Genomic DNA, 288358 nt, shown 5'->3' on the forward strand with positions numbered 1-288358 from the left:
TATGTACAAAGGCGTACAAACAAGTGCGACAGTTTGTGGTTGAATTGAACATGGTGGGAGGGCTAACATTTAGACAACCCCCCACTTTGTTTTCTTTCTGGCGGCGCCCCTAATTGTGTATAAACGAAAATCTCGCCTGCACATTTCTTTATAACTATATTCAAACGATTGCGACAATTTGTGATTCAATTGCACATGGTGGGAGGGCTACCATTTAGACAGCCCCCTTCCCTTTGTTTTCGTTCTGAGGTCGCCCCTAATTGTGTACAAACGAAAATTTAGCCTGCATATTTCTGTACAAACGATTGCGACAATTTGTGATTGAATTGAACATGGTGATTGGGCTATCACTTAGAAAGCCCCGCACTTTGTTTTCGCCCTGGCGGCGCCCCTAATTATGTACAAACAAAAATTTTGCATGCACATTTCTGTACAAACGATGTACAAACGATTGCGACAATTTGTGATTGAATTGGACATGGTGGGGGGCTATCACTTAAACAGCCCCCCACTTTGTTTTCGTTCTGGCGGCGCCCTTAATTATGTACAAACAATAATTTAGCCTGCACATTTCTGTACAAACGATATAGAAACGATTGTGACAATTTGTGATTGAATTGGAAATGGGAGGCTCTACCATTGAGACAGCCCTCACATTGTTTTCGTTCTGGCGGCGCCCCTAATAGTGTACAAACGAAAATTTGGCCTGCACATTTCTGTACAAACAATGTACAAACGATTGCGATACTTTGTGATTCAATTGGACATCGTGAGGGGAGCTACCACTCAGACAGCTCCCCACTTTGTTTTCGTTCTGGCGGCGCCCCTAAGTTTGTTCAAACAAACATTTCGCCTGCACATTTCTGCACAAACGATGCACAAACGAATGCGACAACTTGTGATTGAATTGGACATGGTGGGGGGCTACCACTTAGACAGCCCCCAATTTTTTTCGTTCTGGCGGCGCCCCTAATTGCGTGCGAACATACATTTCGCCTGCACATTTCTGCACAAACGAAGTACAAACAATTGCAACAATTTGTGATTCAATTGGACATGGTGGGGTGCTACCACTTAAACAGCCCCCATTTTTTTCTGTTCTGGCGGCGCCCCTAATTGTGTACAAACGAAAATTTCGCCTGCACATTTCTGTACAAACGAAGTACACACGATTGCGACAATTTGTGATTCAACTGGACATGGTGGGAGGGGCTACCACTTAGGCATCCCCGACTTTGTTTTCGTTCTGGCGGCGCCCCTAATTGTGTAAAACAAAAATTTCGCCTGCACATTTCTGTACAAACGATGTACAAAACGATTGCGACAATTTGTGATTGAAGTGGACATGGTGGGGGGGGGGGCTACCATTTGGACAGCCCCCACTTTGGTTTCGTTCTGACGGCGCCTCTAATTGTGTACAAACGAAAATTTCGCCTTCACATTTCTGTAGAAACGATGTACAAATGATTGCGACAATTTGTACTTGAATAGGACTTGTTGGTGGGGGCTACCATTTAGACAGCCCCCACTTTGTTTTCGTTCTGACGGCGCCCCTAATTGTGTACAAACGAAAATTTCGCCTTCACATTTTTGTAGAAACTATGTACAAATGATTGCGACAATTTGTGCTTGAATAGGACATGTTGTTGGGGGGCTACCATTTAGACAGCCCCCACTTTGTTTTCGTTCTGACGGCGCCCCTAATTGTGTACAAACGAAAATTTAGCCTGCACATTTGTGTACAAACGATTGAGACCATTTCCGATTGAGTCTGATAAGGGGGGGGGCTGTCTAAATGGACGTCTCCTTTTCACCTCTACTGTAATTAAATTCTTCCTCGAGAAAATCTGTAATCAACACTGTCAGTAGCTACGTCCTCGACTAATATACCTTAACAAGTACAGCTTTATTTTCGTATATTTTTCAACAGTTAACCAATTTAAAACTATCGCAAACAAGAATATGTAGTCAACTTCTTAAATACTTCGCTCGCCGAAACACGTTCAGCGCGTGCAACAAGCAAAAACAACATGTTTGGCGTCTCACAAATGGAAAAGGGGAAAAAAAGAGAAGGAAAAGCAGCACGGCAGTGCCTTATCGCAGTCAGAGCTGACAACATAGTTTCGGTCGTCACTAACGCGAATAGACCTACTAGGGGTGTACAAGAGTTATACAGTTACAATATACGTCGTGCCACAGTAGCGCTACAGGCGGAATGTGCACGAACTACAAATGAATATGTTTCCTTACAAGCATCAGTCACTGTTGCACCCTCTTTACATTCTACACATCCTTTTTTCTCCCACTTTTTGACCTTGACAAGCAGAAGTACCAGGCTTTCCGAGTTCACAACCATAAACTGTTTGTGTACAGAGTACGTTTTCAGTTCTTCGAATGACTGTGCACGCGAAGAACAAGGGTGATGATCGGGCTACCGTATACGGAAGTCAGTAACACCCGGTTGCAATAATAAATGTAAAATACAAATATAGAGCCTTGACAATGCCGTGAGGATGAATATATATATATATATATATATATATATATATATATATATATATATATATATATATATATATATATATATATATATTGTTGCACGAGTCCTTCTGGGCCTTTCTGTTCATGTAAGAAGCAAGGAAAGGGAGAGAAGGGGATAGATCAAGCGAGAAATTAATGGTATCATCAATTAATTACCTCGTGCCTCCGAGTCACATGCATGTATTAATGCCATAGCCCTCTCTTTGATTTACCCAAATTACAGAGCTACTATCGTTTATTTAAACAAAAACTTGAAATAAAAATATATTAATCAAAAGAAAGAAAACGCATCCTTACTAGTGTGATGGGGAAATTCATAGAAAACTGGAAATTGATAATGCAATTGGGCATGCGCGTGAAAGATCTTCTAAGGGTCGTTTAAGCTCGCTGACTTCAGAACTAGAGTTGCGTCAGAAAGTAGAAGAAATGCGTGGGACGAACTCGGTAGATAAGGAACGAACCTCCCTCAGCTCCGGTCTTTCCTAGGTAATCTCTCGGAGCATCTAGTGAAACCTCTGACACCTGTGGTAATGAGCTTAAGGTATGTAATTTTAACATTTAACCTTTATTGAAGTGCATGATCTTAGCAATTAAAAGTCTTATCACATGAGGGATTCAGCCGTAACATCGACATGGAAGTAGAAAAACTAAATGGGATAGCCCACCCTTCTCCCCAATGCAAGTTATTTCCCCAATGATTCAAAGCTATTGCATGAGATAACTTCGCGTTCTTCTAGCAGCGCATAGGCTAAAAAGGGGTCATATCTAAGAAACCCAACAGCTGAGTTGTAACATCCTGAAATCCTACGATTTTGCAATTTATCAATGTATACTTCCTTTGTTAATGCTTTTTCTTTCTTCATTTTTTAAATAAAACTATAGATGAAAATGACTTCTTTAATTTATCAATGCAATCCCTCTGTATTTGATTAAGGACGAACTTTTACCAAACAAAACACGTTTACATATGTATCATATTCAATGGTGGAGGCCGACTTTCGGTAATGAAATGCATTCTTCAAACTATAAAGCAAATTTCTAGTGCTCGAACACTTCGATGGTAAAGTAAAAATCTCAATTTTGCCTTAGAGCGCGAAGTTTTCGAATAAGTGCTGAGTGTTACTGTACGAAGCTTAAGTTATTAAGACACGCGAAGTTTTTCTTTCTTATTAGTAAAGTGGTGAATGCGTACTATGTAAATTCATCTAGTTCAGTGGAGTACCTTTCTCGCGGCGGTGTTCGGCTTGCAAGACTGATATACAAGTATAACAGAGCTCCGTTGAGTAGTACGTCGCACAAGTAGTAGTGTACAGGAATATTTAATTTTCAACTTCTCTCGCTTTATTCTGTTATCTTTGAAGTGTAATTTTTTATATGCACCCGCGGAGTAAAATCTACCTCTCGAAGATTCTTTTGTGTTGTGAAATGAAATGCAAACGGTGGCCCGATTGATAAGATATAATTCAACTTTGTCTCTTTACTTGCAAAACCCTAAAACAGCTTATGCTTCGGCTAGCTTTTTGGAGGTTTACAAATATTTTAACTCTGCTGGAGCCGGGCCCTCCTATAGCTGGAGTGCAAGCTCAACGGAATGCCTGGACACAACTGCCTAAAATCCTTACCGTCTAGCCTGAAGAGGTTACAGATATCTTACCCGTAGTGCAGCAGGGCTCTCCTATATATGGAATGCAAGCCCAATGAACTGCCGGAGAATAACTGCCTAAAACACCTTCTGATGCTAATGCTATATAAAAAAACTTCCAGGCACATGACTAAATGGTTGAATCCATATAGTCCCTTGTGTGCATAACTGAATAAATAAATATTTTATTTCAGTAAATCTAAATTTAGCTACTTTCCGTTCCGTTTTAAAAAGAAAAGCAACATATAAAGAAAAAGAAGTTGAGTGTTCATGTTCAAGGAAGTTTGAAAAGAAAGACATTGAAATAATAATAATAATTCTCATAATATTTGTATTTGAGTAACACTTCCGAGGGAAGTAGCTTTCAGTGATTAAATTCTTTCTTTATCGGAGGAAGTAGGTTGATCTTACGTTGTTCTGGATTATGAGACCACTCAAGAAAAGGTGAAGTTGTAACTAAAATGAGCTTTGCACAGAAATTAAAAGAAAAACTTTTAGATTAAGACAGTCTCATTGTCCTAGTACGCCCAAGGGTAACCACCGTTATATATTGGATCAATGGAACAAAAATTATTGTATTGAATGCTATAAATGGAAAGTGCAGGGGCACGCTCCCTCTCAGTTCGTGAAAAGAATAATCTACTAAGATATCTTGACACATGGAGTCAGCCTAGACCGATCAAACCAACGACCCCTAGCCCGCAAGTTCAAGATGCTCGGACGGTGGCTGTGACTTGAAACCGCCGACTGCATCTAGTTTTATAATGACTAGAAATAACATTGACATAGCAAGTGTTGGCCCGAGTGGTAAACCAACAGCTGCACGTAGAACAACACATATTATTTCAGATGTTGGCGAAACACCACCTGGAGAGGATCCATAAATTCTTGTGTACGACCTAAACATAAAGGACGAGCTAGAAATCTCAGAATTAATAGCTGCATGTCAGGAATGCCCTCAAGCAACAATTGACATAGAATCAGCACCAGGTGTAATGCCTAGTGTCTCCCCGAACCGAGGACTCTTATATGATAATAATTTAGCCACTGGAAAAAATCGATTAAGTAATGTAGCTTTAAGTACGGAAAATATAATTTTTTATAAAAGGACCAGAAAGCCCATTAAGATTATATTTTCCTGTTAAACATGAACCATCAGAATCATAAACGAAGTCTGAAATGCGGCGACCGCCTTTCCACTCTTTTCATGCTGGCAGTAGTGCTGAAACAGATTATGTTGAGACAGGCCCCATACTTATGTATTCTAATATAGGCCACGAACCACGGACTTCAGGGAGTAAAGATCCAATTTACGCTATTATTGACCTCGACCCACAGGCCTCACTGAATAAAGAACGAATTTATCCTAATATCGTAATCCAACCAATAGTATTGGCAATTGAAAATAAGGACAATGAAAATAATTTATTCTCTTTTTTACTCAAAATAAGAATGAGGAAATAACCGAATAGGTTAGGCATTCGTTACAAACGGAATTGACACCTGCAGTAGGGAATCTACTTTGAGCTTTAACAAAACAAATGCGGCACAAGAAAGTACAGGTTACAGTTGTTCCTTACCAGGACAAAGGACAAGGAAAATTAGGTATTCTTTTTCACGCCGACCCATCAGTCTCCCTTGAGGACTTATTACCTGAGGAAAATGTTCTTTGAAAATTTGACATGAAAATACAGACTGTGGCATTGGAAAAGAAGGACGTTAGCAATTAGGCAGAGCATAGGTTCCCTAAAAAAATTAGAATTGACACAGAGAGCTTAAAGTTATTCGGAATATAGCTGCTCAAACCAACCCCGTTGTGTTTGATAATAATCTTACTCTACAAGAGAAATTGCAATATTTGGATAGTATAGATAATATACATAGTGTAGTTAGTAATACTAATTGGTCGAATGGAATCTTAGTAGTGCAGATTCAGATGATAGTGAGTCTCTGAAAATGATTGGCGGAGTAACGAACTCCAGTAGTTACAATACGAAGAAACAGCCCACTCTCAAGAAAGTAGTTCGGAAATAACTCATGCGCCACCTCCGGACGACAAATTGAAGCCTCCCAGAACTTCGAAAAACTTAGTTATGACCATTCGAACCCTCCTACTATTTCTACTCGTCCAATGACCCAGTACCCCTCCACAGATGGAACCGGTCAAAGAGATGATGATGTCGGCCTTGCTTCAGTTGACAGTCGGCCTAGCTGCCCCAGGAGCTATGGGCAGCCTGTTGACGGCAGACTACGTTCCTAAACAGTATTTAATACCTAAATGCAACAAGGGATGGATTAGAATTAAGTGTGTAAACGTCCCAACTAGTGAACTATTAAGAGTAGTGCGAGTACCATGATCTTAGGGACCATTTGGGGAATTCTACTAGACATTACTGTGCTTAACAAGCGATACTTGGTGCAGTTGTTGCGTGAGATCACATGAGGTTAGGTGACTCATAAGGAAATAATGTTCAGGATTTATATTTGGAATTACCAAATGAAAAACAGCGAAAACCAAGTCGTAAAAAGAAATAATTAAATTTTACAGTCTCGGACACATTTACAGCAAATTACGTAGAACAAGAGAGTTTGAGTGAGCTGGTTCCAAACCAGCAAAATCACTCGAAGAGCTGGAATGGACATTCCAACGCAGGGAATAATTTGGTCCCGCACTCCACTCCTCGCTCTATAGCTAATAATAAACAATATAGGAAGAAAAAGGTGGTGGCCCAAGGTGTCCCCCAAGTTCCCCAGGGTCGCAAGGTAGTGGCCCCTCTTTTCTCAGACGATCCGGGTCCAATTACGCAAATTACAATGCAACAGCAAAATGAAATTACTCATCAGGACACAAACATTTCCGATTATGGGAGGACACTGCTATGACACGACCTTTCCTGTTGACTTCTGGTGCTCTGCAGAGAAAGAAATTGCCTTGTCGGAACACCCAATGTTCAAGTGACACTTTAGGTTATTGTACTCGAACGGAAGTTGCCATGAGTCCTGAAGATGATGGTAAAATAACACTTAAATTACGGGAAACAAATCTATTGTTTCTCAACCATTTGCTCGCAATTCGACTTTTCATCAAAGTACAGATGCTCAGGAATCATTGGTTGTAGTGTGATTATCTGAGGAGTCAAATTATACAGCAAACACTTTTCATAGAGTTTCAAGATCTCGGAAGGACATAAGAAGTGCGATTTAAGTTAAGAGAAATTTGATTTTTTAAATAACATTTTATTGCTTGATAAAAAGAGAAGTAGTTTACTATTTGACACTGTAGACATCTTTGCGGAAGAAGCTTTAATCGGAACTTCCTGAAAAGTGCTTGTCCCTTACTGTCTGACATTTCTTTGATATTTTCCACCATATTTTTCGGATACCTTTCCCATCCTCGATAAAAGTATGCCTTTTAACCATTTCGCGTGAGAAACTTTTGGCGCGTTCTCGTTTTTACAGACAAACTCGATACCAGTGTCAGTAAACGCGTCACGCACTTTCTCACATATTGCGAGAATTTCACATCGGGCCAAATCACAATCTTATGTCCGGTGAATTCTTATTATATCCGTAGAATCAATTCACTCTAAATAGTGGTCAAAATGATTGTCTCACCTGTAACAACCGCAGGCGATACTTTGGAGTTTGCCGCTATCTTGCCAAACCAAAAACTTTTTCGCATACTTGCTTTTAGATTTTACGAATTCGCTAGGACTAACTTGTGATTTATCAAAGTATGTTACATACTTGGAAACAGGCGTGATGGCTGTTTTGGTAGCAGTAATTTTCATTATTCATGATCAAATTCTTACTCGCTAACTTATTTTCGTAGAGTTTGTGACAGTAGATCTTAGCGCGCTTCTTCTGTTCGTCTAGATAAAATGGTGCACTTTTACATGTTTCAACCTTGAATCCATATTCTTTCTTGATCGTCTTTACACTGAATTCAAAAATTCGATGTTTCCCTACTATAAACAATTTGACAAGTTAGGGCGCTTCAAAAGTTGTCGTCTAATCGCACTTTAGAAATTTGAGCACATTTTGAAATTGGGCGATGATATTTCTTTTTTCTTGATGCTTCACCAATTTCCACATAATCTTTCAAAAGTCTGAGTACTATACTATAAGGATTATCACACTTAAAATTGTTTAAAACATTCGTAAAGTCACACGAGCACTGGTTTGCGTAGAATTGGATGAGCCGCTTGCTGATAACCTTGGTCTGTTCGGTTGTCATTCGTTTTCTGTACATATTTACGCCATCACCCTTAGCGTACATTCGAGTGATACTATGATGAGCAAAGGGTGACACATTCATTAATATCGAACGAGTTGATTCTGATTTTTGCAAGCTTTTTGCCTGTAACCTTTACTTAAATCGCACACCTACGTGTAGATGAGGATACTAAGTTCTTAACAGCAACTATAAAACAAAATGCTGATAAGCTTCCCATATTTATTATTTCCCTACCCTCTGGTGTTCAGTTATAATTTAGACGGGAATATTTTCTAAAAATGACATGCCTCGGCAGGATATATACTCCTAGGATTTTCAACCTTCTACTGAATTAATGGCTTGGTATCATTGCAGGTTTCCCAAGCTAATTGTTAATAAATCATTTGGAAAAATCTTATCTCTCTTTTAACCTTAGGTTCACCCTGACTGGTGAATTTTTACCAGCAGGATATTTTTGGGTACTCTTGCCTCATCCCCTGGAGAGGACGTCGACACACATGAGTACAGGGAGCAACAACAGAATAAGCTTCCCTGAGCAACCACACAAGCTAACTCATCCACTATCATCCAGAATAAACCACAAAATCATCGTCATACCTTAACTTTACCAGAGGTTAATAATGTTCAAGATACAGAACAGGGAAGTACAGAACAATTATATCCAGACTTACCCACACCAGTGACTCCTCCATCCATTTCTGAGCTCCTGAACAGCTCAAATGAGTGGGACACTGAAGACAAGGAATCAACATCGGACAAAGACGGTGACAGGATGTGTAAATTAGATTCAGCTAAGCCATCTTCTGTCGCTAGTTCTTCTTCTAGCAGAATATTTTATAAGGCTTTCAATATGTTAAAGGCTCAATATTATTCTGAAAGCAATAGTCAACATTCTAGGTCAGGATCCCTTGCGTAATCCCGAATTATTCAATAGGTACATAGGAGCGTACTTCAACCGTATAAGTACTCTTGGCTCCAATTTTAGCACTGATAAGTATTTCTCTGAACTTGATATAGTTGTTGTGCTGAATTACAATTTTTTTAAATTGTTTACTAAAATTTTGGACAAAATAAAAAGGCCGTTGCACAGCTTTTAGATTCGAGAGGCTAAGTTATTATCCTTAAACAGCACTAGCTGTGAAAGTTCACGCCATTATATTGGCATTTACAACATAGATATATTAAAAGCAAACAATGTTTATTACTTAATGTGATAAATATTGGAGGAGGAAATATATGTCTGTGTGCGTTAGTATACAAATGTTCACGAAGTCAAACTTATTAATTGTATTTAGGACTATGGGGTAGTTACATAATAGTCCCCCCTGTATTAATGTATTCAGTATTTCCAGACTTTGTTATGCTAATGAGGGGTAATTACAACGAAGGGAGTTAAGCATCTTATGTTTCCATGTGACTGCGTAATAAGCTTTGAACAGGAACTACATAAAACTTGGAACTATACATTAACGAAAATTCTACCTTTATTCTAGTAGAGACGTAAACTGCTGGAATAGAGAAACCATTTATTTAGGATTCTTCTTATGAACTACCGGTAGTTTGTGGAACCACATGAAAGCTACTTGAGATATAGGGGAATCTTTTGTGTGAATGTTTGATGTGAATGAGTTTTTTCTCCAACTTTCCTCCCGCTATTTGTCAAGAAATTAACGAAAATAAGAACATCATTTTTTTGTTCTGGATCACTTTCAACAAACCTGGACCAGCTTTTTAATTATAAATTTAGTGCTAGGACTGAAATATTTCCTTTCCGTTCGTTACATCATCCTGGCAATTCACAGTGTTCCTCAGAGACGTCAGCAGTTCCAGTCGAAAGACGTACTGCACTTGACTTTACGTTATCCTCGGCAGCCATTTTTTTGAGAAGCTTAATTGCGTTTTAATTTCTCGGCACGTCTCATAAACGTTATGGTTGGGTTTTCAAATTCTTAGATATGGAGTGGTAATCGAGTAATTTATTGCGCAATACTGTCACTCAATATAGGGAAATTCAGCTCTCGATAGTATCGCGAAACAACCGCATATATTACATAATCTAGCAAATACTCTTATTCATTTTTGCTTCTACTTATTTGTCGCAATTATTCCTATTAGGGAAGGATAATTTAACCCTACGCACAACATGCGCTACACACACTGAAATTACACCAGAAACGCCAACACTAGCAAACAATTTTAATATATCGGGTTCCATCACTAACCGCGTTCTGTTACGAGAGACACTAGAAACACTCACTAGAATCCTATAAGAGTGATTACACTACACTGAACAAATAAAAACTAAACGCGATTAGTAAAAAAAACTTTCTAGAACCCATGGACTGGTGTCCTGGTTTATTTCTCTCCTTTCCTCTCTTATAAAAACTGGATTTCCTTTTGACTAGCATACAAAAATTAAATTACAAAACTCTAACTGAAAATGATGAAGCGAAGAACCAATGCTTGTTCTTACGATGAAAACATTTCAATGTATTTAGAAAAAGAGTGTGTACCGATAACCACCTCATAATTATACGTCCTTTACAGGCATATCGGGTTTCCTGTAATTGTTTAAGTACGACATTGACGAAAATGGTGTGTAGTACAGAAACACAGGAGAAACAGTGGAAACAATTGCAAGTGAGCGAAAATACCGCTATTTGTGCCGCTTACTTTGTGGCTATTAAAGACGTAATTCTAGAGCCTTATATGTATCTGCCTACGGAACACTGTTGTCTTTTCTTACGCGAAGCTCCGCTTGGACAACCTATAATGTATGATCGGAACCATCTCTTTCTTTCCCCTTCTTTCTTTCTTGAAGGGCTTTCTGATAACAACCGTTTTCGTATAGTACATTATGAAACTTGTGCTTGCATACAACATGATTCGGGCCATTATGATCTCTTTACGGCCTTACATCGTATTGTGTTCCACATTCACTTGGGTGCATCGATCTTCCGTAGAAGTGGTTTGGCCTGACCGCTTTACTATCAATTTACAAAAAATGTCTTTGTCTATTTGGCCGGATTTCATTACTCAAACAGGTTTAGATATTTCTCTTCGATATCCTATATTGGCGCATCAAGAAGTTGGTGAAGCTTCTTGTACTCACGATACTTTGCATCATATGTAGAGAGGCAAGGGCTCGAAAAAAAAAACGGCTTTTTTGAAAAAAAACTCGGTTTTTTCTGCTTCGCTTTTTTGCTTGGGAAATTTTGGGCTTTTTCAAAATTCTGCTTTAAATTGATAAAGCCGACTTTGTTTCGCTTCTCTACAACACAAAAAGTCATTTAATTAGTGGTTGATGCCAATAATAATATAAAACCTCGAAAATAAACCATGAATTTCGAAAAGATATTTCAAACAATTTTACTTCAACATTTTATATTATGAATTCCAAAGGATTAATCAATGTATATAATAAAAAAATTTTAACCTCCTATATACAAAGTTGGCAAGAACCATGTTTGTTTCTGAAAATGCCAAAACCCCATTTTTGGGGGAGAGTTTAAACCAGTTTTTGGGGGGGGGTTAAACCAGGTTTTTTGATTTAGATATTTTGCTTAATGTATTTTTATTACATATTCACAGAAATAAGATTGTTTCGCCTCGGTGTTATGATGCAACAACGGGATTATGCTGGAAGAGGTCCTATAAGCTTAAAGTAGTCCCGTCAGTAAATTTCTTAAATTGAGAAACTTCCGCCCTAGCCATCGGTAAAATCCCGTCATTATTTTAAATGTAAATCAATAACGGGAAAATTCTGTTACTGCTTTCCATGTAAAATTTAAAGGTCAACGTATGATAATCAGGACGCTAAAACTGAGGTATTAAATTACAAATTTAGTATGTAGATATCATTGAAAGTCCAATCCAAGCTAATGTTGGAAGCTACGTAGGCAATCGATAAATTTTGCCAATTTCTATTAATATATTTAAGCAACCTTGGCTTCTTTATAAAACAACAGGCATGCAGAAATATATAATTTGGTTTCGTTTCGTATGTTTAGGCTTAACATCCTTACGTGCTACCGACGTTATCAAGGAGAAGACTTTCGCTTAAAGTGACATCCGAACTGCTACTTGGTTTACACCTGAAAGAAGGGTTGTGGTTCGACCGAGGATTGAACATGGGACATCTTGATTAAAAGGTGAAAAGGAAATAAAACTAATCCAGATGGTTTGACATGTGGAAACGTCACCATGAAGTTCGCATTTTTGTTCTTTTTATTTTTTTGGTTTAAACCAGTTATTGAAAAACAGCTGGTGTAAACGAGCCAACCGCAAAAGTAAAAACTTCTTTTTAAACAATATACAAATAACTAGCAAAATTGTATGTAGTATTTTTACTTCAAAACATTCCATACCCTTTTTTTGAAACAAAATAAAATTAAAATAAAACAAGAGAAATACTTAGATTTATATGATACACTTAAAGGCTGCACATCTAGAGCTTTTGGTTCTGTATATTCTTGAAATTCTACAGTTAAGTTCTATATAACCATCATCACGGTTTACCCAATCCTCAAGTTTTCTGAATTTTTAACAAGAGGGATTCAACATATCATTACGGACCCCCCTTAGCAAAAAAAAAGAAAAAGAAAAAGGAAAGAAAATGACTTCGAAATATATTTAAACTAAGTACAACTGCACAACAAAGATGACTGAGTGGATAGCTTTTGCGCTTCTATCGGTAAGTCCGGGATTCAACCCAGCATTCGAGCATTCTGACAAAGCTTTTCTTCATTCCACCTGTGAATGTAGAAATAGTGTGTGTACTGGCCGACTAGGAGTGTAGGAGTTGGCCGATTTCCTTTATTGTTTTTAAATTGTTATTATAACTAATTACCAGCAGTGACGGTTTTGTAAAGGTTAGGGGGTCCATCTTTCGGACTGAAGCCTGTTCCCCAAAGTTGCGGAATGTCTAAAATGAACAAAATATCTATTAGTTATGCCTTTACTCATAAACTTAAAGCTCCCGTCAAATAAAAATTACGAATGTTTAGAAAAACTAAACATTAGTAGGAAAAACCCCTCCCAAAATACTTTTCTAAATTCGCCACTGATTCTCAGTATAAAGTGATCTTCAAGGTTGTATCCGGAAGATTATTGCTAAATATATAAACGAAACGAAATATTAATTATGCCTGTACTCATAAACTTCAAGCATCTCTCAAATAAAATTAGACTTTTTTAGAAAACGAAACAGAGAAACCCCTCCCAAAGTACTTATCTAAACTCCGCTACTGATTATTTGTATAAATTGGTATTCAAGGTTATATCCGGAAAATTATTGCTAAATCACTGCACAACTACAGTATAACAGAAATGTGGAAGTACGGTTTGACTGACGTATTGAAAAACGTATGGTTTGGCGGATATATAGAAAAACGTAAGTTTAACTTTTGTGCGAGAAGCTAGAGTACTAAGCTCTTAGAAATGAAACACGGATGACAAACTAAAATGATCTAGAGAAGAAAAGAAATGTCGAAAACTCAAAAGTTAAAGTTAAATAGCCTCTCAAATACTACATTCTTCATGTTGTCTTTAATTCGTAAAACATGTGCTCCATCCATCTTGATGGCGAATTTCAGAGCTAAATATGGCATTTAGGTCATTGAATTCTTATCTAACTATAGAATATACTATAAGAAAGCTATTTAGATAGAAAAATCATGAAAATGAAAAAAGCAAAAATTTCCAAAATCCTCGTCTTTTTTTCCTAAAAAAGCCGGCTTTTTATGTGAAAAAACCATTGATTCAAAAAAGCCGGCTTTTTTGCATCTCTAATCATATGTATCAATTATATATAAATCGTGCACTGCAATCGAGTACTCCTTCCTCATGGGATTCAGGTTGGACTCCTCATCGTCAAATGACGATTATTTACCTTTCCGAGAACGTTGCCCCTTGCTACTATACCGGAGGAAAATGTAGCATCTATTTCTTCCTTCCCCAAAACATCGTTGGCTCCGGCCCCTCTGGAGCCTCCCACTGAGGATAAGTTTGAGATTCCTATTGTCTCTCAACAAACAGAGAGCCCCGTTTCTGAGTTCCGAATGGAAGACCGAGAACTCATTTGTCTTATTACACTGCCCCAGCACAGGCTGGGACATGTTGTCTTGTTAGGAGCCCACGAACTTGAATTATTGTCATCTGTGGACCCGGTCCAGTGGACCCATATTGAGCCTGATGAAACTTTATTACGCTCTATCAAAGAAGTAAGTTCGCGGATGTTGTCAGAGAAACAAGAAGCTTATGAAGCTTTCTTCCTTTTAAATAGACTTAGTTTTTAAGATGGAATATATATGTCCCTCCACTGCCTGTTTTGTACGACACACGCATCAAAGGAGACATGATTATTCGTCTCAATTATCCTAAAGTTATACTATCATTGCTGCTTTATTGTATTATTACCTAATGTTCTCTAGCTATTAATATATATGTGCTTACGCTGTACGAATACGCTTCTCACTGGAGTTGAGCATGGTACTCAGTCATGATTTTATTTTTGATATGTAATTTTTTCCCGCAAATCAACCGTTGATGTAGGAGTGCACAGTCTCGAGCTGGTTCCCTGCCTGCCTTATTCACATTCATAATTTATTTTCCTATTTTGTTTTCGATCTCAGACAGTTTACTACTATATCAACTCCTAATAGGTATCACGACTTTACTATTGAATGGCTATTGGTAGACCTTATTTACTTCTTAACCGAATTACCCCCAAACTGCTGCCATATGTTTCAGGTTGTCCTACTTGGAGGTTGGTCATCTTATGATCATATTTATATTTACTGATCGTAATTTGGCCTCCAGCCGCCGGGTTCTTGTATCGCCAGTCGATCCCGTTGGTTGTGGGTGGCCGTTTTCTATAGCCAGCTTGTTGAGGGACTTGGCACTCATGTGCCCGCACTTATGTTCTTCCCTCCTTCCGCTCTACACAATAGTTTTTTTTTCTTTTTTTTTCCCAGAAGGTTGGTCAGAAAGTAGATATGTGTCGTAGCACGTTGAGTTAATAAGAATCGAATCGACACTCGAACCCTTCTCGAATGTTTTTATTCTGATTGACCATTGAAGCAACGAAGGCCTTGTACAGTAAAGGTGCATTCCAAAGAGTAATTTGCATCAAAATAATAAGGCAAGCCTTGGCTAAATATATGAAAGAGACGTACTTTATGACCCCTTGTTTCTTCCTTGATGCTTACTATCTACCCTGCACTGTATTGCAGTCACTCTTTAACGTACTTGTGTATCACATGTTAAGTGTTAGTTACACTGCATAATGCTAGTCTGACATTAATTTGCTAGTGCATTTGTCATGAAAAGCAGAGCTAAGCTGACAACTTTAACAAATTACTACTTTGTATGTGTTTACACCTAAGTTCTATTGTTTATTGCACTAGTTCATGTACCTTAATTAGTAATAAAGTTAGGTTAAGTTGAAACACTTCATTGGAATATGCTATTACTTAGCGTTAATCAGTACCTCAGGATTATATTTTAAGAGATACTTTAACAACAGATTACTCAAAATGATTAAATGTCAGCTGCAATAGTAGGATGGTTGAACTTGGAATCGTTCGAGTACTTAGTTAAACAAATTAGGAATATTATCATTTTATTTTGCTTTTCCACACACTGGTTATCTTGAAGGCATGTAAACAAATTATAGCAGATGTAGTTTGACGTGACGGTGAACTGAGAGGAAGATTTGATAAGCGGATTGTCTGTAAAATTTATAGAATAGGATAACGTGGTATAAGAGCTAGAACCCGCTTATATTTCAGCCATTACTATGGATAGTTACAAATTTAAAATAGTATTTGCTCACATCAACCACCAATATGCTATGTAAATAAACGGTTACGCCACTAAGATCATAGTGGTATGCTATTGTAACTGGGCATGTTATTTTTCCACTACACTAGTGTATGTTACTTCATCACTGTATAACGGCTTTGGCAAAAGCCAAATTAGCTAAGTTTGGTTAGTACTAACAGAAGTAGGAATTTATGGATGTAACACATTTAGTGGGACGTTAAACAGCACTCAGAACAGCATCAAATCACGCTATCACTCACGCACTAGAAATTCCTTCACTGACAGTTCATTGAAGTACAAATAAAGAGCACTGTGCTGTACGGAGCTATCAGTTAAAATAAATATACACAGAATGAGTTAAGTAAATAAATAAATTAATTAATTTAAATGCATAATAAATTAAGTGAATTGTCGTTGGAGGATAAGACAGCCCACCTGTTGCACTGCCTCATAATTCAACTTAATGACAAATAATAGAAGCTATCACCAGTGTCGTCGATAGATTACATAATTTAATCAATGAACAAATTCACGTATAAAAATTCAATAATTTGGTCAAATAATTTAGTAGTGGCATAATCACAACTTACATGATAGAAAAGCTCAGCTCCGTTAGCTGAACCCAGCCAGCTCGTTAAAAATGCTGTGCGAATGAACTCAATCAAAGAGGATTCGCTAATGAAGGGAGTCAGGATAATTCCATGTTAAAAAAAGATGTAAATTATAAGTTATTATCTTCCAAAACTGAGTGGCCCCTCAACAAGCGGCCCTGCCTGAATGAATGGGAAACATCACACCTCAGTGGTGTATAACACCGTCGGTATGCGGTAAGTCATAATCAGAAATTCGATATGGGTGTGATTCAGCCTTGTTCATTGAAACATCTGAATTTCAAAAATCTATATATATAAAAGAGAACGTACAAATCCTTTGTTAGCTCATCACGCTAATACGGCTGAACCAATTTCTTTCATTTTTGGGGGGTTATTAAGATTTGGACCCTAGATGGTTTTTATCATATCACTTTAATTTTCAATTACCAGTGTCTTGAGATAATTGACCATTCAAGTGTCCATAACGTACAAATCCTTTGTTAGCTCATCATAGCTAAATCTAACCGTATTTATATGCAACCCACATGACCGTGTCACTCGGCGGGTTAACATAAATGACAGGCGATATAATGTTAACATTTACTCCAATCTTCTATGGTTTTTATCATATCACTTGAAAGCGAAAAAGTAAAAATTATCTAAGTAACAAAGTTTATTGCGTTCCGGGGTGACCCCAGCGAAGCGGGGTGAACGCTGCTAGTAAATAATAAAAAAGGAATTAACGCACGTCAAAATTCAAAGATTTATCGCATATTACTTGTCATAATGTAACTTTGAAGAGAAAAATCTCAAATGATCGCGAATGATTCATGAAACAGGTGTCTGCTATCAGCTTTCGAAGCTTGAACACACTGCCACCTGATAGGCTTTATAAATTAAGCCAGCTTATACATAGGCCATCATGTTATATCAACTGTCATATGTGTGTAAGTTCGATACTTATGGGCATGCAATAAGGAAATTAAAAAATAATTAACTTTAAATGGGAATAATTAAAGAAAATAAGAATAATAAATGATAGGTAAAACTAATAATGCCACAGATCAATCATTACATTCAAATTACACTGTGGTCACATTAAAAGTGATTATTAATGACCTACGGTTCGATCCCCGATGATGTAGATATTCTAATCACATATAGGAATCATCGTTTCGCAAGATCTTCAGACCTACAATCGGAAGGTTAAATGAAAATACGATGGAATTAAACCAATAAAAGGGGCACTAGATTTAATCAATTCACCTCTTATGGTCCTACGTCCACTAAAGGTCCTACATTCGAGTCCCGGAATTATTCTTATTGAGACCTTTATTACACCCTTTTTGCATAGTGCACTCCTTTGTATCACAATGATCTCAGCTTTCAATAACTAGTGGCATTTATAAGAGGCGTTCAGTGACTCTGTATTGGACTAGAGATAGGGTAGGATGAGATCGAATCCCGCCGGAAGCACTTTTCTTTGTGTAATCTTGTGTAATCAGTTGTGAATCTGGATATATCCTTGCTTAATCTCTCTTTCTATTTAGAGAAGTACTTAGTAAATTCGTAATCATTGACTTATAATCAAAACTAGGCTAATACAGCGCACACTATTTGAAATCTTTGCTTCGACTACCGAAAACACTAAACACACCTTTCCTAACAAACTTTAAACTGCAACTTCGTGCGCATCTAAATGTTGTTGTTTACATTTATAACGGCGGTAGTATTGCAACTTAACAAGTGACACTCAAACGATACTTGGTCGTGGCTCCCAGGAACATTCCCGCGATACGAATCTAGCCTTGTGACTCACGAAGGTTAGGCACTGAAACACAGTACACCAACACGAATGAAATAAGTAATTTCACAGTACACCGGTAATTTGAGGTTAAACACACGCAAGGCGAATTAAATATGATTCGTCTCTTTTCGTCACTTTTTTTAAAAAAAAAATATGATAATAAAAATCATATCATCAGGCCATAGAGTATTATTAATATCACTTCTACTTACTCATACAGAAATCACAAAGGAAATTGGAAAAAGAACCGTACTTACCTTTAAGCAGAGGACACAGTTGCGATTACTGATCTTCCTGCAGCGTCCGTTACTGGGGAGAGTGTCCGTGTCTACCCTTTCTCCTCCAATCAGGGTGGTCACTTTGCCCTACAAGCTGAAAAAATAAAATACAAAGCTTAAGATTTTAACAAAAATGATGTGTGAGTATTAAACCAGTCTAGCTTAGCAAACAAATAATATAGCTACATGCTATGAATAAATTAGTTCTATATTAACAAATTTTCAAATTAAATTACGATATTAATAAAAACATAATACTAAAATTGTAGATAATAATTGGGTTACGATGTCATGACACGCAGGTTGTAGAACACCACTGACTCTAAATAAAGGAACATGAACGAATCTATGTAATTAACACGCTGAGACTAATTTACGGCTAATATTAAATAATCAAACTTAGCGAAATTCTACTTAAAATTCTTCTGAGAGAGAAAAATACGTATATAAATAAACGAAAGATTCGCGAAAAATGAACTAACGTTCTACAACAGGAAAATCACATACGAGTCAACGTAATTAATACACACAATACCTAGAACCTCGAGGAAATACAAACACATTCATGTCACCGGGTTCGATTTTTATTACTATTTTCTTGTGTGAGATTTTTTCGTTTCAGCAACCTCTTTCAGGAGCCTCCATCAGTGACCCAGGAGAGGTAAGCATCCATGAACCAAGCTCCGTGCCTCACGCGGATATAACTGATTATTACTTCTATTCTTAAAATATATTACTATAACGCTTAAGGAAGCAAAAATTATAATAATAGAAAAATCAGTCAGGGCAGAAGATAAAACTGCTTTCCCTGAGTGTTCTACATGCAAGTATTCAACTTCATGGTAATGCACAAAAATTCAAAATTTATTTAGCGGCCGCGGTGGCTCAGTGGTAGAGCGTTCACCTCCGGTGCTTGGGGTCCCTGGTTCGATCCCACCTCACGCTCTGTGGACTTCGTGGTGGACGAACACCGTGCTTGGGGGGTTTCTCGGAGTTCTCCCGTTTCCTCCCACTTTCTTCATTCCACCATTTCACTAATCTCTCATCACCATCGTCCCCTTTAGCCTAACTGGCATAAGCGTGGGACGTAAAACTTAGATTTCATTTCATTTTTCAAACTCCAAGACACAAAGTAACTCCCAGCAATTAAGGCAACATGACGTCACGAATATCATTGAAAATTGTCGAGAGCAATCTGCAAAAATCTGGCAATAGGAATTTTAACTGACATGAACAACTCTCAATACTTATTATGTCCTACTGCGGGATAGGTCTTATCTTGAACACTGCAGGTACGCTAGCTGAATACGTTTTATCTAAATAATCTTTTTAACGAAATAATGCATGCTTCAAATATTTTCATGAGAAATTTAAAGATAAAAGCGAAAGAGTAAAAATACCAAAGATACATTGGACCTATTACATCATATGCCATTTCTATTAGCAATGGACTTATAAGCGATCGTGTTGATTTCAAGAAAATGAAAGTAGGTAATTAGAAAAAGAGAAAAACGAACTTGAGAATTATTAACACATAGAAATGATCCAGGGTACCTCGATTAAGAATTCAATGTGATTTCAAAATTAAACTAAAGAAGTCACAAGAATAATTAAAAATGTTCAAGCAACTTTTTACATAAGACCAAATTTACTAAGTATTAATTTTTGGATAATATCATGCCAACAAGTAAATTACGCATATCCAGTGAAATTCAACTAAAACTAATTAAAGGAAACAAGATAGATGTAGAAACAGCAACATATGGTACAACATATATTGTAAACATAGTCAACCTAATTGTCCCACTCTCACATAGCATTACATCAAGCAGACCACACCCATTATACCGTAAATAATTCAAAAAACTTATCTAGTCTCTTTCAGGAAGTTTGAAAGCTGACGGCGATTCCCAAAATTACACAACAAATATGTATATTGCAGTATAAAGAATAATCTCGGTATCTGTGATCATTCGTGCGCCTTAACCCCCGAAATTTCATAGTAAAGCTTATATCTGAAATAACCACACTCCAGAAGTTTCATTAGCTCTGAAAATACAGACTGTACAATTGATAACTAACCCACATCTGCTAAATCGCCCCATCCGAATTTTCTAACCCATCATATGTTCTAATCCTTGTAAATGTACACTGCCGACAACAAAAGCGGGACAAATGTATCTTCCTAATGCAGCAATCACCTGGTATTTCAGTAAAGTAACATCCCTAGTAAAAGTAAGGTGATGGGAAGGGATCAGCTCAAGAAATAACGAATTCACGGCGGGAGACTACCTTCGACCTCTATCTCCCTTCCTCAACAACATACAAGACCCGGCACACGTTGAAAAACATTTCTGATTCATTCACTAGATGAACTGCCACCCACTTTACCTTATTCTAGTTCTTATATTCTTCATTACAAACACATCTCAAACAAAAGAGCCAACATATTAATGATGGGCGGTCAGCACACACATAATATTTGGTTCATGATACATATTTGGCTTAAGGCATTTTGAATGTTCACAAGATCACACACTTTATATTCAAAGTTCTCTTCTAAAGCTGATGTGTAGTGAGCATACTTGGAACATCCGACATAGATAAACCCAGCTAACATAGGCTCAATCTTCTCACATCACAATACAATCTCTATACTACAAAACTCACATGTTTCATTATTTAACATACTGCTCTTTAGGTGGATGTGTGGTTAACACCCTTGGAATACATGTTCTAGAAGAATTGAGGCTGTCTTATTCTGTTATTTACGTTTCGAACTTTTTCACAATATATATGTAATACATGTGTTATACCTTAAATACGAACAACTACACATATCCCCCGGGAAAGTAAGATTCCCTCATTCCACGTGTACATCACACTGGTCATAATAGTGGCCGAATATGTTATGGTATTTGTTGATGATAAATTTATGGTATTTGTTGATGATATAGTATTTGTTGATGATAATAGTCTTTTAATTCCACGTTTTCATTGATTGCTATCCTATTGAGATGCCTAGCTTAAGGCCCTACATCCTGATCCCAACACTCATACAGTCTTGGTATCGGGCGATACCGAAGGGTTCAGACCACAACGAGTCAGGTTGAGCCATAGGTGACCCCAGAAGATAGTACCAAAGAAAATTGCTTATTGTCCACCAACATTTGTCAAATGGACAACCGTTGCCTAACAATGGACACACAGGTGCCAGGCTTCTATGAACTATTGCGACGAATTGAAAATTGAACAATCCATAGACTTCATCATTCACCATCCGTTTCGCAAGGTGAAAACCTACATTAAACCAGAAAATTAGGACAGTGTCATTTCTCACAAGTACTTGAATGGAATTACATGAAAACGGATTTATGAATGACCTTAATGATAATAAGAAGATTGTAAAACAAAAACACTATGTAGAAAGAGCTCAGTATTTGTGTAATAAGGCATCATAATGTTGAGACACCTATTCCGGAATCAATTACAAATTGTCATTTTTTAAATGATTTTTACTCTGTTATCAATAATTGCAGTAAAAGATAATGTTAATACAACACAACTGGTAGGCTCATAGGCCAACGTATTAAAATCCTAGTAATTATTGTAATTCCATCCCCATATTCCCATTTCCCTGTTTATAACCTGTAGTTTTATAACCTCTGTACTTTTATAACTATCATCTCTCAAGCAAAAATAAAAAATGAAAGGAGGTAGTTATTGATTGGTAATATCAGTTAGTGCCTGCATTCTATCGCGAGTATAAAAATTATATATTAAAATACAATATTTAATTATATCTTTTCTCTGTATAAAACAACCTTGTTGCAATTGATACAATGTTGTGGAAATCGCTATTAAAGCTGTTTGTGCAAGCAACAGAAAACTTGCCATACAGGGAATTCATTGTTAAGTTCTCAACCAAGGTTGCTTAATTTAAAAGTAAAAAGAGGAAAAAACTTCCTGTTGTACAGAGGATATCCAAAACTTCTATCGCAAACGTAGTTCTCCTCACATATCATTACGGTTAACTTTTAAAACTCAATGTGAAATACAACAGGAAATTAAAAATGTAACTAGTCCACGAAATGATTTAACATGCACACTAGTCGTGTTAAATTAAGACTTGTTATCCTCAAAATAAATAGCACCGTAGCTCCTTTTCGGTAAGTAGAAGTCAAGCTCCCTTTTCTTTCGTTTGGCGTTTGGAAGGACTGTCAATACAAATAATAATAATAATAATAATAATAATAATAATATAATAATAATAATAAAAATAACAATATAATAACACTAATCCATAACTTCCTCCTGGAATTGGTATCTATAAAATACTAACACATAGTCTTATCAAAGCGTCACCCTTTGCCATAATGCTTTAAACATCTCCTTTATAGGACAGCCCCTTACAAAAGTGTACTCTAGCATCGCACTTTGACGGCTAAAGTCGAGACCGGTTGATCCTCAAATAAATTGAATTCCCGCCCCTTTATTATTGAGTCCCTTGACCCTTCAATTGCATGCACTATCTTGTCTTTGTAGGCCATTATGACATCGACTTACAACAGTACGTTGCATATTTGTACATTTTTCCTACTTGTAAATCCTTATTTTATTAGGGCGTAAGTTATTTTAAAATATGTACTAGGCTGATTATGTAATTCGAAGAAGAAGAAGAAAAAGAAATATGTTAATTATAATATCGATATAAAAAGATATTCATATGTTTTAAATAATAGGATTTTGGAATAACGTTGTCAGGACAACAAAAAATATAAATAAATGGATTTTTATTCAACGGAGTTTGACATTTTAATGACTCAATAATCTTAAAAGAACCGTTCTAAATTGGTGCCGAAACCTGGGAATAGGTTGTGTCGTTTAGAAGTAAAGTAAAAACGAACAACATTGAGCCTGATATTAATTGTACCATCTTAAGAAGTGGCAAGATAATATCTCGAAATATCATGAGTGTTACGGATGGCCAAAATATACATACTGATATGAATTTTCCAGAAAATATGATAGATGTTTTAAAGGGAATATCGGAAAAAATTAAGGATCAAGCTCGGGATCAAGCTCAACGAAGTGTTGAACAGTTTGAAAAATTAGACCAAAAAATGAATCAACAATTTGAAAGGTTAGACCAACAAATTAGGGAGCAAGATCAACATTTTGACGAAAAGCTAGAGCAATTGCAGCAATATAACGATGGCAAATGGGATCAAGTACAACAGCAATTGATCCAGATGAATTATCAAGTGGATGCAAAGTTTGAGCAATATCATAATATAATGGAACGAAAGGATCAGCGAATGAAACAGGTTGAAGAAATGTCATCACAAGTTAATTTGAGTGCATTAAATGAATCTGAACCTTCCATAGAAACAACGGAGAAAGCAAAGTTTTAATTTACATTAGAGAAATTTACTAAGTTTTCACAAAATTATACTGCCGTATTGGTTGGAACAGATTATCCTAACTTTTCTTTTCAGTCGAATGTTTTTGAATGTCTTATGGATGCTGCGTGTAATGTTGATTTTGGTATGCATCAAAGTGTAAAAAGTTACGATCCTTTTCGTCTAGCAAATGCTATTGACTACTTGAATTTACAGTATCATGTTGAATATGTATCATGTCATGATGTTAATCCTGAAGATGAAGTAATGATAATAGAATAATTTAATGGTATGCACACGACATTAGTAGCAAGAAGAAAGTTGATTCCACTATCTGTGAAATTCAGAAAGAAGACGTTTGCTCCCACCAATGTTTGTATTCATTGGCCGATTGAGTTAAATCTGTTGAACTGTGCATTTGATCGCAAGACTAATAAGCTAGTAATAGTGAGCAATCCGACGATGTCCTTACGGAACATGATACATTCCGTTGATTTCAATCATCTAAGCATGACATTATGAGATTTTGAAAATCCTTCAATGGTCCAATACAGTGATAACTTGAACCAAACTAACATTAATCGAAACCAACTTCGATACATTCATGTGAGATTAAAGAGTTATCCTAGTGTACAAAATAACGTAAAATACATATGTACCGGTAATGTAACCAAACCTAACAATAGAGATGGAAGTCAAAATGATTGGCGAAGAGAAGTTTGGATTGACAGAAAGTAAAGAAAGTGAACAGAAATTATCCACCTGACAACAAAGCGGCTACTTCTAAGAAGAAAAATAGAGATACATCGAATGTTTCGAGGTAGTCTTCACGGAACAGAAACCATGGCAGGTCAGACTACCGTGGATGTTATCTAAAGAACAAGTACATATCCATTAGGAGACACGACATCTCGCCACCAGTAAAACGAATAACTGAATCTAATTTTACCGGTGGTATAACTTAACCTAACCTTGGTAATAACGGTAATAGTAGTCGCGTAACAGAACCTAATCCAAGTCTAGTACGTGAACTTACACGTAAGAAGCATGCAAGTATTAGATCTAATTTCGTTCGAATTGGATTTCGTATAAATTCCATAGATTGTACAAATTCTCAAAATAAGAAACAAAGAACTGTAGAAGTAAGTAACGTGCAAGACTGTATCCCGATTTATGACTTTCAAAGCAACTTGAATGAATTGGTTGGACACGTAAGTTAAGCTAAATTTACGGCATCCGAGAAAATCGTATTCAATTGATTTTTGCTTTATTTTGCTTTAAAATATCATTATGATTTTGCTTGTTATAATAGCTTGTTTGAATTATATAAAGATGATTTAATGAATCAACAGATGGAACAATTTGTACATTTGTGACCTTGATAAGAAGTTAATTATCGTATTTTTTCTGATTATTATCGATATTTCAATTTTAATCTATATTTTGTTTAACTATATTCTACATTTAATCCTTTTCTGTTAAAAGAACAACCATATGAATATCATAAATACATCTTTGCAAAACCTTCTTCATTATGACGAAATAAATAATTATTAACGTGTAACAAGCTTTTAATGGACCCGAAAAGGACTTAAAATTAATTAACTTGTAAATCAAATTTCGAATGTGCCTTATTGTCGTTGAAATGTATAAATAAATGAAGTCAATGATAAAATTTAAAATAAATAGATAATAATTTTTATAAAATTACATGATGTATATGTATATTTACATGAATTGTAATTTTCAAGTATACGAGGTGCATTCGAAAACTCGAATGATTAACACGTAAAGCTAAACGGTCCAGAATTCTTTTTACTTTTATTGAGTAAATAAATAAAAAGGAAAAGTCAGTCGCGCGCCATAATATACAACAGTACGTTGTATATTTGTATATTCTTACTACTTGTAAATCCTTATTTATTAGGGCGTGAGATATTTTAAAATATCTACTAGGCTGATTATGTAATTCGAAGAAGAAAAAGAAAAAGAAATATGTTAATTATAATATCGGAATAAAAAGATATTCATATGTTTTATATGTTAAGTAATAGGATTTTGGAATGTCGTTGTCAAGACTACAAAATATAAATAAATGGATTTTTATTCAACGGAGTTTAACATTTTAATGACTCAATAATCTTAAAAGAACCGTTCTAGACTAACACACTAATCATAGGGGCAGCTCCCGGATACCAATACTAGTAGAATTGTAGCATCGACCAGAATTGGCAATATAATAAGTATTCATTCTCTAAGTGCTCCCAGATGCGGTAATGAATTGCTAATGATTGTTACCTTGTGTATAAGTAAAGTACGTTGTGCCTACCTTGTGCTATCTACACAGGATGAGAGAACCAAGACAAGGTTACTTCAGCATATCTGACTTGAGTGAATTATTAAAAACAACTTTTATCACTGTTATAGGTGATAGTTAGCAGTGAGATTGTAATTTACCACTCCAATTGTGTAAGACATACCAATTGTTGACGCAGATATATTTTTGCATGGCAATAGGTTTAATTTTGATTTCAGGCATTCTTATACTGGTTCTGCAGCAAACTGTAATCAATCATTTTATTAAACATTAGCTGTTCATGATACAAATTAGTCTGCTTAGCTTTCAATGTGTACAATAACATAGCCAAATATTAATAGCTAGGGCACTTTGGTAATGTTGTAATGATTGTTTTCACGTTACATAATGCTATATTCAGTTTGTATTATTTATATGTCATAGCGAATCAACAGTTTTGGGATTAGGTGTTGTATTACACAAGTTCTCTGAGTTCTAAGTGATATACTGAGTTGTATATTATAAAACGTTTGTCTAATAACTGTAAGGTATAACCCCGCAAGCTTTAGAAGATTAAAGGGGTAGAGTATAATAATCTCTGTTAATGTGTGTTTCACACTTGATTTATGCTATGCAAATTTAAATTATCACTTAAAAGAATTGTGAAATTTCGTAATAGTACATTTATAATACACTTGTCTTTGCATTTCTACTGTTTAATTACAACAAACTTTAAGGCGCTTCACGCTCTCAGAATGTTGATGAAAAATTTATCTCGAGTCATGTTGTTAACTTAGTTAAAAAATACCTGATATACGCTGTCAACTAAACAGAGAAAATTATTACACGATCCTTAAATGAAACTATGTATCACTAATGACTCCTTACTTTTATCGACTGTGGAATTTCAAACAGAATACTTAATTGTAATTAGAAACTAGGTTGATTTTAGAGAATATCACTTTATTACCAGTGTGTCATTATTTGTCTTATTCATATTTTATTCACAACAGTAGTTAATACTAAAGTATTAGACTAAACTTGGTAAAAGGATATTACTAATGAAGTAACAAGAAAGTTCTCTGCGCTGTCCTGCTAGAAGAATAAATCGATTGTAAGGTTTCATCTTCATAAAATATTTGGTAAATTACCATCGTATATACTACATGTTTAATCAAAAACATATACATGTATTTAATCGTTTACCTTACTGATGAAATCGTTATAAACTAAATGTGGTACTATAATTAAAAGGTATGATATCTTACAATCTCGTTTGTTAGTAAATGATTCTTTTCATGATCTTCAGATTCTAAGCAACCTATAGATTTTTTCTCATAAGGAAGGCTTATTCTCCATTAACCCTTGCGCTATCGGTAACTTGAAATAGGGATTAATCATATATACTTGCTAGAATGACAACATTGAGCATTTTTGCGTGTTTATTTAACGAGCTTGACAGAGAGTCTGTTACACAGATTTGGTTCGTCAAGTCCTAAGGCCGGACTCGAGACATATGATGAGTCACCCTGCGGCTTTCTGTTCATGTGAAAAAAGAAAAGGGAAAGAAGGAGCCGGATCAAGCAACACATTAATTGCATTGACAATTAATTGCCTCCTGACGCCGAGTCACACGCATATATAAATAGCATAACATGCATAAATAGCTTTAATAGCCCAAATCATAGAGCATGAGTAGTGCTTTAATACTAACTTGTGTTACTTAGGTCATATAAGCTGTTTAATTGAATAAAATCATTGTTTATTTAAACAAAAAAATATATATATATTAATCGAAAGAAAGAAAACGCATCCTTACCAGCTTGATGGGAAAGTTCATAGACAGCTGGAAATCTATAATTCTATTGGGCATGCGCGTAAAAGACCTTCTAAGGCTTTTTCAAGGTTGCTGACGTCAGCTCTAGAGCTGTGTCGGAAACTAGAAGAAATGCGTGGGATAAACGACGAATCTCCCTGAGTTCCGGTCATTTCTAGATAACCACTCGAAGCGTCTAGTGAAACCTCTGACACCTGTCGTTGTGAGCTTAATGTATTTAACTTTATCTTTTCCCCTTTTATAGATGAACATGATCGAAGCACTTAGGAGTTTGATCACACGAGAGTTCAGCCGTAACATCGACATGGAAGTGGACATACTAAGCGGGATAGCCCTTCCTTCTTCCTAAATGCAAGGTATTGCTCCAATGATTCAAAGCTATTGCATTGTCTTAAGAATGAGATAAATTCGCGTTCTTCTAGCAGCGCGTAGGCTAAAAAGGGGTTATACCTCAGAAGCCTAAAAGCTGATTTGTAACATCCTGAATTCGTACGATATGTAATCTACTAATGTATACTTCCTTTGTTATTTCCTTTTTCTTTATTTATTTTTCAATAAAACTAAAGATGAGAATCGCTTCTTTCATTTATGAAGGCCATCTTTCTGTTTTCTTTTTTTTATTAAGGGCGTACATGCACTTTCTCTTTGATACACCGTTCCCTTATTATTGAGACTATTTGTGTAATTTCTCACCTTCGAACTCGTAAAGCTAAAGACGTACTCGGTACTAAGGTTTAAATATAGTTTGGCTATTAGTACCAGCTTTGACATACTGGGTGAAGGACGTACGAAAAATTAAAAAAAAAAACACGTTTACATATGTATCAATATATACATGCAAATAAGTAAAAATGTTCCAATAAGCATGGCTAGGATGCGGCTTTATTTATGAGATACCCTGTGTTTAAATGTCGAGTGCCTCCAATGGCGTACTTTGGAAAAGTAAATTGAAATGCACAATATTACAGAAATAATACAATAAGGTGCAATTATGCCTCTATAAATACATTTACATTAACATACAGAACGAAACTAATCAACATTTGGTATTATTGGCTTGTCAGTGTTGCCAACCTCGTACAAAATATTAGTTTTCAAATAGTACCAGACGTCCACATGTTAGCGTATGAGTGCTGACATCAAAACATTCCTAAACATGAGGTAGATTCCCATTCATTTTCAAAAGACAAGGTATGCAAGTGTAATGTCAATTAACGGCTCACAATGGTTCATAGATTACAACTATTGCTTGTTTCTAAAGATAAATAATCGAGAAAGTTATTCGATGGAGGCCGCGACGTTCGTTTATACCACACATAAACATCAAAACACAGTGCTCTAAATTTAATAACATTTTGATATCAGCAGTCATATGCTAAAGTATGAATATCTTGTGCTGTTTGGAAACATATACTTTGTACCAGATTGGCAACATTGACAACCCAATACTCTCAAATGTTGATTAGCTTCATTCTCTGTTTTAGTATAAACGTGTTTGGACAGGCGTAATTCCACTTCGTTGTATTGTTGCTGAAATATTGAACATTTCCTCCCACTTTACTATTGCGAGCCATTTCAGGAACTCAACATTGGAACACCCTCTATCTGGCAATCGAAGCGGTATCGGACCCATGTTTATAACAATGTTTTCAATTATTTGGATGTCAACAATCATCTCGTAACTTTTGGACATCCATCTATGTTACATTTCTTGCCACTCCCTGTATTTCGTAAGAGAGGAGTTTGTTTGAGAAATCCGAAACAAGTCAACTCTAGTTTTGAGGGTGAAAAATAATTCTGGCAAATTCAATCGCACTGCCCAACTTCGTGCGGTCTAGTTGTGGAGCGTTCATTTTTACTAAATGGCGACATGGTCAAATAGCATTTCATTTGAAACCAAATTTGATACTAGCTATAAAAATATGATTGATATGAAAATTCTCCCAATGTGTGATGAGAAATCGCGTTCACAAATATTACCCATCACATACAGGAATTCTCAAGCAATTTTATGTTCTGCTTTAATAAACGTTATTAATACCCTCAAATACTAACAGCGCTGAGACGTCAATTTCAATGAGCTGAACTGTGAGAAACATTTTACCTGTCATCCCATATCCCGTGCTCTAATGGCGAAAACTTTCTTGTTAATTTATATCAAGTATAAAACAACATAAGGTGTTCTTTATAAAATATATAAAATTCTTCTTATAAAATATCATTATTTGGAAAGCGTTTACAACAGTATGGCAGAAATCACGTTCTAAACTATTACGAATGACGACAACATTGAATTTTAAATGGCATTTGTTTCCTATTAAGCGTTCAGTAATCTCTATTATCCACTAGAGTAGCAGAAACACCCACAATCTGTGTTGTGATTAAGATAACGAATATCACATTAATTGGTATGGTCTAGGCTCTAGAACAAAATATTCAATTGCTCTCAATTGAAACATTGAGCACGTAATGCACAATTGGAAAGATCCTTTTATTCTATTTACGAGAAAGCTATTTGTTTACATATTTAATATCTCTTTGCCGTATCCCATGTTTTGAACTGGACTGCCATTGAAGTCATAAATTGCTAGTGTTAGTTGAATGTTTCCATAAAGTTCTCGGTCAAACCAAATTTTACATTGAAGGAAGGAAAAGGAATTTTGGAGGAGGAACCAATGGTTCCGCCTTTATGTTACAAACTCGTGGGATAAATTCTTCCTTTTTCGCAAAATGTTGCACCACATAATGTATGTCTTTTGCACGACTCACCAACAAACACAGAAAACCACATTATCTGGTAAAACCACTTTTAACCCAAGCAGCAAACCTTTTTTCTTTCAAGATAACACACACTTTCCAACCATGATCCTTGTGTTTTATAACACGAAAAATGGCAGCTATATTTCCAAGGATTTCTTTTAAGCCAATAGCATGTAACAGCAGAATTGATGGCAATATTATGAAGTGATACGGCGGCTTTTAAACTAAATTTGATTAATCGATAAACAATCGCCACTGATCTGGATGGTATAAAACACCAACTGTGTTCCTCAAACCAATAAATTATATACAGAAATACATACTCTCCTCTATAACAAGATATTTTCGAAAGCGTTGTTATCTGTGTCGAAACTGAATTTTTCTACCAGGACAAAATAATTTCTATTGTTATAATCTAGAATCTAAAAGTTCCGATGTTTATTTCAACAGAATAAAATCTCGTGTTAAATAATTTAAGTCTTCCTGTTCTAACAATGTATATTACTGTCAGCATGTATTGGTATGTGATCTGGTTCTTTTGATGTACACTAAGCATAAAAAATGCGACAGCTAAGGCCGTGCAGCTAGGCCACGCAACATACACCTTCTTATCCCATAACTTGTCTGGTAAAGAGACCTTCTCTCTCTCCTCCTTTCTTCTCTCGCATACAAAAATTAGCTAACAACATAAGCGCAATTCTAATTTCAAACTACATATGTATTAGTATCAATAAAATAAAATAACAAAACCGAGACAAAACAAGATTCATAAGATGTAGGGAGAAACTTAAACACAATGAAACATTGAAACCAATGGATGTCCACTACACAGAGCTTCAGAAATGAGGCAGAGGGAGAAAAGGGGAGATAAAAAATAAAAGGGAGAAGAGATAAAAATGTGGTATTTTAACGTAGTAGGAAAAGAACCTAACATTATAAAGTTCCGTTCCAAAAATCTAACAGTAATATAGAAATAACGTTGTTTTATATATATTTTCAGGACTATTCAAATATATAGAGGATGCTTGAAACATTCATTAAGTCACTTTCAAAAAGGATGTTATACTCAATTTCCAGTAGAACAGTAGATCTCCGAGACACATCTAAGATAATGTCAAAAGTTTAACACACACGTTTTGTTTCCACGTGGTTCGTTTGTAAATTCGAGAGAGTTCATTGAACCTACTGATTCAAACTACTTTCTAATAAACCCAGTAGGTAGCGTAGGTCATCTCTTCCATTCCAGACTACTAATGCAAAGTGATCAAAAAAGAAAAAGGAAGCGAGAAAAGAAAGAAAGAAAGAAAGAAAGAAAGATATAATTCAATGAGTGCTATTTTATTGCTAAATTTTTATCAGAAATATCCTATATCAAAACTGCAAACTGTATCATTATGAAAAGTTACAAATGTTCAAATGGAAAATTGGATGTTCCTTATAAATGTAGCAGACCTTGCATGTTTCGAATTCCAACGTTATCAAAACACACTGAATTATAGGATGGAAACAAATTTTGTGTCGAAATAGTACAAATAAAATTTTGTTTTAAAATAACCAAAAGCCCTTTTCGAGTCTTTTTCGAAGATTTATCTGTTCCGAATATCCAGCATCAATTTCGTCTCTTGCGGATATAACGTTGTAATTTGAACAGATAGAATGAACACGCTATAAATCAAACGGACCATAGTGTCAGTCGGATGATGTTGGTTAGTTCATGGACCACCACTGGGTCGAGGATTCATACCCGTAGTGATCCGGTAATTTGAATGAGACTTGGTATAGATAATAAAAAATATATTTTGCTTATTTCTTTGCTTTTGAACAGTATTTCTTTCAGAGATGCAACTGCTGGAGATGTTAACCTCAGAGCACGAAAAATACGACCTTGAAGTTGCCAGTTAATTACAACTTTCAAACCAGGTCTATCGGTTTCTTTCCCCGTTTTAACTTTGGAACACGCACACGCACATGAAGTGTGTTTGTGCGTTAGAGAAAGGGGAGAAGTAAAGAATGCAAAGACAAGAAAGCGAAACGTCAAGAAAGAGAAAGACAGAGAGAGGGAGGGACGAATATAAATATGAAACATTCTTATTATTACAGTGTATGATAGATAAAAGCACACACTGTTTACCCAAATTCTCACCAGTGATGTCTTGTAAGTTCTCCAGAAGGAGACGAATCTCTGTCTACAGCTAGCTGTGGAAGTCTGGCACTTTACCACTAAACCACCGATAGCTTTACCCAAACTTTGTTGAACAAATTGTGTAGTGGTTCTTTCTGAGAACGATCACACGAAAAGTGTGTACTGCAGATCAATGAAGTGTTTCAAATGTTCTGGTAACTTCCTTGCCCTTTCTCAGCAAACATTTGTAAATCGTCTCTATAACGATACAGGTATCTGCTTTCACATCCATAAGTATTGTTCGTCTAGTATGAGATATCGATTCTTCACAATCACTTTCTAAAAATACCAACTTCGGCGTGAACAGGATTTGAACCTATGTTGGATAGCTGCGTTAATCGTAAGTTCATTACGTTACCGGTTCACTATTAGGCCACCTGAAACTACAAGCCAAACATTACTTGCTTTACCCTTGATGTTTGGAACCATCAAGCTTCTTCCTGTAAGGTCATTTGCACCTTCGTTCACAGCGAAATTTATTCATCTGACTTCCTAGAGAGAAATTACTGCTCACTAATAAAGGAAATAAAATACAATCCATTAAATATTACAGTAATAAATACATATTATGCAGTATTTCGCCGGCAAGTTCAAAAGTACGCGAATAATAATAATAATAATAATTCTCTCTCTCTCTGCCTCATTTCTGAAGCATTGTGTATTAGACATCCATTGGTTTCAATGCTTCATTGTTTTTAAAATTCTCCCTATATTTTATGAATCTTGTTTCGTCTCGGTTTTATTTCATTTTATTGATACTAATACATGTGTAGTTTGAAATTAGAATTGCGCTTATGTTGTTAGCTAATTTTAGTATCCGACAGAAGAAAGGAGTATAGAGAGGAGGTCTCTTTACCAGACACGATTATGTGATAAGAAGGTGTATATTGGGTGGCCTAGCTGCACGGCGTTAGCTGTCGCATTTTTTATGCGGAGTGTACATGCCCCTGGCTCCGGTGAAATGTTAGGTTAAGTCTAGTTAAGTTTGTCCATAATACATGTGTCAGTGAGTATAGGTATTGGTAAATAGCCAGTGTGAGGCACAGGTTGTATGGAGGAAGGAATATTAGGACGCTGGATGACGTGTTTACTTTTTCTAGACGTGGCGGAGATCTTAATCATGCAGAAGTAATAGTCATTAAGATGTTTTCTTGGTATCCTCCGCACCATCGATATAGCAAATTCCAAGGTCTTTAGTTTATTATGCAGTCAAATTCTAAGATTTGTTGTACAGCTTATGCGTCACTGATGAGGAGCTCATGGCTTGTCCTGGTCGCCAACCCAACAACCAAAATACAAAGAATAACCAAATTTTGTAATGTTATATATTTTCTTCCTTTCTGCTTTATGTGTATATCTACCTAGTTACAACACACATAAAATTTACCTGGATGATTAGTGCATGTTTGGCGTGAACAAACTCGTTTCATTATGTACCAATAATTCACTTGATACATAGCACAACACTCGATTTCTAAGACAATATGCCTTAAACACACTTAATAAATACATGTGCAAGAGCGGTACCGGGTTCGATTCTCTGCGGAAGCACTCGGTCGAAGAAGTGCGAATAGCTTTTTGGGGCCAGTCATCATGAATGAGGTCTTGCTGGGCTTACCTCATTTATACCACTCAAATGTCCGAGTGGTATCTAACTAGACAGCTTTCTCCCTTTCCCAATCCGTTCTTGCTTCCCTTTTCCAGAATAGTATGCTCTCCGAAGGACGTCATCCCTCATATGTGACGGCTAAAGGAACATAAATATATACCACCCAAAAATCTAAATCTTAAATTCCAAATACGCATGCGAAGAGATCTTGTCAACAGGTTTATATTTCTACACCTCAAGAAAGAATATACTATCTTTGCAAGGGAAGGGGGCACGATGAGACGATGGAGCATACGATTTGTCACTTTGAATCATCGATGGGCTAGAAGAACGAAAGTACATAATGATATGCGGCTCAAATGAAAAAATAAATTATTCTATTGTAACCTTATGGGCTTACAATTAGTGTTGCTAATTTATGGATTTTGTCATTAACCCAGTAATTTGACAACATATTTTAAAGAGAAGATTTGTTTGTTTACCAGTGTTAAACTAATGATTTGCCGACTATAGAAATGTCATAAAGCGAATAAATTAGCATTATTTCCGTTGTAATTAAGGTTTATAGCAAATGTTTGCAGTTTGTTTAGTGATATTATTTTTAACGTGTTGAAAACACTGCTTATAATTGTTAACTATTTGAAAAAAGTGATAAGATGGCTTTGAGAGGCAGTATGTCCTTACGGCAAAGTCTTTTAAATTTCCACTCTTCGATTCTTGACGGTTAACTGCTCTTACTTTACGCTCTTCATTTCAATACTTGAATTACGTGTATGAGCGAAATATGTATCACGCAATATCTCAAAGCTCTGATGTGATATGTAAAAATTGTTATTTTCGTTTCCTAAGGACCAAAATGATTATTATTTTCCCGGAGGTAAAAAACATGTTGGGGAGTGTAATCATTTATTTTAAAGTAACGTAAAAACATTTACGAGAACAAGCTCTTTTGTATACAATTGTTTTTTTTAAAGTTATTGTATGTAAAAATGAGTACTTGATGATGTAGAAATGTATGAAGGGACATAATGCACCAGTAAATAAGCACTGTGTCCTGTGTTTTATGTGCATGTAAAATATTTCTGTGAAACGACGAAACGTTTAAAAAATTTAAGAAGGTGTTTTAGCATCCTACAATTAGAAACATTGCACATTATATATAGTATACTATATTATATATAGTATATTTTCAATATTGCCAATAGTATATATTTTCAATCGACAAAAATACTTATATGAGTTTAAATTTATACTTCCCAAGCGAGGCAGCATGGTAAGTATACAATGTTATTTTATTGCCTATCAGTATGTAAGTAATATTTAAGTTTTAAAAATATTAAGCTCACTAATAATAAGAAACGAATTATTTATTCAGTTTACATTTCAAGTTCACTCAATGATTTCGTGCCATACACACACACATACGCATATATATATATATATATATATATATATATATATATATATATATATAGATAGATAGATAGATAGATAGATAGATAGATAGATAGATCGATAGATATAGATATGGATATATACTACTCACTGCATTACGAAGTCTCTATATTTGTAACTAACATTTACTGTGGCAACCGGGTGCTTCTGTCTAACGTATGCGGTCGTGCGATCATCACCCTGTTTTTTCTCGCTCACAGCCGTTCCAAGACCCAAAAGCGTACTATGTACACAAGCTGCGTATGGTTGTGAACTCGCGAAGCCTAATACTTCTGCTTGTCAAGGTAAAAAATTGAGAGAAGAAAGGATGATTAGAAAACAGTGCGTGCAACAATGATTGATACTGGTAAGAAACGTTCATTCGCGTGTTCGTGCACATTCCGTCTATAGCACTACTGTGAAACTACGTATATTGGAACTGTATAACTGTTTCAGGGCGAGCAGCGTAAGTGACGACCGAAATTATGTTGTTACCATTGACTGCGATAAGACAATGCTATCCTGTTACTGCGTTTGGTTTTTCTCCTCTTTGAGGTATCAAACCCATTGTTTTACTTGTTGTAAGTTCTGAAGTTGTTCCTGTTGTTTAAAGTGAGGTGTTTAAAGAGTTAGATATATATTCTTATTTACGATGGAAATACGAAAAGTACTCTTAATTATAACACAGTATTAAATTGTTTAACTGTTGAAAAAATAACAAAATAAAGTTGTACCTGTAAATGTATATTAGGCCAGGACGTAACTACTGACAGTGTTGTTTACAGATTTCCTCGTGAAGGAACTCCATTGCATTAGTAGTGAAAAGCATTACTGGTTGAATACTGGTAATTAAGATTGCGTACCATAGGAGGCATTGTTCATTTCAAATTTTACCCGAGGAAATTGAATAAACGATGGATTAATATAGTACTGCAAAAATTCTGGTAACCCACATTGACCACGCTCAGAGAAATGCCGTGAAGGGAATTTCGAAGCTGCGGGACCCAGGGCCACCTTTATAATCATCACTGACTGAAATTCCAGTGGTGAGTTTTATGGTCTTATATCCATTTCCCCATTCTCTCCGTCCTCCTCCAATTGGACACTGATACCTTTATTCTATGCCAAAGCTTTGTGCTAGTTTTCTGTAGAAACCCCTGACATTTGTGCTCAAATCTTTATCGAGTTATTTCACTATTTAAATTTAGGATTTCTTTTCAGCAGCAAGTTTATATGAGACGTGGACTCAAAGTTTTAGATGGAACCTGAACACAGTAATTGTTGAAATTATGTAGGGAACTTCCACCGGGAATCAAATCCGGGGCGCAAAATTTGAATGGGAAAGACATGTGTGCTAGATACTAGGCCAACTGGAAGGGCATCTCTATTTTCGTGTCATAACAAAATTAAGTTTTAGGGACTGGAGACTTGCGACCCCCATTTTAGAAATTGATTTTTTTGCCATAGTTCTGAGCTGCGACCCATGAGTTTTGCGTGCTTACAATTTCCAAGATATCCCTCTGACAAATAAACGAGGACCCACATCTCCAGTTCCCAACTTGTGAAATAGGAAGTTTCCATAATTTCTATCCTTAACACTTTGATGAAACTGAAAGTGATAGACGTCAAACTCAACCGTTTTTGGTTTCATTTTTGATCATTGTATAGCGAAAACGGTAATAGATAGCGAGAAGCTGTTTTTGACAATCGATCGAACATCTCAGGAAAACATTTCGTCTGTACTTTATTCTCTACTAAAATCGGAAATGACAGTAATCCATTACGACTCCCGGTTTCAATTTAATCTATATAGAGCAAAACCTATTACAGATAGCAAGAAGAATTTTTTTTTAAATGAGAGTTCTAAAAATATGTAATATATCTTCTTTTAATAATACAATCCAACGAAAGGATCAAAAATCAACTCCTTCTGCTCTTAATGTTCATCGTTGTACAGTCTTCTTGAAAAAATCTTGGGCATCCACCCTGCTATGAAAAATCATATGATTGCAACGCAATAGGAAATGATAATACTTTGGCTGTAAATAAACGTCTTAAACAACGAAAGAAAAGACATATTTGTTTGATTTAATTCCAACTGTAGGTAAGACTATTGTGCTTTTCAGAAAGAGGTTAGTAGCAAAGTTTATTTAAACAAGACATGACAAGCCGTAAGAGATACCGCGACACGTGTTTTTATTCGATTGAGCGTTTTTGTAATATATTCGACCTCCACTTTAGTCTCTCTATTAAAATCGAAAGTGGTAGGTATATACTACAACTTGTGGTTTCAATATAGATTTAGAAATATTTCGTGTCCTCTTTACTGTCTTTACGAAAGATTTGTTTTAAATAACTCCGAAAACCAATTTTCATGTTTCTAACCTTTAGAGATTCCCGTTTCCTTTCCATCTGTTTAATTCCCCTTAATACTAAAATATAAAAAGAACGTTGAAACACGTGTTAGATAAGTTCAAATGAAAAATCCAAATAAAAAAAAAGTTCAAGTCCCTCACCGTATATGTTTCGGACTGATTTGATTGATTTTCTTTTTATTTTAACACCCCTTTCAGCGACGAGGGTATATGAGATGAGACCTACTGATAAACATGAAATCCGAATCACATCAACTCCCTTCAGGAATCAAACACGGGTTTCCCACGACAAAGATTTGTACGGTAAGCGCTTAGACATGAAGGAGCTCGTAAACGTTTTGGAGATAATGCCATCTTATTAAAATTACTCCCACCCAATTTCATCCCTCGATTCGTGAATTTCCAAAAGTCTTTTCTTACTATTATCCTACGTCACAAATCATACATACGGTCTGAATTTCAAGTTTCTAGCTAGTCCCTAGAGACGTGGTTACCAACCCGAGGGCGTGAAAAACTTCTGAGGAAGGCGGGGGTTTTTAATAGAACTAAGTTATAAACTACCGGTATAAACATTTCAGACGTTGTAACAAACACTAAATTAAGTATCATTTAAACACAAAATAACTATTTGGTAAGAACTGTGGGTACACTAAGGACAAAACTGGTAAAATATATTATTGCATTATACATCAATGCAAAGCACGAGTCTTGCTGCAAATAAATGTAAATTTGTAACAATATGGCTGTTTTTATTTACTATTATTGTCTGCAAGCAAGTTCTTTTTCCAGGTAGAATATTCAATATTTGAATATTGTATTTGATCATTATTCTCCCGTTACGCTATTTATTCGAACAAACGTGAAATTAAACCGCCTAGCTCGACCAATGTTGAAAATGTATTTCTTATAATGCAGTATTTCTTCTTCGCGAGAGATGTAAATTCCCTTACGGTTTTAGGAGAGTTTTTATACTGAGTTGATAAAATAAAAATGTACAACGTGGTAATTATGTTTCAAAATTCATTTCACACGTTTAAAACATGTCACTTTGGTCATATTATGAGTACAAAATAACAAGTTAAAAATTTTAGTAAAGGCCCTGTCACTCGTTTTGCAACCAGAATATTCAAAAACGTTGAGGCTTGTATACATAGCGACTTCGTTAAGGATAAATTTTATATACCTAGATTCATCTTATAAGGTTTGTTACAAAAAACTTTGTTCTGTATGCATGTGATTTATGGGGGATTTTATTTTATACATGTGGCAACACTGAAGTGCCTTGACCAGGGTTCGTGCAAATTTTAGTTCGAGTTCGAGCAAGTTCGAGCAAGAAAGAAAAAAGACAGGTAAAGATGCTGAGAGTATCAGTGCTGCTAAACACTTCGGTGTACGTGAGTATATTTCAACTTTTACAAATTAAATTTGTTTACATAAAAATATACTTCAGTATTAGTCTTTATTTAGTTAATAAAATCAACGAATAAGATCTGCATTTAACTCGTTCTGGTGGGCTGTGTGTGTAAGAGCTGGAGGGGATGAAAGTAGTTAGACAGGTATTCGGCCTGCATGACATGTTGGTTACTCGCTCTGGCGAGGAAAACTTCCTGACACTCTTATCATTCAGCTGTTTTTTGCTTTTTCTTTTTTACAAGTAAATACCTTGCATTTGTAGGAAATAAATTTAGATACAGTAGAGCGTCGATTATCCGAACGTCGGTCAACCGAACGACCGCTTAACCGAACTGTGTACTCGCTCGCACCTGTTACTCTCCCACCCTACCGTCCATCATCCCCCTCACTCCCCAACCAAGTTTCCCACAGCAGTCGCCGCACTGAGCCACCGCTGGCGGAACATTGCTTCTAATGGGTCCTTCATAAGGCGCTGCTGACCGGCCAAGCCGCCAGTCGCTGTGTTTCAACAATCAGCACACTTCTGTCGGTTTGGCACTGGCTGTAGAAGTAGCGGCAGTATCAAAGCTGTTCACAGCAACAGCTGAGCCAGCTTAGAGTTGAGGCGTGCCGCTCCGCGCAGTTTGAACGATTGCGCGCCCCCAAGAAGAGCTTCTCACGGTGCAAACAGTAACCTTCTGTTCTCTGTTACGACCACTTGTGTGCTGCTGCGTGAAAAAGTGAACTTGACGATACAAAATACTTAAACGTAAACGTGTTGTCCTTTCTATGAAGGACAAGTACGAGATTATTAAAAGGTTAGAAGAAAGTGAATCTGCAACCACTTTATCCAATGAGTACAAGATGGGGAAGTCGACAATTACGGATATTAAAAAAAACAAAAGACGAGCATAGCAAATTTGATAGCTATGCTTGATTCTACTACAGTTCAATTATCCGAACAAACCAGTTTTCCGAACACCCATGTCCCCCAATTACTTCGGATAATCGACGCTCTACTGTATATGTAAATGTTCTATTTTATAATAGAATCGTTTGAGTAAAACTTCCTATAACTAGGCAATCATTAAATTACATTTTTGTCGTCTCTTGATATAAAAATGAAAGTGGAAGGAGAAGAGAAATAGATTTCGTATTAAGTTTTTGATATAAAATTTACCCAGAGACTTAATCAATAGTAACACTACCTATTATTGTTACATGAATTACAGAAGACGTTATCGTAGTCGCAGTTTATTTTTAATTTGTTATTTGGCGATTCCAAAAGTAGAAGAAAAAGGTAGTTATTTTCTGTTTGATTGAAAATAAATTAATTTGTTATATTTAGCGAAGTGTCTTCCATGTGTCCTCATCTAACTACCCCTTTTAATAATTACTATACCTCTGCATGCGGCAAACTTGTAACTCTATATGGTTTCGCAGGTGTGGGTTTTCTCCGGCTTTGGTAATTCGAAATGTGTAGTGGGATCGGTGCACTCGGGCACTTGTGACATCATATTAGTTATTACAATCTCCATAGCTTGGATATATTAACTCCTCCTTCCTCTTAAAATACGGAAGTTAATGAAACTGACATGATTAAAACCCAGCTTCAGCCAAGTGCCATGTTCGATAAGCCTCAGTAATTTTTCATGAGATAAGACAGAACTGGAATTTTCGAGAACGTTAGGTTGCCTGTCTGCTTGATTTTTATATCAAGTTTCGTCTTCATAACATAAGAGATTTCTTAAGATAGGGCCACTGTATTTATAGAATATATTTTGGGCCCCAAACCCCTCTTCCTTAGGATACATATTTCAGTGAAAGTGACATGACAAAATCATGCACTAAAATAGTTCTAAGTATGTTTAGTAATTCTCCTCGAGCAGTTCAGTCGCCGAACAATCCATAATCAGGGGTGCCCAGAAGGGGGGGTTATGACGCAAACTGCGTCATTGAAATATTTGGGGGGGGTTAAAAATCTATATAAATATGTTTGATGGGGGGTAAAATTAATCGAAAAGATTTTTTTCATGGAAGAACACCTACGGATAGACATTTGAGGGGGGGTGCGTCATGGACATAAGGGGGGGGGGGCACCACTGCCATAATGATGAGGCAGGTAGCGTCGATTTGAATAGTGAGAAATAAATTAATTAATTTCTCCTTTCTTCAGCTTAAAAGGATAATTTCGAAAGCTCTGAATTACGTATTCCATTCTTTTATTTCAGAGTTTATATACTGATTTTCTCATTTCATATTTAAGCGAACTTCACATTTCATGACATATTCTGAACAAATAGTGGTAAATTTTAATATTATAGAAATCATCTCTATACCCGCTCTATAAGGTGGGATGGGATTTCCGGAAAAAATACGTTCAATCACATACGTCCTAAAATTTAGCGCTTGTTTATGAGGGTTAATAGGTAGAAACTATCATTCATTTTCCTCTTAGAACAGAATTTTCGGTTGTTTTCTATTGAGTTTAATTTGGAAATTTCATGTCTCCAATATGAAAACGTCTTAGATTTGGCATTTTCTAAAAATAAATAAAATAAAATACAATTAAAAAATTAATCTTATACGAATTATTCTTTCCTTGTTTAGGTGCGAAATTTTCAGAAACGGTGAGAAACACATACAGTGATTTCTGATGATTGGTTTATATGCCCAGTTTTCCCTCCTTGCTGCAGGCTCTGGAGGGTCCGAAAGTTTGATTTAAAGAACACAGTGTCTTGTGTCATTCCCTACAATATAACAATACAACGAATAATCTATAAGAACATTGTACTTCTGCAAAGTTACCTCGCTGAACACGGTTAAATGATCACAGAAAGCTAACATAAAATGGATGCTCCAGACAACTAGACCCGCTTCACCATTAGTTAACTGAAAATCATTAAATATAATACCTAAGTATCAATATGTATAAAGTGAGACTGTAGGAAAAATGAAGCTTTCCTCTAACAGGTATAAAAGTAACAGAACCTGGACGTATTACTAATATTAATTCAATTTCTAAATTAGAAGCCTAAAAAGAAACTTCGCCCTAAATTTTATTGTGGTATTAGTGGAAACCATAAACAGTATAGCGGTATACATTTGCAACACATGGTATCAGAAATCTTTGGCATAGAACAAATTTTCAGTTTCAAAAGTATTGTTTCGAATAATGTATCTCTCTTTATATGACAGAGGGTAACCCGAAATCTGTGGAGCACAAAACATGTATTTTGAGGGACAAATTTTAACATAGAAAGATATTGTAGAGCAAGATTCTGGAGACTTGGGTGTTTCTGTATTTGACAGAGAATAACTCGAAAACGGTGAGAGTGCAGAGACAGGTTTGCGTCATGAAAGTTTGGCATAGACAATCTTTTAAATTCCTGAACTACGGGCTAGAGATATGAGACCCACTATATTTGGGAGCAGAATATCTCAGACAACAATGTACTTGATAATTTCTATATGCAACTGCAATAGTTTTGGGAGATAATTCGGTCATCTAACGTAAAACTTAGAATCGTAACAGTACACAAAAATCATCCTTAGTACTGCTCACACAGTTAGTAGAACAATGCCTGAAACGCGTCTAAAGCCATGTTGTTTGAAACGGATTTTTCAGAATGACCTTTGTCATTCCATTATTGCAACATTTAGTTTTAGTTCTTGATTTATGTAGTGTTACGTTCAAGTGAACTTCCGCAAATGCTACCCAATTATGGTAGGTTAGTCCAGTAAAACAAGTGAAAATAGGGCTTAACCAAGGATTAATTGCAAAAGAAACGAAATCAATTAAAAATTGTTTTATTTTATGTTCTTGTTGAACATCCAAAAAGTATAGAAGAATCTAAGTAGGGGAACAATCAGAAATATATATTTTTAATATGGCAGCCAGTACACCTTCAAATAAATTATATATAAATATGTCAATTTTAATGAACTAGGTATCAAAATAACAGTTAGACAAAGAGAAAGAAAAAAAACAAGAGATAACTCTCACTATAAAGTTAATGGGTTTGACGATATAAGCTGAAAAATTAATATATATTATACATATTAATTTTTCAGCTTATATCGTCAAACCCATTAACTTTATAGTGAGAGTTATCTCCTTATTTTTCTTTCTCTTTCTCTGACTGTTATTTTGATACTTAGTTTATTAAAATCGACCTAATACTTCTAAAATTACAGAAATTTATCTGTTTTTAAATGTTTATTTATATTGGCTATTACAATAACTGAAAAGCACTTGCTAAAAACAGATTGCTTATAAAATATAAAGTTACGGGTAAAAAAATATTTTTTCTTAGCTTCAAGAGACATACAATCGCATATGGTTATTATTCACAATACAGTTAACAAAATATAAAATAATGGGTAATAGCTTAATCGTTTCACATACCCACTATACAAACAAATCAAATATGATTATTATTTTCAGAACGTCTTATAAAATATAAAATAACGGGAAATAATTATTTTCACAAATCCACTATACACACAATATCACATACGATTATTATTTTGAATACAGCTTATAAAATATAAAACAACTGGGAATTTTCTTTTCATGTATCAACTATACATACACAATCACATACGATTTTTATTCTCAATTTACGGCAACTCTATGTTGTCTTCTAGAATCACCTCAGCGCGAAGAAATAAAAATTGCACATTAAAATCAAGTCTGAGTACTTGTCATCAAAACAAGATTTAGAGAAGTTCAAACTATGACATTCACTTGCGTGAATTTAGTCCCCCCTTCATGTTAATTTTAAAACTATTTTTTCTTTCGTTTGATCATCGTTTGATAAGGTATGACAGCAATTTTTAATTTTTTCATCAGCTTTGCTATTATGAATATAAGTGATATTTAGTAACGATTGACAATTTTTAACGTTTGAATAGCTTTACTTACATAAATATAAGCGATATTTAGTAGGGAGCTAACTACACACTAGCCAACTCCTTCATGGCAGATTCGAAATTGTTCGATGTGAATCGTTTGATCATCGTGGGTAACAGGCCTCTACACCTCTGATTCTACTTTCTCTTATGTCAATGGTTTGATCGAGGTATGATCAACAATTTTTGACGTTTGGTCACATTTACTAGCATAAATATAAGCGATCAGTAAAGGGGATAACTACACGACCTCCCTTTAACCCCAAAGTCGAAATTTCTCGAATCATTTGTTGTTAATTTCGTCAGGTTTTATTAATACTTTTGAACGTTTGATCGACTTTACCAGAGATATAAATAATAGAAAAGGGACCTATATCTAAATAACAAAAAAGAGCAAATTTAACGATGAATCGCTTAAAACCGTTGACTAATCTGATCGAATAAAAATCAAAGGGTTTACATGGAGAATTCACGAATTTAGCCTAGCGTGAGGAGGAAAAGCTAGCATTTACTTATCTCTTTTCTGAAGGTAGCCTACATTTATGTCGATCGAAAGCTAGAATTCATTGATTGATTCTAAATAAATAAACACGTTACATCTACTGTTTAGATGCCGATCGAATAGTTAGATCGAACTATTTAGAGAGCTAACGTATCCCACACAGCAATGAAATATTTTCAAAACGTTTCTAAAACGTGCCATCATTTTCCTTCAGAAAATGTATCCTACTTCCCTTAAGGAAATACAGTAAAACCTGCCTTCAACGGACCCTTTATTAAACGGAAAACTGTCTTAAAGGGAAATATTTCATGGTCCCATGGATTTTGGAGTAAAAGACATGTAAAAGTCCCTTCATTAAGCGGAAACTGTGTTATGCGGACAACGGAAACCAAAATAAACCTTTAACGGAAAATTCTGAATTTCAGACTACATCGTTTAGAAAAATTTTAAACATCCTGTGAGAGGGTAAACATATACTGTCTGCGATAAATATTTCGTTCTTTTGTTAAACCTTTACGGGCAGTGTTGACCTTCGTCAATCACTACTCATATTCAGCTCCCACAATTTTTCGCTAGTCCTACGTAGCATGTCAGCTGTCAGTCTTCTTTGTAGGCGTACTTCTGTTCCGCTTGTGTAGCAACTAGCGACAGCCAACAAAAATGAGAAGAAAACTGACAAAACAAAGTTCTGGAAAAAAGGAATTGAGGTAAAGCAGAAGTTATATATCTCCATCACGTGTCGTGAAAACAAGGAGGAAAGACTTCACTCAGAGGACTTTCAAAATTACAGAGAAAGCTTTTCTGTGTCCTGAAGTATACTGCAGCCAAGTAGTAGCAATGTATGCAAAAAATCCTACTTGACTATTGGGAAAAATAAAGGAAAGTGTGCACAGCATATTTTGTGTTTATTTTAAGTTTTTTGGGGTATTAATCCGTAGAAGGAAAAAGTACTATAATTGAACAAGTTGCGTACATCAATATATTTTCCCATTATGTCCGTTATAAGCATATATATTTTTTTAACGGAAAGGCCTATCTCCATTAAGCGGAAACCTGTCTTTAACGGAAATTTTTGCGAGTCCCGCTCGATTCCGCTGAAGACAGGTTTCACTGTATATTCCATATGTTGTTGAAAACATTTTCCACATAATACTGTAAACATTCTCTGAATATACTCAAAAACGTTTTAGAAATATTTTATACGCCGTTAGAGAAGTTTTCCAAAAAATATTTCCTGTACGATTTCCAAACATTACTGAAAATGTATTTGAAACGTTTTATACAATGTTAACGGAATGGTTTTTAAAATGTTTCTCATGGAATATTTTAAAATTATTTACCAGTAACACAGACAATATTTTCCTACATATGCCAAAATATATTTAGTGAATATTTTTTGTACATCTCAGAAAATATTTAGAGAATAGTTTCTGTGCATGACAAAATATTTAGGGAATATTTTCTGTACATGACAAAATATTTAGGGAATATTTTCTGTACATGATAGAACCCGAAGCCCATAGGCCAACTCGGTTACTATTGCAGATACGGAAACAAGGTAAGATATAGAAGGAAATTTTTAAAATGCAGAAAGTTTTGTATTTATATTAGTATATCGCCCAATAGTAACGAGAAGTGCAACGCTGCCACTGTTGGATAACACTGAATGAAAGAAAGTGTGGTTTCAAATTATTTGGACCAAAGGGAACGGAAAGACACAATGAAAAATATAGTGCAAGACACAATTTCGCTTCCTTTGTATCTGCTCCCCCCCCCCGAACACCGTGGTTGCTATGCCACTGGCGTAGATATTGCATTTGCATGTTTATCCTTCACTCTGTCTCCTTTCAATTCTTCTCGGTGTAGCTAATTTTAAATCACACATTATTTTATTCGTGTAGCCCAACATGATGTATGGTAACGCATTTTCTTTATTGAGCGGCACACTAGTACAAAAACAAAAGTGTTGCTGGAATTTAAAAATGTCCTTACATATCTTACCTTGTTTTCATATCTGCAATAGTAACCGAGTTGGCCTATGAGCTCCGGCCTTTTGCGTCACTCTATATATATCTAATGGCTTCTTGCTGGGAACAAATAGCGGGTTGAAAACAAGGCGGCCAAACTGTGACATAGCAGCTGGAAGAAAACATAATATTCTTCTGTCCAATTTTACCTGCTTAGACGCCTTTGCCTCACTCTCTCTTCATGCCGAGAAACCATTGTGGCCCACAGACTCAGACACAATAATAATAATAATAATAATAATAATAATCAGTGTAAATTGTAACTACATAATGTTAGCTTGTTCTCATAATTTTAAGCATTTTTTAAACTCAAAATCTTATTTACACAAATGGTTTCTGGGTGTTCCACTGGTGCTACTAGTATGTGGCCACGCCGTGCATATATGTTGGGGTGTCTTATGTGACTTACGAGATTCAAACTGTATATTAGTGTGTTCACAATCGTCGCCTGTCAGTTTTGAAAGCGGCTGTATTGGATCCATTAAAAAAAATAAGATTGAGGTTTAGACATCCAATTCAAGAAACAATTGTTGGCAATCCTTTTCCTATCTTAAAAATAATAAATCCAATATAGCCGCTTTGAAAATTGGCACGCGATGATTGTGAAGACTAATTTGCAGTCTGAACCTCGCAATATGACATAAGACACCCCAACATACATACACGGCGTGGCCACATACCAGTAGTAGCAGTGGAACACCCAGAAACATTCTGTGCATAAATAAGATTTTGAGGGAAAAAAAATAAAATTTTGAGAGCAAGCTAACATTATGTAGTTATAATTTACACTGTCTACTATAATAAATATACATATATATCGGTTAGTAGTTAAATAAAAATATAAATGTACACTATTCTGGCTTTATTTATTTAAATTGTCTTCAGCAGAATCTTCATGCTGCTCGTATTATTTGTTTCTATACATTAAGAACAATCTTCTCAAATATCAGAAATTCACATTTTAACTTGATAAACTTGTTCTAGAAAATTATGTCACTGACACGCTAATACTTATTTGCTTCTGTATAATCTCACTTTTGATTACCACAACTAACTCTAATTTCGACGCTGCGAATTGTCAGTTCAAGTTCTGTGGAACTGCAGCTGAATTCTTAACTGATTTTCTTGTTCGTCTCTGCATGGCATGTTGAAGCTAAATCCCAATAATCTACGCGATCTCATCGTTAGTTACGTTTCTCTCGTGTTGCATTTTCTGAAAATAAAAATAATTGGCAGTGTTTAATAACATAATAACAGCAGGGAATGATTAGAGATCAATTATTACATCTTAAACTTACAAAAATATTTAAAATGTTTGTGTAGGACCTACAGCAGCTTGTGAAGACAATAATGTGTTACAAAAGTAACATCCTGAAGAAAATGTAAAGGGCAAGGAAGACAACAGCTAAAGCTGAAAGTGACATACCTCAGACTGTAGCTTAATTACGGACGTTGTAGCATGTTGAAGCGGTCGCACTTTTATTTTTAAAAAGTATAGCATCTTATAAATATTAAACCTAATATTAAAAATAATAATAATTTGAAAACATGTGGCAGCATTTGAGTTGATGAAGAACTAGCGTCTCATTCCGAAGGCTCCGATCTCAAATCTGGGCCCGATCATTCTTTTTCCCTCAGTCGCACCAGATGAATGCCGAGATGGTTACTAAGGCTTTGATGACCGCTACCTTGCTCGATTTCTTTGCCACGGAGCAGGCCATGCATATTACTTTGCCTTATACAAATGAATAATTTTGATAATGTACGAATTAATCGTGAAATGCTCAAGAAAACTACCAACATGACAGAACAATTCAGTATAAGGATGAACTATATTTTATACATATTCAGCTCTCTCTTCTACGGACACTTAAATGTAACGTGTCACTTGAGGACAGGAAAATTGCACATTTTGCTAAAATAAGGATTTCCAAAGCCTTTTAAATGTTATAACAGCGGTTGCAGTATATGCTTTTGGGAAATAAAGTTTACGGGAAGATGATTCTGAGAAGTATTCATGGCACAATAGTAAGTATTTAAAGCGAAGAAAATAAAAAGGGCACCAGAATGTTTTCCTTTTTTTTTTTAAACAATATTTTAAACATAGTGTATCCCTCTTCAAATGACAACTTCTATATTCTTTTCCACTTTGAAAATGAGATTAAAGAACAGTAGGGAGAGTTTCTTACCTATTATTGCGTTGGTGATTAACGAGGAAAGCTCTTTCCTTTTGCACCATGCCAACTAAATTGCTCAGCTATTGCACTTGTCTTTTTCATGATGTTTCTTGTGATGGCTTCTAAGCTGTGACCTCCCAGTTTTTCATTTCTTAGACCTGTAATGAAATACACATTAAGCACTCAAGTAATAGTAATGGAAATTTAGAGCATACAATTGATGCCCTTAAACAAACTACATTGATTTTAGACGACAGTGTCACAGAATCAGTTGCAATTGGCGCATCCTCAAAAATTAATTTTTGCACTGACGTTTTATTTTACCAATAAAAGAAAAGTTGCATACTAATTTTCAAGCAGTTGTACAGGGTTGGCAAAAACCATGGTTTTTATTGAAAAAAAAACAGTTTTTTTGTTTAAATAATTTACTCTATGTATTTGTATTAAATATGGACAGAAATTAATTTGTTTCGTCTTGGTGTTATTATGCTGAAAGGGAATCCAAACCGCTTCTCGGCTTACATCCAAGAGAAATTGTCCATTTCGACACGAAACCGGGACTAATTGGTCAGAAGTGAGATTGTCGACTCACTCACGAAGGACTCCTGATAAAAATACGTTATACTGATCTTTACATAGGCCTAGTTGTTCATATAATTTTCAAGAGTCATTTCAGAAGGACAGAAAGATAAGTAGTTACAGAAGTAAAAACATTACAGAATTACATATAAATCGTGAAACTTCCACCTTAGCCATTAGGAAAATCCTATTATTAGTTTAAATGTATTTGTATGTAAAATTTTAAGGTCAACGTATCATATTAAATGACAAATTTGTTATGTAGATAACATTCAACAAAATTAAAACAAAGTCGAATCCAAGCTGATGTTGGAAGCTACGTAGGCAGTTGATACATTTTGCCAATTTCTATCAATATATTTAAGCAACCTTGGCTTCTTTATAAAACAACAGGCATTCAGGCAAGTAGAAATATACAATTTGGTTTCGTTTCGTATGTTTAGGCTTATCCTTATGAAATATCAAAGTTATAACGGAGAAGACTTTCGCTTAAAGGGACACCTCGAATCGCTACTTGGTTTACACTTGAAAGATGGGTTGTGGTTCGACCGAGAATTGAACACGGGACCCCTTGATTAAAAGGTGAGAAGTAGATAAACGTAATGCAGATGGTGTGATATGTGGAGACGGAAGTTCACACGATTTAAAGCATTTTTCGTTCTTTTTTGGTTTAAACCTGTTGATTTTTTTTTAAAAAAAAACAGCTTTTTAAACCAGCCAACCCTGCCGTTGTAAATTGGAAATTGATGAAAGCAATGTATCTATAAAAAATAGCAGGATGACGAGGAATAATTTAACAGTTTCAGAATATACACGGTGGTTGTAAAGTCAATACCTATTTTTAATCTAGATTATCCTAGAAACTAGCATCAGCTTAGCTGGCGTGTGATACTGTTAACATTTTAGAAGTTGTGGAAAATGCGGGTGCATAGGTTGAAATGTAACTTAATAACTAAATGGTGCACTCTAATAATGTATTCGATGAAAATAAAACTGTGATAGTTTGTTTAGTTTTAGAAATATTCATTGTTACAAATAAGAACTGACTTTACACCCACGCTGTATTCAGGGAGTAGTAATGCAGAAAATAAACTATTCGCGAACATGGATGAGAGATACTTTCCAGCATGCATTGTTTAACAAGTCACGTATTTTCAAATTACTTCCAAAGCAAAGCCTACACGAAGTTGTTCTATCAGAATTCATAAATATCAAATTCTGCGGAGAATTGTAGGCACTATAACGTCAGTAACCTATATTAATACACTAGTTTAGCATTGTTCACAGATTGAAAATATTATGTATAACTCAAGAAGCAGGTACTTGTACACGGAAATTAAGATGAAATGAAACATTTAGTTTAACGTCCCACGTTTACGCATCCAGGCTGAGAAGACGCTGATGATGAGAAATGAATGAAATAGTGGAATAAAGTAAGTGGGAGGAAACGGGACAGCCCCGAGAAAACACATGCACACGGTTTGTCTACCACAAAGCCCGCTTGGCGTTAGCTGGGATCGAACCAAGGACCCCATGCAGCAGAGATGAACTACGTACTTTCTAAACGTTTCAACTAGTTCTAAACGTACTCGCTTCACTGTCAGACCAACAATTGAGCCTCTTTGACTCTAATATACGGAATTTTCAAAAACTCTCGGACACGTGTCTACTAACTTTTACTACCAATCTCCCTTAGCCTTATAGACATAAACGTGGGACGTTAAACGGAAAGATTTCATTTTCATTTCATTTCATAATTTTCACCACCTCCATTCTCTCTCCATCGCCGTCAGCACCCTTCTTCTTCCCTTCTAGGACATATATTTAAGTAAGTAAGCTTAATTATTTATCTAATTATTTTAAATTAGAAGTTCATGTTTCTAACCTTCAAACCAAAACTTTTTTCCTTTGCCCCTCTTTTCTTCAAATTTTTACTAAAATATCAAAAATCAGTGAAACACGTGCAAATTATTTTGAATGAGGAGCCTAAATACAAAGCATCAAGTTTCTAAGCTTAAGGGATTCGGAGATGTGGCCATGTTATTAAAATGCTTTTCACCCCTTTCCGCGTATCCGCCCTATTTCCTCCATTCTAAGTTGTCAAAATAATAATAATTAAAAACTGAAATACGTGTCTAATTATGTTAAATGATGAGTCCGAATTCCAAACTCCATGTTCCTAACCTTCAAATCTTCCGGGATATCGACATTTGATTATAATCATTGCAAACCCATCCCCTGTTTTCATTTTCCCCTCTTATCTTCCCATTTTTACTAAAATATCAAAAAACCCTTAAAAACGTATCAAATTATTTTAAATCAGAAGTCCAAATAAAACTTCAAGCATCTAAGCCTAAGACATTTAGAGATATAGCCACTTTATTAAAGTACTTTCTGCCCCTTTCACGTAGAATTTCCAAAAAATCTTCCTTAGTGGTACCATACGTCACAAATCCTATGTACTGTCGAAATTTCAAGTTTTTAAATTAATCGGCTTGTCTTGTGCGAGGATCAGTCAGTCGTCACTCAGACCTTTAAATTTTAGGTGCTGGATTACTTTCGGCGCACCACATTTTGGAAGATATGCAGGTAAAATTCAAAACTATGCATGAAAAGACACATTTATAAAAAATAAATTTCTGCAGGCGATAGAATTAAATTCAAAGTAATATACATGTATTTTAGGTTTATAAGTGAAGCGTTACAAGTGTAAAATAATTATAAATGCTTTACGATGGATAAAATACGTATGTGCATATGAAAGACAACTGTATAAGATACTATTTTCCACCGGCGCCGTATTCCTACACATTGGACAGAAGCTGTATTTTATATTTACAAGTGAAGCACTACTAGTATGACTTTTGGTTGTTTTTTATTCTTGGCACTGTAGTTCTTCTCGAACTTTTTTTAAACCTCTATTTAAATTTCTTCAAATCTTATCTCTTCCATCTTTATATATATATGAACTACTAAAATTTGTAAAAAATAATATATAGATAGGTATAACAAGCAATTTCTGGTTGAACTCAGATATTTATATGCATAATACAAAACAAGCGTCGGATCTTAATGTAGTCTTCACGTTTAAAAGTGCGTAAGAATAGTACATTTCCTATGGCAGTGAATATTTATAACAAGCTTCCTTCCACTTTAAAAAACAAAACGTCCGGCTTCAATAAAGCAATCAAGTACTAACTATTCGAGCACTGCTTCTATTCTGTAGGAGAATATCTCGCAAATCTATAATCACTTATATTAAAAATGTCTGTAGTAAATAAGGATTAAAGTGTATATATATTTTTGCATATGTATAATGTAATGCTTTATTAACTGTTATATTGTTTTATATCGTTGTATGTAAATTAGAATAATGAAAAATTGTACCTCTTTTACTTAAATTGACGCTATTTTATTATTGGATGTAGATTTAAATGTATAAATATGTACACATTCAATGTTCTTGTGACGTGCCCAACTCATACGTTCACGTTGTGAAAAATTTGTATGAAAACGTGTGAAAATAAATACAATACAATCAGGGTTTGAAAAACCCTGACTTTTTTGAAAAAGCCCAACACACCTGGACCCATGTGGGGTTTTTCGGGTATTTTCGGGTTTAATTGAGGTTTTTTTAGAAATATTCCAATGTCGTTAGGGTAAAAGTGTTAGAATGTAATTTATATTTCAAGATTATGATTGTCACAACTTGCAACAATTTTCTATTCACTGCTGTTTTGAGAAATGACTGTCGTTTTGAAATTTTACGTTGGATCGCCGCCAAAATTTATACAGTTAATTTAGTGTGTCTTGTGCTTCTACTCTGAAAATTTCAACTTGAAAAACTGAAAACTGCGGCGTTGATATCCACCATTTTGAAATTTTAGGTCGGTATGCCGCCAAAATCTGAACATGAAATTTAGTTTGTCTCGTACTTGTACCCTGAAAATTTAAACTTAAAAGACGGAAAGTGGTACCCTGCTGTACGTGTGGTACAGGCAGACGAACGAACAAATATAGAACGAATCAGCCTAATACCCTCACTGACATTCGCCAAATATGAACACTAAATATATTAATTGAAAACAAATATATTAATTTAATTTAGAACAAATCAATCTATAACTCATGTTTTATAAAATAAATGTTTCAAAATGTCTTAAATAAAATTAAATATTTTCTAGCGTAAAATAAATGGTTCTATTGTTGAAGTCCACTTCCGATACTTTGTGCGTTCAATTACGGGAATTTCCCGAGCACTTGCTGCAAGACCGTTCTCCCAGAAAATTAATTTAAAACAATTAACATATATGCAGTGTGTTTCAAAACAACACCGACACCGCTTTGGGAGGTGATACCTGACACCAACGTAAGACAAAAAGTATAGAACGCTTCCTGAACAAATGCTTCCTTTCGGAGTTATAAGCTGCCGAAAACATGAACAAAAGGTAGTTGGCCAGTACTCCAAATAATGTGCCAGTAGCAAGGCTAACTCTATAAAAATTGTTGCGTGAGTACCGCAGGATTCTGAAACGTGTATTTTTGGAGAGTGCACATCTCAGTTTTTAAGTGAAGTATCGACATGACTACGGTAGGTCCCATAGTATTGGCGCTATAGACCTTTAAAATTCATCTTTTCATATTTTCGGCAGCCTACAAGTCCGAAAGGAAGCAATTGTGCACCCAGGTTGGTCTATACTTTTTGTCTTATCTTGGTGTCAGGAATCATCTCAAAAACGTTGTCTGTGTTGTTTTGAAACACCCTGTATAATTCAACTTCATAAAGTAAATGTTTCAATATGTCTTAAATGAAACTAAATATCTTACAGCGTAAAATAAACAGTTTTATTAGGGACGCGGTGGCTCAGTGATAGAGCGTTCACCTCCGGTGCTTGGGGTCCCTGGTTCGATTCCCGCTCGCGCCGTGTCGACTTCTTGGTGGATAAACACCGTGCTCGTGAGTTTTCTTGGGTTCTTCCGTTTCCTCTCACTTGGTTCATTCCACCATTTCATTCATTTCTCATAATCACGGTCTCCTTTAGCCTAACAGGCATAATTGTGGGACGTAAAACTGAAAGATTTCATTTCATTTTTTTCAAATAGTTTTATTGTTGAAGTATTCAGTTCCGATGCTTTGTGCGTTTAATTGCGGGAATTTCCCGAGCACTTCTTTCGCGACTAAGGTTTATTATTATTTTCCGAAAATGCAAGCTTTCTTTACTGTACATCGAAACTTCCACTAGTACAAAGTTTGAATGCAGCACTTGAAATAGTAAGCGTTACGCACTCTTCGAAACTCCGAGCATTAAGATTCTTAAATTTGACACGAATTTTTACGCTATTGCTGGTGTTGATTCTACAGAAAGCTTATTTGAAAAGTAGCAACAAATAACTAAACTGTTGTTGGAAAACAAACTCTACTGAAGAATACCAGAGTTACCATCAAAGATTATAAAAAATTATACTAATAGTTTTACTAATACACTACATATTTACTAGTACTACCAGCACCTATGGCCCTAAACCCATAAGATGTATGGGGGATAATGTCCTTCGGCGTCGCCGAGTAAGCGAGCACACTATCCACGGAAAGTATTTTCTAAAATATAAAATTGCATATTTTACTTCAAATAGGATATAAGCACATTCCATACATTAATTTGTTCTATAATTATCTCAATCTAAGGTACGGCTTTTTAAAATGCATTCAGTGCATTCAGAACTTTATAAAGGCCTTACTTTGAATGTTGTATACCTTAACGTGAAAGCACCTAATTTACCCAAGGAAAGTCCAAAATCTGATACGAGTCACTTCCAATGTGATCACCTTAATTGCGCCAATAATATACTAACGAAAATGTCAAAAATCCAGGTGGGTCCAACCCGAAAAAACCCGGTGGTATTTTCCGTGCTGGGCCCACTTGGGCAAACCCTGAATACAATACAATACTAGAATAATTCTAATTTTTCGGCAAATCTAGTCTGATGGCCCCCTTGAATTTTATATATGCTAGGTGAAATATTTACATTCGCCTGCCGCAAATCATTTAAGAGACAATAATAAAATTAGCGAAAGAATTATAATTTTTCAACAAATATTTCGAGTGGCACGCCAATAGTAAACCTGCACACAGAATTAGGCAATACTCGAGCAGGCTGTTCTACCAAATTTTGACACATTTCTTGCATCTTCCGGTTTCTTTTTGCAGAACATGCACTAAATGAAAAATCCTTAAGTTTAACGTCCCACGGTTATGCCGCTTACGCTAAAAGAAGACGGTGATAATGAGAAATGAGTGAAATGAAGAAAATGGGGGAAATGGGAGAACCCCGAGAAAACCCACGAGCACGATGCTTGTTCACCACAAAGTCGACACGGCGCGAGCTGGCATCGAACCAGGGACTCCAAGCACCGGAGGTGAACGCTCTACCACTAAGCAACTGCGCCCCCCTATGCACTAAATGAGGAGCTCTAAAAGAAAAAGCGAAACAACTTGTGCTAGGTGGCCAGTAAAAAACAAGAACGCTATTTCACCGAGTCAGGGCAGAAGCACAGCAAGGGGTCCGAGCGACAGCGTAGGGAGCAGGCGCGTCAGTGACAGGGGGGTAGGGGTAAGCATAAAAGAGAATGGTCATTTACAATATTTGTAATTATTCTTATCTTCAAAAACACTTAATTTCGATGCTTTAAAAAAATACCTTTCACAGCTAATACACGTGTGTTACACCCACTTTCTTTCTCACCTTTACGACTGAAAATAGTGTATGTAGGGCTATGCCTCTGTTCTGAATTTTTCCTTGTGAATACACCCTTTCCACACTTTGCGCAGTTGATTTTACGCGCTTCACCATACCATGACTCTGCAGAAACTTTATAATCCTTCTCTCTCTATTACACAATTCTTAAAAAAAAAATCACATTACGGCCATCGCAGATGTTCACAACTGACGTATGAACCGGAAATTCCCGCCGCTTACTTCTACTCTATTTGCATTCAAAATCCATTTCAATAAGCTGTGCAATGACAGAAATAACTTACATTCACACTCTTATTCCTTCACGAAAAATATTTCGCATTTTACCTATAAATCTTGTTCTCGGTGTAAACGTCTGCTCGAGTGAACCCCACAATTATTATAACCCAGTGGTGTATTTAAGGGGGGGCTTCCGGGTTTAAGCCCATTGAAATTGTACTTACGATATTAAAGTAAATAAATCATCTTGCAGAATTTTCTCATCTCCAGGAACAAAGTTACCCAAGCTCCTCTCCCCTAAAAAAAATCGTGAATACGTCATTAAAGTGGTAATATACGCGCCATTATCCCGTCATCAAAATAGAAGAGTACGGGCCTGCTCCCTTCGGAAGCACCCCCTTGGGCCCCACCTTCACCCTCCATGACTCGGTTAGATGGCATTCGTGCTTTTTAGTAGCCCCCTAACAGAGATTGATTTCTATTTTTTGTACTGTACTTCTTATCCACACATCAGGACTCAGTATAAATACGCAAATCGTAAAAGAATAGTAACTTTACGACAATTAATTCTGACGGTCCCCTTGAATTTTACTTATGCCAAGTGTAAAATTTATACTTCGCTTGGCGAAAACTATTGAATACACAAGAAAGAAAGTGGTGAAAGAATTATATCTCACTAAGTGTTTCGAGCAGTGTTTCTTCCAGACCTGTTTTTGGGAGGTCAGTGCCCCCCCCCCGGAGCATCCAAAACAATACGTTTATAATAATAACTAGAATAGTATTAGCAATGCACCCGGAACATTACTTCTTAAAGAAACACGCCAGAAGTAAAACTGTCATTAAAATGGTAATATACACCTGGTAACTCTTTACTTTGGGCAAGGCAGTAACATTATAAAGTACAAATATCCGAGCGAGCGTTAGCGAGTGAAGGCGGGTTAGAGCCCCGGCAGTGCACGTTGTTTTCTGTCTTTCCTTCTTGGGAACTGTAACTAAGTGCAGGAACAGGTTCAGATGAATTGGTTATTGCCACTGCCTTGCCTAAAGTACACATGCTCACATCTTTTCCCTTTGGAAAGCATCCACTTGCTCCTGCTGTCCTCCACCTTCGCCCTGCTCTGATTCAGATAGTATTGGTGCGGGAAGGTTCTAGAACACAGGTCCCCATATAGGTTAATAGATTTTTTTTCTGTACCAAAGTAAAATATTTAATTCACATAGTATTGCCGAGCGAGCGTTAGCAAGTGAAAGCGGGTTAGAGCGCCGCAGGGCACGTTGATTTCTGTCTACATTACAGATAAATGGGAAGAGAGACCTGTGTTCTAGAGCCCTGCCTATTGGTGCTTTTTAGTGGCCAGGTAGTACAGGCTGATTTGTATTTTTTGCACTGTAGTTTTTACGTCATACATCCGGCTCCGTATATATATACGCAAATCATAAAATATTAACTGTAATTTTTCGAAAATTACTTCTGACGCTCCCTTTGAATTTCATCTATGCCATGTGACGTATTTCAAATCGCCTATCGAAAATCACTTAGGAGACAATAAAAAGAAAATTATAAAAATAATCCATTTTTCAGCAATTATTTCGAATGGTGAGCCAAAAGAAACCTGCACGGGGTTATAGTTAAGAAGCCGTACTTCCCATTTAGGGAAGGACGAGAAACGCCATACTTTCAGGAATTATTCATTGACTATCTAGGATGTTAAAAAGTAGGTAATAGACTGAGTTCTTGCCCTTGTACTTAGGGTGTTTAGGTAGTGCAACAGTAAGATGTATCCTCGTGCACGTGAGATGAGAAGTAGCTGTTCTTAACTATTACCATTTGTCATAACTTTTACAGACAATAAAGCTAAATTATTTTATGTAGTCGTTCTACTTACCGACTTTTCTTGTAAGTTCTTGTTGTCACAACTTCACAGAGACAGCTTCTTCTTCTTCTGTGGTTGCAACTTGCCTTAGCGAAGATCGCTCTCCCGGCAATTATAGACTTTATGATCAAAAGAAAAAGATGAGGAATTGAAATGAATCTTTAGAGATGCTTATAAGATGCTAAATAACGTAGATCTTTGTAAATAAAGATAATAAGCAGTAAGAACAGGTGGAGATAAGGTGACAGAGACAGATCAACATTCAAATTCAACATATCGCGCCAGGAATGCTGGTACTTGTGATAAACAAATGACGGTTGATGTAGCGTTGCTATTTTGCAATCTCAAATAAATGGCTTGTCACACAAGATATTATAAATTTCAAATTTTTAACAAATATATTTATTTGATGCTGCTAGTGATTGGTAATAATGCTACTACAATACTCTGGTGAGAGAATTTATTCAACATTCGATAAAATATTCTGGAAATAATTCTAAAATATTGCATGAGAATATTTCATTTAAGTTACAGGATAAGGTAACAAAAACATTTCCATACAAAATTAATAGGCGTTTTAAAAATATTTCTCATATTACGAACGAATTTATTTTTAAAATATTCGAAATATTTTAAAAATTATATTTCATATGTTTTCTTGTAAGAATAGAAAAGATTGCATATGACATGTTGGAAAACATTTTATTGTGTTCACAGGCCTATTCTGTTTTCTTTATCATGTAGACCCTATGTAAAAAATTTTTAGTGTTACTTCGAAAACATTTTCTCTCTCAACTAGGGGTAAAAAGTGCGGGGGAACGCCGCCCCCACCTGGAAAAAATATGTACGGCGTCTCCCCAGTTCCTAAAAAAAATACAATGGTCAAAGATAGTCAGGGGCAACGGCGTGACGTCATCCGCTACCTACCGTCCCCCCACCTTTTCAGATCCACTTTTACCACTGCTCTCAACATTGAAAACATATTACATTACATTCAACACAATATTTCTATTACAATTTGTGAAAATTTTCCTTACGTTATTTTCCTACTAACGTTCTAAAAATGCACATCCAGTCAGTGGCGTATTTACGATTTTGTTTCGTGGAGGGAATTTTTGCTAACTTTATTCCTGGAAATATGAAAATTGTGCAGGATATTTCATTTACGTTAATATAGTAAAACAAATTTCGGTGGGGCTTAAGCCCGGAAAGCTTATTTAACGCCACTGCTTCCTGTACTTCATTAAATGTTCTCCAAACACATTTTAAAAAATATTTCCGGCAAATATTTGGGATACTTCTCAGATCTAACAAGGAATGTGTTTTCTCCAGTAACGGAAGAGTATATTCTGGAAACAATGTAAAAATGTTTCTATAATAGACCTATATCAGAAAATGTTGTTCACTAAAGACACAAAATATTTTCCAAAACAGAATGGAAAACATTTTTATATTCATTTTTAATGTTTCCTTTTATCTGTTTTAAAGTTTTATATTCAAAATTTGATAAAATATTCTGGAAATAATACTAAAATATCATACGAAAATATTTCATTTAAGTTATAGGAGAAGATTACCAAAATATTTTTGTAAAAATTAAGTAAACCTTTTTAAAACATTACTAAAAAATATTTCTTATATTATGAAATAATTTATTTTTAAAATATTCTAAATGTTTTTATAATATATATTTAATACGTTTTCTTGTAAAAATAGAAAATGTTGCAAATAACGTATTAGAAAACATTTTTTAATTATGTGGAGTATATTTCGTTTCATTGTTTTCCGTATCACATATGGAAAACATTTTTAGTATCATTTCAAAAATATTTCCCTTCTCAACAGTGAAAACATATTAAATTAGATCCAAAACAATATTTCTAAAATATTTTGTGAATATTTTCCTGGATTTACTTTCTGGCAAGCGTTCTCAAAATGTACTCCCGGTAATTTCTGAAATGTTTTACAAACATTTTTGGGAAAATATTTTCGGGAAATGTTCGGAATACATTGGGGGAACCAGGATGGAAATCTCCAGAGAAGGAAAACCTTTTGGAAACCAAGGAAAATATTTTCTTTTCATTGAGAAAATATTCCTTGCTGTGTGGGATGTTTAAGCTCTGTTACTAAAACCAGCTTATGTTTCTGTTAGGTTGGTCGATCAAACGAAGCAAATTGTTCAATAAGTCTTGCCAGACAAAAACAGACGTGTAAAGTGATAAAGGGTTGAATCTAGCGTTGCAACCAATATGGGATTTAGTGTAATCTCGCCTCGAAAATAATGTCTCGCCTAGCGGAACTTTTTTCAACTCCAAGTGAGCTTTTCCGTCTCATAATTCGGCAAGAGAATTCTGTCTCAACTCATTAAATTAGTTTATAACAAACGTCACGCCAGCTCTTCAATTTAATGTATTTCTCTTTCCCAATCGATATATAAGTGTTTACTTGGCTCCCCTACTCTCGATATGAGCTAACGAAGGTCGAAGTCAGTGCACCAGATGCAGCAGATTAAATATTTGATAACGATAATGTTTATGTCTTTCTTTAATCAGACTTGATCAGACACTTCAGGCGTTTGGTCAATGTCCCAGAAACCCAACAAAATCATTTCTTTTATTAGGAAGATGAATTCAAGGGAGCGCAATCATTTTTTCTTACCAGTCGATACATCATCGTCTGATAGTCATTTTGCCGAGATGTAAACAGATGGAGTAAGCGGGCCTAGCCACCCCACATTCATCTGCTGAATATTTGACTAGGTCTATGATCAGTTCTTTTTTATATCAGATTAGATCAGCCATTTTCGATCACTGTACCAAAACCAAAGTTGTCCGTCTTTAGATTTTAAAATTGTGCTTTGCACCATTCTCAGTCTTTTAGTACTGCTTTTTTCGTCTTTTTGTCTTTCCTTCTGTCCACTGTATCAGAGTAAAATTGGTAACATATACTGAGAGCGGTATTTTTGTAGTTGATTTATCGCCCAAGGAATAGGTTCCACCTATTCAATTAACAACCTATTAAAACCAAAGTTACATCAAATTCGACATATAAGTTTTCGTCAATTTTTCCCCGAAAACAAAAATGTTTATAGACAGACACAAGAAGTTTTCTACAATCGATTAAGGGTCTCAAAAGAACATAAAATCACAGCACCCAACAATCGACCAAAACAACGGAAATTGTTGCAATTTACTACTACTACGTCAGGTTTGAATACTGATTTCCGTGGAACAAAAGCAGGATATCGAGAAGCGATTCCTCTCTAAGAGATATCGAGAAGGGATCTTTTCCAATCGATTCAACATTACAAGAATAGCTTTCATCTCCTAACCCTCTATTCAAAACAGAAGTGATTTATGTTTAAAATTTTCGGTTTCAACATTTATCGCATTAGAACAAAAACAGTACGGGATAACAATAAGACTTAATGTTGTATTTATATCGATTCAGCGTCAGAAGAGCAGGTTCTGTCTTTGATCTTATTGCTCTATTGCAAGCAGTAGTTATATATTTACAAATTCCAGTTTCGATATTAGTCTCCATAGAAAAGAAAACCAGTAAGGGATAGCGAGTAATGGCTTTTTGAAATGGATTCTGCGTCCGAGAAAAAGGCTCTATCTTTTATCTATTACTTTATTGCAACCAATAGTTATAGATGTACTATTCAAATTGGAGTTTTGAATTCGCGTAGTTTGGAAGTCAACTGTAGTTTCACACGTAAAACGAAACTACTTGTTACTAAAAGGTAGTTAACTTCATGGCAGCTACCTCTATATTTAATATCAATCATTTTCATCCTAGCCGAAAGATCTTTCCTTCTGCAATTTCTAAGAAGCAATGATTTTGGTTTCCGGTCAAAGCAGAGCAAGGATAAAAAGAGCGCATGAAGACAAATCGCGCAAGGACAAAAACAGCGCATGCCAATACCGCGTGAGCAAAAACAGTGCATGAACAAAAGCCGTGCTAGAACAAAACAATTGCGCATGCAAATAACGCGTGGACGAAAACAGCGCATGATCGAAAACAGCGCATGATCGAAAACCGCGCAAGGACGAAAATAGCGCCTGCAAGTTCCGCGTGGACAAAAACAGCGCATAATCAAAAACTGAGCAAAGACTGCGCATGCAAATACACCGAGAAAAAAATATCGCATGGACAAAAAGCCGCGCGTAGACAAAATAGCGCGTGCAAATACAGCGTACACAGAAACAGCGCATGGACAAACACAGCGCACATGTGAAAACAGCGCATAAAGAGATCAGAGAATGAGCAAAAACATCGCATTTTTAATTAGTAACTTGACCTTAGCTAGTTCTCAGATTATTTTCAAATGAAGGTCGACACAGGTCAATACATTTGATGGTTCTGGGTCGAAGCCGCGAAACAATGACAGCGATGAGCGAAACCAGTGAATGCAGACTCAACAGTGAATGAAAACAGTGCACGGAAACGCAGACTCGTGCTCACTTCTCTGAACTGAGATCGCGTTGGCTTACTCTCACGCTAACTTACCTCAACTGGACTCACTTTGGCTCGCGATAACTTCCCGAAAAATACCCTAGCTCTTACACAAGCACACACTCAATTCTCTCGAATGAGCACGCGCTCATTCGGACTCGTGATCACTTTCCGATAAATGCCCTCGCTCTTACACAAGCACACACTCAATTCTCTCGAATGAGCTCGCGCTCATTCGGACTCGTGATCACTTTCCGAAAGTGTGCTAGCTTTCACTTAGGCTAATAATTCTCACCCCAGAACATTTCTTAAGAAAGAGACACTGGTGATGTTCCATTTCCAAAGCTACATATGTTTGATTTTAAATACTTCAGTATATTCTCGAAACTTCACATAAACATACTGCCTCGTTTCGGGACCATCTCAAAGTTGCAGTATAAATATATCTTTTTTCTCTACATATGTAATAACGAAAATATTTTGTTCCCAAAATACGAAGAGAAACTACTTTGCTAATACGAAGTAATGGTGATAAGAAAACAAACGCAAGTCAAAACAAGGTTTCCCTGGGAATCCAACCCAGACCTGCTGCTTAGAATGCAGACGTGATACTTCAGAGCCAAGTTACTACGTTGATTTATGTTTCTTCTATTACCCTTAACATAGCCTATAACAAGGCAGATCAAACCAATTGAACAACACGAAAACTTTGCATTCAAGATGGTGACTTCTTCAATGATTTGTTTCTTCGCATAAACTAAACTTCATCGTTAATAATATAGCAAAACCTGACTTACCTACCCTGAGCACTACTTATAATTTTCATGGGTACAAATTTTTAAGCTGCCATTATGAATCGAAAATGACGACTTTTCCAAATGTCCGATTTTCCCCCTTACTTACGTTGCAATCTACACATTCTAACGCACTTTCGTGTTTTCACCACATCTACAAGTTGTCCACAATTAGACGCCCCCTTAAAACATTCCTAGCACTTTCTAACCACGAAGATGATTATTTTCAAGTTTAAGCACGCGTTCGGAAACTACGCGTCAGAATAAACATCAGCTCGAAATTTCAACGTCTTAGGCAGAGCCATTACAAATTTCACATTATATCGATTTGCGTTGCGAAACCAAAACGAATTTTATATTTCTTCTAACACAAACTTTATTCCTAGCTTCACTGCCTCATAAAATATGAAGTCTCTATGATGTATGCAACTACAATAAAAGACAGCATTTCGAAACGACGAAAAATTTCGACCCTTCATTTACATGGAAAATTCTGCCTTTTTCAAGATATCAGAATTTTCCCATTATTCACATCACATGATGAACATGTATGCGAAATTTGGTGTTTGTATGTTTTGTGGAAGTATGCAAACAATTAAGTGTGATTTTCACTTTAGAATTATATAATTCCATTGATGCTGACCCCTTATGTCCCATGTGAGCACGAAGTAGAAAGTTGAATATGTAAAAATTTAAGCAGTTCAGTAGTCCAGTGAAAGTATGTCAGACTCTGCGGGCGAGACGTGGGTTTTATCCCCGTCAATTTTTTAATTTTTTTCTTCAAACTTATATTTAATTTTCATATATTGCTTGTCAATAAGGTTAAGTCTATTATACACGGCATTTCATTCGCACCCTCCCTGGCAGAGAAACTATTGAATCGAAAGGAGCACTGTCCCATGTATCTCCTATATTATAGCTCTATACGCTGTCAAGCACACGACTGCCAAAAGGCGTTTGAGTGTATGTGGTTAAAAGTTATAATATTACGCTTTTTGAACATCCATCTTGACTCTTTTTCAAACCGTTGTTCCGATACTAACGTACTTCCAATTTGGAGGCTAGATGTGTGGTATACATTCTAAACTTGTTATACGGGATCAACAACGAAAATAAACGGGGAAATTTGGTGCGATCATTTTGCCGATTTCTTGCATTGTTTCAGGGATATCAGCTATTTTCCAGTTTGAAGAACACACTTTTATTGCGATACACAATATCCTACAAGTGATGGCAGTCTTTCTTCCATACCTGTATTTCTTTAGCGGGAGACACCGCCGGAATTTTGAGAGTGCCTCTCGGAGCACATCGAAACAATAGCTCTTATAATACAAAACGTGGAACTTCTGAACAGCAGACCTGGGTTCGATCCCCATCTAATTCTTTTATGTTTTTTTTCTTTTTTCGAGAATTTATTTTATAGCATAGGTGATTACCAACAAGGTTGACTCTATTATACACGTCATTTCATTCCAACCAGTCCCGCCTCAAAAACTATTAAACCGAAAGGGGCACTTTTCCGTGTCTCTTATATATTATAATTATCTATACAGCCGACGACACAATTTTCAAGAGGTGCCCATTTGTGTGTGTGGGTGCGTATGAGTGTGTGTGTGTATTTCCTTAAAATTAATATTTTATACTTTCCAGTTGCGATATTGCCTTCAAACTTGGTGTACGCATGTATCTTAACGAGGGACATAAAAGGGGAGAGAGATAGTTTACAATCATTTCCGGTTTGAAGGAGACACCGTTGTTGCGAGACAAAATGTCTTGTTGATTTTAAATACTTCAGTTTCGTCTCGAAACTTCACACGAACATACTGCCTCGTTTCGACACCATCTCAAAAGTAGCAGTATAAATATATATGTTTCCCCAATACGTATGTAATGATGACAATATTTTGTTCCAGCAGTACGAAGACAAACTACTTTGCTAATACGAAGTAATGGTGATAAGAAAAAAAACGCAAGTCAAAACAAGGTTTCGCTGGGAATCCAACCCAGACCTGCTGCTTAGAATGCAGACGTGATACCTCAGTCAAGTTACTACGTCGATTTATGTTTGTTCCATTACCCTTAACATAGCACATAACAAGACAGATCAAGCCAATTCAACAACATTACAACTTTGCATTCAAGATGGCGACTTCGTCATTGGTTTGTTTCTTCGCTTAAACTACACTTCATCGTTAATAATATAGCAAAACCTGACTTACCTACCCTGAGCACCTCTTAAAATTTTCATGGGTACAAATTTTTAAGCCGCCATATTGAATCGAAGATGACGATTTTTCCAACCTTTCCGATTTTTCCCCCTTACTTACGCTGCAATTTACACATTCTAACGCACTTTCGTATTTTCACTACATCTACAAGTTGTCCAGAATTAGACGCCCCCTTAAAATATTCCTAGCACTTTCTAACCACGAAGATGATTATTTTTTCAAGTTTAAGCACGCGTTCGGAAACTACGCATCTGAATAAACGTCAGCTGGAAATTTCAACGTCCTAGAAACAGTCATTACAAATTTTACATTATATAGATTTGCACAGCCAAACCAAAACGAATTTTAATGCTCTTTTTTCTAACACAAACTATGTTCCTAACTTCACTGCCTGACAAAATATAATTTTTCTATGATATGTGCAACTACAATAAAAGACAGCATTTCGAAACGACGAAAAATTTCGACCCTTCATTTACATGGAAAATTCTGCCTTTTTCAAGATATCAGAATTTTCCCATTATTCACATCACATGATGAACATGTATGTGAAATTTGGTGTTTGTATGTTTTATGGAAGTATGCAAACAATTAAGTGTAATTGCGACTTTAGGGTTATATAATTCTGTAGGTATTATTATCCCACTCTCCTACAGAATGAGAGCCCTGACGAAAACGCAATATTATTGACATATAACTACAACCAGGGACGTAGCTAAGAGGGTCTGTGGGTCCCGGCTCCCCCGTTCAAGACCAGAACTGTGAAAATTTAAGGAAGGATGAAACAAAATGAAATGAGAAAAAGTAGGATCAGCGTTAAAAATAAATCACAAGAAGCTTTTGGTTACTCTTTGTTATGGGAAAATTTGTATTACTTGCAATACATGTTGACGAGGTGAGCGATATATCCTGGAAGAATCAGGGAATTTAAAATTTCTAGAAATGTTGCCGAATTCTGAGAATTTCTGCTACTAGTTAGGGAGATTTCCAGCTTCCGAAAGCATAGTGCCGCCGTGTAGCAGCGTGGACATTTTATCATAATTTTTCGTCATCGTAACCTTGAAATATCAATTATATTATTTCAAGAACAATTTTCTACTGCTCTTTTAACCTGTCATTTGAAACAGAGAGTAGTTCACAGAATAACAAAAACAAAAATATATGTGGAAAGAAAGTTCTGTTAACATTTGATTCAACAGAAAAAGGAACGCCGATATTGCAAAATATTTTACAAGACATTATTGAGTATGTACTTTTTATAACAGTGATAATGTACTTTTTATAATAGTTAAGGACATAATGAAAGGAAAATTGTTATATTTGAATAAACAGTGGAAGGATGTAAATATTGTATAATCTTTTTCAATAAGTTTTTTTTATTTTACTCGAGATTTCTTCATAGTTTTTTAAAATACTTACCAACATATCCTCACAAACCAATATATTTTGATAGTAAAGTAGTTTAGATTGATCGAGCTCCTGGGCCTTCAGAATTTCATGTTACCCCATCCCCCCGTTACGAAGTCCTGGCTACACGAACCAATATATGTTCCAGTAAAATTTTTTAGAATGATCGAGCACCTGGTGTGATGACCACAGTATTTCATGTCTCGGACACCCCCTCCCTTCACGCAACTCTCGCTACGTGCCTGCTACAACCTTATTTTGTGTAATATAACAAACAGTGGCGGATAGAATCCAGTGTTTTTTTTTCAGAGATCCTTCCGAGGGTTCGCTTCCATCTCTCCCTCCCCAAGAACTAAAATAAATAAAAGTTGCGATTACTTGTTGTTTTTGCACAAGGGCCGCAATTAAAGTCCCAGTTCAGCACCTTCACACTTAGATTTTACCCCTGGAAGAAAACCTATTAGCATTGTTTCTTGGTTTCTTATGTGATCTCACACACATAAACAAAGTATAAGAGTGTAGAACTTCATATGCCGTAGTTAATGGAAATTTTCTCCTGAAATCAGGAATTGTTATACGAATAAAATTAAAGGATTAACATGGTTAGAGGGCTTGAACGTGACATCTAACTATAGTTCTCAACAAATATGTTACAAATGAAAATGCCTGTATTGCCTCTATTTTCTGGTACTTAAGTTTTACTTATTTTATGTTACTCAAATTCATTGGGAACCAAGTAAAGACCATGCCTGTGTGCGTGAAAAAACATGAATGTACCGGATGATTATTTCTTCACTTCCTTAAAAAAAGCAATTTTAGTTCATCTCATATCTGCTAACAAAAGGAGGTAGCGGACCAAAGATAGGCGCTGTTTATTAAAGGTCGTTACCAGCATAGGTTCCATTCAGTTAGAGGAAAGAAAAAAGAACAATTGGAAGTTTCTATATTTGTTCGAACAGCAATATACTATTATTTTAAGAACCATTTCCTTGCTATTTGTCTGCATCAAGTAGGAAACGTCATAAAAATCACTAGAATGTGAGATTTGCCCGAAGTGCATACTAGATCACTAGTTCAATAGCAAATCACTAAATCTAGGACGAAATTACTAAATGTGGCATCTCTGCTTTTGACCACATGTTCATGAACTTGTTTCATGTCTCTATGAGTAGATTCACATCCCAAACGCTGTAAAGAATGCGGAAGTTTTTGTCCCAGGCCTGACCCGGAAGAAATTAATAGTGGAGCCAACTCGCCCAAGCCCGGCCCGTGCCGGTCACTAGGGTGAACAATTCTCTATATAGCAAAAGTGGAGCCGATCAGCAATGCCAACTGTAAAAGTTTCATTGTTTTTAATATCTTACACACTTCGATATTTTTATTACAATTACCATTTAACTAAAGTCAATTAAAGAACTGCAAATAATCGCCCGAGCCCGACCCTACGTGAAGCATGCGCACACACACACACACACACACACACACTATATATATATATATATATATATATATATATATATATATATATATATATATATAGATAGATAGATAGATAGATAGATAGATAGATAGATAGATAGATAATCCCCAAAATATTAAAAATCTCCAACATAATATCTAAGTATATGCAATTTAAATTAGAAAAATGTTTCAGAAACATTTCCGGCAAAATTCATTTTAGGTACAACAAGGAATATGTACTTTTATTGTAACTGAATCATATATTATGAGAATAATGTAAAAGTGTTTCTTTGATATATCAGAAAATATTATTAGCTAAAAGCACAAACTATGTTTCATAAATACGTTGGTAAATAATTTCTATTCATTTCTAATATCTGTTTTAGTTGTTTAAATTTTACATTAGGTAAAATATTCTGAAAATAATTCTAATTTGGGATACTTCTCAAATATAACAAGGAATATATTTTCTCCAGTAACGGAAGAGTATATTCTGAAATCAATGTAAAAATGTTTTTATAATATATCAGAAAATGTTGTTAACAAAAAACACAAAATATTTTCCAATACGTAACTGAAAACATTTTCTATTCATTTTTAATATGTTTGCTTTTCCCTGTTTTAAAGCTGTATACTCAAAATTCGATAAAATATTCTGGAAATAATACTAAAATATTGTACGAAAATATTTCATTTAAGTTATAAGAGAAGATTACGAAACTACTCTTGTAAAAATTAAGTGAACCTTTTTAAAACATTTCTGAAAATTATTTTTCTTATACCACGAAAGAATTTATTTTTAAAACATTCTAAACGTTTTCAAAAATATATATTCAATATGTTTTCTCGTAAAAATAGAATATACTGCAAATAACTTATTAGAGAACATTTTTTAAATATATGGAATATATTTCGTTTCATTGTTTTCCGTATCATGTATGGAAAACATTTTTAGTATCATTTCGAAATTACTTCCCTTCTCAACAGTGAAAACATTCTCAAACTGTATTCACTTTCCGGCAAGCATTCTCAAACTGTACTCTCGGTAATTTCTAAAATGTTTTACGAACATTTTTGGGAAAATATTTTCTGGAAATATTCGTGATATATTGGGGAAACTACCATGAAGATCTCCAGAGAAGGAAAACCTTTTGGAAACCAAGGAAAATATTTCTTTCTTTTGGTTGAGGAAATATTCCTTGCTGTGTGGGCTCCTCTACATTTTTATTTTTTGGAATTAATCTGTTTTTGCTCCAAAGTCTTCAATTACCCTCCTGAAAATTTGTTAAATTACTTGAAAGTTTACGCTACAATCATCGTAAATTATATATAAAAATGCATGTTATTACCTATGGTGTTTCATTTTAAAAACTGAACTTCCATATATGTTTTGTAACAGACTGCACTGCTGTAATATAAAAGGAATGTTGAAGACATTATTCAGCGTTATATATTTCAAGTGTTTTTTAAATATTTTTTCACTTTTCAACATTTTGCATAAACATTATTGTTTACGATGCCAAGCATTCGGGCCAATAAGTATGTATACACATGCATTATTATATGGTGTATAATGATATATATATATATATATATATATATATATATATATATATATATATATATATATATATATATATTCTATTATTTCTATAAATGCCGGCAATCGAGGACATCGTTGCGATTCCATTACACATTGTTGCTTCATTGTATAGAATAGAATTTAAATATATTTCATCATTATTTATTTGTAACGAGATTGCAAATCTCTTTAAAAAAGTCAATAAAACATAGAAAATCGTTGATCAAAGTTGATAAAATGAAGATCATACTATTAGCATCCAGAAATAACGAACCTGGAAAGAGGCTAGTGAAGAATATAATTATCCGCTTATATTTATGCTTTTAAAGCTGATCAAACGTCAAAAATTGTTGATCATGACTGATCAAACGATAATCAAACGATTGACGTAAGAAGAAGTAGAATCTGAGGTGAAGGGGGGTGGGCCCCCATTTTTGGAGCCATTATATCTCTGTTAGCAAAGCTGATCAAACGTTAAAAATTGTTGATCATGACTGGTCAAACGATAATCAAACGATTGACATAAGAAGAAGTAGAATCTGAGATGAAGGGGGTGGGCCCCCATTTTGGAGCCCTTATATATGTTAGTAAAGTTGATCAAATGTTTAAAAGTTGTTGATAAATCTGATCAAATGATAATCAAATGATTGGCATCGAAAAATTTCGAATCTGGGCGAAAGGATGATCTGCGTGTAGTTAGCCACTTCTACTAAATGTCGCTTATATTTATGTTAGTAAAGCTGATCAAACGTTAAACATTGTTGATCATACGTCATCAAACGATGATCAAACGATTGACATAATAAAAAGTCGAATTGGAGGTGTAGGGGGTCTGATCAACCATTTTGGAACACTTTTGGATCTCTTTGTTAGTAAAGCCGATCAAACTTTAGAAATTGTTGATGATACCTGATCAAACGCTTATCAAACGATTGACATAAGAAAAAGATTGAATCGGAGGTGTACAAGTACTCGTCTCCCATTTTGGAACACTTATATCTCTTTGTTAGTAAAGCCGATCAAACGTTAAAAATTGTTATCATACCGTATTAAACGATTATCAAACGATTGACATAAGAAAAAAAGTTGAATCGGAGGAGTAAAAGGACTCGTCCCCCATTTTGGAACCCTTATATCTCTCTGTTAGTAAACCCGATCAAATGTTAAAAATTATTGATCATACCTGATCAAACGCTTATCAAACGATTGACATAAGACAAAGATTGAATCGGAGGAGTACAAGTACTCGTCTCCCATTTTGGAACACTTATATCTCTTTGTTAATAAAGCCGATCAAACTTTAAAATTTGTTGATCATACCTGATCAAACGATGATCAAACGATTAACTTAAGAAAAAGTCGAATGGGAGGAATAGAAGGGCTGGCTTCCCATTTTGGAATCCTTATATCTCTGTTAGTAAAGTTGATTAATAGTTTAAAATTGTTGATCAAACCTGATCAAACGAATGGCATTGAAGAATTTTGAATCTGGCGGAAGGGGGCTAGCGTGTAATTAGCCCCCTACTAAATATCGCTTATATTTATGTTAGTAAAGCTGATGAAACGTAAAAAATTCTTGATCGTATCTGATCAAACGATTCAAGCGATTAACATAAAAATAATTTTAAATTTTATATAAGGGGGGCTAATTTCATCTACCATCATCCATGTTGTTGGATTATCTTTGTATGTGCATACAGATGAGTTAACTGAGTGATTTTTGGAATGAACTGCCAACACTTTTAGTTGACCATTGCAACCCGTACCTTGAGCTTTGGTGCTAAGGGAGTTTGACTCCGATACTGTACGTAGCCACCACGCACGTTGCGTTGGGAACCAAGTACGATTGTATGTTAAGGGGCACAAACTATTAGCCGGCGAAGGACGTTTTCTTACGCCTAGCCCCCAACTAGTGAAGTCCCAGGTCCGCAGACGTTGTGCGTGCATGTCAGTTATATACGCGTCCTCCAACATCAGCATTCTACTTTGGAGAATTTCTTGTTTAATTTGCTGAAGATTCATCTTTACGCTTCAGGAGTGTTTGGCGCAGCAACTGGATCCCTCGTGGAATTGTCCCAACAACTTTTCCCCAGTGCTAATCATCCAAGTGCGTTAATGGTGTGAGAGAAGCATTTATCGTGAAATCTGAATTATAATCTGATATATATAAAGTGCTATGTTGCACTAAAAAGGCAAAGTGTGATTTTAGTGATGATAATTATTATACATATTCTGTGTTCAGTGTTGTGTTCATTCCTCTTCGCTATTTTTGTATATGATAGTGTTCTAATAAATAAGTATAGTGTCATTTAATCCAGTGTGTTTTCGTTGTTTGTATGAGTGATGTTTGTGTGCGTTATGATCTGGATGACCGTCTGGATGGTGATGTTTTCGAGACGAGACACCCGAACCTCTCGGCGCCTATGCTCATCTCATCGTTGAGACCGACGAGCGATTTGGGAACAGTTTGTAACTCTTCTTGGAGAGGTCCTTCATCGTCCTGTCCAGGTAAGTTCCAGTCTCAGGAGAATACTTATTGGTAGGACCACGAACCATGAACAGCGACCAGATTACACGAAGTGGTTACAGTGGTCCTCACAGAACAACTTGTATACGTCCGGATGGTCGTCTTGTGGCCGAGTCATTTCCTGAAATAAGGAAACACTGATTTCGTTTAGAGGTTCTGGCAACATGCTGGAAAAAATGGAAGCATTTCTTTTACGTACTCACTTGCAAATTCCAATCCCCTGTCCTTTCAGCTGTGATAAAGCTGTGAAGGATATCTACAAGAGCCATGTACTGAATTCATACATTGCTCGTACGACATTGAACTGCCAAAGATATTTTTATTATTGATATGATTGTGAAATTCCTTCAGTAGTTCATGTAAAGTGAGTTTGGAGGGTTTGATTCTTTTATTCATGACCATGTGATACAGTTCTTCTACAGCAAACCACATATCTTTCGGAGCATTATATTCATTATCAAACAAGGACGTGTCACTTGTCAAGAAGCTCTAATTAAGCTTAGCTGAAGTTAAAAAAAAAGGTGAGCTCAGATAGAAGTATATTTAGAACTGCACCTATTAAGAAATGACCTCGCATTGCTATTGAAACGGCTTTACCAATTAGCTGTCAGAGTTGTGTGCACACACCAACTCTAACATCTTTATCAATCCTGTTCTACGCATGAGATGGCCAATACAACCCTGAAACTCATTAGTGAGTGAAAACTGCTTAAACACAAAACTATGGAATTCAGGGAAGTATCTACAGTATTATCATGCTTTATCAGCTGTGCTTTCCACCAATGAGACTGATGAAGAGTTAGAATAACTGTAATACTATGATGAGCTGGTTCTTGACAAAAAATGGAAGCTTTGAAAGCACACAAGATAAGTCGCAAGGGTTCATGTCAACCATCGGAATAAATATTACAAATGATCGTCTAGGAAAAGAACCTTCTTGAAGAAATTTCTTCATTCCTGATCAGAATGGACGTGGTGGATTTATGCGCCACAACATTTTCCACATGATCAAGAGGTGTAAACTGATTCAGAATGATTTTCAAAATAACGCAGCGCATATGTTTCCATGGTAGTTCTGAAAAAGCAAAGTTTCTTTTAACATACTTGCGCCGCTAATATTTTTAATTTGCGACACCAGAAGTCACAAATAATTTGCTCTGTAACTTTAGAAGCATCGGCCCAATTTTATTGCTCTGGGTATCAAAACGAAGGTTAAAGAAAGGAGAGCAAAAGTTAATCAGAGAATGTTCGCTCTAAAGTTAATAGTTTTCTCGAATTGCTATATGTATGTAATGTACTTGAAGGTGTGCTGGTCGCCATATTGAAAGTGGTCATTTTGAGGATGTTCCTATACTTAGATTCTTCTATGTTTTTTGTATGTTCAGTAACAACATAAATAAAAACTGTCTCAATATACGACAGTCACTGCTTGTACTGTAGATAATTATAAATAGTATTCAATTAAGTCATTAATACAGTTCTCGGAATGTAGGCTACAAACAATACTAGTAATATATTACTATAGCAGTTGTTAAAGGAAGCCACAGGAGGTCGTTTATTTTATTTTTATTTTATAGAGCTTGACTAGAAAAATATAATGACTCTTGAAGTTTAGTAATCCAAATGTCAGGATTCAAGAAAATAAATATCAAACGAAATGTAATAATACATCAAAAAATTCGAATTGAATTTGCTTTACATTAAGTGATATCCCGTAACGTGTTATTACATTGAAAGTGTTAGTACTTTGGGCAGAGAGATTCATAAAAATCAGTCAGTTGGGCATTCTTCTTTCTTATTTATTTATTTATGTATTTATTTGATTACCAATTTATACTTTGTCTAGCTCCACTGACTTTGACAGTAGTAAGGAAAATAATCACAAAGAATCATTTCAAAACATCCAGCAGCGGCAAGTAAAATAAAAACCTTCCGTTGTTATACTTGTATTACAGAGCACACCCAAATAGATCCAAATTTCATACAACTAATAAGTTACTAAAGGGATTCTGATTGTTGATTAATGGTTAGCATTGATCTTCGGTGCGATCCGCCGTAGGGTTGATTTCCAGTGAGGATACTTAGTAAAGGAAGTATTAAAGAATAATAGGTGGCATCAATGGAACCTGTCATGCTTCTTGAAATACTAGACTAAAAAACAATGCAACAATAACATTTTTTGGAACTAAAGCTTGGAAACACAGGAAAAATTGGTGTTGAATGTGGAGAGGGGAAGTTAATCCATACGAGTGTCCATGATGGTTTGATTGATTTTTGTAATGCTCGACGAAACAAAGAGAACCACAAAATTTTCTTTAAATACAAGCTTGCGAACATAGGAGAAATCGATGCTGAACTTGAAGGGAGGGGAGGAATTGCAAACGAGGCCCGTGATGTTTTTTTTATTTTTGTGGTTTTATCTTTTTGAGTTCTAGAATAACGCCCAATTTAAAAAAAATATTTGCTCAGAAACATTTGAAAAATCGACGTTGAATGTAGAGAGGAAATCAACAAGGTATTGTGGATTCTTTTGTTGATTATCATTTTTTTTTTTTTTTTTAGCATTTAGCCGAGCAAAGCCATTTGCGCTCCTAACGATGGGGTTGCGGTGCTGATACAAGACCATGACCTACATACACATTCATTCATTTTGATTGTATTTATTTTTTATATATTTTCTGTGTCCTCTTTATGATTAGAAATATTCATAAACACATTCATACTAATATGAAATAAATGTATTTATTTATTTATATACGTTATTCGTATTTCTGGCATTAGGGCCTTAAGGCCGTCACATTGAAAGGATGTCCCTTTCCGACCATAATATCCAGGAAGAGGAAAAATGGAAGGAATGGCGAGGGAAGGAGGCGGCGTAGGACACGCAGGATATCATCCCGGTATTTCCCTGGTGTGAATGAGGAAAAATCAGGAAATACTTTACTCAGAATGATTGGCCTGAAAAAACGCTTTCTTTACTTTTTCGACCGAGTGACCCCACAAGTAATTGGATCCGAGAAAAGTAAAATAGTATATAGCACATACGCATGGCTAATTCTGTGGTTGATTTCCGGTTTCGTTAAGTGGAGTAGATAATAAAAAAGGGTAGAGGAAGAAAAATAGTTTTTTCCTTTCTACCGAAATAAATTGGATGAGGCTTCTGTACTGATGAACTAGAGAAATGGTACTTATTATTAGGAATTGGCTTAAAATGCATTAGCCTGTCCTCAACCCAATGACGAAGAAAAAAGTCGCAAGTAAGAGTTTGAACATAAGAGAAGGAAGAAAAGAGAGGAATAATAATAAGAAGAATGCAGCTGGTCGTTGATTTCAAAAATGGAAGAAAATTTTGGGAATTAAAAGAGGAAGCTGAAGATCCAGAAAGACGACAGATGCATTTGAATCTCACACACTCATACACTTACACTCACACCTATTAGTCCCGTGATCTACCAACATGGAGAATACTTATACTACTACTACCACATAACAACAACAACTACTACTGCTACTACCACTACTACTACTACTACTACTACTACTACTACTACTAATAATAATAATAATAATAATAATAATAATAATAATAGCCTAACTGTCCGTCCGTTGCTGAGGAAAACAATTCTTGAAAGAAAGCGAATTTTTAATATCTTTCTTTTCCTTTCTTTTGTTTTCTTTTCATTTTTGCAAATTATAGATAAAGTAATTATTTCGGAAGATTGTTAATTGAGGTGATCCATAAACCGGAAGTGGTAGAAATCAACAATTTCCAAGTTCTATCGTTGACCACTGTAAAATCAAAACGGTAATAGATAATTACATGAAGTTTTCGGGAATTGAAGAAGCATTCCCAGAATACGTTTCATCTTCATCGTTAATATTGTATTAAAACTGAAAGTGGTAGAAATAAACCATTTCTAGTTTTAGGTTAATTACTACAGAGCAAAATCGGCAGTTATCTGTAACGGGTAATTACTTTGGATTAGATCTGGCAAGAAGTTGCCGTGAAATAATTTACCACACACAATTCGATACCATAATTTGGCTGAGCTCGGCCACCAAATATAACAACCTTAATTAGTAAAGGTTTTACTGCCACCACACAATTTATTTCTGATTCGGTCAGTAGTTGTAAAGAAAAATCCAAATACAAGTTGACCACAACAACCAATGATAACAATTGTTGCTCATTAAATGATGTACTGCTTGAACACCAAATTTGGTTTAGATGCAGCGGCTAGTTACCGACAAACAAAATACCGTATACAGTGCAAGCCGAGCTGAGACAAAATGAGCTGGTAACTCTCCGTTGTCGCCCACCAAGTACAGCGATCTTTTTTGTTATGCTATTGCCTAATAAATTCGTTATCGATAAATAAATTATCAAATGTAACGAGAGTCGAGACTCTTCTTGGACGTACTTGACACAGAATATACGAGCCTTTACTTCTTAGGTAATGGGCTACTTGCTTACTAAATTTTGTAAAAATCCAGCCAGGAATTGTTGAAAAGTAAACTCTGAGAAAAGTCGTAAAAATGATCACAAAATATATTCTCAATTAATGTCCAAACCAGAAGTTGACGTCCATTTCGTTCATTTCAGGTTTTAGTTGAAAGGTTAGAATCGAGATAGAACATATTCTTGGGCCACTTAATTTATTACTGAAAACCGGTTCTCACTGTCTATTCTCACTGTTTCTAATCTATAGCAATCAACACTAAAACCGGATTTGGTTTTGATGCTCCCGGTTTGAATAGTATTTTAAGAGAGATGATACCTCTTCCCACAACGCAAAAAAATGATTCCCCAAAACAGCTTTTTACTATACCTTATAATTTAAAAATCTAGTCAACTCAAAATTTGAACTTTTTTGTGATTATTGAGGCATATACAGCAGTTCTGGTCTACATCAATAGATAAATAAACGAGTTTCAGTACCAACTAAATGCACTGAAATGCACGGTACGTTATATAGTATAGTAATTAAATAATTAAAAAAAGAATACTTTAAATTCTTTCATAAACTGAAATTTGCCTACATAGCACTATTCTATCGTTAGATTAAAATTTCCAATTTTCTAACTTCGATCGACCTCAATGTTGTCGTTCTCAAAATATAATCACGTTTAGTTAAGAGCACAATCAATCATAATGAATTTTGAATACACATATAGATATGGAATCGTGAATTGCAAGTATGTTAAGATATGTATGTAGAAAGAATCGAGTGTTGGTTTATGGGGATTATCGCGTATAAATCAATGTATGATCGCCTGTTGACTTTAATATATGTACAAGGAGACTGCTTTGAACAGTCTTGGCCATAATGGTAGAATAGGGTGTCTATAAAGGAATTTATGTTTAAAAATGAGAAAATATATAAATGAATAAGGATTGCGATAACATATATTTGGTCTAGGAATTAATTCGTGCGGGTGGACAAGAGATGGCGCAACGAACGGAGCGTCCCACAGTTCCGTGTATCCACACATGTGTTGCAAACGCCTGTCATCGCGTATCGTTCGTAGTATAAAGCAGTGGATTAAAGCGTCAACAACACCAGTTTGTAGTTAAGTGAACATGGCGCAATTTGTGCCTGATAAAGTGTTTTTGCGGGGTGTCCTGCTGCATTACTTTAACATGCAGAAAAATGCGACTGAAAGTCATCGTATTTTGGTGGAAGTGTATGGTGACCATGCTCTAGCTGAGCGAACGTGTCAGAAGTGGTTTGCGCGGTTTAGAAGTGGTGATTTCGGTTTGGCAGACCAAGAGCGAGCTGGACAGCCAAAAAAATTTCAAGACGAAGAATTGACAGCATTGCTCGAGCAGGATTCGTGTCAAACGCAGGAACAACTTGCAGCAGCATTAGGCGTTGATCAAACAACAGTCTCCAAACGCTTGAAAGCCATGGGAATGATTCAAAAGATGTCACATTGGGTTCCACATGAATTGAAAGACAGAGACGTTGAAAAACGAAAAACCATTTGCGAATTGCTGCTTCAACGACAGAGCAGAAAGGGGTTTCTGCATCGAATTATTACGGGTGATGAGAAGTGGATCCATTACGAGAACCCTAAACGAAAAAAGGCCTGGGTGAAACCAGGTGAACCAGGTCCATCACAACCAAAACGAGATATTCACTGTGCAAAGGTTATGCTGTGCATATGGTGGGATATGAAAGGTGTGGTGTACTATGAGCTGCTGCAACCGGGTGAAACTATGAATGGAGAACGTTATCGACGACAATTAATGCGTTTGAAGCAAGCTCTGGCCAGAACACGACCAGAATGGGAGAATAGACATGATAAACTTATTGTTCAACATGATAACGCTCGCCCACTTGTCGCAAAACCGGTCAAAACCTATTTAGAAAATGTCGGATGGGAAGTTTTACCCCACCCGCCGTATTCACCAGACGTTGCTCCTTCGGACTACTACTTGTTCGATTGCATGAACAACGATTTGATTGGACAGCGGTTTACTTCTTCAGAAGATATCGAAACATGGGTCTCTGACTGGATCGCTTAAAAGGATGAGGACTTCTTTCGCCACGGAATCCGTACATTGCCTGACAGATGGGCGAAAGTGGTGGCTAGCGATGGACAATATTTTTCTTAAGGTATTTATGTATTTTGTGTTTGTACTACAGCTTCAATGTGTGCGTACCAACCGCACGAATTAGACCAAATACAATATAGTAAGTGTGATTAAATGAAAGGACACCTTTGATCCCCATCATAGTTTTGGCACAAGGGTGTTGATTATATATATATATATATATATATATATATATATATATATATATATGCGTGTGTGTGTGTTTCCGTGATGAATGTTTCGAGCGCTGACAATTTCATTAGGATTTCGTGTGAGGAAGTGTGTCCTTTGAAAATGGTGATTCACGTTTTCACTTCGTGCCTTGGCATTCACTATTAACCGTACATACTCACCGTTTATTTGGTCGTATGGGCCGTGTAGTGTTCATGAAGAAAGAGATTTCGAATAATTTCCTAGTATTCACGGAATAGAATAGCCGTTTCCCAATTAGTACAGTTTAAATATACGTGTTCAGTTTTACACTTGTAATAGTACTTTGTGACTTTGAAACTTCATCTTACTAAGCCGACTTCAATACTTTCACAGGTATGTCGAAATGGATAAGAGTGAATAACAAAGTAATTATATTACAGTAGAATATTTTTATACAGTATCTGAACGGTATCTGAACGGTACCATCCAAACCCCAATTCCCATGAATTTCCACTTCTCTTGTTTGTAGTATATAGTGCTTGAAATCAGTTGACGCCTCAAGGTTAGCGCCCTTGCGGACTGGTAGCGACAAGTAAGAATTTTGCTAACAAGTTACTAGTATACTTGTAATATTTCGCTAACAACTTGTAATATTTATTTTATTTATTTTTTTATTTTGGGAAATTCCTGTTAGTATTTTTGTATTTTATCGACGTTATTCTAGTTTTTCAAATCTTTACTCGAAACCCTTATTAGCTTCTGAGGTGTCGAATACATTTTTTTATTTAGAAATCCTAAATTAAGAGAACAAACTGACCTTATGGATGTTTTCCTTAGTCTTCAAGAACTCGGCCAGATATTGCGCGAAATAGGATTTCCATAAAGTCTCTGTCTTTTGTGAAAATTCTGCTCTGGACAACGACTAGCTCATGAGCTTTTCTATATTGTTATTTTGGTCCATGTATTAGTAGGCGACCTATTTCGGCATATTGAAAGGTATATCTGTCTCTGAAGTTGACGGTTGTCATATATAAAATTCGAACACTTTCTTTGTAGTTTTAGTGTCCTAGCTTACTTCCTTTGACGCAGCTGTTTCTCTTCTCTAGCTATTTTTATATCTCTCTTCTAAGTATTTTTAAAAATTTTTCAACCTCCCCCAAGTTTTAACTTGACAAATTTTACCATTTAACATATATCATTTGAACCTAAATTTCTGACTGAGATATTGCTATACAAGATTCGTGTAGGTATTCATTTATATCAAATACCAAGGAACCGTTCCCTTCATAATTTGATCCCGACAATAGCGAACGATAGTTCCGTATACAATCCAACTTTTGTTTTCGTCTCTTTTGTCATTGTCCGTTTGGAATTCTCCGTTGTACTATTCGTTATTTCCACTTTTGTTTCTATTGGTCACCTTAGATATGAATGTTCTGTACATGTTTGGGCCCATAATTATTACTAACATTTTAAAAGTTCATTATCCGGATAGTAAATTGTAATATATATATATATATATATATATATATATATATAATTTTTGTGTTTACGAACTTGTCTTGTACTGTAAATGTGCACTCTTTTGAAAATGTTTGAAAATATAATTTTTATCATTATGTTAAAATCTTTTTATCATTTTTCTTATGTGAAGCGTAGCAACCTGAAAATTTTATTAAGCGGGGTTATGGATTTGAAGGATTAAATGATAATTGATTATATGTATGATGAAATATAAATACCTGTCGAATATAAATGAGATAATGAAGGAAAATTTATAATGTTGAATTACTTAGATAAATATGTGTAAAGGGTCTCGGTACCTACCCCAACGGTTGTTGGTTGTCATAGTTTCGGAAAATTTGACAAATATAAAATGTGAAATTAAAAGTATAACGCCGTATGTTAGATATTATCTTCAATCTGTGTAATGTGGTTAACTAATATATGTAAATATTAACATCTCCTGTAGTTATACTAATTGCAAGTGGAATGAAATTAAGACAGGTCGTCGTAACCCTAATTTCTCATTCGATTTGCCCTCAAGTCCATAAACCTGACATATTCCTGTGCAATTACATTTAACTTTCATCCATCATATACGAATCCTCGATCCTGAATGGTGTTTTTCGCTTCAGTAACTCTGCTAAGCAAAATCTCTTTGAACCCAGAAAATTACCATTTTCTCCACATTGTGTTAATAAAACTATAATGTGTGAACCTAATACGATAGAAGGTGATAGTGATTTAAAAGGCTAGTAAATGGACGAGATAATAAATAGAATGACAAAATGATTGACGTAGTCACAGTGAAATTAGTGACGAAACATTGTTTCTTAACGTCAGAAATTGGCAGAAAGTATAAACCAATAACTATAGAGTATGTGTTGTTCACAATCTATAAATATTATTTCATGTGCATATATCTAAAGAAAGTGAAATTAAGTACATGAAAACCGAAAGAACGCGTAACATAAAAGGTCATGAAACTCCTTTTCGCTATCCATTCTATAACACGCAATGTATAAACTGGAAAAGATTGATTTCTGCCACTTCCGGATTTAATAGACAAATAGAGACGGGTTAGAACATATCCTTGAGACACTTAATTGATTACAGAAACCAGCTTCTAGCTATTTAGTGGGGTTCTAATAATTTGATATGAACACTGAAACTAACAGTAGTTTGTTTTTGCCACTCCCGGTTTAGTTAGGCGTTTGACAAAGAACACGATACTTATTCCCACAACGCAAAATTGATTCCCCAAAACAGCTTCTCCCTACCTCCCTATGTAGATTAATTAGAAGCCAGAAGTTATAGTTAGTTTCTACTACTTCCGGTTCTTCTACGATGTTAATGACGAAGATGAAAATTTCTCTGACACACTTCATCGATTGTTCGAAATTGCTTATTACTATCTATTACACTTTTAATTCTATAGTGATCATAGAACAATCGGAAATGACTCATATCTACCACTTCCAGTAAGCGAAACCATTTCCATTAACAAACGTCCTCGAGAAAATCACTTTATAAATCTATTGAAAAAGAGAATAAAAATCTTCACATTCGTTCAAAAGTTATCGTGTGGAATATTACGATATTATAAGTTATACTAACTAGCGATGATATCGAAACTGCACCTTGAATTGGGAGACATTCTATATATTTCCTGATAGGACTTCTCGAGCAAGTTCATAAGCAGGTATTCGTTTCGTACCCGGAAGTGACCCCGCCTTTCCAGGGGCTAAAATATATATATAACATTTTTACCTCTTTTCTATACCAAATGTACATAGACGTTGCTAAAAATAAAAGCTGGCACCTATGCTAAAGGGCAAAATAACTGTTTCATCATTGTAAAAGCATGATTTAACAAAGTGAAAATATTTGCCTCAGGATCCCAAGTGGGGTTCAACTCAAATTTTGCAATTCAAAAGAGGGGCAAGTATAATATCGTTTGAAAGCTATCGTTAAAAGAAAAACGATAACAGAAGTCTCACAGCTCTACTCAAACTCTGTATGAAATGGCGGAAGATTCAAAAGTTGAAAACAGTCTGCAGCTAACAATGAAACTAGAATTCCAAAACGGTGAAACAAGTGTCAAAATTCTAAAAGACGTATTCCATTATTTGAAAAGTGCTATTTATCGAAATGATAATATTTACCCCATGGTCTCAGGTAGGTTCCAACTCAAAATTTGCAATTGAAAAGGGGGACACGTAGCATATTGTTTGAAAGCTATCCCGCTGCACGTTACCGACAGCCTGTCTGGTAGAAGCGATCTACAAACCTATAGACCACGTGGCTCTTTTGTATCCAGAAGTGTCGTTTTGATGTGAAGAACCACATAGTTCTGCATTTGTTTCAAAGCTTTAGGTGTAAGAGGGATCGTGAACTTTAGGATTCAGCATGTAGACGTAGTGTAGACACCCCAATATTTTGCACAGGATTGGCATAGAGACGAAAGACTGGTTCCATACGCTTTCTGTTTTTAGAAACTTTGAAACAAAATACGACTTAATCCATTTGGAAATGTGTAGCTTGACCGCTGTTCTCATATAGGGACTCCAAGACATACGTTTTCATCTCTATACATTGAACATTTGCAATGGCGAATTTAGAAAACCAGCAACCCTGACTTATAGCTTATGATTAGCTTGAGTGAAAAGGTGTGTTAATCAATTTGCAATAACGTTGACTTACATCTAGAAAATTCATTCTCTCAACAAAAAGATAGAAACTGGATGGTGAAGGAGGACGTAATCACTCATGGGTCTGCCAATCAGATAGCTATATAGATTTTACTTTTATGTATGTTAGTCCTATGTACAATACCGCAACGTTCTTCCGAGAACTTGATGTATTATCTGTCAGGAAAGTAAATGTACACATATTTTTCGAGTCTGGCATTCCTGCTCTCCATCCGTGGAGAGTATGAGAATTAAATCAATCAAATGTTTACTGAGGGGCAAAAAGAAAAGCTTAATCTGAATAAGACATTGCAGAGGGACACAAGCTGTGAATACGAATAGTGCATAGTGTAAATAAAGGACGACACCGAAAGAGAAAGCCAGAAACAGCTGTTAAACTTACAAAAAAAGAGTAAAAATTGTTGAAGTGGGAACATAAAACACAAATATAACAAATACGCCGACAACTAAACGTTCACCATGCCATGGTCTTGGTGTAGTGATTAAGGTGCTGGCTTACAAATGCAAAGGTCGCCAGTTCGAATCTTCGGTTAGGATATTTTGAAAAATTTTTGTTAATAATACATGCACCTCATGAGAGATGGTAAAAGAGGTTCTATTTAGTCTTTCGTAGCAATTATTATTGGTAATGTATAGTACTGATAATACTTTTTGTCTTTGCGTATTGCTTTTATTCTTTTCTTCATTTCAAAAGAGAAGAATATCCGAACAAATGCCACCAAAATTCCTCATATTTTGAATGTAAACGCCATTTGCAATTAGTAAAGAATAAAAATTGAACGTTCCGATGTAGCTGCAAAAAGTAAAAAGAAAAACATGGAAGTAGACCATACTCATGGTTATTAAAAATACAATTTCTACATGCCTTACACCTCCCGACCACGTTTCTACGTTAGCAAGTAAGAGGTTTGTGTTTAGGTCAGGCTGGTCAATACGTTTTGCAAAGGGGCCCGGTTTAGCTCTGAAGCACCACAGGTGCGAGAAGGGAGCAAAACACTTTTTCTCTCTCCCTCTGTGTGTCTATTTATCTATCTATCTGTATATATATAACGCTATTTGTGAATGCCATAACCACCCTAATTTTCAGCGGATTGAGACGAAACTTGGCACAAACATCAATTGTTGAAATATCTTCAGTTCGTTAGCCAGAATAATCAGACAAAAATGTTCAAAATGGCGGCCCTTCAAACTCTCAAAAATTTCCAAGGGAAACAAATTTCGCCCATAAATAGGTATTTAGAAAGTTTGAATAACTTTTCCTCTTTTACTGAAATATTTGTGTGCAGAGACTTATTGAAATATTCGACCCGATTAATCGCATAAAGCATGTTCACGCCCTTTCGCTACGGTCAGGCTTTTTTTTTTTTCAGAAGAGGGTTATTTTCGTATCGGAACAAGATGATTGTTAGTGATGAAATGAAATTACACATTGAAAGCGAAGTAACTTGTGAAACGTGTTATTTGAAAGAATAATATAATAAATGTGCTTTCCCCTAACACAGAGAACTGTAAATCATGTATTTCGAGTTCGGGGGCGCGAAGGGCGAGGAGTGTTACTTGATTTGCTTTTTAGCAACACATTGCATTGCAAATAAAGGTAGGCAACATTAGTGGTAAGTAAAATAATAATAATAATAATAATAATAATAATAATAATAATAATAATAATAATAATAATAATAATAATAATAATAGGTGTTGTTTGTGGCAAGGCAATATCTTCCTCAATTCTTCTTCAAACGTAATAATTGTAACGCCATATCTCCCTTACAAACAAAATATGAGCAATTTATATCGAGAGAACGGGAAATTGTAGTGATGGGAGCAACGTTGGACAGTATGCACTCATAGTAATCAGAAAAATAAGCGATTTCAATGCAAAATGAACGAAGAGTCATTGTCATGGGTAGACATGGAGCCACGGCAGAGCCCTCTTTAGGCAAAATGTCGATAACTTATATCGAGAGAACAGGAGGTGATAGTGAGATGGGACCAACGTTGGACACCGTGGACCCATAAGGCGCATCGAAAAAATTAGGGGGGCGGGCGCCAGCCAGCCTTACTTATTTCCACATAATAATATAAAATTATATTGTCGAAATACACACACGAGTTAGCTAGTAATATTTCATATTATTATTATTATTATTATTATTATTATTATTATTATTATTATTATTATCATCGACAGCGTCTTTTCATTACGTGTGCATGTTTGACATGAAGCCAAAGAGAAGATCCATCATTCGTAGAAAGAATAAGAGTAGTCAGTTACTTTAACTGTGAACGACAGCGAAAAATACGAAAAGAGTGATTACCTGTAGGCAGGGGCGGATGCAGGGGGGGGGGAGATCAGGCCATAGCCCCCCCAGAAGAGGGAACTTTTTTCATTTTATATATATATATATATATATATATATATATATATATATATATATAACCCATCTCAAAGTTTGGAGCCCTCAAAAGTAACAGTATGACAACCCACCGCCCCCCCCCCAGAAGTCGGTCCTGGATCCGCCCCTGCCTGTAGCGAAAAGAAACAATACTTTCTCTCAAATGGATAAAAAATAAAGCCGAGATAGATTCGAACTCGCATGGACGGCGCGAACAGCCAGTTCATTGTCCACTTTTTTTTTAACTGACTCACCGAACGTGTTTTAGTAACTTACTTATTGCTAATTTTACTTGCTTCACTCGTTTAACTTGCTTTTTCTAATAACTTATAACGACAGGGACACGAACACAGAAACATCGAGAACAGTTAAAAATCTTAGATGCTCTCCCGCCGGGAATCGAACCCGGGACACCATTCACCAAAGGCGCACGTGCTAGCCACTAGACCAGCGGGGAGGTCACTGCTCACTCTCTGTGTCGTTAGGGATTACGACCACTGTATTGGCAGCTATCACTTCTGTGGGTTGTATACTATGATTACATGTTTCTTCTTTGCTGGAAGAGTTAAACCTACATTCTATGTAATACATGAGGTATTTAGACCTACATGCTCTTCATATAATGTAATAAAAGGGTCATGCTGGGAAGAAGAAAAAGAACATTCCTTGGACAAAACGGAAACTATTGGCATCAGAAATATTTATCTACGAGGCATGCGCTTCAGAATAGTTACTGTTTAGTTCAGTAAACGAAGAAAGGGGTATAAAAAAGCAAATATGTCGCGTCAACGAGATCGACCAGAGTTGACAGAGGCGGAGCGGATTGATAATTGGTTCTTTATTCTGTAGTAGATCGTATCACAACTTTACGGGAGAGCAGAGAAAGACTTACTAACGCTGTAATATAGTAAGCTTTAGTAACACGATCATACAGACACAAATGGATGTAACTGTGAGTACTACAACTTGGATTTAACGAAAACCGTTTAGATATTCAGTGGTTTGCAGGGTTGTATAAGACACGAAAAGTTAAGACACAATACAATTCTTCATACCTCAGCTTCCAGTAACTAGATACATGCAATTTCTGGATAGATACTGAAACTGCTGTCGGATTTTAATACATGACGTATTGCACGATACAAAATGCTTTGCATTACTTGTTTGTTTGTAGACAGCTACTAGCTTAGTGTTCTGAAAGGTTGTGTATAAACTAGGGATAGTCAATTCCGGAATTATTACTTTTCGGACTTCCGAAAGTAAAACCTGACAAATTCCGGAATTCGGAAATTTCGATTTTGGAATAATTCCGGAATTCGGAAAAATCCGGAATTTAGAAATTTTTGATTTCGTTTACATTCCGGAATTCGGAAAAATCCGATTTTTTTCGAAATCCGGAGTTTTTCTCGATTCCGGAATTTTCTAAATTCCGGACTGTTTCCGAGTTCCGAAATTATTCTGAATTCCGGAGTGTAACTGAATTTCATAATTATCCGAAATACGGAAAGTGAAAGTTCCGCTTCCGAAAAATGAATTTATTTTGGTTAATATGAATCGTGGCGGAAATAAGTCTTTGACCAGGTAATGGCGACTTCTTTGAAAGAAATGGGGTGTATGAGAATTCAATCTATCATATTTGTAGTTTCGTGTGGAGAAAAACAAACTTGTGAACCAACGGTTTAAGAACAACTCAAGTTATTAATGTAAACTTTTCCGACTTCATAAAAGAAATACGAAAGACATTTTGAATCGAAGAAATATAACATACAAGTTTGCAAGCGGAGACAAAGAAACCTAACGTAACCAGACTAAAAACGAATCTTTTACTAATGCACCTTGTTTTTTTTTTTAATTTTTTTTTTAACCTTTAGGATTTTTGATGGCGATTGATCAGCGATAACATATGTTTTATTATATTCAGATATTTGAATACTCGGGTGTTTCAATATTTGAACTATCAAATCTTCAGGAATAATAATAATAATAATAAACTAATAATAATTATTATTATCTCGTAGAAGATTAAAAGCTAGGAGCTAATTATCGCTCAGGTCATACCATTACAAGCAGAAACGTGACATTTGGAAAGAATATTTCGGTTTGGTTTAATGTTGCTCACGAGAAGAGGAGTTTCTCATCTCGTTTCTAAAACAAATAAAATAACACGAGAATTAACATTTTATATTCGAAACGGGTCAAGACTAACTCAAAATTTTTGTCTCTGTTTGGAGATGAGAATCGAGACGAGACGAAAAGTATCATAAACATCTTGTCTCGATTCTCGAAATAGTGTATGTCTATTCTTTAAGTAACAATTGCTCTGTAGACTGAATCTCATAGGCTATTTCGTTACATTATATTTCAGAGCTCATTGAATTATGCTCTGTGTAGGTATTTTGTATCAAAGATTTTATATTTACCTCTGCATATCCTAAAAATTAGTTTATTATATGCCTTACTGTTGCGTGATATTCAGTTATATTTATTACAGTTATTTTCCTTAAAACATACAGTAGAATACTTTCTACATGAAAGTTCAATGGAACATTGTAGTTTAAAATGTTGGTAGTTGCAGAGGTGTGTCTTGAAGCAGTAGCGTAGCCAGGATATGTGTTTGGGGGGAGGCCAAGTGCTGTTATAGGCGCATATAGAAAAATTACAAACAAAAAATATATAAACATAAAAAATATATAAAAAATTACAAACGTCAAAGTACCAAAGTACATTGTCGGACCTCTTTGGGGGGGGGCTGCCCCTCCGGGCCCCCCCTTCCTACGCCACTGTCTTGAAGGTACGGAACCCTTTCCCCAAAATCTCTACTTTTAAGTAAGTTTTGCCAAATTTCAACGGCAAGTTTTAAACTTTTATTATTATTATTATTATTATTATTATTATTATTATTATTATTATTATTATTATTATTATTATTATTATTATTATTATTATTATTATTATTATTATTATATCAACACCGTGTATAATCTTTAAAGGATATACGGTTTGTATCTGAATAGTAAAAGCTAGTTGACTGTCGATCTCGGTCGTCGAGAAGTCTTCAAGAGGGAAGGACATCGGTCACGTTCTGGGTTTGAGTTCCGAAGGGGCAAGTTTTCGGGCTCGAGCCAAAAATTGTTAAAAGTTATAGGCTTCAGCCAAACATGTTCAAAACAGCTGGGACCGGGTTTAGGCTTCTCAACGGCTCGAGCGGCTCGGCTTACAGCTCGTTCACTATCGAACCGAACCGAGAAGTGAGCCGAGCCAACAGCTCACCCAACCGAGCCGATTTGAGCCATCGGCTTAGTTGAGCTGAATCCTAACGTGCCGATGGACTAATTTCAACTTAGCTGGCTTGAACCGGTTCACATGAGCCGAGTAGGGGACCCATCCCAACCGAGAAAGCTCGAACCATCGGCTCAATTGAGCTGAGTCGATGGCTCGTTCCAACAGAGCCGGCTCGGATAATCGGCTCATCCCAACCAAGCCGACTTGAGCTGTTCGCTCAGTTGATACGAGCCGAGCCGGTTGATATCGCTACCCGAGTTGGTCTTCTGCTTGGGCTCAAAAATTCGACAGTGCAGGTCTCAGCCTTGATTTTAATAACAACAGTATATAATTATATTGGTGATTACGACATTTGAGGCTGTCTCGTAATAATAAAAAAAAACCTTGTCTTCTCGTTATCTGGACGAGACGAGATACACAAAAATTGCCCCACGAGATGCACTCAAATTACGAGACGAGACGCACCCCTGTCGTGAGCAACACTAAAAAGTATTGCACATTAGTGCTTACATTTCTCATGGCTTTCGCTTTCCAGTCTAATCAGGCCATTATTTAAAAAAGAGTTAAAACGAGCTGAACGAGCGAGCGAGACATTATCAAACTCGACTCAACTCGAAACTCGCCCTGAAAAACAGCTTCACCTTGACCGCTACGCGGTAAACGATTCGTCTTTAGTCTGGTTACGTTAGGTTTCTTTGTCTCCGCTTGCAAACTTGTATGTTATATTTCTTCGATTCAAAATGTCTTTCGTATTTCTTTTATGATGTCGGAAAAGTTTACATTAATAACTTGAGTTGTTCTTAAACCGTTGGTTCACAAGTTTGTTTTTCTCCACACGAAACTACAAATATGACAGATTGAATTCTCATACTCTCTATTTCTTTCAAAGCAGTCGCCATTACCTGGTCAAAGACTTATTTCCACCACGATTCATATTAACCAAAATAAATTCATTTTTTGGAAGCGGAATTTTCACTTTCCGGATTTCGGAAATTATGGAATTCAGTTAAACTCCATAATTCAGAAGAATTTCGGAACTCAGGAAGAATCCGGAATTTAGAAAATTCCGGAATTGAGAAAAACTCCGGATTTCAAAAATATCCGGATTGTTCCGAATTCCGGAATGTAAACGAAATCAAAAATTTCTAAATTCCGGATTTTTCCGAATTCCGGAATTATTCCAAAATCGAAATTTTCCGAATTCCGGAATTTGTCGGATTTTACTTTCGGGAGTCCGAAAAGTAATAATTCCGGAATTGACTATCCCTAGTTTATACACAACCTTTCAGAACACTAAGCTAGTAGCTGTCTACAAACAAACAAGTAATGCAAAGCATTTTGTATCGTGCAATACGTCATGTATTAAAATCCGACAGCAGTTTCAGTATCTATCCAGAAATTGCATGTATCTAGTTACTGGAAGCTGAGGTATGAAGAATTGTATTGTGTCTTAACTTTTCGTGTCTTATACAACCCTGCAAACCACTGAATATCTAAACGGTTTTCGTTAAATCCAAGTTGTAGTACTCACAGTTACATCCATTTGTGTCTGTATGATCGTGTTACTAAAGCTTACTATATTACAGCGTTAGTAAGTCTTTCTCTGCTCTCCCGTAAAGTTGTGATACGATCTACTACAGAATAAAGAACCAATTATCAATCCGCTCCGCCTCTGTCAACTCTGGTCGATCTCGTTGACGCGACATATTTGCTTTTTTATACCCCTTTCTTCGTTTACTGAACTAAACAGTAACTATTCTGAAGCGCATGCCTCGTAGATAAATATTTCTGATGCCAATAGTTTCCGTTTTGTCCAAGGAATGTTCTTTTTCTTCTTCCCAGCATGACCCTTTTATTACATTATATGAAGAGCATGTAGGTCTAAATACCTCATGTATTACATAGAATGTAGGTTTAACTCTTCCAGCAAAGAAGAAACATGTAATCATAGTATACAACCCACAGAAGTGATAGCTGCCAATACAGTGGTCGTAATCCCTAACGACACAGAGAGCGAGCATTGCCCTCCCCGCTGGTCTAGTGGCTAGCACGTGCGCCTTTGGTGTATGGTGTCCCGGGTTCGATTCCCGGCGGGAGAGCATCTATGATTTTTAACTGTTCTCGATGTTTCTGTGTTCGTGTCCCTGTCGTTATAAGTTATTAGAAAAAGCAAGTTAAACGAGTGAAGCAAGTAAAATTAGCAATAAGTAAGTTACTAAAACACGTTCGGTGAGTCAGTTAAAAAAAAAGTGGACAATGAACTGGCTGTTCGCGCCGTCCATGCGAGTTCGAATCTATCTCGGCTTTATTTTTTATCCATTTGAGAGAAAGTATTGTTTCTTTTCGCTACAGGCAGGGGCGGATCCAGGACCGACTTCTGGGGGGGGCGGTGGGTTGTCATACTGTTACTTTTGAGGGCTCCAAACTTTGAGATGGGTTTTTAATATATATATATATATATATATATTGTTATGATGATGTTTTGGTTCTGGGATTGGCGTAGCAATTGTGTACACTTTCTTTTGTGAAATCGTATTTGAGATCATTTCTTCATTCTCCACCCAGTATTACAAAGTTGGTTCGGAGTCCAACTCCCTTTTTAGCCTCGGTTTCGAAGACGTCGTCGGCTTACTGGTTCGAAGATGATGAGAAAATGCACTATTAGTGGTAGAGCTTGGTACTGGAAAAATCGAAACCCAGGTAACATATGAAGACTGTGAGTTGAATCTAATTAGGTGGGATAGCTTGACTAAATCAAAGAGACCATTTCACTTTACTTTTTATTAAAAAAAAAAATTAAAAATAAGAATACAGATGAATTTAACAAAATCGGTTACTTGGAGTTACAACTTGGAAGTTTTTCTACATTATTCAAGTGGGAGCACAACCCTATAATACTCAATGGGTGCTAGAAGGTTTTTATGCTAAACCGCGAGTTATTGAAAATAGTAAAGTGTGAACTTTGTACATCGCAACTTGCATTGGCCCGAAAGGAAGAAATGTTAAGTCTCGAAGAGGGAATGTGGTCTCAGATTGATGGGACTTGAAAATAAAACTCATATTGATCACTAAACAATCTCAAAGTGCTCTTCCCGTGTGGAGGGGGAACTTAGAAAAAATTAGCACATACCTGATTTTTCTGAAGACCGTCCCTAACCAGAGCGAAGTTCACTGTTAGCCGTCCGTCCGTAGAATCAACCGGAGTGGCGAACAAGCCTCGTTTATATAGGCGTTACGTCCCACGCATTTCTGCCAGTTTCTGACGTAGCTCGAACGCTACGTCACGAGCCTCATCGAGCATGGGAGAGACTTCTTCACGCGCATGCTCAATAGTGGTTAAGACTTCTAGGTTTTTCTATGATTTTTTCTCTATCACGCCGGGATTGAAATTACGATTTTACATTTATTTTTACCGTTTATTTTACACCTAACTCTAACTACATAATAGATTGCATGTCTTTATCACTTGCGTGGTATTTCCTAAATATTACATCTAGGACCCGGCTCTGTGACCTGAGTAAAATCAAAGCCAGGGTCATACCACTATTCCATGCGTGTGGTTTGGTGTCAATGAGGCATCAGGTTGATAATTCAATCTGGACCTCACCTGACTCCGTTCTCCCTATTTCTCTTTCCCTTACTGCACACACAATTTGAAACGCGCGGGCGTCTCGCCCTATAATTTGGAGTCCGGCCTAGGACTTCGAGGCACAACTGTGTAACAGTTATCCGCCGACCTCGGTAAAAAAAAAATAAACGAAAAAAAAATGTCGAAAGTTGTCTTTCTAGCATCTATATTCATTTACAACAACGGTTGTCCAAGGCAAGTTGCTGGGAGTTAAAGGGTTAATATAGAACTGGCCTTACACAAGGCGTTAGGAACTAACAACAAACTTTCTTGAGGGATTGGAGATTATGCACGACTAAACTGCAAGAGAGCGTGATTGTAAGATTTCATGTGTCATAACTAACTATAGTACGTTTAAATGTTACTTAACTAGTAGCTTAATTCCGTTAGCAAAATAGTAGATTAAAATATGTAAGATGAAACCTTACAATCTTGGAATCCTTCTAGCTTATAGTTATCAACTCACAATAATATATATATATTTTATTTTATAATTTTTTTTTTTTTTAAACCAATTCCTAACCATATTATTAAGCATGACTTCGAACCGATTATGAGTACAGCTTCTAATAGTATAAAGAAAAGTAAGATTTTGTGAATCCAATAATTTGCTAATTACCATTGTATTTACGGTACTGAGTACAAGTATAGTTATACGTGTTAAATGTGCTTGTCGCAGGCTATTAAGTTTATTCAACTAGAAATGAAAGAATTTTTGACATTATATACACTCAAACAAAAAAAAATAGCGTGAAGCGCTTTAAAGTTTGACTGTGATGAACGATAAAATTACAAGAGTAGTTCTCATTGTTTATAGTATAAGCCAAATGGGATAACATGTAATGACGTAGACTAGTATACTCAATTGTGTGGCCTGAATTTTCTTTTTTTTTTTTTTAATTATTGCGGGGTTGTGCTTTACAGTTTGTGAACAACATTTCTTATGTTGTTTCTATATACCAGTTATACTTTATAAATCATAGGCTAGACTCTACTTTCCAGAATCAAATGAAGATTTTATAACCTGTAATGTATTGAAAGTATTGGAGTACTCCCTTGAGTAAACCTTTGAAGATATTTGAATACTCCATTACATATCTGGTAATATATTTACTTGTAACATAGAAGCGATTGCATACTAAATGATTAAATCGCATATGTAAAATAACTTGAGTAATTAACAACTAGCGATTACAACAGTTGCTGAATGCTTAATAAATGTTAGAAATGCGTCTATACGCATTTTATATGAAACTCATCCTATTGTTATCAAAAATGCATCTCACATTATTAGTTATTGCTCTTTGTATTGATAATGCAATAAAAATGTAATATATTTCAAACTTACTGTATAGCTCTGTTCTATACCGGGTAATCATAGTATGTACATGTGTTTTTCTAAACTTCTACTCAGCTTGATTGCTATTTTGACCTCGATTTGGTTTCTCTCATCCTGTGTGGTATGCATTACGCTAGACACAATGATATTTACGTATACTGATAACGTACAGACATTACAATCGATTAGCGCATTTCAGCACACCTAAGGATTACATATAACAACTCTAGACTTCCTTTCATGAATCCATGAGAGGTTGTGTTAGCAAAGGGGGGAAACTGAATGGTTAAAATACTGACCCTATGGTTAGTGTGTTAGTTTATGCCCTAATGGCCTATGGTAGTATCAGGTACAAAATCTAATAATCAGGGATGCAGTTACATTTGCTATACCAAAAGACAGGTTTCTTGCAGGGGATTTCATATCGATTCCTTATAATTAGAGGGGAACGTCAGTGGGGGTTAGTATTGTTAGTATTCCTATTCTTATTACTTTAATAATAGTATGAACGTATGTTATGTCTTCTTTATTTAATTTATTTTTTTTTTTAAATATACACCGAAATCGAAAGGGATTTCTTTGCGGTTACAAAGGGAACTTTACGAAGTCAAGTTACATCATGTTTCATCGTGTTAGTGGATCTTGTTGATTTATAGGATAGATTTTAAACGCAAAAGTTAACCACAACATAAGCTATATTTGATATGTTTTTAAAACACACCGGAAGTATGTTCCGTTCTTTCTTTTAATTCTACTAGCCTTGACTGATAACAGGCCTCGGTTTCCGTTGTGGTGAACTTTTCTGTTTTTTCAATCTTAAATGCCTAGTGTAAGGGATTTAGTTATGCGGAGAATAATTCTATATGATGACGTCACGGTGAACTGTTGTTGAGCACAGTTAAATACAATGTGCAATGGAGGATTTAATAAATTACTCCCTTGTCTTTTAGCTTCGGTGTTGGCCAAAATATAGCTATACAGAGGGTTCCAACACTTACGGTTTTTAACATGGTGGAATGAAAATGTGTAAACTCAATTACTATACTCACTTATAGGCTTCGTTACATGTTTAAAAACAAACTTGTGCTTTTACTTGACCAAATAATAGAAATTCAATTTTTTTTTTTTTTTTTTTTTTTTTTTTTTACATTTAGACTATGACTGTCCATGGTTTTTGGTACGTTAGATCGTGGTTATTCCAATGAAATTTGGTTGTTTCATATTTTGAGGAAGGTTTAAAGTCTCTGGACATCGTTTACAATCTTCTTATGATTTTTCACAACGCTGATTTGAAAGGAGTTTTTATTCCTTTTAGTTTTGAGTCTTATCACTTGTCCAAATTTTGTGTTTGTACTGATACGAGAAGAGTTTTTCACCTGTAAGCAATGAACTGAGGTAAATCAATGGGAGTCTGTCCGGAGATAAAAGGATTTCCTTGTCACTGCAGGATTTTATAAAATTTTGTAGCACAGAGAAAGTTCTGGATCCGGATGGAAATTCAGATTTTAGATCATTGTTGTCCATTACTAACCAGTGATGGATCGATCAATAACAGTAATCGATTACCATATCATCCCTCTGGGTCAGCCCTGGATGGGGCCGACATGCGGTGATCTGGATCCTTGGATGCCTCCAGAACCAGGTCGGTGGGGGGGGGGCCTTACTCTAGACATCACACTGGGAAGGCAATGGGTATAGATCTGGAATCAGAGAGACTATTAGACTACATAATCATTAATGCGTTACATAATATCCTTGTCTTATGCGAAGTACTTGTTTACATAGGAAGTCCACCGAATTCCTCTCTTTTTTTTTTTTAATTGTTTATTATATAGATTTATTCAACGGGGCTGACCACACATCAAATCTAAGAAAGATATAGTAATCAATGGAACCTGCAGGGGTTACCCAAAAATGAGGCTATTCGAAGATGAGATTCGAATACAGAATGTTTTTCCTCCAGATGTCCTGAATGTGCTGACCACACATCGTCAGCATCTAGGTATAGAAACCTGTTTAAATATTGTATGTGATTGTAGTAATATTACAAGAATCAATTTTGTATCATTGAACAAATAAACCAGAAGTCTAGAATTGAGTGTATGTGCGCTGACCACACATTATTGTTAGGATGCCTCTTGTGTTCAAGCTGTGACTGTGGATGAAGATCGAACAATGTCACGGTAAGACAAGTTCTTCTCAAATTGATTGATGTACCTAACTCGGCTTGTTTCGTTGTGAGTGGGATGATAATGATGGAGGAAACTGCATTGTTAAATATTCTTTCCACTTACTGTTATGATTAATGGGTGATGAATCATATGGTGAATAAAACCAAGGTACTTTACAAGATGGGGCGATACCTAGTGTGTTATGACACGTCAGGACGTAATGGCCATATTGACATACATTTGCCGTATCTTTTGTTTCAGCTGTAGTCAGGTTGAGAACTAGAGTATTAAAAGGAAGTTTGAATTTAGCCAGCGTGGCGGAAGTGAACTAATTATACAGCTTGGTATACTGACAAGTGGCTTGGTAAATTATCAGCTCAGCTGACGAATGTTTGGAGGGAGAGAGGGGAAAAAGGGGGTTTTGCATCGCAACTGAGAGAATTCATCTAGTATACTGTTACAGAAGCCAGCTTCAGACCAGTGACATCTCAGCATTGTCAGATAAGTATATTTGCATTGTTTTTCTGATTTAGAAGACAAGAAGTGGTCAGTCGTTCAGATTTTCATGCATGAGTACAAGAAGTCTATTGTATACAATCTTTTATACCTTGGAATGTTAATATTATCTACCTTTTCTTTATGGTGAGATTTTATTCTAGGTTACTGCGTAAACCACAGAACTAATGTTCAGAGTTTAGATTCAACAAGATTTAACTAAATCTAATTATACCATTGCAAATATGCTAGTTAAGAAAATTAGTTCCAGAGTATCACCAAAATTTTGTTAATGAATTTAACTAAAAACAATACTTGTAACTTATCTAAAGCAGACTAATAAAAGGTTCTGGCAACTAATTGAACTAAAACACAATCAAGGAGAACTGATATAACTTTAAACATGCAAAATTTCATAATGGAACTGCATTTCTAGCTTTACACTTTATTCCACCTTAAGTACTCATAGTGTTCAAGACAAGACGTATCTCACAATGGGGCAATCCAGCACTTGAGAAATGCTCAGTTAACGTGCATATTATTTTTTCACAATTGTAGTGTCTCGCTAAATCTCTAATAATTTGTTGTCTCAATCGTTATAGGTTTCTTAAAATAATACTGTAGGGTTTTTAATTCTATAAGGTTAATTAAGATAAATGAGTCCCTCAGAGGAGGCCGTCTTATCTTGGGCACATGGTGATGTATCCATTATATTGCATCCCTTTTTTTTTTTTGTAAGTAACTTAGGAAGAATAATAAAGGAAAATGTCAAATTCCCCCCCCTTTTTTTTTTTTTTAAAGCAAATTGATACTCAAGTGATTAAAAACTTATAACTTTTAACAGAAGTATAAAAGGAAAACGAATACTCAGTTATTTCCAAGGTGTAGGTCCTTCCACTGCTTTTTTACCTGGGCCGGTTCTGCTACTTCGGCTTCTGTAAGGAAAAACCTGAAACGAAAAAAAAATTCTCCTACACACACATAGCATTATAGGCTGGACGTGGGAACCTGAAGTTGAGTGTAGTGTCCCAGCTACTTATTAGTCGAATTTGACGAACTTGGTAGTCAAGGCGTGACTGGGTTTTGAAGGAGAGCTATCTTATTTAATTTTTGAAATATTAAGTATGAGGCTAATTATTGTTTTTATTGAGTATGATAATCAACGAGTTTAAATAAGATCTTAACTTTGTGGTTCATATTTTTCAGCTTGTTGGAGTATACATACCATCTGTTGCTCGGAAAACACAAAGGAAGGAGAAGAGAAGACGTACGTCACCAAAGACACTAAGGGGAGGTTTTCTTGTTACAGGGTAAGTACTATCTCCTTGACTTGTTAGTGTGTTATTTTTGAAACATGCATTTCAAGTTCTTCACGTCAATGAAATCTCAGTTCATATCCTGGGTGTATCCCATACTGATTGTTATTATTACTGAATTAAGTGAAAAACTACAATGAAAGAGAGTGACCTAAGTTACAATGTAACAGTGATTATACAAAATGCGATTTGCATAATCTGTGATTTTAGTAAGTGGATCCCTAAGGGGGAACAAACGTGGTTACGTGGTTGTCACTCATGCAAAAAGTGCTTGAGTCGGGACTCGATCTCCGACTTATCTGTTTCCTTACAACGTGATCTACAATTTCGTAACTGCCAATCACCTCCGGTAATTGAGACCATTTTTACAACGATATTAATTTTGACTGGAATATGTCGGGGCTCGAACTCAGGACCTCTAGTGTAGGTAGTGAGGATATGTGATCCACTAAATGTCTATTGAAAGTATTTGATTCTAGCCTACTTTTACATAACCAATTCAAGTACAAACTTGCGCTCGTGAGGAGCGATAATTTAGATATAGGACAAAAGAAGGGATCCCTTAGGGGCTCGAACCAGGAATCGCTAAGAGTCAATTGTTTATCTGAGACTATGGCTTATCCCAATCGTGATGGTTTATGAGGCAACCTTATTATTGTTATTCATTTCGTCGTGACGTCATTTTCCTATTTTATTCGTTATTTATCTATTTGCTTGTTATAAATGCTGGTGTATTCTTTGCTGTTGACTTTTCGCGCAACCATCATCCTGAGTCGGATGCACTTCCGTCACCTGATAAGAGTTGATTTCCTTTTTAGTTTTTTTTTTTTTTTTTTTTTTTTTAACGCTGATTGAGAGACGGGTTTTGAGGAAGTATCCGCGAGCAATTTAAAAAAAACAATTTGTAAAGCACAATGATATTTGATTAACTTTTAAGTTTCAGAGAGTACACGTTTGTTTGTTTATTTTGACATGTTATTTCCCTTACAAGGATAATTACTGTCCCGTTTGTATATTTATGTCCTAAAGTTTGTGTATCACTCTCATGGAATGTTTGACTTGGATTTAACATGTGTCAACTGTGGTGTTTTCCATTGATCAAACAGGGCCGCTTATGGAGGGGGCCACAAATTTTGAAAGTCTAGGTGTTTATTCTGAGTAGAGTTTCGTTATGTTTTACGAAAATTCGAAAGTCCTTAATTTATATTAACACACAAATGAACTATATCTATATAACACAAATGAATTCACTAAGAACAATTAACTATAATAAAAAAAAAATAAATCCAAAGTTAAAATCCTCAGTAAGCAGAAATCCAACTAACTTACGATGTGAATAAAAAATAAAAGGATAACTAAAGTAATATCTAAAAGTTATTGTACCACTTAATTGTACCACTTAATTGGTTACTACTGGATTATATCTGATATCATTGTACAATATTTGTTTTATTTTATTTTATTTTATTTTATTTTATTTTATTTTATTTTATTTATTTTTTTTTTGTTTTATATATTTTAGTTATGCATATCTATATGTATATAATCCTTCCCGCCCAGACTCCTCAGAAAAAAAAATAAAATAAAATAAACCTAGAACTTCAGCGCAATAAACGTTAAAGGCTGAAAAGTGTAATGAATAAAAAGAAACAATACTGAATAATAAAACTAAGACTACACAATATATATGAGGAGCCTGGTAGGTGAGGTGAACAAATGTCAGGCAACATATATAAGGTAATGAAAAGGAAGCAAATTCAGGTAGCAAATATATTGACAGCACTTAATGGCTGGGAAGAGTATATACAAAAGAAATTTGAGGAAAAATAATATGTAGCAATGAAGCACAAAGCAATCACAAGCGGGTCAACTACCCGTTAGGGGATGTAAATACGAATCACTGATGTAATTGGTGCCCGACAGGCAATGCATTGTGTAACCGCCAGTCCACAAGCAACACAGGTGGCGGCATGATTGCATGGTCGGAATACCAGTTGTACTTCTTCAAGTAGACAAATTTTACACTGGGAATTTTGAGGGGAGGGGGTGTGATTGTCTGTGGGGTGGTCGGAATTTTCAACAACCTCATTAGCGGCGACCGGGATCTCAGTATCTGGCAATACTACTGGTTGTGGGGTAGGTTGGGATTGATCTTGGGATGCCGGCTGTAACACGCGAGTGACGAAATCTTGGCCCTTATGAAGTAAGAGAAAAGCGCAGCGGGGCGCATAACGCGCGTGTTCCACCCAGGGGTCATCGGTGGGTTCCCACCGATGAAGGCCCTGACCACAAAAAAAACAGATAGTTTGGTCTCCTTTTTTCGCATAAAAGAAACCAGCTCGACTTAATGCCTGTGGAGTTTGAGCTAGCGCAGGGGGCCACAAGGAAAAGGACTCCAATCGTTGTTCTTCGAGAGTGTAGTGTGGATATTTGGGTCCAGTTATTGTGATTTCTGAAGTACCTGCGATGGCAAGGGATTGCCCCTGTGAGGATGAGAGACGCTCTGGGCGGGAATTGGGCATATACGTCCAATGATAGGGGCCACATTCGTCTCTACCTGTAGGAAAATTTTGTAAAAGCGGGCAAGAAGGTGAACACTGACGATGCAATTCAGTCGGATCATCCCCTGGTTCAAAAAGACCAATCTGCAAATTACAAAATATACAAGCTACTCTATCTGGTTTGCAGAGGAAATAGAATCCAGCGCGTGCTAACGAAGCGGGCGAAATAAAAGATACCGACCAGTCAGTAAAAGTTGATAATCGAACATTTTCATCACGTAGAGCGTCCATGGATGGGCCAGGCGCAGATGGTGTGGGTGTAGGCTCCATGGTGGCTAGAGGAGGAGGAGACAATAAAAAAAAATAAGATATAATAGTGTTCCTAAAAGAAAGAGATCTGGAGAGAGAGAGTGATATGTTGAGATGGGGGGATAGGCGCCCCCCTTTTTTTTTGAACTTGTTGTAATTCTAGTCCTATCATAATATAATATGAGGTATGCCACTGTTCAGTGTTTAATTGCGTTATGTATTTTATAGGTTTGGTTTTATCCAGTAACACTTAAATATCGTGGCGGCGATTGTTGCTGATAGTAAGGTCGACGGCGAGCTCGTACTAGAGCACGTCTACGCAGTGTAATGCCAGTAAAAATAACAGACAACAGTCCGATGACCAAGGTAATTACCATAAATACTACATTAATGATAAACATTGTCGAATAATCTGTTAACCTAGGTTCTGAATATGGGAATCCTGAACGAAGGGTACATGGGTGACAAATGAAAGGTACGGTCTCACTTGGTATGTCTTGAAGCCATTGCACAGGAATTAGTTTTACAACACGTGCTTTTTCCACGTGATGAGTAATGCAAGGATAAATAGATTGTTGTACAACCCCTTGTAGTCGCACAGAGCATCTACAACCAAGATTTATCAAAAAACTGCCATAATCATCTGGGGACATCATATTGGGAATGTCCGTTTCTGGACATGAAATATGAATCGACAATCCACGTCGGGCAAGAATCGTGACAGTAGTGAAATTTAACCGATGAAATAGGTCAACCGACGGTAAATATTTGCATTTCAGAGGACAATTGTCGCGAATGGCCGAAGAGTTTGAGTGCAACAGCGATAGGAGACAGGGTATGATGGAGAATTCGTGCGGTTGAAATTCACGGGCTAAACAAATGGTCTCCTTTGAAAAATCACAATCTACGGTCATAAGTTTATTGGACGGCCATCGGGTTACTATATGTTGGATAGGTAGATCCACATGACAAACTTCCTTACTCCTTTGGAAAGGAATAATACGCAAATGTTGGAGTTGTAAGGTAGTTCCGCGTTGTCGTAAAGGAATTTTAATAGCCATGATGACTTGTGTAGGCGCAATGATACATTCACTAAGTTTATACGAGTAGAGAATCGAAATATCTGAGGGGGGTATGACTAACTCATACTCTGTTGTCTTAAGCCGGTGTTCTAATTCATAAGTCAAGTTAAGTAATAAATCAGGGGGGAGTAAGGTAGGGGTGATAGAGTTCGTTAAGCATGTTGCAACCAATTGATCCCACGTTTGAATGTTATGAACAGTTCGTAAGGTTTTCCATGGAATCATTGACGCATGTTGAGCTAACCTTAAGTTACCAAGAAAGGTTTGGAGCTGTGAAGTAGTAATCCAAGCTTGCTTAACGTGGACTTTCGTGACAAAGACAAAGGCATAGCCTTGCTGATTATGATCCTGCATGAGTACTTCTAGATTATTTGGAGGTAGTTTGTTCCAAATGTTTTGTCCATCGGGCGGTACGAACGACTCGTATAGAAATTCAAGTACTAGTGGTAACGATGAATCATAAAGGATAACATGCGGATCACTGTCTGTAATCACGCCAGAATGGGCAAGGGTCGAAAGTTCTAGAGCATGCGCCTCACCAGTAGCGAGCAATAGTAACGTGATCGTTGCTAGTCATAAATTAGTATTACGAGGAGGGGCTGGGGGACGTCGGTCTTGACTCGAGGAGGGTTCCTCTAGGGGTTGGGAGGTAGGTGGAGGGGGGTTTCGAAGAACAGAAAAAACTCGAAGACACAGTGTCTTATAACAACAAAATAGAATAATTCCCGAAATTGTTATTCCAATAACGGCATAAAGTAGTGGTTCTGTTATCTCATGAATAATGCCTTGAGCTTTCACCGGCTGGGGGTAAGTAAGCAGAAGAGGCCACAGAGTGCTCTTTAAACGAAGGGTCATATAGATCATGCATAAGGTAAGAACAGTGTTCCATACGAACAAAATCGTAAGATACGGTCTGCCACTGATATCTGATACTTTAATTGTTTGGGGAAGTGCGATGGGGGTTAGCCTATGAGATTGTAATGGCGGCTCATAGTAGGTTACCTTTACTGACCAATTTTGGTTTAATGTCGCATTAAGGTCGGTGAATTCCAATTCACCTAAGAGATTTTTAGGTAATTTAAGAGTCTCTAAGGGTAACCAAGTTAAGGGTAGTAAACGCTTGACGGCAGGATCCATGATGGAGTCCTTGGGGCATGGGAAAAGGGGGAGGAATTCGTAATTGAGAATTAATTTCCAATGCACATTTACAGTGCAGACTAACTTTGAGAGACCCAGGAGTAAAAGGATCCTGTTTAAGACTTTCACTCTTGTCTGGGCATATCATGGTCATTTGACGGGGAGGGTTAGTAATAAGATAGGTGTCTTCACTCAAGGGAGTGATAATGGGTTGTACGTGTGGATAACAAGTAAATGCACAAAATTGATTGATTTCCGCGACCGAAGATGTTTGCCACAAATGATAGATACAATTCGGAGCTTGGAAAGATGTACGTGTTATTTCCGGTATTTTACAAAGTCCATCAGGTCTGTTCAAACACGTGATAATATCGTAGTCGGTTAAAATAGTTTCATATTCAGAATTAGTAGCCAGTAGGGCCGGTTCATGTATTACCTTGCACGTTTGATTTTGGTAGTGAAATGGTAATGGAATCAAACGGAATAATTTTATGGGGTGAGCCCCACGAGTGATTGGAATTTTGGCAATCAACGTCACACTATTTCCTACAAAATGGCAGGTGGTTGTACGTAAATTATAGTAGCGAAATATTTCCGATTGTGGTATAGCCAATGAATATCCTTGTTTCTGAAGTCGAAGCGCTAAAACCTGTAAATCACGCGCTAATTGTTTGGGGTTAACTGCTGTTAACGACATACTTCCCTCAATGCAAGCAGTGTGGATGTCCTTATGTTGGCGCTCGTATTGGAGCGTAGCAAGGAGCTTGCTTAGGGTGAGAACTTGCACTGACAATGCGGTATCATGATTACGAGCTACTTGCTCGATTACCCTATTTACTGCCTTCTGAAGCGATTTCACTTTATCCTGTATTGAATGTACAGCATTGTTCACTTGGGTAGAGAAATTTCTTGTAGAGTCTCGAGTCAATAGTATGTTATGATGATCTGAATGTATTTGATCCACTATTTGATTCAACAATTCACCCATCTTTCTTTGGTTGGTAACGTAATTTTGGAAGGTACTTTTCGACACAGTGTTACAACACCAAGAGAGAAAGCTACCAATGAAATCTAAACCACGTTTTGTTTTATCTGTTCGAAATGCTGTGAGGTCAAGAAATTCTTGCTGCAATTGTAAGTCAGTGATCTTTTGGATTTCTACAATTGATTGCAACAATGTACATGAATGTTCAGACGCCTCTCTAGTCTGATCGCAATAACCGGAAGTGAACGCTTGCTGAAGAGTTTTGAATTCATCATGCAACTGAGGTAGATTGTATATGGGTATGGTATAAGCCAATATAGCTAACTTATGATAGGGTACCTGAGAAGTTAGTAGTTCCCAAAACACTCCTGCATTCGCAAGTACAGGAAGAACGCTTTCCTGGTTGGATAATGGAAGACAAGAACTTCCAATTCCCAATATAACAAAAAGATAATGACGAATTAACATTTTTCTGAAAGAAACAATAAACAGAAACAATTATATAGGATAACATATCGCCGAGAAACCCGGCTTACGACGGTATGATAATAATGCCTTATTTATTTATTTGCATTGGACCATCAACTATTGTGTCAAATCAACAGGGATATGTTTAATATTAATAAGGTAGAGTAATCACGTATAGTCTGACCGTGGGTTTTATATATTTAGGGGTTCTTTGCCTTAAGGTACCGGTTAAAAAGAAATGTATTCCTCTTCCAAAACCTCATTCCATGTGACGGGTCGGGAGGCGACTCGCAGTTGGAGGGTTGCATCACTTGTTCCCATTACCAGGAATATGCGAAATGCAAACCCGTACGTAGCGTACACACTTCTCATCCAACGCGTGGTTCTTAAACCAAAAAGTTTCAACCATCCCTTGAAAAGGATAAGGTTTCCTATCTGACAATATCGAAATGCAAGATAGCGTCGCAGATAGTATCGAAAAAAGGGTGGAAGTATCTTGGAAGCTTGTCGGGAGGGAATGAATGCAAATAGCTTATCCCAGAGTTTTCTTTCCCACAATGTTATGTACGTCCACACTCGTAGGGGAATGACACTACCTCTATTAGTGGTGATATGGCAGCGTCGATCTCCAGAATTGGAATCCGTAGGAATATCCGTTCCCGGAGAGAGACAACAAGAACAGCGTTCCTGTATCCATCGAGCGATGCTGGACATACCTAAGATAGGCTATTGTTTGATCCGTTAAATTATTCACCGTATCCGCAAGGGCTTTGGGGGACAATTGTCGGTATATTAGGCTAAGGCAGATAACTTCTAGGGCTTCCAGGAAATCTACGGATAAATGGACATATACCAAGTCCGGGGGCAGTTGTCGATTTATGCAAGATAGAATTTGAGCCACAAAGGATTTTGCAAAATATTTCCGCTGAGAGATGCGAGTGAAGAGCGGCATGGGGCGTACAGCTAAGTGATAAAAGTTTTAACTTACAACCTTGTCCGGAGACTGACCTTCTACTGTCTGACCTCTCTACGAAAGATAAAACGATAATTATATGGTCATCGTAAATGAATTGTGACTTATAGGGGATAGTTGTCTGTTTCTATTAGACTTAGCTACTAATAATCTTATTACTATTATGTCATGCCTTAATTTGTTTAGTTACTTATTTATTTAGTTATTTATTTTTTTTAAATGAGTAATCCTCTCTCCTATCTCTTTCCAGATCGGGGATCTAGGAGCCGTTATCATCCACAATTTATCGAAGAGGAAGGCGGTACATATGAAGTGTAAGGTGGGAGGATCTTATGGTTCATCACAAGTATTAATCTTTGTCATGGCTTTACCGCTCTCCTTCTCCTTCGGAAATTAGGTCCTCTAACATACAAAATGGATCCGCCCAGGAGGGTGATTCTATCTTTTTCGAGTACCAGCTGTGTAATTTTAGTACTTGTTGGATTCCACATTCAAAATGATTTTGTAAGTGCTCTGAAAGGGGCCAGGGTACTATGGGGTCAGGCAACTGGTCTAAGGAAACATTAATCAAAGGTTTAAGGTCCAGGATAAACCATTCCTGGCATGCTTCTCTTAAGGCGGCTGCCGTCGGCTCGCCATAAACGAACACCGTGGATCCCATTGGGATCTTGTTTTTAATTTCGCCTAACGCTTCATGTAAATAACATTCTCCTTGGTCATACTCTAGCGACTGGACTTGTTCATAAAGCCATGCGGTAATTTGTTGATCTGGGGTAAGTTGATCATGGGTGATATAGGGTTTTAAAATATAATTTATGGGATCCAACTCTAGTAGCTGTTGGCTAGTCCGTGGGGGCACTATCAAAACTGATAGTTCCTTGTATATTTGAAGTCCGGGCGCTAGTTGAAGGCCTTCCAGCGCGAAGAAATAAGCGGGAGCAATGTGAAAATTGTTCGTTTGGCTTACACTTTCATTTATTTCCGCGTCCTCGCTATCCAGTTGTAGGAATTCCTTTTCTTCCCAGAAATGTGCCATGTCAGAATATAAATTCTATAATTAAAGGGAAAACACAACATTGGACCTTGGTGCTGCCATGGTCGGGTTGCACTTAATCTACCTTATTCTATTTTTAACCTTAACTTATTTATTACCCAAATTTGTCCTTACCTCTATATACTAGCGATTAACTAGTATTGGTCAAACCTGACAAAATGTTCACCAGAAAAAAGAAAAATCGGTTATTATTTCTGCTTGTTTGGTGGAACCGAAGGATTATTTTCTTTAGTCTGATTCCTTGTAGTCACTGTCGATTTTTGTGGACCCTGTGAAGTCCGGCCGAAGGTGTTTGGCCTTCCTCCATTTACTTTAGGGTTCCATTTATTCTGTATATCACGGGTGTTTGTTTGCTCTTGTGGGCGGACTGCAGGGGCTTTGTCAGTAAGGGGTGTCCCTGAAATATGAGTTTTAGCCCAACATTGAGCACGCAAGTGCTTCGGTCGTCCACATCTATAGCACTTCAAGGGGCCTCGAGTTGGAGCCTTTTCGACCGACACAGATTGCAATTTTGAGAATTTGGGTTTTGGGGGTTGAATCTTCCTGGCTATCTGGGTCTTTACTTCTTTTTGTTGTGGCTTAGTGGTGGATGGCAAAGAGATTTGTTCTCGACGCAACTGCGAGCGTACTCGAGCTTTTTCATACCGTTCTAGAGCCAGTTTTACCTCTTCCGGGGTGTCACACCCTTTTTCAATGGCATAACTAAGGGCATCAGCCGGTAAACCTCGCAATAAATGCTGGAATTTATCCTCGTCACTCATATGCGGAGAAACACGTTGGCATAGCTTCATCATGGCATAGTAATATTGCGAGTATGTTTCGGTCGGTTTCTTCATTCTATTATGAAGGCTAGCATAACTGTCGGACAATTGATCAGTGTTTCCAAAAGCAGCGCGCAACTTCTGTTCTGCGTCTTCAAATTTAGTTAGGGCTTGTAGTTCATCACAATTTATTTCATAAAAATCGCGTGCAGGACCGTACAAGTAAGCAACAAGGTACTTTATGCAATCAGTATCATTCCATTTATATAACTTCGCGGCCAATTTGAAGGTTTGAAGGAAGTCCTCCAAGGACTCTCCCGGGGTTCCGCCATAGTTATCAATTTTGATGCTAGGAACCTTAGGTGATACAGCCGTAGTATTTGCCGTAGCCATCCTGAAATTATTTCCCCTATATATATATTTTTTAAAGCGTCAAGCAGATAAGCAGTATTTATGAGGGTTTCAGTATAACTTACTTGACCTTATACACTTTACCAGATCGTTTTGGTGTTCAACCAGAAGTTTTGTCTGTTGAAAGAGTAATAACATTTGTAAATTATCATCTTCCAATTACCTTGTTCTTGGGTTTATTGTTGAACCCTTTAGTACTACTGATTAGTACTATCATTACTACCAATAGTATTTATAATTTTACGAGATCCCAATACCACTAGTTAGCGAATTCTTTACACTGTGCTTAACCTATGTTTAACCACCGTACGGTTTTACTTATATGATTTAGTTCTGGGTGTAACTTCTTCATGTTTCTGAAGTAAGGAGCTCCTTTTTTATATTAACTCGGTTAAACCTAGGTTCAAGCTCCGCGAGTACTCTCTTTCTCTTTTTTTTTTTTTTTTTTTAAATATAGTGGCTTGAGCAGGTTGAAATTTGGAGAAAGGGGGGAGCAAGAGTTACAAAAGAAGGGGCGGATATTTCCTTCCTTTTCTTGTATATATTTTTACAACAAAATTTAGGGCGCAGTATTCTCCCGCCCATCGCGAAGGCTCGGACACATTCATACTGTGTAGCTGCCGAAGTTTTCCTTCCGGCCTCCAAGGATAGAAGGGAAAATATTATTTCCAACCCCAACATTATTGTTTTCTTCACAGCGTAGCGGCATTGAATATGGTGAGAATTTTGGCGCCATTTCATCACACTCAAGGCGGCTACACATTAGTGTAATGGTTCCCCCTCTGTTATAACATAATTTGTTTTTTTTTTTTTTTAACTTCAAAAAAATTTTTTTTTCTTTTTAAAACTATTTTGTTTTTAAATTCACAAGGGGGACTTCGATCATCCAACCATTGGTTCATGTACCTGCATTTTGATTTTTGATATTGCATTTGCATAAAGGTGAGTTTTAGGCAGTTATTCCCAGGCAGCCGTCGGGCTTGCACCCCTATTACAGAGGGGCCCTGCTGGACCTGGAGAATAAGATACCTGTGACCCCCAAGCTTTGCATGGGAAAGGATTTTAGACACTTATCGCCGGACAGACTAGTCGAACTTTCATCCCGTAATACGGGCGGTTCTGCTGTCTTAGAGATAAACTGCCTGTGATCCTCCCCAAATAAGTGGTAAAGGTATTAGCCACTTATCGCCGGACAAACTAGTCGAACTTTCATCCCGTAAAACGGGAGGTTCTGTTGACCAGAGATAAAACTGACTGTGACCTTACCAAAGCGAGCAGAAGCATAAGCAGACTTAAAGTTTTGCAAGTACATGAGACAAGAGCTGAATTCATATTTACACTCGCGTCCCGATTTTCCATTTCCCTTACTACACAAAAAACGTCGTGAGGTGAACTGAGTCTCGCTCTGCGGAACCTAGCAACTATTCCGCTGACTTATAACAACTTAAAGCGAGAGAAGTTGAGAATAAAAAAATTTTCGTCGCCACTTCACTACATGTGAAATGCACTATTTAGAGCGGCAAAAAAAAATTATATTTGTATATCAGAGTCAAAGGCTGAACACCGCCTAGGCTAAGTACGCCACTGAACTTTACTGACTCTACATGTTACTGATACACCACTTGACTAGTCAAAAGAAAACTTTCGCGTACACTTTTCACTTTTATCTATTGAAAGCTCTTCGGTAAAAAAAATCACTCCCGATTTGCTAAACTCGCGTTTTAAGGCAACTGAGATAGTTGGTTCCCCTATAAAGTGAATGAGCACCAGAGATTTGTTTAGCGTTTCAAGAACACACAGTTGGTTACCCGGCGAACACCGAACACCATAAAATGTTATGATGATGTTTTGGTTCTGGGATTGGCGTAGCAATTGTGTACACTTTCTTTTGTGAAATCGTATTTGAGATCATTTCTTCATTCTCCACCCAGTATTACAAAGTTGGTTCGGAGTCCAACTCCCTTTTTAGCCTCGGTTTCGAAGACGTCGTCGGCTTACTGGTTCGAAGATGATGAGAAAATGCACTATTAGTGGTAGAGCTTGGTACTGGAAAAATCGAAACCCAGGTAACATATGAAGACTGTGAGTTGAATCTAATTAGGTGGGATAGCTTGACTAAATCAAAGAGACCATTTCACTTTACTTTTTATTAAAAAAAAATTAAAAATAAGAATACAGATGAATTTAACAAAATCGGTTACTTGGAGTTACAACTTGGAAGTTTTTCTACATTATTCAAGTGGGAGCACAACCCTATAATACTCAATGGGTGCTAGAAGGTTTTTATGCTAAACCGCGAGTTATTGAAAATAGTAAAGTGTGAACTTTGTACATCGCAACTTGCATTGGCCCGAAAGGAAGAAATGTTAAGTCTCGAAGAGGGAATGTGGTCTCAGATTGATGGGACTTGAAAATAAAACTCATATTGATCACTAAACAATCTCAAAGTGCTCTTCCCGTGTGGAGGGGGAACTTAGAAAAAATTAGCACATACCTGATTTTTCTGAAGACCGTCCCTAACCAGAGCGAAGTTCACTGTTAGCCGTCCGTCCGTAGAATCAACCGGAGTGGCGAACAAGCCTCGTTTATATAGGCGTTACGTCCCACGCATTTCTGCCAGTTTCTGACGTAGCTCGAACGCTACGTCACGAGCCTCATCGAGCATGGGAGAGACTTCTTCACGCGCATGCTCAATAGTGGTTAAGACTTCTAGGTTTTTCTATGATTTTTTCTCTATCACGCCGGGATTGAAATTACGATTTTACATTTATTTTTACCGTTTATTTTACACCTAACTCTAACTACATAATAGATTGCATGTCTTTATCACTTGCGTGGTATTTCCTAAATATTACATCTAGGACCCGGCTCTGTGACCTGAGTAAAATCAAAGCCAGGGTCATACCACTATTCCATGCGTGTGGTTTGGTGTCAATGAGGCATCAGGTTGATAATTCAATCTGGACCTCACCTGACTCCGTTCTCCCTATTTCTCTTTCCCTTACTGCACACACAATTTGAAACGCGCGGGCGTCTCGCCCTATAATTTGGAGTCCGGCCTAGGACTTCGAGGCACAACTGTGTAACAATATATATATATAAAATGAAAAAGTTCCCTCTTCTGGGGGGGCTATCGCCCCGATCCCCCCCTGTATCCGCCCCTGGCTACAGGTAATCACTCTTTTCGTATTTTTCGCTGTCGTTCACAGTTAAAGTAACTGACTACTCTTATTCTTTCTACGAATGATGGATCTTCTCTTTGGCTTCATGTCAAACATGCACACGTAATGAAAAGACGCTCTCGATAATAATAATAATAATAATAATAATAATAATAATAATAATAATAATAATATGAAATATTACTAACTAACTCGTGTGTGTATTTCGACAATATAATTTTATATTATTATGTGGAAATAAGTAAGGCTGGCTGGCGCCCGCCCCCCTATTTTTTTCGATGCACCTTATGGGTCCACGGTGTCCAACGTTGGTCGCATCTCACTATCACCTCCTGTTCTCTCGATATAAGTTATCGACATTTTGTCTAAAGACGGCTCTGCCGTGGCTCCATGACTACCCATGACAATGACTCTTCGTTCATTTTGCATTGAAATCGCTTATTTTTCTGATTACTATGAGTGCATACTGTCCAACGTTGCTCCCATCACTACAATTTCCCGTTCTCTCGATACCCATTTATGGGCGAAATTTGGTTCCCTTGGAAGTTTTTAAGAGTTTAAAGGGTCGCCATTTTGAACATTTTTGTCTGATTATTCTGGCTAACGAACTGAAGATATTTCAACAATTAATGTTTGTGCCAAGTTTCGTCTCAATCCGCTGAAAATTAGGGTGGTTATGGCATTCACAAATAGCGTTATATATATACAGATAGATAGATAAATAGACACACAGAGGGAGAGAGAAAAAGTGTTTTGCTCCCTTCTCGCACCTGTGGTGCTTCAGAGCTAAACCGGGCCCCTTTGCAAAACGTATTGACCAGCCTGACCTAAACACAAACCTCTTACTTGCTAACGTAGAAACGTGGTCGGGAGGTGTAAGGCATGTAGAAATTGTAATTTTAATAACCATGAGTATGGTCTACTTCCATATTTTTCTTTTTACTTTTTGCAGCTACATCGGAACGTTCAATTTTTATTCTTTACTAATTGCAAATGGCGTTTACATTCAAAATATGAGGAATCTTGGTGGCATTTGTTCGGATATTCTTCTCTTTTGAAATGAAGAAAAGAATAAAAGCAATACGCAAAGACAAAAAGTATTATCAGTACTATACATTACCAATAATAATTGCTACGAAAAACTAAATACGACCTCTTTTACCATCTCTCATGAGGTGCATGTATTATTAACAAATTTTTTTAAAAATATCCTCACCGAAGATTCGAACTGGCGACCTCTGCATTTGTAAGCCAGCACCTTAACCACTACACCAAGATCATGGCATGGTGAACGTTTAGTTGTCGGCGTATTTGTTATATTTGTGTTTTATGTTCCCACTTCAACAATTTTTACTCTTTTTTCTAAGTTTAACAGCTGTTTCTGGCTTTCTCTTTCGGTGTCGTCCTTTATTTACACTATGCACTATTCGTATTCACAGCTTGTGTCCCTCTGCAATGTCTTATTCAGATTAAACTTTTCTTTTTGCCCCTCAGTAAACATTTGATTGATTTAATTCTCATACTCTCCACGGATGGAGAGCAGGAATGCCAGACTCGAAAAATATGTGTACATTAACTTTCCTGACAGATAATACAGAATTGTACATTCATATAGTTTTCTGTTGAAACGATTACTTGGGTACTCATCTTCTTCGTCCTTTTGTCTGTCACTCAAATAAAATAAAAATGAAATATACGAAAGCTAATAAAACGGAACGTATGTATTCTCTTAAAATGCGCGAAAGGAACGGTTCAATTCTTCTAGCTTGCATTCGCGGAGCCCTGACATATATACAAGGTGTCGTCACTAATCAAGCCTCAGCAGACGATGGATGCGCAAACACATACCGTATATTACTTGTACTACCACGGTTCCTTCCTTCTAGAAAGTCAATGCAGAAACCGCAACAGGTAGCTAATAGATTGCGGTACAAACTTAACTTTCACACGCTTGAAACGGACAACTTTGTGCGTGTTTTCCCGATTTTCGCAGAGCTCCTCCGTGGCTAAGCGGTTAGCGTACGCGCCTTTGGCGCGGGAGACCCGGGTTCGATTCCCGGCGGGAGCTCTTGTGGTTCGGATTCCACGTTAATCAGTAGGTCCACGTCTCACATAGCCTCGCTGCTGAAAGGGACGCTAAACTGAAATTCAACTCAACAGATTTTCGCAAGTGCATTTTTTTTAGCTATCGTTTCATTGAAGACCAGGGAGCTTGTAGGTTTCTTCTGATGTCTACACTTTTCTTGCACCGCTATCTACGCCAACGGAGTTAGGGGTTCTTGAGGGCGTACATTACGAACCTGGCAGTGTGCACTTTTGCCATTATCCTATTCGCGAGATATACGGGGACGTCAGTAGACATATCTGCAAAAACCCATATTTTAGGTGCATTTTCCAACTCTGTAAGACAGCAGCAGTTTTAGGGGTTATTATTATTATTATTATTATTATTATTATTATTATTATTATTATTATTATTATATTGCAAGTTTGGGGGTCGAATTCAATGGTGTTTATTTGAGTTTTCTATTCAAAGTTTATAGCAAAGGAAGCCAATTGCAGGAGAGATCGCTCACCGATGAGTGCGTGCCGAGACGAACTCATGACTTTACTTATTTATCTTCTCGTGGATGTTATAATATTTAACTTGATATCACGATGACAACTCGGCAGGGAGAGATGAAAGCTCCCTCTGTTGTCCAGAACATTACAATGACCGTAGACTTTTATGTTACGTTCGAAGACAATACTCAAATCCAGCCCTTGGACACGACATCAAGTCAACAAGGAACTGCTTCGGGTCCCGAAGGAGATCCTGATTACAACTACCTGGAACCAAATTCTTCTCAGGAAACCGCATTTTGGAGATCATAGAGTGAAACGAAATTGAGGGACATTATAGCAGATTATAACAACGCATTCAGTAGTCGCAAATTCAAGGATGCGAAATGCATAGCAAGAGTTGACATCTGCACAAGTGACATCATTCTGATGAAACTATTCCTGGAAAAGGCATCCAAGCGGACCAAGCTAGCAGAACGCCGAGAATCTGTCAAAGCATGGAGCAAAAATCAACTCGCTGCTCCGAACGTTTTCAGGATCACTAAAGAGGACATTGCAGTGAAAGCTTTGGTACAATCGCGGAATCTAGGGGTTACTGGTTTGAAGGCATTTTGATTCTGGATCTCCCGACTATTGAGAGAAATGAACTGAATTTCTAGGAAAATCACAAATGTCATGACAATGGCAGCCAGAACAAAAGCACTGAAACGTTCAAACGAATTCGACAGCTACATTCAACAAATCAGGCGGGAGATTGAAGAGGGTAACTACAATCTTGATCAAATTGTGAATCTTGATCAAAGTGGATTAAATTATGAATTACTAACACCACGAACTCTAACGTGGAGTAAAAAATGTCGAAACTCAAGTAAGACCGGAATCAAAAATGACACATTCTTACACAGTCCAGGAAGCGATTTCGGCATCAGGAAAGCTCATGGGCCCGACTGTCGTTGTGTTCCGCGAGGAATCCGGGAAATTTGGATCAAGGGTCCAATGTAAAATTCTCAGAAATAGAACACAGGCTGGATAGAAGGTCCAGTCAGCAAAGTTTGATCTTGTTTTCCTAGAAATCGATATCATTTCCTGGAATTGGGAGGCAAGTTTCGACAAGCCTTTAGTTGTTATGTTCATAGCGTTTTACGGCTACGAAAATTTTGGTGATGGGAACCCGCTGTTGCTATGCTCATAGTCTTGGACGCCTAACATAAGTGTTCTCAACTTATATTGTCTAGTTATTTGAACCCCCATCACCCCCTACTCCTCCTGGAAAGCCAAAGAGCATAAGCGATTTAGCCCCTTGGACCTATTCCCCCGAAATGTCTGTAGGTTATGAACTGAAAGCATGATATTCAAATGATCGAAGCTTCTCAGCAGATTCTATGAAATTGGTCTTAGTTGCTAAGCTAAATATTATATTTCATGATTTTTTTAAAACGTGGGATTAGACACAATATATGAGTCTCAAACGAAACACATACCGATGCAAAATCGTGTTCCTTAGCCCGTTGGTCCTATTCCCACAAAGTGTCTGTAGATTATGAACCGAAGACGTGATATTCAAATGATCAAAGCTTCTCACGAAATTAACTTAGTTGCTAAGGTAAATATTGTATTTCACGATTTTTTTAAGACGTGGGACAAGAAACAATATATGAGTCTCATAACGAAACACATACCTATACACTCCTCTCCCCAGACCTCCTGCGAATGGATTCCAATGATTGAGCATATTCTAATAGCGGAAGCTTCTCATAGCATATCATATTGTTTAAAAACGTAGGATGTGAAATGTGTTATATGGATATTCACATGATGATGTCTGTTATGACAAGTAAATCGATATCATTTCCTGGAATTGGGAGGCAAGTTTTGATAAGCCTTTAGTTGTTATGTTCGTAGCCTTTTACGGCTACCACAGAAGTTCGTGGGAAAATGTTTGTTGCTATGCTCATAGTCTTGGACGCCTATGTTCATGTAGAAACAAGATGAAACATGCCTTTTTTGGCCTTTTAGGGTTATCATCAGCTATAAGTTCATGAGAAAACATGCCTTTTCTAGTCGTCTTGTATTGGTTAGCTAATTTGGATTCCCAAGCCCTGCCCCTTCGCCCCCCGCAAAGACTCTTGGACGGCTACCGGATCTTCATCAGAGTCCTTTCAGTTATCACGATTGAAGCCTACCAATTGATTGTGTTTTCAGCCTAAAACTGTAGTGTGTGTTTTTGCTTTCAGTTATCACGATTGAAGCCGACCAATTGATTGTGTTTTCAGCCTAAAACTGTAGTGTGTGTTTTGTGATAGCGGTCGTTCTTATTAAAATGGATAAGTAAAAATATATATATATATATATGTTCTTTCTTCATTTAGTTATAAAGGCAGTTGAAAGAACAAGTGTATTTATTCATAGTTCCGTTCAGGTTCTAACATTTAAAAAAACACAGACACATACATACATATATGTGAATGTCTGTTTTGCTAGTCTCTTTCTTTCTCTGTTTGCTAGCACATTGAACTCCATCTTAAAATGGTTTAGTTTCAAGGGCAACAGATAAGATAACATTATCAAATGTTTTGATGATTCGTATTGTAAGTAGTTAACAGACTGACCTACAGTCCTGGTAAACGAATGATAAAAGCTACAGTACATTTAATTGTATGTTAAATCATATTATGTCTTAAAATGTTATATGTGTCTGTAGTATGTGCTTGGGGGAGCCCCCTGGAACATCGATTCACTTCACCTTTAAGTAATGATGATAGAATAAAAAATGTGGAACGAGAGAACAAAAGAAATGAAATCTATGAGTTTTAGTCCTATAGTTGACTACTAGACTAGTGGAGAGGGAAAGTGATGATGAGAAATGATGAAGTGAAGAAAGTGGGAGGAAACGGGAGAACTCTCAAGGAAATCCATTCATACGGTGTTTGTCCACCATAAAGTTCATTTGTCTGGAGCAGATTTTGAACACGGTGCCTCACGCATCACAGGTGAACGCTCCGGGAGAACCCAGAGGAAATCCACGTACATTGTGTTTTTCCATCATAAAGTTCAACTGGTGGGAACAGGATATTGAACAATGCATTCATTCATTTTAACTACTTAAAAGGTATGCTATTTTTTCCCTTGAAATTTCTGCTTTTTCCGTATAATGAATTGAAATTTATGTGTATATATACTGTTTATATTTATTTGGAATATGGTTATAAGTAACCAGTTTATTTCTTTTTTTATTTTAGGTTGAATACAAAAAAAGGATAAGTGTATCAGACTTTCCTTATCCTTACCGGTATTATTATTCCATTGTTAATAACTTATATATATAGCCTTTTTTATTTATTCATATATTCTTTTAAAACGATTTTATTTATATTCTATTTGAAATAATACTTATATATCCAGTATTTACATGTACATATTGGAAAATTTTTGTTTTTCATTACGTATATACATTCGGGGAGAAAAATGGAAAACACGTGTACGCAAGAGTTATTAAAAGAGATTACAGCATTTATTAACGACATAGAAGAAGAAGAAGAGGAGTTTGTAGTAAATAAAGAGACGCAAGTTCTTCTAAAAGAAATAGATACCGTAATCGGAATAGAAGAAGAAGATGATCATCATGAAAGGAAGGAAGGAGATGATGAAATGAAGAAAGGTACACAAAAGGAGGAAGAACTCGTAGAAGAAGAAGAAGAAGAAAAAGAAGAGATGATCATCAATACCGAAGAAAAAGAAGAATAAAGAGATGCAGCTAGTGAAATTCAAATTGCAGAAGAAAAAGAAGAATATGAAGAACAACTATTAGAAATATTGGAAAGTGCAGGTAATAGAATGATAACAGAAGAAGAAGAAGAAGAAGCTTCCGAACGTATTGCCCAAATTAAAAAAATGGTTACAAGAAGGAGCAAAAGAAGAAGAAAACGTGGAAGAAAGGACAAAAGAAGAAGAAGAAGAAGAAGAATTGCTAAATCTAAAGTTCTCCCAAATAATAGGAGAGACGTACAATGAGGAAGAGAAGAAGAAGACAGAAGAAGATGAGTTCTACGAAACTGAGCTAGAAAAATGGATTACCAATTTATTTCCCAATCCTGAAAAAGAAGATGATCAGCAAGAAGTAATATACCCATCAATTATGGAAATATTAGCTGAGGCTAATACAGAACATACAGAAATAGAAATCGATTTTCACGAAATAGAAAAAAGAATGGACGAGTTGCTATCCGTATTTGAAGCAGAACGAAACTCAAATGTACAAGTAGGATTTGGAAATTACAGCCGTAATGATGAAAACAATAGATTTCATATAATAGAAGAACGCAGAAGACAATACAGAAGATACAATATGGTTGGTACAATGCTAAGATTCCGTCTAGCCCACGTGCGTGCAGGTGAAAATCCTTTTACTGCAATTGAAACAAGTCTACGTGCTTTAATAGATTATATGCTACGTGATGTGGACCAGCATGATTACGTAGGAATAACAATCACAAATGAGAGAGAAGGACACCGCCCTTTTGGTTATCGTTAAGAGAAGCAAGAAATCTCTCAGCAGAAGTTCTATGGACAAGTTATGAGAAAGTACTGCAAAGTAATGCGGCTTTTCTTATAAATGAAGATTGCATCGTGAATTTTCATCATGTACGCATGCCGAGAGAACAAGGGGGATTAAAACAACATGTTACGAATACTGAAGAATATGTAAAGGCAAAACGTGGTATTGTCACAATTAAGAATAAAGACACAAGATGATTAGCACATGCAATCGTAGTTGCCATAGGGCTGAAAAATACAAGGGAAGAAATCAAACTGAATAAAATAGATATGTAAAAACTCAAAGTAAATATATCATAGAAAAAGAAGCAGAAGACCTGTGTGAAGCTGCCGGTGTAGATCTTAGTCATGGTGGTGGAATTCCTGAAATTCGTAAATTTCAGGAATATTTAAAGGATTATAAAATCACAGTATATAGGGGCTTTTCAGGAAGTGATGTTATGTTTGAAGCACCACCAAGTGATAACGAGAGAACTGCTTTATATTTACTGTTCATAATTAACCATTACAACGTCATTGAAAGCTTGACAGCATGTTTTAGGTGTAGTTATTATTGCGAAAGCTGTCATAAGAAATATGAAAACAAACATGAACATTTGAAACATTGTGCAGCTCTATGTTATCGATGTCATCAGAAGCCACCATGTGACTTTAAAGAAGCTCATATTACTTGCAATGAATGTAATCGAGAATTTTATGGCCAGTCATGCTATGATTATCACAAGTCAGCGCCGTATCAAAATGGAAAGCCTTTATGTTCCATTGTGAAATGTTGTGCCCAGTGTTTGAAAATTTATGTAGTAAAAGAGAAAGGTTCTCACGTATGTGGAGAAACTTATTGCAACATTTGCTATGCTATAGTACCACCCAATCATGAATGATACATGAAAGTGAATGAAAGAAGAAAATAAAAAAAGCCAATGAAAAAATTATCGTGGTGAAGAAAGCTATGGTTGTGTTTTATGATATTGAGTGCACACAAGATACGAAAATAGAAGAGGAGGACGCAAACATATATGAGCATATACCTAATGTCTTGGTTAGTCAGCATACATGTTACAGATGTTGTGAAGACAATGATATCAAAAATAATTGTATCGTTTGTGGAAAACGAGAAAATATATTTGACGGAGAAAATGTAATAGAAGACATTCTAAAACATCTTCAGCAACGTCGTCCAAACATTAAATCAGTAACATGTGTACCCCATAATTCTAAGGGCTATGATGCACATTTCATCATTAAGACCATGGTTGAGAAGATGAATTGAACTCCAGAAGTAATCATGAATGGGGCGAAAATTCTATCTCTTAAAATAGGGAACGTAACATTCATTGATTCACTAAGCTTTCTTCCTATGCCCTTAAGTAAATTAGGTGGTGCATTTGGTCTTCAATCGTGCAAAGGATATTTCCCACACTTTTTCAATCGACGTGAAAACCAAACATACGAAGGTACATTTCCAGACATTAAATATTATGGAGCAGATAGCATGAAAGTAGAAGAAACACGCAAGTTTCTCCAATGGTATACTGAACATCGAAACGATACCTCTAAAATGAAAGAGGAACTCATCAAATATTGTGTACAGGATGTTGAAGTATTACGCCAAGCATGTATTTCCTTTACGAATACATCTGAATCTGAAACAAATGTAAATCCTTTACTTGAATGCATTACAATCGCCAGTGCATGTAATTTGGTATATCGTAGAAATTTCTTAAAGGAAAATACGATTGGTATCATACCAAAGAACGGGTATCGATGGAGAGATGTCCAATCAGTTGAAGGAGTACAATGGGTAGCTTGGGAAGAAAATACAAGAAACATACAAATTACCAATGCTGCTCGTAGTAAGGAAAAACGAATTCCATCAATGAAAGTAGATGGTGTATGGACAGATCCCAACACAGGAAGAATACACGTGTGGGAATATGAAGGCGATTTTACACATGGCTGTATCTACTGTTACCCTAACGACAGAGATAAACCCATCTATAACAATGCTACAGATACCATGGAATTTCGATATGAAGCAACAAAGAAGACAATCCAAAAATTAAAAGATTTTGGCTGTAAAGTGCATGAAATATGGGGCTGTGAATTTAAAAAAAAACAATTGGCAGGAAATGAAGAGATTAAGAAGTATGTTATTAATCATCCGTATACATAGAAAACACCATTAAATCCTCGTGACCCTTTTTATGAAGGACGTGTGAATGCCATACGTTTGTATCATAAAGCACAAGAATCTAAAGGAGAAACCATTCAATATAAAGATGTTATTTCGTTGTACCCCCATATTTGTAAGACTAAGAAGTTTCCAATTCGTCATCCTACTATCTATCTGCCTGGAGATTCAAATATTCCCACCATTAGAGAAATTGAAGGATTAGTTAAACTAAGTATTCTACCTCCAAAAAATCTCTTACATCCAGTTCTTCCTTACAAGTCAAATGATAGATTGATGTTTCCACTTTTTCGTACATGCTGTGATGAATTAAACCAGTCATCTTGTAATCACAGCGATGCAGAGCGAGTTCTACATGGAACATGGGTAGCAGATGAAGTAAGAAAAGTATTAGAAAAAGGATACAAAATAATAGATATTCATGAAATTTGGGCATATGATGTTGTTCAATATGATGAAGAAACAAAAAGTGGCGGCTTATTTGCAGAGTACATAAACAGCTTCCTGAAAGCAAAAACGGAAGCAAGTGGATGGCCATCATGGTGTAAAACAGATCTAAAGCAGAAGTACATTCAGCAATTTTATGAAAAGGAAGGAATACGTCTCGATGAAAATAAAATTCAACATAATCCAGCACTTAGAAGTGTAGCTAAATTAATGCTAAATTCATTTTGGGGAAAATTTGGACAACGTGAGAGCATGGGTCATGTAAGCATTATTAATGATCCAAGGGAATTATATGAGAAATTAACATCTCATGATATAGACGTTCATCAAATATTTCCAGTAAATGACGATATGATATATGTATATTGGCAATACACAGATGAAGTTCCATTTTCACTACCAACAGTAAACGTCGTCATAGCCGCATACACAACAGCACAAGCAAGATTAGAATTGTACAAGTATTTAGAACAACTGCAAGAAAGAATATTGAATTTTGATACTGATTCAGTCATTTATACGCAAAAACCTGGTGAAACTACAATTCCAACTGGTTTATTTTTAGGCGACTTAACAAATGAAGTACTCGAGTATGGTAAAGAGGTCTATATTTCAGAATACGTCTCGGCTGGACCCAAGAACTACGGATTACGTATTTTTGATCCCAGTACGAAGAAGGAGTTTCAAGTATGCAAGATACGGGGCTTTTCATTAAACTATGAATCTTCAAAACACCTAAATTTTCATGTAATGAAGAAAATGATATCAGATAGTGAAGAGGATGCGGAAGAAGAAGAAGAATCTCGTCCCACGGAAGTCAAAATTACCAATGAGAAAAAAAAATTGCCGCAGGAAACACCATACTATTGTCAGCATGCCCGAAACAAAAATTTATAAGATAAATTATATTAAACGACCTAGAATACAAAATTCATATGATACTCTTCCATATGGCTACACTACTTCCAACAAAAGAAGAAGAGAAATGTAATAAGACCCTTTATAAATATACGTATGAAGAAAGAATGATCATACTCTTTAACATGGACACGACGTGGAAACATCCCTTTTCATGTATTGTTGCCGGATCAAGTGGATGTGGAAAAACTTCCTTTGTAATATGATTCCTGTCCAATTTATCACGTATGGTTAATACATCGTTTCGTCATATTTATTGGTACTATGGAGAATGGCAAAATGCATACAGAGAAATTTCGACAAAAGTACAATTTATTGAAGGATTACCTCGAACAAAAGACTTTTTACCTGAAACTGGACCACATCTTATTATTATTGATGATCAAATGTGTGAAGTGAACCGCAATATAGTTGATTTCTTTACAAAGGGTTCTCATCATAGAAATCTTAGTGTACTATTTATTACACAAAACATATTTTATCAGGGAAAAGGAAGCAGAGATATGAGCTTGAATTGTTCTTATGTCGTATTATTTAAAAATCCAAGAGATAAATCACAAATTAAACATTTGAGTTATCAACTAACTCCTGAGAATCCAAAATTTCTTCAAGAAAGTTTCAACGATACAACCAAGCTACCATATGGATATTTGTTTATTGATTTAAAACAGGATACGCCAGATGAACTTCGTTTTCAAACAAATATCTTTCCTGATGATATTTATCATTACGTTTATGTTCCAACGAAATAGAAGAAGATGTGTTTATAATGTTTGTTTTAAACTTTGTTTCTTCATTCTGACAATATGTCTCCAAGAGTAAAACACTGAGATCTTCTTCGTACGCTGAGCAAAGCAAATCCTAAATTACGTGAAGCTATACTGGCCAATGCAGACTCTTCAGTGATTCGAAGTATTTGCGAATGTTGTTATAATGTATTAAAAGGGAAGGTTCCTCTTACAAAGACACAGAAAGCAAGATTAAAGCGATACAAGAGGACGCTTCGATATCTTGTGAAGAAATGAAACTCCATCCAAAAGAAGAAGAAGCATTTATTAGTGCAACAGCAGGGTGGATTCCTACCGGCAATACTAGCTCCTATTTTAACTGGTGCATTATCAAGTTTACTATTCCGTTAGTGCAATGGAACACGCAAAGAAGATGATTTTAGTTCCACCTGAAGTTCTTAATCGTATACAAACACCAGCATCACATCATCAGCAGTGGAGAAATGTGAATCTAATCTGGATCAAGAAATGCAAGAGATTTTACAGTTATCATCGCTTGGTGATGAAGAAAAGTGGAATAAATATAATAATATTCTTCAAAAATATTTACATTTAATACGAAAACAAGAAGAACCTGTGACACTTTCAATTACGTCAACTAAATCAAAGAAGCCTGAAGTAGAAGAAGAAATATTATTATCTATACCAAAAATGTTTCGTAAAAGAGCTGAATTACTACTACATAGAATGAAACATGATGATAATATCACGTGGGATAATAAAGGAACTGTTTACATCAGAGGTGATAAACTGGAAGGATCTCACATTGTAGACTTAATTTCTGATGTGTCGCGACCCCGTAAACACACAAATCCACCGGGATGGGAGAAATTTTGTAATTATTTATCTTCTAATAACACACCTCAAGAACTTATTGGAAATGCAAAACGTTTGTCATATATTTTACGACGAACTAAAGCATCACCAACAGCATCATCGTCAAGGGAAAAAATACCTCTGAAATCGTTTCCAGAAGACGACGAAGAAGAAGCAGAAGAAGAAGAAGAAGAAAAGGAAAAAGTAGTATCTCCTATAAGGAAAAGGAAACGTGCCTGTAAACGTCCAGTATGGTCAAGGTGGAAACCGTAAACAAACAGTTAAGCAAGATTTACTACAACCCTTCACATCCTGCCTCGTTTTCAACTGTTAAAAAACTGTGGATAGCTACAAAGAAGAAAATTCCTATACATTGTATAAGAAGATGGTTACTGCAACAAACAACATATACGTTACACAAACCTGTACGTCGTAGTTTTAAAAGAGATTTCTATGTAGTGAATAACATTGATGATGAGTGGGAAAGTGATATTAATGATCTTCAATCTCTTCATAAATTTAATGATGGATATCGTTATATACTTACAGTGATAGATGTATTCAGTCGATATGCATGGGCTATGCCATTAAAATCTAAAAGTACAAATGATGTCTTAAAAGCATTGAAACTTGTGTTCAAAGACAGAAAACCAATTACATTCCGAACAGATAAATTAAGTGAGTTTACTAATAAAACAATACAGAAGTACTTAGAGGACAACAAAATAAAGCATATTACAACTAGTATTGTATCCTGATATAAAAGCTAGTATTGTACAACGTTTTAACAGAACTCTGAAAGAAAAAATGTGGAAGTATTTTACAAAGTATCAAACGTATAATTATTTAAATGTATTACCTCTTCTAGTGAAATCACACAATGAAGGTTATCATTCAAGCATAAAGATGTCACCTGCAAATGTTTCTCAAAACAACCTATTACAAGTATGGCATAATCAATATGATAATAAAATAAAGAAGAATAATAATCGAAATTTCTCAAAACATCTTAAGATTGGTGATACAGTACGAATTAGTAAAACTAAACGTACATTTGATAAAGGATATATGCAAAATTGGACTTGGGAAATATTTAAAGTGAAGAAGATAATACCAAGAGATCCACCTGTTTATGAAATTAAAGATTTAAACAAGGAAGCACTGGATGGATTATTTTGCAGAGAGGAATTACAGCCTGTGACGTTATCAAAGACATTTCATATAGATAAAATCATACGTACAAGAAGAAAAGGCAGCAGAAAAGAATATCTTGTTCATTGGAAAGGATATCCTTCTTCTTTCGATTCCTGGATACCTGCATCATCCGTAAAGAAGATCGAGAGGTACAATGGAACCTGATGGAGATTTTTACGTTACGCTTCCCAGTAATAGTTCTATGGAATATTTTCCTGACAAGACCTTAACATCATACACTACGAAACTTCATCAAAGAATGGAATTCCATGAAAAGTGGGAAGTGGCTATTGTTGAAATTCATTATCCTCATTCAATATTAAATATTAATGAAGAAAATAATAATTTTTTTTACAAACCTGCAAAAAGTGATGATTGGAAATTTATAACTATTTCTGTACGTTATTACACTGATATATCAGAATTGATAAAGATAATAAATACCTACAACAAATTCACAAATTTACATATTTCTTATACTCGTGAGAGTAATACCTGTTTTATACGACGTCTTCATAAAGACATAGATGTAGACGTTACATTATCACCAAATGTTAGTGCGATGTTGGGGTTTGATCCAAGCGTTGATTTAAAGGATATGCAACAAGGCCAAAGCATTCCAAATTTACGTTTAGGACTTCCATCTACAATGTATGTGTATTGTGATATAATTCAATCTGTATTTGTTGGAGATACAGTAGCACCATTATTACGTATCATAAATATGAATCCTGTGAATCAAACATTTGGAGGTAGTGTTATAGAAATTTTTAATCCTCCACATTATGTGCCTATAGAGAAGATGCACTTTTAACACATCAAAATAGATATAAGAGATAGTAAGGCTCTCCAATGGCATTCACTTTCGGAACTGTATGCGTTAAACTACATTTTCGACCAGTGCGTCAACATCGACAAATATGAATAATCCATATTTACAATATTATCAAAAACAAGCTCTTTCTGGAACTGGAAACGTTTATGTTGGATTCCCTTATCAAGTTGGACATGGTATTGGGAGTTTCCTTGGAGGATTATTTCGTTCTGTCATGCCACTAGTAAAACAAGGAGCTAAACCAATAGGAAAGGAATTATTAAAATCTGGAGCAAACGTTATTACTGATGTCATCATCGATAATCAACCTATTAACGAATCCTTTCATCAACGAATGGGTGAAGCGAGTTCCGTCTTGCAAGACAAAACAAAAAATGAACTGAAATCTATGCTAGGATCTGGATATCAACGAATGAAAAGAAGAATTACACATCATTCCATCTTTAACCCTTCACCATTACACATCATCAAGCGCAAGAAGAAGAAGGGCAAGAGGAAACGTACACAGAAAACAAAGAAAAATCAGTCTTATACGAAGAGGAAGTTATCACACGATATCTTTGATTAAATCATCACCATTATGGGTTTCTTACATCATCAATCCTGCGAGTGTGTAAAAAGTGAACTAGATATTTTTTCTACAAAACCAACGCAAACCAGTATATTGGATAATCATGTTGCTACATACAAACCAATCAGTTCACTAGCTGATAATGCTCCTATAGAGTTTGTCATCCCAGGAACAAGTGATGAATACATAGATCTACCACATACTCTTCTTTACATCGAAGCTCAAATCGTTAAGCTTGATGGATCAGCATTTGTTGAAAGTGATAAAGCTGTGGCTCCTATTAATGACTTTTTAAATTCTATGTTCAGTGAAGTGGAAGTGTATTTAAATAACAAACTGATTTCATTTCCATCTCATAATCATCCATATCGATCATACATTGAAAAACTGTTAAATTATGATGATTCTGCTAAAAATACTCATCTTCAATGTGCATTCTGGTTTCAAGATACTGCTGGACATATGGATGCAACATCTAGTGGTAATAGAGGATTTCAACAACGTTATGAATTAACAAAAAAAAGTGCTAAATTCGAAATGCTTGGACATCTTCATTGTGATATTTTTAATCAAGATAAATTTTTAATCCAAGGAGTAGAATTACGTCTCAAGTTAATTCCTGCAAAGCCAAACTTTTGTCTCATCGCTAGTGATGCGTCTGTTGAGGCTAAAGTGAATATTTTAGACGCTGCTTTACATATTAAAAAGATTAATGTTAGTCCTACAATAAAACTAGCACATAACGAGCTTCTACAATCAACAACAGCCAAATATCCTCACACAAGAGTACAAAAGAAGTCATTCGTAATTCGAAAGGATCTTCAATCAAAATCAATTGATAATTTATTTATGGGAGTATTACGAACTCGAGTGATTGTGGCGTTTACACAAAATGATGCCTATACAGGAACAATAACTTCAAATCCATTTCATTTCAAACATTTTGACATCAATTTCTTCTCTCTATACATTGATGGAAAACCTCTACCTTCAAAACCATTACAACCAAATTTCGAAAACAGCCTCTATGTTTCCTCATATCATACCTTATTCTGTGGATCAGGTATTCACTTTTCCAATCATGGCAACAATATTCCTCGCCTTGACTTTCCTCAAGGATACACTATCTTTGTTTTCGACATTACTCAAGATGGAGAAGCCAGCGCTGTGCAGCATTGGAACCTTATACGTCACGGCTGTGTTCGTCTGGAAGTACATTTTACGAAGCCTCTACCAGCACCTATCTCCTGCATAACGTATGGAGAATTCCAATCTCTCTTAGAAGTGGATCATCAGATGAACATCATCATGGATTTTTAAAGGTACGCTATTTAAATATCATACCATATATGTACATGTCTGCATTTTTATACATGATATCCTCTATACTAGATTTATTGAATGCTTTGCAAACAAATTCTTTATTTCACAATCATTTCGTTGGCGTATATGCAGCCAATGAATTACCAACACATGTTCCACTACCTGCAGCTATCATCGTAAATACAGATCCCTCGAACAAACTTGGCACACACTGGATTTCCGTATATATTCATACTGATGGACGTGCCCACTACTTCGATACATTTGGATTTCCTCCATATGTAATACAACATATTCAATTTCTACGTAGAAATTGCATTTCTTATACATTTGATAATAAACAAATTCAAAGTGTGAAATCGTCCCTATGTGGGCATTATTCATATCTTTTCCTATGCTTCAAAGCTAAAGGAAAGTCCTTAAATGAATTTCATTACACTTTCTCATCAACTCCAGAAAAAAAAAGATCGTCGCTTGCTGTATTTACTTTTACAGGTAATCATGTCTTCATTCTTCTTCTTCGTTTGTCTTGATTACTTTTTTCATATTATTGCAGGTAGTCATTTCTTCTTGTTCTTTATTATAATGTGTTTGTATACATTATCATTTGTTGTTTTATTTGTTCATGATTATAGATAAAATAAATTTTAAGTTATGTTTTTCAATTTTTTCATTTCAGAGAGTAAAAGATCGTCATCGTGTGTATGGACATCATCATTGTACAGTATGACTTCTATCTACGTTTCATCACCATCATCAACAGCAGTAGTATCATTAATTGAACTGTATATAGATAGCATCAGTGAACAGTATATGGCAGCTGTGAAGTTATCATCACCTGAACAATGAAAAAAATCTAACGTTTTTTTAAATGTACTATACTTACCGTCGTTTTAATTGTGTAAATAGTTTCATCATCAATAAATACTTTGTATTCTTTTTTCTCTTTGAAAACAAATGTTTTATTTCTTATTTTCTCCATTTCCTAGTAAAAAAATATGTTTTATGATGAATTATGTAATTAAATACACATATCATAAAACATATTTTTAAGTCATTGAATTAAAGAATTTCATAGTGTTTTCTAAAAAGATTCTAAAACTGATTTTTTTAATTCAATGATGTAATCACATAACTACATAATAATAATGAATTCAAATACTTAACCAGTTATTCTTTCGTAAATTAAACCAAGTATGTGAATTCAATATTATTATTATGACAGGACTTTTGTTTTTAAAAATTTAATATTAATTATTTTAGTTCCTTTTTTTTAAAAAAAAATAAAAAGTCCTATCATACTTAAGACAAAGTTGTATAATAATAATAATAATAATTTCAAATACTAATTTTTATTTTAACATTCATTTCAAGAATTTGAATTCATTATGATTATTATTATTATTATTATTATTATACGTATCACTTATAATACACGAGGAAAAAATATGTTAGGATTCTTTCTTATAAAAAAATTAAAAATCCTATCATATTGAGGTGTATGAAACGAACACAAAACACACAAATAAAACATTTCACTTACACTATATATATTTTTATTACATTTGATATTACGTTGATTAGTATACATGAAAAAACAAATCAATTTTCTTCTTCTTCTTTATGAAGAGACATTCACTTCATTGATACCCTCCGAAGGCTGAGTATCGGTTTCTCCCCACCATGGCTGTGTCGATACACTATCAAATAAATCAGCCATAATTGAATCTATGAGTTTTTGTTTGCAAAATACTTTCATTTCCAATTTTAATCGTTCACCATCAATGTTCACATCACTGTTCTTATCAAGAGAGACACTTGGAAAACTGATGTTCATACCATTAATAATACTCTGTTCATCTACACAGGTATGTATTCCGGCAAGTCCTCTGCATGTACGACACTGCGATTGTACATGATTACGAATAGTATCTGTACACAAGTCAAAATATTCACGTAGCACATCACTACAAACTTTACTGTTTTTCACAGCATGTCCAATACATGGTAATATTTCCAAGAAATAAAGCCAATCACTTGAAGTTAAGTACACAGTGTTTCGAGGAGCATGAAGTGTTCCTTTCTTCTCTAACATCACTAATTTTTCACCCATTAGTTTCCGCACCACCAGTTCGTTTTTTCGACCAAGAGATTTTATAAATGTAATTTCCACTTGAGAATTTAAATAGTCCGTAACAAATGGGGTCAAATGTACAAGTTTCTCCCACTCTGCCAAATTTAACTCCACTCCAAACACAAGTCCTTTGCCAACACGAATCACTGGCTCAAATGTATCACTATCCAGTCCAATACAAATTAATTTCGTTTTCATTGAATTAAGACCATATTCAACATTTAACAAGTACTCTTTCTTGGTATCCATAGTTGATGCACAAGCACTCAAAGACATGTTACTTCAGTCGCTGCCCAGCACAGAATAACGACACTATGCATACAGATGACTGTGTATGCATGAAGAGGAGGGGCGAAGAGGAAAATTCATGTTTCACCTTGTTTGTACATGTCACCATACACTTACGATGAGATCGTGCATGTTACGTCCAGATACATTAATCTCCATTCCTTTATATATTAAACAGACATTCCCACTTTGTAAATACGTTAATAATGCACCATTATCTGCTTCCAATTTTTCAGTACAACGTCCTGGTAAAATCACTTTTTCGCCTCCTTCAAATGTCACACATGCCTTCCTGCCATATACCGTTGTAATTATCTCACAGTTTACAATACGAAATGGTACTCCAATCTCGAATTTTTGTAAAGGGTACCATTGATGGCTTATTAAGCTTATCTAATAAACTCATTGACGATGACATCTTTAAATTTTGACGTTTCTTCCTTTGCAACAGCTGCTAACAGAATGATCTACACAAGCACATACGTTCCGCTTACGCTCTTCGCAGGAGGGGTGAGGGATTTGGGGATTCAAATTATTAGCCAATAAACGACAAGAACACGAAAAGGCATGTTTTATCTTTTTTCCACATCTGGTAGGCGTCCAAGACTATGAGCATAGCAACAGGCTGTTCTCACAAATCAACATTTTCCCACGGCTTCTGTGGTAACCGTAAAAGGCTATGAACATAACAACTAAAGGCTTGTCGAAACTTGCCTCCCAATTCCAGAAAATGATATCGATTTCTAGGAAAACAAGATCAAATTTCGCTGACTCGACCTTCTATCCAGCCTGTATTCTACTTCAGATTCCTGGAGTCATAATCAGAGCCAACAAGTCAGGAATGATGACAAAGGGAATATTCTAATAATACCTGCCACATCTTGTTGGAGATATTGAAACTCCCTGTCTTTTGTTGAACGACGACACAGTCAACATGAGAGATCCGGACTTCTATCAAGAGTGTCCTGACTTACATCCAGGAACAATCACTCCAAACTGTACTTCCTATGGACAGCCATTCGATGTGGGATATATTTTTTACAGAAAAATAATGGTGAAGCGTGCCCACAAGCATGTTCGGAATGAATGACTTGCAGACAAGCTGGACATGACAAATCGGTATTCCAGTGGTCACTTGATTGGGGTAACACGAAATCAGTTGGAATCGCCCAGATTCCAGGATATGATCAAGTACCCTTTCGGCAAATGTGGATACGTCAAACTTCCAGACGATTTTAGTTACCAGTCAGTGAGAGACTTGTCTTTCAGTTTCCACACAAGGGATCCAACTTTCTCGACATGTTCGATTCCGGACGACGAACACTGCATGGAGCAGAGTTTTATTCAGTGCAGTTGCTGCATCCAACCACTGTGCTTTTATCACTTCTTCATGAACAACAGCATGGACACACACCTCCACGAGACACTCAAGTTTCACTATCACGCCGTAGAGTGATCGCCATGCATATGGCCCTCATACCTGCATAACAAAGATAAAGTTCTGGCAGCTACCACGTTGCTACGACCGTGGCGTGTGACTTACGTTGCTCTCACACATAGACCAGAACAAAAGCCAAGCTTCAGCAAACTACATTCGACGGAGCCGTGTCTTCTACACTGATTCTACCAGACGGGCCGTCGGAAAGTTGAGGAGCGATAGCTTATAAACGATATACTTCTTGAACCCTTTCCAAATGAAAACTTTGAGATAGACTCCACGTGGGACCCTACGAGGGCCCTGGGGCAAACATTTTCATTTAGACAAATTGCACGTTCTAAGTACTGTAACACGTGTTTTAGAATTTGACACCTGTGTCACTGTTTTGAAATTCTGCTGGTGGCCATGCACTGTTTTCAAATTTTGAATCTTCCGCCAATTCGCACAGAGTTTGATTAGAGCTGCGAGACTTCTGTTATCGTTTTTCTTTTAACACTGGCTTCCAAATGATATGCTACTTGCCCCTCTTCTCAATTGCAAATTTTGAGTTGGACCCCATCTGAAACCCTGGGGTAAACATAATCATTTCGATAAATAGCACTTTTCAAATAATGTAACACGTCTTTCAGAATTTTGACACCTGTTTCACTGTTTTGGAATTCTAGTGGTGGTCATACACTGTTAGCTGCAGACTGTTTTCTAATATTTAATCTTCCGCCATTTCGCACAGAGTTTGATTAGAGCTGTGAGACTTCTGTTATCGTTTTTCTTTTAACACTAGTTTTCAAACGATATTCTACTTGCCCCTCTTTTCAATTGCAAATTTTGAGTTGGACCCAACCTGGGACCCTGGGGCAAATATTTTCACTTTGTTAAATCATGCTTTTACAATGATGAAACAGGTATTTGGCGTTTTAGCATAGGTGTCAACTTTTACATCTCGTATAGAAAATGGGTAAAAATGTTCTATATATTTTAGCCCCTGGAAAGGCGGGGTCACTTCCGGGCACGAAACGAGCACCTGCTTATGAACTTCCTTGAGAAGTTCTATCAGGAAATATATAGAATATCTCCCAATCAAGTTGCAGTTTCGATATCATCCTTGGTAAGTGATCCTAATAAATGCTTCAAACACCCTTCGCCACACACACATGCAGACACCAACATATATATACATATACACTGAAATATACCTTGTAATTTACGCATGCTTACGCCAGGAGCTAGAAACAGAAAGAGAGAAAGAGGGAGACAATCTTATTGTAACTTAATATTGGAAGCATCATTAATCAGAAGATAAATAAAAAATGTTATTAATGAAACTTTCAAAAATTGGTACAACTCCTGAAGCTTACACATGATGATTTCATATAATTCATCCATAATGATTGATTCATAAAATGATGTATTTGAATTTCTTAATGACAGTTTAATAAAATATATTCAAATTCACCACAAAATAAAATATCTCCCAAATTTTGCAAAATCAAAGTCTATGGGCATGATGCGAAAAATCTACAATGACAAAATACGCAAATAATTAATAATGTACTCCACATTTTCCGGTGGTCGCCACAAACTTTCGGATGATGTTTGGTTACGTAATCATAAACGGATATATATATATATATATATATTTGTGTGTGTGTTTGTATGTGTGGGTGTTGGTTCATTTAAAACTTGCCAGCCCCTGTATCTCGTAATATACTGGTTTGTTTAAAAAATCTCGAAACACGTCAACATTTATTTTGAGGGTGATGGATAATTGTGGCAAATTCAACCGCACTGCCAAACTCCGTCCGGTCTAGTGGTGGAGCGTTTATTTTTCATACATGGCAACATGGGTTAATAGCATTTCATTTGAAACCAAATTTGGTAATAGTTACCAAAATATGAAATATGAAATTTCACCCAATACGTTAGGAGAGATCGCGTTCACAAATGTTACCCATCTCACACAGGACTTCTGAAGCAATATTATGTTGAGCTTTAAAAGAAACGTTATGAATACCCTCAATTACTAACTGCATTGAGAAATCAATGTTAACGAGCTGCACTGTGAGCCACATTAGACCTGTTACCCCGTTTAGGTTGTCTAATGGCGAAGACTTTATTGTTCTGACTTCTACATCTGAAAAATAACATAATGTGTAATAGTCCCTTTAATTCTTCCTACAGAAAGATCATTATATGGGAAGCGTTTGCAACACTATGGGAGAAATCACTTTCTAAACGATTACAAATAAAAGTACCATTGAATTGTGAAATGACATTTGTTTCGTATTAAGCGTTTAGTAATCTCTATTAGCTACAAGAATAGCAAAAACACCCGCAAGCTATGTTGTGATGAGTTTAATGCGTGTCGCCTTAATCGGTATGGTCTAGGTTCTAGATTAAAATATTCATTTCCTCTCAATTAAAACTCGGAGAACGTAATGCACCATGAGAAAGGTCTTTTTACTCTATTTACTGCAATGCCATTTGTTTGGACATTTAATAACTATTAGCTGTATCCCATGCTTTGAACTGTACTGCCAATGAAGTCATAAATTGATAGAGTTCTCACGTTCCGAAATTAGGGTTCGAAGTTCTTTCCACCACTATCACGCAATAGAAGATAACGTGTTAAATTGCTTTGAACCGTTTGACAGGATTTCAGTATACTTTTGGAATTGGTGATAAAACTTTAATTTGTGTAAAGATCAACCTTGATCAACTGACGCAGTATTTCAAAGAGCTTTTGATTTTGCTGAGAAAATTGCAATTAATTTGGAATTATAACAATAAATACCAAAGATTGTGATGGAAATTGTTTCATACAATAAGTTTGAACTTACCTCTGCTGTTGTAAGAGCTTCTTGCAATTTTACTTTGCTAATTTGGTTTAACTTAAATCACATGCTCTTGTCTGATTGCCAGAATTACTTCTGAAGAATGTTCAATAGTACGAACCCATTTTGTAAGTGTGATAAAGAGATCGGGAAACGAAGTACCAAAGTATTCGACAATGAAGACAAAATCACCTGCTGACCTACTATGTATTACAAGTTCCGTTCGTCTCTAATAGTGTGGCAGTAAATATGTGCATTTCGAAATACTCAGTGCACTTGAAATATAAATTTTATTTTATTAAATGTTCGAAGTTCCTGCCTTGAACTTAAATACAGCAGGTCTTTAGGACCACTGGTGTTATTTTTCAATATTCTGCCACTGTTTTTTGCCAGAGCATCACATGTAACGAATGTGGCTTTGTGGCGCAGAGTTTAGAATTTAAGTGCCTTTACAGAAGACTCCAGCGACGAAAGATGAGGAAATCTTACAGGCCAATCAGTAGAACATCTGCTAAGTATCCAATGATCATGAAACATTTGATCTAAAGGCTGTCTAACCTGCACATCATAATGTGGTGGCCCATTATCGTGTTGGAAAACCAACGTGTATATATATATACAAATTCCAGAGAGATTGGAAAAGTTCCTGCAAAAATGAAACCTACTACCCTTTTTTAAACGTAGTCTCCTTTGAGGCTTATACAATTCATCTAATGCTGCTCTAGTTTGATCGTAGTTTCGAAATGATAAGATTATTCTAACTCGGGAAAATATTTATTCATTGCTGAAGTCACTTCGTTTGAAGAAAGTCTGCATCCCGCAAACGATTTCTTCAGATTGAGGAGCAAGTAGTACTTGAAGGTGGAAGAATTGTGAGAATAAGGAGGATGCGAGACGATTTGGAATTTTAATTTCACCGATTTCGCGGCTATAATGACAGATGTGTGCAGAGAGCAGTTGTCATGATGAATAATTACATTTTGTAGACTAATGGTGGGCATTTTTCTTCCAGTTATATCTCAAACGTTCCAATGACATCGCATAACATCCAGGTATAATACTTTTACAGTACATGCAATTCCCAAAAGACAGTTGCCGTTACTTTCCCTGCATAAGGAACGGTCTTGGACATCTTCGGTGTAGAGTATTCGCTGGCAAAACATTGTTTAAACTGTTCCTTGTTTCCATGTATGTGGTAGTGGCATAAATTTTTTATCCATGATGACGAAACGGCGCTGAAAATTCTGTGAAATCTTTTGAAACAGCTTCAAACCGTTCTGTGAACACGTTACACAAGTTCGGTTTTGATCCACTCTGAGCAATCGCGGCACCAATCGTACGGTTAGCTCTTTCTTATGCAAGTGTTGTTGCAAAATGTTATAAACCTGTTCACTAGAAATGGCCACAGCACTAAAAATCTCGCGTACCTTCACTTGTCTACCATCCGTTATCATGTCATGAATGTTATCCATGATTTCCTACGTAGTGACTTCGATAGAAACGTAAAGAACGTTGACCGAAAGTTTTGAAACTACTTATGCACTGTTCGCATCAAAGGTGCAGAAACCATAATATTTGTGAAGCTTCTGCTTAGCCTTCTGAGCTGAAGCAGAATTAGACCTTCGAGTAGAAGTAGAAATCGCTGTAAGGAAATTAAAGAAACACAAATGTTCGGATGTAGACGAAAGTCCGGCTGTGTTTATTTTAGCTGGAGGCGAAGCTAAAGATACACAAACTCATTTTCCTTATCTGGAAATACAAAGAACTGAAACAAGAGTGGAAAAACTGAATCATTGTTGCAATTGGCACGAAGGCCACAGAAATTACTGTAATAATTATTGAGGTATTTCTCTTCTGTCTACATGTTATAAAATCCTTTGAAATACTCTATTCGGAAGATTCACCATATACGCAGTAGAAATTGTTGGAAACTATCAGTGCGTATTTAGATGAAACCGATCGACTATCGACCAAATATACACCATTCGACAAATATTCGAAAAGTAATGGGAATACAATAATCCGGTATATTAACTATTTATTGATTTTAGAAAATCTTACGACTCGGTTAGAAGAGAGACATTGTACAACATTCTTACTGAATTTAGCATACCGTAAAAGCTAATTTGATTAATTAAGATATGTTTAAATGAATGCAAAAGTAAAGTCTCGAAACATTTCGAATATCTCGAACACTTCAAATGTGTCGAACATTTTGGTAGTCTCGTACACTTCCACCGCCAAGAGCGTTCTAAGAATCCCAAAAGTTCGATAATATGATGAAAATAAATTTCTTTATTAACAAATTTATCAACGAGTTTAGAAATTTTATCGAATTTCTATAGATTACTCCATTATCGGAACAGCCCTATTACGTATTAACATATGTCGGAGTTTATCCATTAATTTCCATTTACATTTCTCCTTACAATACTGTAATATATTGTAACTTATTTTGCCATTATCTTTCTAACACAGATATTGAAAAAACATGTGTTTTTATTTTGTTTCTTCTAATATGCAGTTTTATCAGCCTTTTCAAGAACCTTACAGAAGAAAATGTATAGAAAAAAACCGCTTGTTAACGAAAACAATAGAATGTTTTCTATATTCTCGCTTTCACCACGTAGTTACGGTGCTTTTCCATATATTGCTTACTGGTTAATCATCGCAGAAAAATAACAGCAATATTGCTCTTTCGGCGATCCTAGAAAGAGAAATGAAGTAATAAGACATATGCACTATATAATCTGTTTTTGTACTACTGTTCTCATAATGCTGTCCTCATAATGTTGTTCATACTTCAATATTTCACTTTTGGTAATTAGAAAACTTTCTTATGAATCAAATTAAGGCAAAAAGTACCATGATCACCTCTATGATAGCTATTTTGTTTCAAAGAAAACGGAAGAGAAAATATACGAATACCTATTGGAATATACAAATTGAAAAATATACGAATTGGAATATACGTATACTGATTAAATATGTTAATATTGGCTACTACATGTGACAGAAAGGAAGTTTGTGTAGATTTTTTTATGAAACGAGAACCATGTTTCTCGGTTTAATGTCTGAAATGTAGCCCAGGTTTCTTAATTTCTAATATATGCCATTTACAATATCAATATTTTCTTTTGTTGAGAATTCATAAATCATTGAATTATGTTACCAGTATTGTAATCTTTGAACCTTCATACTTCACTTCAGATGACGGTAAAATTACCTACTTAAAGGTTTATCATGCTTCCCAACTATCTATTAATATAATTACGATTTTACCGGAATTCTTTTACGATCATCGATAAATATCATTTATTCTGATATTTTAGGTACCTCACTAAGAATCTAAAATCGGATATGTTCTAAAAAGAAAATTATGTTGTATAGAAAGTAGTAATTTCTTTTCTAACAGCATAAAACCAGAAAGGATAAGCCAGCTCTCGTAATAATCTTTACCAAATTTATTTATGTGTTATAAACACGGGAAAACTATACGTCACATTAATAGGGATGGAAATATAATACCATACACGCATAAATATATCAACAGAAGAACCCTATGGAAACGTTACATTCGAATATCGATTTATATATTGCTGGCTATATGACATGGATAAATCGATTCTTATACCAAGTTAAGCCGAACAAGTATAGACAACTCTAATTACTCAAATTGTTCCTTTTGCCACTACAACTAGCGGAAACTATATAGAAAACTTCAATCAAATTCAAAATAAGAACAAAATAACAGTTCAAAATCTATAGGTTACATTCTCAATAAATATTGGTAATATTTTTTAGTGTCTCGTTTTAGGATACAATAAGGAATAACTATAAGCCCTTTAATGTGACTTTCTATTCAGCTTTGGAATTTCACGTTAGAAATTAGTATATTGAACAGTATAGCTCTTTGTGTATTTCATACGTTTATACTAGATAAATATTCTTCGCAGCTTGACTGTTTGAGAAGGATAGAAAATTCTGGTACCGTATTATACCTTGAATTTTTATATAATTTGTAATTTATGTATTTACATTTGGGTAGCTCTATTAGTAACATTTTTATTACCAAAATTAGTACGACCAAGTGATTTGTTATTGGCCTTATTCAATTAGGTGAGGCCTTATTACCTTATATGATTATAAGCATGTATATTATCTTCTACAACACATATGTATATTAACATACCTTGAAATTTTGGAGAGGTACACTCTTGTGCAAAATTATTTTCGCATATCTATAAATATGTTGTTATAGGAATATAATTTGATAACATATTCACCCGGTCATTCTTATAATGTTAATATGTGTATAATCGGCAAAGACATGTATGTGAAAAATTTCATGTAAAAAGAGCGGTAAAAACAACAATAATCAAAAATAAAACTTGTCCAATTTAAAAAATTTGGTATAGTAATATAGGAACGTAATAAATACCAATATAATTTAAGGTGTTTCACCCAGTTCCCTTTCGTAGGTAAAAAATTGGCAAAAATTAAAATTTTGGAGATTGGTGACCTCGGTTAACCCTTTTTATGATTTCCTCTACCATGTATTGTTATATGGGTGTCTACAGTGGGTCTATTCTCTTATATAACCTTAATGTATTGACGCATCTTTTTAGAAATTTGCTTAATATTTCCCATTAATTTGGGAACAATAAAAATGATAAATATTCTTTAACAACCACATATACATTTCTGTACATTTCATTTGTTTTGATATCCATGTCTATGGGTAAAAAAAAAATAAAAAAATTATAAACGTAAGCGATACGTTGTACCACGTGGAAGGTGTACAATTCATGTTATTGACCTTGATGATGTTGAACACGTTCAATGGATAAACAGTTTTGTACAGGGATCAATTTCCTTTTATCTGACATATATATTTTAATGTTCCCTTTTTAAATTTTTTTAGAGTATGTAGAACCACTCCTTAAGTTTTCGAATTACTAAATAACAAATTTCTTGTAGTTCTTATTTCCATTTTAGGTTAAAAATTACAAAAAATTGTAATTGGACGCAGACCTAATTTTAACATGTGATTATATGGTCATGTATGTGGTTAATTCAAAGAATTAACCCTTATCATTAAAAGGTAAGTTGATCAACCTTTTTAACCTTTTGTCACTCGCGCCAAATTTAGTAACATAACTACTCGCGCGTTTGCTTTTTTCCAACATTGACATTTTGAGATAAGAACAATATATTTAGTAACATTTATTTAAAATAATGCATGCAATTGTTCAGTAAATTACTTACAATATTTCGAATTGCTGTCAAAATGTCTTGATCTGTGGCAAAAATTTGAACTGAAGCTCAAACCATGGACACATTCACGCGTTGAGCCAATAAGGGTTCAGATGTTGCTAAACGAAAGAGCCTTGGCAAAACTGAGTGGACTTCTTCAGCTGATACCAGCACTTGGAACAGAAGACTAGGTGTCAAGTCAATGTGGTATATCTATAGCTTGTCAATATCTCTCCTCTGAGGTCGGGTTTCGAAATCATCGAATCTAATGCCCTGAGTAGCAGTAAAAAGCTTGTGTAACTCATTGCTGCTCTTACGATTGGAATTCCTGTTCCGTCACATGCCCACAGTGATCTTACATCATCACGTGCTCCCTTCTTTGTGGGAATCAAATAAAGAACATCATTATAAAGCCTCCGCTCTTAAAGTTGCTGTACAGATGCAGTGCGTTTTTCGTCGAAACTTGTTAGTACATTTTACAATTTCATCAATCACGGCTATATCGATAATTTAAAAAAAGCGTCAATTTGCTCAGTTATCCGTAAGTTTCGTCCTAGCATCGTTTTCACAAAGTTTTTACACTCTGTCTTTGCCGATGTTGCTAGTTACTTCTTCCATTTTGTTTTTCTGTCTTTCCCAATGAAAGAATCTTCACTATTTTCACTATAACTGTAACTCACATCCATATCGTTTGCATCTGAGTCTGCACCTACACAGTTCTTATCTGCTTCTCTATCATGATCAATATCATCTTCATTCATTTTTTTATTACTTAAATCCGCATTACTTTCAGCAGCCACTAATTTTCGATATTTAACCTCAGACTCGGAATTAATATTGTCAAGCCACTTTTGTAACTCACTTGTATTCAAGAAGCGAGACATTGCTTGGAGAAACAAAACTTTACTCATAGACAGTAATTGAGTTGAGTTGATTTTAGTTTAGCGTCCCGTTCAGCAGCGAGGCTATATGAGACGTGGACCTACTGATTAAAGTGGAATCCGAACCACATGAGCTCCCGCCGAGAATCGAACCCGGGTCTCCCACGCCAAAGGCGCGTACGCTAACCGCTTAGCCACGAAGGAGCCCTCATAGACAGTAATTATCACATTAACGAAAAATGAAATGAAATCTTTGAGTTTTACATCCCATGGTTATGCCGGTAAGGCTAAAGGAGAGGGTGATGATGAGTAATGAATGAAATGGTGGAATGAAGAGATTGGGAGGAAACGGGAGAACCCCGAGAAAACCCACGCACACGGTGTTTGTCCACCACAAAGTTCACTTGGCGGGGGCTGGGATCGAACCCGGGACCCCAAGCACCAGAGGTGAACGCTCTACCACTGAGCCACCGCAGCCCCCTATCACATTAACGATCGCGCGTTGGAAAATTTCAAACGCCATAAAGATATATGGTTGCTACTTTTATCACGGAACTACTCGCGCGTTTGAAAAAAGCAAACACAGACGAAACTATTTCCTCAACCTGTACTGGAAGCTACTACAATTCCAGAACCTCAGCGAGCTTTTAGGTGGAAGAGGGGGAGGAACCACTTGAAGAATAGCAGTAAAGGTGACTCCGTTAATGCGACCGTTCGTAAAAATCATTCGTTTTTATTAACCCGTTTGCTTTTTGCAACAGCGCGAGTGACAAGAACAGAGCAGGGTCTCTAAAGGATCCATGTAAATTGAACAACATCAGTTAATTCTTATTGATTTTGTAGTGCTGATCACGAATTTGAAAGTTATTTTCGAATATTAGCTCTACTTTTCGTTTTACAGGCATGTCTAATAATAACGCTTTAAAAATAAATATATTCGCTTCGTTTGGGGTAAAATGTTACACTGATCCGGCAACACTGGAGAAACTATATGAACGCTTGGTTTCATTGTGTTCCTTATCTCAGTAGTGTTCTGCTATTGTTAGAAAAGACAGGTTTAGTGCAGTTATCAGCGTTTTGGGTGTGACGTTTGTGTAGTGCAGGACATAAAAATACAACTACAAGTACGCAAAAATACTGGTATTTCGAATGTATAATTTTACATAGTTGTCGGAACTATTTCAAGTGACATTTTGAGGATTTCAATAAACAAAAATGCCGCGAAATTGTGTAAACAGTGCGGATAGCTTCTACTACGTGTGTGGGGAAGTGAAATTTTCCTGACAAAAGCAGACTATTATACCACTAATAAGAAAAGCCTATCAATATTTGGTTGTAAAATTGGAGACCAAGATAAATCTTGGGTACCCCACATTGTGTGTAACACTTGTGCCAGCAATCTAAGAAATAGGATTAATGGGAAGGGGCGCTCAATGCCTTTTGCAGTGCCCATGATTTGGAGGGAGCCAAGCGACCACATCAGAGACTGTTATTTTTGTATGGTTCCTTCCGTCAAGAAGGGAATTTCCACGAAGAAGAAGCGGGCCTTGATCTATCCTAACATTCCTTCTGCAATGCTCCCTGTTCCACATGGAGAATTACTACCTATTCCTGACCCACCTAAAGAATACGATCTTTTTTCTGATGATGATCAAGAAGTTGAAGCTCCTGAATCAAGTACTTCGAAGGACCCTACGTTTGTTGTAGAAGAACCTCCATGTGAACCACATAGACTTACTCAAGATGAACTAAGTGATCTAATCAGAAACTTGGACCTCTCGAAAAGCAAAGCCGAAATTTTAGCGTCACGCTTAAAGCAGTGTAATTTATTGCAGAAAAAATTAAATATTTCAGTGTATGGAAATAGGGAGAAGATGTTCACTTCATTTTTTACTATGGAAGACACACTTGTGGCATGTACAGATGTAAATGGTCTCATGAGGACACTTGAAATTAATTACGAACCTACGGAGTGGATGCTCTTTATAGATTCGTCCAAGGTGAGTTTAAAGGCAGTGCTTTCACATATTGGAAATGAACTTCCTTCAATTCCTGTAGGTTACGCATTTCATATGAAGGAATCATATGAAAACTTGAAACGTTTACTTCAAGCCATTAAATATTACGATTTTCAGTGGCTCATTTGTGGTGACCTTAAAGTAATAGCACTGTTGCTAGGTATGCAGTTAGGGTATACAAAGTATTGTTGCTTTATATGTGAATGGGACAGTAGAGATCGTGGATCTCATTACCGCAAAAGTGATTGGAGTACCAGAGAAACTCTTCAGCCGGGAGTGAAAAATGTGCAGCATGAACCACTGGTAGATCGTAACCGAATTTTGCTTCCCCTTCTACATATTAAATTAGGTCTTATGAAAAGTTTTGTTAAGAGCATGAACCAAGAGGATGAGGTAACTATTCAAAGATCACAAGTTCGACGAAATTATCCAAGGTGAGGAGAAAGCTGCATGGGAAAGCTTAAAGAGTGTTTGTTCACAGTTCTTGGGAAGACACCGAGCAACAAATTACAAACAACTGGTAGCAAAGTTGTTATTGTGCTACGAAAATCTTGGTTGCAATATGTCTCTGAAACTCCACTTTCTTCATTCACATCTAGACTTCTTTCCCGAAGATTGTGGAGCAGTAAGTGACGAACATGCTGAGCGTTTCCACCAAGATATTGCAGCCATGGAGAAGAGATATGAGGGAAAGTGGAGTTCGAACATATTGGCCGACTACTGTTGGACTATTGCAAGGGATGCTCCAGATGTAACCTACAAAAGGTAAGCCAAGCAAAGACGCTCAAAATAAAATAAACATAATCCTGTACAAGGGAACACTTGAAACTTCTGTCTACATTGCAGTGTAGTTCTTGCACAAAAAGGTATTTGTACATATTTTTCATGTTTTGATGTTAATACTGATTTTTATTACGGAATTGTTAATGTTTAACTTGACCACGGTTACTTTATTTTCTGTATCGCTGTGAAACTGGTATTTACGCAATTTTGAAAAAGGAAGTACAAAGGTATAGAAAGCTATAGGTTAGGGTACTTCTTAACTCCCCAGCTTATCACATCACAGTGAAATAGATTTAAAAAAAAGTGAAATGTAGGCTTTTACAAGGATTTTGCTTAAAAGTTCTATAAATATTAATACATTTGTATATATACAGCTACTGTTGTACAAGGGCGTTTTTTTTCACAACTTGAGCTAAGAAAATTCTCCTATTATCATTTCCTTTCATATTATGCTTAAATGAATGTAAAATCGCAATTTCAAAAATTTACATACTTTCGATCAATATTTGTTGGACAGTGTATTCTTTAAACCCACAAACGCCCCTTGTGCCACCAGTGACCCACTTTATGTTTCACTACGTTACATGTTATATATCATTCATTTAGGCAAAAAAAACCAGTTGTTCCACTTCAGGCACACTACCCGTTCTCTTGTAAGAGTTTCGTTCACTTCTCTTCTCAGGTTTTCGATGTAACACGGTATTGTTCAGGCAGTTGCTAGTGTATGCAAATTTTTGTTACCTAACTGGTCTTGGGGGGCCGCGGTGGCTCAGTGGTAGAGTGTTCACCTCTGGTGCTAGGGGTCCCGGGTTCAAACCCTGCTCCCGCCAAGTGAACTTTGTGGTGGACAAACACCGTGTGCGTGGGTTTTCTCGGGGTTCTCCCGTTTCCTCCCACTTTCTTCATTCCACCATTTCATTCATTACTCATCATCACCGTCTCCTTTAGCCTAGCCGGCATAACCGCGGGACGTAAAACTCAAAAATTTCATTTCTAACTGGTCTTGGGCGTTTGTGGGTTAACAACCACATATACATTTCTGTACATTTAATTTGTTTTGATATCCATGTCTATGGGTAAAAAACGTACAAAATTATAAACGTAAGCGATACGTTGTACCACGTGGAAGGTGTACAATTCATGTTATTGACCTTGATGATGTTGAACACGTTCAATGGATAAACAGTTTTGTACAGGGATCAATTTTCTTTTATCTGACATATATATTTTAATGTTCCCTTTTTAAATTTTGTTAGACTATTTAGAACCACTCCTTAAATTTTCGAATTACTAAATAACAAATTTCTGGTATTTCTTCTTATTTCCTTTTAAGGTTAAAAATTACAAAAAATTGAAATTGGACGGAGACCTAATTTTAACATGTGATTATATATGTCATGTATGTGGTTAATTCAAAGAATTAACCCTTATCATTAAAAGATAAGTTGATCAACCTTCTTAACCAAACAGGGTCTCTAAGGGATCTCATGAACATTTTACTGAGCATTTGTTTCTACGGTGTGATTTTTAAGCTTTGTCTCTCATTTTTCAATATTAGGCTTCGTAAGATCTTTAGTTTTATAATTCTAGAAAAATGTACATTTACATCAGTGTGTGTATCAAAAAAGTGTACCCCCAATAATTCAACATGAACATCAATACTACTGCATCAGTGTTGACCACCGTGTGGAAATAGTTTAACCTCAACACTTAGTTTACTCTGTTACTTTTCAGATACGTAAATGGTGTATAAGTACATATATAAAGGGTGAGTCAAAACGTACCTCAAGAACAAATCTGCAGCTTAATACTTACTGTATAGAAATGATCATTTTTATATCTTCTTTACTGTACAAATTAGCGTGTCTTATACAAAGAATGATAACATGTGCTAGATTCTTACATATTGTATGTTTTGTTGTTTAATTTATACAATTGATTGTCACATGGTTTGTAAATCAAATGCTATACAACAGTACATTTTACAAAGATGAGACATATTTACTAATTTCTACACTACAAGGAAAAAGAGCTGTTTAACTTGGTATACAAACATGAAATTTGTATTGTACGAATTCCAGCAACATTAACAGCAAGCACTGCAAGTTTGAACTTTCCTATGGCTTCTGGACATAAATCGATTGCAATTGTCACACTTTGTATTTACCTTCCGAACCGAATTTCGTGCTCACAGCTATCATCGTCCTCTTTTCTTCTTTTCTGTACTTTTGGGTTAGTTGCGACTCGACCTTGGGTTGCTTGTACTCCTGCTGTTTCTATGCGAGTTTGTAACCCAATCGGCTCAGCAGCTGTTTGTGCAATGTTTGGATCTATTAATTCTTTTCCCAACTACAACTAGAAGTCGTGTCTTTTGTTATGCTCTTTCTTATTGCTGTATGGTATTCTCAGGAGCCAAATGACGAATGAATTTATTGCTGTACTGTAAATTATGTTCATAAAGAGTCTAAAATGTCAACTGGAAGTGCATCTAGAACATGAATATTGTCGAATCAATTCATCAGCGCTCTTGATTCTTCTTTTAGTTTGATTGTAATGAAGAATCATCTTTGGCGTTCGATTTTCGTCATCAAAGAATAATTAATGATTTGTGTTGATAGCACACGAAGAACTTTATTTTCTTGGGGATGTAGCTGACAATGGCCGTATCATCACAGAAAAGAAATATTGATAAATTCAGAAATACTGAGAAATATTGATAACAGAAATATTGACTCCTGTCCTTTGAAGTGTCCATGATCAGTGGTGTGTCTGGCTCCTTTGCCTGAGTGTCACAGTAATAGTAATATCCTTTGTCAACAGAAACTCTGCAGTTGGTACGGAGGTAAAAAATGTATGTTTTGACATTTTTTTCTGTTCAGTACAAGGTTCCATTATGTAGCATTGAACGCGATGTGATTTTTTTCTCTGGAACATTTCGGGGAAATATCCCTGTATACACATATAAATTGTCTTTATATCAGCTGCAGCACAGAGTTTGATGGCATACATTGCTAGCTTTGACTTCATATATTGTTTGAACGGACAAGGTCCATGAAACGCCGCAAGTTGACACCTACTGTCAAAGTATCGAACGGTTCATAGAATTTCTTTTATTTTTCAAGGAAGTGATCCCAGACCTTTTTGATAGCTAAAAGCTTGATACTCGTTTTCGATGAGCACGTGTAGTTTTATCATGAAATCGTATGAATTGACTGATATGAGCAAACCTAACCCTTAACATGACTACTGTGAAAAATGCACGTTAAATGCTTTCGTCCTTGCTTCACCTTAGGCAAATATTTTCTTTTCTGAAGCGCAGAGCTCCTGCTGTCACTAAAGCACTAAAGAAAGCTCTAAGTTCAACTAGATCTACATTTCTCCAGGCTCCAGCTTTTCCTGGAGCACACTCTTTTCTTATTTCGTTGATTGTTCGGATGGCTTCCTTATTCGTGTACTTCAAACGATATTTAACATTTCATCATCAACAAAGAGATTGAACTCATCAAGAATGTTATTTGTATTCCAAGTAACTCTCGTAGGCCCTGGGGCCCCTTACATTTTATTACATCTTTGACGACGGGTCACAGGTACAGCTGAAGTTTTCCAAACTCCCAGATTTTTCTATAATTTTGTCATCATTTCCTGGAATTGTCTTGTCGTTAACAACATCACTATGTTCTTTTATATTCACTTCTAAATTGTCCTCAGATTCTGAATCATTCCATCCACGAGGTATAAACTCATCATCTCAGTCACCCACAGTATCCTCTGCACCACTAATTTCAAGGCTTTCTAACAATTCACAAATTGTCTCATTTTTGAGGAATCTTCTCTGTGCCTTACACAGCTGTCGAATGTTTATCCACAAACTATGGATAATATTGTTTACGCCCAAGGGTCACGCTCTCCATGAGGAAAGATAAGTTTGGGAATTTGAGGGAAAAGGACTGGAAAATGGTCTAGGGGATTTTTTGTTTATTATCACTTTATTTCATCATATCTTGTATATAGAAGTTGGATGTTGTTATCAATGCGATAGCAATCGTAAGATAGGGGAATGTCGGCATTACTTGCTAAATTGACTACAGTACACTGTAGGATTGGACAATATTTCTTTATGAGGGAGAAAAGAGGAGTGAGATGACTATGAGATGAGGTGCACTTGACAACACAACACGAGGGTGATTGTTAGACATATGGAAGATAATCTTCTTGCTTGGAGACTGCTCCATGAATTGATGAGAAACATGGGGAAGCCCTGTTAGTAACAGAGGGCTACTATGCGGAATATGACGGTATGAAATGAGGTTAAGGATGGTCGATGAGAAAAGTACGAGTGAGTGGAAGATCGGGTTGGTCGGGTGGTACAGAAGCAATGATACAGTATGGAAAGAAGAGAAAGAGGAGAATGTGTAATGGGATGTAAAAGATCAAAGTTGGTATGAGCGTTAATAGTGTCACGGAGGAGCGGGTGATGAAAATTGAGACGTGTCTGAAAGTATTTAATACGAAACTTTTTGAGATGGAATATGATTTGGGGAAAAGGCATTCGATCGTACTGGGTAGGCTATAGTGTGGCAGGAAGTTGTATCTTGGAAGATGGAGATGAATACGTTGTACGAATATTTTCTCCAGAATTTTAGTGAAAACCGGGGTGAGCTGAAACGGACGGTAAGAGGATACTTGGTCGGGATGTTTTTCTGGTTTAAGAAACATAAGAACTTTGAACGTTTTCCGTGTAGTGGGTATAGAGCCGGTACGAATAATAAAAGTATATATGAGGGCAAGGATATTTGTCAGAACGGGTGGGCTTTTTTTCACATGGCGATACGATATGTTATCGATGCCTGGAGCGGTGCTGGGTTTGCGAGAGACTACATTCTTGATCTCAGCAGGAGTGATGTGAGCAGTGAGTGTGTTACGATAAGAGACTATACTTAACGTCAGGTTGAAGATGTAGAAGAGAAGTTAAAGTGCTCTGTGGGATGATGACGAAAATGACGTGTAGATGATAACAGCGTAAACATATCCTGTAAGTAAGTAGAGAAGGCGTTAGCTTTATCTTGATTGGAGTGGAGTGTTTGATCATGATGAATGAGTGGATAGGCCTTTTTTGTGTTTTATTTTTCAGTGAGTGCGTTAAAACGCTTTCAATATTTTAAGCTTGGGATATGCCACTAAGAGAATTGAAAGGCTTGATTCTCTGTCTTAATGCATATGCTTTAATGTAGTTGGAGACTGTACAGTGAAGGGCTCTGTGATGTTGAAGAGCTTTGCGGTTACCAGATCGAACATATTCCTTATAAAACTGACCTAAACGCTGAATGAGAGTAAAATATTGTGTGTGTAGTTTAGATTTACGAGGTGAGTAGTTAGAATGGGCAATGAATTTCTCGGAGGCAACTTGAATAAGGTTTTGTGCTTTGGGCCAAGGTAGACTATAGCTCATCGTCCGTCCAGGAGGGGCGCATTTCTGGTAGTGTGTTAAGTAAGCGCGATAGTTCGGCCAGTATGCCTTATCATAACGGAGAACGAGTCGTTGAGGTGGCGGTGCTACGGTAGTACATGTGGTAGATACTCGGAGGCTAAATTTTATTGGGACATGATAATTTCCCAGAGAATCTAAGATATCGATGTGAATACGTTGTGATATAGATAAAGACGTTATGGCGTTGTCTGGAGCGGTATTGAATTAAGAGTGAGTAGGTTTAGGTAAAGGATGAAATATATCGGTCTTGGTTGTGGCAATAAAATTCCTGAAACTTGTATTATTTCTATCTGATCGCCTCTGAATGTTAATGTCTGCTAAAATGATGTAATTGGAGAGGGTGTTAGAGATGCAGCGAAGGAACGAAAGTGGAATTGACTGACTTGGATGGACATAAATTGTTGCTACTCTTACACATAATGATTTATAATAAAGAGCAGTAATGAGATGTTCTGGTAGATTTTGGAGCGGAGCAGAATGAGTACGGTAAATTATGTGAGATGATAAACCTATGGGAAATTCGCCGTTGGCGCGGCGCGCTTTTATTGTACTATCTTGGCGAAGGATGTGGTAGCCTGGAAGCCGACAAGTGAGTTTGGGTATAAGTTTCAGTGAGAATGAAATTATTGACTTTTTCTTCCAGTAGAAGTTGTCCAAAAAGAATTTTATGAGTGTAAAATGAGCGGATGTTGAGGAATAAAAATATGAGCACCATGATAAATCCATGTTTAAGAGGGACATATACTGCAGTTGTGAGTGGAGTTGCATGGGAGTTGACATAGGAGCCATTAAAGATTGCATGTAAGTCGAGATGGAAAAGATTTCGAGCTGCTTGTTGAACACACTGTAGCATGAGTGGTCGTGCAGAAGGATGGACATTATAAAGTGTCAAAGTGATGAATGCTAATAATCGATAAAGGGTGGCAAATTGGTAAGATTCCTGTGGTGTATCCACTGTTTTGATTCTGGGCGTCATGAGTACGTAATAGTACTACTAGTTATGATTTAGTTTCTTCTGGAGTACGCTCATTTACATTTATAACTGTAAGTGGCAATAGATCTTTGGCGGCAACTATTACAAGTAGGAACTTGCTGAAGATTGGTTCAGGTGCGCGTTGAATGAGATTCAGTGCAGTAACCACATTTGAATTGGTTTCTGCAGCGATGAGTAGAGTGCGTGCTGTATTCCTGGCAACTTTCGCAACTAAGGGGAAGTGTTGCTGATGATCCTGAAGGTTCGACACGATGTCGCTTTTTGAAGATGAAAACGCCATTATCCAGAAGATCGTGTATCTTGTCTTGCGAAGTGGTCAACTTCCGGACCATGTAAGGAGGCATCTGATTGTTCCAAATACGGGTACGTTTCTTGAAGGAGTAGGCTTCCTCTGGGAGTTCATATTCAATCTCTGCATTTGTTACCGACGGATCAACCCCATGGATTACTACCGACATAGTAGGTGGTTGACGTGTGGGTGGGCGTTGAGTATGTCTACTACTTGTCAGTGGCGAAAGTATTGCGTTTTTTCGAAGATTTTATAGCTATGCTTATCTAGGACGGTAGTAGCAAATTTCGATGATGATGAATTGATGACTAAGCCGTTCTTGGTTTCTGCTATTTCATATCTCATAGCATGGTCCGTATTACAGAACTTGTTGAAGAAGCAGTTTCGAATTCCGGTACTTATTATCGTAGTGTTGAGCATGATAGCTGTAAACTACTGGTTGTAGCTTTGGAGGAGGTAGAAGAGGAGGATCCTCATCAATGATGAGACCTGCATCGTCTCAGGTAGAGATGCTATTGGCATCTGTATGGTGTTTCTTGGATGGTGGTGATCTTGGCGACGATACTGGGCTGCTAAGAAATAAGCGAGATCGATCTGGGCTTGTTTCATCTTTAGACGTTTCCCTACGAGGCTTTCGCTTTTCTATCTTCGTAGAGATAGAAGATAGACGGAAAACTGAATGTCCTGGAACCTGCCCGGTATCCATGGCTAGATACCATAAGCGATGAGGAAGATTACACAGTTAACGGTGGAGTGTATGAAGCAAGCGTAAAGTAACGAAATAAGAAATGGCAAACAAAATCACACAATAATATTGTATTTCAGCAGGCTTCCACTTGTGTGAAAGCCCCGATCTCTCCTAACCTGTTGCCCAAAACTGAATTCCGATCGCCATGCATTCGCACGTAAGCAAAGAAGACAGTCTACACTTGTTACGAAAGCTGTGCTGTGCCAGCTGGTTAAATATGTATGGTATTTTTTATACAATTCTAACACGCTGAAGGCATGCTAGCCCCTTACAAGGGTTACGCCTTTTTCTCGGGAAGAGAACGAATAGTCATGTGGGAAGGAGTCAGCAGGGATGGTCTAAGTGATTTAATAATTTATATAAATTTTATTGATCATAATTTATATAGCATTGTACTACCATAGCAGACATTATTGCCTTTATCCATAATCACTAGGATGAGTGGTGAGATGGATATGAGGGTGAGGTGCACTGAACACAACAACACAGTAAAAGGAAGAGTTAGTTAGGCGAATGCATGTTATTTTCCGATCCTGGGGCTGCTCAGGATCATGATGAGAGATACAATGAGCCCTGTTAGAAGAGATGGATTACTGTGCGTATGATGGGAAGATGTAGTGCGAACCTGAATGAATAGCAAAGGCATATGCGATGTCTTCATCTGAATGTTTTGTTGGGAGTGAATAACGGTATAAAGTAAATAGGAGGGAGAGTGGCGGGTGGCGGACAGGATGGTGTGGAGCGTAGTCGATATCACTATGTAGAATGTCGAGGAAAAGGGGATGCTTCTGAGCAACTCCATTGATGATGAAGGAATGTGGAAGGGTTTCTCACATATGAAAAGGATGTGAGGAAAGGACACGCGATCATACAGATCTTATGTAGGGCTGGGTAGCTTGATAAGACATACAATATCTAGTGCGTGTCGTTCTAGAATTTTGAGCTTGTTGTAGAAGGTTGAATGTGCAGCGACCCAAGCAATAAACCCATAGATGAGGACGGGTCTTAGGAACACATCTGTTGTGAGAATGGTATCTGCTTGTACGCCCCAGGTAGTGCCTGTGAGTCGGCGACGAAGATTCAGTCTATTGGACGCTTTAGTGATAATTTGAGCTAATTGAGGTCGCCTTGTGAGGTGAGTATCAAATGTAACACCTGAGTACTTAACATATTTGGTTGGTTTGATGGGAGTATCAAGAACAGAAAGGTGCAGGTGTGTTGGGTTTCTATGGACGCGGGACCGTCTCTTATGATCAGGAAAAACTATTGCTTGAGTCTTCTCAGAATTTAGGCGTAATCGACACTTCGAGCAACAACAATACAAAGATATCGATGGGAGATTGGCGTCCTGTGTTCAATTGATTGATCGTTTTGCCAAGAGCATGAAAGGCTGTGTCGCCTGTAAACTGGAAAAGATGTACATTTGGAGGAAGTAGAGGAAGATCGGCAACGAAGAGCAAATAGGGAAGTGGAGATAACGCTGAGCCCTGTGGAACGCCGGAATGAATAAAGACAGGATATGATAAGGAGTTGTTTATATATATGGGGATGAAATATGTTTACAAAAATGCGTTGGAGAATTATGCAGAAAACAGTGGTTAATTGGATTGGGCGGTAAGTAGCTGGCTTGTTAGGTTTTAGAAACATTAAAGTCTTGGAGGTTTTGTAATTGGCGGGAATGATACCGGTACGTAAAATGAAAGTGAAAATATGGGCTAAAAGGGGCAGTAAACAGAAAGAACTCTCTTTAGTTTGACGGTACGTGATAAGGTCCATGACTGGAGCAGTGTTACGTTTGTGAGGTTTGACTTATCGAATTTGTGGAACTCTGATAGGTGTGGTAAGTTCATGGTGAGCTGGAAAGGTATGTTTTGTACTGAATAAACATTAAACGAATATGCACGATGGCGTCATTCTGATCTTTCAGGAGAAAATGTCGTGAAGGTGGTTTGCAAATTATTCGCAAAAGCATGAGCTTTGACACTATCTGAGGTGAGTGGTTGATCACCGTCAGTGAGAAGATAAGGTGTTCGAGTGAGTTTTCTAGTCAATGCATTAAATCTGTTCCAGTATTATTAGGGTGTGAAGTTGCGTACAGCATATTGAACGCTTTTACCCAGTTTCGAAGTTTATAGGCTACAACGCACGTACGTTGGACTTGTCGGTGATGGCGTAAGGCCTCTTCGTTCTTTGTACGTACGTAATCTCGTTAAAATTGTCAAGAACGTCTGATCATGCGAAGGAACTCAGGCGGTAATCGAGGACGCCATGAATGTACTTGCGAGGTAGGTATATTCTCGGCAGATGCTGCATGGATAGAAGAGGCGCTAGCATTCAGCGCCGAATATAGTTCATCCTCAGTATTTGGTGGCTGGAGATGTTCAAGCTTAGAAGTGATTAAGTCTGTAATTATCCCAAGTAGCTTTGTCAAATCTTGAAACCTCCCTAGGAGGAATGTTTACAGAACACTTGAGGCGAAAAGAAAGTTTGATAGTTAACTTGACTGGAAGGTGGTCACTGCCAAGAGGGTCTAAGAGTTCGACATGACATTTGCTGCAAAGGGTAGTTGAAGTGATGACAACATCCGGTGTTCTATCTGAGAGAGGACGTGTTGATTTTGGACGTTTATGCAGAATACAATTTATGCGTGTTTTAACCAGTCCTGGAATTGAACCTTCTGGCAAACGGGTCTACTGTAATTGTTGCTATCGGCCATGATAATGAAGTGGCGAAAATTGTTTGCGATATACTGAAGAAAGGAGTATGGTATTTCATTTCCGGAGCGAAGGTAAATGGTCACCAAGGTGATGTATACAGCCTTGAAATAGACGGTTGTGATAAAATATTTTGAAAGGTTGGAAATAGGAGCTTGGTACGACATGGTAACTGAGAAGTAAATCCAGCCAGTGTTTGATTGTTGGCTCGCAAGATCTGGTATCCTGAGAACTTGCAAGACATGCGATGTGTGAGTTGCGCTTCGTTTAGTAGAAACGCTGATACATGTTCTTCCAGAAGTTGTTCGAAGAGAGGTTTATGTTGATTGAGAGAACTGATGTTGAGAAAGATAATAACGATATCTATAGAGAAAATAATAATTTTAAAGAGATGTTTCCAAACGGGTGGTGTGAAAGTTAACTCATTGGCCTGTGTAGGTGAAATTGAAGGTAACATGGAATATGCAGCGGGCAGCATACTGCACTTGTTGAGTATATGCGGCCTTAGAAGAGGATGCACGTTTTGCAGCGTTAATGTGATGACCTGAAGAAGTTGAGATATTGTAACAGGCTGAGAATCAGGTGGGACATTGCAGGAAGAAGTGGAGTCGGTCGTGTGTTCACTTTGAGTGCAAAGTGGTGCGACTAATTGAGGTTTACCCGGTGAATGTGTGGGTCGAGCTTTACATTTAAAGCTATAAGTCGGGTGTTGTTCAGGACAAGGGGAGGACTGCGGTGGACGCTGCAGGTTCGGACAGGTACGTGTGGAATGGAGTCCAGCACATTATTCACATTTCAAGTTATTTCTGCATTTGGCGGTGGTGTGCGTGTTATAATCTTGACAACGCTCCCGACGGATTGATACTGGTCGTCCATTGAGTGATGTCTCGACACGATGCCGTTTGCAATATACATAATCTCCGTTATCAAGTAGCTGATTGATGGTGTCCTGCGTTTGAGATAACACTCGGACAATGTAAGTGAGACCGCGGTCGTTTCGAATGCGGATGCACTAAGAAAGTTTGTGCCTTTCTTCTGTGAGTTCTTGTAGAATCTCATCGTTCGCAAGGCCAGGATTTACAACTCGTATGACCACAAAGAAAGCAGGCGTACGAAGTGTCGGAGGCGGCTGTTTGATTCTCTTGTCAGTCAGTTTACTGAGCTATGCATTGTTGCCAAAAATTTCATAACTGAACTTGTTACGAATAGCAGTACCCAAATGCTGATCTGGAGATTTGATGATCATCCCATTTCTGGCGGCAACAATTTGTGAGATCTGAGCTTGCCGATAATATGTGGTGAGCTGAAGATAGATGTGCTTTTCGTTCTGATATTTCGTGTCGAAATTTGTAAGTAAGAACAAATAGATTGCTTGTTTTGAACTGTCAGATAGCGATGGAAACTCTGTGTCGTCGATTCTAAGTCGCTCACTATCAGAGTCTGAGATGCTATCTCGGCAATGACCTTTCGGAAATTGTGTGCGATGGTGACCTATAACTAGAAATTGTGATCTTTCCGGGCTATTGTCGGTACAGTGTGAGTCTCGGTTCCTACGTCTGATATCCAAGTCTGCAGAAGATACTGTAGGACCAGCTATACCGTAGAAAGTCCGACACGTTGTCTCCCCAGCAGCCATGTCGGGTCAACCAGTGGTGGGCCCCAGGCTCACAGGTTGAAATGAGATGAGCAACAATGAGATGTGAAATAAAAATAATATAATGAGTGTGATGAAGTTCAAAAGACAATAAACTCTTCAAAAGTGATAACTTTCGTCAATTCTGTAAGTGTAGTATGTGTGTTAAGCTCTCAGGTACATATTGCGATACCTGGTACTCGCTGACACACTAACAAACACAAGACAGACTACTTTTCTTGATGAGGTAAGTATGTGGGGTATAAAATGATATATCAAATTTAGAACGCTTTTAGTTCCGAGTGTCTGCGAGTTTGTAAGATGGCACAGTAAAACTTATGCCATATCCAACACATTTTATGCAACTTTCGAGCCTTCTTTGTTAGTAAATCAACAGAAAAAACTTAAATATATTTAGGTGTGTATAAAAAATAAATTCAATTTTCCAAAATCACATAGGACCAACAGCGCGTGGTGGCATCTAGTGAAGACATTTTAATAACCAGCATATTGATAAAGAACATATTCATATTTTTAAAATCTATCTGTATAACATTTTTTTCTTATTGCATTTATATGTCTTGTTCTTAAAAATGAACACATAGAAAAATCACGGGAGATGTGAATGCAATAGCTTTCATTTGACACTTAGAAAAGGTAGCCTGCGGACCCTCAGAGACCCCGCCTTATTATGATAAAAGTTAAGTATATTGACGCACTTTTCTTAAAACATTTTAGGAGAGGTACATACTTTAATTCGGGAATTGTAATAAGCAGAACTATGTAAATATTCTAGTATGAGGACCGAAGTTTGAATGTTGTGCTTAAGACAATTTTTCATATAATCCAAATTTGTGTATGATGATATCTTAATACCTTCAAACTAATGAAATCTCGGACTCTAAGGTTTCAGGATTTGGAGCTTGATATATAATGATTGATATGAAACAATACTTTGAACTTTAGTATATGTGTTCTATAAAAGGAAATTGATCCCTGTACAAACTTAAATATTCATATAATGTATTGAACCTCATCAAGGTCAATAACGCAAATTGCACATCCTCCACGTGGTACAACGTATGGCTTACGTTTATAATTTGGTAAACTTTTTCCTCATAGGCGTAGATACTAAAATGTATTTGTTTGTTTTTAAGAATATATATCAAATTTCGTTTCTTTAATCATTCCCAAATTAAATGGGTGGTATTAAACAACACTCCAAAATGTCTAACTTGATGCATCAAAATACATAGATATTATAAAAGAGAATAGATCTCTCTACACACCCTTAAAACAATGTAAGGTAATAACACCTCATCAAAGAGTCATTAACACCTCACCTAGGTTATTCACCTCCGAAAGTTGAATTTTTGCATTTTTTTCCTATGAAAGAAACTTGATGGAACACTCGAAATTATAGTGGTATTTATTAGGTCCCTATACTACTATATAGAATTGTTAAATTGGACAATTTCTAAATTTAAAGTGTGGGATTATTTATCCCTCCAAAATTTTAGTTTATGCTAATACACGTGCTCCTTCTGAAAGAGAATAGCCCCTTTACACACATATATAATCATATAACGTAATGAAACCATTCAAAGGGAATAAATAAGGTGAATAACATAAGATGTGGTTGCACTAACTTTTTGCAATTTTTACCACAGAAAACGGAACGAGATGGAGCATCCAAATACATCATGGAGTTAATAAAGTCAAATACTATTTGGTCTAGGAATTAATTCGTGCGGTTTTACAAAAGATGGCGTAACTAGCTTATTGTCCCATAGTTTCGTTGATCCAAACATGCGTTGAAAACTACTGTCATTGAGCATCTTGTTTAGTATATGTCAGTTGCTTGAAGCGGAAACAACAACATTTTTTCTTCAACTGAAAATGGCGCATTTTGTGCCTGATAAAGTGTTTTTGCGGGGAGTTATTCTTCATTGCTTTAACATGAAGAAAAGTGCTACCGCAAGTCATCATATTTTAGTGGAAGTGTTTGGTGACCATGCTCTAGCTGAGCGAACGTGTCAGAAGTGGTTTGCACGGTTTAAAGGTGGTGATTTCAGCTGGGAAGACCAAAAGCAATTTGGACAGCCAAAAGAATTTGAAGATGAAGAATTGAGAGCATTGCTTGATCAGGATTCGTGTCAAACGCAGGACGAACTTGCAGAAGCATTTGGAGTTGAGCAAACAACAGTTTCCAAACGTCTCAAAGCCATAGGAATGATTCAAAAGATGTCTTATTGGGTTTCACATGAATTGAAAAGAAAGACGTTGAAAGAAGAAAAACCGTTTGCGAATTGCTGCTTCAAAGACAGAAAAGGAAGGGATTTTTGCATCGAATTGTAACTGGTGATGAGAAGTGGATTCATTACGAGAATCCTAAACGAAAAAAGGCCTGGGTGAAGCAAGGTGAACCAGGTCCTTCACAACCGAAACGAGATATTCATTGTGCAAAGGTTATGCTGTATATATGGTGGGATTTGAAACGTGTGGTGTACTATGAACTTCTGAAACTTGGTGAAACTATTAATGGACACCGCTATCGACTACAATTAATGCGTTTGAAGCAAGCTCTGGCCTGAAAACGACCAGAATGGAATAACATGCATAATAAACTTATTTATCAAGATGATAACGCTCGACCACATGTCGCAAAACCGGTCAAAACCTATTTGGAAAATGTCGGATGGAAAGTGTTACTCCACCCGCCATATTCACCAGACACTGCTCCGTCTGACTACTACTTGATCGATTGCATGAATAACGATTTGATTGGACAGCGGTTCACTTCTTCAGAAAATATCGAAAAATGGATCTTTGATTAGATTGCGTCAAAAGATGAGGAATTCTATCGACACGGAATCCGTAAATTGCCTGAAAGATGGGAGAAAGTAGTGGCTAGCGATGGACAATATTTTTGTTAACGTATTCATTTACTTTGTTTTTGAAATAAAGCTTCAATTTTTATTAAAAACCGCACGAATTAATTCCTAGACCAAATACTATACAAATTTTAGGATCTGGTATTTTTCAAAATGTAAGTAGTGGACAAATCTACTCTAAAATTTTCAAAGCGGAGCATTAATATATCTATATTTTAAGGAAGAGAATTGACAACTGTACACGAAGATATAACAAATATAAGGTAATAAGGCTTCATCAAAGGGAATAAATTGGATCAATAACCGAACAAGAAATCTTACTAATTTTTGACAAAGGTTTTTACCATGAAAGGAAAAGAGATGGAGCACGGAAATTTATACCTATAAACATTAGTGTTTTATTCTATTATAACATTTTTTTTCAAATTTGTCAATTTCTAAAATTTGATGGTAGTCCAGTGCAACCCTCTCAAATTTTCAAAGGGGTGAACTATATCTTAAGAAGGAATAGAAACATGTGGACGTCCATTTAACCGTATAATGTAATAAGCCCTGATCAAGGGGAATAATTAAGTCAATTGAACACATTTCGTGTGGTACAACGTATTGTATATGTTTATATTTTGACAAATTTTTACTCATGACAGGGAATGAGATGGGCTGCCTAAATGAACAGTAATAAATATTGAAATGCTATACTATTATATCGAATTTTTAAATTTGACAGTTTCTAAAGTTTTATGGGCTTGAGGACATATTCCTTCCAAATTATCAGGGATGGACTACTGTACCTATATCTTAAGAAAAAAAACCTGAAGACGTTAATATACCCTCATTATCTAATAAGGCCTGAAAAAAACGAATAAGTTAAGTCAATCGAAGACCTTTCACTTCTACAACGTATCGCTTACGTTTAAATTTAGGGATTTTCTAAGGATTAGAAGTAGGAATTAGATTTCTGGGCTTACAGTATCCAAGGCCATCTACACCGTCACGATTGAGGTATGACGTACCTCGGCGAGCACACTATCGGAGGAAAGGGAAGGGAAAAAATATTCGGTAATTATATAAGGTGCCTGTTACCTACAAGTTAGATACTACCCCGGCATTTGCCTGGTGCGAATTAGGAAAACCCAAGAAAAACTCGTTCAGAGAGACTGTCCTGATAAAGCTTTTCACACTTTTCTGACCGAGTGCCTCAACGAGAATCGAACCGGGAACCGCTCGCAACGAAGGCTAGAGTGTTAGTGAGTACGGTACATGCGGCCACTAAGCAATTTTTAACCATGAAAAAGAATGAGATGGATCACATAATTTTATAGTCGTATTTGTTAAGGTCCTATATTATTATACCATTTTTTTTTAAATTTTCTAATTTTCAAAATTTAAAAGATGGGGCCAATCTACCCCTCCCCAACTTTCTAAGGGATGCACTAATGGACCTATATCTTTATAAAGAGTATAGACATCTGTACACATCCGTATAACCATATAACGTATTAAGACCTCATAAATTTTATAAACTGAGTCCATAACAGACCTCATTTCAAACAACTGGTAGCGCTAAATTTTGCGCAATATTTTACACATGAAAGGGAACGAGATGGAATTCCGAAATTTATTGTGATACATATTGAGGTCCTTTAGACCTATACCAAATTTTTAATTTTTGTAATTTTCAAAATTTAATAGATGGGAATAGTTACACGTCTCAAACTTTCTATCGGGTGAAAACAATTTACCTATGTCTTATGAGAGGGAGTGGATGCCAGCATACGCCCTTATAACTATATAAAGTAATAAGACCTCATGAAAGACGATAAATTAGATAAAAAGCCTCTGAAATTTGAATCTTTTACAATCTTTTACCCGTGTATAGAAAGGAAACGTAATCCTAAATTTATGGAGCTACGTAGACTGGTCCTGGGCTACCAAATTTTTAGGTTGATCAATTTCCAAAATTTAACAGAAGTGGTTGCTATCGACTCTCGAAGCAAGAAAAATTAATGCGCACATTTTATTAAATTCATAATTGACTTTTGGTAATAAACTTAGCAGTTGGCAACTATGCAAGTACTCCTTCAGTGCATAACATCTCTTCGACGCCACAAACTGACTTTTCTTGTGAATGTGTGTGTACAGAGCAATAGTTCTTTGTCTCAAAGAACTTGGAATTTCCGGTTGTGTAGTCGTCTAGAACATTCGAGAAAGTGCTGGATCATTCCATGTTTCCGGTTACTTCTAAGCCCAGTTCTGGTTGGACACTTTTCCAGTTATCAACCAATCAGAAACAGCGTTATGTCCAGAGCATAGCAGATCATCACGTGCATTGTGGTGACAGGAAGTGCGCCAAGCAATCGAGCTTGGACATTCATGGAATGTGGCACGCGTCCCGGTGCGAAGACTTGTATATCTACATAAGTGGGAAATAGTAAAGAGTTTACGTTTAACAAGTAAAAATAAGTAAGTCTAATGTGCATAGTTTTATGCCCGATATCAGTTAAAGCCTTAGCCAGGAAAATTCATTAGATAAGAAGTTTTACTGCACCAGTATCCTGCGTTCCGAGGACAACACCAAAAGTAACCTCCATCTCAGAGGAAGTAAACCTGTAAGTAGCATCAATTTGTACATTTAAAGGAACCATCAGGGAATTCACTTGAAAACTATCCCGAAACCATATACTACTGGAGCTAATCGGTCGACCAATATCAAAGTAACTACTTCTTTTAGTTGCAATTAGTACGCCAGATCCACCGTCGTAAAACAGCAGTAATCATAAAAGAAAAAAAAACCAAAAGGCAAGCCACAAATAAATGAGCTCATATACGTATAACTATCTTGTATAAATAATTTCGTACTTGTATCATTGTTTTAGCTAGATAGGAAATTATCCAAAAAAGAAGTATTATATCAGTATTCAATATATAAATCTTACTTTCATTGTGTGTTTAATACAAATGGTGCAAATTTCATTATATGTTATTAACATGTAATATTTATTTTCTATTTCAGTTCGTACATACGTTAGCATTAAAGTTCAATGTAATATCCAGTTCATGTAAAACAAAACTACTTTGCTCTATAGTTAAATATGAGTATTTGACAACCAGTTCTCGGTGTTTCAATTTTCTGATTTTTTCCTTTTCACAAGTGTTAACTTTAAGTATTAACGCAAAAGTAGGTTGCGGTACGTACTCAACTTGAATAATGTGAGTAGTGAACTACCCCTCGCGGCAAACTTTAATAAGTACACAAAAAAGGTAAAATTGACATTTCTTTTCTATTTTGATCTTTACAACAGAATAGTTCATACGTGACCAACCACGTTGCAACCGATCTCTTCATTCGAGTCGTTCCCAAGCTTAAATGGAGGTCGGCAAAGCATGTTTATGCGCCCAAGTGAAGGGGATGATTGGAAGAGTTTTTAATTGGTAATTAGTCTTAATTAAGAGTGCAAGGTGAATTCGTGTAACCTCCTTCACAAAGCGATAGCATAATTTAATTGGTGCCGAAACCCGGGACGGATTTACAATAGCGTGATCAAGTTTGCTTTCATTCGTACCGGTAATAAATAAACAAGGAGCAGTTTGCGTAGTGAATTTGTGCATTACTCATAAGTGTGTCTTACCTTTAATAGTTGTATGCGTATTGGTTGTGTATTTGCTATGTTTATGTCATTTTAGAGAAATATTAGTTACGTTTAAAGTGAATTCTTAGATTGATTTAGAGAAATTATTAGCTTTTTTAATTATTGATTACTGAACTTGTACAAAATGTCGGAATCTGAGGAATTAAAGAATATGCTTACCGCTTTATTTGAGAAGCAGTCGGAACAGCTTAATGACACAATTGAAGGTTTGAAAAAAGAACAGGTAGAAAGTGTCGCTAGATTAAAGGATGATATTGTCAGTTTAAGGCAAGAACAGGTAGAAAGTGTTGCTAGTCTGAGAGAAAATTTAGAAAGTAAATTGGAACAGGTTAGTAAGGACATTCTTCAAACCAATAACGCTGTTGCTAAGATTACTACGCATATTCAGGCCATGGAAGAAAAAATCGAGGCATATAAAAATGAGTGCAGGTCGAATTATGAGTCCGTGCAGGCGCAGATTGAGAATTGTAGGGCCGAGATTGTACAAGACCGCGTAAACAATCAAGAGAAGTTTCAGGAAGTAAAAGACAGACAGGTGTTATTAGAATTTAATACCAATAGACATCATTCTCAGGCAGAAGATCAAATTTCGGAATTTCGGGCCATGATTGACATCCATAGTGCATTTATGCGGGAAGCGATGACTGGTTTACGAGAACAGCGCGGTGAGTTAAAATGAAAAGAAATTAGTTCGCGAATTTTCCTTGATTTTGAAATTCATAATCCCAACCCATTTTTGACCATTACCACCTTTCTTTACACGTGGACACCACCACAGTCATGTAATTTCAACAATTTGTTTGTGTGTTTGTGTTTATTTCAGGATAAAAGGAGCCCATTTAAATAAAGCTAAACTTACAACATTTTGTGTTGTTTTATTATTATTATAGTGTTAAGAAATGTGAATTTTGGAACCTGTTAACCCTATTTGAAGTTCTTATTAGGAATTTTAGAGATTGGTTACACATTGGAATATCAAAATTTTAAAATATCATTGGATATGATTCGGGAAGTAATTGAAAATGACGTCCAAAATAATAAATTTGGTTACTAATTTGTTCATATATAGTCTTCTCATGCAAACTTAATAAGTATTCGTTGTGATATTAAAAAAAAAGTGTGAAATTGAGTTGAATTCAAAAACAAGTACATTCTAAGTTAAGAAGAGTTAAGAGATTAAAAGCACGATTTAACCCTTAGAGGCGTCACTATTTTCTTTCTAAATTAAAGTGACGAAATCGGGATAGCGTCCGATTGAGCCTCAGCTAGTGTGTAATTTTGGTTATTGGACGCACACACTTCAATATTCTATTTTGGCTTTTGACGTATATTTATTTAAAAGAAACAAGGTATTTAATTCACGCTTAAAATTTTGTACTTTTATTAGATATTTATCTTCAATTGACTTAAAGGGTGGAGTTGAGTTGATTTTGAGTTTAACGTCCCGTTCAGCAGCGAGGCTATATGAGACGTGGACCTACTAATTAACGTGGAATCCGAACCACATGAGCTCCCGCCGGGAATTGAACCCGGGTCTCCCACGCTAAAGGCGCGTACGCTAACCGCTTAGCCACGAAGGAGCTCTTTGACTTAAAGGGATAACGAAATTTGCATTTATTTTGGACTTTAGTGAACAATCTTCTCTCTTCTTTTCCTTTGGCTGCACGGTCTGAACAAGATATAATAATAAGAGATGCATGGAATATCATTGGGGAATATGGAATATTGTTATTATCTAAATTGTAAGTTTTGTTATAGTATCTTGTAAGGACAGTGCATCCAACAATAACCGATACAATTTGGTATCGACAAATATAGATTTTTTTAGGTAGTAATTACCTATAGTAAATTTGAGTTTTAAAGTGAAAAGTATGTAAATTACAAACGAACTAAAATTACTATGGAAATTGGATAATTAAACTTGTTGTCAATTTTGGATTCATTAACATTATTGATTTAATTTTGGATAGAAGTTGATAAATATTGTTTTAAATTTTGAAATGAGCCTATCTTCGGAATTGAAAAAAAAATGTGCAAAATAACTATCAAGAGTAGAGTTAATTAAATCACGAATATAACATTCCAATCATAAATGGTATTTGTCGGATGTAACAATTAATTCAGGATGTGAAAATTTTCCAATTTCATTTCTTTTTAATCTTGCTTGTATGAGAAGAGTCTGTTGGTTCTTAATTGAACATAAACATATTGACAACCTAGCCACTCAGTGCCTACTTGGGGATGCAAAGATGAGTGCTACTAGGCGCCTTCCACTCACCATCTAGAATGAGTGGGTAAATTATAACTTAACTTGCAAGAGGTTTTCATATGGGGATTAAACAAATAAATATACGTCCACTTCATTTAACATAAAACACTGTATTTCTGAAATCTGATGAATGAACTGTGAGATTTCTGAATGTTTGCTATAACGGATATTCGGAGTCATTTGCCAGTAAGGTATAGTACGATCAAGTATTGAGCTTTGAATTCTGACTCGGAGTCACACATACCTGGATAAATCTGTTGCTGTCCCACGTCGTTCTGGTGTTGAACTCTGCTCCTTAAGCTGACACTCCTTGTTGTTGGACGATGAAAGTGGGCATTGAGGAATGGGCCTCTCAATGTAAATCTCCCTCGAAGTTCTGCGTCGTTAGAATATGTTGAAGTACAACGTACTGTTTTCTCCTATCATCTGGTGGATAATTAAATGGAACTTGGTTCTCCAGACTCGAACCCAAGTATCTTCAAAGTCGAAGAACAATCTCGGAACTCTCAGAACTAATCATCAAGAACTCAGGAACTGATCCTCTCGAACTCTCTAGGAATTGATCCTCAAGAACTGATCCCAAAACCTTCTCGTCCTGTGGTTTTGTTTGGCGGGGTCCAACTACCATCGTCTGCTTTTCCGTCTGCTGTGGCACGTGCGACACCGTTTTCACATGGAGAGACAAATTCCTTCCATGTGTCAAAACTCAAAACTGCAACCCTCGACACGTTCTGACTTCCCGATTCTAAGCAATTCTCCGTACATCCGTAATCTCATGAAATTCATAAAATCCCACAAATTCACGTTTTGTACAATTTCTAGAATCTGGCTAATGTGAGGAAAGACACATTGTCAACATTTCCTTCCTACATTGCCAGACACGTTACGATGACATTCTTATACACAACTGTTTACAATGAATTGCTGACACAACTATTAGCGAGATTGTGCAGCTTGCATTAACTTTACATATTCAACATTAAATTCCCATAACCTTACTTAACGATTTCGAGACATAAACATAACAATAAATCTAAAATATACAAATTATTATTCTCAAAAATCGAGTTCTTCCACATGTCCCCCCTTAAAAACTTGGTTGCTCCGCAAACCAAATTCGACATCGTAAGAGGGCGATTTTCTATAAACACCCTGTACATGATATATACTGACACCATATTAAAGATAAATATCACCTTGAAATGAAATAAAATATGTATTATTATTCAACATAATTATATAAATATTAATTAATCTTCCTTCACCTAACATTTATTTAAAACTATATATTCGAATTTTTAATCTTTGTATTACTTTCTAACATTATAAAATACGACATTTCAAAATGTAATGTCGCAAAGTATATCCTCGCGACATCTAGCGAGTTTTTCCTGAAACACTTGCACATCACATTTTGTCAAGAGTGATTGTGCATACATTTGCAAGTACTCTTGAGTTATCTCCTCTTAGCGACAACGCTTTTACAGTATCAAATAACCAAAAACTTCCATTACTCTGAATGTCCATACTTGCCAACCAATGAATTTATTGGCCGTATCAGTAATGTTTTAATTTCGTCTCTTTCCACCTCTCTGTGGATGGAACTGTAAAAATCAAAACTTGTCACATAGTTATTAAAACATATGCAATTAACATATTCACATTTGCACTATAAAACTTGAAAATATTAATGTTTTATTTTCATGAAAAATTTTATTCACTGATATTTAATCTGAACAGAAAGAAAATCCTGCAGCAGGGCATTGGAAATCCTGACACTTCATGCTACCTAGTAACTGCAAGCTCAACAGTTTTTCAATCAAGCTTTGTCAAGGTTAATTCAACTTCCTGCCTTCTATTCACGCGTCACCGTTGACTGGATAACATCAAATTCCCATATTGCGTCGCAATTATTACACTATTAGTTTTAAAACACTTTGTTTTACAAAACCACTATGTCACACGATGTACGTAAATGTTTTATCTACGTCGAATGTTTATTGGAATTCACTAAAATGTTCCAATTCGTAACCTCTATTCGTGGGATTGCGTGCGGGATCTCTTGCACTACGGTAGTGTTACCGACATTCAAAATTCATACTAGTACTCAATCATTACTCTACCAACCTGGCATATCCGTTCATGATTAAAATATTCAAAATGTGATATATCAAAATTAAAATATTATAAAGTGATTAAATATTTACAAGTGAAAAATTTATTGATTAATATGTGATCTTTACTCTAATGGATATAATTACTTGATGAACATTACACTGGATTACACAATGGACTATTTACTGGATTAACTATATGGGTAAGTACAAAATTTACACGCGAATATATATATTTATTTAAATACTATAACTATTTACTTGTCCTTAACCTATAATTATTATTAACCCTAACACTTGTTAACTGCATACAAAAATTGATTGTGATTCAGAAAAATGATGGATTTTCCATTTCCTAAAAATCCTGAAGGCTTTGGTCGTTAAATACGGCAGCCTGACTTGCCGTATCATCTCAATCAACAATTGGCTACAGTTAGCATATTTATAACTATCTATACATGGTTTTACAAAATCTGACGGGTTTTCAAAAATTTAAAATTTAATTCTTCTCCATACCTAAATTTAATAAAATTAACGTGACGTGATTCTCTTTGTTTTTTTTTTTAATATCGAAGACGTGACTATTATTCTTTTAAATCATAACCATAGACTATTTATTTATTTATTATTTATTTATTTACTTATTTACCTACTTTCATTGTCTAGGATGGCCATTCCGCAACAATTACACTAGGTTAAAACTTCATCTTATTATTATTATTACTATTATTAATCTTCTTAACTTATTATTTTATACTTATCTCTATATTAAATTATTAAATTATTACATTATTTTAACACTTGCCGACAGGGCCTATAGCGTGTGAGAAGGACTACTATCGAAGAAAGTCTAAAACTACTTCTTATTTCCAACTCCAAAAGTTCTATATCTGTTCAGGGCTTCTCATCTGCAGGAAAAATCCTCTGCATGTCCCCGATAATATTTCTCCATTTTCTTCTTTTCTTGCGCTTTATTCATATTCTATATTTATATAACTATTTCTTATATTCTTATGGAGTACTCCTAGCGCTCATATATGCATACATAATTATCTATATATCTACTCGTCGATGCATGCTTAAATCTATAAATTCAATATTTACTTCTATCTTATTACTTTTATTTATTTATTTAACATTATTTACTATTAATTATTATTTCTATCTTCTTCTCTCTCTCCACATTTATTATTATTAATTATAGTCTATGTTATAGATCTACTGATGGTTCTTCTTTTACGTCTTACGTCTATAATTATTTACATTCTAACTCTATCTTCACTAAAATTTCCTTCTTCTCAATACTCACATTCCTGAATCCAACTCTTTTTTCCTCTTTCTTCCTGACTAATACAACTGAATCGATTAATCTAGACTATTTTTTACTTTTATACTAGAAGAATATAACTATATTCTATTTCTACTATTAGATGCTCTACTAACATCTCTCTCTCTCTCTTCTGACTATCCTAGAATTTCCTAGAATATCGAATGATTTACTAACTAATTAATTCTATCTTAATTTTAATCTTACGCTAAGGGATTAGCTAAAAATGAAGGATATCTCCACCAAAAAAAAATTTGCACTGCTTTCACGTGATGTACGAGTCAACTCCTGTGTCTCTTTTCAACAATCACGGAAGACTTATGTTGCATTATAAATAAAATATTCTCATCGAAGTGTGGTAAGCACCCACTTTAACTCGAAGAGAATGGGATTTCCTTCCTGATTAGAGTTTCCCCTAATGAAAGGTTTGGCCTAATGAACAGGGTTTCTTAATTTTTAAACTTACGTCTAGACTAACTCTACTTCAATTGCATCATTCATTTTTGTTGTTTTTTTTTTCATTCTCGCCTTCTCTTACATCTAAAATCCTAACACAAAACTAATCACACAAAATCATTCATGTTTCATTTTCCTTTGTTTTGCTTTTCTTCTCCATAGTCTTTTCCTATTTTTATTCTACGTCACTATTTAAAATATATTAAAACTATATGCCATAAAGACATACTACAATAAAACCAATTGATAGTCAGATTATCTTCCAATAATAATAATACTAATACTATAACTACCCATATATTTACGTCCTATATTACTAACACAAAATATCTTATAATCAAATTACTATCGCTACTAAATACTAAATCATAATAATTTACTAATAATATATCCTTATCCCATATATATCTAACCAATAATAACACCTATACTAACCAATAATAATACATATACTAATCAATAATAATACTAATATCTATACAAAAATTCTTGTAGTTTCTTGACCATCTCTAGGCTAATAACCAAGGTGTTCGTTGTTTAAAGAACCACGCAAAAGCTACTAAATCGAGCAACGATTTATCGCTTGCCACTATGATTTTTGCTTTTTTCTCGTATAACGCTATAGTACTAACAAACTCTGAAATTTTTACTGCCTGAGTGCAGTCAAATCTATTTCTAAAACAATCAAGCCATGTATTCACTAGCTCTTGACTAGCACCGCTAGTAAATAACGCACATACTTTGTATTTAAGTTGATCCTCTTTACTTGCGAAGAATATAGCGTTGCGTATTAATGTATTTGTCTCTGAAATACCAGTAATTACGGACAAGAAATGTCTCCTGAATCCCAATTCTACTAAATCATCAACGCTGAAATTCTTCTCTGAAAATTCAATCATATAATAGTTTTTGTATCTGCGACCCAGAACGTTCTCTCTAAACGTCTGTTCTTTCGTTACGTTATATGTCGGAAAATATTCCGCAAAGTATCTTAAAACTCCTAAATCTAATGAATAGTACCTAGATTTACTAAACATCGTCGCAGGTTTTCCATTGTCTTTAAGAACAGGATAGTGCACCCTATGATTGTTCTTTAGGGACAACATTGTAATAACTATTACTATTTACTATTAATTGAATAATCAATAGTCTAATCCTATGATTAATGTGAGTTATATTTAATGTATTATACAACAACTGTTTCATCTCTGTTATTCTGCCTGCTTCAACACGGAGCAAATTTTCCGTGCGGCTCTCAACGTAACCTTGTACCTTCGTGTCAACTCGGCTACACTCGTGCTTAATCGCTTGAGCGACTCTCGTCCTCCGTTCAACACAACCTGCCTGATACATGCATCTGTTCTCTGTGTCCAGAACATAAATACAACGAAATTATTTCACTTTCTTTTCTCTTAATATTATTGTTGCAAATTTGTAATATTATTACTATATTTGTTACTTTTATTAACCTTAATATTATAACACAAACTATCATTTAATTACTATGTTTAATGAACGTAATTCGTTGTTTAATATAACTGATACACATTTCTGTTATTCAATCGAGAATCGAACTCAGTCGACGCACTTGTTTTACAGTTAAGCTGAATTGAAGCGAGGGTGGGACGGGTGGGTTTCATTAAGAATTATATACGTTACTAATTTTAACATTATTTGCCATAAATGGGCGGGTAGGGAGGGATTTTAAATTTACTATTGTTTAAATTTACTAAACGCACATAATTCACCATGGGTGGGACGGGAGGGATTTAAATTTACTATTCTCTCTAACTGAGATTGATCCCAGCTCTACACCATGAAACCTCAAAATGGGGATTATACAAATACTTAAACTTTTAACTGGGAAAATAACCCAACGCATCTGCACCATGAAACGGGAGGGAAGGGTTTTCTAATTTTATAATCACTGAGATCGCTACTAAATGGGTTATAACCAAAACCAGCATTCACCACCATGCCAACCTAATTACTTTTGTCCATGTGACAACCTTGTATTGCACTGGGAACCGAACCCGAAACTTCTCGACCATGGAGATAATTTAAATAAATAAACGGTACACTTCATTTAATATAAAATACTGTAATTTCTGCCGGGAATCGAACCCTAAGCATACTCCACCATGACAACCTGGCATATCCGTTCATTGTTCTCAAAAATCGAGTTCTTCCACAATATGTATAATTTTCGACGCATTAATCATTACCATTCTGTTGTTCATTTTTCATACTTGAAAAAAAAAAGAATTAAGCATAATACGTTTGTGCTGGAAGCGAACTAGCGTTCTCTTACGCATTTGTAATTTCGTAATTTTGTTGAATAATTGTGGTTTTAAATTTGTGAATATACATATTCTCAATTGTGACTTTAATCTCGGATGTAACGACATTCCTGGAGTTGATAAGTGCATTTTTGCCAAAAGGCCGCACAATTTTGTATTGGTCAGTGCTCTTAAGCAAGTTATGTGTTTGTAAACCTACTAATTTTGTAGGTACGAGCAGGCCACAAAATAATTGCAATATTCTATAAGATGAAACTTAAATGCAAGGCTGTAATATCAAATCTCCCCCCCCCCTCCATTACAGGGTATTCTTCTTGTCCTTTTCATATGTTTTATTTTTTTTCAATACCTTCTGTAGGTCTAGATACTGACAGTCCAATTGGGGTTGGAATAATTTACCCGATTGTGACATAGCTGTAATGCATGAAGCATTCAGCTGGGAGAGACAAGGATATAGTGCAAAAGCGATTTTATTTAAATCGTCGGGAGGTTAGCGACCCCGCACACTTTGAGCTGTAAAAAAATCGTAAATCAGCACTCATTTATCTTCGGTATCAACTCATTAACCTATATTTTTGTTTAATTCATGGCTTACAACCTGCTTTGTCAATCAATGACGCGCAAAATGGCGCTACTTAAGGCTTAATCGCCGTTTAACTCATACATGTGTAATAAAATGTTTGATGATTCATTAGCTTAGTTATATAAGGCAAGTGTATGCATAAATAGTTCAATTATTTTGTATATAATGACAACATGTAGTAAGGTTAAAATGCCATATATATACATATATTGTCTTTTATTTTTAAATTTTATGAGCTTCATGAATACATTTTCTTTGCATATTTAGCAAACAAATATAGGACTTGAATTTGGTCATATATTGTATTGAGTTTACATATTAGATTCATATTTTTCGTTCATTATTATTTTTGGAAAACGAATAGTTAAAAATAAAAAGGTAGTTTTATTGTGAAAAAAAGAGAATGATAAACAAGTTACTAAATAAGGAATGTAATAGTTTTAATGATAAGTATAATGTCTCATGAGTCTCGTTTCTATAATCCAAAAGTTACCGCGTTTTGTTGCATTGAAATATATAAATGCACATATATATAATTATAGCAAGTTTTGTTTAGTTTTAGTACGATATGTTAGTTTTATTCTCGTTGTACAATGCATAAGTTTGTTTCAATGGTGCATAGGATAGCATAATTAATTAATTGGATTAACATTTTCCGTTCTTGATGAAACCTTTGCATGTTGAGTAACTAATAGTCTAGCGGTAGGAGATTAGTATCAATATACGTCCTTCACATTTTTATTTTAGTATACGATAGTTAAGGTAGAAAAATATAAGTAATATATGCTTCATATAAATGATAATTTTGTTTATTTTGGTAGTTGACAATTTTAGAAAATACATTATCGTAGCTTCAACAATCGATGTTATATCATGTGCTGATTCATATTTTAAATTTCTATATAAACGTTATGTTTATTCGTGAATATATTGAGAAAATATACGTATAAGTAAATTACTGAAGAAGGCCAAATAGGAGTACCCGAAATGTAGTTCATTTCAATAACCATTTAGATATCATTGATTTAGATATCCTTTTTTTCGTTGGATCTTCGTATCTTTTCTTTACTATTTTATCAAATACGGTAAAAAAAGAGAAAGACAACGGAGACTTTTAGACGCATCTTTTGAATTTTTGGCATTAACACTAAACTAAAGTTTTCTAAAAGTAAGGGTAATTGTTTAAAAAAAATAATAATAATAAATGAACGAACAATTCTTTTTTTGTTAACATAGTCGACAATCATCTGTTTTAATGAAAATAAAGTAATCATGTACTTTAAGTCAGTTTGGTCACCGAGAAGTATAAGTGGTAATAGTAATGAACACGAGAGGTCTATATTCGAAAAAAAAAAATATTGCTAGATAACAGAGATCGTATGAGGCATAAGGTGAATACATAACGACGTATGTTTATAAATGGGTTTAAGAAATATTGTGTTTATATATGTACCCCGTTGACAATGCATGTCCGGAACGGAGATGTTATAAAGCGTTTAATAAAATTAGGCTATGCTCCGAAAGTAGTAGCAAGACTATACTCCAATAGTAGTAGCAATGAAGTGTCTTTATAAAGATGTTGTTTACCGAGGTTGACGTTGTGCCCTCGATGTAATTAAATGTGGATGGGATGAAAATATGTTAATAGGAAAAGCGTTATAAATGATATTTCCGAAATACCCATTGTAAAAAATATAAATAGTTATGTAGCCTTCATGTATGCCGTCAAGTTATTACAGGATAGTTAAGCATTGTTAAGAACGAATTTTGTTTTAAAATCCTCTCAAATATCGAATTGCATAACAGCGAATATGCAAGTAAAATCTATTGTAAAAAAAATAATTTTAAAAGTATTGAGTCTCGTTAAAACGAATTGATAAGCAAATAATTTTAAGGTTTAATGTTACTAAGTTGCAATGATAAAAAGCATAATATTGGTCATGCTTCTCATTTTGGCTGTATTGATTTTTTTAATGTTTAAAAGAGATACTCATGTTTTCATAAAAAACGGGGGTTTTCAAAATCTATTCATAGCTATTATGTGTTGAAATTTCTATATTGTAAAGTAATGCACAAATTTAACAACTCCGTCGTTAATCTTGTTTTAATTTTTAAATTCCGACTTCGTCTCCGATAAATTTCCGATATGAAAAAAAAAGAGTTTAGTTCATTTCGCCAAACACGATTTCATTAGGTTAGACTAATATTTCTTTTTATATAAACTTGATTTTTCTTTACCTAGATGGACCTTGTACACATGTTTAGTGATATGTCCTTGTAACATTGTAGCAAATATGTATTGTGGTCAGTGTAAAGTTTCAAAGCATAAGCACACTGTGAGAAACCATATTTAAAAATAATGAATGAAAAATAATAATAATGAAGGAAAATTACACACACATATATATATATATTGATTAAAAAACATTAAGAGATAAAAAACATTTTGTAATTACATAAAAGTGACTTAAAAAAGTGGCATAACATACAGGTGTAAAGACCTATTATTCAAAATGACGATAAGGCGTACAAAAATAGTGCAAACTGGCGTTGATAGTGCTTCGTAAATAATGCTCCACCAATAGTGCTCCGTTGACAGTGCCAAAAGGGAATAATTTCTTCAATACATACTTTTGGTGTTTTATAATTGCCTAAACCATTTATCAACAGTGTTACAATGGTGTATTCTTCCTAATAAAACAATGCTGTGCTTCCATCTACCCTAAAACAGTTGAGATAAATCATATACAGAGTAAACCAAATCAAGGACCCTACGAACGGTCCAGAGTCCTTTGGCAAATTTGCCAATGCAATATTGCCAATTCTCTGTGGGCGACATTTGCTATCGACTCTCGAAGCAAGAAAAATTAATGCGCACCTTTTATTAAATTCATAATTGACTTTTGGTAATAAACTTAGCAGTTGGCAACTATGCAAGTACTCCTTCAGTGCATAACATCTCTTCGACGCCACAAACTGACTTTTCTTGTGAATGCGTGTGTACAGAGCAATAGTTCTTTGTCTCAAAGAACTTGGAATTTCCGGTTGTGTAGTCGTCTAGAACATTCGAGAAAGTGCTGGATCATTCCATGTTTCCGGTTACTTCTAAGCCCAGTTCTGATTGGACACTTTTCCAGTTATCAACCAATCAGAAACAGCGTTATGTCCAGAGCATAGCAGATCATCACGTGCATTGTGGTGACAGGAAGTGCGCCAAGCAATCGAGCTTGGACATTCATGGAATGTGGCACGCGTCCCGGTGCGAAGACTTGTATTTCTACATAAGTGGGAAATAGTAAAGAGTTTACGTTTAACAAGTAAAAATAAGTAAGTCTAATGTGCATAGTTTTATGCCCGATATCAGTTAAAGCCTTAGCCAGGAAAATTCATTAGATAAGAAGTTTTACTGCACCAGTATCCTGCGTTCCGAGGACAACACCAAAAGTAACCTCCATCTCAGAGGAAGTAAACCTGTAAGTAGCATCAATTTGTACATTTAAAGGAACCATCAGGGAATTCACTTGAAAACTATCCCGAAACCATATACTACTGGAGCAAATCGGTCGACCAATATCAAGGTAACTACTTCTTTTAGTTGCAATTAGTACGCCAGATCCACCGTCGTAAAACAGCAGTAATCATAAAAGAAAAAAACCAAAAGGCAAGCCACAAATAAATGAGCTCATATACGTATAACTATCTTGTATAAATAATTTCGTACTTGTATCATTGTTTTAGCTAGATAGGAAATTATCCAAAAAAGAAGTATTATATCAGTATTCAATATATAAATCTTACTTTCATTGTGTGTTTAATACAAATGGTGCAAATTTCATTATATGTTATTAACATGTAATATTTATTTTCTATTTCAGTTCGTACATACGTTAGCATTAAAGTTCAATGTAGTATCCAGTTCATGTAAAACAAAACTACTTTGCTCTATAGTTAAATATGAGTATTTGACAACTAGTTCTCGGTGTTTCAATTTTCTGATTTTTCCTTTTCAGAAGTGTTAACTTTAAGTATTAACGCAAAAGTAGGTTGCGGTACGTACTCAACTTGAATAATGTGAGTAGTGAACTACCCCTCGCGGCAAACTTTAATAAGTACACAAAAAAGGTAAAATTGACATTTCTTTTCTATTTTGATCTTTACAACAGCATAGTTCATACGTGACCAACCACGTTGCAACCGATCTCTTCATTCGAGTCGTTTCCAAGCTTAAATGGAGGTCGGCAAAGCATGTTTATGCGCCCAAGTGAAGAGGATGATTGAAAGAGTTTTTAATTCGTAATTAGTCTTAATTAAGAGTGCAAGGTGAATTCGTGTAACCTCCTTCACAAAGCGATAGCATGGTCCTATGTATACCTGTCAAAATTTAGAGTCTTTATTCCTAGGTACCGCTGGGTCATTGATCCCAGGCCAGGTGCATTGGCCTTTGACCTATGATGTCACAAAAGTTTTTGCGCACCTGGCTATCTTTTCGAGCCCCAGCACTACTAATTATTTTTAGTTTAACCATGTGCAGACGAGCAACTTTGTGTATGCTCTCTCACTTACTCACTCACACACTGAGTCGGCTTCTACATGAAGAAAAATAACGAGTAATGCTTACATCCGTTTGGATTGGCTGCAAAGAGTGTAACAAAGTACTTGTTCCAATAACAATTGTTTTGCGTTTCTGCATGCTAATAAGTGATTATCTTTCTATGCATGAAAAAAAAAGAACGAAGTTATGTTTCATAGTTCACCATTACGACGGTCGGCGGAGAAGATTACTAATGGTTGCTAACTACAGACGAATGTTACTGGGGGAGTGGCACAGCGTTCACCTACGGTGCTTGGGGTCCCTGGTTCGATCTCAGCTTGTCCGTGTGGATTTTGTGGTGGACAGACATCATGCTCATGGGCTTTCTCGGTGTTGTCCCGTTTCCTCCAACTTTCTTCATTTCACCATTTCATTCATTTCTCACTATCACCGTCTTCTTTATAATAACCAGCAAAAGCGTGGTACATAAAACTTAATGATTTCATTTTTTAAGAATGTTAGTTTTAACTAAGTAAAATATCTTAAGTCGCAAAATTTTTGCTGCTGGCACGTCGATAGCAATTTTAAATTCTGTAGTTCAGTGAAGATGAATTGAGATATGTCCTTTCTTTTGTTCATCGAAAAATTCCAGAACAACTATATGGGCACACGAACGAATGATATATCAGTTAATGAATATTAACAGAAACTTATGCTTTAACGTCCCTCAAACATGGCTTTTACTCCAAGAGGCCGTTGATTAATGGCATGAATGATTATGAAATATTTAGCCGAATGACAATGTGTGAGAATGCAAGAGAATCACTACAAAATCCACTGGCACAATGTTATTCACCACAACTTCAGATGGACTAGGATCAAACAAGAGACACATAGTACCACCAGTGCTTTTCCAATGAAGGCTGTATATGTATTAGTTACCTAGATTAGAAGAAGTGTTCCAGGAAATTGCGTATGTTATGTACATCTTCGATTGCCATATAGCATTTATATTATTGAAGAAATATTTTTGTTCGCAGAAATATGACATTTCTATTTGAGTATACTCCTTTATAAATGGCTAAAGGGACTCGGTCACCCATCAACGTAAGCCTAACTACTATTGATAGAAACTTGAAATTTCCAAAGAATGCTAGTGTTTTGACGGATGCAATGCATAATAAAGTATAAAATAAGATTGATATCCTAAGGATAGTGTTGGGGTAAAAATGATGTCTCCTTCTTTAAGACATTTGCACGTCTCAAAACTTATAGCAAAAAAATAATAAGAGACTTCCGAATACAGCTCACAGTTTACTGTTTCAAATAGCCAGTTCTCTTTTTATGACTTAATGTAATAGTACATTTAGAACATCACAGTGCTTGGTAAGTACAGAAAACATTGTTGTAGGTAAATCACACACGATTTTCGACCACAAAATACGCTAAAGAAAGGAGACTTGTTAAGAGATTCGTTCTCTATCCACAAGAGTGGAAAGAAACTTCGTAGTTGTTTCGGTAGCTATGTGTGCTATGTTCTTACTTTCTGTGCGGATTTAGTAGTTTTGAACCTGGTTCGAATCCTACTCGATGCTCTTACTTTTTTATTTTGCATTTTTCAGTTATTCTTACCGTACAATTTTATAGTATACGTATTGAGCAGAGGCGATGGAGAACTTTCTAATAATATCCTTAAATACGTTGTACAGGCGTAAAATGTTTTCAATATATCCCAATGTGATTCGTAAATTAGTGCAAATTACTTCTTGGATCGAACGGTAAAATTTTATTAACCTAAAAATAAAATGTCCAGATCACTATCAGCCCTAATACCTCATTCATCAGAAAGTAGTTCATATTATTATTATTACTATTATATTATATTATTACTAATATTCATGTTATTATTATACTCGTCTTTGTCGTGGGAGACTCGGGATCAATTTCCGGCGGCAACTCATGTTGTTTGGAAGCTACGTTAAATTATAAATTGACATCTAATATAGCCGAGCTGCTAAAACGTCTGCTAAGCTCAAAATCAAAATTATTATTATTATTATTATTATTATTATTATTATTATTATTATTATTATTATTATTATATGAACTGCATTCTGGTAGTGATGGACAAGGTATTAGGTCTGATAGTAATTTCCTGAACACTACAATTCGGAATTTATCTATAGGTTTACGAAAATGTTATGGATTAATGCAAGAAGTGATTTGCACTAAGAAGGAATTACATTGGGCTATATAGAGAAGGTTTTACGCCTGTAAATCTTCTTATTTTTTGGATAAATTAGAAAGTTGTTCATCACCTCTATGTAATATATGCACTACAAAAGTGTACGCCAAGAATGACTGAAAAATTACAAAATTAAAAAAATAAATCAAAAAAATTGGGTGGGATTCCAACCAGGTCAAAAGCATTGCACAGATTACTTAACAAGCATGGCTATCGCGGAAACTACAGAACACTACTTCTGTTGTGTTGATGCAGAACGAACTCCTTATCAACCCGTTTTTTTGTCACTTTTTTTTTTTTTTTTGTCGAGTAGGGTGTGTAACAACAAAGAACTGACAATTTCAAAATGCAAACTGTGAGCTGTGTTCCTAGATCTTGAGTCTTTTTTCATTCCTTTCATTCCCTTTTTTCATTCCACAGAATGCGTTGCTGCCAAAGTTTCAATTTTAAGGGAATCGAATTGGTTTTATATAAATTGAAGAAGTGTGCATTGGTTTCCAAGTATACTGTATATCAGAAATCACTCATATTAGGGTTGTGAAGCTCAGCACATACACAGTTCTTAAAAGTTAGAACGTTTTCGAAAATTGCTCTTGTAAAGGGAGTAAGGAACATGGGCGACGAGAAATAAGGAAAACTGTCTATATTCTATTTATTTCTCGGGGTGACGAAAGTTTCTTACAGTTTCAATGCATAGAAACAACAAACTACTTGTTAATCGTCATATGGGGTCCTGGTTTCTCTTAACCCTGGAACCGTACTCCGAGGCACTTTGTACCCCAGGGAATTTACGTTTGCTTTAGATTTTGGTCGGCAACTCTCACCGCTGCCATCTGCCGTGAGTTTTACTCGCCCTTGTCTGGCTATGAGCTGCTTTGTTTACTATGGTCGTGACACATTCCGTTTTGTCTATAGAACGTTGTTGAGACAGTCACTGCCCCAGTGTATGGTTATTGTAAGTTTTTTATTTACGTATACACATTTAATTTCCACAGTATTATGCATGCTTTTGTGTATTGTTTGCAGACTTTTAATTACAATGGATGAACTACAAACTGAGTAAAACATTTTAAATAAGTTAATACGTTCTTTTGAGCTTATCAACCTGCGAAATATGACGACAAGTCTGAAATTGAAAAAGAAGGAGACTTTTTGAAAGAGGATGGTAATATAAAATACGATTTTTACCTGGAGCCTCAGAAGCTGAATTCGTACCTAGTTCAAATGATCCAGAAGAGAATGATGAAAATGCACAAACATCGCATCTGAGAAAAAAGGTTGGGAAAACCCTTCAATAGGAAGGATCGAAGATGCAGTATCTGTCAACGAGACAAGAATTCACAATACACCATCTGTCCACGGTGGCTTTAGGAAATTTACTTGCAAAACATACTTCAGAAATGTTTGTGCCAATTTCAAGAAATAAAAATATATATATATATAAAAAGCCTTAAAGATAGTAGACTCCCAAATATTTACAAAAATTTAAGTCTTCTTTAATTTGATACATTACACACTTGTAAACCTTAGTAGTATTAAAAGTATGTTTTTTCAGGAGTTTAAGATCTAAATGATATATTCAAGTAGTTTTTCAATATAAATTAATAATTTCCATGACACAATGAGCTTTTATTTTTTTGGTACCCAATACCTCAAAGCACGGTTGGTGTAACAGAAATTCAGGTGTACAATTCCAGAGTTATTTCTTCTAAATTCGAGGTATCAGCACCTCCTTGAAATCATTTGTGCTCTCCAAATTGAACTGTACATAACTGCACTGATGACTCTCAGGTTTACATTCTGTTGGCAAATAGCAAAGTCCCATCATTAGTTTCACCGAAGTTTCCAATATAATTGATTATATGCTCCAGACTAAGCGTAACAGTTTTCACTGTATTCATTTGCGGAAACAACTACTCATGTCTTTCAATACAAGAGCGTAAAACATTTATGCTTTAGTATTGTTTTCAATTACTAAAAGATTGTTGACATTTTTTAGATAGACAATTGAATGCTATAACATAGGTACCACCATGAAGAAGTATACTGGTCATAAGTTAATGTGTTAAACGTTTAAGGCTATAGACAAAAAGTGTTGAGGCTATTTGAACACTTTCGGAAAATGAAAACATACTTAATAAAATAAATGTTTCGCTAATATTAGAAACAGCATCTATTGGAAACATGAATTCATTTGTCACATTTCGCAACATTAATTCCAAACATATATTAATAACATACAAAATGATACAAAGAGAATAAATATTTGGTAATTAGTTACTTAAAAAATACAAAGAAGAAACTACATATATCACTTGATTGGAGTAAAGGTCTATAAAAAGCATTAACATTGTAAAGATAATTCCATTTTCGTATGTTTTTCAGGGAAATAAGATATCATAAGGGTAAGTTGAATCATTTCTAATGCTAGTATTTCAGACATTTATGAGTTTGATGTATATTATTAGTAAAATCTGAAGTGTAATGGAAGGAACTAGTTCTTGATTTCCATATTGACCACAAAAGCATATACATTGTTCATTTTTTAAACTCCAAAGATCTTTTTGACTTTTTACATAGTTAACGAATAAGGTTCTACTCAATTTATATTCCAATGAATAATTTCACACCGATAATTAGCGTGGAATTTCATATGATCGCACGAACCCGTTATTTCACACACTACTTAATTTCAGAATCTTGCAACTACGTCTAAAATGCCGACTCTGAAAAAATTTCCGAATAAGCCAGACTCTGAATAACTAATCTGTGATTTGATTTCAAATATCACTTGAACATGAGTAAGTTTCCATTTTGCAGAAATAATTGGAGAAAATGTTACTCCTATCAAACTTGAAAGTCACAAATATTGCTCGAATTGTCTTCCTTGATTACATTTGCCAATTTCGATCGTATTTCAGTTGTTAGCAGTTGCCTTGAGCTGGAGTCTTTTATGTAATGGATAGCTGCTGTCTTCTTTTTCTCAACTCTACTGCGCATGCTATGAAGCCCCAAATGAAAAGTCAAATTTGTTAAACTCGTACTTGCCATCGGTTGCTGTATTAGGCTACCTGAACTGAGTGAATTCATCTGAGTGAATAATAGTTGTTCAGTCGTGGCTGCATGCCACGGTAAAAATCCCCGAAGTTCATCTTTGTGTGTCAAAGATATACTTTGGCAACTGCGCTTTCATTGTTTAAAGCAAGTTCTATTGTGTAGTTTTGAGATACAACGTTTTCGAAATTACAACCGAGTTGGACCATGTGATCTCTGATCGATTGTCTAAACACTGTCTTGAATAACAAAATTATTTGCATTGAGATCATTTTTGTATGTGCTGCAAATGTCTTGTCAGAGACAAACTGATAATCTTTCACCGCCTCCGAAGGAGACTTGACTCCGTCCCTGATTGAGATGGTAGATAAAGATAATTTTTCTGACGTCTAATTTGTCATTATGTAGCATGGTTTAGTAATTTAAAATATATAGCATTTCTGCGAAATTTTTAAAATTTTATTTGAATCAAATATATTCAATCTTACACTGGGGTGGTAGGGGAACGACTAAAGTTTGAAGTAGGGTGCATGACAAGTCAGTGTTCCTTATATTTCCAGTCAAATTCAGAAAAAAATAATTATGTATTAAAAATGAAGTACGGAATACATTTCCAGGGTACCTTTACGGGCATTATTTTTTTACAAACTTAATGCTACTTCGGAAACTGATCAGAGTGAATAGATGTGTATTTGAATAACAATTGAATAACAAAACTACTTGCGTAGTTTTTTCAGAGTATCAAGTTTAAGAAGAACGAAGTTTGTCTTCCACTGTTATCTCATTGTTCAAAGATACCCATGGTATAACAATTGTCCGGAAATCACGCGGCTGCTTCTTACATCAATTCATGAAGAAGAAGATGAGTACCAATATTAGGTACCAAAGTATAGTATTAAGGAAAAAGCCGCCTAACCTCTTTCAAAGATGTGTGGCACTTTTTAATACTTAGACTTGAAAAAAATACAGCTGTTTAAACGCGACTGCCTTTCTTTGAATTTCATGTGTGGATAACAATACAGTTCTTTTCGAATAGAAGAGGGAGAGAGGCAGATTTTATTAAACACGACTTTATATCTGATATGTTTGAACAATATGTAACTTGTGCTTACGGGCTAATTTCAATCCTCTGAAGTCAATCGACAAATGATTATGTATTACAGACCCAAAGATAACACTAGGCTCAGAAGTTCCAAAATTATATTGTATACGGAAACAGATAGTAGAATTAATTCTTTGGCACCTGAGACCTGGAGTTTGAAAGGAACTCACAGGGACTTCAAGAGGAATTTCTGTATTCATGATTAAAAGTTGTGAGTTTATTACCTGTTGAAGTAATGATACTTGCGCTTACATTACCCATACGCTGACATTTAATCAATACTTTTTTCCACATTTACCAAAAGGCTGGAACACGATAATAATCCTAAAAGATAGATGCACTATAGAAAGATTTTGCATGTCAATCCCCAAAAGGCAAGCTGTAAAATCCCATAGCCCTTTAAAAAATGAAGGAAAAATTTCTTCTTCACCTCCTACCTCCCAAAGGGTTCACATTCATCGAAAAAATGAAACTAAATTTCTTTAGTTTAACATCCCATTATTGTGCTTTTTATGCTAGAGGAGACAAATGATTAATGCAAGTGAAAGACTGTAAATTTAACTAGTGGGTTCTCAATGGGATTCCAACACAGAAACACGTACATGAGCTAGCCAATAAACCAGCGGATAGGTCTTCCAAAATGCTCGACTTCCACATTCTGCAAACTTGTCAGAATACATCCTTGGCTAGGACTCAAGAAAATAATAGATTTGTCAACGAAAATCATGCATTTAAAACAAACACAAGGATCGCGAGCCTTAACTTGATTTAAGCTTACAGTTACAAGTTATTGCGTAAGTCTTTAATCTATCAACCTTCATTAATCGTTTAGTCATTGAAATCTTATTCCTGTATTTTACAGGTTGCTATTCTTTTATAATGAAATCGAATAAAACGTAATAAACTTTTATACAATCTACTTCATACATGCTGAAAACTCACTTGTGTGCTATGTTGTTCGTAAATTGTTAATTTTCATGCAAATGTCATAATCCAAAATACATCTGCATTAATGCAGGAATAACCATTCCTTCATTCAGTAACAGTAGTTTATATTGGTAACTTCTGAGCCAAAATTCCAGGCCAATCCATTTACGGCATATCTTTGGCAAGCACAGAAGAGTAGCACAAAGCATTTATAGAAGGACCTATAAAACTTCTGGGCAGAAATTCCAGGCCAACCCATTTTGAACATATCTTTGACCAGCAGAGAAGGACCCAAAAATTCTTACAACAACTACACTAAGTTACATCGCGCTAGAGCATAGAGTTTGTAGTTACATTCATAAAAATTTGTATCTAAGAACTATAACTATATTACATCTACAAGTTATATATCATAAGTACAAGTTACATCTTATAACTACAATTAACTTATATCTACACTAAAAAAGAAGACAAACATTATCCTAATAAAAAGCAATTTAAACTTTATGGCATAATAACCATAAAACTCTTATATCTAACTAAAACTAATCTAACTAAATTAATCTTACATCCACAACTCTTCTATCTTATAACGCCCGCATGTGAGGGTGTTTATTCCATCCTTTAACACTAGAAGCACGAAGCAGTCATTTTGACTGCTTCAAGAAATATAATTTCGTATCACTTCTATAATGTTTTCGCTAAGGCCCTGAAATTGGCTGACTTTTAATATTTTTGTGTCTACTTGTTGATAATATTAACAATAAGTTTATGTCCCTTTTCACAGGGGCGCTAGTGTCAGTTATACCTAGAAGCACGAAGCAGTCATTTTGACTGCCTTATAAAGAGTATAGAAAATTAGTGTTTCTGTTTGTGATTTGCAAATGGCAGCATTACACACTTCTTATTTCTGTACAAAAGAAAAATTAAAACTTTTATTGATTGTAATTTGAGACACAAAAAAACTTATTGTTTTCTCTAACAACTTCATAGTATATTTTTCACTGTCTTACAAGATATCACATAGTGTGTTATTGTAGACAAACAAATTAGTTCATATACATGCGGCCAATAGTGAGTATGTATAGTTAGTTGAGGTGAACCGTGTACATGTGACATTTTACGATGAGACCTCAAGAAATACATGATCTCTTAGAAATTGAGTCTGAAGAAAAGAATGAAAATTTGCAGGATTCTAGTGAAGGGGATGGAAACGAGTGTTTTCGAACCTGAAGAGAACATTTTATAATCAAGTGATGAAGAAAAGGAATGATGATGGAGAATACAACGACAATAGTGGTGACAGTTTTATTGCTCCAGATGGAAAATGTGGACAAAATTGGATTTGGGACAAGGTGACGTTTACCGTCCATGTAAGCAGAATATTGTTCGCGAAGCCCCAGGACCGATAAATTTTGGCAAGAAGCGAGTGTCTGATAAAGAATGTAGCAGTGCTTTTCGTTTATTATTTGATGAGCCAATGAGGAGACATATACTAAAGTGCACTAAAGCTGAAGTGTATAGGCAACTGAACTAAACAAAATGGACTTCAACTCTTTCAGAACTACAATATTATTTGGGCTTTATTTACTGAGGTGCTAATAGTGCTCAGCAATATCCATTAGGGTCTCCTGGAAAAGAACAACCGGGTCACTAATTTAAAAGTAAACAACGAATAGGGAAAGGTTGTCGAGTTGATTTTAGTTTAGCGCCCCTTTCAGCAGCGAGGCTATATGAGACGTGGACCTACTGATTAACGTGGAATCCGAACCACATGAGCTCCCGCCGGGAATCGAACCCGGGTCTCCCACGCCAAAGGCGCGTACGCTAACCGCTTAGCCACGAGGGAGCTCGAATAGGGAAAGGCTCTGTGAAAGAAAACGGTACTTTAAATTTGATGAAAAGGGAACAAAATCTCTAGGACTTCAAATGGACAAATTCGCACTCGCGTCAGAACTTTTGGATGCATTTACTGAGAAGTGCACAAAATGTTAGAAACCGCATGACGTCATCGTTGACGAGCAACTCTATTCCACAAAAGTCAAATGTCGATTTCACCAATAAATGCCAATTAAATCCAATAAACTTAGCATCAAGTTCTGATTACTTGCCGGCGTGCATTCAAATTATGTCCTAAAGACTTTCCATATCTGGGCAAGGATTTGGAATGCCCTGCTGGGACACAGATAAGTGAATTTGTGGTGTCTAGTTTGATAAATCCATTCACTGAAAGGGAATAAGTGTTACATGTGATAACTTCTTCACGACAAGGAAACTAGCTGAATCTTTTAGGGCTAAATGTACTAGTTTAGTTAGGACAATAAAACATAACAAGAGAGTTTCCTAAAGGTTTTGCAACCTCAAAAAACAAAGACCTCTATCACTGTGATGTTTACCATGACCAGAGTGGTAATATATTAACTGTCTACAAATGTAAGCGGATCAAAAGTGTTTGTGTCTTGAGTTCCATGCATAAGTAAGTATCCATTTCCGCAACACCAAAGGAAATGACCCAAAACTATAACATATTACAGTCAGATGAAGTTTGTTGTGGACATCGTGGATCAAATGGTAAAGAAATACACAGTGCAATGTGCGTGTCGACTGTGGCCAATGAACGTTCTTTTCAACTTGGTTGATTTTACATTCTTGACTTCGTGGATAGTATACGAAGAAGCTACTGGAAAGAAAATCAGTTGGCTACAATATCCCGACGTTTGGCCAAAGAGATGATGGTCAATGTCACTAATGACAGGGAAAGTGTATCTGAAGATAGGGAAGTTCCTTCCACACGCAAGCGAATACAATGTCAAGTACGATTATGAAAAGCTATAAAAGAGCAGACATATGTTTCAAATGTCGAAAGTACATTCGTGGATAGTGTACTGGAGAGATCCGAAAGCGAATTATCTGCTCCAAGTGAAAGTGACACTGTAATTCCTCCTCATATTTTCGAAAGGTACCATAGAAAATGTTATTTTACGATTACCGTTTATTATCTAACGAGAGTTGACAGTAATCTTTGGTTATTTTTATTATTTTAAAATCTATGATACTAAATTTATTGTATTCATAAATATTTTGATATTACATATTTGATGTGCGTAATGTTTATAAATAAACATTATAAAATAAATAATTTGCTTGATAGGGTTACTTGTAGATATGTCTCAATAAGAAAGTCACAAAATACAGTCATGATGTGACATCATAAGTTTCCTTTTTAGCCAGAAATGGAAAGCAGTCAATTTGACTGCTTCGTGCTTCTAGGGGGTTCAAAATTTCCGTGCTTCTAGTGTTAAGACATCTTTTACCATCTACACAAATTAATGCTAGTTTGTTTACTTCTACACTGTACAAGTCGTGCTTATAATTTCTGATTAAATTCATCTCTTTATAATATTCTTTTTGATTGAACAAACAGTTTTATAATCGTTATATGAAAGTTCTTTACTTATAACATTTTTTAACTCCTTTTGCTTTTTTACAACATTTATTTTTCGAATTTAATTGAATACATCTTTTATCTTAAACCAACAAATTCTTCCGTGATTGTTCCTTGAAGTTCATCTTTCATTTTACCCAGTACTTTCTTGTTTATTTGTGGTAAAGCCAGTTCTCTTTTTATGACTTAATGTAATAGTACATTTAGAACATCACAGTGCTTGGTAAGTACAGAAAACATTGTTGTAGGTAAATCACACACGATTTTCGACCACAAAATACGCTAAAGAAAGGAGACTTGTTAAGAGATTCGTTCTCTATCCACAAGAGTGGAAAGAAACTTCGTAGTTGTTTCGGTAGCTATGTGTGCTATGTTCTTACTTTCTGTGCGGATTTAGTAGTTTTGAACCTGGTTCGAATCCTACTCGATGCTCTTACTTTTTTATTTTGCATTTTTCAGTTATTCTTACCGTACAATTTTATAGTATACGTATTGAGCAGAGGCGATGGAGAACTTTCTAATAATATCCTTAAATACGTTGTACAGGCGTAAAATGTTTTCAATATATCCCAATGTGATTCGTAAATTAGTGCAAATTACTTCTTGGATCGAACGGTAAAATTTTATTAACCTAAAAATAAAATGTCCAGATCACTATCAGCCCTAATACCTCATTCATCAGAAAGTAGTTCATATTATTATTATTACTATTATATTATATTATTACTAATATTCATGTTATTATTATACTCGTCTTTGTCGTGGGAGACTCGGGATAGGTCTTCCAAAATGCTCGACTTCCACATTCTGCAAACTTGTCAGAATACATCCTTGGCTAGGACTCAAGAAAATAATAGATTTGTCAACGAAAATCATGCATTTAAAACAAACACAAGGATCGCGAGCCTTAACTTGATTTAAGCTTACAGTTACAAGTTATTGCGTAAGTCTTTAATCTATCAACCTTCATTAATCGTTTAGTCATTGAAATCTTATTCCTGTATTTTACAGGTTGCTATTCTTTTATAATGAAATCGAATAAAACGTAATAAACTTTTATACAATCTACTTCATACATGCTGAAAACTCACTTGTGTGCTATGTTGTTCGTAAATTGTTAATTTTCATGCAAATGTCATAATCCAAAATACATCTGCATTAATGCAGGAATAACCATTCCTTCATTCAGTAACAGTAGTTTATATTGGTAACTTCTGAGCCAAAATTCCAGGCCAATCCATTTACGGCATATCTTTGGCAAGCACAGAAGAGTAGCACAAAGCATTTATAGAAGGACCTATAAAACTTCTGGGCAGAAATTCCAGGCCAACCCATTTTGAACATATCTTTGACCAGCAGAGAAGGACCCAAAAATTCTTACAACAACTACACTAAGTTACATCGCGCTAGAGCATAGAGTTTGTAGTTACATTCATAAAAATTTGTATCTAAGAACTATAACTATATTACATCTACAAGTTATATATCATAAGTACAAGTTACATCTTATAACTACAATTAACTTATATCTACACCAAAAAAGAAGACAAACATTATCCTAATAAAAAGCAATTTAAACTTTATGGCATAATAACCATAAAACTCTTATATCTAACTAAAACTAATCTAACTAAATTAATCTTACATCCACAACTCTTCTATCTTATAACGCCCGCATGTGAGGGTGTTTATTCCATCCTTTAAGACATCTTTTACCATCTACACAAATTAATGCTAGTTTGTTTACTTCTACACTGTACAAGTCGTGCTTATAATTTCTGATTAAATTCATCTCTTTATAATATTCTTTTTGATTGAACAAACAGTTTTATAATCGTTATATGAAAGTTCTTTACTTATAACATTTTTTAACTCCTTTTGCTTTTTTACATTTATTTTTCGAATTTAATTGAACACATCTTTTATCTTAAACCAACAAATTCTTCCGTGATTGTTCCTTGAAGTTCATCTTTCATTTTACCCAGTACTTTGTTGTTTATTTGTGGTACCTTGTATTCGTCATTTTTTGGATAATCGCTTGTATCGAAGTAATAAAATATTTAGTCTTCGTACATGTTTTCGTTCGAATTTGATAAATGTAACTATCTGTATCTGTGTAACAAATTTCTATTTTGTCTTGGTACTTAGGTGTCATCACATTATAATGAAAATTGTGCATTAAATGTTTTGAGAAATCTAAAATTGGCATGCCAACATAAATTAGTTTGTTAAATTGCACTTTAACTTTATTCATGGTACAGCTACTAAATTTTCTGTAAAAAATGTAATGCTTTTATACTTTGGTTTTGTTACAAGCTTCTCACTTTGTCTCATCACTTACTAGTTTAATGTTAATTCTCTTTCTAATATTTTCCATAATCTTTCTAAAAAAGGAATTGCTCATTAGCTTATAAAATTCTTTCTCAAAATCATTTGTTGCTTTAACTCTCATCTGTCTGTTTAAATCTATGTAATTCTTTAACCAATCTGGTTGTTCAAACTATTACTCGACTAATTTTCTTAAGATTTAATCCAAGTAATAAACATTGTTTTAAGTTTCGATAGTGAATTATATATATTTTTTTATGATATAAAGTTGTCAACACTATTTATTGTTTTGAACCAGGTGTGCACATATTTTAAGAAGCTAATATATAGTCTTTGTGATAGTCATGCAATTCTTTTAGATATTCAAGACCAACTCTAAAATGTAACCTTTTTCTCAAATATCAAGAACATTTGCAAAATCTGCTTCTTTTATTTCTTTTTCAGTTAACCAATTAAATCCATTAAATGGTAAGTTTTGGCTCATTGCCCATCCTTACAAGTTGTTAGCATCCAAGTACACTATGTAAGAATCTTTTTATTTTCATTATAATCTTCCATAAATTTGTTGTTTGCTTTTACAAATATTTTAGAACATTGTGAAATTCCCCCTCTTATGACTTTCTCTATGATTAATACCATATCATAATCTATTAATAACTCTAATTCTATATTTGTCATCTTTAATATTGCATCCCAAGCTGGTGCTGTCATATACGAAGCAGGATCAAAACCATAAACTTTAAGACATGTTTCCCTAAAATTCTCGAATATATCTGCTAACGATAATACGTTGATTTTTAAATATAAATCATGGTATTGAACGGAATTGTTAATGTTAAATATTTCTAATACCTTCTTTGCACGCTCATAATCTTCATCACTTATATGCGTGTTAGTAAGCTTATTGAAGAATGCTTCTTTTGCTGGAAATTTTTATTCTCTAAACCTATTCCAATCGTTAACATAATCATATGGATAAACACCTTTTGTTGTTGTAAGTTCAAATTGTTCTTCATTAGGGTAGAAGTGTTGTGTATGAGTCATTTTTTCTGTTGTTAGGTTTGATGATAAGTTGTCTAAACTAGAAGCCATAAATCTAAATGAATCATTTAATGTTAATTTGATTGTTCCCACCTTTTTACTGATCAAATGTAGCGCTCTTCGTTATTAGGTATTATTTCAATTGATTCTTTATTGCATCTAAGCCCTTTAATGAATAAAAGCAAGTCGTATCCTGTTAAGTTTAACTTTTAAGTTGGAATACTTTACTTTGGAACTTTCACTTTTAAACTGCAATTATTATGTAAAGGGGTTATAAACTCTCATGTTATTTGATTATGATATTCAACTTTATAATTTTTTGCAGTATATTTTTCTTTGGCATAATAAGAAAATTCTAATTTATTAAACTTTCTTCTTTGTTTCTTTGTTAAAGGTAATTAATTGTTTAGCTTATAAATGTTTGATATCATTTTACTTTTTTTCTGCAATTTATTTATGAACTTTTTAGCTGCATTTTTACCTCTAGTTAATTATTTCTTGGTACTCGTTCAGGATGTGAATTTGTAGAATATAAGGCTCTGAATAATGAGTATAAGAAACATTTTTAATCTTCATTTTTTACATTAATTACTGCCTTTTTGTTATGAATTTGTTTAGGTAATTCTATGCATGATGATTCTCTGTATGGTACGTATGTAACGATTGCTAGTTCTAAATAGTAAATGTTTATAAGATCCAGCCAGAACCTCTAGCTTGAAACTCATCCATTCTTTTTCTTTAAGCTTGCTTAATATTTGTTAGTGCTTCTTTAAAATTGGGTGATTCGTATAATCCTCAGTTTTCAGTATTAAAATAAAACCCTTGAATTTCTTTTCCTTTCTTGTATTTACAACTTAAACGTAGATTAACTTTCAACGACCCATGCTTTTGGAAGCTGAATTGTATTCTGTTTACTATACGAGCTTCGGATGTTGTTTTAATATAATATTCAAACGGATCTTCTGGTTTGTATTATGTTGTAAATCTCCATGTTTTAATCTTGATCTAAATTTAGTATTTCGACGTATTAGATCGATTGGTATTAACGTTGATTTTTGGTTTTTCAAATACTTCTTGTTTAAATGGAAATATCTCCTTTCTATGTACATTTACTTTCGGTTCTTCTTGTAAAAGTTTGTCTTTGAGAAAAATATCTTTAGTAGTTTTTCTGTTTATTTTTCGTATAAGTTAGTTTTTGTTTAGTTGGCTATAGTTTTTAGTTTGTTTCCTCTAGCTTTTAGTTTAAGCTGTGTTACATTCAAGTCATTATAGTCGTCTACATCGTAGAATGGTAGTTGCAAAAGATCTTCATGTTCAATAGGTTCTGCTTTTCTTAATTGCGAATAACATTTTACCCCCTTTTCTTTACATAAGCTTTTGATTTAAACTACTGTATGTTTAGTTAAATTATTCATTATTAATCTCTCGTTTTTATTATACAAAAATAAATTAAATCATTTTGGTTATCTAATACAACAGCTGATACTCATGTGACGTAGGAAATTTTAATATTTATTAATATATTTTATTAACACAGGGCCTTAATGTGAATAACCCATCAAAACTACTAATGATCTAATGAAAACTAATTCATTTTTAATTTTTTTTTCCAAATCTACCTCATCATGATCATCAATATCATATGTAGGCTCAAGTTCTTTGTCACTATCCAAGTTTGATTCTGGTGTATATCCTTCTAGTGCTGCATTCTCTTTTTTCTTTTAATAACATTTCTTTTTCTTTTAATATTTTTTGATTTTCTAGTAGTGTTGGTGTGAGTTGAAGATCTTGAAGAATAAGGTTATATTTATTATGTAACAAATTACAATGCTTCTTCATATTTATTATATAAATAATTAAGCAAAATGAATATTATTTTTATTATAATAAGACGTTATGGAAAAGAAAACTACTGCTCAACTTAATATTATAGAGAGAACAGAATACATATTTATTCAAAGCTTAGAAAAGCTTAAATAATAACCTTAATAAACAAGCACAAAAATAATACTTTAACAACAATTACCACAAATTCACTACAACCGGGCTAATAAGACAAAACAATGATGAATAAAGATGAACTTATAAAAAACATGATTCAAAAATTAAATTCTGGACATATTGTATACTACTTTCAAAATCCGACTTGTAGAAAACTAGTCATAGATGTACTTAGTAGTCGAAAATTCAAAGAATGGAAACAAATTTCCGAAATAACGAACTTTTTCGATAAGTTTCTACATACCTTCGAAAACAAGATACATTGGTGTTCAGTTACATCAAAATATAAACTATCATTTTCTTTTATTGAACGTTATTAAGAACACATCAATTGGGTTAGATTATCAAAAAGAAAGAACTTACTTAAACACGAAAACCTTTTAATAATTTATGGTGATAAACTTTTCTTGGACAAATTGTATGAACGGAGTTATGGCTTATGGTGTTATCGTTATTTAAAATCAGAATTTGTACTAAACCATAAAGAATATACAAGACAACATATTCATTGGGAAGACTGCACGTATGAATATGCTCAACAAATGACTAAAGGTTTTCTTATTGAGTTTAAAGAAGAAGTTGATTGGCTCATGTTCAGTGAAGAAAATAACTGGAGAAAGTATTCACAGAAACAAGCTATTGAAATTTGTGCACAATTCTAAGAATATCTACATTGGGACACACTCTCTTATAAAACAGATTTACTCAAACTTACGTTCCTGAAAACTTTTTAAAGACAAACTCTGTTGGCATATAGTTTCTAAACGTGGTTGCCTCACAGGAAAAGAACTAACAGCCTTCTGGAGCGTATTTGATTCTCTTATCGATTGGCGATCCATTACACCACTGCTAGACGAAACACACGTGAAAAAATATCGAAATAAAGTTTATTGGCCAAAAGTTTGTTTACACGATAAAAGCGAAAAATTCATTCTCAAGTTCGAAAGCAAAGGTTTAGAATTAAACAGGATAATACACACTTGTTGCAATTAGGAAGTTCTCTGAAAACTTTCTAATGCATATCATGAACAAGATCAATATGGTTGAATTTTTAAGAATAAATAAGCATGCTCACGATTCCCTCAAAAACAAACTAATGCTACTTTTAACAGATTTACGTTTAATAGAGAACTCAATAGAATGCCCAATATGTACAGAATCAAAACCTCAATTATGTAAAACGACGTGTAAGCATGTGTTCTGTGTTGAGTGCATGCTTACCTGGTTAAGAGATAATAACACTTGTCCTTTGTGTAGAAAACATATTAAAATTAGCAACAATAACAACAACAATGAATATCCTGAAAAATATCTTGATTTTGATAATCCAATTATTTATGATTACACTGAAGAAAAAGAAGAAGGAGTTAGGATAGTACACTGGAACTAGCAACAATAAAAATTGGATGTTGAGTAACGTGTTTTAGTTTTAAATTTGTCCAGCTTTTATGAAATAATAATCATAAAATTTATATTGAAAAATATCTACACGAGATTAGAATGTTAACACATAAACTTCCAAATTTTAACTAAATCTTCTTCTGATAGAAATATTTAAACACATGATCACATAAACATCCAATTTTTTAACTAGATCTTCTTCTGATAGAAATATTTAAAACTCATTACCCTTACCTTTATGAATATCTAGTTCTTGTTGCATGAAGTTGAATAACTTAACACTGTTGGGATCTCTCAAGTTTTCGTATATTATCTCATGGTCTGGATATTTTTCTTCTGCTTCATTAAGAGGTTTATATACACTTCTCTTTTGGCATCTGATAGCATAATAAAGGAAAGGATCGCTAATTTTGTTCTTCTTGTATATGATTAGACAATTATGTTTTGAAACATCATCTGTATATGGTGCTGCTATTTCTTTTAAATCATCGATCTTAAGGCATAAGTCTTTAATCTGTTTTCCTATATCTTGTATTCATGTTTGGAGTATTTCGTTGTTGTTGCGATATTGATGAAAGTCTTGAGTGAAATAATCTATAATATCATAACACTTATCATAAAAGTCTTGAGATATCCATAAAGCAATAGCGAAATATATTTTCTTATGCACATATGTCCCGGAAATTAATAAGTCTTTCTCGTTTGCTCCTTTTGGATCTATATAATACTTTCAATTTAGCTGGGATTAACCATAGGAGAGGTGATTGCAGTAATGCAGACAGTGGAAACAATCTGCTGTTTATTGTTTTGGAAACTATACATATAAGAGTAAATGATAGACAACAATGAAACTTCTTTGTCTGCAAGCTAAATGAACTTTAGAAGAAAAGGAATTGAAACGCGACTGCAACATAAATTTAACGATGATGCTTTTCATTGAATTCAATTTATTTATTTATTTCGGGAAACCAAAAGGCAAATGCCTAATTACAGTTTTCCCTTATTTTATGGTAATACACTTAAAATACACATATAATAATATGATGTCAATTGTAACGTAATACACTCTAAAATACATATATAATAAAATAATAATATGAAAGCAAATGATACGTTAATATACAGATAGCTTGATATATAGGATACAGCAAATTTATATAGAATGAAGATTTTGTTTATTACTAAAAATGTCTATATCTGGGTGTTCTTGTGACATCTTATACAATATACACAATTCTCTGAAAAGCGATACATCCAATGACTTAGTCCTTTGCGCTGAGGAATGGAATATGTCATTATTGGGACTCGTTGATCTTTGTGGGCCGCGAATTTTGATTTCTGATAACAAATATTCTGAATCTATTGCACCATGAATTATTTAAGAAAGATAAAATGAAATGACTTCTTCTGCTTTCAAGACATTGTAATGAATACATGTTTAAAAGACCTTCGTAGATCTCAAATGTTCGATATATACCTGCTTCTTTATATGTCAAAAAGCGCACATATTTATTTTGAATGTTTTCCATTTTATTTGTATATTCCCTACTATTAAAAGCCCATATTATCGCTGCATATTCCACCTTCGACTGTACATATTCAGTGCATAATATTTTGAGGACATTTGTGTTAGAAAAATCACCTCCTAATCTCATCGTAAAGCCAAAGTTCCTAAAGGCCTCACCAAAAACTCTGTTGACATGAATATCGAATGATAGCTTTGACTGCAGAGTGACTCAAAGATCAGTAACATAATCCACTCTTTCAATTGGCGTTTGATTAATAGTATACTAATTGCGTACATAGTTTATTTTCCTGGTGTACGATACTACTTTGTATTTTCTAATACTTATTAGCAATTGTTTGATTCACACCATTGGGAAATAGCGTTAATGTCACTCTGCAAAGAAACTGCGTCTAATTCCGTGGAGATACAGCAATGGATTTTTAGATCGTCAGCAAACGATAGTTTGTGGAAAGATGTTATTACAGGTGGTAAATCGTTAACAAATAGTATAAAGAACAGTGTTCGTAAGTTCGAACCCTGAGGCACACTAGAAGCTACGACATATTCCTTAGTTGAAATATTCTTGTATATAATGCGATGTTTCTGTTGTCAAAGATAGGACGCTATAAGTTGCTGAAGATTTTGTGAAAAATTGAATGTCACAAGTTTCGCGAGATATATATCATGACTAATTCGGTTGATCGCCTTAAAGAAAAATGTATAAATTACATCTACTTGTTCCTTTCTACCAATTTGATTAGCTATAAAATGTGTGAGTTCCGAGAGATTGATTACAGTTGTTCTCTTTGAAACCATGAGGCATGAAACTATGTTGAAAGGGAGATATTATTGACCGTACATGTGTATAATGTTTTTCGTATATAATTATTTCAAATACGTTAGATGGGACAGATAGTAGGGTTAACGGTCGATATTTTTTTATTTGGTCAGTAGGACAGCCTGTTTTGGAAATGGGACAGACGTCACCAATCTTTGATTCCGTGGAAAGTGTAGACGAAGCTATTGACTTGTTAAAAGTAACTTGTAGGGGATGTTTCAGTACTTTTGAGCAGCCTTAGTGGTATATGGTGGCATTTTGTTCGGTCCACAAGTTTTTTAATGGCATTCTGCACATCATCTATTTCTATAAAGTTAATGTTTGATTTATCCAGTATTTCCGAATTATTGTGCTGCTCCATAGGAATAAGATGTTGTCACTTGAAAATTTGTGTGTCACTTATTGTGTGTGTAAATTATTGTGTCACTTGAAAATTTGCCATAAACGCACTTGCAATATCAGCATCGTTAATCAAAGTTTGACCATCATAACGAAAGACATTACTACCCGAATTAAATTTTCCATTCTTAACATACGCCTAGAAAGTCTTAGGTTTATTTATAATATTGGCCTCACAGTTGTTTAAATATATATTGTATGCACTAGAAATTTATTTTTAAGAAGCAGCTCTCAATTCTTTAAATTTATTGTAGTGATAACGTGCGTTCCAAGAACCCTACTTCCATTTCTTATAGTAGTAAGATTTGCTCTTAATTGATCAAATTATGTTACTTGAAACCCAATTAGGATAAATGAATTTAGCTGTTTTTCTCGGAGTGCACCGATCAAAAACAGAATAGATTATATTATAGAAAGAATCCTCCTCTTGCTACCTACCCAGGTAACATTCATATTTATTCCAATTGTAGAACTACTAATTTGTTAGCACTTGAGATATTTTGAAAGTGAAAGTTCAAACCATCATTTAAAACTTTTGATTCATTGAATATATATTCATCATTGCTTAAGTGTTTGGTAAGAATCAAGGATGTAAAAAACTGAAAAATTCTCAAGTTGTCCGCTGCATCACAGTCACAATGTGAATAAATCGGAGAAACAAATTGGAATGAAACTAAAAGAAAGCCAACTCAAAATACAGGTACATCTAATCTAAATTAATTTTTGATTGTTCAGGAGACAATGCCAAAAGAATTAATTACCACCCGATTCTCCTATCTTATATAAAGTACATTTCATTTCGGACTGGCTTACATTCAACGAATATCAGCAAGAAAGTACGGAAAGAAGGTGTGTCTTCAGAGGGTATGTCAAGGGTTTAACAAGAATAGTTCTTAATGAAAGATAACCTTAATGATAAGCATTACAAGAGATCGAAAAAAGGAAAAGAGCATTTACCTCAAGATAAAATATGAAAAGTCCGTTGATATACGGCCAAGAAAACTAATATATCATTTATATCTCGGCACAATCAGATAGTATTCCTTGAGGCAGCTATTTCTTTCCTGAATGTAGCGAGTATCATTTACAATAAAGACTGCAAATTAGAAAAATATATATACTGAAGATAATTACTAGTGTAGTTCATTTAATTTCTAGAATTCATTGGAGTTACAGAAAATTCAAGGAAAGTTAGATATATTTGCCTAATTCTAATTGTAAGGGAAAACAAAATGCATGCTTTAGAAATGAATTCGAGTGAAGAAACAAATAACATCTTTTTAATTGATCCGTCGTAACAAGTTTTACGTCAATATCTAACAAATCAAATTTAATTTCCCAAGCTCTAGACTAAAAAAGGAAAGGAAAGAAAGACTTACTATTTAAATTTCGCAATGTAATACGCATAAATATTTTAAATAAGGAAGCTACTTCAAAAAACATTATCAGGTGTAATTATTCTTGTAATGCTATGTTATAAAATCTGGTTCTATTTTACATGTAATAAATGATATCAGTATTAATATTTTAACAAACATTTAGTTATTCAACACTTTTAAAAAGGTTTATTTTAACTATGGAAGCGCACATATTTATATTGTTAGCTTATTAATTATTCAATTGTAGAAAGTACATGATTTCGTATACGAGAAACTGGCATTGCATATAACGACCAGTTACGTTGAAAATTAGCATTGTTATATTTATATGTTTTTTTATCGTTATTTGAACGTTATACCTGTATGAAAATTAGCTTTATAATTTTATTCGCACATTCTACATTGAATAACGTATCTACAGTTCAGCAATAAGAGTAGCCATCTTCCATGAGAGGTATACTAATTGCTCCAGTTCCCAAACCAGTTGCTTTGAAACGTTTGGCATGTTGTGCTTACTATTGAATAAACCTGAATCACTAATAACTGATAATTATATAGAGAGACATTAGCTATGAAAAGTTACCTTTGCATATCGTTAAACACTAGGTATTTACACTCGTCTACATAAGAATAATCCTTACTAAAGTTTAATATATTGGAATTAACCTTCCAGTGCATTGACATCTAACATTTTATCACGAATGCGCCACAAACCTATAAGAAACTTATTTAGTTCACACCAGTTACCGATTTTACATCATATTAATAAGAATATTGCAGTCGTGTTCTTCGTGTAAATCATCGTGCAACTAGAGTACATTATAATAATGTTGCAACCATTTTCTTTCCGACATGAACGTTAGGCTCAAATCTCATTCATAGTTTACAGTAGTATTCGTATTAACGATGACTGATCATATCACCAGATCAACATCCATCATCATACTGCTTGAGGTAAAAAAAATTGTATCATATATGTAACGGCGAAATTAACGTCGACATTTAAAAGGAACGAAGAGATGAGCCTTAACCTGCCCACTCATTTAATCAATCAGAATGGAAGGAAGTTAAAAAGAAATATAGTGTTGAGGTTGTGGAGAATTCGTGAAGTGAAAGAAAGAAAAAAATAATCGTTATTATAATGAGAGATTCAACAATAATTGAGGTGGAGCCAAGGATCTTATAAAATAGAGGATCTTCCCCATATATATCTTCATCCTATTAAATAATGAAGCCAGAAAACAACCGAGCATCGGCACGTCTGATTGGCTACTCTCGTTTATGACATTTACTGATTGGCTACTTTCGTTTCCGCCATGTTTGTTGGCTCAAAACATTGCGATCCTATTGGGCGGAGTGGGCAGAGTAGGGGTGGCGAAACTGTGACGTATGGCTTCAAGATTTTATTGTAAGGGCAGATCCTCTATTTATAAGATCCTTGGGTGGAGCGTAGAATTGAACGTGATCATACTTATCCAATCAGAATGAAAATAAGCGCAAAGCTTAATCTTGAATTTGTGTTGATAATTGAGCATAAAAGGAATATTAGCGCCTACATTACAACAGAGGAATATTCACCAAAATTTGAAAAGAAGAGTGGGACTAGACCTATGCAGTTCAGTACCTTAGCCGTTTGGAATTGAGACTATGAGAGGAATAGTCTTGAAATTGTGCTAATTAATAAGCACAAAACGAAAAGTTACCCTTATATTTCAACGGAAAATGCTCCAAAATTTGGAGGAAGGAGTAGAAGCATGAAATTCACCTTATTCAGTTAACCAATCAGAATAGATTTATCTTAATTTGAGTTTAGCTTCCCTTATAAGAGGCTATCTGAGATGTTGATGTGCAACTAAATATGGGAGCCGAAGAGCATGAGATCATGTAAGGAATCGAATTAGGGCCTCCTGCGTTGTAAGCGAATGTTGTCCACACAATCAAATAGGATCTCTTGAAAGGATTGAAATGAAAACTAATACCTCAAAATAAAACTGAATAGGAACACTTTAAAAACATAACAAAATAATGAAAGGCCGCCTCATGACACAGGACCATAAATGGAAGGCACAGCGCGGAATGAAAATAAATTTTCGTTATCACCTACTTTACACAATTTCAGCCCTTTTTAAAGAAAATATCATGATTCAGTTTTTTATTGAGATAAATAGGAACAATTTTGCTATCTATGCGGTCCCATCAACATTAAATTTTGAAATATTTTACAAAATTATTTATGACGACACAGCACAGAAAGAAAATTAGTGCTGTTTATCCGATCCTCAAAATGGAGCAAGGAATATTTTCTTTGTTGATGCCACAATAAAACATTTTCGTGTATCTTTCGGCTCTATGTTTGTTTCTCTGTTGTATCGTAAGCATAAAATTAACACTAAACTGTGTGTGAATCTCATCTCAACGAAAATTCTCTTTTCTAGTTCTTGTAATAGCATTTTTTTAAATATAGGTTAACATTAATCGGAAATTATCTTTTGACATATGTTTTAAAATTAGTGCTGGTATGGCTGCTATGTTCACGAGAAGATAACTTTACCCACTTATAACAATGTAGCAGTAGTTTTGTAAACTACCCCAACCCTCTTATAATAATGCAGCATTAGATTTGTAAACTACTCCAAACTTAGTGCTGACTATAACACATGAAAAGAAAATTGTTGTTTACAAAACCATTTTCTCATAATAGAAGTGAGAGTTCAATTGTGTTCTTGTCTAACTTTCACTCTATAGCAATAACTTTCGCTGTATGTGGTATTGTCAGCAGTGATTTAATATCAACTTCGTGTATGGATATCACCTCGATACGGTTAGGATAAACATAGTCCACCACAAATTTTTTTTTTTACTTTTCCACTTTTCTATAACATGACTTTAATAAACGTTATAAATCGTCAAGACTAATTGGGTAGTAACTTTTGACATAAGTTTTAAAGTTAGTTGGAGTATGGATGGGGCCAGGTTCACGTGAAGATAACGTCGTTCACTAACTTATTTTTGCAACTAACTAAGATAATGCAACTAACTTATTTTTGTAAGCTGCCCCAGACAATACCACATAGGAAGCAGGCCCGTGCTGGCCCACCGGCCACCCTCCCCGTACGCCCCCCTAAACATCACATTATAAATAAATGTGCAAGTTTTTATAATAAATTCTTACAGTTGTTATTGGTAAAGAACTCGTCATAAGTACAGCGCGCTCTTTATATAAGGCGCCCTTGCGTAGCCACATCAAAGGTTCGCCAAGGTCTAAAGGGCGCCAACATATAGGTGCTGTTGGTAGAGAACCTGTTAATAGTACAGTGGGGTCTTTACCTAAGGCACCCTTGCAAAACCACATCAAAGATAAACGGTTTTATTTATTATTCTGTATAACACAGTTCTGTACAATAAATACATACTGTTATTGTTGGTAATGAACCCGTGAACGGTACAGTGCGACCTGCGCACAGAGCGCCCTGTGAATCTCGTTATAGTTAAGTGGTATTAGTTGTTCTATATACCAGTTCTGCACAGTAAATTCATATAGTGGTTGTTGGTATAGAACCTGTAAAGGATACAGTGTGCCCTTATAGAAGGCGGTCTGCGAAATACCACATAAATATATTTTAATTCTTCTGTATACCAGTTTCCATTATACATTAATACACTTGCTATTAGTAAAGAACGGGTAGAGTTCAATCACTTTTCAAATAAAACAACTAAAGCAATAGCATGCAGGTCTATTTTGTAAGATAATATAGGAGGTTTTTGCTTGCTACTCATCTATTGCCAGTGGCTTAGTGTAGCGTAGCCGCTAACGCTCTCGCTTCGAGTGATCCCGGGTTCGATTCCCGATGAGGGCACTCGGTCGAAAAAGTGTAAAAACGCTTTTTCAGTCGCGCCATTCTGAATGGGATTTTCTTTATTCTCACCAGGAAAATGCCGGGATGGTACCTCACTTGTAGGTCCCAGGCCGCTTCCTTCGTTCCCCAATCCTTTATTCCTTCCCTTTCCTTGGATAGTGTGCTCGCCGAGGGACGTCATTACTCATACGTGACGGGCTAAATGGCCTTTGATGCGGAAAGCCCAGAAATCTAAATCCTAAATCCCTCATTTATTGCCAAAATAAATAAATAAATAAATAAATAAATAAATAAAAGCTAACCACAATCGATATAGCGCAGTTTAAACAATTCGTTTATTTTGAAAAGTTAATTGCTCCTGTGTGTTTTAGAGAATTCTTCGAATAATAATAAGTGGCTATTGAATTTCTAAAATATAACTATATTGACATTATTGACTTATATTATATTTTTTAGCTTCATTTTTTAAACAAAACAATTAGTACAAGAACTAAAAAGTGTTTCTCTAGTAAAGTTTTTACAGTTTACTTATTTACCTTACTTAACAAGTTTGGTGTTTTGGTACATAAAATGTCACCCATATATGCATAGGGTGTACCTTACGTCGGGAGGTGAGTTCTGACATCGAGATAACACGCAAAGTATAGACCAACTTGGGTACAAAAATGCCTCCTTTTAGCGCCTTGATAATCCGAGAATTTCTCGGAAAAATGTAAAAGCAGACATAATTCATGAACAAAACATCGGATCCACGTCGAGTGATAGAGAATATTCATTATTTTTATTCGTAGATTCTATTAGTGTACAATCGGATATAGTGAAGTCGCGGCGCAAGGATTACCCAAAGAAACTGGAGTATCCCTTCGAGTATTTTATGAAACGTTGAATGAGGAAACTGAACAACAATCAAGTACAAGACTTCAACAATCAAAAGTAATAGTACATCGTTCAAATTAGAACATTAGAATTCGAAGGAAAGAGAGATACACATTTGTGATTGATCTATTTTGTTCAGCACAGAATAGACTCTCGGAGGAATAATTTAAATCAGAAGGAATCTTTAACCTCTAGGCTAATGGTAACGGATGATAAATGAACTTGGCTTCTTGTCGAAGTTAAGAGTGTGAAAATGGAAGAAATAACTTTGATCCAAAGTAGGTTTAAAACGACTGTGCATAGGACAGTCAGGCAGCATGTAAAAAAATATAACATGTAGTACCCAAAATTCAAAAATCATATGTGATGAACGAGTGTACAAGGTATTCTCCACATGACACAGGAATTCCTAAATGTTGCGTTGATACATATTGGGCAGAAGTAAGCTGCATTGAAGGATTTCCTACTCGTAATATGTAATTCCGTGGAATGTGATACTACTGTGCACAGAAGCAACAAAAATGGATTAAACAGGAATTGTACTAACGATACAAAGAAATGCAATGGAAAAGTATACTTGATTTATTCATTAGATGAATCTTCTTCCAGTGGCACTTTCGGAGGGCTTTTCCCCTCACGTTAGATTTCAAACCGTCCTTTACCTCTGAGCAGGCCCGTGCTGGGATACTAATGAGGGCGGTGGACAAGTCTACTGAAAGGGCGCCCATACAAACTGGAAGATATATATATATATATATATATATATATATATATATATATATATATATATATATATATATATATATAGAGAGAGAGAGAGAGAGAGAGAGAGAGAGAGAGAGAGAGAGACTGAAAAAAGTATGGGTACCATTTTATATCAAAATCATCACCAAATTTGTTTTAATATTAACGTAAATAGCTAATTTGTGGAAACCTCGAATCGAAATCCTGTTTACTAGAGAAAAACTTTTTAGTTCCTGTAATAACATTTCTGTCAAATAAAAAGAAGCTAAATATACCAACAACTTAATATAGCTCTATAGCCTATGGACACAGGAGGTTCAGTGTCGTGTTTACAAAAGCTCTTCATTGATTTCTGTCCTTAGCCAATTATACCCAGTTTCTACTTTATATTCCAATCTCTGCGAGAACCATTTTAATATTGTCATCCCATCTGTCCCCCGGGCCTCCTAATTGTCATTTTCCTATTTAGATTTCCAGTTAGAACTTCGGAAGCGTTTCTAATTTCTTCCATTCTGGCTACATGACCTGCCCATTTGAGCCTCCTAGACTTAATGACCCTAACAATGTTTGGTAAACGTATAAATTATGCACTTCCTCGTTATGAAGTTTCCGCCATTCCCCATTCCCGTTCCTCTTGGAGTCCGAATATTGGTCTAAGAATCTTGTATTCAAATACTTTCTGTCTGCGATTTTCCCTCAGAGTCAGTGATCAATTTTCACAACAATACAGCACAACAGGCATGATTATCGTTTTATATTTTAAGCTACAAATTCCTCAACAGAATTCGCGACAACAAAAGACTTTTAACTGAATAATAACACGAAATCCCTGCTTTCAGTTTACATCAAATTTCTTAGTGATTATAGTTTTGGTCTGTTAATAATGATCCTAGATATGTAAAGGTATCCACTTTGTTGAAAGTAAATATTATTTGGTGTTTTAACGCATCCATAAAATACAGTATTACGATCTCTTCAAACTTCCATGTATTTAGTTCTCTCTGCATTTATTTCTATCCCCATATTCCTGCAAGCATTAATTAAGATTTCTGCATTCCTTTATATTGTTCTACCATCCCCTATTAAATTTACATCATCAGCGTACGCCATAACCTGGTAAATACAATTCAGCTCTAGGACCTGATTGCTGTTTTTGATTTTCCTTATAGTGTTCTCCAGAACCAAATTAAATAATAATGGCGACAACGCATCTTGTTTCAGGCCATTCTCGACGTAAAAGCTCGAACACAAAAAATTTCCTACCCGGACTTTACTTTGGGATTCATTTACACATATCTTAATTAATCTACCTCTATCGGTATTCCAAATTCTGTCAGCATGTACAATGTTTCCCTCCTGTCATAGTCTATGCCAGAATATTGTATTCCCGTTTATTTTCAAGTATTAGTCGAATGGTAAATATCTGGTCGTTAGTTGATCGATTTTACCTACATCCGTTCAGATAATCTCTAATAATTCCATCTGTATATGGAGTCAATCTTGCTAATAGAATGTTTAAGAGGATTTATTGGATGTTGACAGAAGAGAAATGTCTCAATAATTATTATAATTAGTTTTGTTGCTTTTCTTCTGAACTAGGACATGGTTCAATTCTTTTCACTCTTGTGGTAATTCCTCTTTGTTCCAGATAAGGAGAATGACTTTGTGTATCTTGCTCTATAATTTTTCCCTCCAGCTAAAATTAACTCAGCCAGAATTTCGTGTACACCCGGAGATGTGTGTTTCTTTAATTTTTAAATAGCGATTTCTGTTTCTGTCTAGTTAGTTTCTGAAATATACGGTTATGCAGTATACATTTTACTTACTCCACGAACATTAGTTTTTGGCTATGTGTTAATTAAATCGTCAAAGAAATCTTTTAATCTATTTAAGATACTATTCTGATCAGTGAGAACTGTTCCGTTGGCTTTCTTTAATGTATAAGCACGACGCTGATAGCCTTTCTTAAGTTTGTTGATGCATTTCTACATGTCCCGAATGTTTTGGTTTTTACTATTATCTTCAAGTTAATTAATTTTAGCTTTCAAAACTTGCGTTTCTCTGTTCTAAAAGTTTTGGAAGTTTTCCGCCAGATGACAATGAAATTTTATGTGGTTATTTCGTTAGGATTTTGTATCCAACGCTGTTTCTTCTGTTTTCTCTTCTCTGCTATTTTAGTGCATTCGTGGTTGAACCATGGTTTGTTTCTACGTATTTTTGCGTGAGCCAACATTTCTTTTGCTGAAATTTTAATGATATTTGTAATTTCAACCAAGTATCCTGAACACTAGTGCACTCCGAACCTTTTAAACCAAGAATCTATTCGACAATTCAATCTGGCTCCTCCTCACCTGACTCTTTTTTAATTTATTTAAATTAGACCGCTCCGTTTTCAGATATTGAATATTTCCTTTATTCAACGAGTCTCTGTCTTATTATCGCTGCTACCAGCTGGTAATCATTATCAGAATCAACTCATCTAAACGACCGAACATCAGTTGTGCTAGGCTGTTTTCTTCTGTCTACTAAAACGTGATCAGTTTGATTATGTGTTTTTCCATCTGATGAAGTCCAAGTATATTTATGAATGTCGCGATGTGGAAATTTTGTAATATTCACGATAAGGTTTCTGGATGCTGGAAAGTTCACGAGTCTAACGTCGTTGTCACAACCTTCCTTATGCAGACATTTATTTCCTATAATGGATTTGAAAATACCCTCTCGTCCTACCTTCGCATTCAAACCTCCTAACAGAATTTTCGTATGATCAAATAGCCGTTCTATTATTTCGTAAAAACTGTTTTTTATATCGTCATCCTTATTTTCTGTCTGGGCATGTTCAATTAAAATAATATTACACCACCGACCCTTAAGAGAAGTAAAAGAAAATCTATCATTAACAAATTCAACCCATGTAATTGCTGATATTATTCGTTTGTGAACAAAAAGCCCTGTTCCTAGTTGGTAATTTTTAATTCGTTCCCCGTAAAAGGACGTAAAATTTTCCGACTTGATTTCTCTATTTCCTTTTCATCTAACTTTTTGATATCCCACTAGGTCTATCCTCTCTTTCTAAACACATTCGTTACAATTTTAACGCGCCTTCCCTGTAGAGTCTTCTAATATTCCATGTTCGAAATCTCATGTCGATTTTACTTTGCTGAGTTCGTGACAAGTTATCAGTTCAGATCAGAGGATTCTGCGAATATATCTGAATAAGCCTCTTTTTACAGGATGAGATTGTTAGCCCCACACCAAATTCCCAAGCTAGAGGATCGCCCCTTGTCATCTGTCCGCGACTGTTTATTCAAGTATGTTCGCAGCTAACCTGTATATCTAGAGGCCTTCTCCTCGATCCACAACCTGAGGGCGCGCCATGGCGTGGTGACAGGATGATCACATTTCACGGAAATTAATACAGTAATGAATGCATCGTACGTTTGACTATCCGAACTATCTTGATGTATCACATTGTTTCGTTTCATAGCTACATAACTTGATAATATTTTTGTAAGTGATTATACTCTTCACATGTTTTCTGCCAATAGCAACTGTATGAATTTATAATATAAAACTGAAATACAGAAGAATAAAATTTTAAAAAATATATAATGTGATATTTCGCAAGGCATCTTATGTAAAGGGTGCCTGACATCCTTCACAGGTTCTTTATTAACAGTCACTATTTGAATTTATAAAACAAAGCTGGTAAACAGGATAACTAAAACCACTTATCTATAATGTGATGTTTCGTAGGGCGCCTGATGTAAAGGGTGCACTGTACCTTTCACGGGTTCTTTACCAATAAAAGTGTAAGAATTTATTACTAAAAGCTTGTACCTTTATTTATATTGTGATGTTTCGGAGGGCGCACCGGGACACGTCCCGGTGTCCCGGTGGGCCAGCACGGGCCTGCCTCTGAGCTACTAAAAACTAACTTTCTATTGCGAATTACATCCAAAAAAATGGGTTGAACATCTTTTTCTCGACGTTCTAATGTATACACGACTCCAAAAGTGCATTACCACCTACAATTCCCCTTTTCCTGCAAAAGCAGGCAACCCAAAAAGCTCGGCGGTTTGGTTGGTTGAAAATTCGAAAGGCGTTCAACACAAATACATGACTGTGGCAAACTGCAAATAAGACAATAAAACAAATTGTTAGGAATGACAATTTTATTATTGTGAGGGAGTTGGATGACATCAAAAGTTACAAAATGATTAACTTCAGCTGTTGAAAAAAGATGAATGGTAAGAAACATATCAGAAAAAATCATTTATCTCTTTCCCTCATACCCCAAAAAACTTAGAAAAAGAAAAAGTCACATAATATGAAAGCTTCATATAAAAGCCTAACAGCACAAATACAAATATCTACACTAAACAAAAAAAAAAGACAAGCACAGAATAGGGCACACCAACGGCGTAGCAGACTTGCGGCCCTCATCTGCAACACAAGGAGATGGGATCCCCTTGTTATAATAATAATAATAATAATAATAATAATAATAATAATAATAATAATAAATCTCTCTTACTCAAATATTGTAGATATAAAATCAGGGAATACGGGTTTCGTATTTTACTGGAATTTCATTTCCCAAAGTCTGGTTTCCTCTTTTAGATCAATTCCGGAGTTTAAAGGAAGTAATACAAGATAACAAATTATAAGAGTGCCAGTGTGACATTGCTCCATACAATCGGTAATGTATGGGATTCTAAATCCAAAGAACATTAGATCAAATCCTGTTATGGTATATTTTTGAAAACGCATTGTGCATCGCTACTTTGAATTTTCTGAGTTATTCGTCGTTACTTTTCATGAAATCACACTTAATATAATAATAATAGCGCCGGTTATTACTATTATTCCCCTGGGACTACACAATCCTTTTTATTGTTTTTACTGTTCATACACTTAAAATTAGAGTTTATATGAAATGCACATGGTCTGAAGGGTTACATTTGTATGGTAGGTCTCATTCGTTATCTGAACGTCCAGCCGATTCTCCAGTTTCGCAATATCGCTGTATCAATTGTTGAGCAGTCTTTGCATAGCCGTAGGTAGGGGACTCGACCTGGGTGGTTACTCCGGGCGCTAATACCAAGAGGGCGCCGAACGAGCAAGAAGAAAAGAAGTGTTGGAAATGAGTAAATGACGCGTCGCTCCAAAATGTTATTGGTACGCTAGTAAATCAATATTGTTGTCGATTTGCAAAAAAATAGATTTTGTTAAAAAATTTCCTGCTCGTTTTGCTCGAAACCCAAGCGTTAAGAGTCACAATAAGTTTTTACTTTTTATTTAAAGAAAGTAATTATATATGACTTGTTAATGACGATGTGATATACAAGGTACCGAGTAATTATTATACTGTACGCAGGAGCGTTCTCAAAATTAGAAATGGTCAAATTCTGAAATACATGTTTGGCGTTTTCATGGTGATGATTTTGCTTAGTTAACCACACTTCTCTACCCTATCGGATTATTTTCGACGGTGAGAATGAAAATATGAAATTGAGAGGAGTGAAGAGATAAACGGAAGCTTCTATTTGCGCGGAAATTGAATGTAAACAAGGGGATCATTACATTTAAGAACTTGAAGCAGCTGCAGAAAAGGGGTTTAAGGGGTCACAATCAGGGACGTACTCAGGTGCAGGTCAGGGGGTTCAAATCCACGAATTTTCGAATTTTGTGTGCATTTAGCCTAATTGTTAAGGGTAATTTTAGGAATTTTAATATGAAATACCCTCATATTGAGTTTGGACCTCCCAAAATAAATTTCTGCCTACGCCACTGGTCACAACTTAACGAATTTCGTCTTTTCGAAAGACTGGTCACTACTAGTTATTTTTTTCCAGTTGGTATATGAAATGCTTCCAATCTGATTGAATTTGTTGGGATCATTACTGCAACAACTACTTGTATCATCAGGATATTTTTTGTGCATATATATCTAGTTGTGTGATATTTTTATCTACATACATACAAAACATATACACATATATGTGTATATGTGTGTTAGTGTATTTAATATCTTATTTAATAAGTAACCTTAAATTCAGAACTTTCATTACAAAATTCATTCATTAAGAAGTAATTACTATAATTTCAAACATATGCGGTAGCCAAACTATACTTTGGATTTCAATTAAAAACATTAAACATATTGTTCATCTTCACTGATCAATATTGAGAATTTCCCAAAGAAATTTCCTTTTGAATTTCGGTTACCTTTTGCAAAATATTTCTTATCGTAAAAGAATCAAATGAAAATATTTATGTGGTCACATACAGAATAAAATTAGAAAAGTTTACAATTATTTCTGAAAATTAATGGTGTACCGAATCTTTTATATTTATTCGAATATTTTAAAAGACCATGTTACCATTTCAATTCGAGGTCTCTGTTTGGGTGAACATTTATTTGTAACCACTCCGTGTAATCTGGTCGCTGTTCGTGGTTCTACCAATAAGTATTCTCCTCAGACTGGAACTTACCTGGACAGGACGAAAGACCTCTCCAAGAAGAGTTACAAATTGTTCCCAAATCGCTCGTCGGTCTCAATGATGAGATGAGCATTAGGCGGCGAGAGGTTCGGGTGTCTCGTCTCGAAAACCTCACGGACGATCAGACGGTCATCCAGACCATAACGCACACAAACATCACTCATACAAACAACGAAAACACACTGGATTAAATAACGCTATAATTATTTATTAGAACACTATTATATAAAAAAAATAGCGAAGAGGAATGAACACAACACTGAACACAGAATATGTATAATAATTATCATCACTAAAATCACACTTTGCCTTTTTAGTGCAACATAGCACTTTATATATATATATATATATATATATATATATATATATATATATATATATATATATATATATATATATAAGATTATAATTCAGATTTCACGATAAATGCTTCTCTCACACCATTGACGCACTTGGGGGGTTAGCACTGGGGAAAAGTTGTTGGGACAATTCCACGAGGGATCCAGTTGCTGCGCCAAACACTCCTGAAGCGTAAAGATGAATCTTCAGCAAATTAAACAAGAAATTCTCCAAAAATAGAATGCTGATGTTGGAGGACGCGTATATAACTGACATGTACGCACAACGTCTGCGGACCTGGGACTTCACTAGTTGGGGGCTAGGCGTAAGAAAACATCCTTCGTCGGCTAATAGTTTGTGCCCCTTAACAAACAACCGTACTTGGTTCCCGCCGCAACGTGCGTGGTGGCTGCGTACAATACCGGTGTCAAACTACCTGAGCACCAAAGCTCAAGGTACGGGGTGCAGTGGTCGATTAAAGAGGGTTGGCAGTTCATTTCAAAAATCACTCAGATAAAGCACCTATATGCACATGCAAGCAGAATACGGAAATTAATTTGTGTTAATTTGAGTCAACTGCCTATAATGCACTAGACACGGCGATAACTCTGGCGTGAGAAAGTACAGATAACGAGCTGCAAAACAACGCAGTTGGTGCCACTTTGGTCACTTGAATACCTGTTCTGGTCTGGTCTGCTCTAATCTATTGCAATGATTCATAAGCGATTAAAGAAAGCACTTAATTCAGTTCCAAATAACTGCAGAATATATACTGTGTATGTAATAAGTCAGGGAGAAACACTGAAATGGTTCGTTTCTAACTGAAACGTTCTTACCAAAAGCAATGTTTGAAATATATATATGAAAAAGCGATGAAAGACTTCTTTGTCCAATTGTGTGGAAAAGAAGCAATTCCCACCGAAGAAAAAACTTATATGCGTCGCAGAATAAAGTATAAATCGAAAAAATAGTCACTGTCTTTACGAAATATACAGAGTGTCCACAAAAAATCCTTCTATATCCATAGTTTCTAATATATTAACATTTCATTTTTTATCGATAGTATGAAATGTAAATTGTTTAAACAACATGGAGAAAATTCCATTAAAATCCTCCTGCAGTAGTTAAACCGTGTTGGAATTGGTGCACGTTGGTAGGGGCGTTGGAAAGTTCCGGGTCTCCTGAGCACAGTTGTAATATAAGAAATCGGGTCACCAGAAACTGGGTCCCAAACGTTTGAGTATGGGTCTTTTCTATACGCCTATTAAACATGGAATTTCTGTACGAAGTTGGTGGCGTTGGAAAGGTTCGGGTAGTTTGAGCACAGCGGTAATGTTAGAAATCGGGCGATTGCCTCGAACCCTTCCAAAATTTTGGGCTCAGGTTCATTTTATTTCTCTTTTCAGCATGAAGTTGTTGGATGCAAATGGTGGTGTTGAGATGCTCTGGATCTTCTTAGCACATAGGTGATGTCAAAGATGGAACCCGGCGTCTGAGGCCCAAAAACAAGGTCCAAAAGTATGGGCTTGGGTCTCTTCTTTTTGCCTATTAAACACGGAGTTTTTGTATTACGGTGGTGACGTTTGAAATGTCAGGTTAGATTGAGGACAGCAATAATGTTAGAACTCAAGCCTTGGATTCGAATCCCTGGAAATGGGATCCCGAAATTTTGGGTTCGGGTCTTTTATATTCGTCTATGAAGCAAGGTGTTTCTGGAAGCAAGTGGTGGCGTTGGAGAGGTCTTGGTCCCTTAAGCATTGCGGTGATGTCAGAAATCAGATCTGGGTGCCAAACATTTGGGTTGTGATGTAATCCTTTGCTGTGGTTCAATCTCAGTATTTTATTACGCGAGATAAATTCATCAATACAGCTATAAATGTTGTTCTACCTTGCGCAACCAGGTATTGACGTTGGTCCAATTTGGGACCTCATTTCTGGAGCTTTGAGAACAGGAACCGATTTCGGGCATTACCCTGTGCTCAAGCGACTAGGATCTTTCCAATGTTACCATCCGCGCCTATCAACTCGATGTTTAAAAAGGGAATAGGAAGGATTTCCGTCTAAAACTTCGGGACACCGTTTCTTGGCATTCAAGGCTAGCGATCGATTTCTGGCATCACAATTGTGCTCAACGGATCAAAACTTTTCACATGCCACCAACTTCGTCCAACAACTTCATGTTTAATAGATGAACAGAACGGAACCGAACCCATAACATCAGGACCCCATTCCTTGAGCTTCGTGGCCTGGGCCTGATTTCTACTACTACTGCACTCAGGGGACCCGAACCTTTCTAACGCTGCCACTCGCGTCTACCAACTTCATGTGTAACGCGGTCCCCCTGACATGGGAGAATCGGCTCCATGTTTTTTTCATAATTATTAGGGATTGCCAGACGGATCCGGATTATATAAGATCCGGATCCCGGATTCGAATCCGAATTTTCGGATCTTGGATTCGGATCCGGAATTTTGGATCTTGGATGCGGATCCGAATATACGGTTGCTGGATCGATATCCGAAATTTTGAAGTTCAGATTCGGACTCCTGTTTTAAATATTTTAAGTCTTAGATTCAGACCCCCAACTAAAATATCCATATGTATAAAATATATATATAAAATTTACTAGGTGAATTTTATCTAACTCAGTGAGAAGACAATTCAATTTAAAAGACAAGAGACTACATAAAAATCTAATTTTCACATTTTTCGGGGTTAGACCACTGTTGCGCACACCCCATTATTTAGTTTTTAGTATATCTTTAAGTGTACTACGAGTATGCCACTTTCATCTCAAGTCAGTAATTGTATAGATCTGCGTTTTGTTTTATATATTAATCGAGTTAGGTTTAAAATTCGATTGTTTGTGAAACCTATGATAACATTTTCAGATTGAGTTATAACGTTGAAAAACTGCATAGTATTGCTGCATATTTTCCTTGTCTCACATTGGAAATTAATGTAGCCTATCTTATACAGTCGGCTCTTACGACTAATCCAATAATATGAACTCCTGGAGCATTACGCTAAAATCGTTGGATATACTTGAATTTTCGTCATTATTTCTATTTTGTATTACTAGCAAAATAAATCCCATAAACGGTAGTTTACATAATATATAGACGCAGATAAGTCAGTTGATTGATTAAATTTTACCGCAAAGCTATTACATCTCTAAGTCACTGGCGGCCTTAGAACAAAATCCATGGCTTTCCCGCAAAATCATAAATCAATCTACATGAAAAGGGCAAATTCCTGAGTGACTGAGTGAGTGAGTGACAGATCACCGTACAGGCCAAATCGCGTAAGCTAGAAACTTGAAATTTGGACAGTATACAGGATCTGTGACGTAGGATACCACTAAGGAAGGACTTTGGGAAATTCGACGAGGAAGGGGGAAATGGGGTGGAAAATATTTCAATAAAACGGCCATATCACCGAGATTCTTAACATTAGATACTTCACATTTTGGTGTTTGGGTTTTTCATTGAAAATAATTTAATACTTGTTTAAATGTTTTTGATATTTAAATTAGAAGGGGCAAAGAGGATGTGGAACGTAGAAAAGGGAGTGGAAATTGCAATTATTGCAATTAGTAGAATAATATGTCTATATCTCGGAAACTCAAAGTGGTAGAAACATGGAATTTGGAATTTGGACTCCTCACTTAAAATAATTAGGTATTTATTTCATCGTTTTTTATATGTGGCCCAGAAGGGAAAAAAGGGCGAGAAGAAAATTAGGTGGGAATTAAAATTATTGCATTAATATGTTCAATCCTTTAATGTTGGAGACTTGAAATTTGGTATTTGCATTTCTCATTGAAAATAATTTGACAAGTGTTTTAGTGCTTTTTGATGTTTAAGCAAAAAGAAAAGAGAAGTGCACGAAAGGAAAGAGGGTGAGAATTGTAATTATTATAATAACACATCGATATCTGGGAATCTCTGAAGGTTAGGAGCATAGAATTTGGTATTCTAGCTTTTTATTTGAAATAATTAGGTATGTACTTAAGCGGTTTTTGATCTTTGTCGTAGAAGGGAAGTAAAAGGGGGCGGGAAGAAAAGATGTTTATATCTAGGAATCCTGGAATGTTAGAGAAATGAAACTCGTTATTTGAACAAAAATTCGATATGAAATGAAATCCTTGTGTTTTATGTCCCACGCCTACGCCGGTTATGTTTGCAGACGTATGATGTGCGAGGAAGTAGACAGAGGAAATGTGTGGGCTTGGGGAAAGCCCTCACGTACTCGCACTGAAATTTGGTAAATCTCGGTATACCGGAATGTTATTACATACAACATGATATTTGAAATTAGATTCGGTATGGTCGTACGTTTACGAGGTGAAAGGCCGATCAAATGAGATATCCGAGGGTCTAAGGGCAAATCCCGAGACATTTCTTATAGAGGCTTTTGTGGTGCGAGGCCGTAGTAACAGGGGTCTAGTGGCGAATCTCCCAACTTGCCGCAGTCTAGTAGGTATATAAATTTATTTGCGTAATAACTTGAAATCGCATGGATGCCTGTGGACAAAATTGCTTAAGTAGCCACGAAAAATGACAATCCTTAAAAAATTAAAAAGGGAACAAAATGAACTCTTGAATGAGTTGTATATTATGTTTGCGCAGGGGCAAATCCAAAACGGACTCGTGGAGGGGGCAGCCGATGGATTCTTAGGGGAACGGTTGGGGATGCTAGCAGTGAAAAATTAATTAGATGATCTGAAATTGCCACAAATTAGTACTAAAGTACACTGTTAATGATGCCGCTGGGTAAAGCGTAGCACTAATAACGACTTTTCACCCTCGCCCTGGAACCGCCTATGTGTTTGCATGAATGATATAGTTCCTTATACAACCTATGCAGACTTAATAGTCGTGGATTACTAATTATAAATATATGTATTACTGCTCCAGGCTGCATATGGTGTTTTGTATACACATACAGCTACATTAATACAGTAATTTTAATTCATGAATTAACATTTAGAACTTTATCTCTACTACAATTATTAATACTAACTGGGGTGGTACGCTCACAAAGAAACGTAGTTTTAAAGAAAGAAAAAAAGATAATCAAGAGCATGAAAAGGAAGTTGCTCCTTAATTGAATTTGATCTGCATTTTATGGGCTGTTCTATTAGCTATGGCCTAGCCCATCACGACAAGGAAATGGACTGATTCAGTAACCACAAAAACTCAGAAAGAATTAGAAAAGTAAGCAGCCTGAGCCTAATGAAGAAGTTTCAGTGACCACAATAACTCAGAAAGAATTAGGAAAGTAAGCAGCCTGAGCCTAATGAAGAAGTTTCGGCTTGAATCTAAGATTTCATCTCACCATTTGACTAGTGTTACAGAAAAGAAACGACAAATTTCCATCAGGACGACAGCTTTATAACAGATTTACAGCTTCTCGGTCGATTATTTCGACTAGAATCGAATCTGACAATAAGAGACTGCTCTCCCTAAACTCGACAGTTTTAGACAATCAAATTTGAAGTAATTGTGAAATATTAAGATACAAAAACAAAATATCAACAGTATGAAGAGAACGCAAAGCTGTCACATGATCACATACCACAAGTGTCTTAAATCTTATTTTAAACATAAGATTGAAAATAACTTTGTCAATAATTTGGAATTTTCTGACACGGAGTTTCAGATCCGGATCTAAAATCCAAAATCTCGCATCCGGATCCAGTGTCCGGATATTTGGTTCCAAAGATATCCGGATCTGGCCAATCCTAATAATTATTCTCCGAATGGATTTGTGTACAAGGTAGTTTTGTTAAGTTTAACAGCAGGTCTAAAATAAGCCTCTTGAGAGCGGCTATTTGTTAAAAAATACATAACGATCGCTTTTGGCTGTTCCAAGGATCTGTCATAGCAGCTTGGTAAAAAAATCAGCTTAGCATAACAACAAAAACACGTTTCTCTTATATGTTAAAAATAAAAGTACAGAAAGGAAAAGTAAAAGCTTTGTAAGGTGAGTGTCGGGGGACGCCGAATTCTACTTCACCTCGGGCAACGAAATTTCTAGCTACGGCTCTTCGCTCCAACACTTATCGGTCATTCAGTGTTTCATCTCTTACCTACAACAACGTAGTTTGTTTAACCTGTTATACCAGAACGTTTGGAAAGAACCTCTTAGTGTGACTTATTGATAGCAATGCAATATATTGACAGAATGCCAGTCTTCAGTTTAGCAACGAAGCTGCCCTTAGGCGAAATATCACGTGGGTCTCTACTTTTGTCTGTGCCTTGTAAATCGTAATATTTTGTTTAAAAGCAAACAGAAAAAGGTCAGATTTTTTGTTCTTTGTAGAACAACTGATAAGACGTTTCTGTGTTTTACACAAATTATTTTTGCCAAATTGCTGTTTGAGGCATTTTTGCATTATACATTATAAAACAACATATCCAGATTCAGAGAAGCCCACAGAAATTTTAAAGAAGAACGAAAAATGTCTATATTATTCAGATGCTTTATTATTATTATTATTATTATTATTATTATTATTATTATTATTATTATTATTATTATTATTATTATTATTATTATTTACCAGAGTTAGTAGAACAGCTTCCCTTTGTTGATGAAAATCGTAATGTGACAATTATTAAAAGTAATATGACTGGGTCTAGAGACAGAAGAGAGTGGATCTTATTGCCAGATATAAAAATGAGAACAATGACTACGTATGAAATAAGCAAACGTATTGATTGCACCTTCTTAAAAGAAAAATTAGTATAATTACAAAAAATGAATTCATTGAAAAACTCTGGGGTAGTAAGTGCACCTTCTTAAATCCACTTGAGAGCACATAGGTCCCAATTCAAGTAAAGCTCACGTGTGGGAGAGCCGAGTTCGATTCCCAGTTGGACCTCATAGGATTCGGATTTCACGTTAATCTGTAAGTCCACGTCTCATATAGCCTCGCTGCTCACAGGGACGTTAAACTCAAAATCAACTCAGCTCAAGTAAAGTTAAAAGAACGATAATGTTTTCAACAGTTTTGGCGAATGAAATTTTATGTTAAATGAAACAGCATATCTGATAATGGAAGCATCGTCAGAAATAACGTATCCAATAGACCAAACATTTCGTGGAGAATTTCTCTCATTATAAATGAACCTATTGCAAGTCGATGTAAAAGCTGCGTAATGCAGAAATGCTATTTTATCGCATGTGAACTTGGGGCTTCTGGAAGCGCAAATATTGACCACACTTATTCGCATCCTTGATCATCATAAAATATAAAACCAATTTATATTTCATAACATTCACAGACGGCACGATCAAGCACTAAACCTATTGAAAACTTACTACGTAATAATTAATGAGTGATTGCACTTTTTCTCTTAAAGCTCATGGTATAGGCTATCATAACATAAATTGTTACTCATGTGGTATATGTGCTTATGTTTAGAAAGATTAATTTTTTTTAAATGATTGAAAGAATTTTTTACGTCCCACGGTTATGCCGGTTAGGCTAAAGGAGACGGTGATGATGAGTAATGAATGAAATGGTGGAATGAAGAGAGTGGGAGGAAACGGGAGAACCCCGAGGAAACCCACGCACACGGTGTTTGTCCACCACAAAGTTCACTTGGCGAAAGCAGGGTTTGAACCCGAGACCCCTAGCACCAGAGGTGAACGCTCTACCACTGAACCACCGCGGCCCGTAAAATGATTGAAAGAATTACGGTGGTCTCGAAGTGCCGCGTAGAAGACATGTAATTTATTAACCAGTCTCGGAATCCACTTTTTTTCTAAAGTTAACCGATGCACTGAAAGTGCCTCATTAACTTGCTTATTTACTTATTAGTCCGTTTTTATTTACTCTCATTCGCTTTTTACATGTTTAACTTCATTTTCCAATAACCTGGATGACTGGGACACACACACAAAAACATCGAAGACAGTTAAATTTCAAAAGCTCTCCCACACGGAATCGGACCCGGGACCCCTATATCAAAAGCTCACGTGCTAGCCACTAGAGCAGCGGGGAGGAGACCCACTCGGCCACAGAGTTAGGTTATGCTCTTTACATTTTTCATGCTATCTAAAGTATAGGCTAATCTTCAATTCACATTCCGATTTAGGTTTTCTAACGAAAATTGTTATATTGGAACTTCATTTGGATGTAGAGGGCCGCGGTGGCTCAGTGTAGAGCGTTCACCTCTGGTGCATGGAGTCCTTGGTTCGATTCCAACTCACGCAAAGTGAACTTTGTGGTGGACAAACAACGTGTGCGTGGGGTTCCTCGGGGTTACTCCCGTCTCTTCCACATTCTTCATTCCACCATGTTCCTTCATTTCTCATCATCAGTGTCTCCTTTAGCCTAGGCGGCATAAACGTGGGACGTAAAACTTAAAGATATCATTTCATTTAATTAGGATGTAAAATTCTGAGTTAATTAGCGTTGAAGAACTTCGCAGAACCATGTTGGTAAGAGGTGAAAGTTAATATTGATTTCTATTTTTCGCATATTTCATCTTTATTTCCCATTACTTTTCCATAAAATTTTAAAGAAATATTAGTTACTAACTTCTTTCTCCCAAGAACACTCAAAGAAAAGATACGTAACGAAACAAAGTTTATTGTGGAAAAATATCTTACAGTATAAGATCATTTTTTATTTTCAACACAGTTGTACCTGGAAGATCTAAAATAGTCCCCATCAGCATCGACGAAATTCTGTCAATGTTCTGGAAGGCCATGGATTCCTTCGCGGTAAAACTTAGTAGGCCGTGAAGCGGAGAAGGTATCAACTGCATTTTGCACCTCTATTAAAGATTTGAAATGGCGTCCTCTAGGGAGATTGTCCAAGGAACAGTCGTACTAGGTTAATTATAATGTATTTCGGATCAGTACGTTTAATGAACACTACCGAACCACGCGAAAAAAGGGTGTGTGTTAAACTTTTGGGATGATCCTAGATGTGTCTCGGAACTCTACAGTGTCACTGGAAATTGGGTATTTAATTTGACCAGCAAGTTTGCTATTCATTTTGAAAGTGACTTAACGAACCTTTCAAGCATTCTCTCTATATGCCAATAGTTCAGAAAAAATATTTAAAAAACAAACGCTATTTGTATATTACTGATGGACTTCTCGGAACGGGATTTTATAATGTTAAGTTCTTTTACTACGTCGAATATTTTTATCTGTGATCACTTTTCCTTCTCTTCTTCTGTCTTCTTTTCTCTCTCTGTCTCACTTCTGTACCTCTAACATATATCTATTCGTTTCAATTTTTCAATGAGAAGTTTCTCCCTACATTAAATATGAATCTCGTTTCGTCTCATTTTTATTCTTTCACTTTATTGATACTAATACATGCATATTTTAACATTAGAATTGTGCTCATGTTGCTGATTTTAATACGGGAGAAAAGAAACGAGAAGAGAGAGGGGTGGTCTTTTAACCAGACACGATTATGGGATAAGAATAGGTATATCGGATGGTCTACCTGAACGGTGTTATCTGTCACACTATTTTTTGTGTGTATAAGTTCAATAATTCACCATGAATAGAATCAACCAGAAGTGTTTCTGTAATGAGAACTAACAGCATGAAATGTGAAATCTCTTTTAACAAACTGTTGAGATTTGAGAGTCGACAAAGTTTACACTTTGTTGTACCGATTACCTTGAAACCCCTGTAGCCACAATTATCCCGAGATAGAGAGCTTATATTGAAAAGAATGACATTCTCAGCTAAATGCAGAAGTCTTTCAGGCTGAGAGAAAAGGAATGAAATCTTTCATTTCTTGTTCTATTATTCTTGTAGCTCAGAGTCTGTGCCAGAAGTACTGATAGAAATAAGGACAATGAATTATAAATATTTTGTAGAACATTCCACTTTAATATCACAGGAGTTTCATCTTCCGGTTTGCTTAGTTATGAAAAATATAGAGTATATTGCTATACTATGTAAACTACTTGTACGTCGCTGATTTGTGATGACAATCAGAAACACAAGTAAAAGGTAAATTAGAGTAATGGCTTTCTATTAAGGAGGATTCTATTAATAAATAGTTTTATTTTAACAAATTTTTGCCTTAAAATCCTTGTCAAGGTTCATCCTCTTCCACTTCAACCTTGTGTACGGAATGAAAGAACATAATTAGATTTTGATTTTTGATTCTGGTATATATCAAGCATAATTTCTCGGATCTAGCCCTGTAAGATATGTCGATATATCGATATCGTCGATGTCGATATTAACACATATCAACGTTCGATATCGTAAATATATCGACACAAGTAAAGTAAAAGGTAAATTAGAGAAATGGCTTTCTATTAAGGAGGATTCTATTAATAAATAGTTTTATTTTAACAAATTTTTGCCTTAAAATCCTTGTCAAGGTTCATCCTCTTCCACTTCAACCTTGTGTACGGAATGAAAGAACATAATTAGATTTTGATTTTTGATTCTGGTATATATCAAGCATAATTTCTCGGATCTAGCCATGTAAGATATGTCGATATATCGATATGGTCGATATCGATATTAACACATATCAACGTTCGATATCGTAAATATATCGACATCAGTATATCATAATCCTAAATTCTCGATATCGATCTTCGGAGAGGCGAGGTATAGGGAGCCCATAAGTCTTGCGATGGATGAAGAAATAAAACTTAATTTTTACGATAATGTCTTCTAATGACAATTGAAGACTATGGTGCAAAAAACCGTCAAGTCTAAAAATTGAAAGTGTAAAGGAGATCTTCACAAATGTTTCTCTTCATCCGATTTCTTTCGTACTTGGCACATATATACTAGACCGAAAATAAATCGACAGGTATTTTTTGTTTCTTTCGGAAAATAGGTTAAGGGGGCAAAGGGTCCCTTTTAAAAACGGGATCCCCTTGATTAAAAGGACCACATTAAAGAAACGAAACTCTGCAGATGCACAGATGACTTCAAAGTAGAAGATATGCGTTTTGTCGTTTTCGCGAGAAAAGGGTGTAAAGGCCCCGCACAATCCTGACGGAAATTGGATTTCGGCGAAACTGCTTGAAACCGTGGTATGTTGTAGATATGGTGTTCCTGAGAAGAAGCCTCAGTGGGCACAACCAGAAATCGCTGACCGTTTGGCAACTACAGGGCCACAGTTTTGCAAACAGCAGAAGGTAATGTTATTTTGGATTTCGGTGGAATTGCTTGAAACCGTGATATGTTGTAGATATTATGATCTGAGAGAGTGACTCAATTTGCACAACCATTAAACACTGACCTTTGGCCACTAGAGGATCACTTTTTTAAAAGAGCTGAAAGTAACGGTAGTCTGGATTTCGGTGGAATTGCTTGAAACCGTGATATGTTGTAGATATTGTGATCGTGAGAGAGAGACTCGATTTGGACAACCATTAATCACTGACCATTTGACCACTACAGTATCACTTCTTTAAAAGAGCTGAAGGTAACGGTATTCTGGATTTCGGTGCAATTGACTGAAACCGTGATATGTTCTAGATACTGTAATCAAGAAAAAAGTCTCAACAGGCAAGCCGCCAATGAATGATTGTTTTACAACTGGAGGGCCACTTTTTCTTTTGTTATTTAATTAGAACAGAAGGTAAACATAATCTGGATTTCGGTGCAATTGCTTGAAACTGTGATATGTTTACATATTGTGACCCTGAGAAAAACTCTCAATGGATACAACCACCAATCAGTGATCATTCGTTACTTACTGGGCCACATTTTTTTAAAACAGCAGAAGGTAAAGATACTCTGTAATTTTGGTAGAATTATATAAAACCCTGAAAAGTAGTATCCCACAACCCGGAAAAGAGATGGGGAGAGTAGCGACCAACATCATTTAAGAATAGACAACATCCAGATATTCATCTTTTTATTTTTATTTATTTATTTAGAAAACAACACAACAGGCTTAATGCCTAATTATAGTGTCGTATAATACATACATAGACATATATATGTTTACCCGTACAACTAATCAATCTTGCGGGACAAAGGAAAACCCCTGAAAGCACTACACATTTTTTCTCGGGATAACAACATCTACAATATATCACAGTTTCATTAATTTACACCGAAATCAAAATATTGTTATACCAAGCTGTTTTTAAAAAACTGAATTCAATTTTTGTGACCATTAAGAGTTTTCTCATAACGAGATCAACAACATATCTTAGTTTTACTCAACCTTACCGAAATTCAGAAATCATTATACTCGGCCGTTTTCAGGAAAGTAGCCTTGTAGTGACCAAACGATTAATGATTTGTGGATGTGTCCATTGAGACTTATTCTTAGGATGACAATATCCACACATATCACGGTTTCTGCCATTTTGACCGAAAACTAGATTATCGCCATATTCGACTCGGATGCTTTCAAAAAATATGTTTCGTAGTGACCAAACGGTCAGTGATTAGTGGATGTGCCTATTAAGACCTTTTCTCAGAATCACCATATCTACAACATATCACAGTTTCAATCATTTTTACCGAAATCAACAACATCATTTCGGTTACTATTAAAAAGTAGCCTCGTAGTGGCCAAACGGTCAGTGATTAGCGGTTATGCCCATTAAGAACTTTTCTCAGAATCACAAGATCTAGAGCATATCACAGTTTCAGTGCTTTATACCGAAATGCAGAACAAGACCATCTTCCGTTACTTTCAAGAAAGTGGCCTCGTAGTGGCCAAACGGTCAGTGATTAGTGGTTGTGACTATTAAGACCTTTTCTCAGGATCACAATATCTATAACATATCACAGTTTCAGTTATTTTTACCTAAATCCAGAATATCACCATTTTCGGTTACTTTCAAACAAGTGGCCTCTTAGTGTTCAAACAGCCAGTGATTATTGGCTGCGCCCCTTAAACCTTTTCTCAGAATCAGAATATCTAAAACATATCACAGTTTCAGTCATTTTTACCGAAATACAGGCCATCAACATTTTCGGTTGCTTTCAAAAAGTGGCCTCATACTGGCCAAACAGTCGGTTATTATTGGTAGTGCACATTAAGACTTTTTCTCAAAATCACAAGATCTACAACATGTCACAGTTTTAGTCATTTTCACCGAAATCCAGAACATCGCCATCTTCGGTTACTTTCAAAAGAGAGGCCTCGTAGTGGTCAAACGATCAGTGTTGTGCTCATTAAGACCTTTTCTCAGAATCACAATAACTACAACCCATCACGGTTTCAAGCAATTCCAATGAAATCCAAAATAACGTTAAGGTCTGCTGTTTGCAAAAATATGGTTCTGTAGTTGCCAAACGGTCAGTGATTGGTGCTTGTGCTTATTGAAACTTTTTCTCTGTATCACAATATCTACAGCACGTCACAGTTTCAGTCATTTCCATTGTATTCCAGTATATCACTATCTTTGGCTGTTTTCAAAAAACTGGCCCTGTAGTGGCCAAAAAGTCAGTGATTGGTGATTATGCCCTTTAAGACTTTTTTCGTAATCACAATATCTACAACATCACGGTTTTAGTCATTTTGTCCGGTATCTCGAATGTCGGTTTCTTCGGGTTTTTTTCAAGAATGTGGCCTTCTGGTGGCCAAACGGCCAATGATTTGTGGTTGTGTTCATTGTGACTTTTTCTCAGAACATCATATCTACAATATAAGACGGTTTCAATCAATTCCACTGAAATCCAATTTCCATAAAGATTGTGCTGGGTCCTTTCCCATTTCGAAGGAGCATTGCCTCTGCAAAACTTTTCTCTTAAAAACGGCAAAACCTGTATTTTATACTTTGAAGTCATCTTTGAATCGACAGAGTCTCGTTTCTTTAATTTGGTCCTTTTAAATCAAGGGAACCCTTTGCCTCCCTTAACCTGTTCTCCGAAAGAAACAAAAAACACGTGTGCAGTTATTTTCGGTCTAGTATATGTGTTCCAAATTTGAAGAGAAACCCTTGTGAAGCTATCTCCTTTATAATTTCACTTCTAGGACTTGACAGGTTGTTTGCTCCAAAGCCTACAATTTCTTATTACCTCAGATTGCATTGTAAATAAGTGCACTTGCAAATTTGAATATTATATACTGTAATTTCTTGGCCGATACAATTTTTTGTCCCCGAAAAACAAGAATAAACCTGTTAAAAACAATTTTCCAAACTTTCTCCCAGAAATTATCATAATAAAGTATTTTGTTCCTCTCTCAGTGAGATTTGCATCAATTTTTCCTTTAGGGCCACTCATTGACAAAAGGTGCACACATGACCGCTATATGCAGACATGCTCTTAGGTGGGTCAGAAATTTGGAGAGTAAACGATTTTTTAATAATAATAATAATAATAATAATAATAATTGTTATTAACAATAATAATAATAATATTTTTATAACAATTAGGTTTACAACTAGAGTCCCATCTCTTTATCCTGCATGAGGGGCCCGCTAGTCACCAAAGCCACTGGTGTTCCATATTCTGTGTTTGTCCCTCTTTCCGTGTCGTGTGGATGTTTGTTTTTGTGCTGTTAGGCTTTTATATTAAACCTTTACATGATGTAGCCTTTTTCTTTTTTACGAGATTTTCTTTTGGAAAAAGGAAAAAAAATGCTTTCCTCTTATGTCTGTTTCTTGCCATTCACCTTGTTTGAACTGCTTAAGTAAGATGATTTTGTAACTTTTATGTCATCCATTGCCCTCACGATAATAAAATGTTTAGTTTTAACAATTTATTTTATTCTCTTATTTGAAGTTTGCCACACTGTTATATTTGTTACAAAATTGAGGCTTGGTCCAGCGCCTTTCGAATTCGCAACCAACCCAACCGCCGAGATTTTTGGGTTGCCTGCTGTTGTAGGAAAACGAGAATTGCAATTATTAATGCACTTTTGGAGTCGCGTATACCTTGGAGCTGGATGGAATGCCTTTGTATGGAACAGACTTTGGTGTTTAAAATTGATTGTGCAATTTTGTACGTGACTGATCAAAGCAGATTATCCGGTCCACGAGCTGGCAGATATACACCTCATTTATGGAGAAGCAAGAGGTAATAGCCCAGAGGCGAGGCATTTATATCGTGACCATGACCCTTGTGACCTTCAAAGGATATTAATTTCTCAGTATTTTTCTATGCCTCAATATTCGCCTTCGAGAGATAAGATCTCTTCAATTTCCTCTAGTCGAAATCGGAGGAAATCGCAAAATCTGGACAGTTGAATTTCAAGACCACGTACTGGGAATGATCAGAGATTGTCCTGAAACTAGAAGCAGCCATATGTATGGCGCGAAAATACACATGCAACTCTAGTGAACCATCAGCAGCAGAGATTTAGAGTGAGTGTGCTGTGCGGTATGTGGATAATATTGTGTTAGAACTTTGTTTATTATCAGCCGCCTTGTGGGTGTATGTATCTTTTATTGTTATGTAGTGTTCTTCCAAAATTGTTAGAACATGTGTCTTAGAACATAATACAGTAGTTGTGATCTCAGCATGACTGTGCTCCGGCACATTTTGACAGGAATATTCAGATCTACCTAAATGAAACGCTTCCAGATCGTTGAATTGGGAGAGGAAGACCTGTGTTATGAGCATCTCGTTCACCCTAATTCGCGCCCCTTGATTTGTTTTCTTTGGGGGAGGTATGAAACGCTGTTTGTATGCAACACCAGCGACGACATCCGAAAATCTTGTTTCTCGAGTTAATATATCTGTAGCAGTAATCCCCAAAATTTCAGGTGTGTTTGGCCGCACGCGGAAAAATTTGCTTGGCCGATGTAACGTGGTTAACGGTGGACAATATCACACTATGAACTGTTATTTTTCTTAGCTGTCTCGTGAACACATACTGCATTGAACAAATATCGTAGTGCACAAAGTAACTCTGAGTATTTCACAGTTATCCTAGTAAGTATGAAAGAATAAATCAGTAGTTTGAAACTGTATTTCTTTGCATGATTGTGCAACACTTACAACAGCTTGTGTTTCGTCTAGTTTCATTGGTACTGTGCACGGAATTATTATCCCTCAGGGAATTACACATTCCGACGAGGAAATCCTTTTATGCAGCTTACTTTCACCCAAATTGTATTCTTCTGGAATTTGGGGAAAACACTGTTGTCATGTAAAGGATCCCTGTAGACCTACTCTCATTCATCGTGCATGATCTTTGTCACCTGACTGTTTTATGCACAGTAGCTATGTAAATATACATAAAATGCGGTGATGTTAGTCCGTTTCGGTTAAAGTCTTCCATCTCTTTCCCTCGAATTCTAAGTGTTTTAAATTCAACGATATAGGTCCACTATAACTTTCGACTGCTGAAGCCTTGTTCTTGATTGTTGTTCAGTTTCCTCATTCAACGTTTGATAAAACAATTGAAGGAATACTCCAGTTTCTTTGCAAATCACCCTGGCACCACCACTGCACTACATCCTTTCGTAGACCAATGGAGTCTACGAGCAAAAATAATGGACACTCCCTTTTGCCCAATTTCGATCCGATATTTTGTTCTCGAGTATGGGTGTTTTTCCATTTTTCCAAACATTTGCGGGTATCCAAAGCTCCGAGCCATTTCCACTCCCTGGTTTGTCTATACTTTTCATTGTTTTTTACGGAGACAGGAATCTCCTCCTGGCATTTACTACATTAATTATCATATACCATATACGCCCCTGTCTGTCAGTTTCTCTCTATCTCTCTCTCTCTCTCTCTCTCTCCATATATATATATATATATATATATATATATATATATATATATATATATATATATATATATATATATAGTATGGGCGCCCTTTTGGTAGACTTGTCCACCGCTCTCATCAGTATCCCAGCACGGGCCTGATAGCAAGGGAGTTGTTGCTATTTATCTCAATACAGAAATAAGGAGTCGATAGGTTTAGCTGATGATGACGGATATACTTAGGCCTTTTGAATATATCACCAATTCTCTTTCTATTCGGTATCGTTAACACTAATTTAATTTTGTGTAAAGTTTCATCTCGATGAACTGAGTGAATGGGGCCAACATCATATTTCCACCCGAAATGTCTTATGGTTTTTAACATTTGTGTAACAATGCACTTTTAATTAACGTAAACCTAGCTCCAACAAGAATATTCTCTTTTGCTTTTTCAAGTTTGTGTAAAAAGCACAACTTTTTCAACACTACAGATCATCAGCACTAACTGTACCCTAATTTTGGCTTACTTTAAAATCAATGGAGGTGTGGGTGAGGTCATGCTCACTGACACGTTTGATAAAGAAACGACGGAAAATGATTCAAAGAAAGAATTTATTATTCTTCTTAAGCTATCTGCAAGCAAAAATTTAAATTCCGAAACGAAACCATACACCATCGAATGCTATACTAAGTACGTTCTTTAACATTTATTTGAAATATAATGATAATTTATACATTTATTCAAACAATTATAGGTTTCTTATATATAAACAATATTAGAACAAGTGTCAAGTGGGTGATGACTCCCCCTACTAGGGAGCTTTGGCTACTACATGAAAAATGTTCTTTAGGGTCCTCAGAATAAAAAGTAATTGTTGGTCAATATATAAATGCAAATGTGGCTCCTGGGGCTCTTTAACTCTTTAGCACCCGAGTATATTTACAGATATCGATGGGATCTCTTTAAATGACCGTAGATCAGACCGTTAGTACAAAACTGGAATTAAGCTATACCTCGATCGATTGTAAGACTGTAGAATTTCAGTTTACGTAATGAACAAGACCCTTCTGAATCCAACGAAAAAAAAACAATTGAGGGATATTTAACAAAATTTCCCTTAAAATCGTCCCTTGTCACGATTATTTTAATTATTACGTGGCAACGCTGCAAACTAGGTGAATAATAAAATGTATTTATGTGTCCCATCTTCTGTTCAGCTCAAACTGAAAATTCCATCTTGATCTATCAAATAGCAGGAGGCAATATGATTTTTATAGTTTTCACAGAGATCATAATAATAGATGTTCATGGAAGTACGAGTATGACTTTGTGTCAATGTTTCGACAATCAGTGCAAAACTAGAACAAGTTATACCACGATCAATTTGTAAGGATATTGGCTATCAGTTTACATAATGAACGAGTCAATTATGTGCACAAAGGAAAAATAATTGAGGGATTCTTAAAGGAGCAGTTCGAGTTAAAAACAAGTTTGGTGCAATAGAAAGAGAAACAAAAAATAAGAGACCCGTATTTTTTATATCTTGATAGGCCGTCTCGTTCAGCTTCTACAGGCATTTATTTTTGATGAATCGTAAATGATGACGTCATCGGTGGGATATGGGAGAAACTCAATGTGAGTCAGCAACCATTCCCTTGTACGCAGCTGATAAACCTTTAATAGTGCATTTGATTTAATAGATTGTGTTTTGGATTTGTTAGCAGTCTTGCTTTGTGTTGAATTCTTGAGGGTCGTTTTTGTTAGTTGTTTTTCCTATAGCATTAGTATAAAAAAGAGTAGAGAGAGAGCAGTAATTACGTTTCTTGTGCGAAAAAGTGTTTCGTCCAGACATGTTTTTAGGGTGGCACTGTCTCCCGGAGCTCTGAGAGATTCCCCACTAGGAGACCAAAATAATACGTCTATAATGTAAAAAAAAAAATATATATATATATATAATAGTACTGTGTAAAAATAATGTGCCTCTTCGAATACTAAGTGTCCCTTCCCCCCCCCCCCCGGATATTTTTCTGAAAGAAACACTAGTGTGAAGTAGAAAACACGTGTTAGTACAGCGCGTGCTGTGTCTGTGAAGTAAAGTAGAAATGCCTAACACCTCTTTGTTTTCGGTTGTAATTCTTGTGCAATTGAAGCTGAGGACGTAAAGTATCTTGTCTTACGTTTCTAAGTCCTGAGAAATCACCAGATCGATAAAGAAAATCAATGGGAAAATAATGTACCAAATAAAATCACTCGTGTTCCAAACATCTTGAAGAGCCTGCCTTCGAGAAGTCAAGTTTACTGAAAGAAAAGTTAATGCCAGTGGCGGATCTAGGCTGGGGCCGGGGGCCTAGGCCTCCCAGTTTTTGAGTGACAAAATTGTTTTAAGCTATTATTTAGATATTTTTGAAAGTTTTTAGTAAACATGATATACATATCATAGTCTGGGTTCTGACTCCCCCCCCCCCCTGAGTTTTTACCGTCAAGATCCACTTCTGGCTAATGCCAGGAGAATTATTTACACGCAAACTGAGAAAGAATGCTGTTCCAAGTATATTATTGAAAGCTTTAAAATCCGAACCATTGAACAAGCACCGATCTATGTCCAGTTACCAACGTACACAAATATCGTACAAGACGCAATTGACGGTTGTAGTCAAGACGAGGCATTAGAGGGTAATAAAGATGATGTCACTCATGATTCTGAAGATATTGCTTTAGAAATAAACTATACAATGTGAATTAGGGAGTGAAATATACCGGCTTGTAGAAGGTATCAGTGACGATGACTGTTCCTCAAGACATTGATCCATCGTTTAATTTCTCTGTATCATGTGACAATGATGATGAAACGGGTAATGAGAGTTGTTCCGCGGCCAGCTATGAGAATAAAAGAAATTTAACCGGTGAAGTGTTTTTCGTATTCTGGCAAACTTTACAGATGTTATTTCATTTTATCCTCATATGTTACGCTCCTGTATACCTTGAAGCACAAAATTATAGGGTCAGCGTTAAAAATTGCAACAAAACGTGAAAATGAACATACTTATGTTTGGGAATCGGAAGAATGATTAAAGAAAAGGTACTTAGGTGTTGCAGCAATCTCGTCCGCCATCTATTTACATATATATTTTTTTTTTTTTTTTGAAACGCTGAACTCATTCTTTATAGGATATGTTTTTATAATATTATAAAAACGTTTGTACAGCCCACCATCAGATATCATTTTGTACATGCAGATGATATTTGTAAGTCTTTGCAATCAGTTCTGGAAAAGGAAACCGCATTTAGAACGTGCCACCGCACCTCTCACAAACGAAATGCATGGCACTGTGTAGTATGTATTGTAAGCCTGCTCTCGCTCTTTGCCCACCTATGACGTCATCACAAAATCTTTCTTCCTCTGTTAGTCGCTAACGACTGAACGTATCGCGATCAAACAAACACCATTCCTTTTAGAATTTTCAACTCTACAAATGGAAATAAATTGTAAAAAATGCATTTCTAAGTCGAACTGCTCCTTTAAGAAAGTTTTGCCAGAAAAGTCTCTTTTTGGTATTCTTTTAGTTATTACGTGGCAACACTGCAAGCTAGGCCAATAATAAAATGTATTTATTGGCACTATATTCTGTTCAATTAAACCTGAAATTTTCGTTTAGATATAGGAAATAGCAGCAGAGGATATACGTATTTTCTAATCTCCACAGTATTCATAATAATTTATTTTCATTTAAGTACAAGTATGACTTTGTTTTAAAGGTCCATTTTTTTTTCCTATAGAAAGCAGGTGATACAAATTATTCCTTTTGATTTTCTCATTCGTTTTAATATGACGGATTCCCAGTACCGAGAAATCCACCAAGAAGTTCGTATGTTTTTTTTGGGGGGGGGGTCTATTGGGTAACAGAAAATACTTCAAAGTAGTAATCTTACTGTTGTGCGGTTACGTTAGGTTCTTTTGAAAATACTTGTTGTTCTGGTAATCACACTTAATATAATATGTAATATATAATTTTAATTGCCTAATATTAAACAATTTGATATATTCTTTGTGTTGTTACTCGTCTCTAAGTCGATAATAGTAGCACATTCGCTCTGAAATCCATGTTCTCAGTTATTCTGAAGAAGAATGACAGACAAAAAGAAGGCAGTCAGACAGACGACAATTGCCAAAAAAAAAAAAAAAAAGGATTGCTGTTGTGAAAAAGCTAAAATTCTGTGTGACACACTACACATAAAACAAAACTGACATGAGGACGACAAATTTTAATTTGGAAAAGCTTTTATAAAAACTTTCAGGTTAAAGAACTGCGGCAAGCGAATGATATTGCAACATGACAGCGCTTACCATCAATTTTCATCGACATTCCTACAGAATACGACACAAGGAAACACGGTTTATCCCTGGGACTACCAACCTTTCACTAAATTACCACGATTGCTAAGTTAGTCTGAATCAGGTATGGGAGAAAATTGTACACTTTTAGTGGATAATTCACCATATTTGGAGCGTACTGCTATAGGATATTATGTAGCAGACATCCTATTTAACGATTAGCAGTGCGTACTTTGCCAAAAATAAAGCTAATGATTATCACAGAAAAAGGGAAAGGATGTTTCATGAGAAATTCTATGACATGTATCACTAGAATAGCTGAACATGGCCTTAAAGGAACGATAGGGAAATTAATCACTACTGGTACAGATTCAAAAAATGGATTTCATAGAAGCCGAAATGAGGTACCGTATCACGTACAATACCGTTGAGCTGAAATTGGTCATGGAAGAAACACATCCAAAGATAGAATCATTGAAGGTGCATTCTGTGCAGATGTGCCAGTAAGAGTTTTGATTATTGAATCCGATTTACTGTTACTGCGAGCTGTTCTTAATCACCTCCTAAGAGTGTGAGTTCCTTCGTGACCGCCCATGGCGGGAAAGCTACATTCCAAGACTCCAGATGTACATTTCTCATGCTGTTTACATATACCCTTTCAACTCGAAATGATACGTAAATCCTAGGAAATTATCCCATCAAATGGGGGAGAACACCAATAAATCTTGTAAGACTGATAGATGGAGGTAAACATCGCCTTCAACAATATAATCATACGTTGCTTTTTCTAATTCAAGTATTTATGAATATGAAGATAAGTGGCCCGTACGGTTTTGCAGAGTTATTAATTTGTACTGTTTATAAGATACTCACTGTAATAACTAAGAGCATGTGTTTTGACATGAACCATGGTGAACTATGGTACACTTGAATCAGTTGAAAAAATATCTTGCGTTAAAAATTTGGAGACATGGGTTTTCCGAAAACTTTGGCCAGAATTACTTGCAGCTAAATGGATAGATATAAACTAAAAGTGGAGACGATGTAAGTCTCAGCCCTTGGAATGTAACAATTTTGCCGTGGGCAGCCCCGAAAACTCAGATGCTTGTCGATGGTGATTAATTAAAGTTCGCAGTATCAATAAAGCTGCTTCAGTAAACAAAACACTTACTGACATACCTGTACACAGTGCGCTTTCAACGAATTTATCTTTAGGTATGTTTCTTCCATGAACAATTTCACTTCGACGACCTGGTACAAGTTGCGGTACTTCATTTCGGCTGCTATGAGAACCGCTTGTTGAATTCGTAATCAGGGTTGAATTCAGGGAGTAGCCCGGGAGGGAATCTCCCCCCGAAAAAATTTCATTCCGCCACGGAGAAACTAAAACAAAATCAGTCACAAAAAGTAGAAATTACTTCACATAATTATTTGCTTTCTTTCCGTGCACGTGCAGACGAAATCCAATCTCTCAATATACATATAAATGACGCAGACCCATTCTATATAAATATTAAACATGTAATATCTAAGATAGAATACAAAATAGCCAATAAAACTTGTATTTCTTAACGCTATGACCGAGTTTGGCAGAACATGAAATTGTCAACTGTTGAAGAAAGCTTTGTATTTTAGTAGGTACTATACTCTCGCCCTATATTGTATATTAGTAGGTAGCACTAGCACAGGTTGAGATAGGAAAGGAAAGATAGGGAATATCTTTCGATCATTCCATATGATCTCTGATGTCAACAGACTTCAGTTCTTGAAAATGTACAGTTCTTGCATTATTTGAAATAGGGCACCTAAATCCCATTTCTCGCATCGGAAGTAATAGACGTAAATGTGTTTTACGATTATTAAAGTAAACACACCTTTCTTTAATTAAAAATAATTCAGTTAAAGGGAGAGATTCAGAGGGCGTCATTTAGAGGGATCAGGGAGGAACAGTTATCCCTCAGGGTTAGAGACTTATATAGATTTATCAATATGATAGTAGTATATAAGTGAAAGATTGCTATTGAAGGTGATGAAGATCCTGCTCAGAGCCGTGCCATGGGGGAGGGGCAAGCGGGGCGACGGCCCCGGGCGCCGAAGTAAGGGATGCAAAATTCGGGACGGAAAAAGAAAAGAAGGAAAGAAAAAAGACAGGAATGAAACACATGTGCACATATTATATAAAATGAAAGGAAAAAAGTAATGAAAAGTCCTCAAAATCAAGGAAAAGCATGGTTTACTTTTTAAAATTTTCTCACCTTTCGCGGCTGGTCTGTCGACTTCACTCATATATACGGGGGTGCCGTCGTATACTCTCGCGCCAAGCGCTGATTTTCCACGACACGGCACTAATCCTACTGAAGATTTCGTAAACTAAACTATTGATGTGTATGCAGTGAAGAAACCAAGGCTAATATGCTTGATTTAGAGTCAGAAGTGTGAGAAAGAGTGAACTTTTTGTTAAGATATTTCTCTGTGTGTTTGTTTTAGGACAAAAAAATATTGAATTAATTTAAATCTTTTTAAAAACTTCTACATTAGTAACAAACAGTAACTACTGAATATAGGAAATAATAACAAAAATAGCTACTGAAAATAGCAGTTAAAGTTTAGTGTAAAATATTTTTGCCAGTCTTTATTTAATGCTTTAGATGAAATCAAACGATTGTTGTTTTAATTATAATTTCACATTGAATATTTATCAGCAATTAATCTCATCGTAATAGTAGTGAATCATCTTGCTATCGAATAGGTGTTCCTTTAATGACACGATCACCTCTTCCAGTGACACATGCCACTAGAGTTTCCCAAAAATCATCCTTTCCCTTTTATGTTGAGATCCCATTTCAGCTCACTTTTTCAGAAAAAACGCACTGCTCCACGTTAAACAAGATGTCTGCTACATACTGTCGTATAGCAGTATGCACTAAATATGGTGAACTATCTACTAAGAGTGTACAATTTTGCTCCATACATGATTCAGCAGACTGACTTAGCAATCGTGGTAATTTAATAAAACTTTGGTAGTCCCAGAGATAAACCGTGTTTGTTTGTGTCATATTCTGTAGGAGTTTGGATGCAGATTGATGTTAAGCGTTGCAGTTCAGTAGTGTCACTCGCTTACCGATAAAAATCGATTCTTATGCACACTGTGAAGATTAGAAAATACATATTGCTCGCTATTATTTGATGGATCAAGACAAAAGTTTTAGGTTAAGTTGATCATAAAACAGGACACATAAATACAGTTTATTATTCACGTAATTTCCAGAGTGTTGCCACATAATAATTGTATATTGACACAAAGTCATACTCGTACATTCATGAAAATCAATTATTATGAACTGTGAAGACAATAAAATACATATTTCCTCTGCTGCTATTTGGTGCATCAAGATGAAAGTTTCAGTCTAAGTTGATCATAAAGCAGGAAACACAAATGCACTTTAGTGCTGCCTCGTAATAACGAAAAGAATCCCAAGAAGGGACTTTTCTAGTTATATTTTCTTAAATATCCCTCCTTTGTAGCCATAAATGTCTCGTTCGTCAGGTAAACTGAAAGCCCCTTACAAATTGCTCGACTTATAACTATTTCCAGTGTTGTACTTACGGTCGGTACATTGACACAAAGTCGTACTCGTACGTCATGGAAATGAAATGAAATGAAATCTTTAAGTTTTATGTCCCACGGTTATGCCGATTAGGCTAAAGGAGACGGTGATTATGAGAGATGAGTGAAAATGGTGGAATGAAGAAAGTGGGAGGAAACGGGAGAACCCCGAGAAAACCCACGAGCACGGTGTTTGTCCACCACAAAGTTCACTTGGCGGGGGCTGGGATCGAACCCGGGACCCCAAGCACCAGAGGTAAACGCTCTACCACTGAGCCACCGCGCCCCCGTCATGGAAATCTATTAATATGTACTCTGAAAACTATATCAAACATATTTCCTCTGCTGCTATTTGATGTATTAAGATGAAATTTTCAGTTCAAGTTAAACATAAAATAGGACACCTGTATACATTTTATTATTCACATACTTTGCAGTGTTGCTACGTAATAACTGAAAGAATAACGACAAGAGACGTTTTCTAGGAAAATTTTCTTTAATATTTCTCAATTAGTGTTTCTTTAGAGACAAAAACGTCCCGTTGATTACGTAAACTGAAAGCCTACACTTAGAAATCTATCGAGGTATAAATAGTTCCAGTGTTGCACTAACGGTCTTATCTACGGTTATTTAAATTGATCCCATCGATGGCTGTAAACATATATATCTGCTAAAGGGTTAAGCGTCCCAGGACTCAGGTGTTGCACTGATATGTTGACCAAGAACTATTTTTAACCTAATGACCCTAAGGAACATTTCTAATATATTGGTAAAAGTTCTCTAGTGCGGGGGGAGTTACCACCCCTTGGCACTTGGTCTATATTATTTTATTGGTTATAACTAAATTTGTTAATTACGTACTGTAGTTTAAAACTAACATGTTATTTTCTTCTAATTGCAGTCTTTGCACGGTGAAAAATGCAGACATCCTTATTTGCAATTTACAAGATGTTGATCTAGTACCGTAGGAATAATATTTCACTATGAACTGGAAATATCGTGTAACGATATTGTGTTCCAAATCTTATGTATGAGAAGAAATAAACTTATATAAGCAGAACCTAATTTTGTTTTCTTACACCATCTTACCTAACAAATTTTCTATTGAAATAAAAAAAAGTTAAGTACATTGTAGAATGAACATGAATTTCCGTAGATTGCCAAAGGTAAGTAAAAATGCATTTAATAATTTTCGAATATAGCAACTAGAATTGGTACTTTTAATCCAATGTTCCCGGGATTGCTGCAAGTGTGAGTATTGCTGTTCTGAGCTTTCGTTACCATACGGCTGCAACATCTTCAGAGCTATGTGTTGGAATGTGCTGGTCGTACAATTTATATTGTAGTCTTTAGGAATTGTTTTGTTTCTATTGGTTGCATTTGTTGGCCAATGGCGTGCTCTGATTTTGCTGGTGGAAATTACTCTCTGATTGGCTGATAGTTCTTTTCGTACTGAGAAGCTGCATCCAGATGTCAGGTAGATGATAACCTTCGTTTCTGTTGATGGATGGCTTGTGTGTACGGATGAATAGAGATTCATGTATTTTCCTGTCCCAGAACTGTTTGCTTTTCTTTAGTATTTTAATTTGGTCCCATGTGGACGTATGATTGTATTGTATGCAGTGTTGGGCTATTGCAGATTTTTCAGGTTGTTTAAGTCTGGTGTGTCACTGGTGTTCTTTCATTCTGTCTTGAATGTTCCTTACCGTTTTACCAATGTAAGCGGCGTTACATTCACAGGTGATCCTATACATGCCCGGTGTCTTTAATCCCAATGAGTCTTTGCAGTTGGTAGTAAACTCCTGATCTTCATTGGAGGGCAATGTACAGTCCTGATGTTGAATTTCTTCAATAATCTTGCTAGTTGGTTGGAGGTTTTTCCCATATATGGAATAACTGCAATATCTTCCTTGTGTGCCGTGTTGTCCTCTTTTGTGGTGCAATTTCTGCTACTGTATTTTCTCATGGTTGTCTTGATCTCTTTCGACGAATATCCGTTGAATTTGAATACCGTTTCCAGGTGAGACAGTTCTATGCTTATATTATCTGGATCTGCTATTTGGTATGCTCTGTGTATTAGAGTATTTAACGCCCCTATCTTCTGTGCAGGATGATGAAAATTGGTCGCATCGAGGTAGAGATCAGTGTGCGTGGGTTTCCTGTAGATTGAATGGCCTAGACTTCCATTTGGTTTCTTGTATACGAGTACGTCCAGGAACGGGAGTCTTCCATCTGTATCTGTTTCCATTGTGAACTGGATGTTGCGGTGTATAGAATTCAGATGCTGCAGGAATTCGTCGAGTTTCTATCTGCCATGGGGCCATATGAAGAATGTGTCGTCTACATATCTGTAGAATACTTTAGGTTTGTATGTAGCTGTTTCTGGCCCTTTGTGTTAAAAATGCTCCACATAGAAGTTCGCTATTATTCATCCGTTCATACAAGCCATCCATCAACTGAGCCGAAGGTTATCATCTACCTGATATCTGGATCCATCTTCTCAGTACGAAAGAACCATCAGCCCATCAGAGAGCAGTTTCCACCAGCAAAATCAGTGCACGCCACTGGCCAACAAAAACAACCAATAGAAACACAGCAATTCCTAAAGACTACAATATAAATTGTGTGACCAGCACACTCCAACACATAGCTCTGAAGATGTTGCCGTTGCATGGTAAAAAATTTTCAGCACAGCAACACTCACTCTGGCAGCAATCCCGAGAACATTGGATTAATAGTAGACGCCAGCAAAGCTTCAAGATCATATAGAATTGATACTACTAAGTAGAAAACTAGAATAAAAGCAGATAATATATTTATTAATTATTATATTAAAAAATATAATAAATGTATCAATTACAATAACAGCCAAATGTTGTTTCTATTTATTAAAATTAAATGGCAGGAATATCAGCCGGTCTTTCTCATAACCTTACCAAAATGCTAGACACATCGTATAGTATGCGAAGTAGAGTCATTTAGTTTCATGACCATCAAAAGAATCGCCGCGCTTTGATAAGATAAGTAATCTACTGTTTGAATATGGATAAGTTTGATACGTAGTGTGTTTCACAACCAGGAAGCTGATGCAAGAGGATGACGAAATTGTGTTAGGATAGGAGAAGTTTTTTTTTCCTGGAGGTAGTTGATGAACTTTGTGGTCCTTGAAGAGTGCCCCTGTTTACGTAACTTTTATTCTTTCGTAATATGTAATTTTAATCCCTCACATATATAACATGTTCGAACAATGTGTGAGAAGTTAAAAATGCTCGTTGGCAAAAGCTGAAAATGACCCCAGGAACCTTTCTTGCTTTTTTTTTATTCTTTCGTATTATTATAAATAATACTTCTTGTTAAAATAAACCAGGACCCTTCCCTGATTACCAGGGACCACCACAACCTATACAAAGGAATCTATTATTCTGATATACTAAAAGCCTGAAAACAATGTGTGAATCAGTAAAAAATAATTCCCTTATATTGATTATGAAAATATTAAAATGACAACCCATATATGGACACAGGAATTGAACCTGGAGCCCGGTGTATACGAAAAGGATTGGTAGGGGAGAAAAAAGGAATAGGTGTATTTCGTTTATTTTTTCATTCATTTATTCATTCTTTACATCATTAAAAGCTCTTCGAGCAGTTGTAAGTTTATTAGCACTAGAAGGAAAAAACCTTTACCGCTCTAGAAGTACCGAGCCGTCACTTTGACGGCTATTTGATTCCAAGAGATGTATATAAATTTTATTTATATTTCTCATATTTTAGCTTGAATTTAATCTGTTTAATCGACTAGCTTGTGTTTTACGTAAGTTTTTCTCCTGATATAATACGGGGTGATCCACTAAACCCCGTCAATATATTAAATATAATATTAATATCAGAAGTTCGTCCACAGGACAGTGACATGAAAAGTTAATATAAAGGAATAATATATATATATTCCTACTTATGATATCCTTTTCATACTAGTCACGTGATCACCCTACCTGTCCTGTAGACATTGGCTGGGCTACTTTTCTTTAGCACAGACCCTGTGTATAATGAACCTAAATAATTTGTTTTATATCGAACTTTTTTTACATGGAAGTGAATTTACATTTTCAATACATTTTTCTTTCAACTTGTATGCACTGAACTCAAGACAGCAACACTTTCCTCACGCTTACATTTGTGTATTGTGAGTGGAGTTCCTGATTGCTATCCATAAACGTTTGTAGTGAACATATCTTTTTTTTTCCTGTTTCAAGCACATTTTGAGAAGTTCTCCTCTATTTGGACGCAGACTACTAATCAAGGTCATCTGTTTCTTTTCCAAAAATTCGGCTCATTTTTAACCTGTAAGAAAAGTTATCGCAAGTAACATTTAGTCCTCTGTTGAGAAAAGGATCCATCGTTTTCAGAACAATATATTCGCCTAAATGTGAGTCCCGATGTCGTTCTTAGTCGTTTCCCAGGCAGGGTAAGACTTTTAGTTCATACCATGACTTTACAACTGCAAGCAACCAAATTTGAATCCAAATTTTTCAGGCTTGTTAGGCATATATTACATGAATTTGCATCTCATCTTAGTAGAGAATAACTGTTCATCTACACAAACACTGTCGTGGGTTTTATAGTGCCTGATACAATTCTCAATGAATAAGTTCTACACAGATGAAGTTTTTCATCAAATCAAATATACTTCATTATTTCAAGAAATACCTTTCTTTCCATAATCTTTCTGAAAACACTGGTCCACCGCTCACGTTCTATAGTTCCTTTACGAGTATATCTGAAGCTACACGAAATATCAATATTGCTAAAAATGAAACGAGTTCTGCAACTGACAGTAGGCAAAGAGAATCTTGACGCTGTCTGAGCTTCAACAACGGTGCATTTCAGAATATTTCTCAATATTGTCTATGAACAAGCGAAAAACACTACCAAATTCACCATCTTCAATATGATGTAACGCATACTATAACAAACAGGTTTCTCGCGAAGGATGTCGTATGAGGCAGTACGCTCAGCTTTGTTCCGTCTGTCCACTTTACTCCAATGTGCCCCGTGAGCTGCTCTAAAAATATTTGATCGATTACTTCTAGATACTTCTGTATCTGTTTCCTTCCTCTTATCCGAAGAAGTAGCTTGAGACACTGCATTCTCGCTACTACTGTTGTCTTTATCGAAGCAGTTTCCCTTGTTGTTCTTCCAACCGAAATTCATTTTCACTCAATTCTTAGAAACCACGTAACATTTTATCAGATCTCATCTTGCTTTTGTAATTATTCATATGTACCTTCAAGAAAACATTTATTTCTACAAGAACAATGTTACCAACGAGATACGAACATAATTGAAGAAGAAACACATTCAAAGAATTGCCATATATATTTTTCTGTACAGCTTTGAAAAGCAGAAATAAAACATATCAAATAGCAAACTCGTTGGAAAAAAAATAATGTAAAATATTTCAAAATGTATTATTTCCTAATGAGATATAGGAAATTGTTTTACGTGATGCCTTCAAAATGACGGCTTGGTCCTTCTAGTGTTAAATCTAATTAACTCCGATACATAGCATAGTCGATTGTATCATTTATTTTTTCGTTTTCATTTGTTAATTGGATCGTATCTTTTATTTTAAAAAACTCGTAAGAACAGCTACGCTGCGATTATTTTACTCTTTCGTTTTCATTAAAGAAAACTCGGAGGAATTATATTCCCAGAGATTTAAATGTTGTTATAATGCAGAGTAGCATGCTGGCATATCGGTCTGCGACGAACTGAAGGAACGAGCTGAGGTTTTAGCGCGCTTTTGGAATCCGGATGAAATGTCATTAGTACTATTAGATAAAGTTGTTGACGATGTGATAGCTAATCATAACCGTTGATACATGACTAAACAACATGTGACCATTAGAGAAATCTGATGACAGTGGTAAGTAATCATGACCGATGATACATGAGTAAACAACATGTGACCATTAGAGGACGCCATGATGAGTAAACAGGAAAGAAAACCACCGCTGCATTACAAAACAATATTGCTATGTTATTGGCCATTAGAAAAATCTGATGACACACTGATAAGTAACCATGGTCACAAACGCGTGACTTTACTACGATTAGAGAAACCTGGTGACGTAATAATAATAACCAAGATTGGTACAATATTGACAGAGAAATACGAATGGACAATTTTTAGTATTTTCGAAAAATTTTACTATTTTGACAATCTATTTTAACAATGAGTATACTATGCATACGATCTAATAAATAAGAATTAACGACTTTCTATAAGAAAGAAGAGTATAAAAATAAGAAACGAATTATTTATAAGTTCGAAACGTAGTTTCTCTTTATGAGCTTGTCAAACAAGCGAATTATTCAATGGATCACAATCGACAATTGTTCTGTTAAGAAAAAATAACAAGCATACAATAGAAAAATATGTTTATTTATATTTGATGAACAATAATATTATTTGTAAGTATGAATATAAATGGCCGATATCTATTTGATGAAGTGAACAACATTATTGTTTTCTTGCTTAAGACATACAGAAGATGTGAATGACTGGAACATGGTGTTATCGTGTTGTTGTAAGTAATTACATGTTTTCCTTATGAAACCTTGTTGTTTTCGAAATAATATTTGCAATTGTACTAACAGGATGGTTTCACGTGATATGACGGTGTTGGTAATGTGAATGATCGGACTATGATATTATGCTATTGTTTAAGGGAACGCATGTTTTCTTATGAATGTTTGATTGCTTCCGAAATAATATTTGCAATTGTAGTAACAGGATGGTTTCACGTGATATGACGCTGTTAGTAATGTGAATGACCAGAACATGATATCATGCTATTGTTTAAGAGATCACATGTTTTTTTTTATGAATGTTGATTGTTTTCGAAATAATATTTGAAAAATGTAGACCTACATAAAAAACTGTTTAAAGTACAATGTGATATGACAAAATTTTCTTTATATATGGGGTTTGAAGAGAAGTTGATCATAGTATCATCATGGACGCGTTTAAGAGTCAAGCAGATAGAGAAATTGTAGTAGATTCGGATTCTTCGTTCGACTTTGTCGAACCACCAAAGTTGAAGTTTTCAGAGAATTCTCCTTAATCACCAGATATTATTGAAAAAGAGATCATTGATTTAAGGGACGATCCAGTAATAATTCAATCGTCTCCAGTGAGATCACCAGCTTCCTTACATGGTTACAGCAGTAAGTACCAGCATTAAAATGGAACATAATGGAGGGGCCAGCATCATCACCCAGTTTATTCCCAGAATTGGATGGACTAGCATCATCACCAGACGTGGAGGTAGCACCACCTCCCGATTTATTTCCTGAATTGGATGGACTAGCATCATCACCAGAAGTGGAGGTAGCACCACCTCCCGATTTATTTCCTGAATTGGATGGACTAGCATCATCATCAGACGTGGAGGTAGCACCATCTTCCGATTTATTTCCTGAATTGGATGGACTAGCATCATCACCAGATGTGGAGTTAGCACCATCTGATTTATTTCCTGAATTGGATGGACTAGCATCATCACCAGACGTGGAGGTACCGGCATCTCCAGACTTATTTAGTGAGGGAGAGGAAGAAGAAATTCTTCGTTTATTTGAAGAATTGGAGGAATGCAGATCAGATACACGACCAGCAACTGTTTCACAAACGGATTTTGAATGTACACCGGAAAAATATCAACTATACTTATCAGTGGGGTGGAGGAAGAAGAAGAAAAGTGTGAGTGCAAGTGTGACAATGTGGACGAAAGGTCTATTAAAACAGTATTATAAATTTGAAACCAAAGAGTGTTCTACTACGTGAAGAATGCACCTTAAATCATTTTAACCAGTTTGGATAGGTGTTTGTAAACAAATTATCGCTTGAAGCGGAAGCGTGGTGCATCATGAGTGATAATATTGTGATACATAAACTGTTTGACGTGTATATGTAGGACCATTTCAGTAATCAAGTAAACGTTCACATGTTTCGTGAACATTACGAACATTTATTAAAAAATCCTAATTTTATTGAAGAAGAATTAGCAAATATACTTCTTAACAAAGACAGAAGTTTAACTTGTATCTTGTAATTTTTGTATATAGTTTTCTTTTTCTGTATAGAATTATGGCACTATATATCGAACACTTAAGGACATTCCTATGAATATTTAATCATTATTTTCTATCAGTGAGGAACAGGACACTGTTTTAGCGATAAAACTATAAAGATGTTATTTATTGGTTGAAACCAACCCTTTATGACAATTATAATTAACCATTTTGAAATTTGAAGAACATTTAAATACCAAAGTTGTATTACTTCATGTATCGAACGGGTTGTGTTATATATCGATCAACGAGGCTTTAATTACCGAACAGGCTGTTTTATATATTGAAGAGCGGGATTTAAATATAAAAACAGAACATTTTATTTTTAAACAAGTTCACTTTAAGGATAATATGGATGTAGTTTCATTGTAAACACATTGCAATAACTCTAAAATATAAACTAAGATACAGAAACAAAGAGGAATACATACTAAAATGTTATAAGCTACAAAATGTTTGTTTCATATCGTCACTATTCAGCACAGAGAGGAGCATCTTACGTTAATCTTTTTGGTTGCCTTTCTTCTTACTCGGTTCTTTCTGGCATTCCTCGCAAGATATTCCATACACTTTCTTCAGCCTAAATTGTTGGGGTTTCTCCGTGGCTTCAGGAAGTTTGAGAAACTCATTAAAAATCGTCACTACTACTTGAGGAAGGCGACCATAATAATTCCGAAGCAATCTCATCTTGATGCAATATTTTGGCTTGTGAATTTTTACTCCAGTTTTCGAAATGATGGCACCTAGAAGATCCTTCTTCGGTGAAGGTGCGTACACATTTAAGCGTTTATTATGCCATGTGAATTCACGATTATCACTTTCCTACTCTTCGTTTTCTTCTTCTGAGCTTCACTCATTTGTTGTTTAGTTTTTATCAGACAATTTAGTTTCATGTGTCACACTGTACCGGGTTTTAACACTTTGCAATAAGCATCCAAATCTGGATCACCATCACTCTGTTCCTCTTCGTCACGTCTTAGTTTGTCACGGAACATATTAAGAACACAAGGAGGCATGAATTCTTCCAGATCATCAAGCACGAACTTCAGTTTTTGATGAGGAGTAGGGAACTTTTGTTGAGAAGATGAAGGGGTACTCTAGTCACTCTCTTGCTGTGGTTTTCCCACTGGGATCTTCCGAGTATCGTCAACACCATGGTATAGTCCACAGCAGCAGGACTCAATGGATAAAGACCACACTTACGAAATCCGCTTTTCACAATTTCATGTTTGACGGCATCATTACAAACTCTCTTCAATTGGGGTGCAAAATTTACCTTCGTTACCGATTTTCTAGTTCTAAAGAGCATTCTTCAATGCTCGTTTCAAGGGTGAAAATACGCCTACATCTGCTGGTTACAGAAGATGAGTGGCATTAGGGAAAAGACAATACACCAGTATTCGATTCTGGTGACAATATCCACTGACTTGAAGGGATAGATGATTCCTGTGCCCATCAAGAAAGAGAATAACAGAAAGTGTGATTTTCTGTGTCTAGCCACAGACTAAACCGTTGGAGGTAAGTCAAAAATGTTTCAGTCTTCATTCAGCCAGTTTCTGAATCTGTTATCTCATAAGTCCATAGCTCAGGCACATTCTTCTTCATAATTTGCTTAAGTCGTATGTTGCTGTAGATAATCATGGTTTCGTCGCAACACCCGTCAGCACAGAAACTGCCAAGTACTGTTATGGCCTCTTTTTCTTTAGATGTTGTTGTACTTCTCTCACACCAAGGTACTTTCCTGAAACCATGTGGAACAGAACAGAAATTGTCTGCATTGATGATCCTTCTTGGGTCTTCCATTATAGCCGCGCATTTTCTCTTCCAAAACCGCAGGCCTGCCCTTGCTAGTAGTTTCAACCTTCTTCTGAGATAGACAAGGATGTCTTCCCATAAAACAACTGTACAATTTCCTGAACAGTGTCCAGTAAATTACTTTTCTTGCACGGAAATCCTCTCTTTGCCATGTTCATTATACCCATTCAGAAATTCCCTCTTCTTCTTGTGGGCTCAGGAACGGCTTCCAGCCAAGAGCAATCTCAGTCTTCTGACGCCCAGATAGTTTATCGTTTAAAGTTGTGATAGGAACCTGGAAGGTTCTCGATGCCTGCCTTTGGGACATCATACCGGACCTTACCTGCTGAACAACTTGTCAAGGCAGATAACGAATATTGGAATCGTTTCATTTTATGACAGGTTTGATTCTGATTTTGTTGACACCTTCCTTGTTGGGGTTCTTAATTTTGCCCATTGTCAAATTCTAAGCAGTAGTTAAAGATACTCAACAAAAAACGTAAACAATTATTTATGATTAACTTCAACTGGGTTACTAGTCTATACATTGAGGAGAAGAGCCCGGGTTAGAAGTGTGAAATAATGTGATCGATTAAATAGGCTCTCATTGACGAAACATTATTATAAATGGTAAATCTAAATATTTTTATAACGGTTTGAACCCATGAACTATCAGATACAAGGTGGATGGCTTTCAATTCAGTATAAATCTCGGTATTCAGTGCAAAATAAATCAACAACTTAGTTAAATTAATATTTAAATTACCAATAGCTTTTCCAATTACAACAATGTTCCATACAAAAGAACACTTTTCCTTAAAGGAACCTCTTTTATCGAACGGCATTTCGATATTACGAAATGGGTGTCGAATATCGAACATTATTTTCTTTTCCCTTCAAATAAGATGATAGCTGAAAAGTAATATTATAACAAATAAATATACATATATTGATATTAACACATCGCATTATTAAAAGGATACCTTATAATGACACCATCACATATAGGAAAAACATTATTACTGCGGTGCTGCACCTTAAAAAATATAGCGATTTTTCCAATATTCCACCAAAACCTCAGACTAGGAAACTTTCCCGCGTTCGCTAATATCGAAACGTATCGGTCTATTGATTTTTATAAGGCCAGGTTTGGAAGGGTGTGTTCACAAATTTCAGATAGTACGCAAACTTTTTGGTTTTCTTATTTCTTAACGAAATGACCAAGGTGTTCCATATTTAGGAGGCGTTCGATATTTACTGCCATTACCCTATGTATATTTTCTATACTTGTATGTATTATTATTATGTTTGTATAAATATTTTGTATGTAAGTGAAATAAATATATTCACAAAATTTATTTTTGATTTTTATTCCTTCTTTCACGGTTCGAGCGACATAGTTGCGAGAGTATTAAATATTCCTACCTTTTATGGTTTATTTAATGTGCAATTTTGATATTGGATGAGTGTTTTTACTATAAGTTATTTTTAAAAAGCTTGATATAATTTTCAACATTGAAATTTATATGATATTTTATTTTTATAATTAAAAAACAAAGTTTTGAAAATTTATAGTTTTACTAATTCACATAATCACAATCTATTTTAACAACGAGCTTTTTGGGATAATCACCATCAAAAATTGTTCAGAGCTTCATATGGAAGCGAAACGTAGAAAGAAGATATGGCCCAATGTGTAATATTTTGAATGGTTCGCTTCTATAGGAAGCTGAGCTTGTGTGCTAAGCGATCCGTAATAATAAGTTGTACAGCAAACGATTTATTTACAAGTTCACAATTTTTAGTATTTTTTGGAATATACTTCCTCTCAGCTTCCTATAGAAGCGAACCATTCAAAATATTAGGAGAATATAAAAATATGAAGCTATTTGTCAAAAGAAGTTGCACAGCAAACGATCCAATAAATAAGCTGAGCTAATGAAACACAGAAAGTTTTTAAAATACGCGAATGTAAATTGTAAAAAGTTATTTTCATATACGTCAATTAGAATTGCAGAAACTTATTTTTGAAATACAATCATGTAATATAACATGCAATTTTTCAAATTCTCGTTTCATTACATTAAATTCTTTTTATTTTAAAAATGCAGAACTTGGTTTTTACATACACCAATCAAAGAAAAAATACACAAACTTGTTCTTCATATACATGTTAAAGGTTTTTAAGTGTATGAAATATTTTTTTCTCAAAATTTTTAAGTATGATAATGTAAAACATATTTACACAGTTTACTATTTTCGAAACTTTTTACCAAGTAGTTTGCATAGCACTTTTTTTCACAGTCTACGATTGTTCTGAGTTTGTCAAACAAACGAACAAATAAAATCACATCATAGCTGTTCTAAATTATGTTAATGAGCATCCTATTGATGCGAATTATTTACAAGTTCACAATCTATTTTAACAACGAGCTTTTAACATAATTGCAATCAATTTTAACAGGGAGTTTCCAAGGAAACGAAAGAATACAAAAGCAGAGCTTCCTATGGAATCTAAATTTTTTTAAAGTTCACAAATAAATTTGCTCAGAGTATGTATAACATATGATTCGTAAAAATATGAAACGATCCAATAAATAAGCTGAACTTGCATAGCAAGCGATTTATTTAAAATTTCGCATTTTTAATATTTTCGCAAACTACGATTGTTCTGAGCTTGGATGGCAAGAGATCCCTAAAATATTAGGAGAATATGAAAATATGAAGCGATCGTAGAAATGGAAAAATAAGAAACGAATTATTTATAAGTTTGAAACGTAGTTTCTCTTTGAATTTGATATGCAAATGAACCAATTTAAAATATTTAACGATTTTGAAAACGGTTACACAAGTGTTCTAAATTTAGTAAGTGAATGATCTAATTTGAAATAAATAACACGAACGAATAAAATAATCACACTCAATTATTGTACTGTTAAGAAAAAGTATGAAAGGAAACAAAAATATATTTATATAATAATAAAAAGTTATTCACAAATTTTCATTAACATATTCCTTAAAATATTGTTTAATACATTTAATTTATATTATTATTATATGCACAATTACATATTGGCTAATTTAATGCTGAAAGTCTTTTACTTTTCTTTTTTGTTAATTTACACAAAATGGTTTGTAATTGATTAACACAAGAGTTTTCATTTTCCATTACATTTTTTTAAAATGCATACTATATTGTAAATCTTTTTGTAAGAATAATTCAGTGATTAATTGAATGTTGACTTTGTTTAACAATATGTTATATAATGCATATGTAAATTCCCAGTTTTCAATTTCGATAGTATTATGCACTGTTGTAAATTCTTCATATAACGCATCAAATCTTTGCATATTAACTAATACACGCCATGCATTATATCATAATATATCATAGTCTAAAGTAATGCATTCATGCTCATCTATATTACTGCGATTTTGAAAACATCCGTAGCACAAACGCTTATGTTCTGGTTTCCATCTCGCAATACACATTAACACACATTGTTCACTTACAGAGAAAGAATTAAAATTATATTCGCAATGGTCGTATGTATTTACGGAAATACTCTGATACTCACACTGACGAATGTTCATGCGCATATTTATCATGCTCAAAATATGTTTCTCTTAAATCAGTAATGTGATAATCATTAAATGTAATTTCCAGGTATGTATAGTTAAATTTGTTTATAAGATATGGAATAAAGTTGGTATCTATATATTTCACATGAATTTTTATATATCGTTTTAATATTTGATCACACGTTGATTTTCTAATTAGGAAATTCCAAACTACAGTATTTAGTTCTTCATCAGTTTCACTTACACATTTATGCACAGTTTCGTTTTTACTACGAATTACACAACTTCTACAAAGTAAAGGTTCAGAAAGTTTATAATTTTCTAGTAGTTGTTTTACACAAACTTCACTTACTTCATTAGGAGTACATTCACACTTTAGTTCGTTGAATATTAAAATGTCTTTAGAAATTGTATTTTCATCTGCTACTTCCTCTTCAAAGGGTATTTCATTTGGATATCTGAAACTTCGCCTGTAAACTAAGTCTTTCATGACCTCCTGCTTAGGAAAAATAATTTTTACTTCTATCATTTTCTTCAGGAATATCACAATCATTTATATGCACAAGAATAATTTTCTTTTGTTTTTCAAGTTCAAAACGTTTTTCACGTGATGATATATACTTAGAGACTACACTATTACTTTTGGATAATGAAAGATAAGTTTGAATTTCACCTTTTCGTTTTTTTATTATGAGAAGTTGAAATTGGTTTTATATGTAATGATGTATTTCTTTTTCGTTTTGCACTAGTGGAAACAGACTGCCTTTGACTGCACATCTTATCCCGGTAGAATCCGCTTTATATCAGTAACACCCCACGACCTGATTTATACTTACAAACCTGCGCAGAAGACTGCACATTACAATATTTAATTTTCTGTGTACATCAGTTTCTATTTTCAATGAACTTTATGAAGAGTTTTATTTGTGAAAATATACATTATGTAATAAATTACATGATACTGTTTTCAGAAAACATTTTACTATTTTAGTATCATATAAATATTGTGCTTATAATACAATAAACCATATATTTTTATTAAGTTCAGTTTCGTCAAGATACAGCTTGCAAGGAAATTTTGTTGGAAGACAACATTAGAAACTATGCGGAATATGTTTATACATTTAGATGAGGAAAATATCGACAATTGTGCGCATTGCAAAAGTGACCGTACCATTACTGGTAGCCCTCAACTCCATAAAGCAATACAAGTTGGATATAAAACTCTGCAAATTAAAGAAATCTGGGAATTGGAACTACTTGGTTGTGAGAAGGGAAAACTCGGATAGTCTGTTTAAAGACTATGTGAGCTCTTTCCTCCAAATATAACATGAAATGTCAGGATTTCCTGATTCATGCCACAAGGAAAGACACAAAGAAAAATATATTGCAGATTATTATACCCATGAAGACATACAATTAAATGAAAAAAATATTGGAACGAACCTAGGACTAATGTATTATCTGTCACGAAAGTAAATGTACACTGTTTTTTTGAGTCTGGCATTCTTGTGCTCCATCCATGGAGAGTATGAGAATTAAATCAATTAAATGTTTGCTGTAGGACAAGAAGAAAAGTCTAATCTGAATAAGACATTGCAGAGGGGCACAAGCTGTGAATACGAATAGTGCATAGTGTAAATAAAGAGCGGCACTGAATGAGAAAGACAGAAACAGCTGCTAGAGGGAGAAAATAAAGTAAAAATTGTTGAAGTGGGAACATAAAATACAAATAAAAAATACGGCAAAAACTAAGAGTTTACCAAGCAACGATCTTGGTGTAGTGGTTAAGACGCTAGATTACAAATTCAAAGAACGGCGGTACGAATCTGCTCCAAGTAGTATATATATATTTTTAAATAATGCATACAGCACATGAAAGGTGGTAAAAGAGAACGTATTACCGTTTTATATGTTAAGTGAATACATGTTAAAAATTTCGGTGAAATTTATTAGAGAAGTGAGACAATGAAAATGAGGAAGCAAGTATATTTAATCAGGGGTTGTATCAGAGGATTGTGACCGGAAAACTAGAAATTTTCCCGAATTTCGCACATGTGAGCCTCTACGATAAGCAAATTTCTTCAGAAATGTGCCTATTGCAGAGAAATGGAGAGAGAGAGGGGGGGGGAGACAGAGAGAGAGAGAGAGAGATGCTTCCGGAACTGAGAGTGTGCTGCTTCCATTCAAATCAACGAGATGACAAATTGACGCTTACGTAATAAGAATACCGAATACAAACACCCATAAAACAGCAAAGTAATAATTGCAAGCGTTATCACCTTAGCTTTCAAGATCCGAACAACATATCACTAATATCCCGAATGCCAACTCCCCCTCTTCCCAAATGTGTCCTGTGAAAACAATCACAAGTTTTGGGATGAAGGACCATATTGAGACTACAATAATAAACTATATAAGTAGGCTTTTAGCAGATTCGTATTCAGTTATTTTTTCCACAACCAGTTTTGTTCACATGAAACATTGAAAAGTTTTACAACTGATTTAGAAATTCCTATTGTTCCATGCATTATAAACAAATGGTGAATTAATATTTTACTTGTAGTTATAAATGACTACTTTATTGGTAAAAGCAAAACAAGTAGACTCGAGCGGGAATCGAACTCGCGATCCTTTACGCGTGAATTGTGAATGCTCCACACTCTGCCACACCGTCACTTAGTAATTTTAGGCGTCGTATCGTATATACGGCGAGTAGAAACTTTAAGACGCATTTTCTAGGCTATTTTGGTTATTGCGCTCTCCCAGTTTGTAATATTAACACTTTAAATATGCACTTCCACCTCGCGAAAGACCATTTAACAAAGTCTGTTTTTCCCTTGTAAGATATAGTCATCTCAGGTAAGTAAATAGAAACAAAGGCCAAAAAGGAAAAAAAGAAAATAGAGACCCTAAAAGTAAAATGTAGACATATTCACTGTTCAGAGGATGCTATATACAAGGCACTAAGCAGAGTGTGTCGGTGGGTCGTAGTGAGTCTGTAGGTTATGGTGGATCGCTGGTTTATGGTGGGTCACGGTGAGTGGTGGATTGCAGTGGGTCACATCCTGTTGACCCACAAACCACTAACCGACTTACACATCTTGACCCACATGTATCACTTCACACAAGACCCACTTCAATTCTGGTGAGAAGTTTCCAATTCATCATGGGAGAGAACGTATAGGCTTTGATAAATCCGAGAAGAGACGAGACAAAACGTCTGTATCATCTCGTTTGCCGACACGAGATGTAACATGTCCTTCTCTGGACTCATCGCGTTTTAAATGTCTCGAAAGCATTCCATAGAACTCTCTTATCCGATTATCAACTCTAACTTGTAAACGTCGTTACATTTCGAAGTCGCATGGCTTCCAATTTTACTTCTAATATTATAAGGCTTACGAAAGAGAATTAGAAGAAAGGAGACGAGATAACAATTTATCTCGTTTTGGTAACACGAGATGACACTGGGATAACCACGAGACGAGACACAGGATTCGTTTCGCATCGCTAAAATGAGACAATTTAACATGAGAAGAAGAAACAGGCAATCATGTTGTGTCTAGTGCATCATAATATTTTCTTTTCTAAATTTCTGTTTTCATTTCATTATGAAATTATTTCTCGACATCCGACATCGGACCATGTTTCATTGACCGTCACGGTTCCGGAACCTTAGGTGATAATGCTTGCAAATATCACTTTGATGTTGTATAGTTGTTTGTATTCCGCATTCTCATTATGTAAGCATCTATTTGTCAACTCGTTGATTTGAATGGAAGCACCTCACTCTCCGGGAGCATCTCTCACTTTCTCTTTCTCTCTCTTTCCGTTTCAGAGGTGATGATAGACAAAAGAGCAAAATTACATAGAAATTGCACGGCATTTCTGGCAAGATGGTCCCTGCAATATGCACATTTCTGAAGAAATTTGCCTATCGCAGAGACTCAGGTGTGCGAAATTCGGGAAAATTTGCAGTTTTTGAGATTACTACCCTCTGATACATACCCATGATTAAATATACCTGCTTCCTCGTTTTCATTGTTTTACTTCTCTAATAAATTTCACCGAAATTTTTAACTCTTTTTCACTTAACGTATTAAACGGGTAATAAGTTCTCTTTCACAATCTCACATGTGCTCTATGCATTATTTTTAAAAACCTAAAAAAATATATACTCCTTGGAGCAATTCGAATCGCCGTCCTTTAGATTTGTAATCTAGTGCCTTAACCACTATACGAAGATCGTTGCTTGATAAACGTTTAGTTGATGGAATCTATGTTCACTTTTGTATTTTATGTTCCCACATCGACAATTTCTATTTTCTTTCTCTCCGCTTTCTCTGTATTGATTTAATTCTTATATTCTAGATGGTTATAACGCAGGAATGTACTGGCTAAGACGCTAGATTGAAAATACAAAGGACGTAAGTTCGAATCCACTGCAAGTAGAATAATGTTTTAATAATTCACACAGCACTTGAGAGGTGGTAAAAGAGAGCGTATTAACCGTTTGAGATGTTAAGTGAAAACTTGGTAAAAATTCCACTGACATTTATTAGAGAAGTGATACAATGAAAATGAGGAAGCAAGTATATCTAATCAGGGGTATGAATCAGAGGGCGGCGATCGATAAAACGAATTTTTTCCGAATTCCACACATGTGAGTCTCTACAATAGGTAAACTTCTTCAAACATGTGCCTATTACAGAGAAAATCATATTCCACCGATTGCGCTAGCCAAAGTTAATTTAACAATAACAAATGTTGTAGTGGTTTTTTCCTTAGAATGATAAATTAAAAGTGCGTACTGCAGATGAACGAAGTGTTTCGAATGTCCTAGTAATTTCCTTGCCCTTTCCCAATTAACAAGAGGTAAATCGTCTCTATCATGATACAAGTGTTTGCGTCCACTTTCTTAAGGATTGCTCATTTAGTATGAGAAGTCACTCTTTGATTCTTCACGATTGGTTTGAAAATAACATAACTTGAAAAAGATTCGAAGCTATATTGATTACCTGTATTACTCACAAGTCCAACATTTCACCCCTACATAATCTTCTCGTGCAACATCATAAGCTAAATATTGTTAAGTTCAGCCCTGATGTTTGGACGAACCGGTAATGTTCGTGTAATGATGTTTCCACCAAAGCGCATGCCGAAGTTAATTTATTCGATGATCTGGAGACAACTTAGTGCCCAGTAATAAACTAAATAACATACAATGGAGTAAAATTACAGAAATAATATCGTATTATGCAGTAATTTCGCGGTGCAAGTTCAAAAGTATAATAATAATAATAATAATAATAATAATAATAATAATAATAATAATAATAATAATAATAATAATAGTAATAATAATAATAATAATAATAATAATTTATCATCGGTCCTGCGCGGAAAGTGAGAATTAAATCAATCACATGTGTAGTCAAGGTAAAGAGAAAAGCCTAAACTGAATAAGACATTGAAGCGGGTCACAAGCTGGCAATAAGAATAGTGCATGGTGTAAATAAAGGACGACACCGACAGAGAAATCCTGAAACAGCAGGTAAACGGAGAAAAAAAGCGTAGAAATTGTTGTAGTGGAAACATAAAATACAAATACGATAGGGATGAGCACGAGTCGAGCTAAAATTCAACTCGACTCGAGTTTAATTCGAGTCGAGTCAAAGGTAATTTTCTTGAGTTTCGAGGCAAGTCGCTGTTTTCGAGGTCGAGTTTCGAGTTTAGTCAAGTTTGATAATGGCTCGCTCGCTCGTTCAGCTCGTTTTAACTCGTTTTGAAATAATGCTCTGATTAGACTGTAAAGCGAAAGCCAAGAGAAATGTAAGCAGTAATGTGGAATACTTTTAGTGTTGCTCACGACAGGGGTGCATCTCGTCTCGTAATTTTAGTGCATCTCGTGGGGCAATTTTAGTGTATCTCGTCTCGTCTAGATAACGAGAGGACAAGAGGTTTTTATTATTATTATTACGAGACAGCCGCAAATGTCGTAATCACCAATATAAGTATATACTGTAGTTCTTAAAATCAAGGCTTAGACCTGCACGGTCGAATTCTTGAGACCAAGCAGAAGACCAACCCGGGTAGTGATATCAACCGGCTCGGCTCGCATCAACTGAGCGAACAGCTCGGGTCGACTCGGTTGGGATGAGCCGTCAGCTCGGCCCAATTGAGCCGATGACCTGAGCAGACTCAGTTGGAACTAGCCATCAACCCGGCTCAATTGAGCCGATGGCTCGAGCTTTCTCGGTTGGGAAGGGTCACCAACTCGGCTCATGTGAACCGGTTCCAGCCAGCTAAGTAGAAACTAGTTCATCGGCACGGTTCGACTGAGCTCAAGTAAGCCGATGACTCAAATCGGCTCGGTTGGTTGAGCTGTTGGCTCGACTCAATTCTCGGTTTGGTTCGGTAGTGAATGAGCTATAAGGAGAGCCGTTCGAGCCGGAGAAGCCTAAACCCGGTCCCAGCAGTTTTGAACATGCTTGGCTGAAGCCTATAACTTTTAAAAAATTTTGGCTCGAGCCCGAAAATTTGCCCCTTCGGAAGTCAAACCCAGAACGTGATCGATGTCCTTGCCTCCTGAAGGCTTCTCGACGACAGAGATCGACGGTCGATTAGCTTTTACTATTCAGATACAAACCGTATATCTTTTAAAGATTATACACGGTGTTGATATAATAATAATAATAATAATAAAAATAATAATAATAATAATAATAATAATAATAATAATAATAATAATAATAATAATAATAATAATAATAATAATAATAATAATAATAATAATAATAATAATAATAATAATGGCATTAAAAGTTTTAAACTTGCCTTAAAATTTGGCAAAACTTACTCAGAAGTGCAGATTTCGGGAAAAGGGTTCCGTACCTTCAAGACACACTTCTGCAACTACCTACACTTTAAGCAAGTGCTTTCTAAAAATGTTTAATGTAGAAAGTATTCTCCTTTATATTTTAAGGAAAATAACTGTAATAAAAATAACTGAATATCACTCAACAGTAAGGCATACAATAAACTAAATTTTAGGATATGCAGAGGTAAATATAAAACTTTGCTACGAAAATTCCTACACAGACCATAATTCAATGAGCTCCAAAATACAATGTAATGAAATAGTCTAAGAGATTCAGTCTACAGAGCAATTGTTACTTAAAGAATGGGCATACACTATTTCGGGAATCGAGACAAGACGGGAAATGTTTGCGATACTTATCGTCTCGTCTCGATTCTCATCTCCAAAGTGAGACGAAAAATTTGAGTTTATCTTGTCCCGTCTTGAATGTAAAATGTTAATTCTCATGCTATTTTGTTTCATTAAGAAACGAGATGAGAAATTCCTCTTCTCGTGGGCAACATTAAAACAAACCGAAATATTCGTTGCAAATGTCACGTTTCTGCTTGTAATGGTATGACCTGAGCGATAATTAGCTCCTAACTTTTAATCTTTTACGAGATAATAATAATTATTAAAGTATTAGTTTATTATTATTACTATTATTATTCCTGAGGATTTGATAGTTCAACTATTAAAACATCCGAGTATTCAAATATTTGAATATAATAAAACATATGTCATCGCCGATCAATCGCCATCAAAAATCATGAATTAAAATAAAGAAAGAAATTACGACGTGGATTCGCACAAACACCTTGACCAGTGAACCACGATCGCTACGCGGTAAATGATTCGTCTTTAGTCTTTTTACATTAGGTTTCTTTGTCTCCGCTTGCAATTTTGTATGTTATATTTCTTCGATTCAAAATGTCTTTCGTATTTCTTTTATGATGTCGGCAATGTTTACAATAATAACTTGATTTGTTTTTAAACCGTTGGTTCACAAGTTTTTTCCCTCCACACGAAACTACAGATATGACAGATTGAATTCTCTTACTCTCCATTTCTTTCAAAGCAGACGCCATTACCTGGACAAAGACTTATTTCCGCCACGATTCATATTAACCTACATTAAATTCATTTTTCGGAAGCGGAATTTTCACTTTCCGGATTTCGGAAAATTATGGAATTTAGTTAAACACCGGAATTCAGATGAATTCCGGAACTCGGCAAGAATCCGGAATTTAGAAAATCCCGGAATTGAGAAAAACTCCGGATTTCGAAAAATATCCGGATTTTTTCGAATTCCGGAATGTTAACGAAATCAGAACGTTCGGTGAGTCAGTTAAAAAATGGACAAAACACTGGCTTTTCGCGCCGTACATGCGAGTTCGAATCTATCTCGGCTTGATTTTTTATCCATTTGAGAGAAAGTATTGCTTCTTTTCGCTACAGTAGTCACTCCTTTCGTATTTTTCGCCGTCCTTCACAGTTAAAGTAACTGGCTATTCTTATTCTTTCTACGAATGATTGATCTTCTCTTTGCTTACATGTCAAACATGCATACGTAATGAAAAGACGCTGTTGATAATAATAATAATAATAATAATACTATGAAATACTACTAGCTAACTCGTATATGTATTTCGACAATATAATTTTATATTATTTAAATATTATGTGGATATAAGTAAGTCTGGCTATTGCTCCCCCTCTAATTTTTTCGATGCGCCTTATGGGTGCACGGTGTCCAACGTTGGTCCCATCCCACTATCATCTCCTGTTCTCTCGATATAAGTTATCGACATTTTGCCTAAAGAGGGCTCTGCCGTGGCCCCATGATTCCCCATGACAATGACTCTTCGCTCATTTTGCATTGAAATCGCTTATTTTTCTGATTACTATGAGTGCATACTGTCCAACGTTGCTCCCATCACTCTATAATTTCCCGTCCTCTCTATATAAATTGCTAATATATTGTTTGTAAGGGAGAAATGGCGTTACAATCATTACATTTGAAGAAGAATTGAGGAAGATACTGCCTTGCCACAAACAACACCTATTATTATTATTATTATTATTATTATTATTATTATTATTATTATTATTATTATTATTATTATTATTATTATTATTATTATTGTTTTACTTACCACTAATGTTGTCTACCTTCACTTGTAATGCAATGTGTTACTAAAAAGCAAATCAAATAACACTCCTCGCCATTCAGGCTCCCAAGCTCGAAATACATGATTTACAGTTCTCTGTGTTAGGGGAAAGCACATTTTATATATTATTATGTCAAAAAACACGTTTCACAAGTTTCTTCACTTTCAATGTGTAATTTCATATCACCACTAACAATCACCTTGTTCCGATAGGAAAATTTCCCCGTTCTGCAAAACGAAAAGCCCGACCATAGCGAAAGGGCGTGAACCCTGTTTAGGCGATTGATCGGGTCCAATATTTCAATAAAAGAGGAAAGTCCTTGCAAACAAATATTTCAGTAAAAACGGAAAAGTTAATCAAACTTTCTGAATACCTATTTACGGGCGAAATTTGGTTCCCTTGGAACTTTTTAAGAGTTTGAAGGGCCGCCATTTTGAACATTTTCATTTGATTATTCTGGTTGACGAACTCATCAAGATATTTCAACAGTCAATGTTTGTGCCAAGTTTCGTCTCAATCCGCTGAAAATTAGGGTAGTTATGGCATTCTCAAATAGCGTTTTATATATATATATATATATATATATATATATATATATATATATAGATAGATAGATAGATAGATAGATAGATAGATAGATAGATAGATAGATAGATACAGACAAATAGGTAAATAGACACACAGAGGGAGAGAGAAAAAGTGTTTTGCTCCCTTCTCTCTTCTTGCACCAGTGCTGCGTCAGAGTTAAACCAGGCCTCTTTGCAAAACGTATTAACCAGCGTAATCTAAACACAAGCCTCTTATTTGCCAACGTAGAAACGTGGTTGAGAGGTGTAAGACATGTAGAGATTGTATTTTTAATAACCATGAGTATGGGTTCGAACTCCTCTACTTCCATTCATTTTACTTTTTGCAGCTACGTCGGAACGTTCAATTTTTATTCTTTACTAATTGCAGATGGCGTTTACATTCAAAATAAGAGGAATTTTGGTGGCATTTTTCGGATATTCTTCTCTTTTGATATGAAGACAAGAATAATAGCAATACGCAAAGACAAAAAGTATTATCAGCACTAGACATTACCAATAGTAATTGCTACGAAAGACTAAATACGACCTCTTTTACAAACTCTCATGAGCTGTATGTATTATTAACAATTTTTTTTATAATTTTCCTTGTCGGAGATTCGAACTGACGTCCTTTGCATTTGTAAACCAGCACCTTAACCGCTACACGAAAATCATGGCGTGATAAACGTTTGGTTGTCGGCGTATTTGTTGTATTTGTGTTTTATGTTCCCTCTTCGACAATTTTTACTTTATTTTCTCCGTTTAGCAGCTGTTTCTGGCTTTCTCTTTCGGTGTTGACCTTTATTTACACTGTGCACTATTCGTATTCACAGCTTGTGCCCCTCTGTAATGTGTTATTCAGATTAGACTTTTCTTCTTGCACCTCAGTAAACATTTGATTGATTTAATTTTCATACTCTCCATGGATGGAGCGCAGGAATGACAGAGTCGAAAAATAGGTGTACATTTACTTTCTTGACAGATAATACATATTTAAAATATTCAGCAATTCGATTTATGGAAAATGAAGATAAAGAACAAACTTGTCATAATCTGTAATTGTTAGCATGATGTAAAAGCGTGGATATGACGATGCGGGAGAAGTTTCCTTTACCTGGGAAGTGGTAACGCAGTGTCATGCGTTAGGGATGCGTGTGTATAATGAACAATATGCGCGTTTACTACATGCATTATTAACACATTTTGTTTATGATCTGCTTTTATTTTGACAACTTGTAAGTCCGCAAAGGATATGGTTGGTTTATAACATATGAGAATTGGCGCGTGAAAATTTAGGGAATTTGTATTTGCAGGAAAAACTAATGGTTTAACTGTTGACGAGTTATTGGGTGTTCTTCCGGGGGCAAGTACGATTTCTGCACCAGAACATAGTACATGTTCTACACCTGAACCTACATTGTATGGTTCAGGCAAAGGGAACTACTTTTGCATGATCAATAGTAGAACTAGACACTATCCTTATTTTGGTCTGCGTGAAAAGGAAACTACAATAAAACGCATACGCACTAGTGGATCCTCAAGCATACATTCGCTCGTTATTTGAATTTGTACAAGAGTATACGCTAGATGACATCGATGATGATATGTATATTGGTATTACTATTGAAAGTTCTGCGTCAAAATTAGACATTTCAACATTTAGTTCCATACCGTCTTGAATACTAATGAACACAGCATTTTCATGGATTCAGTAATTTTTAGGGTACACATTGTAAATCTCCGTAATAAAAGAGAACAATTACTAGTAAGTAAGTACATTGATTTCACTACACATCCCGCTGAACAAAAAACAATGACTGTTCTTGGAAGGTCAATAAGAAATATGATCAAATTTATAAACTAAAAATCATCCGGAACAACTACTGAAGCAAGCAGATCACTAACATGAATGTAGACATCCAAGAGCGATGCTGCTGCTGATGTTTAAAAATTTTTAGTATTTTCGAAACATTCCTCATAGAATCACAAATAAATTTGTTCAGAGTATGTATAACATACGATCCGTAAAATATGAGCTTCTAATTATATACGTACGACGTATTCAAGTATATATCACTTAAAATCTTTTTCTAGGAATATTTTTATTAGTTCATTAATAAATTCATCATTTTCAATTGATTTTTCATATGTATTAAAAAACTGTCGTAATGTTGTGAATGTTTTTCAATGGGATTTCTGAAACTGTTGTAGAATTTCCTCCTGGATGTCGATATTAGTAATTAAACATATCACTTTTGTTTTTAAAATATGTTATTAATTACCAAGCATTTATGTGCTGCACTTTGTTTATAATTATCTGAACACACATCAAACACTAACAAACTTCTTCTCTTAGGCTGCCACAAATGGAACGTTTTTATTAAACATTGAATGTTAATATCATTATTATGAAATTCACACATACAAAATGTTTCATCAGACATGATTTGGCTTCTGTTCAGCAATACATAGAAACAGTTTTCAAATAAAGTCTTTTTCTTTATATTTACATATATACACAAGCACAAAGACGATGGAAATGGCTAGATTAGACACTGATTTGTTCATTTTTAACGCGGTATTTATATATATTGTTATGACGTCATTCAGTAGGTTTTAACGGAAAGGCCACACTTAAAACATGTAACCAATAGCTTTCATTCTCTTTTATGACCACGTTGTTTCTTGAACAACTCTCTTGTTAGAAGTCTGTAACATTTTAAAATTATTATTGAAATGATTATTGAAATGTATTTTAGCAGTATCAGTTTAGGAAAACATTATAAAATAGCATTTAGTTTTTTTCTTTGTAACCTCACACTAGTACTATTATCTATATATATAAAAGAGAACGTACAAAATCCTTTGTCCGCTCATCACGCTAATACGGCTGAACCAATTTCTTTCATTTTTGGGGGGTTGTTAGGATTTGGACCCTAGATGGTTTTTATCATATCACTTTAATTTTCAATTACCAGTGTCTTGAGATAATTGACCATTCAGGTGTCCATACGTACAAATCCTTTGTTATTAGTTCATCATAGGTAAAAATAAACGTATTTATATGCAACCCGCATGACCGTGTGACTCGGCGGGTTAACATAAATGACAGGCGCTATAATGTTAACATTTACTGCAATTTGAAAGCGAAAAAGTAAAAATTATCTAAGTAACAAAGTTTATTGCGTTCCGGGGTGACCGCAGCGAAGCGGGGCGGGTTAACATAAATGACAGGCGATATAATGTTAACATTTACTGCAATCTACTATGGTTTTTATCATATCACTTGAAAGCGAAAAAGTAAAAATTATCTAAGTAACAAAGTTTATTGCGTTCCGGGGTGACCGCAGCGAAGCGGGGTGAACGCTACTAGTTACAAATAATAATAAAAAATTGGAACCCTTAAATTACGAGAGTCATTTTTAATTACTAACTGTATGGAACATTGCACCGAGCTCTCTGTTAATTTTTGTTAAATTACATCGACTGCTTTATTAAAAAAAAAAAAAAAAAAGAATTTTAAATTTGGAACAAACTCACAACTAGCACAATAGATGTGCATATGAAAACAAGTCTCCGTACCATAATTCACGGTACTACACGCAACATATATTATAAAGTTAGAAGTTCCTATGATACTAAGGATATATTCTAATTTAAAAAAAAAAAGGATAAGAGAGAAACACAAATCAAAAGAGTTTTCATTACCCCTTGAGACAAATAGCAGAAAATACAGAGCAAGGTTAGGTTAGGTTATGTTAGGTTAAGAACGAGCTTTTAATATTTTTACACTGTAAGTGCTCCGAATTTACAAAGTAAATGAACCGATTAAAGTTTCAAAATAAATAAAGAAAAGGATAAGGGAGAGAGAGAGAGGCAAAAGCATAATAAACAAATACCAGTAAATAGCTAAATAGACTTAAAATAGATAAATGTAGAGAGAAAGAAATAGACAGAGACTTACATGGAGTGAAGTAATCAGAATACATATATGTAGATAGAAAGAAATAGCAAAATAGCTAAATACATATAGCTGAAGAGAGAAAAATAGCTAAATAAATATATAGCTTAAGAGAGAAAGAAATAGACAGATAACTAACGAAGTATATATAGAGGAAAATAACAGAGACATACATAGAGGGAAATAGGCAGAAACTAACATAGAGGGAAATAGACAAAAACCTATATAGAGGGAAATAACAACAGAGACATACATAGAGGGAAATAACAGAGACATACAAAGGGAAATAACAGCATAGATATACGTAGAGAGACTTACATAGGTGGGGAATAAACACAATACATATACGTAGAGATAGATAGATATTTTAGGAACGTTAAAATATTCAAAAATTTGTTCTAATTCAGTGAAAAGGTTAAAAATATTGTCACTATGACTTGTGGGATCACACAGACTGAGACAATATCGTAATAGTGTAATAAAGGCAAAGAGAGGAAATTACGTTTCGCCATTACATGTTGGCTCACAATTGTGGTCAATTGATAATTTTCGTGTTGTACAGTGTTGCTTTCCATATTTAGTTCATATTTGCAATTCTTTTTAAACACCATTACCTGTTTATTGTTCCCATAAGAAATGTACTTCAGTTCATTGGTGGTATGCATTCCAACACTACGACAGTGTCGTACCTGATTGTCTAACCCCATAGGATAATACCGTTGGACAGAATTGAGTCCCTATAATCTTGACAAATATGTCTCCTGCAAAAAGTTATTAAATATCACCCATGTAACTGTACTCGCTCAACCAATTCTAAAATAAAACCAGTGCGAAGTCACAATTCCTTATCACATACGTTAGTAAACCTATTTTATACCCCCACTTTTTTATCTTGCGCCACCCCCTGTAATTTACTTTCATGGAATAATAAATAAATTTAATTCGCGTTATGAAATAGTAGAAATTAACAATATCATATCACAGCTTGGCCTGGGGTCGAATCCCGTACCTTTAGTGTATGAGTCCAGCGTCTTACTCGTTACGCCACAACGTCAGGTAGTGTAATCTAATAGCGAAGCGTGTCAGCTGGTAATTACCGTTTCAACAAATATTTTAAATGAAATTTACTAATGTTTCTCTTTTTATTATTAACCTCATAATATATAAGTAAATTATGAGTATCAACGCACAATCATCTTGTCGCAAACACAGTGTTCGTTTAGTATCTTATTCCACTCTAAATTAATTTTATATATTTGCACTCTTTCTATTTTACTTCTGTCCATGAGAATTCATAACTTTAACAAATTACTTTTAATAAACTATCGAAAAAATAAATAAATAAATAAATAGATTCAGTCCACGTTACATATAGTAAAAATAAGAAAGAAAAAACCTTCGCTACAACTTAGTCCAGGCTCGAACCCCGTACCTTCAGTGCATGAGTCCCGCGCTTTACTCACTAGGCTACGTGATGACGTGATCTCATTACCACGCTTTCTGAGTAGCACGGGATAATGACGCGATCTCAATGCCACGCTTTTTGGGTGGCACGTGTTTCTGCCAACGTATCTTAGTTCAGCATTTATAGTTTTTTTTCTTACTGGTATTTTTTCTTATTATTATTATTACCCTCATAATATAAGTAAATTATGAATGTTTCCGAAAAACGTACTAAGTTCTATATTATGACGTACGTACAATGTAGGGTGCCCTTCCACACTACCACTATGTCTTCCAATTATGTGATCATGCAGACTTTCTTGAGACTTCTTGCGACATCTTCTGTAATTTACTTATGTCATCTATATGTAGTAATACCCATGAAAATTATTTATGAATAAACTTTCAGGGAACAAAAAATAAAAAGAAAAAATGTTTGTCACAACTTGACCGAGGATCGAACAAGCGCCTTACTTGTTAATCCACAATATGGCAACGGAAGCTGACGCGATCTCAATGTCACGCTTCCTGAGTGGCACGTGTTTGTACTATCGTATCCAAGTTCAGCATTTATTTTAAATACAATTTACTACTGTTTTTCTTATTATTAATATCGAATTATATTTCTGCTTTCAATATGGTAGTACATTTCGTTTCTACGCTCTTTTCACACATGGAGCGTTCCATGTAATTTTTATTACGATTAAACTTGTAAGAAAAATTTGTACATTAAATATGTTTCAATTAATTAATTTTCTCACCATATGCAAACTGAAATGTTCATCCGCTATGCAAGTCTCCAAGAAAAGGATACAGAATATTACTTAAATAAATATTATTAAGTTTTCCATCACTGTAGTCCACGCCCAACCTTCCTTACTTCTTATGTCTGAATTACTATTTCATCAAATTGGAATTTATCTCTGTGGATCTATATTCTCGAATATATATGTGTATATATAATATTGATACTCTAATCCTACTGATAATCTACTGATCCTCCCCTCCTTCTACACTTCTCTTAAAATTCATTCTTTCTACGCAGTAGATACAAAATTTCAATCTAGTTTATTTATACTATCTAACTTTAAGTTCTTGAGACCATTCATCTTGCTACCATGTAATGGATTTAGCTATATGGAATACAATATTCGTCAACACTAACTTTGTGGTGCAAAACAGAAATGGTTTTCCATAGAATTATCATTATGATAGCTATAACACGGCACGGCTTTCAGGAATTCAATTTCGATTCATTCTCGAAATATAATCGGCGTAAGCTATCAAATTGTTATAGAGAAAAGATAGGCGGTAAGAACCATAAAGTTTAGTAAATTTTGCAGAGTGTAGTGGTCACCCAATGTTTGGATTGGCATTATCCATTTGTCTTAGCTTTTAAAAACATAATCATATTCCAATAAACAGAATGAAAGTTAAGTGTTAGAATATTCAAGATAATTCCATACACTATCAAACTTTGTCCATAGTTAAGCGCACACCCACCTTAGTAAGTAATTTTTATTTGTAAGAGACAGTTTCTATTTCATCTTTAGAATTATTGAGAGTTCGATTCCCGGCTTGTGGTTCCTATTAATTTTCACGAAGAAAATATTGTGACATTTTTAAGAAAATAACCACGGTGCTGAACATCAGCATTAATACTATTATTAAGTATCTGAACTAAAGTTCTTCTTTGGGGCCTTGGTGGGTCACTGGAAAAAAGTGGTCGTGCGTTCACCACTGATGCTTGGGCTTACTGATTCGATTTCACCTCACACCAATTATTTGAACATTTTCATAACAAACATCAAGTTTGAATTTTGTGGTGGGCCAATACTGTGTGGATGTGTTATTTCAGGGTTTTCCCGTTACTTTCTATTTACGTTCTGAGAGATTTATAAAAGCGATGGTACAACAAATCACCGTCTCCTTTAGCCTCAAAGATTTCATTTCATTTTTCAAGTTTTTCTTTAATCCAACTGGATAAATGGAATGTTAATTAACATACAAGTTATAGTTTGTTCTTCTACACTGAAACCCCTCATGTATGACATCCATACTTTACCTTAGATATCTGAATATTATCGTGTTTTAGCACAAGTTTTCATCTTAAAGTGATTTCATATAAAATACCCTGGGTACATAAATGCAAATCCACATCTTCAAACCCAAAAGAGAAAGCTAATTAATTATTCAACTAATGAAAAAAAACTGAACTCATTGTATGTTCCTTGCTACCAAGAAAATTTTAGCGTTCGCACGAGAAAAGTCTTCGATTTTCTTTAAATTGTCTGCATAAAATTTCTCGAGGTTCTCCCGTTTCCTCTCAGTTTTCACTATCTGTATTTCATTCATACATCTTAAACTGATCTGTACTGAGTTAACCAAGAAGTAAAATTCAAAGATTTTATGTTACTTTTCCTTTCAGTATACTGTATAGTAAACGTTTATCAACATCCAGTCTTTCCTAATGAAAAAGCATGAAGATTTTCTTTCCGCTTCTTTTTTTTAAATTCTAAGGACAATTGTTATTACTCTATTATCAAAATACTGCAACACTGTTACAAAGGTTTAAAAAATTCAAAGGAAAGAAAACTCAAATTTTCCCTTCACCCAAAAGACACATATTTTGTTTACATATTTTTTATGCATACATGCATTTACAGATATTTTTCAATATTTTTCTGAGTTTCTGTCTTAAAATTTTGATTTTTTCAAGTCTTTCATATTTTTCGCACGCTTTCACCAAAACATGATCATGCCCATCTTCTAATAGTAATACGTCTCCATCAATATTTCCCCCCTCCCCCAGCATTTCCCCCACTGGTGCTAGTATTGCTGCCACTTCTTCCACTGGTACCTCTTCGTCTTCCCCCACTGGCATCACTTCTTCCACCACTGGCAGCACTTCTTCTTCCACCATTGCTACTGGTGTTTTAATCACTTTCACCGTGGTGAAATACCTCTTCCGCTTATTTTTCATTGATATGGTGTGCTCCTCTTCCTCTCTTCTCCTGCTTTTACCTTCCGCTACATCCAATAGATTATCCATCTTATTGAACTACTGGATGTGGTTCAACGATGAGGAGGAGGAGGCGGTGGATGTTGAGGGTTGCGGTTCCATTTTCTAAAATAAACAAAAAATGAAAACTGTAATTGTTACAACTTATTTTCAGCAGAATAGTATCAATTATAATTATTCTTTTAATATACACAATATATATATAGTTAGCTTACAATACCAAATCTAAGGGGGGCTACTTTATTCCGTTTAGATTGTTTCTACGAGTATCAAATAAAAAAGTTTTCTTCATATGTCTAAGCTAAACTCATAAAAAGTTAAAGTTTGATAGGTCCACGTTTCATATAGCATCGTTGCTAAACGGAACGGTCAATTCAAACTTAACCATTACTAAACAATTACCATACATGTCTTTCATTGCTTTCGCAGATCGAATTGTTTTCCAATGATCGTTAATAGGTTCATGTCTTATATAACCACTCTGCTCAACGCTTGGTTAACTGAAATTAAGCTACTGCTAATAAATCTTGCAATATGTTCATGAATAAAAACTGTCACCTAAAATATCCGGGCGCTAATATCTTTCGTGTTCAGTGCTGGCGGACCCGGGTTTGATTCGCGGTGGTTCCGCATAGCGTAATCGCTAATGTTCCCGCCTTTGGTGGAAGTGGGGGTAGGTTCAATTTCCAGTGGTCCCGTATAGCGTAACCGCTAATGCTACTGCCTTTGGTGCGACGGGCATGGGTTAAACTTCCGGTAAAAAGTAGCGCTCCCCTCGCGTACCATAGTAGCTAACGTCCATGCGTTCGGTGCAAATAAACCAAAATTCAATTTCGGTAAAGCATTCAGGAAAAAGTGTAAAAGCTTTTGCGTCAACCATCCCAAGTAAAATTTTTCTTAGTCTTATAATTCAAGTGTTATAGGACGTAACGATTTAAATGATCTTCAATGTCATAATACATATAATCAGGTCAATTCATTCTTAGCTAGCATTTTCCTCAATGTATGAAAACTAAATTTCAATCTTAGCTCCATCATATCGCTAAGCGATTAGCGCACATGCCCTTAGCGTTGAAAATCTGACTTTAATTCCCAAATGGTGAATAACTTCTATCTACTTCTTAACTTCTCAGTGTTCTCATACCATTCTAAAATAGGTTAAGACCAGGTCTGTATTCGTGTACAATATTTTATTTATTCTCAGACTAAGCATTCGCTCATGCCTAATTTTAGTTAACATATACCAAAAACAAAGATCCCCATTCTCCCCTAACTTGTCTGTGACTAATCTATAATTAACAAATCTTGCTTACTAAAATCATAGAAGATGGGCTGCATTTCTTTTTTAAGAAAATATCACGTATATCTATTGATGGTTGCGGTGGGGCGCTTTTCTTTAGACCGCTCACATATTGTTCGAACATCTTATAGATGTGAGGGATTAAAAGATAAAATCACAAATAAATTTGTTCAGAGTGTCCATAGGAATTTAAATGTTCGAAGTTTTTAGTATTTTTCGGAATATACTTCCTCTCAGCTTCCTATAGAAGCGAACCATCAAAAAATTAGGACAATACAAATAAGAATGACCTTCTATTGAAGCGAAAGAAATAATAGTTCAACGCAAATCCACAGAGGTACTATGTTGCATTGCAATTTGCGTAAACCACCGCAAATCCAAAGGGGTTACATTGCGTAAACCATCGCAAATCCATAAAGGATTTGAGCTGCATTGCAAATTTGCGTAAACCACCGCGAATCCATAGGGATTCTGGGCTGCATTACAATTTGCGCAAACCACCGCAGATCCAAAGGGTTGCATGTCAAATTTTGCGTAAACCACTGCAAATCCATAGAGGGACTGACCTGCATTACAAATTTGCATAAACCAACGCAAATCCATAGAGGAAGTTTACTGCGTAAATTTATAATTAAAAAATATATCAATATAGAAAAAATACTACGCATGTCAAGTTATACCAACCACTAACATCAAAACGACCGGAACATATCTCAGAATTATGGGCTATTTGTGGGCTAATTAGTTGCTCTAATCCCAATTTTCGGGCTCCTACTGCTTAGCGGGAAATCGGATTCAAAGTGGGCGAGTCTAGCTTGATAACAAGCTAGAAACCCCCATATGGTTACAATGCTCCGATCGAAAAAATTCAAACGCCAGAATTATGGGCTAATTAGTTGCTCTAATCTCAATTTTTGGGCTCCTACAGTTTAGCGGGAAATCGGATTCGAAATGGGCGAGTCTAGCTTGATATCAAGCTAGAACCCCCCATAAGGTTAGAATGGTCCGATCGAAAAAATTCAAACGCCAGAATTATGGGCTAATTATGGGATAATTAGTTGCTCTAATCTCAATTTTTGGGCTCCTACTGTTCAGCGGAAAATCGGATTCAAAATGGGCGAGTCTAGCTTAATATCAAGCTAGAAACGCCCATATGGTTACAATGGTCCGATCGAAAAAAATTCAAACGTCAGAATTATGGGCTATTTATGGGCTAATTAGTTGCTCTAATCCCAATTTTTGGGCTCCTACTGTTTAGCGGGAAATTGAATTCAAAATAGGTGAGTCTAGCTTAATATCAAGCTGGAACCCCCATACGGTTACGGTTAGAATGATCCGATCGAAAAAATTCAAACACCAGAATTATGGGCTATTTTTGGGTTATTTGGTGCTCTAATTCCGAGTTTGTTGCTGCTACCGTTTAGCTGGAGTTCTTCATCAAATTGTGGGATTTTGCTTAACTTCTAGCTATAAACCTAGTGCTATAATACTCCGATCAAATAATTAAAATGCCGGAATTATGGGTTATTTGTGTGCTAATTAGTTACTCTAATGTCGATTTTGGTTCTTCTATCGTTCGCAAGAAATCTCATTCAAGATTGGTATTGATTTGTAGATAACGTGGGATGATAATTACAAAGTTGCAGTGAGAAAACGTCGATGTCTATTAACTGAAAATTTATTTATTTGCATTCTCCACGAATGCAAATATATATCTCTACTAGTAAATCCATGAATTGTCTTTTCACGTTTATATGTTCCGAATGTTTGGAAGTAAGTAGTGTGTATATATAGAATTTATATAGTGAAGTATCATATTATTTTTTAATTTTTTTTTTGTTTATACGAATGGTGGAATGAATAAAGTGGGAGGAAATGGGAGAACTCCGATAAAACCCAAGTACATGGTGTTTGTCAACCACAAAGACCAATTGGCGCGATCTGGGATCGAACCAGGGATCACACGCACAAGAGGTAAACGCTCTACCACTGTGAAACTGCGGCCCCCAGCAACGGCAAAGAAGCATTTCCTTTGCACAAAAAATATATTTTATATTAAAAAAATAATGATATTTCACTATATAAATTCTATATATACACTAGGGTGGAGCGAAAAAAACTTTTTTTCACCAAGCAAAACGCCTGGGGTCCAAAAAGTTGCGTAGTGGCATGGTGTCAACGGGTGTAAAATGTTTCCTTGATCGGTTGATATCTTCAGGTTGCGCATGCGCACTGAAGTTTGGCGAAAATGGGGGAAATTTAAAAAAATAGGATATTTTAATTTATTTGCTTTTATTTCTTTTTGTCACCAAGCAAAACGCCTGGGGTCCAAAAAGTTGCGTAGTGGCCTGGTGACAACGGGTGTAAAATATTTCCTTGATCGGTTGATATCTTCAGGTTGCGCATGCGCACTGAAGTTTGGCGAAAATGAGGAAAATTTGAAAAAATAGGATATTTTAATTTTTTTTTTATTTTTTTGTCACCAAGCAAAACGCCTGGGGTCCAAAAAGTTGACAACGGGTGTAAAATATTTCCTTGATCGGTTGATATTTTCAGGTTGCGCATGCGCACTGAAGTAACATCCTTTTTTGCTTTACCAATAAATTCTATTATGCCATTAAGCCCAATTCGTGCACTGAAGTTCTGTTAGCAACATTCATGTATTGTTTGTAAGAGTAAGTTAAGAAGCAATTAGTTAATTATTCATTAATTAATTAATGATTAACAGGGGCCAAAGTCTTTCTTAGTTTCAAACTTCGGCATCGCGAGCCGATTCGGAAGACGTGCCCGGATGAAAAACCATCGCGCCTGTCCTGTCCACAGACTTGAGTTGCAGCTTCTGTCACCACACGAATGCATCGTTCGACTGCTTGCGTATGGCACGGTAGATCCTTCCACCACAGATTTTGAAGTTGATCTTGATCCAGGCTATCTTCTGGCAGTCCAATAACGAGTGGTGGTTTGGTGACAGCGAGGTCTTGCCAAAAGATGATGTCTGTGTAATCCTTGGCGCTGAAGTTCAACGGCGGAACTTCGAAGGTTCGAATCGAGCCGCCAGGACCAGGAGGAGCCTCTCTTGCCTTCAGTATTCGTTTCTTGGCCGAAGTACGAATATGAGGTCTCTCGTCATGCAGCATCGCCAGTAGGAGGTTTTCGGGATATGCGGCGAAGGCGTTTCTCTGTATGGTGTCGTAAACGACCTTCTTCAGTTCCGGATCGAGGTACTGCGACAACTGCATGGAATGCCATAGATTCTTTGGTGCATCCGTGATCTTCCAATGGCGCTTGATATTGAACCACATTGGAGCGTACACGCAGACCACGAACGTGGACAGGATGACTAGGTTTTCAGATGGGATTTCACTCGCCACATACAGCCGCAAGATTCGATTTGCAGTAGTCAACCATTGTGAATGGGACAACATGCCAGGACTTCTTCCTCCCAGCCCTTGCGGGAATTGCCCGGTTGCGACAGCCCGACAGATGTCGAGTAGATACTGCTGGTCGGTGCTGAGGTCTGGGACGACGTCGGGAAAACTGCCTTGGATAGGCTGGAACTCCAGGACAGGAAGGTTCTCGCAAATATGAAGGTTCTTTGCGAGTGGTCCCGTATACCCTCGTGGGCTACTCGTAGGACCCTCTAGATACTCGATTAGATGACGTAGGGTAAGCTCATTGAAGTGGAGTTAACAGACTATCCACTGCAATGGCTTGCCCAGCTGAACTTCCAGGCAATGAATAACCCCATTTTCCTTTCCTGTGTTGACAGCAGTACCGTCGCTGCCGATCGCCTGCAGTCCCGACAACTCCATGTTCACGACGGTTGCGTATTCCAGGATTGCATTCGTAATTGCTATAGCAGATCCGAATTTTGGTGTAACGTGTCCGAAGTATGTAGACCCTGGTTCACTGATTAGGGACACGTGTTCCTCCACAATCTCCCTGCGATGTAATTTTCCACCAGCCATCATTTCAACAGACATCGTTTTGTCCTTTCTCCCGTCGAAGTAGAGTGCCTGCAGTGGTTGGAGCTGGAGGGGCGGATCTTGTAAACCCTCCCTCATCTTCTCTCGCTCTCCCCTACTTTGCTTCTGTCGTTGACCGTACTCTCAGCTGACGGATCTGCTGTGTCGTGCAGAATAGCAGAAGCAATCGCTGCAGCAGGCCTGTCAGCAATCCCATATCTTTCTAACACCTGGGCAAACGTGGGGAGTTTGAGACTGGTACTGGGCGACTGCTTTGTGGATTTCCGGGTATCGAAGGTTACTGATTGGTCAGTTGTCTCAGCACTAGCAGACTGCGCGCAATCGATGCCATCGTTGGAATCCGAATAGTCAGCTTACGTGTCAAATTGGGACCTTGGACCGGAGTCTTCCTGAACCTGACGATGCCGCATGCGCAACCTGAAGATATCAACCGATCAAGGAAATATTTTACACCCGTTGTCACCAGGCCACTGCGCAAGTTTTTGGACCCCAGGCGTTTTGCTTGGTGACAAAAAAATAAAAAAATAAATTAAAATATCCCATTTTTTTCAAATCTTCTTCCTTTTCGCCAAACTTTAGTGCACATGCGCAACCTGAAGATATTAAACGATCAAGGAAATATTTTACACCCGTTGTCACCAGGCCACTACGCAACTTTTTGGACCCCAGGCGTTTTGCTTGGTGACAAAAAAAGAAAAGAAAAGAAATTAAAATATTTCATTTTTTCAAATTTTCCTCATTTTCGCCAAACTTCAGTGCGCATGCGCAACCTGAAGATATCAACCGATCAAGGAAATATTTTACACCTGTTGTCACCAGGCCACTGCGCAACGTTTTGGACCCCAGGCGTTTTGCTTGGTGACAAAAAAAATAAAAAAATAAATTAAAATATCCCATTTTTTTCAAATTTTCTTCCTTTTCGCCAAACTTTAGTGCACATGCGCAACCTGAAGATATTAAACGATCAAGGAAATATTTTACACCCGTTGTCACCAGGTCACTACGCAACTTTTTCGACCCCAGGCGTTTTGCTTGGTGAAAAAAAGTTTTTTTCACTCCACCCTAATATACACTACTTACTTCCAAACATAATGAACATAAACACGTGAAAAAAGAATTCATGGATTTACTAGTAGAGATACATACAGTTTAATAACTAGTAGTAGATTTATATTTGCGGAGAGTACAAATAAATCAATTTTCAATTCATAAACATCGATGTTTTCTCACTGCAAGTTTGAAAGTATCATCCCAACTTATCTAGAAATTTATAGCAATCTTGCATGAGATTTCTTGCTAACGATAGAATTAAAAACTCGACATTAGAGCAACAATTTAGCAATACAATACAAATAACCCATAATTCTGACGTTTTAACTCTTTTGATCGGAGTATTATAGCCCTAGGTTTACAGATAGAAGTTATTCAAACCTCACAATTTGATAAAGAATTCCTGCTAAAAGATAGCAGCCCCAAACTCGAAATTACAGCATCAATTAGCCCATAAATAGCCCATATTTCTGACGTTTGATTTTCTTCGATTCGAGATGTCTAACCTTATAAAGGGTTTTTACTTGATGCCAAGCTAGACTCACAGACTTTGATTCCGATTTCCCGCTAAAAGGTAGGAGCCCAAAAATTGGGATTAGAGCAACTAATTAGCCCATAAATAGCCCTTAATTCTGGCGTTTGAATTTTTTCGATCGGACCATTCTAACCTTATGGAGGGTTCTAGCTTGATATCAAGCTAGACTCGCCCATTTTGAATCCGATTTCCCGCTAAAAGGTAGGAGCCCAGCAATGGGGATTAGAGCAACTAATTAGCCCATAAATAGCCCATAATTCTGAGACATGTTCCGGTCGTTTTAGTGTTGGTGGTTGGTCTAACTTGATACTACACATCCACGCTATAATCGTAATTTTAAACGCAAGGTCTGTGAATTTCCTCCATCGTAACCCTCTACACTCGGAATTTTAAAACTCAAAGTATATGAACACAGATTATTCACAATTCATTACTGTGCTTTGTCGGCAGTCTGTGGTGGTATGCGGCCCCCACATCAATTCATTTATTTTCATTTTTTACAGAGTACTTGTACTCAAAATATAACAAAAAAAGACATTTCTATCCTTTAGTAATTCCTTATTAAATAATTTCTCCCTTTAGTAGTCTGTGAGTAACCCGTAACCTTACCATGTAATATCGCAAAGTAATAGTCAGTGTTGCCCCTACCATATTCATTCCATGTTCATAACCAAATATATCTGCACAAATTTTTACAACGATATTCTATGTGAATTTTAAAAAGTTCATATTTTACAAAATGGTCATCGAGTAAATTGCATTTGAAATAAATAAATAAATATTCCCTTCATTTCTATGCCTCCTGGTGCTTTCATTCCATAATACCCTAAGACACAGTCTGTAGTGGTATGCGTCAACACATTTCATTTAGTTTCATTTATTTTTTACAAACAAGGCAAGGCATTTATTTTCTGTACTTGTAGTCAAAGTATAACAAAAACATTCCCATTCCATAATAATTTGCTATTTATTAATCTCTCCTGAAAAAGCCTTTACACTTTCTCCATTGCGTGCCCCCACGGAAAATCGAATTTGGGAGCGCTCACACCAAAGGCGAGAGGGTTAACGACGAATAGCCGATAATGATGCGAAAAGTACCTACACGTTTGGATTAATATACCCCTACCCTACTTAATGCAATGGAAATTCTTGTATTGCTTATAAAAACGATAAAAATTAAGTAGCAAGAATATATATATTCTCAAAATCGGAATACCTCTAAAATTAGTCAATTAAAGCGTAGAGTAAGAGTGAGGGAGAGAGAAAGAATTACACTGCATTGGGTAAAAATGAAAATTGAGAGTTTAATTAGCTCTTTAGGTATTTATGTATTGGTTTTGAATCGAAATAAAACATCAAGCACAGGCACTATTTACATGATGAAACAGCTTTTTGTAGACCTCAAGTTGTGCCTGCTTTATGTTGTCTACCATGGCCAAGTCTTACACCGAATATTTGATGATTCATTACTGAAAAGCTATAAAAATTATCTCAAACGTCAAATGACGTTTAAAATATGCACAAGTATAAAATACACGCCAAACTAAACTTTACATAGTCTTTGATAAAAGCGACTAGGATAATCAAAGAACACTCAATTACCATATATTTCTGAATTCAAGGCGACACTGAATCCAAGATAATCCCACTTTCTACTAGTTAATAAAAATGCAAATAGAGCCCAGACCGAAATATTGCTAAATATACTGTAGAACTGATGAAATAAACTGGATTTGTGCTACGTTTTCTCCTACTTTCTGAAACGGAAAATTCCAAATCACTAAAATAACAACTAGGAAACGAATGACCTTAAGGTACAATAAAATATTGGATCAAGTGTATTGTCTCAACACAAAAATTTCAATGAAATATTGAAAATGAGAAATACTTCAATTTCAGTTAATTTTGTTAATAAACTAGTATTAAAAAGTCTCTGTTTTTGGAAGTAACAATGTGCAATACATATCTTTTTTGGCATATACCCAGAAAAAAGCCTAAATCGGAAAAATTAAAAGGAAGAAATACAGTACTTTAACCTTCCCTCAACCAAGGGTTATCAAAACCCCTGTGGGTAAGTACTTTTCTAATAAAAAAAATGGCAACAGTTACGAAATGAGTGAAACATAAGTTATACTAATGCCGTTAATTAGCAAACGTTAGTACAGAGCATAACTGTTTGTGTATGTGTGTGCGTTGGTGAACCCGACAATCTTTGTAGGTCAATCTGTCTACACTGCAGCACTGTGAGCAATTTTTGCAAAGCAAGCATTGTTTTAGTGGTTGCTCGAACAGTTTTTTTTTCTTTTAAAGCGTGCTGGACCCTTATATTGGTCCCCCCGCGAGATCTTTTGACTTCGCTCGTTTACATGGATGTAGCCGGTTTATATGGTTTTAAGATTCAAAAAATTTGTTTCTCAGTTGGTGCGTGTTGGTACCGCAGTGCCATCTACGTGTGTGTTGCAAGCAGGAACTAGAGCAATCCACGCTGACTGCAGCTGTGTTCGCCATTCTTGCTGATCAAGTATTTGTTGAAATGCTAAAAAGAAATCCAGCTATAGCAGATGTATTATTCAACGTAAGAATTCGGATATGAACCACCCGATCAATCTCAATCAAGTTTTCAACATAGATAAGGTTCGAGACTGTAAAGGTTTTATTATTTCACTTTGACAGCAGGACGTGGGGCAGGAACAGTGACGACGCCAGCTTTATGTCCTTAGGGGGGCAAAGGAGGGGCTGATACATTTTCGGGGGGGCGGCTATTTTCCACACAAAAAATGACATTTATTATTTGACGTTTGACATACTTTGACGTTTAAAAAATGACGTTTGACTTACTTTATATTACATTGTGTATTTCGTTATTGTTTATATTAGACCTATATGATAAACTTATTGCAAGTAAAATTTGTAACTAACAAATAAGTAACGTCTGCACATGAAATATTTTTCAATGCAACTTTTGAAACCTTAACATAAATTGAATTACTTTTTAATTACTTTTTGAATTACTTTCGCGTATGATACAAGTTACACATTAATATATATGCTACATATATATATATATATTAATATGAAAATTTGTATTGGTACATACAGAGATATGTTTTTCAAAACTACAGTTTCATCTTTGTACTTAGTACCTACATTCCTTCTGGGTTGGACAACGAGATTTTCAGCAGCATCTCCCCGTGAATTATATGAATTCACGGGGAGCTGCTGCTGAAAATCTCGTTGTCCAACCCAGAAGGAATGTAGGTACTAAGTACAAAGATGAAACTGTAGTTTAGAAAAACATATCTCTGTATGTACCAATACAAATTTTCATATTAATAATAAAATTCTTATTGCTTTCTCAGGCCTCTGAAGTGATATTGTGTGCCCAAACAGCGAATTTCACGAACATCCAGATCACAACTGTTATTTGTCGAAAAAGTGTAAAATGTTCTTTCAGGCCAGCCACCCTGAATGAGGTTTTTCTGAGTTTTCTCATTGCCACTAGGCAAATGCCGGAGCGGCACCTAACTTATAGTTCCCGGCCGCTTCCTTCCTTCCTCAATCCTTTCTTCCTTTTCTTTCCCCGAATAGTGCCGAGGAAGTCATCATTCAAAACGTTATGGGCTGAATGGCCTTAGATGCCGAAAGCCCTGAAATGTAAATCCAAAATCTTCCCCTTGTTCCACCAAGGATAGTCACCGAAGTAAATTAATGAGGAAATCAGTGAAACACTACGAAACTGTCCTCCGTTAAATACAGTGGTGAAGAAGTGAGTGGCTTAGTTTAAACGTGGCGATTTCTCAACAAATTATGCTTTACATCCAGGATGACTTAAAGCAGTACATCCAGGATGACTTAAAGCAGTACATCCAGGATGACTTAAAGCAGTGACTGTTCTCGAAATCATGGATGCAATTTGTGACATTATTCTTTAAAATTTCGACCAGTGGTGGATATAGTCCGGGGCCGGGGAGCCTAGGCTAGGGATGCGCACGAGACGAGTCGAGACAGGATTCTCCTGACAAAATTCGAGTCGAGACACGGCTCTTCCAATAGAGAAATATACAATTTTCGAGTCGAGACATCACTTTCACAACACATTTTCGAGACGAGACAGTCACAAATCTTGTCTCGTGCGCATCCCTAGCCTAGGCCACCCCAGATTTTAAGTGACAAAAATAATTTAAACTACTGTCTATATACTTTTTAAAGTGTATAGTAAACTCACGATATACTTCTTATAGTCTGGGGTCTGGCTGCAACCCCCTTCCATAGTTTTTACCGTCTCAGCAAAACTTCTTGAGTCATAGATTGTGGTCATTTCTTTGGAACGCGTCGGTAGCCTAGTTCAGAATGGCTTGGGTATATGCAAATTCTCGACATAATGGGTTCCCAAAACATCTGTCAGAAGAATAAAAGAGTGACGGCATTAAGAGAAGTATTCTTCAAATTTGACTGTAATACTGATCATTTCGCTCACGAATAGTAACTATGAACGAAATATGGTTGTATGATCCTGAAACGAAACAACAGTCAATGGAGTAGTAGCACTCATTTCTCCCTCGCCCCACGAAGTTCAAGACACAGAAGTAGGTTGACAAAGTGCAACATTCTTTTGGAATAAGTATGGAGTCGTACTCATAGACTACCTCCGAAACGGTCAGATATTTAATCCAGAATCTCTACATTACTTACAAAACTGAAAGAAAAATTCAAAGTTCAACGACGTGGAAAATGAAAAGAAAGGAATTCTGTTCCTTCAGGAGAATACACCTGTCCATCAAGCCCCTGCAAACACAATTTGCAATGCATAATCTAGGATTTCAATGTCTGGATCATCATCCTTATTCCCCAGATTTAGCTTCGTTTAACTATTGCCTGTACTCATTTCCCAACTTAAATAACACTTGAAAGGACGCCATTTTAGATCTGATAAGGGTAGTGCTACTAACAGTAGTGCGAGGAAGTATCCAGATTTTGTTTTAACTTTTCTGCAAAAACTGGAGCACTGTATAAGATAGTAAAAGTAAACTCAAATCACTCTTATTAGATAATCCAATATATGATATAGAAGAGTTTTACGAAATTACAAAACAGTTAAAGTGAAAAATAACATAGCATTGAAGAACTATGAAAACTATGAAAATAACATAGCAGTTATCTATTGTATTGTGTTTTAATCATTATTCTTTGTATTGTATTGGAATTACAATCGAGAATTTATATACAGTAGGTTATGTATTACAGTTATATCTTGATATATATATATATATATATATATATATATATATATATATATATATATATATATATATATTCTTTCTTTTCTGTATGCATTTTAATCTGTAACTTTAAGATCTGACGATTGTAATGCTTTGGATGGCCTCTGAAGTTTCTGCAATAAAGACGATATGAATATTCATATTCATATTGACTCTCGGGAAAAGTGTAGAAGAGGTAAAACTTCACCATTCGACGTGCACTCCTTCTGGGTTGGGCTACGATTTTTTCAGCAGCTCCTCGTATATTTCTAGTCAATATGGTAAACGTCACGTCAGTACTTAGAAGCAAAATAAGTAAGGGAGCAGTAATGCATACCAATTACTAACTAAAGATCAGCACTCTGATGACACTTTTTTTTTGGGGGGGGGAGCTAAATATCAATTTAATTCCATACATTTATTATTATTATCATTTGCAGGAAGGGAAAACACAACTCTTTTTATCCCCTTCAAAAAATTAAGTCCTGGTAGTCGCAAATGAAGCTATTATAAGCCCATCCTCTGAATATTGAAAGCCGAGAATAATGTTTCAGGAAATAGAAGTATAGATCCTTTAAATAAAACAAAATATGAAACTGAAAATTTCAAATCTCGATAAATACAAACAAGTTGTAATTGGTTTTACCTTTCTTTTGTTTCTAACCGAAGTTGATCCAAGGAGAAGAAAACAAGTGGACCAAATCTGCTCTTGTTTCCTAGGCACAATAATTAAAATTCATAAGAGAGAACTATAACTAAAATTTACCGGAAAAGTCGCTAAATTAGAAAGCAGAAATATGCGTGGATACCCAGACGTTCAAAGAAGAAAGCTTGAGAACTAATCTGCTACATAGTACTCTGTAAATGCATAGATAGTACGATCTGACAATAAGATTGGTTATGAATAGACTTCGGACCGATATGCACTAAAAAACGGCAAAATATGCATGCAAATATGCGCTAAAAATCACGAAAATATGCACTGAAAATATGCAAATATGCACTGAAAATATGCAAATATGCACTAAAAATTGTAAATATGCAGCAATCAAAAGCTAAAATTAAATGAGGAATTTTATCTTTAGAGAAAAAAGCTGTATTACTCGAACTGCATATATTTGTGTATAACTATGATGCATTCATGTTACAATATACAACTATGTAGTTTTCGGTGTTTTCTGGCGAAAACTTGCATTTATCAGTTAAAACATTACTGTACATCGAAAATGTTCCTTCCGTGTCGCTGGTCGTTAAGGGACAGTATTTCAAAGAAGCAATATTACTTGCTGTTAAATCTGAAATTCGTGCGTCGTTGCTTCCAGGAACACTTTATTCACATTAGACAAGAATTTTATGCCAGAATTTTTCGCTTCTATTGAATGTGTGTTTCGAAGAAATGCTTGTCCGATTGGTCTTGGGGGCGTCTGCTTCGTTATTGAATCAAAGAGCTCAAATGCAGTTTAAAGTCCTAATCATCGCTCTTCTCATCTCGTTATGAACTGAAATGAGTACTGATAAACGCAGGTCGCTTTTATTGTTTTCAGCTCCGCAAGCGTCCAAGGCTTCTTAAATAAATTTGGTTACTTCGAGTTCAAATAGCTCACAACAGTCAGAATGTGAAATTAAAATACCTCTACTTATATATATATATACAGCCCCCCCCTTGACACTCAGGTACAAACTGGATAAAATGTATTTCAATCCTGCTTTACACTGAATAAAGCTGCAAAGTATGGTTTAGCCCCTCCCTTGATTATATCCTGGATCCGTCATTGTTTTACAAATAATGCGCCAAGTATCTGTGAATAAAGAATATACTCAGAAAAGTGAATAAACGTTACTGGCATAAGCACATAATAAAAACTGCCCAGCGAAATTGAACAAGACTCGCAAAAATTTCCTTTAAAGGTTTTAAAGTTAATGAAGATAAATCTATGCTTAAAAATAAATAAGGTACATACATATAATGGACATAGTGAGATAAAATAAAATGTAAATAGGCCTACCGTATTCAATTACATTATTTATTTATGCAACGAATTAACACACATAAAACTTACAGTGAACAAAAATAGAGCCTACATACGGTTTCAAAGGCCAAGACAAAAAGTAGTTGCTATGCTCTTTTCAGCGCTCCTCCCTCTACTTTCGGCTCCCTTTTGATCTATTGTGTATATTATGCTCCTTGTTTTTGTCTCTAGAGCAGCTAGAGAACGATTGATATTTGGAGATAACTATGTAAATTGCACTTCGTACGAAAAAGGCGCACAGTATCTAGGGCCCAGCGCCGTAACTTAGATTTTTTTCTGGGGGGGGGGAACATTAATACGCGTATTTGGGTCCCCTAGAAGAAGTTGTTTTTCTCATTCTTGGGCCCCCTCTTTCCATTTTTCTTTTACTCTTTATGGCCCCCCGGAGTCTGTGCGCCCTCCCGCACAAGGTCTGCGGGGTCGTTAGTTAAGTCCCTGGGCCCGTTCCATACATAAATTAGTTAAGTGGACAACATTGACAAATCCCAAAGCCATACGAATAAATATTATTTCTAGGGCCCCTAATTGAAGACATTTCTTATTGAAATGGGCCCACGACTCATTTTTGTTTTATTTATCTTTAGTGTGTTGTTTTGTTTATGTAATGTAGTGATCATGTTTGATGCTTCATTTATAATTTAATGTTCGTATCGTATATGGAGTAAAAAAATTTTATCCCAAAATGGACCCCCTCGAACTGCGGGGAGCTTTCCTGGAAGGGCAGTTGCCCCCTGCCTCCCCATAAGTTGCGGCCCTGCTAGGGCCTTACATGGTGGTGGACTAAAGATTAAATGTGTAGGGTAACAAGTAAACGAAGACCTTTATAGACAACATAGTTCATATACCTAACCTCTCACAGAATACCTAAAAAAAATTTTAAACACTGCATTAATACGGAACTTGATTTCCATTAAAAAGCGTATTTTAACATCCGTTGTTCGCAACACAGGTTTCGCCTAATCAAGAGAATTTAACACATTTTATTTTACCTTTAAATTCATGGAGTCGTGAAATATTTCCGTTTAAAATAAATTTCTGTTTAAAAAGGGGCCTATTGAAGGAAATTTTTACTATATTAAAAGCCTATATTAAATACCCTTATGTTCTTGTTTAAAAGAAAATAAATCCACTTGAAATTATTTTTTGTATCTAATTTTCTCCTACCGTAACATTGTCCGTCTCAAACAGCAATAATTTACAATGTATAATATTGATACTTTAAATGGAATAAAGTAATTTGAGCAAGGAATAAATGGGAAGAAGGTGAAGTTATCGAAAACATAACAGAAGACTTAGTAGGGAATTTACGTTTCGAGAGACAGAAGTGTGTATGAAAGCAACACAAGCTTACATTTAAATACTCTCATATTTAGAACTCACTTTTGAAAAGGTTGTTTATTTCTTCCCGAAATACATTTTTTACGGTTTCTTTGGGATAAACTCTGTCAAGTATGCAAAAAGAAAGCTACATATAGGCTGTTTCATAGTTGCATAAACTTCTTACCAGACTTGAAACTGAAAATATAAGAAGGAAAAAAAAAAGGCTAAAGTTTGAGCTTATGTTATTTTCTGAAAACAAACTTACTTTGGAAGTATTACTTGCTTAGCATACACTTTGCAAAATTTTCATCTTTAATTGTTAACGTCTGTCAACTTCAATTCATTGCTTCAGAAGATAACTTCTAGAAGATTTTTCGGGCCCATTTAGTTGTAGTGTGACACCTTTGTTCATTTTTTGTCAATTTTTGTCCACCCAAGAAACAAAATATACCATTCAAATTATTAAAGGAGGGCCATTCATAAATTTCGATCACTTGTAGTGCGACATCATCAAATTTGAATTTTTACTAGCTCAGGAATTTTGTCCACACAAGAAAACAATTGTGCCATTTAAATTAACAAAGGAAGGCCATTTAAAAGTTTCAACCACTTCGATCACATCTTCAAAATTGAATTTTAACTAGCTAACAAGGAACGGACATGAACGTGCCATCCGGACATCCGAATCAAATCTAGTCTATTCGATAAACATAAAGATATTTTCATGCACAAAAAATTAGGTGCCCTGAACAACGGAGTAAGTCCCTGTGGCCCATTAACCCTGTTGGTATAAAGAAAATCGCAGTGAAATAGCTATTGCATCAACACTATTCGTTGGAAAACGGTTTATAGTTAATTCTCTTCAGCATAAAACAAACTTTCCAGAGGTGCTATGTATTGGGGTCCATAATGCATTTGAACAGGTAAGAAAATGTTGGGAAAATTCCCTCCAGAAATCCCTCCCATCAACTTTGGACCCTTCTGGAGTGGCCCCGGGTAAAAATAGATTATCTAAATGTATCTCGGAAAATAGTAATCTATAGGGGATAAGAAATGTGTGTTCCAAGTTTTGTATTGATAGACAGAATAGGTAAGTGTGTATTGTTATACCTGTATACTTCTATACTTCAATCACATGTAGTGCGACATTTTCAAATTTGAATTTTAACTAGCTCAGAATTTTGTCCACCCAAGAAAAAAATTGTACCATTCAAGTAAACGAGAGAGGGCCATTTAAATTTTCGGCCACTCCGATCACCTGTAGTGAGACATCCTCAAATTTGAATTTTAACTAGCTAAGAATTTTTTCCATGTTTGTCCACCCAAGAACAAAAATTGTACTATTCAAATAAACGAGGGAGTCCATTTCAAAATTTCAGCCACTTTGATCACCCGTAGTGCGACATTTTCAAATTTTAATTTTAATTAGCTCAGAATTTTGCCCAATTTCCTTACATATTTGTACTATAAAAAATTGTACCTTCAAATTAACAAAAGAGGGTAATTTCAAAACTTTGGGCACTTCAATCATCAGTAGTGTGACATCTTTAAATTCGAATTCTAACTAATTTAGAATTTTCCCTATTTTTTCAGATTTTTTACCATCGAGATAGCTGAAATTCGAATTTGAAAATGTTTCACTGCAAGTAATTAGAGTGGCCAAATTTTAAATGACTGTCCCTGGTTTATTTCAATGGTTCAGAATTTATTCCTGGTGATCCAAAAATATTTTAAAATTCGACAAAATTCTGAGTTAATTAAAATTCCAATTTTAAGATGTCGCACTACAGGTGATTGAAGTGGCCGAAATTTTGAAATGGTCCTCCCTCGTTTATTTGAATGGTACATTTTTTTTTCTTGGGTGGACAAAAATTGGACAATATTCTGAGCTAGTTAAAATTCGAATTTGAAAATGTCGCACTACAACTAAATGGACCCAGATTTTTTTTTGGCATTCTTATACTGCCACAAGACCACACAATTTCAAATCCCTCCCCCCCCACACACACACACGAACAACATTAGCAATTTTAACTTCTGAGATGTATGACCTGGAAATTTTGTTGTAGGTGATTTAACAACGTTATTTATATCTTCTTCCAAAAAGGTGACAGTCACGCATCATTGCCGGGAGGATGAATCACTCAGCCTTTTCTTATTCTCCTTTCACATGACCTTGGAAGATATTCTAAACCGAGAACAATCAACCATTTTAAGATCTTGACTCTAATTTATATTAGAAACTTGATAATCCATTTATGATGAAAGTTGTTGGACGTTAAAAACTATCAATTTGATCGTTCCTTTAGATATGCATTTATATGCAGTAACGACATAAACATGCACTAACCTCCGAAATATGCAAATATATGCACTATAAAACTCTGCGATTTTACCCCAAAACACTTGAAACGGATTTCTGTTTAAAGAGCATATCAATATCACATCAGGAAAAAAACATGCAAATATGCAAAAATCCGAAGTCTAGTTATGAAATAACCAATATATAAAATACTATATAAAATACTATATGTAGGATGTTTTATGATTGTAGGAGTCTGGGGGGGGGGCAGTCTAGATGTCAGTCAGAGGGGCAGGAATAGCCACTAGGGGGGCGCTCGCCCCCCTTGCCCCCCCTCTGGCGTCGTCACTGGGCAGGAGGAGGAGAGGGAGAGGTGTATATATAAAAATGAATAAAACTTAATAACTCTTGAACCACCCGACAGATCTCGATCAAATTTTCAACAAAGATGAATTTCGCGGCCGAGATTACTTTTATTATTTCAGCTTGATGGTGCAACGGAGTTGAGGGGAGGGATATAGGCCTATATATATATACAGAGAGAGAGAGAGAGAGCGGTTGTATCAGACTAACATTCCCAGCCATAATTTCTCTACTCACAGTGCATAGTCACTTGAAATCAAAAATTGAATCACCAAATCGTATGTGAAGAATTTAATGGTGTTGCTACCAAATCCAGTGGCGTGGAGAAATGTCTCTACGGGGGGTAAATTCCAAAATTTCACATGGAAAGTTGCATCATATTCGATTTCTTTGGAAGGATTATTTAAAAAAAAAAACTTTTACAGGAAACTCGTTTCACTAAGTTCTACTGTTTGACATCTACGTCTGTTATTTGTTATTGATTTGCTAATATTAGATTACCAGTATCAGGCTTTTGCTTGACTCGTATTGCACGTACATGCTACAAACAAAATGACCGAATGGTATGCGATTAATCAAATTGTCATTCTTCTGTGTGTAGTGTCGTAGCGAGAATGCCTCCACGGGGGACAACGACAGAATTTTAAATTGAAAATTCTATCAATTTCGATTTCCTTAGAAGTATTATTGAAAAAGAAACAACTTTTAAAGGAAAAACTTTTCGTTAAATCCTATGGTTTGGCATCTACGTGTATTATTTGTTATTGAATTGGTACTATCAGACCACCCGTCTCAAGCATTTTTCTATACTCGTAGTGCGCTAGATACTTAAAAAAATTGTGTGACCAAATGGGATGTGATGAACCAAATGCTGATGCTTCCATATCCAGTAACGTAGCGGTAATATCTCTATGGGGTCACGTATAAAATTTTAAATGGAAAATTGTATTAGTCTCAATTTCGTTGGATGTATTATTGAGAAAGAAACAACTTTCACAGGAAATATTTTTCCTTAAATTTATGGTTTGGCATCTACGTGTATTATTTGTTATTGGATAGTTACTATCAGACCATCCGTCACAGGCATTTTACTCTGCTCGTAGTGCACGTAGACACTTCAAACACAAGGTCGAATGACCAAGTGATACCAAATCGTGATACTTCCATATTGAATGCTATATGGATACCTCTATGAGGGACAACTTTAAAATTTCAAGTGGAAGTTGTGTCAACTTAGATTTCTTTGGAAGTATTATTGAAAAAGATAGAACTTTTACTCGAAACACTTTTCGTTAAATTCTATGGTTTGGCATCTGCCTTATTTGTTGTAGAAATGAAAATGAAATGAAATATTTGACTTTTGCGACCCACGATTGTGCCGGTTAGGATAAATGAGACAGTGATTATGAGAAATCAATTAAATGGTCTAATTAAGAAGTTAGAATAAACTGGAGAACCGCGAGGAAACCCACGCACACGGCGTTTGTCCACCACAAAGTTCACTTGGCGGGAGCTAAGAATGTGTCCCCGGCGGATGAATAGATAAGCTCTTCGCCTTGTAATCAAGGGATCCCAGGTTCGCTTCCCGTTGCGGACAGAGGAAGTCCGGATCCCTTGTTCAACTGTAGGTTCCATTCTTTGGACGTCATCATCTCATGGCAGGCAATGGCAAACCATCGTGGGTTCACCTTGCCCAGGGACCTTCGGGTCACAGCCCTGCCCTGCCTTCGGTAGGAACAGCACATCATCTTGATCTGCATTTCCGAGGTGCTGATGGTGCGTAATACAATTCCCAGCCACCAAATACTCTCCCATACAGTGTATTAAACTACCAGATGGTGCCCAATTTCAACACCCTGTATCAGCCACAGGAAACATAACACCACTTTCGTTTCTACCTATTATTTGTTCCGTACTCTAATGCACATCATATGTGCAAATCATTGATCTGAGAGTTGGGGACGGTACCTGCAAAAATCCGAATATAAATGTAGTTTCCCATATACTCCATTATAAACATGTGCGATATTTTGGCCCTACTTTCTTGACATCGTTATCAGTGTCGTCGACATATTTTTTTCCTTAGGAGTTGCCTTTATATCTATAGGAATACAGCAAAAAACGAGGCAAATAGAACTTTTATTTTTGACGAGAACTTACACAGGGTTCTTTTACAACACTAGTTGCAAGTGGAATCAGGGAGTGTATATGTCTCTAGTGTGTCAATATTCCCGACCCTGAAATTATTGTTTATATGTAGGTGCTTGTTTCTTGTGTTTGGCGGTGTCTAGAAAGTGTGTTAATTCACCAAATTATTTCTATTATGTGTTTGGTGAGTTCTGAACAAAGTGCCAACGACATCCCATTTCCCAGCTCGTCAAAAAGGCATACGAGTTACGTATATTCTGAGTCAAAGGTAGATGTAGGTAAGTGCTGGGCAGCATAGAACTGCTGTTCAAGTTGCTACCGATATTTAAGAGGCTGGTTCCAGGGAACTCACCTTATATATATAAATTTGAAGCTGTATGGCTCTGCCTGCACAATTCATCCCATATAAAACATTTTTAGAAACCTAGAATTCCTGCAATTAAAAATGACCACCTGCGTGGCTTGTATACTCACGCTGTCCAACAACAAAGCGATTGTAAAGTGTTCTATAACATAGCAACACATTTTGGTACTTTTCATGTATAAGAAATATGAAATTCTGCGGGTTACATGCATAGGATCAATACTTCGTAGTATTCAAACTACGTAGGGTCCACACTGCGTAGGACCCAAACTGCGTACGACTGAAACTGAAACCGGCGTAGGATTCAAAAAAGGTATGGTAATATGATCGAACAATAAATAAAACAATTATTTTGTAATCACAGAATACTAAGCAATAATATTTTTTGAAGTTATATAGGAGAAAACCGGCGTAGGATCAAAACTGCATAGGATCCAAACTGCGTAGGATCCACACTGCGTAGAATCCAAATTGCGTAGGATCCAATCTGAATGGATACGAAACTAACAAATACAATAGTGACAAATATAATTAAATAATCATTCAGGGGTATACCTAGAAAGATTTTCTTGGGGGACTATGACTGACTCACGAGGGTCGGAAAAGCTAACCGAAAGTTTTGTGTTAGCAGAGGGGGAGGAAGGGGGAACCTCCGCCCAGTTACAAACGTCTGATCAATTTGGCAAATGTCTTGTTGAGAAGATTATTGTTACGTTCAATTGACTTACTTAGCTTAACATTTTCTTAGTTACCTAGTTGCTCTGAATTATCACCTTGTTATGGACTTGCCAGTTGGCACAGTTGAAGGTTCATGTAATTAGTAAAGGTTTCTGCTAGGTGGGGCTTTGTCACAAATTTACTAACTTCTGAGCAAGTTGAAAAATTAAAATGCGTTGTTGTCAGTAGAAAACTTAAAAGACTGCCGTTACTTTCAATTGACCTTCTTCGCTTAGGATTTTCTTACGTACCCACTTCCTATGATTTGAATTTCTTTATGAACTTGGCAGTTGCCACAATTGAATGCTTATGTCGTTAGCTTAGTTTTAAGTAGGTATGAATTTGTCGTCAGGTACAATATTTCCTCAAAACATCCTTGCTTTATGGTGGACAAACACCGTGCTCGTGGGTTTTCTCGGGGGTCCTCCCGTTTCCTCCCACTTTCTTTATTCCACCATTTTCATTCATGTCTCATCATCACCATCTCATTTAGCCTAACCGGCATAACCGTGCGACGTAAAACTGAAAGATTTCATTTCATTTTCCTACGGCCTTCCACCTCATAAACTACAAACATACCAAACTTCCTAATTTTTAATCCGATTTCAATACCGGCACCTAAAATACGAGATTTTATACATTCAAAAAGTCTATTGAAATTAGAAGTTTTTTTTTTTTTTTTGTCTCTTTAAAGGTGCTAAAAATGGAAAATATTCACTTTTGGGAATTTTCTATATAGTTCCAGGAGACTGCAAACTTTGCCAAATTTAAATGTTGTAGTCCTCTTGGAAGTGCCTAATCAGTTTTGGATGTAGAAAATGTTCCATAATGCCAACCTGGGATGCTCTTGACTTAAATGGAATAAAACTAGACTATGTAGAGCACTCT

General features: G+C 35.7%; 2 long non-coding RNA genes across 3 annotated transcripts; both read left to right on the forward strand.

The window, feature by feature from the left end:
- Window positions 1-36267: 36267 nt before the first annotated feature.
- LOC145683421 (uncharacterized) lies at window positions 36268-235616 on the forward strand. 2 transcript variants are annotated; one of them, XR_014131087.1, is made up of 4 exons: window positions 36269-36281; window positions 180618-180637; window positions 189533-189556; window positions 235458-235616. It is a non-coding gene; the product is annotated as an uncharacterized LOC145683421 (long non-coding RNA). The 2 variants fall into 2 exon arrangements; XR_014131088.1 differs by lacking the exon at window positions 189533-189556 and having other exon boundaries at window positions 36268-36281.
- LOC145683420 (uncharacterized) lies at window positions 99102-107080 on the forward strand. Its single transcript, XR_014131086.1, has 3 exons — window positions 99102-99300; window positions 102345-102482; window positions 107012-107080. It is a non-coding gene; the product is annotated as an uncharacterized LOC145683420 (long non-coding RNA).
- Window positions 235617-288358: the final 52742 nt, after the last annotated feature.

Source organism: Thermobia domestica, chromosome 4 (assembly GCF_964235325.1).
Source record: "Thermobia domestica chromosome 4, izTheDome1.hap1.1, whole genome shotgun sequence".
NCBI classification, from domain to species: Eukaryota; Metazoa; Arthropoda; class Insecta; order Zygentoma; family Lepismatidae; genus Thermobia; species Thermobia domestica.